We start from the raw sequence: 259,327 nt of genomic DNA, 5'->3' as shown, positions 1-259,327 counted from the left end.
CAAAAGGAAGGTTGGAATGGAGGTCTTCCAGCATGATATCCAGGACTCTTTCTACAGAACCCTTACTACTTTCTTTGGGCAGGAGGCAGGTCTTATGCTTCCACAAGACCCTAGCACCTAGGACAGGAACTGGGTTGGAATACATAGCAAATGAGTGTTTATTGAATGAATAAAGAAAGAGGGAAGTTCTATACATAAACATGCTCACAAACACACACTCACATGCACACAATATCTTTTCCATAGAATTTAAAAACAGAGTGGCAAACCCACAAAAACAGCCACAGAACTTGTGACTTTCCATATCATTAGGCATGATTGTGCCACCATCAGGAATGAAATGCACCAGCGGAACCAGAGGTAACCAAGGATCTTGCGCTCTTTAAAAAAAGAAATTGTTTTTATAGAGACAGGATCTCACTCTGTTGCCCAGACTAGAGTGCAGTGGTGCGATCCTGCCTCACTGCAGCCTCCAATTCCTGGGCTTAAGTGATCCTTCCCACTCAGCCTCACTGCAGACGTGCAGTGCCATACCCAGCTAATTTTTTTTTTTTTTGAGACAGTGTTTCATTCTGTGGCTCAGGCTGGAGTGCAGTGGCACGATGCTGGTTCATTGCAACCTCCAAGTCCCCGGCTCAGCTGATCTTCCCACCTCAGCCTCCCGAGTAGCTGGGACTACAGGTCTGCACCACCATGCCCAGCTTATTTTTCTGTTTTTAGCAGAGACTTTAAACCAGAGGGAGAGTAAGTCTTTGTACTCATTAATGAAGGACATTTCACTTGCTTTAGACCTCCATGTTGCCCAGGCTGGTCTTGAGCTCCTGGGCTCAAGCGATCTGCCCACCTCAGCCTCCCAAAGTGCTGGGATTACAGGCGTGAGCCACTGCACCCAGCAAAATTTTTGTATTTTTTGTAGTGACGGGGTCTCGCTGTGTTACCCAGGCTGGTCTCGAACTTCTGGCCTCAAGCCATCCTTCTGCCTCAGCCTCCCAAAGTGCTGGAATTACAGGCATGAGCCCCTATGCCTGGCCAGAACTTGCACTCTTTATACCCCAACCCAACCCTTATGAAGCCTCGTCTCTGCGCCCAGCACTGTGCTGGGTACTAGGAATTCAAAGATGGAGTACACACTGTTCCTGTCCTGGTGACACACCATCTACTTGGAGAGAAGCTTGTAGAAATAAATAGTTACTGGCCAGAGTGGTGGGGCTCCCTCAAGGCAAACATGGATGGATAATGCATGAGCAGAAGCACCTGTCACATTGGTGCCTGAATGCTGCTCACCATGGGTAAAGCATCATGTGCCCAGGCAGGAGAGGACACTGAAAAGGTGGGCCCAGCCAGACAACAGAGGGCCATGGGTATGATGCTGGGAAGTTTGGGCTGACACCTGGGTCCTGCTTTTTGGAATATAGGACACCTGGGTCCTATTTTGGAATATGTGGTCTTTTTTTTTTTTTTTTTTGAGACAGAGTCTCACTCTGTCACCCACGCTGGAGTGCAGTGGCGCGATCTCAGTTCACTGCTACCTCTGCCTCCCGGGTTTAAGCGATTCTCCTGCCTCAGCCTCCTGAGCAGCTAGGACTACAGGCATGCATCACCATGCCCAGCTAATTTTTGTATTTTTAGTAGAGACAGGGTTTCACCACGTTGGCCAGGCTGATCTTGAGCTCTTGACCTCAGGTTTTCCACCCGCCTTGGGCTCCCAAAGTGCTGGGATTACAGGTGTGAGCCACCAAGCCCGGCCCTAGAATATGTGGTCATCTTATCTATCAATTAGCACATCTGTACAGTAATTCAGTGGAATATTAAAATGTTAACAGTATTATAAACAAAAGCCCAATTGACTTCATAATTAGAAAATTATAAAAAAATACCTAAAATTTGGTCCTTTATATTCTTTTTTTTTCCTTTTTTTTTTTGAGACATGGTTTCACTCTTGTTGCCCAGTCTGGAGTGCAATGGCATGATCTCGGCTCACCACAACCTCCGCCTCCCAGGCTCAAGCAATTTTCCTGCCTCAGCCTCCCAAGTAGCTGGGATTACAGGCATGTGCCACGATACCCAGCTAATTTTTTTGTATTTTTAGTAGAGACAGGGTTTCTCCATGTTGGTCAGGCTGGTCTCAAACTCCTGACCTCAGTTGATCTGCCTGCCTCTGCCTCCCAAAGTGCGCGGACTACAGGCATGAGCCACTGTACCCGGCCTAGTCCTTTATATTCTAAAAGGATTCTCCAAAGGATGGCAAAAGAAACTGATATGCAAATAAGATTTTTTTGATGCCTTGTACCCCCTAAGCTGATGCCATGTGTGGTAACTATAGCCACAATGTGTGGACCTATCAGACTGTGACTCTACCTAAAGGATCTCAAAATAGCTCTGCTCTGCTCTCTGGAGCAGGCAAGCATCTGCTCTATTCGGCAGTAGCTCATTCTTTACTATTGTTGCTATGTGACAAACTATTGGCTCTCAGTGTTAATCCAAGCCTGCCAGAGAAGGAGGGTGGGCAGAAGGCTTTGGGAGAAGCATCTTTTCTAGAATGTAATGTAACAAACAGGTCTTGAGCATTTCTTAGGTAACTGGCCCTGAAGATACAAATATCTGGTTCAGTTCAATGAACATGAATTAACCCCTATGTGGCAGGCACTGTGTTGGGCAGCAGGGATAGAAGAACAAATGAAACTCACCTGGTTTCTGTCTTCAGTTGTTCACTACCTAGTAGGAGAGTCAGAGTCATAAATAGGAAACAGCAAGCTCATGTGGGAGACGCAATGATAGAGGCTTGGGTGATGTATGGACATTCAGAGAGTGCTTCAGATGAGTTCAGCAGTGGGCATGGTGATGTGCCTGTGGGACGCCCATATGGAGATCATGCATGGACAGCTGGACAAACAAGACCACAGGAAAATCAGACTCACTCCATGTCCTTGAGGGTCTTACTATCTAGTGAAACAGAAATGTAAACACAATAAAACAATAGATCAATGACAGTATTTTTTTTTTCAGACAGAGTATTCCTCTGTCACCAGGCTGGAGTGCAGTGGCACGATCTCGGCTCACTGCAACCACTGCCTCCTGGGTTCAAACGATTCTCCTGCCTCAGCCTCCCGAGTAGCTGGGATTACAGGCATGCGCCACCACACCCAGATAATTTTTGTGTTTTTAGTAGAGACGGGGTTTCACCATGTTGGCCAGGCTGGTCTCGATCTCCTAACCTCGTGATCCGCCCGCCTCAGCCTCCCAAAGTGCTGGGATTACAGGCGTGAGCCACCGCACCTGGCCTAATGACAGAATTTTGTAGTGGAAGTTAACACAGAGGTTCACACAAAGGTGATGGTGTAACTACCATGCCCTGGAAATGTTGATGTTCCTCTAGGAGACAGCCTAGGAGCTGAATTATTTTATTTATTTATTTATTTATTTTTGAGACAGAGTCTTGCTTTGTTGCCCAGGCTGGAGTGCAGTGGCTTGATCTCGGCTCACTGCAACCTCCGCCTCCCGGGTTCAAGCGATTCTCCTGCCTCACCCTCCTGAGTAGCTGGGATTATAGGTGCCTGCCACCATGCCTGGCTAATTTTTTGTATTTTTAGTAGAGACGGGGGTTTCACCATGTGAACCAGGATGGTCTTGATCTCCTGACCTCGTGATCCACCTGCTTGGCCTCCCAAAGTGCTGGGATTACAGGCGTGAGCCACCACACCCCACCAGGAGTTGAGTCTTGAATGATTCCGAGTGGTTTTCCTGGGCAAAAGGAAGAAGCCTGTGTGAAATAATTGGACAACTGCTTGGCTCTGCAGTCCAGGCACAAGTAAGGGGGACATGGCCAGGGCTGGCACAGCAAATCCGTAAAGCCCAGCACCTGGACAATGGGCACTGGTGATGTGGCTTACAAGAGAGGGGAATGTATGGCACTGCCTAGTGATGTAAGACTTTGGGGGTATCAAGGTTGCTAGAGGCATACAAGACAGCAAGCCTTGGCCAAGCATGGTGGCTCATGCCTGTAGTCCCAGCACTTTGGGAGGCCAAGGTGGGAGGATCATTTAAGCCAGTGGTTTGAGACCAGTCTGGGCAACACAGCAGGACCTCATCTCTGCAGAAAATTAGAAAATTAGCCAGGCTTGGTGGCACATGCATACCTGTAGTCCCAGCTACTCGGGAGACTAAGGAGAGAGGATCACTAGAGCCCAAGAGTTCAAGGCTGCAATGAGCTGTGATTGTGCCACTGCACCATAGCCTAGATGACATAGTGAGACCTCTGTCTCATAAAAAGAAAAAAAAAAGAAAAAAGACAGCAAGCCTTCACCGTTCCATGCTCCTCCAACCTGACAAACATCATATTCCATATGGGATGCCAAGACCGCAGGGCTTCAGGTGCATCTCCATGAGACACAAGAGGAATGCCTGCCTTGTCTTCCTCCTTGCAGCCTCACTGAAGGTTGATCTTTTGTACTATTTTGATTCATTTTGCATAAATCAAAGTAAATGCAATTTCAAATCAAATCCAAATCAGTACCTCAGTTTAAATTCTTGAACCTCAGTAAAATTCTGTGCTTTGACCTAGCTCAGCTTTCTTGGTAAGAGAAATAGACTCTTGATAAGGCTGATGAAATCATTGTTGCTGCTGCCAAATGTGTAGAAAAACCAGTAGAGATATTCATTAAGTGATTTATTTATTTATCAAAAATGTATTGAGGCCAGGCACAGTGGCTGACATCTGTAAAGCCAGCACTTTGGGAGGCTGAGGCAGGAGGATTGCGTGAGCCCAGGAGTTTGAGACCAGCCAGGGCAACATAGTGAGACCCTATCTCCACTAAAAATAAAAATAATTAGCCAACTGTGGTGGTGCTTGTAGTCCCAGCTACTCAGGAGGCTGAGGTGGGAGGATCGCTTGAGCCCAGGAGGTCGAGGCTGCAATGAGCCATGATTGCACCACTGCACTCCAGACTGGACAACAGAGTGAGACTTTGTCTCAAAAACAAAACAAAAAAAAGTATTGAAGCGGCACCTTATGTGGCAAACAAAGGGTGTGTTTATTTAATCTATAGAGGTCTTGTAAATTGATAAGAAAAAAAAAGGGAAAAAAATAGGCAACACCTTCCAAAACAATAAGCAGTTGTAGCTGATTAACCCTAAGGAGAATCCTAATAATTCCCACCTCCTAGTGTCCACATCCTTGTGTGATCCCCTCACTTTGCATGTGGGCAGAACCTATGACCCACTTCTAATGAATATGGCAAAGGTGGTGGGCTGTCACTTCCAGATTATATCATGTTATATAAGACTCTATGTTAGCAGATTGAATCAGTAGATTCTCCTTGCTGGCTTGATGAAATAACCCACATGTTGAGGAAGCCTACATGGCAAGGAACTCTGGGTGGCCTCTAGAATCTGCCAGAGGCCTCCTGCCAACAATAAAAAGCCAGGGCCCTCAGCCACACAGCCACAGGGAAATGAATTCTGCCAACAATCTGCATGAGCTTGGAAGCAGATTCTTCCCCATTGGAGCCTCCAGATGACAATGTAGCCCAGGCCATACCTTGATTGCAGCCCTGGAAGACCCTGGGCAGAGGACCTGACTAAGTTATGCCTGGACTCCTGATCCACAGAAATTGTGAGATAAGGCCCCAGCGCAGTGGCTTACACCTGTAATCCCAGCACTTTGGGATGCCTGAGCCTGGGAGTTTGAGACCAGCCTGGGCAACAAAGTTGAACTCCCCAGCCACCCCACCTCTTTTTTTTTTTTTTTTTTTTTTTGAGACAGGGTCTCACTCTGTCACCCAGGCTTGAGTGCAGTGGCATGATTATAGCTCACTGCAACCTCCGCCTCCTAGGTTCAAGCAATTCTTTAACCTCAGCCTCCCATGTAGCTGTGTCTACAGGCTCGAGCCACAAACACTTAGCTAATTTTTGTATTTTCTGTAGAAACGAGGTTTTGCCATGTCGGCCAGGCTTGTCTTAACTCCTGAGCTCAAAGCAATCTGCCTGCCTCGGCCTCCCAAAGTGCTGGGATTTGCCGTGTTGGCCAGGCTCATCTTGAACTCCTGAGCTGAAAGCGATCCATCTGCCTCAGCCTCCAAAAGTGCTGGGATTACAGGCATGAACCACCATACCTGGCTGGGCATGGTGGCATGTATATGTGGTCCCAGGGAGCTTGAGGATCGCTTGAACCCAGGAGGTTGAGCCCTGCACTCCAGTGTGGGCAACAGAGTAAACTCTGTCTCAAAAAAAAAAAGGAGACCGCGTCCGCTCCGCAGCACAGAGCCTCACCCTCGCCGCTTGGCTGCCTGTCCACACCCCCAGCCAGCTCACCATGGATGATGATATTGCTGCGCTCGTTGTTGACAACGGCTCTGGCATGTGCAAGGCCGGCTTCGCGGGTGACCATGTCCCCTGGGCCATCTTCCCTTCCATCGTGGGGTGCACCAGGCACCAGGTCATGATGGTGGGCATGGGTCAGAAGGACTCCTATGTGGGCAACGAGGCCCAGAGCAAGAGAGGCATCCTGACCCTGAAGTACCCCATCGAGCATGGCATCATCACCAACGGGGACGACATGGAGAAGATACGGCACCACATCTTCTACAACAAGCTGCATGTGGCTCCCGAGGAGCACCCTGTGCTGCTGACCGAGGCCCCCCTGAACCCCAAAGCCAACTGTGAGAAGATGACCCAGATCATGTTTGAGACCTTCAACACCCCAGCCATGTATGTGGCCATCCAGGCCATGCTGTCCCTGTACGCCTCCGTCCGTACCGCCCATGTACAAGGGGTATGCCCTCCCCCACGCCATCCTGCCTCTGGACCTGGCTGGCCAGGACCTGACTGACTACCTCATGGAGATCCTCACTGAGCACGGCTACAGCTTCACACCACGGCCGAGCGGGAAATCGTGCGTGACATCAAGAAGCTGTGCTACGTCGCCCTGGACTTCGAGCGGGAGATGGCCATGGTGGCCTCCAGCTCCTCCCTGGAGAAGAGCTACAAGCTGCTCGATGGCCAGGTCATCACCATTGGCAACGAGCGGTTCCACTGCCCCGAGGCGCTCTTCCAGCCTTCCTTCCTGGGCATGGAATCCTGTGGCATCCACAAAACTACCTTCAACTACATCATGAAGTGTGACGTGGACATCTGCAAAGACCTGTACACCAACACAGTGCTGTCTGGCGGCACCACCATGTACCCTGGCATCACCAACAGGATGCAGAAGAAGATCACCGCCCTAGCACCCAGCATGATGAAGATCAAGATCATTGCTCCTCCCGAGCGCAAGTACTCCGTGTGGATCAGCGGCTCCATCCTGGCCTCGCTGTCTACCTTCCAGCAGATGTGGATCAGCAAGCAGAAGTATGACCAGTCCGGCCCCTCCATCGTCCACGAATGCTTCTAGGTGGACTGTGACTTAGTTGCATTACACACTTTCTTGACAAAACCTAATGCACAGAAAACAAGATAAGATTGGCATGGCTTTATTTTTGTTGTTGTTTTGTTTTGTTTTGGGCTTTTTTTTGGCTTGACTCAGGATTTAAAAACTGGAACAGTGAAGGTGACCGCAGTTGGTTGGAGCGAGCATCCCCCAAAGTTCTACAATGTGGCCGAGGACTTTGACTGTACATTGCTCTTTTTTTAATAGTCATTCCAAATATCGTGAGATGCATTGTTACAGGAAGCCCCTTGCACTCCTAAAAGCCACCCCACTTCTCTCTAAGGAGAATGGCCCGGTCCTTTCCCTAGTCCACACAGGGGAGATCATAGCATTGCTTTCATGTAAATTATGTAATGCAAAATTTTTTAAATCTTCGCCTTAATTTTTTTAAATTTTGTTTTATTTTGAATGATCAGCCTTCATGCCCCGTCTTTTTTGTCCCCTAACTTGAGATGTATGAAGGCTTTTGGTCTCCCTGGGAGTGGGTGGAGGCAGCCAGGGCTTACCTGTACACTGACTTGAGACCAAGTTAAATAAAAGTGCATACCTTAAAAAAAAAAAAAGGCAGAGGCTCTGCCCTCATGACCTAATCAACCTGACCACTTCCCAGAGCCCTACCTCCTAACATCATCACCTTGGTGACTAGATTTCAACATGATTTTTTGGAGGAACATATACATTCAAACGCTGGCAATCATACGCACAGGGGATATATGAAATATAATAAGTACAATTTAAAGATAAAGCCAACATTTGTGTAATCATTACCCAGGCCATGAAATAAAATATAGCCAGTCTTAGCAGACCAACTCCCGACTGTGTGGCCTTCCAATATACCCTTTGCTTCCCTGAAGATGTAACCACTACACCGACTCCCGTCACCATTATTCCCTTTCCTTTTGGCAATCCAGCCACATTGATGTGTAAAGCTGTGATTTGTTCATTTTATTGCTGTGTGATTTCCACTGTATTAATGAAACACAATTTAGTTTTCCACTTTACTATGAACAAACATTTGAGGCTCCCCCCCCTTTCTTATTTTTAGAGACAGGGTCTCACTGTGTTTGTTGCTCAGGCTGGAATGCAGTGGTGAGATCATAGCTCACTGCAGCCTCGAACTCCTGGGTTCAAGCGGTCCTCCCACCTCAGCTTCCTGAGTAGCTGGGACCACAGGTGCATGCCACCAAGCCTAGCTAGGTTTTCCATTTTTGTTCTATTAGAAACACTTCTGCTCTAAACGATAATTTATAAGACTCCTGGAACACATAGGGAAGGCTTCGTCAAGGAGTATGTATACTAGGAATGGAATTGCTGGGATAAAGGGTGTGTATATCTTCAGTTTTTCTAAATAATTCTAAACCACTTGTCTGTACAGTTCACCAATTTATACTCCTGCCCCAGTGTGTGAGAGTTCCCTCTACTCTCAGTGTGTGAGAGTTCCCACTGCTCCACTTCACTGGCAATATTTGGTTTTCACAGACTTCTTAATTTTAAACACTCAGATGAGCATGCAATCATGCTTTATTGTGATTTTAGTTTAGTTTAGTTTTGTTTTGTTTTGGGGACAGTGTCTCACTCTGTTGCCAAGACTGGAGTGCAATGGCGCGATATCGGCTCACTGCAACATCTGCCTCCCGGGTTCAAGTGATTCTGGTGCCTCAGCCTCCCAAGTAGCTGGGATTACAGGCGTACGCCACAACGCCGGCTAATTTTTGTATTTTTACTAGAGACAGGGTTTCACCACTTTGGCCAGGCTGGTCTTGAACTCCCAACCTCAGATGATCCGCCCACCTCAGCCTCCCAAAGTGCTGGGATTACAGGCGTGAGCCACCGTGCCTGGCTGATTCTAATTTTTCAGTTGGTAGTTCCTTTATTGCCCATTTGGATTTCTTCTTTTGTAACATTCCAGTTCAAGTTTTTTTTTTCAATTTCTTATTTGTCTTTGTCTCATTGATATGATTTGTAATTTCCACTTTATTATTTGCCCTTTAAGTTTGCAAATGGACCTTAAGTATATGATAAGATGTTCAACTTCAACTATAAAAAGAGATATGACAAAACCACAATGATATTCTTTTTGTCACTATCAGATAGGCCAAAAACCAAAGCATTTAATAATACCATGTTGACAGTCATGTGAAGAATGTATGGATCACAGTGTAAATTGGTGAACTTCAGTGGAAAGCAGTCTGGCATATCTAACGCACTATTAAAATTGTGTGAGGCTGGGCCTATAATCCCAGCACTTTGGGAGGCCAAGGCAGGCGGATCACGAGGTCAAGAGTTCAAGACCAGCCTGGCCAATATGGTGAAACCCCATCTCTACTAAAAATACAAAAATTAGCCAGGCATGGTGGCGTGCACCTGTAGTCCCAGCTACTCAGGAGGCTGAGGCAGAAGAATGGCTTGAACCCAGGAGGCAGAAGTTGCACTGAGTTGAGATCGCACCACTGCACTCCAGCCGGCCGACAGAACAAGACTTTGTCTCAAAAAAAAAAAAAAAAAAAAAGTGTGTGGGCTGGGCCTATAATCTCAGCACTTTGGGAGGCTGAGGCTGGTGGATCACTTGAGGCCAGGAGTTCAAGACCAGCTTGGCCAATATGGTGAAACCCTGTCTCTATTAAAAATACAAAAATTAGGCTGGGTGTGGTGGCTCACATCTGTAATCCCAGCACTTTGGGAGGCCGAGGCAGGTGGATCACCTGAGTTCGGGAGTTTGAGACCAGCCTGACCAACATGGAGAAACCCCATCTCTACTAAAAATACAAACATTAGCCAGGTATGTTGGTGGGCACCTGTAGTCCCAGCTACTAAGGAGGCTGAGGCAGGAGAATTGCTTGAACCCGGGAGGCGGAGTTTGCGGTGAGCCAAGATCGCACCATTGCATTCCAGCCTGGGCAACAAGAGCGAAACCAAAAAAAAAAAAAAAAAAAAAAAAAAAAGCCAAGCATAGTGGCACTTGCTACTTGTGAGGCTGAGGCATGAGAACCACTTGAACCTGGGAGACGGAGATTGCAGTGAGCCAAGATTGCGCCACTGCTCTCCAGCCTGGGCAACAGAGCGAGACTGTCTCAAAACAAAAAAAAAAAGTGTGTGTACAGTTTCACTCAACCATTTTACTTTTCAGAATTTGTCCTATGGATATACTCACGTGTGAAATGACACGTTCAAGGATATTCAGGGTAACATTGTTTATAATAGCAAAATATTGAAAAGAACTTGACCAGGCGAGGTGGCTCAGGCCTGTAATCCCAGCACTTTGAGAGGCCAAGGTGGGTGGATCTCTTGGGCTCATGAGTTGGAGACCAGCCTAGGCAACATGATGAAACCTCATCTCTACAAAAAAAAAAAAAAAAAACAGAAATTAGCCAGACATGGTGGTGTGTGCCCGTAGTCCCAGCTACTCAGAGGCTGAGGCAGAAAGATCAATTGAGCCCAGGAGATTGAGGCTGTAGTGAGTCCTCATCATGACACTGCATTCCAGCCTGGGGGACAGAATGAGACCCTGTCTCAAAAAACAAACAAGCAAACAAACAAACAAACAAACAAACAAAAAATGCTAAAAAAAAACCCAGCCTGGACAACCTGATGAAACCTTGTCTCTACCAAAAAAAAAAAAAAAAAAAATAGCTAGGCGTGATGGCACGCATCTGTAGTTCCAGCTTCTCAGGAGGCTGAGGAGGGAGGATTGCTTGAGCACAGTAGGTTGAAGCTGCAGTGAGCCGTGATTGCACCACTGCACTCCAGCCTGTGTGACAGAGTGGTAATTTATTATTTATTTGAACTTAAATAAAGAACTTAAATGCCCAGTGATGAAGAGTGATTAAACAATTTATGATACATCTTTACAAAGGTACAGTATACTGAGTTTTAAAAATCCATTTTATGTACACTGAAAATGTATATTTTCCAAGACACAATATTAAGTAAGAAAGTAATCAGGTGCAGAATATGTGTAAAATATACGATAATCTCCAGAGTGTATATGCATATATGCTTGTTTTCACATAGAATATCTTGGAGAAGGCCGGGCGCGGTGGCTCACGCCTGTAATCCCAGGACTTTCGGAGGCCAAGGTGGGCAGATCACCTGAGGTCAGGAGTTCGAGACCAGCCTGGCCAACATGATGAAACCCTGTCTCTACTAAAAATACAAAAAAATTAGCTGGGCATGGTGGCGGGCGCCTGTAATCCCAGCTACTTCGGAGGCTGAGGCAGAAAAATCACTTGAACCCGTGAGGTGGAGCTTGCAGAGAGCCAAGATTGCTCCATTGCACTCCAGCCTGGGCAACAAGAGAGAAATGCCGTCTCAAAAAAATTAATTAATTAATTAATTAAAAAGGTATAGAGGTATAGTCAGTGGGTGATTGGGGAATCAGGGTGAAAAGAGATATATATATATTTTTTTACTGTACATCAATTTGCACCTTTCAGATTTTCTATGATATGCATGTATTCCCTATGAAAAGTAAGTCAAACGGCCAGGCGCAGTGGCTCATGCCTGTAATCCCAGCACTTTGGGAGGCCGAGGTGGGTGGATCACCTAAGATTAGGAGTTCGAGACCAGCCTGGCCAACATGAGGAAACCCTGTCTCTGGGCGACAGTGTGAGACTCTGTCTCAAAATAAAATAAAATAATAAAATAAAATAAAAGTAAGTCGAGTGATTTTAACATGTCAGGCTTGTACTAAATTCTAGAGGTACAGTGGTGAACAAAACAGAAACCTTGCCTTAGGGAGCTGCCAGTCTGGTGCTGGGAGACACTCCCTGAACTCAGCGCTGCAGGGATGTGTGATGAGCACTGTGACGGGGCACACCAACACCAAGGCACTTCGGAGGAGGGTGACACACAGCAGGGACACCCAGCAGTCTTGGAGGTGGGCAGGCAGCCTGAAATTTACATGGGGGGCAGAAAGAACAGGGAGCCAGTCCATGGAGGTGGCTTAAGGGACAGGAGGCCCCAGCAGAGAAAACAGCATTTGTGGAGGAGGGCAAAGCTCTGTTAATTTGAGGAACTGAAAGAAGTTCAGCTCAACCGGAAGCTGACATGAGTCAAATTGGTTTTCAGAAAAAGCCATGCTAGAAATGTGGAGAAAGGATTGAAAGGGGCAAGAGTGGAGTCAAGAAGATGGGTTACGCCAGGTGTGGTGGCTCATGCCTGTAATCCCAACACTTTGGGAGGCCAAGGTGGGCAGATCACCTGAGGTCAGGAGTTCGAGACCAGCCTGGCCAACATGGTGAAACCCCATCTCTACTAAAAATACAAAAAAAATTAGATGGGCGTGGTGGTGTATGCCTGTAATCTTGGCTACTCGGGAGGCTGAGGCAGGAGAATCACTTGAACCCCAGAAGCAGAGGTTGTGGTGAGCCGAGACTAAGCCACTACACCCCAGCCTGGATGACAGAGCGAGATTCCGTCTCAAAAAAAAAAAAAAAAGAAAAGAGAAAAACAGAAAAAGAAAAAAAGAAAAGAAAAGAAGACGATGGGTTAGGAAGCTTCTGTAGTCATCAGACAAGAGGAGACAGGAGGCTGGATTAAAGAGGTGGTGGTGAGGGACAGAAAGGGCAGGACGGATTCAATAGACCCTGAGAACTTAGAATCTACAGACATGGTGATTGGATGACTGAGTGAAGGAAATGGAGGATCATTATAATAATAAAAGCTAATATTTTGTAAGAATTTCCTTGGGAGGCCGAGGCAGGCGGATGTCTTGAGGTCAGGAGTTCGAGACCAGCCTGGCCAACATGGTGAAACCCCCGTCTCTACTAAAAATACAAAAAAAATTAGCCGGGCATGGTGGCGGGCACCTGTAATCCCAGCTACTCAGGAGGCTGAGGTTCGAGAATCACTTGAACCCAGGAGGCAGAGGTTGTAGTGAACTGAGATTGCACCATGGCACTCCAGCCTGGGTAACAGAGATAGACTGTCTCAAAAAAAAAAAAGAATTTCCTGTGGGGGCAGCACCTGTCCAGCACTTGGTGTGATTCCGTCGCTCAGTCTTCTCAGCAACCAGGGACGTAGGTACTGCCGTAATGAGAGTTTACAGATTAAAAGTTGAAGGAGGTTAAGAAACTTCATTGAGGCCAGGCATGGTGGCTCGTCCCTGTAATCCCAGCACTTTGGGAGGCCAAGGTGGGTGGATTGCTTGAGCTCAGGTGTTTGAGACCACCCTGGGCAACACCACAAAACCCCATCTCTACCAAAAATACAAAAATTTGCCGGTCGTGGTAGTGTGCACCTGTCGTCCCAGCTACTTGAGAGACTGAGGTGGAGGATCTCTTGAGCCCAGGAGGCAAGGCTGCAATGAGAGACCACCAAGTCTAGGGAACATAGAGACAAACCCAACCCTGTCTGTGTCCTCATGGAACTTCAGGGCCAGGAATGGTGACATTAGTGACCTTTATGCTAAGAGAGGGGTAGGTGGGCACCAGGAGCTGTAGGAGCACAGAGCAGGGAGAGGAGATCTAATCTGACTTGGGGAGAAGGTTCCTTAATACAAGATGTGGCTGGAGGTAAATCTTATTTAAAAAAAAATTTTTTTTTGAGACAGTCTGGCTCTGTCACCCAGGCTGGAGTGCAGTGGCACGATCTCTGCTGACTGCAACCTCCATCTCCCAGGTTCAAGTGATTCTCCTGCCTCAGCTTCCCAAGTAGCTGGGATTACAGGCATGCACCACCATGCCTGGCTAATTTTTATTTATTTATTTATTTTTGAGACCGAGTCTCTCTCCATCACGCAGGCTGGAGTGCAGTGGCACAATCTCGGCTCACAGCAATCTCTGCCTCCCGGGTTCAAGCGATTCTCCTGCCTCAGCCTCCTGAGTAGGTGGGATTACAGGCATGTGCCACCATGCCCGACTAATTTTTTTTTTTTTTTGTATTTTTAGTAGAGAGGGGGTTTCACCATATTGGTCAGGCTGGTCTTGAACTTCTGAACTCAGGTGATCCACTTGCCTCGGCCTTCCAAAGTGCTGGGATTACAGGTATGAGCTACCGCGCCTGGCCAGTTTTTGTTTGTTTGTTTGTTTTTGTATTTTTTTAGTAGAGACAGGGTTTCACCATGTTGGCCAGGCTGGTCTCGAACTCCTGACCTCAGGTGATCCACCTGCCTCGGCCTCCCAAAGTGCTGGCATTACAGGCATGAACCACTGTGCCCAGCCTGGGTAAATCTTGAAGGACAAGTAGTGACAGACAAGTAAAGGGCAGAGACTCAGGCAGAGACAGTAGTGTGGATGAAGGTGCCTGCCATTAAGTGAAGGTGTCTCATTACAGGGTGAGACACCGTGCCCGATCAGCACACATCTTCTTATTCTGGAATCCATGCTGAACAACAGCCACTATCTGGGGCACACTGTTCTCACAGAGGAGGACTAACCAAAAGTACCCCAGCCAAGCTACACAATTGCATTTCAAGCTCTGCTCACATGTGACAAAGTTCAGGCTGGGTGCAGTGGTTCACATCTGTAATCCCAGCACTTTGGGAGACCAAGGTGGGAGGATCACTTGAGCCCAGGAGTTTCAGACCAGCCTGCGCAAGATGGTGACACCCCTTCTCTTAAAAACAAACAAACAAAAAAGGCCGGGCGTGGTTGCTCATGCCTGTAATCCAGCACTTTGGGAGGCTGAGGCAGGTGGATCACCTGAGGTCAGGAGTTCAAGACCAGCCTGGCCAACATGTCGAAACTCCATTTCTACTCAAAATACAAAGATTAGCTAGGCATGGCAGTGCACACCTATAATCTCAGCTACTCGGGAGCCTGAGGCACAAGAATTGCTTGAACCCAGGAGGTGGAGGTTGCAGTGAGCCAAGATCGCGCCACTGCACTCCAGCTTGGGCAACAGAGTGAGACTCTGTCTAAAAAAAAAAAAGGGACAAGGCCAGGCGCGGTGGCTCATGCCTGTAATCCCAGCACTTTGGGAGGCCAAGGCGGGCAGATCACGAGGTCAGGAGATCGAAACCATCCTGGCTAACATGGTGAAACCCCGTCTCTACTGAAAATAAAAAAAATTAGCTAGGCGTGGTGGCCAGCTCCTGTAGTCCCAGCTACTCGGGAGGCTGAGGCAGGAGAATGGCGTGAACCCGGGAGGTGGAGCTTGCAGTGAGCCGAGATTGCGTCACTGCACTCCAACCTGGGCAACAGAGAGAGACTGTGTCTCAAAAAAAAAAAAAAAAAAAAAAAAGGGACAAAATTCATGTCCACTCATATCCCTTTGTTCAAAACATGTCATATGGCCAATTCCAAAGTCGGTAGGGCAGGCAAACATGTTAAGGGTTGGAGGGTCATTGTGAACTTGTAAGATAGTGTGTGGCAACCTGTCATTGGGGATAGAGAGGAGAAATAGATTAGAATCTTGAGATTTGGTGGCTGATTTGATGTAGGGGATCTGACAAGGATTGCCTCAGGTGATTAAATTGAAGATATTACCATTAAACAAGAAAAGGGGTGCAGGAAGAGGAACCTTGTCATAGATGTTTGTTGATGCCCAACATCAAATCTGGCTTCTTGGCTGGTCCGATGGTAGTGGGTTGTCAGAGCTTACTAACATTAGTGTCACTACATTTGGTATACAACCTCCCAGTGCTAAATTTGGCTAAAAAAAAATCTTGTCATAACAGTACCCTGTTTTTTGTTTTTTTTTTGAGACAGGGCCTCGCTTTGTCACTCAGGTTTGAGTCCAGTGGCACAAACATGGCTCACTGCAGCCTCAACCTCCTGGGCTCAAGCAATCCTCCCGCCTCAGCCTCCTGAGTATGTGGGGCTACAGGTGGCTACCACCACGCTTGGGAATTTTTTTTTTTTTTTTTGAGACGGAGTCTCGCTCTGTGGCCCAGGCTGGAGTGCTGTGGCTTGCTATCGGCTCACTGCAAGCTCTGCCTCCCAGGTTCACACCATTCTCCTGCCTCAGCCTCCCGAGTAGCTGGGACTACAGGCGCCCGCCACCATGCCTGGCTAAGTTTTTGTATTTTTAGTAGAGACGGGATTTCACCATGTTAGCCAGGATGGTCTCGATCTCCTGACCTCGTGATCCGCCCGCCTTGGCCTCCCAAACTACTGGGATTACAGGCGTGAGCCACTGCACCCGGTCAACGGTTGGCTAATTTAAAAAAAATTTTTTTTTGGCCGGGCACGGTGGCTCAAGCCTGTAATCCCAGCACTTTGGGAGGCCGAGGCGGGCGGATCATGAGGTCGGGAGATGGGAGATCGAGACCATCCTGGCTAATCCGGTGAAACCTCGTCTCTACTAAAAATACAAAAAAATTAGTCGGGCGTGGTGGCAGGCACCTGTAGTCCCAGCTACTCGGGAGGCTGAGGCAGGAGAATGGCGTGAACCCCGGAGGCAGAGCTTGCAGTGAGCCGAGATCGCGCCACTGCACTCCAGCCTGGGCGACAGAGCAAGACTCCGTCTCAAAAAAAAAAACCAAACTTTTTTTTTTTTTTTTTTTTTTTAAAGCACTGATCCTGTTTATTTGGCAGGAAAACTAGACAATGCAGCAGCCCAGGAGGGACAGGTGGGCTTAATCCTCCTCCTTGTGGTCCCCAGCCCCAGCCCCACCCTGGCCCTTCTTGGCATTCTTCCTCTTCACGCGGCCCGGGCGGCCACCCCCATGGGGAGAGCACAGAGAGAAGTCGATGTGCTTCTGGGAATCCAGGCGGACAATGAAGGACGGGATGTTCACCACCTGCTTGCGGACCCTGATATGGCGCTGGCGGATCAGCACGCGAGCGTGGTGGATGGACTTGGCCAAGCCCAGCTTGAAGACCTGGGTCTGTAGGCGTCTCTCTAAGAAATCCTCTATCTTCAGGCCCAGGATGTAATCCAGCTTCATCTTGCCCTCATCCAGCACCCCAATGCGGACCAGCCGCCGCAGCAGGGCATTGCCTTCGAACAGACGCCGTGGGTCCTTCTCATCAAGCGTCAGCAGTTCCCGGGCGGCCTTGCGGATCTTGGCCAGGGTAAATTTGACCCTCCAGACCTCACGTTTGTTCCTGAGCCCATACTCGCCGATCAGCTTCAGCTCTTGGTCGAGACGAGATTTCTCAAAGGATCTCCGCGGGGTCACGTAAGTTTTGCGACAAACCCAGCTCCGGACCACTGGCATGTTGGCTCCCCTAACCCGTCTGCGCCTAAGCCTAGAACCCGGTCACTGAGAAAGAGCAATTTTTAAATTTTTTATAGTTACAGGGTCTTACTTGGTTGCCCAGGCTGATTTCAAACTCCTGGGCTCAAGTGATCCTTCTGCCTCGGCCCCCCAAAGTGCTGGGATTACAAGCATGAGCCACTGAGCCGGGCCCATGTTCTGATATATGCATACATTGTGGAATGGCTAAATCAAGCTCGTTAAGCTAATTAGCATATCCATTAACTCACACACATCTTTTTTGTGAAAAGAACATTTAAAATCTACTCTTCACAATTTTCAAGTATACAACATATTGTTATTAACTATAGTTACATGTTTTACAATAGATTTCTTGTACTGTGTGCTGCTGTCTAACTGAAATTTTATATCCTTTAACCAAAATCTTTCTAACCCTATTATTCACTAAGCAGGTGGAAATACTGATATGAAACATGATAAATTGGTTGCAAACGGAGATTAGCCTTTGAAAGTATCAGTATATAATTAATACTTGATGCTAAGGGGTGAATGAGCTTTCTCAGGGAGACCGGATAAAGCTAAAACAGAAGAGGGTCTTGGACCTTGGAGAACCGCATCATCTAAGGAGCTGGCTGTATGTGGAACAGCACAGTGTGGACTCAGAAGGCATGGTCATGGAGGAAGGAGAGGAGAAGTGCTGCAGAGGCCAAGGGATTCAGGAGTCTCCAAAAGTAGGAAATCTTTCGTTTTTCTTTCTTTCTTTCTTTCTTTTTTTTTGAGACAGTCTCACTCTGTCACCCAGGCTGGAGTGCAGTGGCACAATCTTGGCTCACTGCAACCTCCACCTCCCGAGTTCAAGTGATTCTTCCACCACCACGCCAGGCTAATTTTTGTATTTTTAATAGAGACTGGGTTTCTCCATGTTGGCCAGGCTGGTCGCGAGCTCCTGAACTCAAGTGATCTGCCCGCTTTGGCCTCCCAAAGAGCTGGGATTACAGATGTGAGCCACCATGCCCGGCCTACATTTAATCTTTTTCATGTAATCTTCTTTTTTTTTTTTGAGATGGAATTTTGCTCTTGTTGCCTAGGCTGGAGTGCAGTGTCTTGATTTCAGCTCACTGCAACCTCGGCCTCCCGGGTTCAAGCGATTCTCCTGCCTCAGCCTCCCGAGTAGCTGGGATTACAGGTGCCCGCCACCATGCGTGGCTAATTTTTTGTATTTTTAGTAGAGACGGGGTTTTTTATCATTTTGGCCATGCTGGTCTTGAACTCCGCACCTCAGGTGATCCACCTGCCTCGGCCTCCCAAAGTGCTGGGATTACAGGCGTGCAGCGCCACACCCGGCCGTCATTTAATCATTTTTATGAAGAAAGGCTTAGGGGAAAAGCAAATGAATTGTTGGAACAAAAAGGCCAGGGAATCTTTATCATTTCGAAGTGAACAAGGCAAAATCCTACCAATAGGAATAAATTATATTTTTTGTGTGACTACCCGGTGTGAGGTTGGGAGAAAATGAATTCTATGGTGATGAGGTGACTTTGCCCTTTGGTAACTGAGGAGCAAAACACCTCCAGCCACTGCTGATAGAGACTGAACCGAAGAGGAAATGCCAAAGATTTTACAGGTCCCTAGGAGGTCTAGACTCCCTCTCTGCCCCATCTTCCTTGGAGACCAAGTAGACCTCCAAGCGGAGGAAGCCTCCACTGGAATGCAACATCAGAAGCGAATGAACTGGGACTGCTGTCACACCAGAGGGATGGGGAGAGAGGGGAACAAGGGAGCATTCACGTGCTGGCAATGGGGAGGTTTCACTGCTCTTCAATCTCATTTTCTGGGCTCTCCTCCCCCGCTTTTAAAATGCTGAGCTTGGCCTGGTGTGGTGGCTCACGTCTGTAATCCCAGCACTTTGGGAATCCAAGGCAGTCAAATTACTTGAGCCCAGGAGCTTGAGACCAGCCTGGGCAACATGGCAAAACCCCGTTTCTAAAAAATACAAAACCTAGCTGGGTGTGGTGGTACCTGCCCTGTAGTCCTTGGCTACTTGGGAAACTGAGATGGGAGGATTGCTTGAGCCCAGCAAGTTGAGGCTGCAGTGAGCCTTGATCGAGCCACTGCATTCCAGCCTGGGTGACAAAGTGAGACCCTATTTCAAAATGAAACAAAACAAATAAAATGCAGCACTAAGGGCCAGGCTCAGTGGCTCATACCTGTAATCCCAGCATTTTGAGAGGCCAAGGCAGGAGGATCACTTGAGCTCAGGAGTTCAAGACCAACCTGGGCAACATAGCAAAACCCTGTCTCTAAAAAATAAAATAAAATAAAGTAAGATAAAATAGGCCAGGTGTGGTGGCTCATGCCTGTAATCCCAGCACTTTGGGAGGCCAAGGCGAGTGGATCACCTGGGGTCAGGAGTTTGAGACCATCCTGGCCAACATGGCGAAACCCCATCTCTAGTAAAAATGCAAAAATTATCCGGGCATGGTGATGGGCACCTATAATCCCAGATACACGGGAGGCTGAGGCAGGAGAATCACTTGAACCCCAGGGGGGCGGAGGTTGCGGTGAGCTGAGATTGCACCATTGCACTCCAGCCTGGGCAACAAGAGCGACATTCCATCTCAAAAATAAATAAATAAAATAAAATAAGATAAAAGAAAATAAAATACTGAGCTCAGGCTGGGCACATTGATTCATGCCTGTAATCCCAACACTTTGAGAGGCTGAGGTAGGAGGATGGCTTGAGCCCAGGAGTTGGAGACCAGCCTGGGCAACACAGGACGACCCCACGTCTACCCCTCCACCCCCCCAAAAAAAAGAAAGAAAAAGAGGCTGAGTTCCCTATGGCACTATTCTTAGCCTTTTATGACCACAACCTATCCCTGGACAGCCTCATCCACAAACATGGCATTAAGTGCCATTCTACATGTTTAGTAAATGTGTATTGAATGACTCAGTGAAAAATGAAGGCAAAATTTCTGGGAAAGATGATATATGGGACTGAATCGTGCCCCCCGCCAATTCATATGTTGAAGTCCAAACCCCTAGTACCTCAGAATGTAACCATATTTGGAGAAAAGGGCCTTCAAGAGCTGATTAAATTAAAATGAGGTCATTAGAGTGGGGTCCTAATCCAGTATGACTAGTGTTATAACTAGTGTTCTGTTTTTTTTTTTTTTTTGAGACGGAGTTTCGCTTTTGTTGCCCAGGCTGGAGTGCAGTGGCGTGGTCACAGCTCACTGCAACTTCTGCCTCCTGAGTTTAATCGATTCTCCTGCCTCAGCCTCCCAAGTAGCTGGGATTACAGGCATGCACCACCATGCCCAGCTAATTTTGTATTTTTTTAAGTAGAGATGGGGTTTCACCATGTTGGTCAAGTTGGTCTCGAACTCCTGACCTCAGGTGATCCACCCACCTCAGCCTCCCAAAGTGCTGGGATTACAGGTGTGAGCCACCACGCCCAGCTGTGTTCTTTTTTTAATTAAAAAAAATTGTTTAAAAAGAAATAGACATGGGGTCTCACTATGTTACTCAGGCTGGTCTTCAACTCCTGGGCTCAAGTGATCCTCCTGCCTCAGCCTCCCAAAGTCCTGGGATGACAGGTGTAAGCCACTGAGCTCAGCCTATAACTGGTATTCTAACAAGAAGAGGAAGGGACACCAGGGATGTGTACATACAGAAAAAAGGCCACACGAGGACACAGTAGGAAGGTAGCCATCTGAAGCCAAGGAGAGAGGCACCAGGAGAAAACAACACCTTGATCTTGGATTTCTAACCTCCAGAACTGTGAGAAAATAAAGTTGTGTTGTTTAAATTACTTGTCTGTGGTATTATGTTATAGCAGTCCTAGCAAATTACAGATGATGAAGCCATCAAGACAGATGGGCCTGTGAAAGGACCATGCACTAGTGACAGCAGGCAGCTGGATACCTGTGTGTCAGCCTCAGGGTGTGGTCTAAGCTGGATAAAAAGATTCTGCAGGGCCATCAGGGTGGCTCACGCCTCTAATCTCAGCACTTTGGGAGGCCGAGGCAGGCGAATCACCTGAGGTCAGGAGTTTGAAACCGGCCTGGCCAACGTGGTGAAACCCTGTCTCTACTAAAAATACAAAAATTAGCCGGGTGTGGTGGCATGTGCCTGTAGTCCCAGCTACGTGGGAGGCTGAGGCAGGACAATTGCTTGAACCTGGGAGGCAGAGGTTGCCGTGAGCTGAGATTGTGCCACTGTACTCCATCCTGGGCGACAGAGCGAGATTCCATCTCAAAAAAAAAAAAAAAAAAAAAAAAAAAAAGAAAAGAAAAGAAAGGAAAACAGTTGGCAGTTGGTGGTTCTTCAAAAAGTTAAACACAGAATTACCTATAATCCAGCAATTCCCCGGTATATATCCAAAAGAGTTGAGAATAGAAGTAGGCTGGACGTGGTGGCTCACACCTGTAATCTCAGCACTTTGGGAGGCTGAAAGTGGGAGGATCACCTAAGTGCAGGAGTTCAAGGCTAGCCTGGGCAACATGGCGAAACCCTATCTCTACAAAAACTACAAAAGTTAGCTGGGCACAATGGCTTGCACCTGTAGTCTCAGCTACCTGGGACTGTGAGGTAGGGGGATTGCTTTGGCCCAGGAGTTTGAAGTTGTAGTGAGCTACGACTGCGCCACTGCACTCCAGCCTGGGCAACAGAGTGAGACCCTGTCTCAAAAAAAAAAAAAAAAAAAAGCTGGGCATGGTGGCTTAGGCCTGTAATCCCAGCACTTTGGGAGGCCGAGGCAGGCAGATCACCTGAGGTAAGGAGCTTGAGACCAGCCCGACCAATGTGGTGAAACCCTGTCTCTACTAAAAATACAAAAATTAGCCAGGCATGGTGGCGGGCACCTGTAATCCCAGCTACTCGGGAGGCTGAGGGAGGAGAATTGCTTGAACCTGGGAGGCAGAGGTTGCAGTGACTTGAGATCACGCCAGTGCACCCCACCTTGGGCAACAGAGCGAGACTCCATCTCAAACACACATACACACACACACACAAATAAAAAATAAACAAACAAACAAAAATTAGCTGGGCATGATGGTGCATGCCTGTGTTCTCAGCTACTGGGGAGGCTGAGGTGGAAGGATCGCTTGAGCCGGGGAGGTGGAGGTTGCAGTGAGCCTAGATCTTGCCACTGCACTTCAACATGGGCGACAGAGCCAGACCCTGTCTCGAAATAAATAAATAGATAAAAATAACAATAGAGATGTTTTAAAGTGTCATAGACTGAATGATAAATTATATCGTCAGTATATATATATATATATACACATCTATATCAATATATAGAGGTATATATATATTTTTATATATATGTGGAAAAATATATATCTTTTCACATGTAAAGTACTCACCTGCTCCGCAGCAGAGAAAACAGGGTTGGAAAGGCAACATCTTTACTCCCAGTGTGTTCAGCTCACAGTCCATGACTATTCATTAGGTCTGGATATAGGTACTACCTATAAACTGAAAGACAAACTATCTTTCAATATACAGTTGTGGAATAGGAAAAAAATAATCACAATAAAAATGACCACTGGGCTGGGTGTGGTGGCTCGCTCCTGTAACCCCTGCACTTTGTGAGGCAGAGGCAGGAGAATCGTTTGAGCCCAGGAGTTTGAGACCAGCCTGGGCAACATAGAAAGACCCCATCTCTACAAAAAAAATTAAAATAAAAAATTAGCCTGGCATGGTGGCACATGAACACTTGTAATCCCAGCTCCTTGGAGGTGGAGGTGGGAGGATCCCGTGAGCTCAGGAGGTTGAGGCTGCAGTGAGCCCTGACTGTACTACTGCACTCTTGCATAGGCAACAAGAGCTAGATCCCGTCTCAAAAGAAAAAAAAAAAAAAGCACTCCAAAAATGCGGGGATATGAAACACGCTGCAGATGCTTGTCCCTTGCAGTCGGTAAAGGTATCTGGGCAGGAAGAGGGTAGATTCTCTTGTATGGCAGTAGAATTAGTTCTTGGGTGCAACTGTCTGATAGCCCCTAGCTCTGCCTTCTGGGAGGTTCTTCCTTTGGCATTATCCCCCATGGACACGGGAGAGGTGGGCCCTGGAGAGATTGGCCTGTTGTAAGCTGCCCAGTTTTCAGAGCCTGCATCCTGCTAGTGCAGGTTTTGGAGACTGGGAATGGCTTCAGGGGTTGAGCAGCTATAATTTTTGTGAGCCAGCTAGTGGTTTCTTTGGTAATATAATTCCTTCAAACATTTAGCAGGTTTCTGGCTGTTGGCTTAATTGTGCTAATGACTACAGCCAAAGATCTCATCTAAACACACCTTTTTTGTTTTTTTGGGTTTTTTTTGGAGACAGAGTCTCGCTTCTATCCCCCAGGCTGGAGTGCAGTGGCGCGATCTTGGCTCACTGCAACCTTTGTCTCTCAGGTTCAAGCAATTCTCATGCTTCAGCCTCCTGAGTAGCTGGGATTACAGGCACCTGACACCACAGTGGCTAATTTTTGTATTTTTAGTAGTGACAGGGTTTCACCATGTTGGCCAGGCTGGTCTTAAACTCCTGACCTCAGGTGATCTGCCTGTCTTGGCCTCCCAAAGTGTTGGGATTACAAGCGTGAGCCACCACGCTCGGCCTAGACATACCTTTTAAGCCTCAATACTGTTCTTTGGTCTTCTACAAATGAGCCTGTGCTGAGCTTGAAGGTGGTAGCCACCTTCAATCCTTCTGAAACAGGGTTGAGAAGCCAACATCTTTACTCCCAGTTTTGCCTTTCAGCTCATAGCCCCTGGGGGAAGTTAAGTCTTACCTCTTGCGAAGGCTACTGCTCCCAAGCCACTCCTTATAAGTACTTAGATCTGAAATACCAAAGCAGATGGCTTTTTTTTTTCAGCCCTGAAAATCTCTGCATTATAGAACTCTTGGGCCATTGTAATTGGGGATTACCAGCAGAGTACATACTTTTATATAGGTAAATACAAAAGACAAGTATAAATACGTTTTGTTTATCTTTTTTCTCCTGTGTGATTTAAAAGACAACTGCATAAATCAAGAATTATAAATCTGTTGATGAGCACACAGCGTATAAAAATGTAATTTGTTTCAAGGACATGTTATCTAAGAAAAAATGTAATTTGTGACAATAACAGCACAAAGGAGGTGGAAAACAGCCACAGAGAAGTAAAGTTGTAGTTTATTAATTGGAATTAAATTGCTATTAATCCCAGCCAGAGTGTTATACTACACTAGATCCCCCCCCATTTATCAGCAATTTTGATTTCTGTGGTTACCTGCCGTTAATGCCCTCTGAAAATATTAAATGGAAAATTCCAGAAATAAGCAATTCATGTTTTAAATTTCGAGCAGTTCTGAGTAATATGATGAAATCTCGCACCATCTCACTCCGTCCTGCCCAGGATGAGAATGATCCCTTTGTCCAGCTTGTCCAGGCTCTAGATGCTACTGGCCGTAACGTAGTAGCTTTCTCAGTTATCAGATTGTCTTGGGATTGCAGTGCCTGTGTCCAAGTTATCCTTATTCGGTTTAATAATGGTCCCAAAGCACGAGAGTGGTATATTGTTATAATTGTTCTATTTTATTATTTTTGCTAATGTCTTACCGTGCCTAATTTATACATTTATAAATTAAACTTTATCATAGGTATGTATGTATATGAAAAAACATAGTATATATAGGGTTCAGTACTATCTGAGGATTCGGGCATCCACTGGGCCTCTTAGAACATATCCACATTGGTGGTGAAACCCCGTCTCTACTAAAAATACAAAAAATTATCCGGGCGTGGTGGCGGGCGCCTGTAATCCCAGGCACCCGCTGAGGCAGGAGAATTGCTTGAATCCGGGAGGCAGAGGTTGCAGTGAGCTGAGATGGCACCACTGCACTCCAGCCTGGGCAACAGAGTAAGACCCTGTATCAAAAAAAAAAAAAAAAAAAAGATTATACTGGGCGCAGTCGCTAACACCTGTAATCCCAGCACTTTGGGAGGCCAAGGCGGGTGGATCACGAGGTCAGGAGTTCGAGACCAGCCTGACCAACATGGTCTCTACTAAAAATACAAAAATTACCCAGGTGTGGTGGCACACACCTGTAATCCCAGCTACTCAGGAGGCTGAGGCAGGAGAATCGCTTGAACCCAGGAGGCAGAGGTTGCAGTGAGCCAAGATCACACCTCTGCATACCAGCCTGGTGACAGAGCGAGACTCTGTTTCAAAAAAAAAAAGATTGCAAGGGAATACTATGAACAGCTGTAGTCCAACAAATTAGGTAACTTAGATGAAATGGACAAATTCTAGGAAAAAAAATTACCAGAACTGACTCAAAAAGATACCAAAAATCTGAGTAGGCCTATAACAAGTAAAGACATCAAATTAATAATAAAAACTTGTCGGGTGCAGTGGATCATTCCTGTAATCCCAGCACTTTGGAAGGCTGAAGTGGGTGAATTGCTTGAGCTCAGGAGTTTGAGACCAGCCTGGGCAACATGGCAGAAACCCGTTTCTACAAAAAATACAAAATTTAGCTGGACATGGTGGTGCACGCCTATAGTCCCAGCTACTTGGGAGGCTGAAGTGGGAGGACGACGAGAGTCCAGGAGGCAGAGGTTGTAGTGAGTTGGGATTGTGCCACCTTACTCCAGCCTGGGAGATACAGCCAGAGCTTGTCTCAAAATAATAATAATAATAATAATAATAAACTCTCCATAAAGAAAAATCCAGGCCTAGATAGCTTCACTGGTGAATTCTACCAAATAGTCAAAGAAAAATTAATACCAATTATGGAATACTGAATAATGGCCCTCCCAAAATATCTATGCCCTAATCTGCAGAACCTACGAGTGTTCCTTTATATGGCAAAAGGGATTTTGCAAATGTAATTAAGAATCTCAAAGTGGGGAGATTATTTTGGAGTATATGGGTGGACCAGATGTGATTACAAGGGAAATTATAAGAGGGATGCAGAAAGAGTCAAGGTTCCAAAGCCATAGGAAGAAGGAAGTGGAGGTACGTAGAGTCTAAAAGAGAAGCTGCCACTTAGCTGGCTTTGAGGATGGAGGAAAGAGCCATGAGCAGCCTCTAGAAATTGGAAGAAGCAAGAAGCGGATTCCTCTCCTGCAGCTTCCAGGAGGAACCAGCCCTGCTGACACCTGGCTGCAGTTCTGTAAGACCCATTTTGAACTTTCAATCTCCAAAATTGTAAAAGAATAAATCTGTGGCTGGGCGTGGTGGCTCACACCTGTAATCCTAGCACCTTGGGAGGCCAAGGCAGGTGGATTGCCTGAGCTCAGGAGTTAAAAACACCAGCCTGGGCAACATGGGGAAACCCGGTCTCTACTAAAATACAAAAAATTAGCCAGGCGTGGGGGTGTGGGCCTGCTGGCCTGCAATCCCAGCTACTCGGGAGACTGAGACAGGAGAATCGCTTGAACCCGGGAGGTGGAGGTTGCAGTGAGTCAAGATTGTGCCATTGTACTCCAGCCTGCGTGACAGAGAGAGACTCCGTCTCAAAAAAAAAAAAAAAAAGAATTAATTTGTGCTTTTTTAAGTCAATAAGTTTGTAGTAATTTGTTATAGCAGTAATAGGAAACTTCTACCAATTTACTTAATTTTATTTATTTATTTATTATTTATTATTTATTTTTTTTTGAGAGAAGTCTCGCTCGTATTCCCCAGGTTTGAGTGCAATGGCTCGATCTCGGCTCACTGCAACCTCCGCCTCCCAGGTTCAAATGATTCTCCTGCCTCTGCCTCCCACATAGCTGGGATTAAGTCACCTGCCACCACGCCAGGCTAATTTTTGTATTTTTTTAGTAGAGACTGCCTTTCAACATATTGGCCAGGCTGGTCTCAAATTCCTGACTTCAGGTGATCCGCCCACCTCAGCCTCCCAAAGTGCTGTGATTACAGGTGTGAACCACTGCTCCCGGCCTATTTATTTATTTTTATTTATTTATTTTTTTGAGACAGAGTCTTGCTCTATCACCCAGGCTGGAGTGCCATGGTGCCATCTCAGTTCACTGCAACATCCACCTCCTGGGTTCAAATGATTCTCCTGCCTCAGCCTCCTGAGTAGCTGGGATTACAGGCATGCACCACCACGCCCAGCTAATTTTGTATTTTTAGCAGAGACAGGGTTTCTCCATGTTGGTCAGGCTGGTCTTGAACTCCCGACCTCAGGTGATCTGCCCGCCTTGCCCTCCCAAAGTGCTGGGATTACAGGCGTGAGCCACCGGGCCCAGTCTTATTTTTTTTTTTTAATTAAAAAAAATTTTTTTGAAGAGATCAGGTCTTGCTTTGTTGCCCAGGTTGGTCTTGAACTCCTGCTAAAGCAATCCTCCCACCTCAACATCCCGAAGTGCTGGAATTACAGGCATTAGCTACTGCAACAGGCCAATCAATATGCTTAAACCAATCTTTCACAAACTGTTACAAAAAACAGAGGAGGAGGGAACACTTTCCAATCATTGTATGATGCCAGTATTACTCTGATACTGAAACCACACAAAGATATCATAAGAAAAGGAAACCACAGATCATTATCCCTTATTCATTTAGACACAAAAATCCTGAATAAAATACATACTAGGAAACTGAATCCCACAATATATAAAAAGGGTTACAGGCCGGGCGCAGTAGCTCATCTCAGCACTTTGGGAGGCTCAGGCAGGTGGTTGCTTGAGCCCAGGAATTTGAGACCAGCCTGGGCAACATAGAGAGACCTTGTCTCTACAGAAAATACCAAAAAAATGAGGTGGATATGGTGGTGTGTGACTGTAATCCCAGCTACTCAGGAGCCTGAGGTGGGAGAATCATATGAGCCCAGGAGGTCAAGGCTGCAGTGAGCTATGATCTTGCCACTGCACTCTAGTCTGGTTGATAGAATGAAACCCTGTCTGTAAAAACAAAACAAAACAAAACCAGTTACACACCATGATCAAAGGAATTTATCCCTATGATGCAAAACTGGTTTAACATCTTATGTAGAAAAGACTTAACGTGGTGGGCGTGAGACTGCTATCCTTAGAAATTCATGCTTTCAAGGTTGACCCTTGGTTAATGTCTGGAGAAATGGATTTCAGGACTCCTAAGAGTGGCTCACTGTGCCTAAACTATACAAACAATGTGGTTTATGCTAAATACTTGCTTTCCTTCTGTGAGTCTGCAACTTTGGTATGTGCTAGGCAGAGAGTGCATACATGACCAGCCCCAATTTAACAACTTGGGCACTGAATCTCATGTGAGCTTCTCCGGTAGACAACATTTCACGCATGTTATCACAACTTGCGGCTGGAGGAATTAGATATGTAATATGTTGACTCCACTAGAAGAGCACTCTGGAAGCTTGTGCTTGGTTTTCTCTGGACTTTGTCCCATGAGCTGTTTCCCTTTGCTGATTTTGCTTTGTATCTTTTCACTATAATAAATCTTAGCTGTGAAAATGACTACATGCTAAGTCCTCTGGGTCCTCCTTATAAATCATCCATCCTGAGAGCAGTCTTGGGGACCACTGACACATATTTAAAATCATTAGGCTGGGCATGGTGGCTCATGCTTGTAATTGCAGAACTTTGGGAGGTGGAGGTGGGCAGATCACTTGAGGTCAGGAGTTCAAGACCAGCCTGGCCAACATGGTGAAACCTTGTCTCTACTAAAAATACAAAAATTAGCTGGGTGTGATGGTGGGTGCCTGTAATCCCAGCTACTAGAGAGGCAGAGACAGGAGAATCACTTGAATTCAAGAGGGGGAGGCTGCAGTGAGTCAAGATGGTGCTGCTGCACTCCAGCCTGGGTGACAGAGTCAGACCCTGTCTAAAAAAAAAATGAAAACTTTTGTATTTCAAGGGACATTACCAAGAAGCAAAAAGACAGCTGGGCGCGGTGGCTCATGCCTGTAATCCCAGCACTTTGGGAGGCCAAGGCGGGTGAATCATGAGGTCAGGAGATCGAGACCCTCCTGGATAACACAGTGAAACCCCGTCTCTACTAAAAATACAAAAAATTAGCAGGGCGCAATGGCAGGCACCTGTAGTCCCAGCTACTCGGGAGGCTGAGGCAGGAGAATGGCGTGAACCCGGGAGGCGGAGCTTGCATTGAGCAGAGATCATGCCACTGCACTCCAGCCTGGGTGGCAGAGCAAGACTCCGTCTCAAAAAAATAAAAATAAAAAAGTGGAGAAAAAAAGAAAGCAAAAAGACAGCACACAGAATGGTAGAAAATCTTTGCAAATCATGTATCCAGAGTATATAGAAAGAATATTTATAATTCAATGATAAAAAGATAGGCTGGGTGCAGTGTGGTAGCTCACGCCTGTAATTCCAGCACTTTGGGAGATTGAGGCAAGAGGATTGCTTGAGCCCAGGAGTTCAAGACCATCCTGGGCAACACAGTGAGACCCTGACTCTATTTAAAGAAATTTTTTTAAGACAATAACTTAATTTTTTTTTTTTTGAGATGAAGTTTCACTCTTGTTGCCCAGGCTGAAATGCAGTGGCACGATCTTGGCTCACTGCAACCTCCGCCTCCCAGGTTCAAGAGATTCTCCTGCCTCAGCCTCCTGAATAGCTGGGATTACAGACATCTGCCACCATGCCTAGCTAATTTTTTGTATTTTTAGTAGAGACAGGGTTTCATCAGGTTGGCCAGGGTGGTCTCAAACTCCTGATCTCAGGTAATACGCCTGCTTTGGCCTCCCAAAGTGTTGGGATTACAGACGTGAGACACCGAGCCCGACCACAGTAACTTAATTTTTAAAATAGTTTTTAAACTATTTTTAGAGAAAGATTTTTTAAAGGATTTAATTTTTAAGATTTAAAACTTTTTAGAGAAAGATATTTCTCTAAAAAAAAAAGATACATGAATGGACAATAAGTACATGAAAATAGTCTCAATGTCATTAGCCATTAGACCAAGTATTAATCAAAACCACAGTGAGATACCACTTCATACACATTAGGATGGCTATAATCAAAGACAGACAAATGCTGGTGAACATGTGGAGAAATTGCAACCCTCATACATTAGTGGTAGGAATGTGAAATGGTACATCACTGGGGAAAACAGTTTGGTGGTTTCTCAAAAAGTTTGTCCCATGCTGATCAGTAGTGGGATCATACCTGTGAACAGCCAGCCACGGCACTCCAGCCTGGGCAACATGGCAATACCCTGCCTTTAAAAAAAAGAAGCCAAGTGCAGTGGTTCACTCCAGTAATCCCAGCACTTCGGGAGGCCAAGGCGGGTGGATCACTTGAGGCCAGGAGTTTGAGACCAGCCTGGACAACATGGTGAAACCCCGTTTCTACTAAAAATACAAAAATGAGCCGGCGTGGCGGTGCCCATCTGTAGTCCCAGCTACTTGGAAGGCTCAGGCAGGAGAATCGCTTGAACCCGGGAGGCAGAGGTTGCAGTGAGCTGAGATCGCACCACCGCACTCCAGCCTGGGTGACAGAGCGAGACTGTCTTGAAAAAAAAAAAAAAAAAAGAAAAAAGAAAGTTTGGTGGTTCCTCAAAAAGTTAAGCAGTTACCATATGACCCAACAATTCCATTCCTAGGTATATATCCAAGAGAAATGAAAACATATGTCCACACAAAATTGTTTACATAAATATTAATAGCAGCATTATTTATAATAGTGAAAAACTGGAAACAGCATGAATGTCCATCACTACAGTGGCTAAGGAAAATGTGGGATACCCATACAATGGAATATTATTTGGCTATTAAAAAGAGTGAAGTGGCCTGGTGTGGTGGCTCATGCCTGTAATCCCAGCACTTTGGGAGGCCAAGGTGGGTGGATCACCTGAGGTCGGGAGTTCAAGACCAGCCTGACTAACATGGAGAAACCCCGTCTCTACTAAAAAATACAAAAAAAAATTGGCCAGGTGCGGTGGCTTACGCCTGTAATCCCAGCACTTTGGGAGGCCGAGGTGGGTGGATCACGAGGTCAGGAGATTGAGACCATCCTGGCTAACACAGTGAAACCCCATCTCTACTAAAAATTCAAAAATTAGCCAGGCATGGTGGCAGGTGCCTGTAGTCCCAGCTACTTGGGAGGCTGAGGCAAGAGAATGGTGTGAACTCGGGAGGCGGAGCTTGCAGTGAGCCAAGATCACGCCACTGCACTCCAGCCTGGGTGACACAGCGAGACTCCATCTCAAAAAAAAAAGAAAAGTGTTTTAAAAAATACAAAATTAGCTGGGTGTGGTGGCACATGCCTGTAATCCCAGCTACTCAGGAGGCTGAGGCAGGAGAACCGCTTGAACCCAGGAGGCAGAGGTTGTGGTCAGCTGAGATCGCACCATTCATTACACTCCAGCTTGGGCAACAAGAGCAAAACTCCATCCCCCCCCCAAAAAAAATTAATTTGAAAAATAAATAAATAAATAAATAAAAAGAGTGAAGTTCTGATACATGCTACAATATGGACGAACCTTGAAAATACCATGCTAAGTGAAAGAAGCTAGTCATAAAAGGTCCATGCTGTATGATCCCATTTCTACGAAATGTCCAGGATAGGCAAATTCATATAGACAGAAAGCAGATTAGTACTTGCTAAGGCCTGTGGAAGTCAGAGGGAAATAGACAGTGACCGTTAATGGATTCGGGGTTTGTTTCTGGGGTAATGAAAATGTTCTGGCCAGGCATGGCTAGAACAACACTTTGGGAGGCTGAGGTGGGAGAATAGCTTGAGGCCAGGAGTTTGAGACCACCCTGGGTAACTTAGTGAGACCTCGTCTTTACAAAAAAATTTAAAAAATTAGCTGGGTGTGGTGGCATGTGCCTGTGGTCCCAGCTACTTAGGAGGCTGAGGTGGGAGGATTGCTTGAGCCCAGGAGGTCGAGGCTGCAGCGAGCCATGATGACACCACTGCACTCCAGCCTGGGTGACAGAGCAAGACTCCATCTCAAAGAAAGAAAGAAAATGTGCTAGGCTGGGCATGGTGGCTCATGCCTGTAATCTCAGCACTTTGGGAAGCCAAGGCAGGCAGGTCAGTAGTTTGAGACTAGCTTGGCCAACATGGCAAAACCCTGTCTCTACTAAAAATACAAAAATTAGCCGGGTGTAGTGCCTGAAGTACCAGCTACTCGGGGGGCTGAGGCAGGAGATTCCATCTAAAAAAAAAAAAACAAATAACAACAACAAAAAAACCCAGCTGGGCGCGGTGGCTCACACCTGTAATCCCAGCACTTTGGGAGGCCAAGGCGGGCAGATCACCTGAGGTCCAGAGTTCGAGACCAGCCTGGCCAACATGGTGAAACTCCATCTCTACAAAAATACAAAAATTATCCGGGCACAAAGGCAGGTGCCTGTAATCCCAGCTACTTGGGAGACAGGGGCGGGAGAATCACTTGAACCTGGGAGGCGGAGGTTGCAGTGAGCTGAGATCGTGCCACTGCATGCCAACGTGGGTGACAGAGCGAGACTCCATCTCAAAAAAAAAAAAAGAAAGAAAGAAAATGCTCTAAAATTGACTGTGGTGATGGTTGCACAGCTTTGTGTATATACTAAGAACCACTGAATGGTGCGCTCTAAGGGGATAAATTGTATGTGAATTACATCTCAATAAAGTTGTCTAAAAGAATGTCCAGCGGAGCAGACAGCTGGGTATGTCACCCTCACGACTGAGGATGAAGGAGGAGAAATAAACTGGGAATGACTTGGCCACAGGTGAGGCTGAGTGAGGTCTCACTGGAGAGGCATAGGGAGGTAGGTGGGTGCAGGCAGGATCAAGTCCTGAGGACTTTCCACGTTGGAGGGCGAGAAAGGAGATGGAATTCAGGAAAGAAGGCTGAGTAGAAGCAGCCAACAGGATAAGAGAAACCCACGAAAATGTGGACTAGCTGAGGCCAAGAGAGGGGCGTTTTTGAGGAAGGCAGAGGACTCAAGTGTGTCAAAAGCAAGTGAGTGGACAGGAGGGTACAGGTAGAAAGCAGTGCCCACCCCAGGCTGTCCTGGCCCACTGGCAAAAAGTGAATGGCCGGCCGGGTGTGGTGGCTCATGTCTGTAATCCCAGTACTTTGGGAGGCTGAGGCAGGCGGATCACGAGATCAGGAGATCGAGGCCTTTTGGGGTTGAATACTGTAGCCTTAGCAAACTGTCTGGCACAAAGCACGCACTTTAGTTGTTAAAAGTTCTGGCTCCAAGCTGCGTGCGTGGTGCACACCTGTAATCCCAGCACTTTGGGAGGCTGAGGGCAGATCACTTGAGGTCAGGAGTTCGAGACCAGCCTGGCCAACATGGTGAAACCCCATCTCTACTAAAAATACAAAAATTAGTCGGGCATGGTGGGGGGTGCCTGTAATCCCGGCTACTTGGGAGGCTGAGGCAGGAGAATCGCTTGAACCCGAAAGGCAGAGGTTGCAGTGAGCGGAGATCTCGCCACTGCACTCCAGCCTGGGCAACAGAGCAACACTCTGTCTCATGAAAAAAAAAAAAAAAAAGGCCAGGTGCGGTGGCTCATGCCTGTAATCCCAGCACTTTGGGAGGCCAAGGTGGGTGGATCACGAGGTCAGGAGTTCAAGACAACCCTGGCCAAGATGGTGAAACCCTGTCTGTACTGAAAAAAAATACAAAAATTAGCCGGGCGTGGTGGCAGGTGCCTGTAGTCCCAGCTACTCGGGAGGCTGAGGCAGGGAATTGCTTGAATCCGGGAGGTGGAGGTTGCAGTGAGCTTAGATTGCGCCACTGCACTCCAGCCTGGGTGACACAGCGAGACTCCATCTCAGAAAAAAAAAAAAAAAAATTCTGGCCCCAGAGACAGGCACTAGCCTAGCTGTGTGACCTTGGTCAGTTTCCTCACCCTCTCTGAACTCCCATTTTCAGGAAGTTTAGGGAAATATTAGTAAAGTCTACCCCACTGACTTGTTGCAAGGGTTAGATGTGAAAACCCAAGGAAAGCATTTGGACAGGGCCTGGCCCATGGTGAGGGTTCCATAAAGAGCTGGCTGTTCCCTTCCTCTCTCAGCCCTTACTCCAAGGCACGTTCCTTCTTGGGTGACAATCAGGTAATGCCATGGGACAACAGGGCAGCAGCTCTGACAACCCACATGTTCCTGCAGGGCTGCACAAGGCCTCCTGAACAACCTCTCAGCTCAGCCTGGCACCAACAGCCACGCAGCGGATTCAGACTTAGAGCAGAGCTTTGGGCCTTAGCTGGAGGGGGCAAGTGCATGTGTGTTGCAGGGGACAGCCCTCCTTAGCTTGCGTTGGTTTTCAGACTGGCAACATGATCGCCCCCTTGACCCCAAGAGGGAACAACTGCACTGGATCCATCCTGTGACTTGCATCCCTCACACAGGGCCTGCTTAACCTTGAGCAGCTGCTGTGTCCACGGCCAACAGCTGGGCCCCATTGGGCCATAAATCACTGGCGACACTAAACAGGTCGGCATAGTCAGCGGCTGCTCCTCGCCATGGTGGGTGGGCTGCGGGAGCAGGCAGGGACTCAGAACTCACTCCCCTATAAACCCCATCCATGGCACTCAAGCCAGTGGTGGCTTTGTGTCTGGCTTTGAATCCTCGCTGGACAAATGCTTCCCTCGATAACCAGATGTCTGTAGACTCCACAGCGGAAGCAGCGTGGACTTGCAGGGGACGGACACATGGATAAGCCAAGTTGGAAACCGGCAGACAAAGTCTGAAATAAAGCCATTGTACCCACACTACAGGACCGCGGGGACACGCCTGTGCCTCCCGCATCCATCTTGCCTCTGCTGTCTCTGTGAAACCAGCATGAGCAGGAAGCACTAATCCGACAGATTCCACTAATGCTCAAAACACATGCTCCGCGCCTGGGCCCGCCCCCTGGCCAGCCATAGCCCGCAGCTCTCAGGCCACCAGGCAGAGGCCGGGAAAGTAGAGCCAAGAGGAATCGGAAACACAGCTCCAGGGAAAGGGAGCTGCGGTGCAGCAAGAGGCAGCTGGATTCTCCTCTTATCTGATGAGAGTGGATTCCGGGCAGTTCATCCACGTGTTTACTGCTCCAGTGTGATTCGCCTAGAAATGTCTATAATGGCATTTTCCCTTTAATATCGTAATAGGCACCAGAAAGGAGAATAGCATTAATGATTATGTTGTCATTAGGTACATAAAGGTAAAAAAATTGTTGGGAGTGTGTGTGTGAAAACAAAAGTGCATGTCAACTAGTTACAACTGTCAGCACCTGTTTACATCTTTTTTTTTTTTTTTTTTTGAGACAGAGTCTCACTCTGTTGCCCAGGCTGGAGTGCAATGGCGCAATCTCGGCTCCATGCAGCCTCCGCCTCCCAGGTTCAAGCAATTATCTTGCCTCAGCCTCCCGAGTAGCTGGGATTATAGGAGTGCACCACCACACCCGGCTAATTTTTTACTTTTAGTAGAGACGAGGTTTCACCATGTTGGCCAGGATGGTCTCGAACTCCTGAGCTCAAGCGATCTGCCTGTCTCGGCCTCCCAATGTGCTAGACTTACAGGCGTGAGCCACCGTGTGCGCCTATGTTTACATCTTGAAAAGACTGGAAAGAAAAGTGCAAATGTGAATGTAGTTGTTTTAGGATGCTGGAATGATTTGCTTTTAATTGTCCTTGGCAAATCTAATCTATGGGGTCAGGATAATAGCGGTCCTGGGGGTGGTAGTGACTGGAAGGGTTTTTGGAGATTCAGATGGATCCACATGTGAGTTACAGGAGTCTGTTCACTTGATTACCAAGTTGAACACTTGTGATTTGTGTGCTTTTCTGTGTTATGCTGCAATAAAACATTTACTTTAACAGATGTTTGTGAGTGATATCTTTTTTGTAAACAACTTAAAATATTTCCAAAGAAACTCAAAAAGTGAAAGGAACATGAGGATTGCCTAATCCAATTCCATTGCTATACTGAAAAAGAAAGGAAGGGTCAAAGAGAAACCAGTAACTACATTGTATATTTCAAAATTGCTAAAAGAGGACAGGCGTGGTGGCTCACGCCTGCAATCCCAGCACTTTGGGTGGCTGAGGAGGGAGGATCACTTGAGCCCAGGAGTTCGAGACCAGCCTGGGCAACGTTGTGAGTCTCTGTCTCTACAAAAAAATTTAAAAATTAGCTGAGTGTGGTGACACTTGCCTGTGGTTCCAGCTGAGGTGGGAACCGAGGTGGGAGGCTGAGGTGGGAGGATCACTTGAGTGGGGCGGCAGAGGTTGTAGTGAGCTGAGATTGAGGCACTGCACTCCAGCATGGGGGACAGAGTGAGACCCTGTCTAAAAAAATAAAAATAGGCCGGGCGCGGTGGCTCACACCTGTAATCCCAGCACTTTGGGAGGCTGAGGCGGGCGGATCACCTGAGTCAGGAGTTCGAGACCAGCCTGGCCAACATGGTGAAATCCCATCTCTACTAAAAATACAAAAATTAGCCATACATGGTGGCAGGCGCTTGTAATCCCAGCTGCTTGGGAGGCTGAGGCAGGAGAATAGCTTGAACCTGGGAGGCAGAGGTTGCAGTGAGCCGAGATCACGCCACTGCACTCCAGCCTGGACGACAAGAGTGAGACTCTGTCTCAAAAAAAATAATAAAAATTAAAATTAAAATTAAAAAAATTGCTAAGAGTAAATTTCAAATGTTCTTACCACAAAAAATAAATATTTGAGGTGATGGATATGTTAATCAGCTTGATTTAGTCATTCGACATTGCATACATATAACATCACACAGTACCACATAAATATATACAAATATAACTTGCCAATTTATGAAATAAAGGAAGGAAGTAGGAAAGAAAGAAAAAGAAGGGCAGGAAATGAAGAAAGGAAGACGAAAAGAGAGAAGGCAGTCACTATTGCCCACTGATTCAGAGACAGAATCAGGACTGAGATTTCGAACTCTCCCTGCTGCCATCCCATTGAACCAGGTGATTTCTGCAAAAAATTAAGAAACCTTTTAAAGGACCGTGATTTTATTAATTTTTAAAATAATAGTGGCTGGGTGCGATGGCTCACACCTGTAATCCCAACACTTCGGGAGGCCTAGGTGGGCGGATCACCTGAGGTCAGGAGTTCAAGACCAGTCTGACCAACATGGAGAAACCCTGTCCCTACTAAAAATACAAAATTAGCCAAGTGTGGTGGTGCATGCCTGTAATCCCAGCTACCCGGGAATCTGAGGCAGGAGAATTGCTTGAACCTGGGAGGTGAAGGCTGCGGTGAGCCAAGATTGCGCCATTGCACTCCAGCCTGGGCAACAAGAGCGAAACTCCGTCTCAAAAATAAAAAAATAAATAAAACAAAATAATAGTGATTACCTTTTTGCATCTTTTTAAATTAAAAGAGATGTTATTTTATTCAGTTAGTTTTTGAATTGGTAACATGCAAAAGCTACAAAATTTGAAAGTTACAAAAAAGGTATATAAGGCTGGGTGAAGTGGCTCACGCCTGTAATCCTGGCACTTTGGGAGGCCGAGGTGGGCTGATCACTTGAGGCCAGGAGTTTCTAGCCAATATGGAGAAAGCTGTCTCTACTAAACCTGTTTCTCCAACATGGAGAAACCTATCTCTACTAAATGTACAAAAAATTACCTGGGTGTAGTGGCATGCGCCTGTAGTCCCAGCTACTTGGGAGGCTAAAGCAGGAGGATCGCTTGAACCTGGGAGGCAGAGGTTGCAGTGAGCTGAGATCCCACCACTGCAGTCCAGTCTGGGTGACAGAGCAAGACTCTCTCTCTCAAAAACAAACAAAAAGAAGGTATATAAGAAGAAGCCCTGAGGCAGGCTTGGTGGCACATACCTGTAGTCCCCGGAGGCTGAGGCGGGAGGATCACTTGAGCCCAGGAGTTTGAGGTTACAGTGAGTTATAATTGTGCCACTGCACTCCAGTACAGATGAGAGAGCAAGATCCTGTCTCAAAAAAAAAAAAAAAAAAAGCCGCCTTACCATTGTTCTTTTGTGTCTCTGCCCCAAGAACCACCACAGAGACTTCTGTGCAACCTGCCAGAGATAGTAAATGTGCTTTTTTTTTTTTTTTTTGAGGTGGAGTTTTGCTCTTGTTGCCCAGGCTGGAGTGCAATGGCGCAATCTCAGCTCACCGCAACCTCCACTTCCCAGGTTCAAGTGATTCTCCCGCCTCAGCCTCCTGAGTAGCTGGGAGTACAGGCATGCGCCACCACACCCGGCTAATTTTGTATTTTTAGTGGAGGCGGGGTTTCTCCATGTTGGTCAAGCTGGTCTCGAACTCCTGACCTCATGTGATCCACCTGCCTCGGCAAACATGTTTTGTTTTGTTTCGTTTTTTGCCAGTTAAATTTAGCAGTGGGAAGCTGTATACCAACTTTAGTGACAGTGATGTTAATAAGTTCTGATAATCCACTATCCTTACACCAGCCTTTTTTGTTTGTTTCTTATTCACACAAAGGGAAACAGGCTTTACACACCTTGCTTCTAATCACTTATACCACACTGAAGACTCTTCGTTTCAATGCACTTAGCTACCGTCCCCATCCTTTTTAAAGGCTATAGAATGCTCCTTTGTGTGGACTATTGAAACAAACCCGTATTAGGGGACATTTATAATAGATCATTTCCAATCATTTGGTATTACATCAATGCCTCCATAGATAAGTGTTTTTATGTTATTTTGTATACATTTAAGTAGATCGTACAGTAATTTCTCAGAAGTGGAATTAGAGGGACAGAGACAGATCTATTTTATATTTAGTAAATATTGATAAATTGCTAGCCACAAATAGTACCATTTTACAGACTCATAAGCAAAGTATGAGAGCACGTGTTTACCTACACTATTGTAACATAGTGTTATCAAATGCTTTGGACTCTGCCAATCCGATAGATTTAAAATGACATGTCAGGGCCAGGCGTGGTGGCTCACTTCTGTAATCCCAGCACTTTGGGAGGCTGAGGAAGGTGGATCACTTGAGGTCAGGAGTTCGAGACCAGCCTTGCCAACATGGGGAACCCCCATCTCTACTAAAAAAAATACAAAAATTAGCTGGGTGTGGTGGTGTGCGCCTGTAATCCCAGCTACTCGGAAGACTGAGGTAGGAGAATCACTTGAACCCGGGAGGCGGAGGTTGCAGTGAGCTGAGGTTGTGCCACTGCACTCCAGCCTGGGCAACAGAGGGAGACTCTGTCTCGACAAAAAAATTAAAAAATAATAAAATAAAATAAAATAAATAAAATAAAATAAAGTGACATGTCAGGCCAATTATAACTTACCTTTCTCCTATTATGAGGGAGGCTGAATTTTTTTCATTTGTTTGACTCATTTGTATTTCCACTAATGAGAGCTCCTTTGTTCATTTTTTGATTCCATTTTTGTATTGGGTTGTTTGTTTTGCATCATTATTAAATTTTAAAATAAAATTCCAAATATTATTGTTATTTGAGATAGGGTCTCACTCTGTCACTCAGGCTGGGGGTGCAGTGACATGATCAAGGCTTACGGCAGCCTTCACCTCCTAGGCTCAAGTGGTCCTCCTACCTTAGTCTCCTGAGTAGCTGGGACTACAGGCACGCACCACCACACCCAGCTAATTTTTTTTTTTTGTATTTTTTTTTAGGGTTTTGTGTGTTGCCTAGGATGGTCTCGAAGTCCTGGGCTCAGGCAGTCTGCCTACCTCAGTCTCCCAAAGTTTTGGGATTACAGGGGTGAGGCACTGTGTCCAGTCCAAAATATAATTTTAAACATTTATCAAAAATAGGCCAGGTGTGGTTGCTCATGCCTGTAATCCTAGCACTTTGGGAGGCCAAGGCGGGTGGATTGCCTGAGCTCAGGAGTTATATATGTATATATAATTAATTTAGAAAGTATTTGCACAACTAATTAATAATAGTATAATAGTATCTATTATTTATTGAATACTTCCTGGGTCCTAGGCATCGGGCTAAATAATCTTAGAGCATATGAAATTTCTAGTTCTGCTTTTGCATGTACAGGAGCGGTTTTTCATGTTGCGACATTTTCTTTACGATTCTCATTCGCAATGGCTGCTCAGCAGTCTGTTGAGATAGTGCATATAGTATCATGTAATTAGCTGTTTGCTAACTGTTAGCTTTCAGTTGCTCCTATTGCCTTATAATTTCTGATTAGTAACCTCTTCAAATCGTTTTTTAAAAATTAAATTCTTACATTGCATTGTAAGTTTTTTTTGTTTTGTTTTTTGGGTTTTTTTTTTTTTTTTTTGAGACAGAGTCTCACTCTGTCGCCCAGGCTGGAGTGCAATGGCACCATCTTGGCTCACTGCAACCTCTGCCCCCTGGGTTCAAACGATTCTCCTGCCTCAGCCTCCCAAGTAGCTGGGTCTACAGGCGCCTGCCACCATGCCTGGCTAATTTTTGTATTTTTAGTATGGATGGAGATTTGTCATGTTGGCCAGTCTGGTCTCGAACTCCTGACCTCAAGTGATTTGCCCATCTCGGCCTCCGAATGTGCTGGGATTACAGGCATGAGCCACTGTGCCCGGCCTGCATCTTACTTTTAGGTGAAATAAATATCCTTTAAATACTTTAAATATTTATAAATATTCAATCATTGTAATTAAAACGTTTGTCTTACAAAACGGGAGAATAGCTGGGCGTGGTGGGTCACATCTGTAATTCCAGCACTTAGGGAGGGTGAGGCAGGAGGATCACCTGAGGTCAGGAGTTCGAGACCACCCTAGCCAACATGGCAAAACCCCATCTCTACGAAAAATACAAAAAATTAGTCAGGTGTGGTGGCAGGTACCTATAATCCCAGCTACTTGGGAGGCTGAGGCAGGAGAATTGCTTGAACCCAGGAGGTGGAGGTTGCAGTGAGCCAAGATTTTGCCATTGCACTCCAGCCTATGAGACAGAGCAAGACTCTGTCTCAAAAAAAAAAAAAAAAAAAGGCAAAGTAAATAGTGGCTACGATGGGTCTATATGCACCCACATATATATACACACACATATATATACACATATACACACACACATATACACACACATATACACACCTATGCACACACATATATAAACACGCATATACATATACACACATACATACACACACATATGCACACACATACATATATATACACACACACATATTAAACATGCATTACCTACCAAATCTTCCTTTCCATTTGGTGTTTTGTAAATTGTGTACCATTGAATTCCCTTCCCCCACAAAAAGTACATAGAAATGGTCATTCAGTGGCTGTGGAAAGAAACACTTCTTCCTTCTAGGTCCAATTCTTTCCCTCTCTTTAAATCTTTCCCATGTGCTTTAAAATTGTGGGCAGAAAATTATATCTGGGAGCTAAATGATAAGAACCTATGAACACAAAGAAGGAAACAATACACAGTGTGGTCTACTTGAGGGGGGAGGTTGGGAGCGGGGAGAGGAGCAGGAAAGATAACTATTGGGTATTGGAGTAATACCTGTGTGATGAAATTATATGTACAACAAAGCCCCATGACATGTGTTTACCTATGTAACAAATCACATGTACCCTCAAACCTAAAATAAAAACTAAAAAAAAGAAAGATATCAACCTATTTGCTGCAAAACGGTTTTATTTAGCACACACTATTTGTAAACTCTTAAAAAAACTAAATCAAGGCTGAGAGCGGTGGCTCACGCCTGTAATCCCGGCATTTTGGGAGGCTGAGGCAGGCGGATCATGAGGTCAAGAGATGGAGACCATCCTGGCCAACATGGTGAAACCGCGTCTGTACTAAAACTACAAAAATTAGCCAGGCGTGGTGGCAGGCGCCTGTAATCCCAGCTACTCGGGAGTCTGAGGCAGGAGAATCGCTTGAACCCGAGAGGAGGGTGTTGTAGTGAGCCGAGATCGCGCCACTGCACTCCAGCCTGGGCAACAGAGCAAGAGTCCATCTCAAAAAAAAAAAAAAAAAGAAAGAAAAGAAAAATCAAATTACACTTTTTGGTGTAACGTTGTCTTCAATATCAATATAAAAAGCAGGTGCAATTTCCTTTCACATAGCATAAAACAGTAACGAAAGAATTATTTTTGCCCCATACTACCTTTAAAAGTATAGTAAAGCCAGGCACAGGGGCATGTACCCGTAGTTCCAGAGACTTGGGAAGGTGAGGCAGGTGGATTGCGTGAGCCCAGGAGTTTGAGGTTGTAGGGTTCTATGATTGCACCTGTGAATAGCCACTGTACTCCAGCCTGGGCAACGTAGTGAGACCCCATTTCTAAAGAAAAAAAATTTAAATAAATAAATAAATGTGTGGTAATGAAATTGAAGGGACCACCATTGCATATATATTTTTGGGGGGGCCGGGTGGTGGGGGTGGGGGATGGAGTCTTGCTCTGTCACCCAGGCTGGAGTGCAGTGGCACGATCTTGGCTCACTGCAACCTCCGCTTCCCAGGTTCAAGAGATTCTCCTGCCTCAGCCTCCTGAGTAGCTGGGATTACAGGCGCCCACGACCACGCCCGGCTAATTTTTGTATTTTTAGTAGAGATGGGGTTTCACCATATTGTCCAAGCTAGTCTTGAGCTCCTGACCTCGTGATCCACCCACCTTGGCCTCCCGAAGTGCTGGGGTTACAGGCGTGAGCCACCGTGCCTGGCTCATTGCATATGTTTATGCATGCGAAAGCTTATTTTATTTACTCTTCTAAGTTAAAAACGCTTTTCTATGATATCAAGTGAGAAAAGGGAAATCTATAATCAAACATACAGCCTGGCATGGTGGCTCACGCCTGTAATCCCAGCACTTTGGAAGGCCGAGGTGGGCGGATCATGAGGTCAGGAGATCGAGGCCATCATAGCTAACACGGTGAAACCCCGTCTTTACTAAAAATAGAAAAATTAGCCGGGCATGGTGGTGGGTGCCTGCAGTCCCAGCTACTTGGGAGGCTGAGGCAGGAGAATGGCATGAACCCGGGAGGCGGAGCTTACAGTGAGCCGAAATCACACCACTGCACTCCAGCCTGGGCGACAGAGCAAGACTCTGTCTCAAAAATAAATAAATAAATAAAATCACACATACAATATGACTACAATGATATTAGAAAACTGAAATATACCTAATAAAGGAAAAAGAAGACTAAAAAGAAATACACAAAATCAAGTTGTATGTTACCAAATTTTCCATAATGTAATACTAGTTTTATGAAGAAAAAAGAAACCAAGAAATAACAGATTTTAAGGAAAGACATAATGAAAGTTATTGCATAATACTCTCATTTGGGGGCTGGAACATTAGGAAATAATTTCTGTGGCCCACTATGTACAGTGGCTCCCCCAAACTACATCCTCCCTTCGGAAATAGCAGAGCCTTAACTGATTGGCTTCACCCATGTTCAGTCAATGTCAGAATTCAGCCAAGGGAGTATCTTTTTACCTTCTAATAAAACAGAGAAGGGCCAGGTGTGGTAGCTCATGCCTGTAATCCCAGCACTTTGAGAGGTTGAGGCAGGTGGATTGCTTGAGTCCAGCAGTTTGAGACCAGCCCGGGCAGCGTGGCGAGACCGCATCTCTACAAAAATTACAAAAATTAGCTGAGTGTGGTGGTATGTGCCTTAGTCTCAGCTACTCGGCAGGCTGAGGTGGGAGGATCACTTGAACCCGGGAGGTGGAGGTTGCGGTGAGCCGAGATCCCACCATTGCACTCCAGCCTGGGCAACAAGAGTGAAATTCCGTCTCAAGAAAAAAAAGAAAGAAACCACCTCACTTCTTCCCAGAGAGCCTCACCTCAGACAGACAGGTCTTTCTTTTTCTTTTTTTCTTCTTCTTGACCTGGAGTCTCGCTTTGTTGCCCAGGATGGAGTGCAGGAATGCAGTGGCGCGATCTGCACTCACTGCAACCTTTGTCTCCCAGGTTCAAGCGATTCTTCTGCCTCAGCCTCCCGAGTGGCTGGGATCACAGGTGTGCACCACCATGCCTGGCTAATTTTTTTGTATTTTTATTAGAGATGGGGTTTCACCATTTTGGGCAGGCATGTCTTGAACTCCTGACCTTAAGTGATCCACCCGCCTTGGCCTCCCGAAGTGCCGGGATTACAGGCGCAAGCCACTGTGCCTGGCCCCTCCCTCTTTCTGTTCTTTTCTTTTCTTTCTTCTTCTTCTTTTTTTTTTTGACACAAGGTCTCCTTTTGTCACCAGGCTAGAGTGTAGTGGCATGATCATGGCTTATTGCACCTCGACCTCCTGGGCTGAAGCGATCCTCCCACCTCAGCCTCCTGAGTAGCTGGGACCACAGGTGTGCCCCACCATGCCAGGCTAATTTTTTCATTCTTTTTTTTTTTTAAGAGATGAGGTCTCCCCATGTTGCCCAGGCTGGTCTGAAACTCCTGGATTCAAGCAATCCTCCCACCTTGACCTCCCAAAGTCCTGGGATTACAGAGTGAGCCACAGCTCCCGGCCACAGGATATATATATATATATTTTTTAGAGAGAGACAGGGGTCTCACTGTTGCCTGGGTTGGTCTCAAACTCCTGGGCTCAAGCCATTCTCCTGCCTTGGCCTCCCAAGATGCTGGGATTACAGGTATGAGCCAATGCACCCAGCTTGTGGCCATAGAATTTTGTTTTACTACATAAATCTGGGTTGTAAGTTGCAGCTTTCTCTCCGGTGTTTTATCACTAACAAATTTGGTTGCCAAGGCAACCATGCAGCAATTTAATCTCTTGACACCCATCCACCTAGGCTGGGGTCAGTGGCAGGAGTTTGGGGTTGTATTTCGTGTTTTGTAAATTCTGTACCATTAAATTCCCTTCCCCCACAAAAAGCATGTAGAAATGGTCATTCAGTAGCTGTGGAGATTCACAGTTTCCCCTTCTAGTTCCAATTCTTTCTCTCTCTTCTTCCTCCCTGCCAACGAGACATGTGCAAAGAGCCAATCAGAGAAAGAGTAAGAAGGAAGAGTACCTTGTGTCCAGGGAGAGCGTCGGCAGGGAGCAGTGCCTGGGGATGATCTCACATTAAAACCTGGAATTGTAGCCTCTACCGAAAATTTGGAAGATCTTGCAACACTGGGCCCACCGTTCCTCCGGAGGCTTCCGCTTGGTGCTAAGTAGCAATGACTCCCTCTAGACAGGAGCCACATTCTCCACCAATCACTGCCTCTCACTTACATTTTTGTGCCTGGTCCTGGCAGGCATCTATGTAGACTCTTTTTTTCTTAGTCTTTATTATTCATTTATTTTTGAGGTGGAGTCTCCCTCTGTCACCCAGGCTGGAGTGCAGTGGTGCGATCTTGCCTCACTGCAACCTCCGCCTCCCAGGTTCAAGTGACTCTCCTGCCTCAGCCTCCCAAGTAGCTGGGACTACAGGCGTATGCAATCGCACCTGGCTAATTTTTGTATTTTTAGTAGAGACGGGGTTTCGCCATCTTGGCCAGGCTGGCCTCAAACTCCTGACCTCAGGTGATCCACTCACCTTGACCTCCCAAAATGCTGGGATTACAGGTGTGAGCTTTTGCACCTGGCCTAGCCTATTTATTTACTTATTTAGAAAGCAGGTCTTGGCCAGGTGCAGTGGCTCATGCCTGTAATCCCAGCACTTTGGGAGGCTGAGGCGGGTGGATCACAAAGTCAGGAGTTTGAGACCAGCCTGGCCAATAGGGTGAAACCCCGTCTCTACTAAAAATACAAAAATTAGTCGGTGTGGTGGCAGGTGCCTGTAGTCTCAGCTACTCGGGAGGCTGAGGCAGGAGAATCACTTGACCCCGGGAGGCTCGGAGGTTGCAGTGAGCCGAGATGGTGCCACTGCACTCCAGCTTGGGCAACAGAGTGAGACTCTGTCTAAAAAAAAAGAAAAGAAAAGAAAGCTGGTCTTAGGCTGGGCGCGGTGGTTCACACCTGTAATCCCAGCACTTTGGGAAGCCGAGGCAGGCGGATCACGAGGTCAGGAGATCCAGACCATCCTGGCTAACATGGTGAAACCCCGTCTCTACTAAAAATAAAAAAAATTAGCCGGGTGTGGTGGCAGGAGCCTGTAGTCCCAGCTACTTGGGAGGCTGAGGCAGGAGAATGGCGTGAACCCGGGAGGCGGAGCTTGCAGTGAGCTGAGATTGTGCCACTGCACTCCAGCCTGGGCAACAGAGCGAGACTCCACCTCAAAAAAAAATAAAATAAAATAAAGGAAAGCTGGTTTTGCTCTGTTGCCCCACCTGGACTGCAGAGGTGAGATCATAGCTCACCTGCAGCCTTGATCTCCCAGGTTCAAGTGATCCTCCTGCCTTAGCCTCCCATGTAGCTGAAACCACAGGCATGTGCCACCATGCCCAGCTAATTTTATTTTATTTTTTGTAGAGATGGAGGTCTCATTATGTTGCCCAGGCTGGCCTGGAACTCCCGGGCTTAAGTAATCCTCTCGTCTAAGCCTACCAAAGGTTCAGGATTGGGATTACAGGCATGAGCCGCTGTACCCCACCTTAGAAAGCTTTTAATTCACTAATTCTCAACTTGAGGTATGATGGAAGAATATTCTCTGAAAGATTTTTCAAACTACTTTTGTATACTGAAAAGACTCTAACACAACTCCTTCCTACCGTCCTTCTTCCCATCCTCTCCCCACGCATAATGAAAGTCACTGTCAGAAACCCAAACCTCACTCCTGCCACACTGTCAGTACTGAAGTATGGAATTTCCACCCACAAAGTTTCCCTGATCCTGCAGGAATATGTGTAGACGCTCACTCTCATTTCACACAACAGCATTCACGCCCCCTCCTCTCCAATCCTCACTAGAGCCTGTAACCTAGCAACACAACATCTATTGGGGTAGCAACCTCTCGCCAATTCATTCATCCCTTCAGTAGACATTGAGTGAGCTGCTCCCACGCCTGGGATAGGCAAGCACTCAGAAAAGATTTGTTGAATGAATGAATGAAGACACAGGGATGAATGAGGCCCCAAAGGAGGTCATACTATGGGAAGGAGAAAAGCAGACTAAAGGCCGGGCGCAGTGGCTCATGCCTGTAATCCCAGCACTTTGGGAGGCCAAGGTGGGCAGATTACCTGAGGTCAGGAGTTCGAGACCAGCCTGGCCAACATAGTGAAACACCGTCTCTAATAAAAATGCAGAAAATAGCCGGATGTGGTGGTGCGTGCCTGCTACGCAGGAGGCTGAGGCAGGAGAATCATTTGAACCCGGGGGGTGGAGGTTACAGTGAGCCAAGATCATGCCATTGTACTCTAGCTTGGGCGACAGAGACTCTGTCTCAGAAAAAAAAAAAAAAGAAAAATATACTAAAAAAAAGTTGTAGGTCGGGCGCAGCGGCTGACGCCTGTAATCACAGCACTTGAGGAAGCCAAGGCAAGTGGATCACCTGAGGTCGGGAGTTCGAGACCAGCCTGGCCCCATCTAAACCCCATCTGTAATAAATATACAAAAAATTAGCCAATGCGTGGTGGCGGGCGGCTGTAATCCCAGCTACTTGGGAGGCTGAGGCAAGAGAATCGTTTGAACCCAGGAGGCAGAGGTTGTAGTGAGCCGAGATTGCGCCGCTGCACTCCAGCCTGGGTAACAACAGTGAAACTCCGCCTCAAAAAAAAAAAAAAAGGCCGGGCGTGGTGGCTCATGCCTATAATTCCAGAACTTTGGGAGGCCGAGGCAGGCAAATCACCTGAGGTCAGGAGTTCGAGGCCAACCTGGCCAACATGGTGAAACCCCATCTCTACTAAAAATACAAAAATTAGCTGGGCGTGGTGGCAGGCGCCTGTAATCCCAACCCCTTGGGAGACTGAGGCAGGAGAATCTCTTGAACCCGGGAGGTGGAGGTTGCAGTGAGCCGAGATCATACCACTACACTGCAGCCTGGCTGACAGAGCAAGACTCCATCTCAAAAAGAAAAAAAAAAAAAAAAAGGGTTGTAATACAGGCCATAACAGATGCATCTGTGCATATGTAAATTGCAAGGAGGAAGCTACTGTCCTGTTTAGGAAAGTCAAGGAAAGGAGAGGGGACATTTCAGTTAGGCCTTTTTTTTTTTCTTTGAGAGAAAGTCTGAATCTGTCCTTCAGGCTGGAGTGTGGTGGCGTGATTTTGGATCTCGGCCCATTGCAACCTCCACCTCCTGGATTCAAGCGATTCTCATGCCTCAGCCTCCTGAGTAGCTGGGATTACGGGTGTGCGCCACCATGCCCAACTAATTTTTGTATTTTTAGTAGAGACGGGGTTTCATCATGTTGGCCAGGCTGGTCTCGAACTCCCAACCTCAGGTGATCCACCTACCTCGGCCTCCCAAAATGCTGGGATTACAGGCATGAGCCACCGCACCTGGCCTCAGTTAGGTCTTGAGAGAGGGGCAGAAGTTTGTCACGATAATAAGAAGGAACAGGAGGAACAATGCTCTTGGCGAAAAGAACATCACAAGCAAAGGTCCCCAGGTATGGAACCGCAAGGTATGTCTGAAGCCACAGGGAAGTTCAATCAGTGGAGCAGAGGGTGCACCAAGATTCCTAAAATCTATACCCATGAAGGTTCAAGCCAGTCCCAAAGTTTAGACCGCAAGATCAGAGTTCTCTTGAAACAAAGGACAGACATCCCAGCACGACCCACTCTAGCACAGGCACTGGACTGCCCTGGTCAGTAGAGTGTTTGCTGAATAAAGCTGAGGATGGAACAGAGACAGAAGGGAAAGGGTGGGTGCTATGGCTCATGCCTGTAATCTTAGCATTTTGGGAGGCTGAGGTGGGAGAATCACTTGAGCCCAGGAGTTTGAGACCAGCCTGGGTGACATAGTGAGACCCCCCCATCTGGAAAGAGAGAAAGAGAGAGAGAGAAGGAAGGAAGAAAGGAAGGAAGGAAGGCAGGAAGGAAGGGAAAATTAGCTGGAGGTGGTGGCACATGCCTGTAGTCCCAGCCCCAGCTACTCAGGAGGTTGAGGTGGGAGGATCACTTCAGCCTGGGAAGTCAAGGCTGAAATGAGTTGTGATTACGCCACTGCACCCCAGCCTGGGTGACGCAGCAAGACCCTGTCTCAAAAAAAAAAAAAAAAAAAAAAGGGAAGGGAAAAGAAACCAGTGTCAGCAGGGGCCATCCACATACAGGCACAGCCAAGATGCAGAAAGCAGCTACCACCCATAGAAGTGGGAAAACAAAGGCAAGAGGCTGAGGTTACAGAACTTAAAAGCCTGGAAGAGCGGCTCCATGGAGCTGAGACCTAGACTGCTGAGAAAGCTGTGTGTGACACACACTATGTCACCTCTCGCATATCCTTGCAGCACTCACTGTTCCTGTGCACCCCAAGGCTTCCTGCTGCATGCACCAGGACTCGAATCCTGCAGGGCTTTCTCTGGCCACAGGAACATGCTCAGCCTGAACACGGGCAGTAAGGAAGTGCTAGAAAGTTAACGTTCCCAGGAGAAGCCCCAAATGATGAAAGGTGGGAGTTAGTGAACAAATGCTAAGTATCTTACTCCTAGAGTTAGAACAACCCTGAGGAGTGCTCCACACCACCTAGATGGGAGCTGAGATGGGACTCTAGTTGTCAAAAGGGTAACCACTCATTAATGGACCCTGGGCCGAGTGCGGTGGCTCATGCCTTATAATCCCAGCATTTTGGGAGGCCAAGACAGGTGGATTACCTGAGGTCAGGAGTTCCAGACAAGCCTGGCCAACACGGTGAAACCCTGTCTCTATTAAAAAATACAAAAATAAACCAGGTGTGGTGGCAAGTGCCTGTAATCCCAACTACTGGAGAGGCTGAGGCAGGAGAATCGCTTCAACCCGGGAGGTGGAGGTTGCAGTGAGCCGAGATGGAGCCACTGCACTCCAGCCTGGGCAACAGAGCAAGACTCTGTCTCAAAATATAAAAATAAAATAAAATAAATATTTAAAAAATTAAATAATAATAATAAAATAAGCCGGGCACGGTGGCTCACGCCTGTAATCCCAGCACTTTGGGAGGCTGAGGTGGGTGGATTGCCTGAGGTCAGGAGTTTAAGACCAGCCTGGCCAATATGGTGAAACCCCGTCTCTACTAAAAATACAAAAATTAGCCAGGCGTGGTGGCAGGCGCCTGTAATCCCAGCTACTTGGGAGGCTGAGGCAGGAGAATCACTTGAACCTGGGAGGTGGAGGTTGCAGTGAGCCAGGATCACACCATTGCACTCCAGCCTGGGCGACAAGAGCAAGACTCTGTCTCAAAAAAAAAAATAATAATAATAATAATAAAATAAAATAGGCCGGGTGCCGTGGCTCATGCCTGTAATCCCAGCACTTTGGGAGACTGAGGTGGGCAGATCACCTGAGGTTGGGAGTTCAAGACCAGCCTGACCAACATGGAGAAACCCCGTCTCTACTAAAAATATAAAATTAGCTGGCCATGGTGGTGCATGCCTGTATTCCCAGCTACTCAGGAGGCTAAGGTAGGAGAATCGCTTGAACCCGGGAGGCGGAGGTTGCGGTGAGCTGAGATCATGCCATTGCACTCCAGCCTGGGCAACAAGAGTGAAACTCCATCTCAAAAATACAATACAATACAATACAATACAATAAAAATAGCGGATCCTGTATATCAACCACACCCAGTATATCAGCTTCCTTACCATTCCCGGTGCACTTTCCCACTAATCAACTTGTGTTTCCAGGGGTCTTTTTTCCTTTTTTTGAGACCGCATCTCACTCTGTTGCCCAGGCTGGAGTGCAGTGGCGTGATCTCGGCTCACTGCAGCCTCTGCCTCCTGTGTTCAAGTGATTCTCGTGCCTCAGCCTCCTAAGTAGCTGGGACTACAGGTGTGAACTACCACGCTCAGCTAATTTTTGTATTTTTAGTAGAGAGGGGGGTTTCACCATGTTGGCCAGGCTGGTCTCGAACTCCTGACCTCAGGTGATCCACCCTCCTCAGCATCCCAAACTGTTGGGATTACAGGTGTGAGCCACCGTGCCAAGCCCCAGGGTTCATTTTTTAAATAAGCTACCTGCTCTCAAATCCTTGCCTAAGGATCTGCATTTGATGGAAGCTAAAACAAGATCTTATTGGAAGTGGCTCCAGAAATCAAGCTCTCAGGATGCAGTTTTGGAACTGGATCATTAGCCAGTCAGATGGCAAGAAGGAGCCTGTTATTGATATTCAGCTGGGTGGGGATAACCCCCAGCATGAGGCACTGGCACAGCTACTGAGTCTCACCTTTGGTAAATGAAGATGGGGTACAGCTGGCAGAAGATGCACTGGCTCAGGCCAACAACTTTATCACTTGAAACATATGAGGATAATAGTTATTGGAAGGATTGTAAACTGCTTGGCTATTTTAACTGCCAACTCTTTATAAAAGCCAATTTTGGGAAGCTGAGGAGGGCAGATCACTGGAGTCCCGGAGTTCGAGACCAGCCTGGGCAACAGAGTGAAACCCTGTCTCTATTGAAAATACCAAATATTAGCCGGGTGTGGTGTGCACCTGTAATGTAGTCCCAGCTACTCAGGGTGCTGAGGTGGGAGGATCACTTGAGCCCAGGAGGTTGAGGCTGCAGTGAGCTGTGATTGTGCCACTGCACTCCAACCTGGGCGACAGAGTGAGGCCCTGTCTCAAAAGAAAAAAAAAAAAGATAAGCTGAGTGCAGTGGCATGCACCTGTAGTCCTAGCTACTTGGGAGGTTGAGCCCAGAGGATCTCTTGAGCTCAGGAGTTTGAGGCTGCAGTGAACCAGGATCAAGCCTCTACACTCCAGCCTGGGCAACAGAGCAAGACCCTGTTATTTTATTTTATTTTGAAAGAAAAAAAAGCCCAAGGAAAAAAATTTAAAAATAATAGGCTCAAGGCAGCCAACTATCCACTCAGAGCATGCTGTGAAAGCCGAAAAGTCTCTCTGGAGGCATTTAAAGAGAGTCCTATCTCCTGTAACCAGAAGATGGAGAGTACTGAAAATCTGGCCCAAGATTTTAAGAGTGGAAGAGTTGCAAAGGAGGTCAAATTCACAGCCTCAGTATGGCGTCACCATGCTAGGGACTGGAGGGGAGTGGGTGTCCGAGACCTAGAAGCAACATTTGAGCAGATGCAGCTGAGAACCTTAAAATTTCAGATTCACTTTAACCATCTGGGACAGCAGAACTGGCCCCAACCCTGTGCTAGGGGAAAGTAGTAGAGGGATTCCCATTACCTGGAGACCATGCAAAGTTCTCATGAAAGGCAGATGTCAAGGCCAGGCGCGATGGCTCATGCCTGTAATCCCAGCACTTTGGGAGGCCGAGGCGGGTGGATCACGAGGTCAGAAGATTGAGACCATCCTGGCTAACATGGTGAAACCCTGTCTCTACTAAAAAAAATACAAAAAATTAGCCGGGCATGGTGGTGGGCGCCTGTAGTCCCAGCTACTTGAGAGGCTGAGGCAGGAGAATGGTGTGAACCCGGGGGGCGGAGTTTGCAGTGAGCCGAGATCGCACCACTGCACTCCAGCCTGGGCGACACAGCGAGACTCCGTCTCAAAAAAAAAAAAAAAAAGAAAGGCAGATGTCTTGGACAATGACACTTGCCCTCCTTGAGATCTACCTTTTCTTGCCGTCAAGGCTTCTAGACCAAAAACTGAGGTCAGGTCTTAGCAAAAGAGCTTCAGAACTTGGCTAGTGTGTTCCAGCAGGACAAGCAGAACATGCCTAGGAATGAATCTTGACAGTGTTGGACCAGGGAGAGTGGATTATAAAGCTGGCATTGGGAGAGTTTACTGATATGAGGGAACCCTCTCATGACTCAGGATTTAATATCCCGTCCAAGACTCCTGTGGTCAGTTCTTTTTTTGTTTTTGTTTTTCTTTTTTGAGATGGGGTTTCGCTCTTGTTGCTCAGGCTGGAGTGTAATGGCGCAATCGCAGCTTACCACAACCTCCGCCTCCCAGGTTTAAGCGATTCTCCTGCTTCAGCCTCCTGAGTAGCTGGGATTACAGACATGCACGACCACACCTGGCTAATTTTGTATTTTTAGTAGAGACGGGTTTCTCCATGTTGGTCAGGCTGGTGTTGAACTTCCAACCTCAGGTGATCCGCCCACCTCGGCCTCCCAAAGTGCTGGGATTACAGGCATGAGCCACCACACCTGGCCTTCTTTTTTTTTTTTTTTTTTTTTTTTTTTTTGAGATGAAGTCTTGCTCTGTCACCGTGTTGGCCAGGCTGGTCTTGAACTGCTGACCTCAGGTGATCCGCCTGCCTCGGCCTCCCAAAGTGCTGGGATTACAGGGGTGAGCCACTGTGCCTGGCCTGTGGTCAGTTCTAATACCCTCTGGAGTTACTCCTTATAAAGCTTGGAAACAATGATATTCTACAGTGAGTTGGGTGGAGATGCTGGACTTGCCTTTGCAGGGTGTGGAGGAAGGGACCAAAAAGCTGAGAAAGCCATGAGAATGGATTTATTATGTAAAAGCAGAGAACCTGAGAGCTGACCACGACCTCTAGAAGACACCATCTTCACTAAAGCAACACAGAATGCACCAGTGAAGGGTCAACATTGTTGAGAAACTCTATGGTAGCTGTCCTTTTGGGCCAGGGTTTACATAAAAGAAGCAGCTATGGACCTGGACTCCCTGGTGCCCCAATACAGATGGTAGGATTTGAAAACAGCAGAGGTCAGGTGGTAGCACTTAATCGTCAGAGACAGGGTAGACACAATTACTGTAATGGGGAACAAAGCTGGAATGACAATGAGGTGATCTTTAGCATACAGATCTGTAGTGACAGTCTTGGCAGATGGCTGATGTCAGCCATTAAATTGGAAAATCTCAATCTCTCACCTATTTGAGAGGCTCTTATGCCCAAAACCCATCGAATGAAAGGGGAGGCCAAGTTCCCTTGAGGAAGTAGTATCTTGACCATTATAGAGCAACACAGCCTCTGGCACCCAGTAGGCTACTATTGATCTGGCAAATGTATTCTTTTCGATGGCTACCTGAAAAAAAGCTCAAAGCAAATTGCATTTAACTGGATGGATAGCAGGCCACATTCCCAGGGTACACCAGGGCTACCTCTCCTGCTTTCCATCACAATATAGTCTGAAAGAACCTCAATAGCTTGACACTGATCCTACCTTATAGCCCATCACTTTGAAGCTGCTGGTCTGATAGAATGTTAGCATGATGTCTAAAGGCACCACGGCAGTGCATAGCTGCTGTAATCCTCTGTATCAGGTCTGTAACTGCTCACGAGGCTGTGGTTAATATTCATAAATTGCCTCTTCTAGTACATTTTCTTTCTCTCCTTCCTTCCTTCCTTTCTTTTTCTTTCTCTCTCTTTTTTTTTTTTTTGAGATGGAGTTTCACTCCTGTTGCCCAGGCTGGAGTGCAAAGATGCGATCTTGGCTCACTGCAACCTCTGCCTCCCAGGTTCAAGCAATTATCCTGCCTCAGCCTCCCAAGTAGCTGGAATTTTAGGTGCTGCCACCACGCCTGGCTAATTTTTGTATTTTTAGTAGAGACAGGGTTTTACCATGTTGGCCAGGCTTGTCTTGAACTCCTGATCTCAAGTGATCTGCCCACCTGGGCCTCCCCAAATCCTAGAATTACAGGCGCGAGCCACCACACCAGGCCCCTTTCATTTTTGTTCTGTGATTGTGCTGGACATCCAAACTTCATTTCAAAAGGGTCTGAATTCTCAGGGGTCCTGCTTTGTTAGGGTTGCTTTAATTTCCCATTAACTTTTTTATTCCCCATTAGTTTTTACTAGTGGGCATGGAATTACTAAGAGGTGCCACACAGAATCTTCTGTGTTTCAGACATAGTTTTGCTGCCCGCATTGTAAAGCAACAACTCAATTTGGTAATCAGAATGAGTCATCCTGGCCAGTAGAGTAACCTCTTTCTTACCAGTTGAGAAGAGCAAAATGTCCAGATTCCAATTCAATGAAACCATACTTGTGTCCCCTCTTGTTAGCAAATACTCCTCTCTTGAGAACTAAGACCTTTCATCAGAGCTCAAAGCTATGGGAGCAGGAGTTAAAAATAGGTGTAATAGCAAGAGGAGCTACTCCTATTTCCAGACCTTCAAATAGCATTATATATTGACCACCGGTTCACAGCATATACTGCATTGTGTAAGACAGATCCCATTCTTTTCAGGCAGTTTTTCTCAACTGGGACCAGAACAGAATCTTCAATAGGCCATGCTAGCATTCCTTCAAGCCAGCTGCTTTTGGGCGATGGACTACACGGTAATATTAGTGAATTGCTGCTATGCTTTTGCTAGGAATTTTTGTTGTTGTTGTTGTTTGATTTTTTTTGTTTTGTTTTTTGTTTTTGAGACAGTTTCCCTCTTGTGGTCCAGGCTGTAGTGCAATTGCACAATCTCAGCTCACTGCAACCTCTGCCTCCCAGATTCAAGTGATTCTCCTGCCTCAGCCTCCCGAGTAGCTGGAATAGCAAGTGCCTGCCGCCATACCCGGCTAATTTTTGTATTTTTAGTAGAGAAGGGGCTTTGCCATGTTGGCCAGGCTAGTCACAAAGTCCTGACCTCAGGGGATCTACCTGCCTCAGCCTCCCAAAGTGATGGGATTACAGGCATGAGCCATCGTGCCCAACCTGTTGTTTTTGAGAGATGGGGTCGCACTCTGTCGCCCAGGCTAGAGTGCAGTCATGCTATCAGGGCTCACTGCAGCCTTGACCTCCTAGGCTCAAGTGATCCCCCTGCCTCAGCCTCCCTAGTAGCCAGGCCACCACGCCTAGCTAATTTTAATTTTTTTTTGTAGAGATGGTGTCTCTCTATGTTGTCCAGGCTGTTCTTGAACGCCTGGGCTCAAGTGATCCTCCTGCCTTGGCCTCCCATATTGCCGGGATTACAGGAATAAGCCACCGTCCCCAACCTAGGAAATTTTTTGTTTTGTTTTTGAGATGGAGTCTTGCTCTGTCGCCCAGGCTGGAGTGCAGTGATGCGATCTTCACTCACTGTAACCGCCGCCTCCTGGATTCAAGTGATCCTCCTGCCTCAGCCTCTCGAGTAACTGGGATTACAGGCACGCCCGCCACCATGCCCGACTAATTTTGTATTTTTAGTAGAGACAAAGTTTCACCATGTTGGCCAGGCTGATCTCAAACTCCTGACCTCAAGTGATCCACCTGCCTCGGCCTCCCAAGATGCTGGGATTACAGGCGTGAACCACTGCGCCCGGCCAGAAATTATTTTTTTGATCAGAAGCACTGTTGTATGGATTACCTTGAAAGTGTGTAAGGCATTCTGAAAGTCTATGGACAGTGGCACTGGCAGAAGCAATAGACAGGGAAGGCCGATCCTATCCACAACACATATTTATTCTAGTGAAAGCAAACTGCTGTCTCCTCCATGATGGAAGGTTTATGATTCCAGTGTAATCAATGCCCAGTAGGTGGCTGGCTGGTCCCTCTGGGGTATGGCGGCATGTTGAGGGGAGAGGAGGATTCAGTCTTGGTCTCTGCTGTTGGAGGGTTAAACACTCAGGAATAGTAGTAACCAGCCGGACGTGGTGGCTCACACCTGTAATCCCAGCACTTTGGGAGGGTGAGGAGAGCAGATCACCTGAGGTCAGGAGTTCGAGACCAGCCTGGCCAACATGGTGAAACCCCATCTCTACTAAAAATACAAAAAATTAGCCAGGTGTGGTGGTGTATGCCTGTAACCCCAGCTACTCGGGAGGCTGAGGCAGAATTGCTTGAACCTGGGAGGCAAAGGTTATAGTGAGCCGAGATCGTGCCATTGCACTCCAGCTTGGGCAACAAGAGCGAATCTCTGTCTAAAAAAAAAAAAATAGTAGTAACCAGGTCAGTCTTGATAAGGGGATGGTCTTGTTTGGTCCCTGTCTAGCCCACACCTCTGTCCCATAGATCCACCGAACAAGCACCAGGTTGGCTGGGGAAAGAGGTTGAGTGACATCCACGGAATACGTCGCTTTGTCCACTTGATTACTGAGAGCCTCTTCTGCAGTAAATGTCCCTTGGAGACTATTCACATGGAACACTGTTCACTGTGTCTGTTCTGAGAGGTCCATCCACATGTACCTTTTCTCCAGATTTCCTGTTGCCTATCTTCCAGTCCTGTTCTTTCAGGTGTGTTAGCCACTGACCATTAGTCCAATTTCAGGCCATCTCCAAGTCCTAACCATATGGACAATTAAATATTCTGCTCCAAGTTCTGCCCCTTGGGAGGATTTCTCTCCATCATTGTCTTTCCAGAGTACTTTGATTGGGGTCGTAATGCTGATGGGGTGACCGTGAAAGGCTGATGAGAGACTGACAATGGACGGATGAGGCAGACAACTCCTGAATCCGCTGGCCAGTCACAGAGACAACCAGACTTACTGCCAATGGCATCCTCATGACAGTGCAAACCCAGAATGTGAGAAATTCTCAAGGACAAATGATCTGTTTTCTGTTTTTCTTTTTATTTTTTGAGGCGGAGTCTCGCTATGTCACCCAGGCTGGGGTGCAGTGGTGCGATCACTGCTCACTGCAATCTCCACCTCCCGGGTTCAAGCGATTCTTCTGCCTCAGCCTCTCAAGTAGCTGGGTTTTCAGGCGCCTGGCACCATGTCCAGTTAATTTTTGTATTTTTAGTAGAGACGGGGTTTCACCATGTTGGCCAGTCTGGTCTCGAACTCCTGACCTCAAGCGATCTGCCCGCCTCGGCCTCCCAAAGTATTGGGATTACAGGCATGAGCCACTGCGTCTGGCCAGCCACCGTGCCCGGCCATGATCTGGTTTCTTTTTTTTGAGACGGAGTCTCGCTCTGTTGCCTAGGCTGGAGTGCAGCGGCATGATCTCAGCTCACTGCAACCTCTGCCTCCTGGTTCAAGTGATTTTCCTGCCTCAGCCTCCCAAGCAGCTGGGACTGCAGGCACGTGCCACCATGCCCAGGTAATTTTTGTCTTTTTAGTAGAGACAGGGTTTCACCACATTGGCCAGGCTGGTCTTGATCCCCTGACATCATGATCCACCCGCCTTGGCCTCCCAAAGTGCTGGGACTACATTTTGTTTAAAGGAGGAAGAGGAAATGCTATGAGGTAAAAGGGGCTTAAGAGACATATCAGCCAAATACAACACATGGACCTGTTTGGATGGTGATTATAACAACCCAATTATAAAAAAAAATCATTTATGAGACAATCAGGAAAATGTGAACACTGGTGACTGGATATTAGATGATATTAAGGAATTACTGTTAATTATTTTTAGGTGTGATAATTGTATTATAGATATGTTAAAGAAAAGTCCTTGACTATTATTAAAGATTGAATCCTAATCTCCTAGAGATACATTCTGAAGTCTAGTAATATTTTTGATAGAAATAGAATGAATTCTGAGTTTTGCTTTAAAATAGCAAGGCAGACAAAGACAAAACAAGATTGGCTATATGTTGATAATCACTGAAGCTGGATGATAGGTATGGGTACATAATATTATTTGCTCCTTTTTGTGTGAGTTTTAATTTTTCTGTACTGGCTGGGCGCAGTGGCTCACGCTTGTAATCCCAGCACTTTGGGAGGTCAAGGCGGGTGGATCACTTGAGGTCAGGAGTTCAAGACCAGCCTGGCCAACATGGTGAAATCCTGTCTTTACTAAAAAATACAAAAATTAGCCCAGCGTGATGGCAGGCACCTGTAGTCCCAGCTACTCAGGAGGCTGAGGCAGGAGAACTGCTTAAATCCGGGAGGTGAAGGTTGCAGTGAGCTGAGATCGTGCCACTGCATTCCAGCCAGGGCGACAGAGCAAGACTCCATCTCAAAAAAAGAAATAAAAATAATTAAATAAATTTTCTGTACCAAAAGGTGGTTTTCTTTTGGGTTTTGTTTTCTAAATGTATCTTGACCTCATGCCCTTCACATCAAAATTTCTTCAAAGATTAATCTATGACTCCCTCACCCATTCTCTGTGGCTTGGCTTTCAGCTCTGTCAATACTTTGACACTGCCCTTGCCAAGGTCACCAAGGGAGTCCATGTTACTAAATCCAATGGTCACTCTTTTGTCCTTCTACCTGACCTCTTCCTGGCATTTCACACTGTGGATCTCTCTTTCTTTCTTTATTTTTATTTTTGAGACGGAGTTTCGCTCTTGTTGCCCAGGCTGGAGTGCAATGGCGCCATCTCAGCTCACCGCAACCTCTGCCTCCTGGGTTCAAGCGATTCTCCTGCCTTAGCCTCCCAAGTAGCTGGGATTACAGGCATGTACCACCACGCCCAGCTAATTTTGTATTTTTAGTAGAGACGAGGTTTCTCCACGTTGGTCAGGCTGGTCTCAAACTCCTGACCTCAGGTGATCCACCTACCTCAGCCTCCCAAAGTGCTGGGATTACAGGCATGAGCCACTGCACCCGGCCAGGTCTCTCTTTTTTGGGACACATTCTTCCTTGGCTTCTGGGAGACCACAGCCCCCCGGTTTCTCTCTAGTCTCATTAGTCACTATCTCTACCAACTCCAGTCCCATGATTTTGAACACACTCCTCACTCCTCTTCACTCCTGGATTTTTATCTCCAGCCCTGCTCTCTTCTCTGAGAACTTACTTTGTCACTTGCTTTGTGTGACTTCTCCACTTTGATATTAAAAAGGCAGCTCAGGGCCAGGTGCAGTGGCTCACACCTGTAATCCCAGCACTTTGGGAGGCTGAGGCGGGTGGATCATCTGAGGTCGGGAGTTCAAGACCAGCCTGGCCAACATGGTGAAACCCCATCTCTACTAAAAACACAAAAATCAGCCGGGTGTGGTGGCACGAGCCTGTAATCCCAGCTACTTGGGAGGCTGAGGTTGCAGTGGGCCGAGATCGTGCCACTGCACTCAAGCCTGGGTGACAGAGCAAGACTCCGTCTCAAAAAATAAATAAGTAGGCCGGGCACGGTGGCTCACGCCTGTAATCCCAGCACTTTGGGAGGCGGAGGCGGATGGATCACGAGGTCAGGAGTTCAAGACCAGCGTGGCCAACATGGTGAAACCCCATCTCTATTAAAAATACAAAAATTAAGCTGGGTGCAGTGGCTCACGCCTGTAATCCCAGCACTTTGGGAGGCCGAGGCGGGTAGATCACAATGTCAGAAGTTCAAGACCAGCCTGGCCAAGACGGTGAAACCCTGTCTCTACTAAAAAAAAAATTAGCCAGGCATGGTGGCACATGCCTGTAGTTCCAGCTACTCAAGAGGCTGAGATGGGAGGATCACTTGAGCCCTGAAGGTGGAGGCTGCAATAAGCCTGGAAGACTGATAGAGACCCTGTATCAAAAATAAAATAAAAGGCAGCTCAGATGTAACATGGCCAAACCCTATTTTGATCTCCCCATTCTCTCATATCTGCTCCTTGCCCATTACAGTTAAGAACCCCTTCAACCAAGCCAGCGTCTCATCCTTGAAGCTCTCTTTTCCTCAAGTCCCCACTACAATCCATCAGCCAATCTGGTCACTTCCACCTCCAATTAGTTCCCTGAATCAGCCTCTTCTCATCAGCGCCACTGCCTCCACCCAGCTCAAGGTCTTACGTGGGCCACCTGATGTCCCAGAAAGCATGGGCACGGCTTACAGATATCACTTAAGTCTTTTCACTCCTTTAACCGCTTTTTAATTCTCTTTATCATCACCTCCTAGGAACATTTTTATCTCCACTCTAACATTTTTATCTACCCGAGTTTTAAAAGTTTTCTAAACAAACAATGGGCCTTTCATCCATTGTTTCAGGGGGCATATGCTGAAATATGACACGATGTCAGGGATTTGTTTCACAATAATAGGGAGGAACAGTGGGTAGGGGCTGGGGAAAGAAAAAAAAACAGGATCAGGAGTTGCTCGTTCTGTGTGGGGGGATGCTCGCCAGGAGCTCACTTTACCATCCTGACTTTTGTTTATGTTCAAAATTCTCCATAATGAAAACCCGAGATTACCAACTCCTACGTAACTGACTTTACGGACAAGAACTCTTTTATCGGGTGCTTGAGGTCAGACCTAGTTACTGCGGTCTGCCAGCAGTGACAATTTAGTGAGGGCTTACTGCTATTAACAACTGTTAAGTGAGGCGCTGATAGGTAATAATGCTTGCGCTCCAGCGGGGCAGGCACCGAGTGCTTCTTCGGAGGCGCTCCCGACCGCAGCCCAGGCACCCAGATCCCCGCCTGCTCCAGGCCGGCGCCCTGGGCACCTCGGCGGAAGCCGGGAGCGAGCGCAGCTCGGGCAGCCAGAACTCCACCCTCCCCGAGGCCTTGCACGTGCAGCCCGGGGACTCCGCTGCGCGTCCCTCCCTGCCCCCACCGCGGGCACGTGACCTGCCGCCCTGGGGCCCGGGAGGACTGCGGCCGCGGAACGTCGTAGAGGATCAGGGAAGGTTCAGGGTCGACCTCCAGACTCAGTCCTTGGGTTGGGTGGCAGGGTGGGGGCACTAGGGTGGAGAGATCTCGAGTTTAGGCCATAACAAAGATCAGAAAGAGAACAGCCCGAGAGAGAGGTGGCCCACCTTGGCCCCGGAGCTTGGGAGGGCGGGTCCCTGCTGAGGTTCGTGGGATCTGGACCCACTCGCCCCCCGGGACGCGAGCGCGGCGGGGACCCGGGACGCGAGCGCGGCGGGGACCCGGGCGCGCGAGGCTGCGCCGAGAGAGGGCGCCGGCCCAGGTGCGGCCTCTGGGTGTGGCCGAAGCCAGCCCAGGCGGCCCGGATTGTCGTCCTCTGCGGAAGCGGCCCAGGCGCGGGAGCCGCGGGCGTCGCCAGCTCCGGAGCCCCGCGCCTCCGCCGCCCCGCGCGCCCTTCCTTTGTGTCTCCCAAGCAGGGGTGAACGCCAACCACTTGGATTTGATTTTTCCGTGCGAGTTCCCTTTTTTCCAAGTTCGGGGCCCCTCCTTCCCCCAGCGGCGCGCGCCCCCGGGGTGTCCGCCCCCTCCCCCTCCGGCCCAGCCCTGGGCGGGGCAGACGCCCTTGGAGTCGGGAGAAAAGACTATCTGATTTCAAAACCGACGCGACCCGAGCTGGGCTGCGGAAATGGCGCCCATGTCCCGGCTCCGGCCAGGTCGTGATCAGGAGACAGGTGTGGCCCTGGGACCCGTTTGGAGAGCAGAGGAGACATAAGTGGGTGCTGGGGGCGGGGGAGCTTGTGGCCCTGCGGCCCTCGCCGAGCCCCCGCCGCAGCATTTCGGAGCTGGGCGCGGCAAAGGAGGGCCGGGACGCAGGCAGAGGGGGTGTTGAGCGGGGCCTGCGGCAGGGAAACCGGGAGAAGCAGGAGGCCGGGCGGGGCGGGGCAGGACGGTTGAGTCCTTCATTGCTTCCATCACAGACTGAGGAGCCTTTCCCCACCGCAATCCCTTTATACTGGGTAGGGGTTCGAAGGCACAGGGACAGAGTATACAGGACACTGCTTGAGGCAGCGCGTCCACCCACCATCTGTGCGACCTCATCAAGTCAACTCTCTGAGCCTCAGTTTCCCGGTATAATGGAAACGGCAATTTTAAATGACACGTGAGTGCCTGGCACTCATTGAGCTCAGCAAATGAAGAGCCCCGTCTCTGGGCCCCCTTGCCCCTGAGGGAAATGCACACACAAACCTAGAAAATGTGCTGTAATGCACAATGTGGGACAGACCCAGTCACTCTCCTTTCATTCTTCCATCGAATATTCTGAGGCTTCGGCGCCAGCCCTTTGCCGGCGGATGCTGCCGAGATGAAGGCAGCATGCTCGGCCTGGTGAAGCCAATAAAAGAGCAGGCTCCCCTCCTGGGGCCAGGTGTCACCACAGAAGCAGGCCCTGGAAGATGCCAGGAGCCAGCCAGCCCAGGGCCCTGTCCTACCCCAGGCCCTTCCGCGGGCGAGAGCCCAGGATCTCCAGGTCCTGCCCTGCACTTGGAGATTTGCTCCCTAACAGGTTTTTGGTTTTGTTTTTTTGAATAGAGGCGGGGTTTTGCCGTGTTGCCCAGGCTGGTCTCAAACTCCTGGGCTCAAGCAATCCTCCCGCCTCAGCCTCCCCGAATTCTGGAATTACAGGCGTGAGCCACATGCCCAGTCTGTTGTTTTTCTTTTCTTTTCTTTTCTTTTCTTTCTTTCTTTCTTTTTTTAGAGACGGTCTCTCTCACCTCACTTTTTTTTTTTTTTTTTTTTTTGAGACAGTGTCTTACTCTGTTCACCCAGGCTGGAGTGCAGTGGCGTGGTTTTGGCTCACTGCAACCTCTGCCACCCAGGTTCAAGCAATTCTCCTACCTCAGCCTCCCGAGTAGCTGGGATTACAGGCACCTGCCACAGCGCCCTGCTAATTTTTGTATTTTTAGTAGAGACGGGGTTTCACCATATTGGTCAGGCTGATCTTGAACTCCTGACCTCGTGATCCACCTGCTTCGGCCTCCCAAAGTGCTGGGATTACAGGTGTGAGCCACCACGCCTGGCTCACCTCACATGTTTTTAAAAGATCCAGTGGCCTGATGGCTCTTGGTGCTCTTCCCAGATGATGGTAAAATGCTCAGTGTGGACCAAGAGAAGCCTGACCCTGACAAATATCCTTTTTTCTTTACACATCTGAATTTTGATGAGCTCTGAAGGGAACTCGATTTCTCCGCAGCCGTCCTGAGTTCTGTGCTGCTTAGTGTCTGATGCCTTCATCTTCCTTTAGTTTCAACACTGTGTATAACTTAGTCCTCTCCAGGACCTGTCCCCCAGCTCTGGGGAGGGACCAAAGCTGTACAGTAGGTGAATAGTGAGTAACTGGATGAAGTGTTCTTTTGTCTCTCTGAATGCTCCCCAGAGCCATAAGGAATTAATGATCTTAGCTACCGGGCTGGGAGCAGTGGCTCACACCTGTAATCCCAGCACCTTGGCAAGCCAAGATGGGAGGATCGCTTGAGGCCAGGAGTTCGAGACCAGCCTGGGCAACAGTGAGGCCCTGTCTCTACAACAAACAAGCAAACAAACAAACAAGAACAACAACAAAAAAAAACTCAGCTACCACTTCATGAGTATCTATGCTGCGCCAGGGACTACTTCAGGTACTAAATTCATGCATCATATATACAGATGGGACTGCGGTAGGGGATGGCAGAGACAGGTCACTCAGGAAGTTAAGCCAAGGCCAGGTTGGAAGTTAAGCCAGGCCCTGCCGCTGGGTGAACTACACAGGCAACGAGCATTCCACCCTGCCCTGCTGGGTATGCACAGTCTCAGTGTGGTATTCCTAGTGCTGCCCGAGCAGGTGCCAGAGGCAGCTTGGGGTGGGGTTATCATTCTGGAAGCTAGAAGGACCAGCAGCTCAGGCAGGGTCCAGTTCCTATTGATTCTACCCTGAAATGTCCCTCAATTCCCTCGAGGTCTCACCATTTGTCCCTAGATCACCACACAGAGTCCTTCCTTGCCAACTGGCAGTGCTCCTTTTTTTTTTTTTTTTTTTTTTTGAGACGGAGTCTTGCTCTGTCACCCAGGCTGGGGTGCAGTGGCGTGATCTCAGCTCACTGCAACTTCTGCCTCCCAGGTTCAAGCCATTCTCCCGCCTCAGCCTCCCAAGTAGCTGGGACTACAGCTAATTTAATATTTTTTGTATTTTTAGTAGAGACGGAGTTTCACTATGTTGGCCAGGATGGTCTCGATCTCTTGACCTCATGATCCGCCTGCCTCGGCCTCCCAAAGTGCTGGGGTTACAGGTGTCAGCCACTGCACCCGGCCTCCCCGCTTTTTTTTTTTTTTTTTTTGAGATAGGATCTCACTCTGTCTCCTAGGCTGGAGTGCAGTGGCACGATCTGGGCTCACTGCAACCTCTGACCCCTGGGCTCAAGCGATCCTCCTACCTCAGCCTTCTGAGTAGCTGGAATTACAGGAGTACGCCACCATGCCTGGCTAATTTTTGTATTTTAGTAGAGACAGGGTTTCACCATGTTGGCCAGGCTTGTCTTGAACTCCTGGCCTCAAGTGATCCGCCTGCCTTGGCCTCCCAAAGTGCTGGGCTTACAGGTATGAACTACTGTGCCCGGCCTCAGTGCTCCCATTTTAATCCATCCCTACCTGGAATCTTACTAAACATTTTAATTCCATCATTTCTTTTTCTTAGATATGAGGCCTCACTCCATCACCCAGGCTGGATTGCAGAGACACGATCATAGCTCACTACAGCCTCTAACTCTTGGGTTCAAGCGATCCTCTCACCTCAGCCTCCATAGTTCTTAGCTGGGACTACAAGTGTGCACCATCACACCTGGCTAATAATTCCATCCTTAACCCTCTGCGAGGGATGCCATTTGCCTTCTGAATAAACCCAGACTCCTTCCGGAGGCTTACAAGGTCCTGGGCCACATTTTTAGCCTTTCCTCCATCCACTCCACCACAGACTTTAAGATGCAGTAAAAATGGTTCTCACTTCCTTGCCTTACCACAGCTGTGCCATCCACCTGTCGTGCCCACTACCCATCTGCCTCTTCAGGCAGGACTGTGTGGATTGGATGTTGCCAGATCACAGTGGCCTGTTCACTCTCCTGGTTCCTCCTCAAGGACTGAGCTCCTTGATTGCATATCAGTCTTATTGTACTTGGACTCCCTCATGTCTACCGCGGCATATGTGGAGTGAGTGAGTGAGTGAATGAATGAATGAATGAAGGGGTTAAGATTTGGACCAGCTTGTCCCTGAGGGGTCCAGTGAGTTTCGAAGATGTACCTCAAGCAAATAATCATAATCAGGTTGCATGCCCACCCAATGCCAGCAGAGGAGACCAGAGACCAGCGGGCAGGTGGAAGCTGTGCCCCCAGGAGTCTAAGAAGTCTCTGGCCTGGCCGGAGGGTACTTCCAAAGCCTGTGTGAGAAGTTCCATCTTCCCGTCCCTCATCTCAGGCCAACTCTTTTGACAATCCCAGGAAACAGATATGAGGCCTTTTGTTTTGCTTAGAGACAGGGTCTCTCTCGCCTCATTTTTTTTTTTTTTTTTGAGACGGAGTTTCGCTCTATTGCCCAGGCTGGAGTGCAGTGGTGCAGTCTTGGCTCACTGCAAGCTCCACCTTCCAGGTTCACGCCATTCTCCTCCCTCAGCCTCCCGAGTAGCTGGGACTACAGGCGCCTGCCACCACGCCCAGCTAATTTTTTGTATTTTTAGTAGAGACGGGGTTTCACCGTGTTAGCCAGGATGGTCTCTATCTCCTGACCTCGTGATCCGCCCGCCTCAGCCTCCCAAAGTGCTGGGATTACAGGCATGAGCCACCGCGCCCGGCCTTTATTTATTATTATTATTTTTAATTTTTTTATTTTTGAGACAGAATTTTGCTCTTATGGCGCAGGCTGGAGTGCCGTGGCACGATCTTGGCTCACTGCAACCTCTGCCTCCTGGGTTCAAGCGATTCTCCTGCCTCAGCTTCCCAAGTAGCTGGGATTACAGGTGCCCACCACCACGCCTGGCTAATTTTTTGTATTTTTAGTTGAGATGGGATTTCACCATGTTGGTCAGGCTGGTCTCGAACTCCTGACCTCAGATGATCTGTCTGCTTCGGCCTCCCAAAGTGCTTGGATTATAGGCATGAGCCACCGCGCCTGGCTGAAATATTTATTAAAAGCCTATTATACTAACAGCAGTCCTAGATTATAACGCATAGAATAAAATATCCACAAATCCATACTGATATGAATAAATAATTGAATAAATAAATAAATAGTTGGGGAGAGAGGAAGGGACAGCTCTTTCTTATGGAAAAAAAATCTAATTAACAAATGCAGAAGGAGGCTGGGCACGGTGGCTCACACCTGTAATCCTGAGATAGGAGGATCACTCGAACGAACAATCAAGTGGCTAAGATTGCACCACTGCACTCCAGCCTGGGTAACAGAGTGAGACTTTATCTGTAAATAAATAATAAATCGATCAATAGATCAATAAATGGGAATGAGAGAAATAGAAACTCAACATTAGGCTGGGCGCGGTGGCTCACGCCTGTAATCCCAACACTTTGGGAGGCTGAGGTAGGAGGATTACTTGAGGTCAGGAATTCAAGAACAATCTAGCCAACATGGGGAAACCCTATCTCTACTAAAAATAGAAAAATTAGTGGAGCGTGGTGGTGTCCACCTGTAATCCCAGCTTGGGAGGCTGAGGCATGAGAATTGCTTAAACCTGGGAGGTGGAGGTTGTAGTGAGCCAAGATCTCGCCACTGCACTCTAGCCTGGGCGACAGAGTGATACTCCGTCTCAAAAAAAAAGAGAAAGTCAACACTGGAACACCAATTGTAATTGTTACAGACAAGATCCTCCAATGGGTGCTAAAATTTGTGGGTAAAAGTTTAAGGAGAAATAGAATATTGGCATAATCTCAAAATATCTCCCCTCCAATGTTTATTAATCGCAAATGCAAAGATAATTGTACAGATAATAACTGGACAATGGAGAAATCTTGCAGATACCATCTTAAATGATTAGCCAAATGATTTGCACATCACCAAGAATAAAACATGCCAACACTGTTCACCCCTGATGCACTGAGAAGAGAGAGTCACTCTTCCTGTTTGTCTTCCCCAAAAGGTATAACCTCAATCTAGTTATAAAGAAACAGGCAACACTGTAATCTCAGCACTCTGGGGGCCAGGGTGGGTGGATCACCTGAGGTCAGGACTTCGAGACCAGCCTGGCCAACATGGCGAAACACCATCTCTATTCAAAATACAAAATTAGCCACGCGTGGTGCCACGCACCTGTAATTCCAGCTTCCTGGGAGGCTGAGGCAGGAGAATCACTTGAACATGGGAGGCAGATGTTGCAGTGAGCTGAGATCACGCCATTGCACTGCAGCCTGGGCAACAAGAGCAAAACTCCACCATCTGAAAAAAAGAAGGAAGGGGAGGGGAGGGGAACAGGCAACAAATGAACAAAGTGAAGGACATTCTGTGAAACACCTGACCAGGCCGGATGCAGTGGCTCATGCCTGTCTTCCAGCGCTTTGGGAGGCCTAGATGGGTGGATGGCTTGAACCCAGGTGTTTGAGACCAGCCTGGGAAACATAGTGAAACCCCGTCTCTACAAAATATTAAAAAGTAATTAGTGTGCACCTGTGGTCCCAGCTAATCGAGAGGCTGAGGTAGGAGCATTGCATGAGCCCAGGAGGTTGAGGCTGCAGTAAAAGGGTTTGTGCCACTGCACTCCAGCCTGGGCGACAGAGCAAGACCCTGTCTCAAAACAAAACAAAACAACAACAACAAAAAAACAGGCCAGGCGAGGTGGCTCACGCCTGTAATCCCAGCACTTTGGGAGGCTGAGTTGGGTGAATCACCTGAGCTCAGGAGTTCAAGACCAGCCTGGGCAACATGGTGAAACCCAATCTCTACTAAAATTAAAAAAAAAAAAATTAGCTGGGCGTGGTGGCATGTGCCTGTAATCCCAGCTACTCAGGAGGCTGAGGCAGGAGAATCGCTTGAACCCGGGGGGTGGAGGTTGCAGTGAGCCGAGATCGCGCCACTGCACTCCAGCCTGGGTGACAGAGTGAGACTCTGTCTCAAAAACAAAACAAAACAAAACAAAACAAACAAACCCCCAAATACCTGACCAGTATTCTTCAAAAGTGTTGAGGTCACGGATAAGGAAAGACTGAGGAATTGTCATAAGGAAGGTAAGGAGACATGATGATTTACCTGGATTGGATCCTAGGACAGAAAAACAAACACACCCAAAAATGGGACATTAGTGGAAAAATTGGTAAAATTGGAATCAAGTCTGTAGTTCAGCTAATAGTATTGTGCCAATGTGAATGTATTGGTTTGATAACTGCACTACGGTTATGTAAGATGTTAACCTTAGAGGAAGCTGGGTAAGAGGATATACGGGAACTCTGTGCTATTTTTGCAATGTTTCTGTAAGTCTAAAATTATTTCAAAATAAAAAGTGAAAAAAAATTAAAGCCGATTATACCTCTAGCACCCAGCTTGTGATCTCTAAATACCATTTCCTTCTCAAGGGAACCAAGACTCCTTAGAGAAACACTGATTCCAGGTATGGGGCAGAACACAGGAAGAGTCTGGAACATCTAGAAAAATCAGCGAGCAAAGAAGCTGTCAAAGACTCACAGGGGGGTGGGCACAGTGGCTCACACCTGTAATCCCAGCACTTTGGGAGGCCGAGGTGGGCAGATCACGAGGTCAGGAGATCGAGACCATCCTGGCTAACATGGTGAAACCCCGTCTCTACTAAAAATACAAAAAACTAGCCGAGTGTGGTGGTGGACAGCTGTAGTCCTAGCTACTCAGGAGGCTGAGGCAGCAGAATTGCTTGAACCTGGAAGGCAGAGGTTGCAGTGAGCTGAGATCACGCCACTGCACTCCAGCCTGGGCGACAGAGCGAGACTCCGGCTCAAAGAAAAGATAAATTAAAAAATGTAGCCAGGCGTAGTGGTGCAAGCCTGTAGTCCCAGCTACCCTGGAAGCTGAGGTAGAAGGAGGATCAATTGGGCCTGGGAGGTGAAGGCTACAGTGAGCTGTGATCACACCACTGCACTCTAGCCTGGGTGACAGAGTGAGACCCTATCTAAAAAAATAAAAAAAGAGAGAGAATGGTCACATTAGGTTATCGTCATCTTGCATCCCTTCATGAACTAAGGGATCTGAGCATTGAACAGTAGTGGCTGCTGATGTTACACCAGAAAAAGACAACCAGACATTATTTGCCTCTTAATGAAATCACACACTTTCCATGAATTATTCATGTCAAAAAACTCTAATCTGAATTGCTTGAACCCAGGAGGCGGAGGTTGTTGCAGTAAGCAGAGAATGCACCACTGAACTCCAGCCCAGGCGACAGAGCGAGACTCTGAGTCAAAAAAAAAACAAAAAACAAAAAAAAACTCCAATCTGGGCTGAGCAGGGTGGCAGGTGCCTGAATCCCATCTACTTGGGAGGCTGAGGTGGAAGGATCTCTTGAGCCCAGGAGGTGAAGGCTGCAGTGAGCTATGATCGCACCACTGCACTCCAGCCTGGGCCACAGAGTGAGACCCAGTCTCTAAAGCAACAGCAGTAACAACAACAACAGACCCTCTAATCTAAATTTGATCAGGCCCTATAAGAAACTATGAATTTACGGAAATACAAAGCACAGAAATCTTGTTAAATTGTACCACAGGGATGCAATCAGGAAAATCCAAATTGGAGGATATGATAGAACAAATGATGTGTTTACATTGAAAATTGAAAGAGCTGGAAGGAGAAACTAGAGATAAGAGACCTAATTGACACATCAGCTGATTGCACAGTGCGGTCCTTATTTATTTATTTATTTTAGAGACAGGGTCTCACTCTGTCTCCGAGGCTGGAGTGTAGTGGTGCATGTGTCTCTTTCTTCCTTAAACATTTCAGTGTGCAGTGTGTATCTCTAAAACTCAGGCCTAAAAAAAATACATAACTACAGTACCATTATAACAACTAAAAAGATATACAATAATTCTTTGATGTTAAATGGTCTAGTCAACATTCACACTTCCAATGACGTTAGTCTTGTAAATGACATTAGATATTTCTGTTTTACAGTGTTTTGTTTTGTTTTTTTTTTTTGAGATGGAGTTTTGCAATTCTTGCCCAGGCTGGAGTGCGATGGCTCGATCTTGGCTCATTGCAACCTCTGCCTCCAGGGTTCAAGCGATTCTTCTGCCTCAGCCTCCCAAATAGCTGGGGTTACAGGCATGCACCACCATGCCTGGCTAACTTTTGTATTTTTAGTAGAGACAGGGTTTCACCATGTTGGCCAGGCTGGTCTCGAATTCCTGACCTCAAGTGATCTGTCTGCCTCGGCCTCTCAAAGTGTTGGGATTACAGGTATGAGCCACTGCACCCGGCTATGTTTATTTGTTTGTTTGTTTGTTTTGACAGGGTCTTGCTCTGTTGCCCAGGCTGAAGTACAGTGGTATGATCATGGCTCCCTGCAGCCTCAACCTCCTGGGCTCAAACAATCTTCCTGCCTCAGCCTCCCGAGTAGCTGGGACTACAGGCATATGCCACCACGCCTGGTTGGTCCTTATTTTTATCCTGATTAAACAAAACAAAACAAAAACAGGCTGGGCGTGGTCACTCACACCTGTAATCCTAGCACTTTGGGAGGCTGAGATGAGAGGATTGCTTGAGCCCAGGAATTCAAGACCACCCTGGGCAACATGGCAAGACCCTGTCTCTACATTAGCCAGGCATGGTGGAACACACCTGTTAGTCTCAGCTACTCAGGTGGCTGAGGCAGAAGGATCACTTGAGCCCAGGAGTTGGAGGCTGCAGTGAGCCATGATCATACCACTGTACTTCAGCCTGGGCAACAGAGCAAGACTGTCAAAAAAAAAAAAAACTAAACTAAAAAACCACTGCAAAACAGAAACATCTAATATCATTTACGAGACCACTGGAAATTTGAACGCTGACTAGACCATTTGATATCAAGGAATAATTGTATATCTTTTTAGTTGTTACAATGGTACTGTAGTTAGGTATGTTTTTTAGGCCTGAGTTTTAGAGATACACACTGCACACTGAAATGTTTACAGAAGAAAGGATATGATGTGTGGGCTTTACTTCCATGTAATATTTCCAAAGGAAAAGGATGGAGTGTGGATGGCGCATGATCAGCCATGGGTTGATGGGTGTTGGGACTAGCTGCCAAGATTCATCATCTGATTCTATTTTTTGGTGCATGTTCAAATTTTACCTAATAAAAAGTCTTTTTTTTTTTTTGAGACGGAGTCTTGCTCTGTCGCCCAGGCTGGAGTGCAGTGGCCCAATCTCAGTTCACTGCAAGTTCTGCCTCCCGGGTTCATGCCACTCTCCTGCCTCAGCCTCCCGAGTAGCTGGGACTACAGGCGCCCACCACCATGCCCGGCTAATTTTTTGTATTTTTACTAGAGATGGGGTTTCACCATGTTAGCCAGGATGGTCTTGATCTCCTGACATCGTGATCTGCCCGCCTTGGCCTCCCAAAGTGCTGGGATTACAGGCGTGAGCCACTGTGCCCGGCCTTAAAAAGTCTTTTAAAAACAACTGCAATCTACAAGTTACAGATAACAGTCATCAACATTTTGTAGTCTACTAGTGTCTGTCTTTTAAAAATATATGTGTATGTGCCTATGGTTTTTTTTTTTTTTTTTTGAGACAGAGCCTCATTCTGTTGCCCAGGCTGGAGTGCAGTGGCGCAATCTAGGCTTACCACAACCTCCACCTCCCAGGTTCAAGTGATTCTCCTGCCTCAGCCTCCCGAGTAGCTGGGACCACAGGCGCACCACCATGCCTGGCTAATTTTTGTATTTTTAGTAGAGATGGGGTTTCACTATGTTGGCCAGGCTGGTCTTGAACTCCTGACCTCATGATCCACCCATCTTGGCCTCCCAAAGTGCTGGGATTACAAGCGTGAGCCACCACACCCAGCCTGTATTTTTTAAAATTTAGATTAGATAACATATATCTTTTTAGTAACCCATTTCTATATTACCCTATCAATAAATATTCTACCCTGTCTCTATAAAAATGTTTTAAAAATTAGCCAGGCATGGTGGTGCCTGCCTGTAGTCTCAGCTACTCAGGAGGCCAAGGTGGGAGGATCGCTTTTGCCTGGAGGTTGAGGCTGCAGTCAGCACGGATTGTGCTACTGTACTCCAGACTGGGTGACAGAGCGAGACCTTGTCTCAAAAATAAATAAATATATATATATGTATATTCTACCTCTGGATAATTTTTTAAGGCCTTTTATGCCCCAGGTGCTACGAACATGGTGATAAGCCTGATATCTTGCCTCCAGACAGCCTGTGGTCTAAGGGAGTGAGCAAATCTCACCTCTTGTGACTCAGTTTGCTGCTCTCTATGATGGGTGTGCCCTTTCCTTTTTTTCTTTTTCCAGGGGTGAAGGGAGCGTGCCCTTTCTAAAACCTCCCAGCTGTACAGTTCCAATGACAGAAACTTCACTCTGCTGTCCACACCACTCTTCCAACGAGACCTAGCCTGGATTCTAGGCAGGGAATAACATCAGGGCTCAATCAGAGTAGCCTGTATGCCTCTGAAGGACAGTGTCCTGCAAAAGGTAGGCCCTTGAATTGTCTAATGAGCTCCACTTCAGACCCCTGGGGCTTGATTGGATTGTCATTACGACGTTGTCATTCACTTCTTTCTCTGGACCCCTGCAGCCCCTCCTGGCCCAGAGCTGTACTGTGTTTAACCATAGCCTCTCCAGCTTCTCCTGCTGACCCTGAGCTCCTCAGGACGCCAGCACCTGCCAGAGGGTCTGGCACACAATGAGTGTGAACTAAATGAATATATGGAAGGAAAGCAACCCAGGTGTGTGGCCAAGAGTGTGTGTTTAGTCAGACTCCAAACCCAATTACCAACTCCTTAGTGACTTTTTTTTTTTTTTTTTGAGACAGCATTTCACTCTCTTGCCCAGGTTGGAGTGCAGTGGCATGATCATGGCTCACTGCATCCTCAACCTCCCAGGCTCAAGCAATCCTCTTGCCTCAGCCTCCATAGTAGCTGGGACTACAGGTGGGCACCACCACGCCTGGCTGAGTTTTAAATTTTTTGTAGAGATGGGGTCTCTTTATATTACCCAGAATGGTCACAAATTCGTGGATTCAAGCCATCCTCACACCTTACCCTCCCAAAGTGCTGGGATTACAGGCATGAGCCACCACACCTGGTCTTCTTTAGTGAATTTATTTATTATTATTATTTTGGAGACAGAATCTCCCTCTGTCGCCCAGACTGGAGTGCAGTGATGCAATCTCAGCTCACTGCAACCTCCGCCTCCCAGGTTCAAATGATTCTCTTGCCTCAGCCTCCTGAGTAGCTGAGATTATAGGCATGCACCACCATGCCCAGCGCGTTTTTGTATTTTTAGTAGGGACGGGGTTCCACCATGTTGACCAGGCTGGTCTTGAACTCCTGACCGCAAGTGATCCACCTCCATCGGCTTCCCAAAGTGCTGGGATTACAGGCATGAGCCACTGCGCCTGGCCTCTTAATGAATTTTTAAGAAACGAAGCTCCATGGCCGTTGAAGATCAGTTGGCCTGTTAGTTTCCCCTTTTCCTTGGGAGGCACGGGAGGAAAGGGTTAAAGGAGGTGAACTGACAGCAGGGCAGTGAGGAGGAGGGACAGAGTTTGGGGTTGAGGGGTGGGGAGAAAAGGGAGCTGGAGGAGCAAGGGTGGGCCCCTTCCTACCCTACCGCTGGGCTCTGCTGAGCCCCAGGTCAGCCTCTGGGCTGGTGTCTTCACCATGTGGCAATGGCAATTGCTCCAGACCCAGCAGCTCCCCATTGCCCACACTTCCTCCTGTTCTTCCCGCCCCTCAGCCTTTGCGAGGTCAGCTTGGCCCTGAGCCTGTGCCCACACCCATGGCCTCCCTCCTTCAGGCCTGTTTACCTGGTGAGGTGCAGGATGCTGCAGGGTGTGCACCTGTCAGCCTCATTCAGCTGAGGAGCAGGCAGGGGTTAGAGCATGGGAAGCTGCTTTTTCTGCTGTAAATGAGGAACATTGGTTCATATGGACTCCAGGGATGAATTGCTGGGGAAAGGGAGCTCCCTTTGTTCAGTTTACAAAACCCCCCGTGGGAGCCAAATGTGATGGCTCATGCATGTAACCCTAGCACTTTGGGAGGCTGAGGTGGAAGATGGCTTGAGCCCAGGAGGGTGAGGTCAGCCTGAGCAACATAGGCAGGATTGCTTGAGCCTGGGGGATAGAGGCTCAAAAAAAAAAAACAAAACAAAACAAAACAAAAAAAACCCAACAAAACAAAACTTTAGCCAGGCGTGGAGGTGCATGCCTATAGTCTCAGCCACTTGGGAGGCTGAGGCAAGAGAAACACTTGAGCCCAGGAGTTTGAGGCTGCAGTGAGCTGTGATGGTACCACTATACTCCAGCCTGGGTAACAGAGCAAGACCCTGTCTCTTAAAAAATAGAAAACAAAAATGAAGCCCACAGGGACACTTATTGCCGAGGCCGTGGGACCAGAGCTCCTCTGGGGCAAGGTCCGTGACCCATGGATGTATGGGTCCCCAGTGTGCAGGACAGGGCCTGGCATTTTGGGTGGCGGAGGGATGGAGGAGGCTTGGGAAATATTTACTAAATGAACAAATGAATGAATGAGTGAGCCATGTTAAATGCAGCTACAGTGAACACTGAGCGAAGTAGAAAAGACCAAGAGTTCCAAAGGCAACTAAAAACCTGGGCTCAAATCCTTCCCTGCTATGGAGCTAGCTCTGCGGATTTGGGCAAATCACTTAAAACACCATCTGCCTTAGGTTCCCTAACTGTAAAATGGAAGCAAAAAAATTCCACCTTGCTTATGAGGTTTACATGGAATGCTTGTAGAGCATGTGGGTAATGGGCTTAATAAATGGTCACCAGTATTTATTTTTTATTTTTTAATTAAAAAATATTTTGTGATACTTTATTTATGTATTTATTATTTATTTATTTTTTGAGACAGTGTCTCGCTCTGTCGCCCAGGCTGGAATGCAGTGGCATGATGTCGGCTCACTGCAAGCTCCGCCTCACGGGTTGACACCATTCTCCTGCCTCAGCCTCCCCAGCAGCTGGAACTATAGGCGCCCGCCACCACGCACGCTCGGCTAATTTTTTTTTTGTTTTTAGTAGAGATGGGTTTTCACCGTGTTAGCCAGGATGGTCTCAATCTCCTGACCTCGTGATCTGCCTGCCTCGGCCTCCCAAAGTGCTGGGATTATAGGCATGAGCCACCGCACCCGGCCAACATCATTATTAGTAGTATTGTTTACTAATTCAACAAATATGTATCAAGTGCCTACTACATGCAGGGTCCTTTCTAGGCACTGGACAAAACATGCCAAGACCCTTCCGTCATGGGGTTTCTGTTCAGGCCAGGGAGAGGGACAATAAACACAAGGAAAGAGTAAATGAAGTATCATTGGAAGGTGAAAGATGTTATGGAAGAAGAAAATAGAGTGGGGGAGGGGATGCAGAGGAAGAAGGATGGATTGGGTTGTCATTTTAAATAGGGTGGCCCTATTAGAAGGCCGCATTAGAAAGTGGCACTGGGGTCAGGCATGGTGGCTCATGCCTGCAATCCCAGTACTTTGGGAGACCAAGGCGGGTGGATCACTTGAGGTCAGGAGTTCGAGACCAGCCTGGCTAACATGGTGAAACCCCATCACTACTAAAAATACAAAAATTAGCTGGGTGTGGTGGTGCGCGCCTGTAGTCCCAGCTACTCAGGAGGCTGAGGCAAGAGAATCGCTTGAACCCAGGAGGTTGCAGTGAGTGGAAATTGCACCAAGCACTCCAGCCTGGTGACAGAATGAGACTCTATCTCAAAAAATTAATAATAGGCTGGGCACGGTGGCTCACGTGGCATCCCAGCACTTTGGGAGGCGAAGGCAGGCAGATCACCTGAGATTGGGAGTTTGAGACCATTCTGACCAACATGGAGAAACCCCGTCTCTACTAAAAATACAAAATTAGCCGAGTGTGGTGGCGCACGCCTGTAATCCCAGCTACTCAGGAGGCTGAGGCAGGAGAATTGCTTGAACCTGGGAGGCGGAGGTTGTGGTGAGCCAAGATCATGCCACTGCACTCCAGCCTGGGTGACAAGAGCGAAACTCCATCTCAAAAATAAAAATAAAAATAAATAAAAAAATGAAAAGAAAGACTGGCAGGAAGGCAGACAGATGTGCCATATCTCAGGAAAGGGTATTTGCACAGAAGGAGCAGGCCAGTGTGAATTTCTTTAGGTAGGGTGGATGGAGTGGAGTGAGCTAGGGAAAGTGACAGGGATGAAGTCAGAGGTAAAGTGGCCAGATCACGTAGGGCATCACCAGCCAAGTAAAGAGAAGCTACGGCAGGGCTTTGAGCATAGAAACAACACAATCTAACTTATATTTTGGGTTATTAGTCTTTTCTTCTTTTATTATTTTCAGAGACAGGGTATTGCTCTGTCACCCAGGCTGGGTTAGCCTTTAAAATGTAACTCAGGGGCTGGGCATGGTGGCTTATGCCTGTAATCCCAACACTTTGGGAGGCTGAGGTGGGAGGATTGCTTGAGGCCAGGAGTTCAAGACCAGCCTGGGCAATACAGCGAGACCCTCATCTCTACAAAAAATTTTTTGAAAATTAGCTGGGCATGGTAATGTGCACTTGTAGTCCCAACTATTGGGGAATTTGAAGTAGATGGATCACCTGAGTCCAGGAGTTTAATGCTGCAGTGAGCTACGATTGTGCCACTGTACTCTAGCCTGGGTGACAGAGTGAGACCCTGTGTCAAAATAATAATAATAATAATAATAATATTTTTTTTGAGATGGAATCTTGCTCTGTCACCCAGGCTGGAGTGCAGTGGTGCAATCTTGGCTCACTGAAACCTCTGCCTCCCAGGCCCAAGCAATTCTTGTGCCTCAGCCTCCCAAGTAGCTGGGATTACAGGAGCATGCCACCATGCCTGGTTAATTTTTTATATTTTTTGGAGAGAAGGGTTTCGCTATGTTGGCCAGGCTGGTCTTGAACTCCTGGCCTCAAGTGATCCACCTGCTTTGGCCACCCAAAGAGCTGGGATTACAGGCATGAGCCACCACTCCCAGCTTTAGATTATTAAAATAAAGGCTAACCCCAGCTGCCTGGATGAGCATAGACTGTAAAGAACAAGGCGAGAGAGGGGCAGAGAGAATCCAGTACTAGGTGCCAAGGGGGTAGCAGTGGTGGTGACAAATGGTTGGATTCTGGATATATATATACACACACAAGTATATATATATATATATATATTTGTTGTTGTTGTTGTTGTTGTTGTTTTTGTTTGAGACAAGGTCTCAGTCTGTAACCCAGGCTAGAGTGCAGTGGTGCAATCATAGCTCACTGCAGCCTGGAACTCCTGGGCTCAAGTAAGCCTCCTGCCTCCTAAGGTTCCTGCTCAAGCGAGGCTCCTGAGGCTCCTGCCTCAGCTTCTGGATTCTGGATATATATACAGCTTTATTTCCTGAGGGGTTGGATGTGTAGTATGAGAGAGAGCCAAGGACGGCTGGAGGGTTTTGAGTCTGAAAAATGTAAGGAATGAGTTGCCACCAACTGAAATGGGCTAGGCTGGACATGAAACAGGTTTGGGAGTGGGGTAATCAGGGGCTCAATTTTTTTCTGTTTTTGTTGTTGTTGTTGTTGTTACTGTTGTTTGTTTTATTGAGACAGAGTCTCTCTCTGTCACTGCCCAGGCTGGAGTGCAGCGGTGCGATCTCGGCTCACTGCACTCTCTGCCTCCCAAATTCAAGTGATTCTCTTGCCTCAGCCTCCCGAGTATCTGGGATTACAGGTGTGTGCTACCAGGTCCAGTTAATTTTTTTATTTTTTGGTAGAGACGGGATTTCACTGTGTTGGCCAGGCTGGTCTTGAACTCCTGGCCTCAAGTGATCCATCTGTTTTTGCCTCCCAAAGTGCTGGGATTACAAGTGTGAGCCACTGTGCCTGGCCTGGAGCTCAATTTTGGATGTATTAAGATACAGATGCTGGCCAGGTGTGGTGGCTCACATCTGTAATCCCAGCACTTTGGGTGGCTGAGGTGGGTGGATCATGAGGTTAGGAGTTTGAGACCAGCCTGGCCAAGATGGTGAAACCCCATCTCTACTAAAAATATAAACATTAGCCAGGCGTGGTTGTGGGCGCCTGTAATCCCAGCTACTCGGGAGGCTGAGGCAGGAGAATTGCTTAAACCCAGGAGGTGGAGGTTGCAGTGAGCCGAGATCGTGCCACTGCACTCTAGCCTGGGCAACAGAGCAAGACTCCATCTTAAAAAAAAAGAGATATAGATCCCAGTTAAACATGCACGTGAATATATCTAACGGGCAGTTGGATATTCAGGATCAGGCCATGGAGTTGTTAGCACTGCTACGACTATTTTTTCTCCACTGTCATACTTGATCCTCACACCAGCCCAAGAGTAAGGCAGGGCAGGGATGATTCTCCCAGCTTGAGGGAATTAAAATTCTATGGAGAGTATATAACCAAAATAATTGAAAACAGATATTCAAATACTTGTAGGCTGGACGTGGTGGCTCATGCCTGTAATCCCAGCACTTTGGGAGGCCGAGGCAGATGGATCACCTGAGGTCAGGAGTTGGAGACCAGCCTGGCCAACATGGTGAAATCCCCCTCTCTACTAAAAATGCAAAAAAATTAGCTGGGCATGGTGCCGGGCGCCTGTAATCCCAGCTACTCGGGAGGCGGAGGCAGGAAAATCGCTTGAACCCAGGAGGCGGAGGTTGTAGTGAGCCAAGATCGTGCCACTGCACTCCAGCCTGGTCGACAGAACGAGACTGTGTCTCAAAAAAAAAAAACAAAAACCAAAAAACCAAACAAATACTTGTACAGGAATGTTTATAGCAGCACTATTCGTGACAGCCAAAGGTGGAAACCACCCAAATGTCCATCACCTGGTGAAGGGCTATATAAAATGTGACGTGTACCCATGCAATGGACTATTATTCAGACATAAAGAGGAACGAAGGCCTGCTCCATAACAAAGGGTTGATGCACCTCAAAAGCATTATGCTGGCCAGGCACTGTGGTACATGCCTATAATCCCAGCACTTTGGGAGGCTGAGGCAGGAGGATTGCTTGAGCTTAGGTGTTTGAGACCAGCCTGGGAAACACGGTGAAAAAATACAAAAAAATACAAAGATTAGCCAGGGATGGTGGCACACACCTTTAGCCTCAGCTACTTGGGAGGCTGAGGTGGAAGGATCACTTGAGCCCAGGAGGTTGAGGCTACAGTGAGCTGAAATTGTACCACTACACTCCAGCCTGGGCAACAGAATGAGACCCTGTCTCACAAAAAACAAAATACCATTATGCTAAGTGAATGATGCATCACAAAAGGTCACATATTTTGTGATCCCATTCACATGAAGTGTCCAGAATAGGGAAATCCATAGAGGCAGAAAGCAGATTTGTGGTTGCCTGGGGGTAGCGACGGGGGAATGAAGAGTGAGTGCTTAATGAGTATGGGGTATACTGTGAATATACTGATTCTGAACTGTACACTTTTATTTATTTATTTATTTATTTATTTTAATAGTGATGGAGGGCGGGGCACAGTGGCTCATGCCTGTAATCCCAGCACTTTAGGAGGCCGGGGCGGGTGGATCACCTGAGGTCAGGAGTTTGAGACCAGCCTAGCCAACATGATGAAACCCTTACTTTACTAAAAATACAAAAATTAGCTGGGTGTTGTAGCGGGCTCCTGTAGTCCTATAGTCCTAGCTACTTGGGAGGCTGAGGTAGGAGAATCACTTGAACCTGGGAGGTGGAGGCTGCACTGAACTGAGATTGCGCCATTGCACTCCAGCCTGGGCAACAGAGCGAGACTCCATCTCACACACACACACAAAAAAACCAATAGTGATGGGGTCTCACCCCGAGCTCAAGCAATCCTCCCAGCTCAGCCTCCCAAAGTGCTGGTATTACAGGTTTGAGCTACCATACCTGGCCACTGTACACTTAAAAATGATTAACTTTATGTTATGTGAATTTCACCTCAATTATAAAAAGAAAGAAAGAAAAACAGAAAGCTCCATGGAGAACTTAACACCAGGCCCCTGGGACCCAGCACTATGTCGTGACTCCCACTGCCGTTCTCTACGAGGCCGTGGGTCTGCGGACTGTGACCAGTTTTTTTTTTTTTTTGCTACAGGTTCTCCACCTGGTACAAGAAGAGTGGCCCAGAGAAAGGTCAGTTTAAGGCAACTGGATTTCCCAAGTCCCAAAGCAGGAAATCTGGTCTGACAAGCACGGGATTCTCGTCTGAAATTAGCCCAGCCCTGGAAAACCTGTGGCTGGGGGTTGCTGTCATCAGAAAGAACCTGTACTTCCGGGTTTGTTTTGGTTGGGAAGGAAGGAGCTGGAGCAGCCAACCTGGCTTCTCAGAGCTTCCATATTTAACCCATCAGGGCCCAAGGCTCCCAGGTGTAGAAGCGACTTTAGAGATACCTATGAGGAAACAGAAGCTCCAAGAAGGTAAAGACCTTCTCCCAGGCCACAGAGCCAGTAAATGGCTGAGCCAGGGTTAGGAGGAAGGAAACTAACATTTATATAGCACGTGCCCTATATCCAGAGCCTCACCCGGCAAAGGAGGTGTTAGTAACCCCATTCTGCTCATGAGATTCAGAGAAGCTTAGTGAGTGGCCGATATCACCGAGCTACTAAGAGGCAGAGACACTATTAAAATATAGGCCTACAGCTGGGCGTGGTGGCTCACACCTGTAATTCCAGCACTTTGGGAGGCTGAGGCGGGTGGATCACGAGGTCAGGCATTCGAGACCAGCCTGGCCAACATGGTGAAAATCTGTCACTACTAAATATACAAAAATCAGCCTGGCGTGGTGGCGTGTGCCTGTAATCCCAGCTACTCAGGAGGCTGAGGCAGGAGAATAGCTTGAACCCTGGGGGCGGAGGTTGCAGTGAGCCGAGATTGCGCCACTGCATTCTAGCCTGGGTGACAAAGCGAGACTCCATCTCAAAAAACAAACAAACAAAACAAAACAAAACCTGACTCTTCAACAATCTACAGTTCTTCCTGAGCCCTTATCTGCCATGCTCATCTATGTATCCCCAGTGCCTGATACTGAGGAGTGTTCAAAACTCATTTAATATCGGGAGATTCGCCGGATGCGGTGGCTCACGCCTGTGATCCCAGCACTTTGGGAGGCCGAGGCGGGTGGATCATGAGGTCAGGAGTTCAAGACCAGCCTGGCCAAGATGGTGAAACCCCGTCTCTACTAAAAATACAAAAATTACAGTGTGCCTGTAATCCCAGCTACTCGGGAGGCTGAGGCAGGAGAATCGCTTGAACCTAGGGGGCGGAGGTTGCAGTGAGCCGAGATCACACCACTGCACTCCAGCCTGGGTGACAGAGTGAGACTCAATCTCAAAAAAAAAAAGTATCGGGAGATTGAGGTGGGAGGATGGCTTGAGCCCAGGAGGTTGAGGCTGCAGTGAGCCTTGATTACACCACTGCACTCTAGCCTGGGCTACAAAGCCAAGCCCTATCTCAGAAGAGAAAAAAAAAAAAAAAGAGGCATTTAATGAATGAATGAGTCACACCTTGCTCTTCCCACTCTGCCGCACCTCCATCCAGATTCACTCTGTTCAAAGTTGATAGATGTTCTGGGGCTTTCACATAGTTGTCATGGTAACTGAACTTTTAGAACTTTTAGAAATAACAGCTGCAGGCAATCCAGGACAAAAACAGTGGACCTGTTTCTTGCTAAACAGGTTACGGCTCTTCTGTCCAAGCTGACAAGGGTTAACACAAAGCAGCAAAGGCTAGAAGAGATTTCCTAACACAGCTTTACGGTTATTGGCCATTGTTATTGACCAAGGACCCCTTTGTTTGCCCCAATACCACCACCTTCACCACAGATCCATGTTTTAGAAAACTTGTCTATTGAGAATACCTGCCTTTAAGTGCTAACTAAGCTGTAACTCCACTCTTTACACATCAACAATTTTCAAGCTACTGTCAGAGCTTCATATCAGCAGGAGATCACCACCATTACCCCACTGAGCTAATAGCATTTTAGCTCAAAGCAGGAAATCTTGGAGCATTTTATTTTGCTAGTTAGTGCAAGCAAGCCTGTAGAATTTGGACTTCTTGAAATATTGAAAATACCTACTTAAGACCATTTCTAACAAAATTAGAAATGAAATGAGAAAATAACCATAGCTACAAAGAACCCTAAAAGGACTGTGATTATTACACAAATAAATGAGAAAGCCTGGCCAGGCGCAGTGGCTCACACCCGTAATTCCAGCACTTTGGGAGGCCAAGGCAGGCAGATCGCTTGAGCTCAGGAGTTAGAGACCAGACTGGGCAACATGGCGAAAGCCCGCCTCTACAAAAAAATACAAAATATTAGTCGGGTGTGGTGGCGCATGCCACCTACCCAGCTATCCAGGAAGCTGAGGTGGGAGGATTGCTTGAGCCCAGGAGGTCGAGGCTGCAGTGAGCTGTGATTGTGCCACTGGACTCCAGCCTGGGGGACAGAGAGAAAACCTATCTCAAAAAAAAAAAAAAAAAAAAAAGAAGATTAATTTGAAATAAAATAGAAGACCTACATTTTGACCCAGCAATCCCGTTCTAGGAATTTATCTTACAAATATATTTGTATATTAATTCAACAGTTTTTTTTTTAGTCTTTGTTCTGCTAAATGCTATGCTTATATTTGCTTCTTTTTAAAAATTTTCTTTCTGTCTCTCTCTCTCTCTCTTTTTTTTTAATAGAGATGGAGTCTCGCTATGTTGCCTAGGCTAGTCTTGAACTCCTGGGCTTGGCCTCCCAAAGTCCTGGGATTACAGGCATGAGCCACCAAACCTGGCCCTTCAGCAATTATTATTTTAGTATCAGTTACCTTTCTGGTGCCAGGAATACAAATCAGTGAACAAATTGGACAAAACCAAAACAAAACAGCAACAAAACCCCTTGCAATCTGGTGGTAGGAAACAGACAATAAACAGAATCAAAGAGTAAATTATATATACTCTGTCTGAAGGTGATGATTGCTATATGAAAAAAATTGAACAGGATAGGGAGATTGAGAAGGCTGGGTGAGCCTCTTGGAGAAAGAAGGCAGTGAGGGAGTGAGCCATGTGAATATGGGTGGTGGGGAGGAAAGGGCAAAGTCCCTGTGGTAGGATCGAACCTGGTGTGTACACACAAAAGGAGTCATGCGCAAGATTTCATTACAGTGATGGTGGTAACAGCAAAGGATTCAAAGTCTAAGTATTCATCTGTAAGGGACCAATTAAACAGGGTATGGTACATCTACCAATGGAATACTATGCAGCTATACAAAAGAATAAGGAAAATCTATGAAGTGTGAAAGGAAGATCTCTGGAATATATTGTTTAGTGAAAAAAAGCAAGGAGCAGAATAGATTATATGGTATGCTAACTTTGAGTAAAAAAAAAGGAGGGAAATAAATATTATAAAGATGCCAATTATTTCTCAATTAATTTATAAATTAATTGTGAGACCCCCCAAGAAACAGAAAAGCTGGTTTTAAGGACGAAGAGAATTCATAGCTGGGTGTGGTGGCTCACACCTGTAATTTCTGCACTTTAGGGAGGCTGAGGCAGATGGATCGCTTGAGCCCAGAAGTTCAAGACTAGCCTGGGCAACATGGCGAGATGCCATCTCTACAAAAAAAAAAAAATACAAAAATCAGCCAGGCATGGTGGTGCGTGCCTGTAGTCCCAGCTACTTGGGAGGCTGAGGTGGGAGGATTGCTTGAGCCTGGGAGGTAGAGGCTGCAGTGAGTCATGATCACGCCACCGCACTCCAGCCTAGGCAACAGAACGAGACCCTGTCTTGAAAAACAAAAACAAACAAAAACAAAAGAACTAAGGAAATTCTTAAAGAGAAAGGAACAAGCCCAACCAGATATTAAAATATATTATAAAACCATTATAATTAGGCCTGGTGCAGTGGCTCACGCCTGTAATCCCAGCACTTTGGGAGGCCAAGGTGGGCGGATCACCTGAGGTCGGGAGTTCAAGACCAGCCTGACCAACATGGAGAAATCCTGTCTCTACTAAAAATACAAAAAAGTAGCCGTGCGTGGAGGCACATGCCTGTAATTCCAGCTACTCGGGAGGCTGAGGTAGGAGAATCACTGGAACCCAAGGAGGCAGAGGTTGTGGTGAACTGAGATCACGCCATTGCACTCCAGCCTGGGCAACAAGAGTGAAACTCCATCTCAAAAAAACAAAACAAACAAACAAAAAAACACAACTATTATATTAAAATACTTTTTGGGGGAACACAAATAGACAACATTAATAGAATACAAAGTCCTGAAACACACCCAAATACACAAAGGAAAGAATGGCTTATGCAATAAATCATTCTGGAATATTGAGTAGCCATCTGGAAACAATGCCTTTGTATCCTTCCTGCATTACTTACACTAAAATAAGTTTCAAAGGCTCAATGATACACGTCTAAAACATGAAACCATAAAAGTAACCAGATTAAAAAAATTTATAATCTTGCAGTGGGATGGGCTTACTTAAGCATGACTCAAAACTCAGAAGTTATCAACTTTGACCACAGTAAAAATTTTAACATTTTCCAGGGAAAAATAATAGTCAAAAGAAAACAAACTGAACAATAATATATGCAACGAATAAGACAAATTTCTGGCTAGGTGCCATGGCGCACACCTGTAATCCCAGCACTTTGGGAGGCCGAGGCGAGTGGATCACCTGAGGTCGGGAGTTCGAGACCAGCCTGACCAACATGGAGAAACCCTGTCTCTACTAAAAATACAAAATTAGCTGGGTGTGGTGGCGCATGCCTGTAATCCCAGCTACTCGGGAGGCTGAGGCAGGAGAATCTCTTGAACCCGGGAGGCGGAGGTTGCAGTGAGCTGAAATCGCGCCATTGCCCTCCAGCCTGGGCAACAAGAGCAAAACTCCGTCTCAAAAAAAAAAAAATTATCCAGGTGTGGTGGCATGTGCCTGTAATCCCAGCTACTCAGGAGGCTGAGGCAGTAGAATTGCTTGAGCCCAGAGTCTCAAAAAAAAAAGGACAAATTTCTACTGCATAAAAAGGACTCCTTGGCCATGCATGGTGGCTCACGCTTGTAATCCCGGCACTTTGGGAGGCTGAGGCGGGCAGATCACTTGAAGTCAGAAGTTCGAGACCAGCCTCAATAAGCCTGTCTCTACAAAAACTACAAAAATTTAGTTGAATGTGGTGCCATGTGCCTGTAGTCTCAGCTACTTGGGAGACTGAGGCACAAGAATTGCTTGAACCCAGGAGGTGGAGGTTGCAGTGAGCCAAGATCGCATCACTGCACTCCAGCTTGGGTGACAGAGCAAGACTTTATTTCAAAAACAAAATAAAATAAAATTAAAAATGCTGGGTGTGGTGGCTCACGCCTGTAATCCCAGTACTTTTGGAGGCCGAGATGGGTGGATCACCTGAGGTTGGGAGTTCGAGACCAGCCTGGCCAACATAGTGAAACCCTATCTCTACTAAAACTACACAAATTAGCTGAGCATAGTGGCAGGTGCCTGTAATCCCAGCTACTTTGGAGGCTGAGGCATGAGAATTGCTTGAACCTGGGAGGTGAGGGTTGCAGTGAGCCAAGATCACGCCACTGCACTCCAGCCTGGGCAAAAGACTGAAACTCTACCTGGGAGGTGAGGGTTGCAGCGAGCCAAGATCACGCCACTGCACTCCAGCCTGGGCAAAAGACTGAAACTCTGTCTCAAAAAAAAAAAAAAAGTCCTGTAAACTGAAGTGCAAAAGAGTAAAATCCTATAGAAAAACAGTCATGGGATGTGATGTGAAGAAATAATTCACTGAAAACAGGGTGGGCGCGGTGACTCATGCCTGTAATCCCAGCACTTGGGAAGGCCGAGGTGGGTGGATCGTCTGAGGTTGGGAGTTTGAGACCAGCCTGGCCAAAGTGGTGAAAACCGGTCTCTACTAAAAATACAAAAAAATTGAAATACTCTTTGGGGGAACACAAATAGACAACATTAATAGAATACAAAGTCCTGAAACACACCCAAATACACAAAGGAAAGAATGGATTGTGCAATAAATCATCCAGGTGTGGTGGCAAATTTCTGTACTCCCAGCTATTTGGGAGGCTGAGGCGGGAGAGTCACTTGAACCTGGGAGGCAGAGGTGGCAGTGAGCTGAGATCGCCTGACTGCACACCAGCCTGGGCGACAGAGTAAGACTCTGTCTCAAAAAAAAAAAAAAAAAAAAAAAAGAGAATTCACAGAAAAGAAAATTATTATGGCTCTTAAATAAAGGGATGCTCAACTTCACTTAAATCCACAATGAGATTCCATTTACACTAAATGATTGGCAAAGATAAAAATGGTTTCATAATGTAGATGGCTTGTATTCTATTTTTGTTGGACAGTTCTGATCTAGATAAAAACAAATCTGGCCGGGGGTGGTGGCTCACGCTTGTAATCCCAGCACTTTGGGAGGCCGAGGTGGGTGGATCAACTGAGGTGAGGAGTTCGAGACCTGCCTGGCATGGTGAAACAGTGTCTCTACTAAAAATATAAAAAACTAGTTGGGTGTGGTGGCGCATGCCTGTAATCCCAGCTACTAGGGAGGCTGAGGCAGAAGAATCACTTGAACCCGGGAGGCAGAGGTTGCAGCAAGCTGAGATCATGCCACGGCACTCCAGCCTGGGTGACAGTGCAAGACTCTGTCTCTCAACAAAACAAAACAAAATAAAACGACGAATCCCTCCTTGAGCACCTAAATTAATGAGCTTCAGGGCCTGGAGAACTGGCCTTCTGACTCCACCAGGACCACTGTGGGAGCCTCCTGGCCTCAGCCTGCAGAGCCCAGCTAGGATGCTCCTCCCACCACACCTTGTGTCTCTGTTATACCCAGTCACTGCTCAAAATGTCAGCTCCTCTGGTCATCTCTTCTCTTCTGCTGTCATTTCCACACTGTTAATTCCTCTCATCTTGACAACTCCCTGTTCCCTACCTTCTAAGACCTTTTTACTTGGCCCTTCGAAAGCTGGCTCTTGGTCAACAAACTTGTCCTCAACCCCGCCCTTCACACCACAGTCTTCCCCTGCCTGGGGTTTGCTCGGGGGCCCAGCAGGTAAGGAAAATGCATGGAGGCCAGGCAGGGTGGCTCGCACCTGTAATCCCAACACTTTGGGAGGCCAAGGTGAGCAGATCACCTGAGGTCAGGAGTTTGAGACCAGCCTGGCCAACATGGTGAAACCCTGTCTGTACCAAAAATACAAAATTAGCCGGGCATGGTGGTGGGCACCTGTAATCCCAGCTACTCAGCAGGCTGAGGCAGGAGAATTGCTTGAATCTGAGAGGTGGAGGCTGCAGTGAGCCAAGATACCACCATTGCTCCCCAGCCTGGGCGACAAGAGCAAAACTCCGTCTCAAAAAAAAAAAAAAAAGAAAGAAAGAAAAAGAAAATGTATGGAGCATGAAGGGCCAAAGGCAGTGGGTAATGTCTGTGCCTGGACTGTGAGTAGTGAGAACCCGGGAGGGTGAGAGCCCACATTCCCTGATCCAGCTCCAGGCTGAGTGCTGGCATGTGGGAATGTGGACCCAGCATGGCCAGATCTTCAGATAATTTAAAAGAGGCAAGAAACCCTCACACACTGCTGGTAGGGATGTAAAATAGCGTGGCACTATGGAAAACAGTTTGGTGATTCCTCAAAAAGTTAAGCAAAGAGTTACCACATGACCCAGTAATTCCACTCCTAGCTAGATATCTACCCAACAGAACTGAAAACATATGTCCACATGCCAACTTTCACACGAATGTTTATAGCAGTACTATTTATTTTAATGTTTTAATTTTTATTTTTTGAGATGGCGTCTCACTATGTCACCCAGGCTGGTGTGTAGTGGCATGATCTCGGCTTACTGCAGCCTCCACCTCCTGGGTTCAAGCGATTCTCCTGCCTCAGCCTCCTGAGTAGCTGGGACTACAGGCGCGCGCCACCATGCCTGGCTAATTTTTGTGTTTTTAGTAGAGACGGGGCTTCACTATGTTGGCCAGGCTGCTCTTGAACTCCTGACCTCGTGATCCACCCGCCTCGGCCTCCCAAAGTGCTGGGATTACAGTCGTGAGCCACTGAGCCCAGACGTGGTTTTTTTTGTTTTTTGTTTTTTTTTTTGAGACGGAATTTCATTCTTGTTGCCCAGGCTGGAGTGCAGTGGCGCAATCTCGGCTCACTGCAACCTCTGCTGCCTGCGTTCAAGTGATTCTCCTGCCTCAGTCTCCTGAGTAGCTGGGATTACAGGTGCCTACCACCACATCCAGCTAATTTTGTATTTTTAGTAGAGATGGGGTTTCACCATGTTGACCAAACTGGTCTTGAACTCCTGACCTCAGGTCATCTGCCTGCCTCATCCTCCCAAAGTGCTGGGATTACAGGCATGAGCCACTGCATTGGGCCAATTTTTGTATTTTTAATAGAGACAGAGCTTCTCCATATTGGCCAGGCTGCTCTTGTACTCCTGACCTCAAGTGATCCACCAGCCTCGGCCTCTCAAAGTGCTGGGATTACAGGTGGGAGCCACCAGGTTCGGACTTTATTGGCTTAATTTTTGAGCAGGCAAAGCAAACTAGTGTTTGGCTTATTGGCTACCAGTTTGGAGTCTATGTTTTAACAGAAATCACGTGCTCTTCTGGGGTTCCCACTTCCCAGCACCCCTCCCCCGGGGAGGCTGCTCCTTCTTCCTCACACCTTGACCCTCTGGAGCCAGCCCTGAGGCTTCTTCCAGCCATCATCATTCACTATCTTTTATTTTGTTTATCTATTTATTTATTTTTAGAAACAGGGTCTTGCTCTATTGCCCTGGCTGGAGTGCAGTGGCACGATCTCAGCTCACTGCAGCCTCGAATTCCTAGGCTTAAGAGATCCTCCTGCCTCAGCCTCCTGAGTAGTTGGGAATACAGGTGCACACTAAAGACAAGCTAATATTGTCTTTTAAAGACCTTGTCACCCTCAAAGTCCTTGCCTCTCAGTTATACTGATTCGTGACAACATTAGACCCAGGTGTACTTTCTTTTCTTTTTCTTTTTCTTTTTTTTTGAGAGAGGGTCTCATTCTATCACCCAGACTGGAGTACAGTGGCATGATCTTGGCTCACCACAACCTCCACCTCCCAGACTTAAGAGATTCTCCTGCCTCAGTCTCCCGAGTAGCTGGGATTACAGGCATGTGCCACTACCGCCCGGCTAATTTTTGTATTTTTAGTAGAGACAGAGTTTCGTCTTTTTGACTAGGCTGGTCTTGAACTCCTGACCTCAAATGATCTGCCCGTCTCAGCCTCCCAAACTGCTGGTATTATAGGCTTGAGCCACCACGCCCGACCCCAGACATACTTTCTATTTTCCTCTTTCTCGCAGTCTCTGCCTCTGTTCTAGGTATGTCTCATGTTCGCTTACGTGACCCATACACCAACCAACCTCTCTGTCATTTCCCTGGCTTCCTTCTCCCCCAGTCATTTCACCTTCCCTCGAGCTCTGCCCCCTTTGCAAGGCCAGAAGTTGCAGCCGAGTGTCCCACCCCTGAGTTACTACGTTCGGGGTGGTCCTTTCTCTTTCCGTGGTCATCTACTCTCCTGCTGTTGGCTGCTCTCACTTCCATCCTTTCTACTGCAAGACAATCTTTAACTCCAATCCTCCTGTCTGGCCTCTCCCTCCAGTCTTTGCTTCTTTCCCCAGCATGGATTCCACAGTTACTTACCTTGGCCAATCTCTTGACAACATCCTGACTTCTCTCTTTTTTTTTTTTTGAGACGGAGTTTTGCTCTTGTTGCCCAGGCTGGAGTGCAATGGCGCGATCTTGTCTCACCACGACCTCCGCCTCCCGGATTCAAGCGATTCTCCTGCCTCAGCCTCCTGAGTAGCTGGGATTACAGGCATGCACCACCACGCCTGGCTAATTTTTATATTTTTAGTAGAGATGGGGTTTCTCCATGTTGGTCAGGCTGGTCTTGAACTCCTGACCTCAGGTGGTCCACCCGCCTTGGCCTCTCAAAGTGCTGGGATTACAGGCGTGAGACACCTCGCCTGAAATCCTGACTTTTCTTGACCTGTCTCACTGATGCACTAACCCGGAAGCCCTGACTCAGAGCCAGTCTGCTCATCCTTCTTGGCTACACCTGGGTCCTAAGCTGTGCTGGAGAAAATCACATCACTGCAGAATCTGGTGCCATCAATCCACGGACATCAACCATAACTGTGTCCTCCAATACTACCTGCCAGCAGCTTGACTCTCCTCATCAGCTCGCCCCCAAAATCATCCATCGTGGCTATTGAAAACCTCACTTTCTGTTATACTCAGAAACTGGAAGCTTTCAGACAGGAACTCTCCCATTATCCTGCCACCCAGGTGCCTATCTGACTGCCCCATCTATCATCTCCTGGAGGGGAGATGTGTCCTTTTCCCACTGAAGGCCAGTCCTCCCCGCTGTGCACCGTCTGATTCCCTCAATTCCACCTTTGGCTCCTGGATGCTCTTGGGCTTCTTCCATCTCTCTCTCTCTACTGACTCCTTGCCAAGAACAAACAAGAACCCTTCCATGTCTACCTCCCTCTCTCCACCTTGTGTCTTTTTCTAACAAGTAACCTAGCTCTGAAGCCAAAGCACTTTTTGTTGTTGTTGTTGAGACAGGGTTTTCTTCTGTCTCCCAGACTGGAGTGCAGTGGTGCAATCACAGCTCACTGCAGCCTCGACCTTCTGGGCTCAAGTGATCCTTCCACCTCAGCTTCCCAAGTAGCTGGAACTACAGGTGCACACCACTATACCTGGCTAATTTGTTTTTTTTGTTTTTTTGTTTTTGTACAGACAGGATCTTCCTATGTTGCCCAGGTTGGTCTTAAACTCCTGAGCTCCAGTGATCCTCCTGCCTCAATCTCCCGTAGTGCTGGGATTACAGGCATGAGACACCGCAACCGGCCCCAAAGCACTTTTTCAAAGAGTTGTTTACATTGGCTGCCTCAGTTTCCTCACATACCACATACTCCCTGGAGCCACCTGGCTTCTCCCAAATTCCACTGAAACTTTTATTGCAGGTCACTAACAACCTCCTTATTGCCGAATCAAACCAATTTGGGCTGAAGAGCATCCCAGCTGGATGGCCCATGGGTGATGTGCGAGCAGCTGGTCCTGGGAGCTTTCGTCTGAGGGCAGACGCATGGCTCAGCCCTCCTGGACGCAGGGCGCAGGTGAAATGCGTAGCAGAGCTCATTAGAGTGGCAGGTGTCTCCTAGTCCCAGCAGGTGGTTCCGTCACCTGCAGAGTGCTTGGCACTGGGAGAGGATTGCGACTCCTGCTCTTCTCCCGGGTCAAGAAGGCCCCAGCAAACTCCCTGCAAGCCCCTAGGTGTAACTTCCTCCCACTCTGGTGAATCTCTTCTCTTCCAATGTACTGTCAGTAGATAAATACCATGTCCTCCCCCATTCAGGGGCTCAAAGCCAAGCACGTGACATCAAAAACTCTGGCTCGGCTGGGCGTGGTGGCTCATGCCTGTAATCCCAGCACTCTGGGAAGCTGAGGCAGGCAGATCACGAGGTCAGGAGTTCAAGACCAGCCTGGCCAACATAGTGAAACCCTGTCTCTACTAAAAATACAAAAATTAACCGGGCATGGTGGCACGTGCCTGTAGTCCCAGCTACTCGGGAGGCTGAGGCAGGAGAATCGCTTGAACCCGAGAGGCAGAGGTTGCAGTGAGCTGAGATTGTACCACTGCACTCCAGCATGGGTGACACAGCAAAACTCCGTCTCAAAAAAAAAAAAAGAATAGGAAAGGGAATGGTGACCAGTTAAAAGATGGAGCATTGGTGGCTTAGGAGTCCCAAATGTAAGGAAGTTGTCACATCAGGACACTAAGAGGAAGAAGACAGAATATCATTTGGAGGTGGAGGTCTGAGACGGGGGGTTAAAAGTAGCAGTTCGGCAGCAGCTACTGTTCTTGCCAATGATAATATGACCAGGTCAGCAGGTGGCCAAAGAACAGATCCTTGGCAGCAGGCAGGTCTGGGCCCTAGGTCCTGGGTTGGATGGGCTGTCTACATCCATGATGCTGAAATCCTGGCGAAGGGAGGTGGAGGGAATAGCGGCTGAGAGACAGACGGGGAGCCACTGCGTGTGTGATCCTGGCTGACGTGGATTGCCTGGGAGGAAGGCATGTGGCTGGAACCAGGGAGATCACTCCAGAGCCTGTGCACCAAAGGTGCTGCGAGGTTTGAGGAAGGAGAGAGGGACAATGATCGGGAAGAAGCAACGAGGAACTTGGGAGAGCCCGACCCCATCTCCAGCCTTTTGGGACAGGGAGCCTGGAAGGAAAAAGCAGCCCCCTTGAAGGGTTGAAAGGAAGCCGTGTCCTCACTCAGGGAAGAGTCAGGTGAGCAGAGAAGGGGGTGGGGACATAGAGGGCTTTGCTGTGGGCAGGGGCTGGGGCCTGAGGACAGGTGGGGCACTTGGCAGATGAGGAGGGGCGTGAGACTGGTCAGATAGGGGTATGTCGACAGCCATGTGGGGCCAGGCATTCAGGTGACAACACGTGAGCTGGGAGACAAGGGCTTTAGGCAGCGTGGAGCCTCATGGGCTCTTGTCCCCTGAATGTTCCTCAGACTCCTCCTCCTCTCTATTGAAGCTCACTCCATAGGGGATTTAACCCACTCCCACTGGAGTACACTCTGCCAATGAGTGACTCCCACATTTATCTCCACCTCCAGCCTCTCCGCAGCGCTCCAGCCTGCACATGGGATTACCTGCTGGGCACTGCCACGTGGATGTTTTAAACACCTTCCAAAGTGCAAGGCGTGGTCCCTCAAACCCGCTCTTCCCCCAGGAAACGGCACCACCGTCCACTCTGTCGCTTAGGACAAAAACCCAGAAGTCACCTTAGAGACCTCTGTTTCCTTTTCCCCCTTTCCCAACCCAACACCAGGTGCCAGCGTCTCCTGCTTCGGAAGCCACCAGGGCCGTGTGCACTTGTGGCCCCATGGCTGCTGCTGGGTCCCTGCTTCCGCCACTGCTCACCCGGCCCAGGCACAGCTTCCACCCTCCCACAGGAGCAGCCAGAGTGAACCTCCCCAGACCCACATCAGAGCCAGCTCCTCCCCTCCTTCGGCTTCCTAAAGTGCTTGGGATAGATTCCCGAGTCCATGGCTGGGTCCCGCAGGAGGGCTCCTTCCCACCTCACTCCCAGCCATGGTCACCTTTGCCCTCCCATCCCCCGCCTCACTGGCCCTCCTTACTCTCTCTTCTCAAAACACTCACATCTGCTCCAATGCCACCTCCTCCCAGAGGCCCACCCCCACCCTGAAGGTCCTGCCACAGAACAATCCCTCCTCCACTCTCTCCTGTTGCTCTGCTCTGTTATTCTCTAGATCAATCCATAGCACCTGACATACCGATGTTTCCTTGTTGATTTGATGATTTTCCTCTCTCCACTAGGACAAGCTCCATGGAGGATGTGGGCAAAACACCATCTTTTTCTTTTCTTTTCTTTTGAGACGGTTTCCTTTTGTCTCCCAGGCTGGTGCGTGCAGTGGCACCATCTCGGCTCGCTGCAGCCTCCACCTCCCAGGTTCAAGCAATTCTCCCGTCTCAGCCTCCTGAGTAGCTGGGACTAAAGGCGTGAGCCACCACACCCAGCTAATTTTTTGTATTTTTAGTAGAGACAGGGTTTCACCATGTTGGCCAGGCTGGTCTTGAACTCCTGACCTCAGGTGATCCACCCTCCTTGGCCTCCCGGAATGCTGGGATTACAGGAGTGAGCCACCGCTCGTGGTCTTTCCTGTTTGTTTTCAAGGCCCTCCTTTGAAGCATCACCTTTTCCACTGCTGTATCCCACGCCTTGAACCTGCCCAGCTGATAGCAGGGGTGTAATAAATATTTGTTGAATAAGTGGATAACTAAAGAAGCCTATTTTATTTTATTTGGGCCTCAAGAGCCTGTTCTGAAAAGTCAAAAGCTGAATTTATGATTCCTGCTTTAGCAATTCTAATTCTCCCCAAGGCAATTCATCCTCGGTATTAGGCAGGTAGTCAAGGAGGAGCAGCAGCCAAGAGCATATCAAGTAATATTTTATTTCTTGGTTGGTACCAGGTCTTGGGCAGCGCAGGAAGAGAGTATGCGTCTTTCAGCACAATAAAAGACAAGTTCTTACCCTGAAGGGCGGGACATCTTTCTGTCTTCCATGACCTGAGTCTCTGTTGTCTCTGAAAAGTGGAATGGAGCAGGCTTGGGGCACCCACCTTCCCTCTCACCCATGGGCTGCGTGTGTTTTGGAGTTCAGCGGCTGGGTGCACATTACTGCTCACTGGGCTAAACACCGGTAGGAGTGGGGAGCTCTACCTGAATTTGAGCTTAGGGAAGAAGAAAGGTCATTGAGAAAATGAAATGTAATACCTGAAGGAAATGAGTGAGACGGATGCTTTCAAGGGAGAACTCTCAAGTGAAAAGGCCTGCAGGGGCTGGGCGTTGTGGCTCACGCCTGTAATCGCAGCACTTTGGGAGGCCGAGGTAGGAGGATCACTTGAGATCAGGAGTTTGACACCAGCCTGGCCAACATGGTGAAACCCTGTCTCTACTAAAAATACAAAAAAAAAAAAAAAAAATTAGCCGAGTGTGGTGGTGCACACCTGTAGTCCCAGCTACTTGGGAGACTGAGGTGGGAGGATCACATGAACCAGGAGGTGGAGGTTGCAGTGAGCTGAGATAGAGCCAGTGCACTCCAGCCTGGGTGACAGAGTGAGACTCTGTCTTAAAAAAAAAAAAAAAAAAAAAAAACAGGCCGGGCACGGTGGCTCATGCCTGTAATACCAGCACTTTGGGAGGCCAAGGCGGGTGGATCACGAGGTCAAGAGATTGAGACCAACCTGACCAACATGGTGAAATCCCATCTCTACTAAAAATACAAAAATTAGCCAGGCATGGTGGCGTGTGCCTGTAATCCCAGCTACTCGGGAGGCTGAGGCAGGAGAATCGCTTGAACCTGGGAGGCGGAGGTTGCAGTGAGCCAAGATTGTGCCATTGCACTCCAGCCTGGGCGACAAGAGTGAAACTCCGTCTCAAACAAACAAAACGAACAAAAACTAAAGTCAACACACATGTGACGGGCTGGGAGAAACCTTTGCCTGCCACAGTATAACAGCTTCATAATGAAAAATAGAGAGAATCTTGAAAGAAATAAGAAAATGACAAAAACAAAACAAAACAAAACAAATAAGAAAACCCAATAGGAAACCGGGCAACTCATATGAAAGGGTGATTTGAAGAAGGGTCCAAATTCCCAGTAAACCTAGGAAAAGATGTTCAGTGTCCCTGGAAATTAGAGGAATGTAAATGTTACGGGCTGAAGTGTGTCATTCCCAAAAAAATATGTTTTAGTCCTAACCTCCACCCACCTCAGAATGCGATCTTTGTGGAAACAGGGTAATTGCAGAGGTAGTTGGTCAAGACGGGGTCATACTGGAGTAGGGTGGGCTCCCATCCAACGTGGCGTCCTTAGAAGGAGCTGGCCAGTGAAGACGGAGACACACAGACAGGAAGATTGGAGGGAGGCATCTCCAGACCAAGGAATGCTAAAGATTGCCAGCAAACCACCAGCGGCTGGGCTGGGGCAAGGAAGGATTTTTTTTTTTTTTAGACGGAGTTTTGCTCTGTTGCCCAGGCTGGGTGCAATGACATGATCTCGGCTCACTGCAACTTCCGCCTCCCAGGTTCAAGCAATTCTTCTGCCTCAGCCTCCCAAGTAGCTGGGATTACAGGCATATGCCACCATGCTCGGCTAATTTATTTTTATTTTTATTTTTATTTTATTTTTAGTAGAGACAGGGTTTCTCTATGTTGGCCAGGCTGGTCTTGAACTCCCGACCTCAGGTGATCCGCCCACCTCTGCCTCCCAAAGTGCTGGGATTACAGGTGTGAGCCACCGTGCCCGGCTGGGGCGAGGAAGGATTCTATGCTACAGGTTTCAGCATAAGCATGGTCTTGTCCACACTTTGATTTTTTTTGTTGTTTGTTTATTTGTTTTTTTTTTGAGATGGAGTCTTGCTCTATTACCCAAGCTGGAGTGCAGTGGCACAATCTCAGCTCACTGCAACCTCTGCCTCGCGGGTTTGAGCAATTCTCCTGCCTCTGCCTCCCAAGTAGCTGGGATTACAGGCATGAGCCACCATACCCGGCACATTTTTTTATATTTTTGGTAGAGACAAGGTTTCACCATGTTGGTCAGGCTGGTCTCGAATTCCTTACCTCAAGTGATCCGCCTGCCTTGGCCTCCCAAAGTGCTGGGATTACAGGTGTGAGCCACCTCGCCCAGCCAGCGCTTTGATTTTGGACTTCGAGCCTCCAAAACTGTAAGACAATACATTTCGATTTATTTATTTATTCATTCATTGATTTTTTGGGATGGAATCTCACTCTGTTGCCCAGGCTGGCGTGCAGTGGCACAATCTTGGCTCACTGCAACCTCCGCCTTCCAGGTTTAAGTGATTCTCGTGCCTCAGCCACACAAGTAGCTGGGATCACAGGGATGCATCAGCACGCCTGGCTCATTTTTGTATTTTTAGTAGAATCGTTGTTTCACCATGTTGGCCAGGCTGGTCTCCAACTCCTGGCCTCAAGTGATCCGCCCGCCTCGGTCTCCCAAAGTGCTGGGATGACAGGCGTTAGCCACCGCACTCGGCCATATTTCTGTTTTTAAACCACCTAGTGTGTGGTCCTTTGTTATACCACCCCTAAAAAACTAACACAGCAAATTAAAACAACGTTGAGATCGCTTTCATTTTTTCCGTCCATTGGCAAAAAAATGAAAAATATTATTATATCCAGTGCTGGCAAAGATGTGAGAAAACTCTCACTGCAACTCTGATGGGAGTGGGATTTAGTGACACCCTTTGGAGGCAATTTGGCAGGACACCATCAGATAAAAATGAAAAGACTCATGTTCTACAGCTTGGCAATTCCAGCTCTTTCCGTCTAACCTGGAGAAATACTTACACATGTTCACAAAAGAGTTGCATATTAGAATGTTCTTTGCAGCATTTTTGTAACAGCAGAAAACCTGACAAATCTATGACATCCACGGATAGGAAATGGCTCATGAACTGGTCTGTCTCTCCTCGGGGGATTCACGATGAAGTTGCTGAAGCTTAAGCTGCAGGCCTCTCATTTGCACCACCCCCTTCCAAGGCCCAGAGAGGGGCTCTAGCAATTTCTATGTGCAACTTTGTATTACCTTTTAAAGAGTCTCCTCCTGAATGCATAAGCTCCAGGCTCCATAACATTTGAGCCTGCTCCTGTCATACTCTATAATAGATGATGGCAATTAACAAAGAAATAGGGCCAGTGGGCCAGACATGGTGGCTCACGCCTGTAATCCCAGCACTTTGGGAGGCCAAGGCAGGCGGATCGTTTGAGGTCAGGAGTTGGAGACCAGTTTGGCCAACATGGTGAAATCCCATCTCTACTAAAAATACAAAATTTAGCCGGGCGTGGTGGCACTTGCTTGTAATCCCAGACACTTGGGAGGCTGAGGCAGGAGAATTGCTTGAATCCGGGTGGCGGAGGTTGCAGTGAGCCAAGATCACGCCATTGCACTCCAGCCTGGGTGACAGAGTAAGACTCCATCTCAAAAAAAAAAAAAAAAAAAAAAGAAAGAAAAGAAAAGAAAAGAAAAAAAGAAATAGGGCCAGTGGCTAGAGAATAGAGGGTTTCACCGAGCGGAGCCTCTGAGTTCCTGCAGAGGTTTGGAAGTGACAAGTTGAGAAGCCGATCAGGCATCACCTCCTGCCACCCACCCTGGGCAGCCGGCGTGGGCATGTGACACAGACTGGGTCAATCTGAGAGGCTCCTATATAGAGGGTGGGATTAGGGGCCAGTGGTGGGCAGTGAGTGTCACAGGGGCCACCTGCTTGCAGGCCATGATGAGTGTACAGGAGTGGTGGTGTCGGCCGACAGCTCCTGTGGTTTGGTCTCTGCTGCCTTATTGTCCCTCTTGGTTTGGCCTTTTTTTTTTCTAAGTTTCTTCTCTAGCCTTCCTGCCATTTGTTCATTTTGTTTGTTTTTGAGACAGGATCTTGCTCTGTCACCTAGGCTGGAGTGCAGTGACGTGATCATGGCTTACTGCAACCTTGACCTCCTTGGGCTCAGGTGATCCTCCCACCTCAGTCTCCCAAGTAGGTGGAACTACAGGCATGTGCCACCACACCTGGCTAATCTTTGTATTTTTTGTAGAGATGGGGTTTCACCATGTTTCCCAGGCTGGTCTCGAACACCTGTGCTGAAGCAATCCTCCTACCTTGGCCTCCCAAGGAGATGGGATCACAGGTGTGTAATCCCTTGTCCAACCCTTCCTGCCATTTGCTGAGCTGTCTGATGGTCTCCCAATAAATCCCCTTCCTGCACAAGCTAGCCAGTTGGTCTCTTCTGTTTGCCACCAGGAACCTGACTGGTACCAATAGCTCACCCCAGTTCCCAGAAATATTTAAGGGAATACATAGAATTCTTTTCAGTCTAATGCTTTTCTCCCACAAAATTTTCTGAAATCTTTGATGTCTACTATGACTCGCCTCCACTAGAATTTCATAAAAGTTGTATTTATTTATTTATTATTATTATTTTTTTGAGACGGAGTCTCGCTCTGTTACTCAGGCTGGAGTGCAATGGCGCGATCTCGGCTCACTGCAAGCTCCACCTCCCGGGTTCACGCCATTCTCCTGCCTCAGCCTCCCGAGTAGCTGGGACTACGGGCACCTGCCACCATGCGCGGCTAATTTTTTTGTATTTTTAGTAGAGACGGGGTTTCACCGTGTTAGCCAGGATGGTCTCGATTTCCTGACCTCGTGATCCGCCCACCTCGGCCTCCCAAAGTGCTGGGATTACAGGCATGAGCCACTGCGCCCGGCAGGAAAAGGTTGTATTTCATCTGACTAGAGAGCTACAGGTTTATTTATTCCGGCTTTAGTGAACATCCACGCAGGTGCTGCCACCCAGGAACCCAGAGCCCTGGAAAGCCTGAGGTTCCCTGGGCAGATCCCTTTCTATCGGGAGATGACTCCCACACCCACACCCCAAATAGGAAGATTTCTTCTTCTTCTTTCTTTTTTTTTTTTTAGATGGAGTCTTCGTCTGTTGCCCAGGCTGGAGTGCAGTGGCGCGATCTCGGCTCACTGAAACCTCTGCCTCCCAGGTTCAAGCAATTCTCCTGCCTCAGCCTCCCCTGTAGCTGGGACTACAGGCGCCGGCCACCATGCATGGCTAATTTTTGTATTTTTAGTAGAGATGGGGTTTCACCATGTTGGTCAGGCTGGTCTCGAACTCCCGACCTCAGGTGATCCGCCCGCCTCAGCCTCCCAAAGAGCTGGGATTACAGGCGTGAGCTACCGCACCCGGCTCCAAATAGGAAGATTTCATAATACTCAACACTTGGAGAGTTTGTTCCCTGCGTAAGAGGTAAAGTCATTCAGTGGAAAGAACATGAGGTTTGGAGTCAGGAGACTGCACTCAGGTCCAAATCGGCCTCCGGGCACAGTCTCTCCAACACTCTGAGCCCCATACTCTCATTTGTAAAGGGGGTAACAGTACTTACTACAGATCAGCCATCCAGGAGACCCTGGGTGCTGCCACTCCACAGCCCCGACTAGAGAAGGTGTCAGACTTTTTTTTCTTTTTCTTTTTCTTTTTGAGACAGAGTCTCGCTCTGTCGCCCAGGCTGGAGTGCAATGGCATGATCTTGGCTCACTGTAACTTCCATCTCCCAGGTTCAAGCGATTCTCCCACCCCAGCCTCCTGAGTACCTGGGACTACAGGCGCCCGTCACCATGCCCAGCTATTTTTTGTATTTTCAGTAGAGACGGGATTTCGCCATGTTGGCCAGGCTGGTCTCAAACTCCTGACCTCAAATGATCCACCCACCTTGGCCTCCCAAAGTGCTGGGATTACAGGCGTGAGCCACTGCTCCTGGCCCACAAATTGTTTTTATGAACAAGTTGCTATGCTCTATTCCTCGGACTTCAGACACATGGACTGAAAGAGGATCAGGTGACTGTGGCAAGGGCAGCCATCTCTGGAGGTCAGTGCCCTGTGAGCTGGGCTAGCGTGGACAGTCCTGCCCAATCACCTGTTTCTTGTGGACAGATGAAACGCAAGGCTTACGTGGAGATTTGTGCAGCAGAGACACAGAAACCCAGAGATCCACAGAGATGACAGCTAAATGTAGAAGTTGAGGCAGTAGAAGCTTTAAGCATGCAGGAGTACGCAGGAGTAAGGCGGCGGAGAGGCCGTGGTGGTTGCAGGAGCTGTTGGTCCCCTGCGCTGTATCCCCTTGGGGCTTCTTAGTCCACCTGCCGGTGTAGGCGGTGGTTCCCTGCACACACAAGCTTCACTTCAGTACCCCCATCTCTCTGCTTCTCAGCCTGAGGGGTTTTTTTCTGGAGCAGTGAACACTTGCTCAGCCTTTTGTGCAGGGTAACCCAGAAGGGCCACGGATTTAACACCTCCAGGGCCTGGCTCAGTACCTGGGCTTCCCATCCCTGGGCGTGCAGTGCTGTGCTGTCCTCTGCACGTCTCCCCAGCGGGCCCGGCGGGGGACTGAGCCCAGTTGTCCGCAGAGGTGACCTGCTCAGTGTCTTTCCTCACTCCCCTGTCTCTCATTCCCTCTCCCGCGCTGTGCTTCCTGGAATCAACTCCAAAATAAGCTACCAAGTTCTCGTCTCAGGCTCTTCTTCAGGGGAATCTAAATTTAGACAGTGGCACTAGAAGAAAAGAGAAGCAGCAACAAAAATCTGCTGTGGGTGCTGAGAAGCAGCGGACACTTCTGCAGGGACAACCAGATGGAGGCCTGCGGCCTACTGAGCGACATTCCAGTCTCCCAGGCCAGATTGCACAGACAGGGAGGATTTCCTGTGAACCTGCTGTGCTACCAGTGTGCTTGAGGGAACCCGAGAAGTCTCTGGTCCTTTCAACCTGAAGGGACTGAACCAGCCTTCTCCTATGGAGAGCTGCGTTTGTTAGGCACCTACTATGTGTCCAGCTCTGTGGCAGGCACTTCACTTTCAACTCTCATTCTCTTGACAACTTGCAAGGGAGGTAATATCTTAAAAAACAAAGTAGGCCAGGCGCGGTGGCTCACACCTGTAATCCCAGCACTTTGGGAGGCCGAGATGGGCGGATCACCTGAGGTCAGGAGTTCGAGACCAGCCTGACCAACATGGTAAAACCCTGTCTTTACTAAAAATACAAAATTAGCTGGGTGTGGTGGCACATGCCTGTAATCCCAGCTACCCAGGAGGCTGAGGCGGGAGAATCGCCTGAACCCGGGAGGCAGAGGTTGCACTGAACCGAGGCCGTGCCATTGCGCTCCAGCCTGGGAAACAAGAGCGAAACTCCATCTCAAAAAAAAAAAAAAAAAGCCAGGATTGGTGGCACATGCCTGCAGTCCCAGCTACTCAGGAGGCAGAAGCAGAAGAATTGCTTCAACCCGGGAGGTGGAGGTTGCAGTGAGCTGAAATTGCGCCACTGCACTCCAGCCTGGGGGAGAGAGGGAGACTCTGTCTCAAAAACAAAAACAAAAACAAAACAAACAAAAAACAACAGCAACAACAAAAACAAAGTAGGAAGTAGGCCAGGCATTGTGACTTATGCCTGTAATCCCAGTAATTTGGGAGGTCAGGAATTCGAGACCATCCTGACCAACATGACAAAACCCCGTCTCTACTAAAAACACAATAATTAGCCGGGCATGGTGGCACATGCCTGTAGCCCCAGCTATTCAGGAGGCTGAGGCAGGAGAATCGCTTGAACCTGGGAGGCGGAGGTTGCAGTGGCCATGATCGTGCCACTGCACTCCAGCCTAGAGTGACAGAGTGAGACTCCATCTCAAAAAAAATAGGATGAAAGTCCTACATCTAAGAACTAAAACCACAAAAACTCTTAGATGAAAATATAGGGGCAAATATTCATGCTGTTGGATTTGACAACAATTTATTAAATGTGACACCAAAAGAAACAACAAATAGATTGCAATTCATCAAAGTTAAAAACTTTTGTGTATCAAAGGATATTATGGGTTTTGTTGTTGTTGTTGTTTGTTTGTTTGTTTGTTTGAGACAGAGTTTCCCTCTATTGCCCAGGCTGGAGTGCAGTGGTGTGATCTCGGCTCACTGCAGCCTTCACCTCCCAGGCTCAAGCAAGCTATCCTCCCACCTCAGCCTCCTGAGTAGCTGGGTCTACAGGCGTGTGGCACCATGCCTGGCTAATTTTTGAATTTTTTTGTAGAGACGGGGTTTCACCACCTTGCTCAGGCTGGTCTCAAACTCCTGGGCTCAAGCGAACCTCCTGTCTTGGCCTCCTAAAGTGCTGGGATTACAAGTGTAAGCCACCACGTCCAGCTTGGATACTATCAAGAGAGTGAAAAGGCAACCCACAGAATGGAAGCAAATTTTTGCAAATCATATATCTGGTAACGATTTAATATCCACATTATATAAAAAGTTCCAACAACTCACCACCACCAAAAAACCACCCAAAAAACAAAAACCCCAAAAACCAACCCAATTTAAAAATGGCAAAGGGGCCAGGCATGGTGGCTCATGCCTGTAATTCCAGCTCTTTGGGAGACTGAGGTGGGCAGCTCACTTGAGGTCAGGAGTTCAAGGCCAGCCTGGCCAACATGGTGAAACCCTGTCTCTACTAAAATTACAAAATTTAGCCAGGCATGGTGGCGGACGCCTGTAATCCTAGCTACGCGGGAGGCTGAGGTAGGAGAATTGCTTGAACCTGGGAGGCAGAGGTGACAGTGAGCCTAGATCTCACCACTGCACTCCAGCTTGAGCAACAGAATAAGACTCTGTCTTGGTCAGGCGCAGTGGTTCACGCCTATAATCCCAGCACTTTGGGAGGCTGAGTGGGCGAATCACAAGGTCAAGAGATCGAGACCATCCTGGCCAACATGGTGAAACCCCGTCTCTACTAAAAATACAAAAATTAGCTGGGTGTGGTGGCGGGCGCCTGTGGTCCCAGCTACTCGGGACGCTGAGGCAGGAGAATGGCATGAACCTGGGAGGCGGAGGTTGCAGTAAGCCGAGATCGCGCCACTGCACTCCAGCCTGGCGACAGAGTGAGACTCCGACTCAAAAAAAAAGACTCTGTCTCAAAAAACAAAACAAAACAAAAGCCAAAAATGGCCAAGAAAGAAGCCATGAAAAGATGCTCAACAGCATCAAAACCACAAATAGTTCTTATTCCCCAGGATGGCTATTATCAAAATTTGTAAAATGACAAGTGTTGGCAAGGATGTCGCTGTGGACTGAATTGTACCTCTCCCTGCAAATTCATATGTTGAAGCCCTAACTCCTAGTATGACTGTATTTGGAGATAACGTCTTTTGGAGATAATTAAGCTTAACTGAGGTAAAAGTTGGGGACCTAATCCAATAGGACTGGTGTCTTAGAAGAAGAGAAAGAAGAGGCCGGGCTTCCCATCCCTGGGCATGCAGTGCTGTGCTGTGCTCTGCACGACCCCTCAGTGGGCCCGGCGGGGGACTGAGCCCAGTTGCCTGCAGAGGTGACCTGCTCGGTGGCTTTCCTCACTCCCCTGTCTCTCATTCCCTCTCCCGCACTGTGCTTCCTGGAATCAACTCCAAAATAAGCTACCAAGTTCTCGTCTCAGGCTCTTCTTTAGGGGAATCTAAATTTAGACAGTGGCACTAGAAGAAAAGAGAAGCAGCAACAAAAATCTGCTGTGGGTGCTGAGAAGCAGCGAACACTTCTGCAGGGACAACCAGATGAGCCCTGGGCTATCACCCAGAGCTCTCTCTCTCTCCAAAGGCCATGTCAGGATGCAGCAAGAAGGCAGCCGTCTACAAGCCAGGAAGAGAGCCCTCATCAGAAACTGAATTTACTGGCACCTTGATCTTGAACTTCCGGCCTCCAGAACAGAATAGAAAATAAATTTCTGTTGTTGAAGCTGCCCAATCTATGGTATTTTGTTAGAACAGCCTTAGTAGACTAATACAAATTTGGAAAAATTGAAGTGCATTGCTGGTGGGAATGTAAAATAGTATACCTGTGGAAAAATTTGGCAATTACTAAAAAAGCTAAACATAGAATTTACTGTATGACCCAACAATTCTACTTCTCGATATATACCCAAAAGAACTGAAAGCAGGGTCTCCTAGAGACATTTGTATACATTGTGTTTATTGCGACATTGTTTGTGACAGCCAAAAGGTTAAAAAAAACAAAAAACAAAAAACAAGCAGCCAGGCGCGGTGGCTCACGCCTGTAATCCCAGCAATTTGGAAGGCCGAGGTGGGCAGATCACCTGAGGTCAGGCATTCAAGACCAGCCTGGCCAACACTGCGAAACCCCATCTCTACTAAAAAATACAAAAATTAGTCCGGTCCTGATGCCTCACGCCTGTAACCCCAGCACTTTGGGAGGCCGAGGTGGGAGGATCACCTGAGGTCAGGAGTTCGAAACCAGCCTGACCAACATGGTGAAACCCCATCTCTACTAAAAATACAAAAATTAGTTGGGTGTCGTGGTGCATGCCTGTAATCCTAGCTCCAGGGAGACTGAGGCAGGAGAATTGCTTGAACCCGGGAGGCGGAGGTTGCAGTGAGCCGAGATCACTGCACTCCAGCCTGGGCAACAGAGCAAGACTCTGTCTCAAATAAATAAATATATATATTGCATAAAAAATAAAAAGCTTGTCTACTCTGAATCATGAATGATGATACTGCAGGGTGGGCAGCCCTCTGCAAAGGGTAGGGTGAGGTAAAACCATCATCACCAAAGACCAAGAGAGGGTAAGCAAATCCTCTGGGTGGGTAAGGGGACAGGGCTTGGTATCAACTGTGGGCCAAGGATGAGGACACCAGCCTTGGAGTCAGGCAGACCCCGATTCAAATTCTGCCTCTGCCGGCCGGGCACAGTGTCTCACACCTGTAATCCCAGCACTTTGAGAGGCCAAGGTGGGTGGATCACGAGGTCAGGAGATCGAGACCATCCTGGCTAACACGGTGAAACCCCGTCCCTACTAAAAATACAAAAAATTAAATTAGCCAGGCATGGTGTCGGGTGCCTGTAGTCCCAGCTACCCGGGAGGCTGAGGCAGGAGAATGGTGTGAACCTAGGAGGCAGAGCTTGCAGTGAGCTGAGATTGTGCCACTGCACTCCAGCCTGGGTGACAGAGCAAGACTCGGTCTCAAAAAAAAAAAAAAAAAAAAGAAAAAAAAATTCTACCTCTGCCATTTCCTATGACGGGAACTTAAACGAGTCACTTAGTTCTCTGGGTATCAGTTTCCTGATGTGCAGCATCGAGGCAATAACAGAACTAATTTTACAGGCTCTATTTTTGTTGTTTTTTGTTTTTTGAGATGGAGTCTTGCTGTCTTGCCCAGGCCAGAGTGCAGTGGCACCATCTCGGCTCACTGCAAGCTCCGCCTCCTTGGTTCAAGTGATTCTTCTGCCTCAGCCTCCTGAGTAGCTGGGATTACAGGTGCCTGCCGCCACCACGCCTGGCTAATTTTTGTATTTTTAGTAGAGACAGGGTTTCACCATGTTGGCCAGGCTGGTCTCAAACTCCTGACCTACAGTGATCCACCCGCCTAGGCCTCCCAAAGTGCTGGGATTACAGGCGTGAACCACTGTGCCTGGCCCACAGGCTCTATTTTTGTGATGAATACGTGGATGGTGCAGTTTTCTCTTGTGCCTGGCACATCATTGAAAGTCAATGAATAGGCCGGGCAAGGTGGAACACACCTGCAATCCTGGCACTTTGGGAGGCTGAGGCAGGTGGATCTCCTGAGGTCAGGAGTTCGAGACCAGCCTGACCAACATAGCAAAACCCTGTCTCTACTAAAAATACAAAAATCAGCCAGGCATGGTTGCGCATGCCTGTAATTCCAGCTGCTAGGGAGGCTGAGGCAGGAGAATCGCTTGAACCTGGAAGGTGGAGGTTGCAGTGAGCCGAAGTCATGCCACTGCACTTCAGCCTCCTGGGTGACAGAGCCAGACTCTGCCTCAACAACAACAACAACAACAGAAACTTCTTACCGAGGCCAACACGTCTCCAGGTGAACTAGCCCCGGCCTTCCTCTGTGAAAATGACGCTCCCTCCTGTGTTCACAGAGCTCCAACCACACTGGAGCAAGTCATCGTCTGCCCCGGGGACTTGGCCTGTGACTCCCCACCTATCTCAGATGACTGTCTTCATCAAGTCTCACAACTTGCCTGTCATATCCCCAAAGAGGACTTCCCTGCCCCTCTGTTAGAAGTAGCCACACAGTTTTACTCTATGACACCTCAACCCTCTTCACTGTCTACATGACACTTAGCACTATCTAAAACATTAGTCACATATGTGATTACTTCTTTACAGCCTGTCTACCCTCCTGGTTCTGAGGCTCCAGCAGAGCAAAAGCCTTGTCTGTCCTGTTCACCTGTGAATCTCCAGCACTCAACATGGTGCCCTAATAAATACTGGCTGAATAAACGAATGAAGGAATGAACAAATGAGTGGCCCTGACTTTGACTTCTTTCGTGTCTTTCAAGCCAATTATCTGGTCAGGATCTTGTGGTCCACTGGGAGACAGTATTAAACTAATGATATAGACATAAGTATTTGTCCTGACCCCTGCAACAGTTATGGTTCACTTTGAAATAATTTGTGTCTGCGTGTTTTTTAATATATGAGTCTAGGAGCTTAATAATTATTTGGTATTGTTATTATTGTCATGCTCTATTATTCATTGACTTTCTTTTTTTTTTTCCTTCTTTTTTTTTTTTTTTTGAGACAGAGCCTCGCTCTGTCGCCCAGGCTGGAGTGCAGTGGCGCAATCTCGGCTCACTGCAACCTCCACTTCTTGGGCTCAAGCGATTCTCGTTGCCTCAGTCTCCCGAGTAGCTGGGACTATAGTTGCTCACCACCACGCCCGGCTGATTTTTTTTTTTGTATTTTTAGTAGAGACAGGATTTCACCATGTTGGCCAGGCTGGTCTCGAGTCCCTGACCTCAAGTGATCCACCCGTCTTGGCCTCCAAAAGTGCTGGCATTACAGGTGTGAGCCACCATGCCCTGCCTTTTTTTTTTCCTTTTTCTTTCTTTTCTTTTTTTTTTTTTTTTTTTTCCTGAGACAGAGTCTTGCTCTGTCGCCCAGGCTGGAGTGCAGTGGCGTGATCTTGGCTTACTGCAACCTATAGGTGAGCACCACCACGTCCAGCTAATTTTTATATTTTTTAGTAGAGACGAGGTTTCGCCATATTTGCCAGGCTGGTCTCAAACTCCTGGGCTCAAGCGATCCTCTCGCCTTGGCCTCCCAAAGTGTTGGGATTACAGGCGTGAGCCACCGCGCCCAGCCAATTCATTTTTTAAGGAAAGAACTTGGAGTTGGTCCCTTGCCTGTGGCAGAAGCTGTGGGAAAGGTGGCAGAGTCTTTGGCATCCACAGTTTTCCTGTCATGTCTGAAGCTGGTCTCTGTGAAAGAGAAGAAGTGAGGGCCGGGTGCGGTGGCTCACGCCTGTAATCCCAGCACTTTGTGAGGCCGAGACGGGCAGATCGCCTGAGGTCAGGAGTTCGAGAACAGCCAGGCTAACATGGCGAAACCCCGCCTCTACTAAAAATACAAAAATTAGCCGGGCGTGGTGGCACACGGGAGGTTGAGGCAGGAGAATCACTTGAACCTGGGAGGTGCAGGTTGCAGTGAGCTGAGATCACGCCACTGGACTCCAGCCTGGGTGACAGAGCAAAACTCTGTCTCCAAAAATAAAAATAAAAAAAATAAAAAAGAGAAGCAGTGAGAATCCCAGCCGCATGGATTCCCTGGTTCTCTTCAGTCTTAGATCCAGCTGCGTCTCCAGCCCTTTCTTCTGTTGCATTGCAGACCTCTATAGCCCTCCAAGAAATTTCCCTTTTGCCCAAGCAGAAGCTGGATTTCTGTACTTTACACAAAGAATTCTGATCAAAACCCAAGCAGAATTCTGCAAATATGTAATGTGTCATCTGTGCAAAAAGCAATGTGTTCTTCATTAATGAAAGTATTTATGCAGTCTGAATGCTGCCTGGAAAGGGTTTAAAAGAAGGAATTTCTGCTGAGGATGGTAGTCCCAAAATGATACAAATAGGAACAGTAGCAGCTGCCTCCATTTGAGTGCTTGCTACATAATAGGTACTGTGGTAGTTTAGTGAGTTTAGTGGGGGAGCCAGTTTTGTTCCAGGTTAGACTTTGAAGTTTTTTTTTTTTTTTTAGACAGAGTCTCACTCTGTCTCCAGGCTGGAGTGCAGTGGTGCGATCTCGGCTCAGTGCAATCTCCACCTCTCGGGTTCAAGCGATTCCCCTGCCTCAGCCTCCCAAGTAGCTGGGACTACCACCATGCCCGGCTAATTTTTTGTATTTTAGTAGAGACGGGGTTTCACCATGTTGGCCAGGATGGTCTCGATCTCCTGACCTTGTGATCCACCCGCCTTGGCCTCCCAAAGTGCTGGGATTACAGGCGTGAGCCACTGCGCCTGGCCGAAGTTCTTAATGACTAAGCTAAATAAAGGTTTTCAAACTTTTTAGTATCAGGACCCTTCTATGATATTAAAAACTGAGGACTCCAAAGAGTTTTATGTGGGTTTTATCTACAAATATTTACCATAGTGGAAACCGGAACTGAGAAATTAGCCTGGGGAACATAGTGAGACTCTCTTTGAGACAGTGTCTCCCTTTGTTGCCCAGGCTGGAGTGTAGTGACAGGATCTCAGCTCACGGCAACCTCCACCTTCTGGGCACAAGCAACCTTCCTGCCTCAGCCTCCCCAGCAGCTGGGACTACAGGTACATGCCCCCACGCACAGCTAATTTTTCTATTTTTTGGAGATGGGGTTTCACCATGTTGCCCAGGCTGGTCTTGAACTCTTGGAGTCAAGCAATCCTTGACCTCCCAAAGTGTTGGGATTACAGGTGTGAGCTACCATGCCTGGCCAAGACCCTACACAAAATTTAAAAATTAGCTCACTGTGGGGCCTGGCGGGGTTGCTCACACCTGTAATCCCAGCACTTTGGGAGGCCGAGGCGAGTGGATTGAGGTCAGGAGTTTGAGGCTAGCCTGGCCAACATGGCGAAACCTCGTTGCTAATAAAAATACAAAAATTAGCCAGGCGTGGTGGCATGCACCTGTAATCCCAGCTCCTCGGGAGGCTGAGGCAGGAGAATCGCTTGAACCCGAGAGAAGGAGGTTGCAGTGAGCTAAGATGGTGCCACTGCACTCCAGCCTGGGCGACAAGAGCGAGACTTTAAAAAAAAAAAAAAAAAATTAGCCGGGTATGGTGGTGCACGCATGTAATCCCAGCTACTTAGGAGGCTGAGGCTGGAAGATCACTTGAACTCAGCAGGTTGGGGCTGCAGTGAGCTGTCATCTCACCACTGCACTCCAGCCTTGGGGACAGAGCAAGACCATGTCTCAAATCCCGCCCCCCACACACACAAAAAAAAAGCCCAGAAATTTAAAAAAATGACTGAAAAGAATAAAAACCCATCACTTATGAGCATATTTTTATTAAAATTATTTTTTAAACAAAAAAATGTGAGACTAGCATTGTTTTTGTATTTTTGCTAATGTCTTTTACATCTGATTTAATAGAAGACACTGGATTCTTAAGTCGGTGTCTTCATTAGATATGCTGCTTTGGTTGAATATAAAGAAAAACTTTCACATAGACTTGCGGTTCATGAACCCCCTGAAAGGGTTTCAGGTACCCCCTTGTCAGGAATCCTCAGATGATACTTTGAGAACCACTGCAACAAACTATATTGCTTCTCAGTTAAAAAGTCTATATTATTAACCATTGAATTAGTATTAGAACTGACAATTCTTTCCATCTCCCAAGATTTTTTTCTTCTTTCTTTGAGACGGAGTTTCGCTCTTGTTGCCCAGGCTGGAGTGCAATGGCGCGATCTCGGCTCACTGCAACCTCTGCCTCCCAGGTTCAAGGGATTCTCCTGCCTCAGCCTCCTGAGTAGCTCAGATTACAGGCGCACACCACCACGCCTGGCTAATTTTTGTATTTTTAGTAGAGACGGGGTTTCACCATGTTGGTCAGGCTGATCTCGAACTCCTCACCTCGTGATCGCCTGATTATAGGCATGAACCACCACACCCAGCCAATATCAATTTTTAACTTCAGTTCTTAAATTGTCCCTTTGCCAGCCAAGATTATACATATCTTTATTTTTCTAAGCTAAGAAGAGAAAGCAACATGTCATACACCAGGGTTCCCTAACCCTTGAGCTGCGGAGTGGATGCCAGTCCATGGCCTGCTAGGAACCCGGCTGTACAGCAAGAGGTGAGCAGGGTGGTGACCGAGCATTACCGCCTGAGCTCTGCCTGTCACATCAGCGGCAGCGTTAGATTCTCATAGGAGCTTCAACCCTATTGGCGAACCGTGCATGTGAGGGATCTAGGTTGCGCGGTCCATCTACTGCCTCATGATCTCAGGTGGCACAGTTCCAAAACCATCCCCAAGCACACCCCCGCCCCACGGAAAAATTGTCTTCCATGAAACCAATCCCTGGTGGCAAAAAGGTTGGGGACTGCTGTCGTACACAACCAAAGGTCACATTTGTATAGTGGTTTTACATTTTACAAAGCTTCTCTCTGTGCCCACATGATGCCACTTAGTCCTCAGAAGCCCACAGTACAGAGGAGGAAAGTTCAGAGTAGAGAGACAACTTTGCCAAGATTGCCATCAGTACCCAAGCTGTGGAACCAGGACTCAGAACTGGGTTTGATGACTGAATCCCACATTCTTCCCTCTTTCAGCTGCCCACTGCTGTCACACAGGAGGAGAAAGAAGGGCTGACTGCTGTTTTCGGGAGCCGGCGATCCACACTCTGCCTTGAGCTGTCGGATTCCTCGTGACTAAGTGATGCGCTCAGAGGACAACCCTGCTCTGGCCCCGATGAACAAACATTTCACTTTCAAAAGCTGAGTTTTCAGCCTTGGAAGGGGAGACTCTTCATTTATGTTCACTTTGTTCACATACACAAGAGAGAGCATCCGTTCTAGAATCCAACTGGACTTTATTTGACACAGAATACAATATGGCTACAGAAACAGCAAACTGAAAAAACAAAGCAGAAAAAAACACAGTTCCATCCAATTTGTAATTAGGTAACAGCAGGGAAAGTCATTAAATGAATAACAAAACAATTAAGCTTGATGGAAGAAGTCTTTTCCTAGTGCCCATACCTGAAAGACAAAGTAAATTACTCTGATTAATTCCAAGGTAATTTCCTGTTTGAGACATAAAACCTGCTTAAACACATAAGCAACTTTAGTTAGAACCTAAGTGATCACAGTGTGCTCCAGGATTGGGTGACGACACTGACACTAGCTTGGCTGTCGCTGTGATTCCCCTTTCCCCTCCCCATCTTACAGGACTTCTTGCCTACTGCCCCCTCTTAGGGACAGGCTCTCCCTCTGACTCAACCATGCCCACCTGACAGGTGCCAGTAGCTGCCTGGTGGTATTAGGGAGGTGAGAGGGAAAAGTCATTGGTGGTTGTGAAAGGGAGCTCCGCCTGCTCACTCCCAACAGGGGCTCAGACAGTTTGAACTTTCGGGCTGCCCTGATCATGGCGGCCTATTTTCACCTGAACTCCAGTACTCAGGCATGTTTAGGGTAAAGCTAATAATGAGAATAGCAATTGATCAGCCTTCAATTTCAAAATCTGTCATCAGCTCCAATTACAACTCTGATTACAGTCAGTTCTATACAAAGAGAAGAGAAGCTAGGTGTGGATTCTGGAGGTTTCTGTTTTCCCCAGAAACCAAAATTTGGCTCTAAGAAGATTACAAAAATTAACGGGGGCCGGGTGCAGTGGCTCACTCCTGTAATCCCAGCACTTTGGGGGGCTGAGGTGGGCAGATCACCTGAGGTCAGGAGTTCAAAACCAGCCTGGCCAACACAGTGAAACCCCGTCTCTACTAAAAATACAAAAATTAGCTGGGCGTGGTGGCAGGTGCCTGTAATCCCAGCTACTCAGGAGACTGAGGCAAGAGAACTGCTTCAACCCGGGAGTTGGAGGTTGCAGTGAACCGAGATCACACCACTGCACTCCAGCCTAGGTGACACAGTGAGACTCTGTCTCAAAATATATATATATAAATAAAAATAAATAAAGCCAAGGAATTTCTTCCACATATAAACAGATTTCTTGAACACAAGATCCCTCATTATTATCTTTTGTCCTGGATCTTTTTAGGCAGTTAACCTGATTAAAATAATTTGTTATTTGGATAGAAACTAGGGCACTGGAACTCTGGATCACAGCTTCTCATAAGAAATCTACTTGAATATTGTCTTTAAAAAGCTGTTGTGCCAAATTCCACATAGGTTAGGCTCTAGCATGTGAGATGGGCTGTAGAACAACCCTATCAGATTAAAGAAAGCTGAAGAATTTGTTTTCCCAATGCACTGATAACTACCACCTGGGAAAGTCACCAGTTAGAGTGGCAGAGTCAAAGCCCCAGATAAGGAATTCTTCATACCCCCGCAATTCTTAGATTTAGCCCTGGGCACATGTACTGGCAAAACGAGACCATTCTGGTCTAAAATGGAACCTTGAGCCTGCTGTAGGGCAGAGCCAATTACAAAGGCCCCCTGAAAACTCAGAAAAGTCCTCTGCCTTGACATGTATTCCTGTTATGGTTCCCTGTAGAATGCAAGCTCCAAGGGCAGGAAGGACCGTCTCAAATGTTTTTATATTTTACACGGTACTTAGCATATATTTTGCTGAAGGGAGCCCAACAGTACCACTCAGATACTGAGTATTTGGCAGGTTTCTTAAAAACTGAATACGCATTGACAAGACTTCCAAATGTTTTACCAAAATAAATTATTGAATTTAAAGGCAAAATCACTGCACCAATAATGGATTTCTAAACATTTCACAAACAAAAGAATCCTATTTTTTGTTTTTTTTAAACCCAAGAATAGCCTAATAAAGACATATTTAAATTAAGAAACTCCTTTCCCATAAAAAATTCAGTAAAGAAAATGACCAATTAATTCAAAATAAAGCAACGTGCAGGAAGATAAACACAGCAGTTCACAGAAAAGCGTAAGAGATATAAAAACATGAACAATTGCCCAATCTTACTGAAAATTCAAAAATGAAAATCGAATACTGATTGTCACCTATCAGAGTGGCTAAGATGGAAAAACTGTATAATGAAGCACTGGCAGGAAATGAAGAAAGGGGAGTTCTGCTTCACTGTTTGGAGGGAGTATAAATTAGTGTGTATTCTTAGGAATGGAAAACCTGACACTATTTATCAAAAACAAAAATCTACATTCTTTTTTTTTTTTTTTTTTTTTTGAGACGCAGTTTTGCTCTTTTGCCCTGGCTGATGTGGCGTGATCTCAGCTCACTGAAACCTCCGGGCTCCCGGGTTCAAGCGATGATTCTCCTGCCTCAGCCTCCCAAGTAGCTGGGATTATAGGCACCACCATGCCTGGCTAATTTTTGTATTTTTAGTAGAGAGGGGGTTTCACCATGTTGGCCAGGCTGGTCTTGAACTCCTGACCTCAGGTGATCCACCCGCCTCAGCCTCCTAAAGTGCTAGGATGACAGGTGTGAGCAACTGCACCTGGGCTTTTTTTTTTTTTTAAATTGGGTCTATTACCTAGGCTGGAGTGCAGTGGCATGATCTCAGCTTACTGCAACCTCCGCCTCCTGGGCTCAAGCGATCCTCCCACCTCAGCCTCCAGAGCAGCTGGGACTACAAGTGCATGGCACCACATCCAGCTAATTTTCTTTCTTTCTTTTTTTTTTTTTTTGAGATAGGGTCTCACTCTGTCATTTAGACTGGAGTGCAGTGGCACGATCTCTGCTCACTGCAACCTCTGCCTCCCAGGCTCAAGTGATTCTCCTGCCTCAGCCTCTGGAGTAACTGGGATTCCAGGCATGCACCACTACCGCCCAGCTAATTTTTGTATTTTTTTAAAGTAGAGACGGGGTTTTACCATGTGGGCCAGGCTGGTCTCAAACTCCTGACCTCAAATGATCCACCTGCCTCGACCTGCCAAAGTGCTGGGATTACAGGCATGAGCCATCAGGCATGGCCTAATTTACTATTTTTTGGTAGAGATGGGGTTTCAACATGTTACCAGGCTGGTCTCGAACTGGTGGACTCAAGCAATCTGCCCACCTTGGCCTCCTAAAGTGTTGGGATCACAGGTGTGAGCCACCAAGCCCAGCCATACTCTTTACCCATAAATTCCTCTTTTAGGAATTACTGCTCCAGATACAGCTACACATTTGCACAAAGCTTCATGTATAAGGATGTTTCTCCCTTCACATTGCTTGCATCAGTGAAAAACTGGAAACACAAATGTCCACCAATAGGGACTGACTTTGTTTTTTGAGACGGAGTTTCGCTCTTGTTGGAGTGCGATGGTGTGATCTCAGCCCATCACAACCTCCGCCTCCTGAGTTCAAGTGATTCTCCTGCCTCAGCCTCCCAAGTAGCTGGGATTACAGGTATGTGCCCCCACGCCCAGCTAATTTTGTATTTTTAGTAGAGACGGGGTTTCTCCATGTTGGCCAGGCTGGTCTTGAACACCCAACCTCAGGTGATCCGCCCGCCTCGGCCTCCCAAAGTGCTGGGATTACAGGCGTGAGCCACCGTGCCTGGCCAGGGACTGACTTTTTAAAAAATATAAAAATTGTTAAAAACATGCAAACAAATAAAAAAAAGAAAAAAGTTAAGGTACATTTACATAAAGAAATACTCTGCAACCATTAGAAATGAGGTAGTTTGTTATTTGTGGAAATGGAAAATCTCCAAAATGTACAAAATGAAAAAAAAAAAAGGTGAATTACTGTATAGGTTACTCACTTTTATGTTAACAAAAAAATATATATACACACAAACATGTAAATACCGGGACATATAAGAGATAGTCAGAAAATCTCCTAAGAAGCTGTCCTGTTGCTGATGGCTAGCTCCAGCAAGCCGGAGCAGGGGCCTACAGTGGGAAATTCATATTTTGTGGTATACCCTTTCAACCATTTAAATTTTTAAAAGTTTACCAGGTCATATTTTATTTATATAACAATAAAATCTAATCAGGATAGCCATAAATGCTATATCAGAATTAATCACTGTGAAATAAACCAGTGAAATATGATAAGTGGATACAAGTCTAGCCCAAAGCTACCTGACATTAGGTAGTCCATGGAGCCTCATTAGGATGTAATTCTGGAAATATTTAAGAGTTCATAGATTATCACATTTTCTACTTTCACAGACCCTAGAAGGTTGGGAAACCTGCCGGGCACGGTGGCTCACACCTGTAATCCCAGCACTTTGGGAGACCGAGGCAGGCAGATCATTTGAGATCAGGAGTTCAAGACCAGCCTGGCCAACATGGTGAAACCCAATCTCTACGAAAAATACAAAAATTAGCTGTGCATGGTGGCACACACTTGTAATCCCAGCCACTTGCTAGGCTGAGGTGGGAGGATCGCTTGAATCTGGGAGATGGAGGTTGCAGTGAGCCAAGATAGCACCACTGCACTCCAGCCTGGGCAACAGAGCGAGACTCCGTCTCAAAAAAAAAAAAAAAAAAAAAAAAAAAGGTTGGGAAACCCTAGGCTGCAAATGTCTAATGTTGGCTAATCCTTTGTGCATTTTCCATATAGATAAGTCCTAGCTTAAGTAACCAAAAACTAGTTTTAAAAAAAAACAAGGCATGTATCATGTCTCCAACCCCCAAGGCCACGCTCCTTTCAGCCTGAGGCAAGTCAAAAAGCCCCATCAAAACAACCAAAGATACCTACTTTTGGAATTCCCACTCTCTGTTGTCCAATGGACACACCTGTCGTGTTTTGAGCCAGCGAGAAATGCAGTGGAAGTGAAAAGCATGCTGAAAGAAAACATATATTTTATTAAAAATAACTCTGTGCAGGCTCAGCCATCGAGCGACAACAGGTCCCACAGGGTAGTGGCATGGGTGACATATAGTGGGCAAGAAAAGAAAAGAAGACAACGAGAGGCAAAAGTTCAACAACTGATTATATCTTGGTTAGATGCAAGGATATTTCCAACAAAACATTTGTTAGAAATGTCATTACTACTAAAGGAAATCATTCAGGAAGCACAGGAGTATGTGCCAGCACTGAGCTCTCTTCTATTTAAGAGAACATGGAATGTGGCTCCTTGGTCCCATTCAGCCTGTAAGGGGATACTTCCACTTTCTTTGGGAAAGGAGGCCCCTGATCAATGCAGATTTCAAATATCCCCATTCTGGGTCTCTAGCTTCCCTCCCACCCTCCTGCCCCTGGAGAATGCGACCTGTAGGAGCAGAGCCTTCTCCCCAACCCTTGGTAGAGAAGTGCATGGTCACTGCCGCCCACCCAGAACTGAGACGGGCACTTCCCCAACCTCCCCACACCCAGCTCAGCTCTGGTCAAAGAAACTTTATTTCTAGATTTATTCACAGACATATTGATATTACAAGAGCTCAGTACTTCACGTGCCTTTAATGGGTGAGGGACTTTGTCTTAGGGAATGAGATAAAAGAAAATTGGGGTAAAAGGAAGTATTCTTATGAGGGACAAACGGCACACAAGCAGCCTAAAGAGCATCAAAAGGCTTATTTCATAATCAAGACAAGAAGTAAAAAGACAAGAGTATCAAGAACACTGGTAACTGACAGGGAGCTAGAAGTCTGCTTAGATTTGGGAAAAGGACAATCTGCATGCAGTTTTTTGGCGTGGGCTCATGACATGCAGATGCTAATCACAATGCTTCTGCAAATGAGCACTTCTCCCCCTGCTCATGTGCGTATTAGGACAGACGCAGCAAGTGCTTCCTTCATTTCGTCTGTGATTGGTGCACTGTGGTGGGGCACGGGGAGAAACACTCACCCTAACAAAACAACAAAAGCTTTACAAGCTTCATTTAATAACAACTGAAATCTGGTCGGTACGTCTCCCAAAGTATGTATGGAACTTAAGGGATTATATAATATGGATTATTATCTTGTGAAATGTCTTTTGACAAAGACAAAAATATAATTCAGTAACTAAGAGTGGAATCCACAGCTAGTACACTAGGGATACCCAAGAGGACAAATATTCTCTTAGAGTGACAGCCTTTTGGAAGATCCCTTTTCAGCTGACTCTTGTATAACTCACTGTGAAAAAGAGAAAGAGCAAAATTTCCAAAAGGCAGAAAGCAGAGACATTTTTCTTAACCATCAGGTGTTGGGGTCGGGCTCACCGAAGGGTAGACAGCTTCTCCCTCTCCCACCTCACCCACTGAGCACTTTGCAGCAGTACGGTGTCCTGGTAGAGCCCAACTAAGTCAGAGCATACCACGCGCTGGGGAAAAGGGGGCTGTAAAGGAGGTGTCAGGGAGGTGACAGCACCCCTGAACATTTACTAAGATGTATTAATGGATATATTTAGCGGTCAAAGTACAATTTACAGAAGATAAATTTATAGTACTTGACAGTTTACAGAAGATGTTGACATGTATTACCTCATTTGAGGCCTCACATCAACCCTGGCAGGCAAGCATGACAGATATTTTTATCTTCATTTTACAGACAGGAAACTGAAACCCAGACAAGTGACTTGCCTAATTCATGGAGCTGGTTTGTAGAAGACCCAGAACTAGAACCCAGGACTAATCCAGAGGCTTCTGCCACACCATGCTGGCTCTCTTCTACGGCAGGCTCTCTGAGAGAATCTCTCCTTAGCCAAATTTAAGGGGATGTTCACTCTCTTTTCTTTCCACATAAAGGAACATGGTTCTTAGTATATGTCTGTATGCCAGAGAGGGCAAAGAGCCCAATATACTTCCTTTATCCCCATGAACGATTAACGCTCCCCCATGGCCAACATGGTCTACTATGAGCCTGGCCAAAGGGTCCCAACAAAGATGGAAGAAGGTGTACCCGAAAGTGTGGGTAGGGGCTGGGCACGGTGGCTCACGCCTGTAATCCCAGCACTTTGGGAGGCCGAGGCTGGCAGATCGCCCCAAGGTCAGGAGTTTAAGACCAGCCTGGCCAACATGGCGAAACCCCATCTCTACTAAAAATACAAAAATTAGCTGGGTGTGGTGGTACACACCTGTAATCCCAGCTACTCGGAAGGCTGAAGCAGGACAATCACTTGAACCCAGGAGGTAAAGGTTGCAGTAAGCCAGGATTGCGTCACTGCGCTCCAGCCTGGGCCACATAGTGAGACTCCGTCTCAAAAAAAAAAAAAAAAAAACCAGTGTAGGTACGAAAAAGAGTTGCAACCCAACAGGAAAAACTACTGAGAACACCATCTACACAGTAACACCTCTACCTCAAATTTGTATTTATTTAGATTTTTTTTTTTTTTGAGACAGAGTCTCACTTTGTCACCCAGGCTGGAGTGCAGTGGTGTGGTCTTGGCTCACTACAAGCTCCGCCTCCCAGGTTCACACCATTCTCCTGCCTCAGCCTCCCGAGTAGCTGGGACTACAGGCGCCTGCCACCACACCCGGCTAATTTTTTGTATTTTTAGTAGAGACGGGGTTTCACCGTGTTAGCCAGGATGGTCTCGATCTGTTGACCTCATGATGCACCCGCCTCGGCCTCCCAGAGTGCTGGGATTACAGGCGTGAGCCACCGCGTCCGGCCTATTTAGATTTTTAACAAGCACTTGTGCTTACTATGCGCCGGGAGTTGTTTAATCACATTTTAACATAAATCATCTAATCCGGATTACAATTTTATGTGGTCCACTATCAGCCCCATTTTACATGAGGGAACCCAGGATTAGAGATGTTAAATGCCTTGCCTAATGTCACTTAGCAAGTAAGTCACAAAGACAGGGAATGGTGGTCTGACTCTAGAATCTCTTATCCCTGTGTCATGCTGGGAACTGTGGGTATTCTGTCCCCATGACACAGGAGGCCCTGACAAGACAATTTTAGCTCATGTGACTGGGACTTTACAGCTTAAAGAATGAATTTTTAACACATGCTAGAACTAACATATTTGATATTTGTTATCCTTCACAGCTGTCACACTCTTGAAAGGCCATTCAGTCCAATAAAGCTACACAAAACATTTCTGGCATAAGCCATGTTAAAAAATAATCTTATCTCAGTACATAAGCCACACTTAAAACACACACAGAGACTTAAACACTCAATTTACTCATCAAACTTAGTTCCATTAGACACCTGGTCTTTAAAAAAGTCTGTTTCAAAGGTACAAAGTTCTACCACGAGAATATTCCAAAGGGTGCATGTAGGTTTTGAAGGCAATTCTCATAGATGAAGCCCCAAAATACTGCTAACAAAATTGGGTCCACCTTATAATTAAGACAAATAAGTGCCTTTTTGCAGTAACTGTAATTTTTACCCTGTAACAGGTGAACAGTATTATGATTTAAAATCTTTTTTACTATTTGCATACTTTTGGGAGAAAGGTGGACTAGTCATTTTTTTCCCTAGTTATTTTCAAGACTAGCAAAGCAGGAAAAGTGGAAATATGTTTACAAGCCATGCTGACAGGTAAAGATGCTTCCTTACGTTACAGACTCCCCATGCGACAGTACACTCTTCTGAAGTAGCGGACGCCTGGTTAGCTTGACATTCTATGCCTGTGGGAACAAGAGCAACAGGATCACTGGACCTTGGGAGCAGCAACGTTTCAATCTATAGCAGCCAAAACAATTCTCAAGTGGTTAATTAGCCATAATTGTTTTTTAATGAATGTGGGAAAGGAAGAACAGAGAAGACAGAGATAACAGTATGCTTTCTGACGATTTCCTATCCTTGTTTAAAAAGAGTAACAAATGGGAAATGCACATCTCACTCCCGTTGCCCAGGCTACAGTGCAGTGGCATGAGCATGGCTCACTGCAGCCTTGACTTCCCTGGGCTTAGGTGATTCTCCCTCAGCCTCCTGAGTAGCTGGGACTACAGGTGCCCGCCACCACACCAGCTAATTGTTTGTATTTTTTGTAGAGATGGAGTTTCACCATGTTGCCTAGACTGAGTTTTTTTCCTTTTGAGATGGAGTTTCCCTCTTGTTGCCCAGGCTGAAGTGCAATAGCACAATCTTGGCTCACTGCAACCTCCGCCCCCCGAGTTCAAGCGATTCTCATGTCTCAGACTCCCAAGTAGCTGGAATTAACAGGCGCACACCACCATGCCTGGCTAATTTTGTATTTTTAGTAGAGATGGGGTTTCTCCGTGTTGGCCAGGCTGGTCTCAAACTCCTGACCTCCGGTGATCCGCCCACCTCAGCCTCCCAAAGTGCTGGGATTACAGGCGTGAGCCACCGCACCCGGCCTGCAATGAGTTCTTGACTGAGATCAAGATCTGATGGGTAAAGCACAACTGGGGATAAATATTCACAGAACAAGAATTACTAATGCATAACTTGCTTTCTCTGATCATAGTAACTAAATGGAGTCTCCCTTCTGAAGAATAAAAAGCTTCAGGAGAAACTATTTAATAGGGGAGAATTACTTCAAACTACTACAGGTGAAAAATAGTAAAACTATGGCTAGGCGTGGTGGCTCACACCTGTAATCCCAGCACTTTGGGAGGCTGAGGCAGGCGGATCACGAGGTCAGGAGTTCAAGACTAGCCCACCCAACATGGTAAAACCTGTCTCTACTAAAAATACAAAAAACTAGCCGGGAGTAGGCCGGGCGCGATGGCTCACTCCTGTAATCTCAGCACTTTGGGAGGCCGAGGCAGGCACATCATGAGGTCAGGACTTTGAGACCATCCTGGCCAACATGGTGAAACCCCGTCTCTACTAAAAAAAAAAAAAAAAAAAAAAATTAGCTGGGCGTGGTGGCGGGTGCCTGTAGTCCCAGCTACTCAGGAGGCTGAGGCAGGAGAATTGCTTGAACCCAGGAGGCGGAGCTTGCAGTGAGCCAAGATTGCATCACTGCACTGGAGCCTGGGCGACAGTGCAAGACTCCGTCTCAAAAAATAAATAAATAAAAATAAAAATAAATAAATAAATAAAAATTAGCCAGGTGTGTGTGGTGGTGGGCGCCTGTAGTCCCAGCTACTCAGGAGGCTGAGGCAGAAGAATTGCTTGAATCCGGGAGGCAGAGGTTGCAGTGAGCCAAGACTGCGCCACTGCACTCCAGCCTGGGTGACACAGTGAGACTCTGTCTCAAAAAAAAAAAAAAAAAAAGTAAAACTATTAAAAAAAAAACAAAACTAGATGTTAATGGGCATGTGTAGTTTTAGGGGAAGAGATACCATGATAATACTTTTTTCTTTTCACCCTTCGAAAATGTGGAAAGTGGGCCGGGCATGTTGGCTCACACCTGTAATGCCAGCACTATGAGAGGCTGAAGTCAGGAATTCGAGACCAGCCTGACCAACACGGCAAAACCCAATCTCTACTAAAAATACAAAAGTTAGTGGTGCATGGTGGTACATGTCTGCAATCCCAGTTACTTGGGAGGCTGAGGTAGGAGAATTGCTTGAACCCAAGGGGCAGAGGTTGCAGTGAGCCGAAGTTGCACACCACTGTACTCCAGCCTGGGCAAAAGAGCAAGACTCTGTCTCAAAAAACAAACAAACAAACAAACAAACCAAAAAAGGCTGGGAGTAGTGGCTCACGCCTGCAATTCCAATGCTTTGGAAGGATGAGGGTGGCGGATCACTTGATGTCAGGGTTCGAGACCAGCCTGGCAAACATGGCAAAACCCCCTCTCTACTAAGAAGGCAAAAATTAGCCAAGCATGGTGGTGGATATCTGTAATCCCAGCTACTCAGGAGGCTGAGGCAGGAGAATCACTTGAACCCAGGAGGCAGAGGCTGCAGTGAGCCGAGATCACACCACTGCATTCCAGCCTGGGTGACAGAGTAAGACTGACACACACACACACACACACACACACACACACACACACACACACACAGAAAGCAAAGCACTTACTTTTGCTAGCCAGATTCACACTACAGAGTAACTTGGTTTGCCAACTGATAAAAATAAAGAATTGGGGCCCGGCCCGGTGGCTCACACCTATAATCCCAGCGTTTTGGGAGGCTGAGGCGGGTGGATCACGAGGTCAGGAGATCGAGACCATCCTGGCTAACATGGTCTCTACTAAAAATATTAAAAAATTAGCCAGGCGTGGTGGCGGGCAGCTGTAGTCCCAGCTACTCAGGAGGCTGAGGCAGGAGAATGGTGTGAACCTGGGAGGCGGAGCTTGCAGTGAGCCGAGATCGCACCACTGCACTCCAGCCTGGGTAACAGAGCGACACTCTGTCTCAAAAAATAAAAATAAAAATAATAAAATAAAATAAAATAAAAATAAAGAATTGGGTCAGGCACAGTCGCTCACACCTGTAATCCCAGCATTTTGGGAGGCCAAGGCAGCAGGATCACTTTAGCCCACGAATTCAAGACCAGGCTGGGCAACACAGCAACATCTCATCTCTAGAAATAAAAAAATTAGCCAGTTGTGGTAGCACATGCCTGTGGTCCCAGCTACTAAGGAGGCTGAGGCAGGAGAATGGCTTGAGCACAGGCGGTTGAGGCTGCAGTGCACCATGATCGTACCACTGCACTCCAGCCTAGGTGACAGAGCAAAACCTTGTATCAAAAAAAAAAAAAAAAAAAAAAAAAAAGGCCAGGCATGGTGGCTCAGCCGGGAGTGGTGGCTCATGTCTGTAATCCCAGCACTTTGGGAAGTCGAGGCAGGCAGATCATCTGAGGTCAGGAGTTCGAGACCAGCCTGGCCAACATGGCGAAACTCTGTCTCTTCTAAAAATACAAACAATTAGCCGGGTGTGGTGGGTGGCGCATGCCTATAATCCCAGTTACTAGAGAGGCTGAGGCAGGAGAATCGCTGGAACCTGGGAGGCAGAGGTTGCAGTGAGCTGGGATCGCGCCACTGCACTCTACCCTGGGTGAAAGAGCAAGACTCCATCTTAAAAACTAACAAAAAAGGGATCTAGGGTCTATGCAGTGTATTTAAGAACTTATTGAAACTGGAATACACTACTATAATTAAAAGAATGGCAGAGAAAAGTAAATATCATGTCCTTTAAGCTGGATCCTCTAACTTAGAGGAAGACTACGTATTATAAAATTAGCTAAATAAGAGCCACAATTATTAAAGTGAAAATCAAAACTGTTTCAAGGTACATTATCGTGTTTAAATTTGATCTGGGTCTTTCTTTTGACTGTGGCCATGGCACTACTAACCTAAAGAACCCTTCAGGCTCCCTTCACGGTAGAGTCCTTTCCTTCATCCCTGCCATACCTGGAACATGCTCCTCCTCCTATCACTCTCAAGTCCTCCTCACCCTTCAAGACCCAGCTTAAATCCCTACTTCTTGACTGAAGCTTTTCCTGACTCTTCCACCCTGAGTCATTTTCCTCTCCTTCAGGCACTCTTAACACATCAATTATGAGTATCTCTTTACATACCTGACCTCCCTCCTTCCCCAACTCAAAGCTCCCACAGAGCAGGGACCTGGTCTTTCTATGCCAAGTGCAAATTAGGCTCTTGGTACTTGGACAAGCAAACAAAAACTATTTCTATAAATAGAAGAAATACGGGACAAATACAGATTCATTCTTTTTTTTTTAGACAGTCTCGCTCTGTTGCCCAGGCTGAAGGGCGATTCATTCTTTTTTTTTTAGACAAGTCTCGCTCTGTTGCCCAGGCTGAAGGGCAGTGGCACAATCTCCACACTGCAACCTCCACCTGCCGGGTTCCAGCTCTTCTCCTACCTCAGCCTCCCAAGTAGCAGGGATTACAGGTGTGCACCACCATACCAAGCTAATTTTTTTGTATTTTTAGTAGACATGGGGTTTCACCATGTTGGCCAGGCTGGTCTTTAACTCCTGACCTCAAGTGATCTGCCTGCCTCGGCCTCCCATGGTGCTGAGATTACAGGCGTGAGCCACTGCATCCGACCAAGATTCATTCCTTTTTTTCTTTTAGACAGAGTCTAGCTTTGTTCCCCCCAGGCCGGAGGGCACTGGTGCAATCTTGGCTCACTGCAACCTCTGTCTCCCAGGTTCAAGTGATTCTCCCGCCTCAGCCTCCCAAGTAGCTGGGACTACAGGCATGCGCCACCATGCCTGGCTAATTTTTTGTATTTTTAGTAGAGATGGGGTTTCCCCACATTGCCCAGCCTGGTCTTGCACTCCTGGCCTCACGCGATCCATGCGTCCTGGTCTCCCAAAGTACTGGGATTATAGGCGTGAGCCACCGCGCCCGGCCAGATTCATTCTTTACTACAAAATTCCTAACAAAGAACAAAAATGTATAGGAGGGATATTACTGCAATCTAGAGTACCAAATAAGAAGGGATATAGCAGGGAAAATGATTAAATATTAGTGTAAAATGTGCTCAATACAAAAGTTTTCCAGCTTTTGTTGCAGAGAGTAAGTACAGGGGTTGAGTCCAGTTAGTTTAAACGGGCAGGAACTGTTCACTGTCAACCCAGAACAGGTTGACAGTGGCACATAACGGGTTCATGTCACACCCCTGCCAAGGCAGAAGCCTATCATGTGATTTATAAAGCTTGGGGACCTTTAAGCTTTGATAAAAACGCTGTAATCCCAGCACTTTGGGAAGCCGAGCCGGGTGGATCACTCGAGGTCAGGAGTTAAAGAGACCAGACTGGCGAACATGGTGAAACCCCGTTTCTACTAAAAATACAAAAATTAGCTGGGCATGCTGGTGCATACCTGCAGTCTCAGCTGCTCAGGAGGCTGAGGCAGGAGAATAGCTTGAACCTGGGAGGCAGAGGTTGCAGTGCACCGAGATCATGCCACTGCACTCCAGCCGAGGCAACAGAGCAAGACTCTGTCTCAAACAAACCAAACCAAACCAAACCAAACCAAAATACTGATGGATCTGTAGTTTTAGGTAGATACTAACATCTTCTGGGCCAAGGCTGGGTCTAAGATGATGAAGATTCCCCATCATCAGGAATAAGATTACCAGAGGTAATAGAGAAAATAAAACCTAGCATATTTGATTTTTCAGCAACTCCTTAATACAACCAAGGAAGGAGACAGTGTAAAATAAAATAAATACAAAGGTACAGGAGGGCATGCAGAATCAATATGGACTTAAAAAAGGAAGTCTTCAGAATCCAACTGGGGCACAGCCATAATCATTCTTATTTACTTAGAGCTATGTATATAATTACTCATTTAAGGTCAGACAAGATTTATTAAAATACAACCGTTGCTAAATCTAGATTCTTACTTTCATCTTTAACAAAAATTGTCTTTATAAAAATGATAAATCCATTTATTTCTTTACTTGCTAAGTTCTTTTCCCATATAAATCCTTTTTTTTTTTTTTTAAGTTATGGCACTCAGACTTCTCCTCAGTGTCTATAATAAAAGTGTGTGGCCAGGGGCAGTGGCTCACACCTGTAAGCTCAGTGTTTTGGAAGGGCAAGGCAGGAGGATTGCTTGAGTCCAGGAGTTCAAGACAAGCCTGGACAACACAGCAAGACCCAATCTCTAAAAAAAATTAAAAAATTAGCAGCTAGATGCGGTGGCTCACACCTGTAATCCCAGCACTCTGGGGGCCGAGATGGGTGATCACGAGGTCAGGAGCTCGAGACCAGCCTGGCCAACATAGTGAAACCCCGTTTCTACTAAAAATACAAGAAATTAGCCAGGTGTGGTGGCGGGTACCTGTAATCCCAGCTACTCGGGAAGCTGAGGCAGGAGAATTGTTTGAACCCAGAAGGTGGAGACTGCAGTAAGCCGAGATCGTGCCACTGCACTCCAGCTGGGTGACAGTGTGAGACTCGGCCTCCAAAAAAAAAAAAATTAGCTAGGTGTGGTAGTGCACGTCTGTGGTCCCAGCTACTTAGAGGCTGAGGTAGGAGGACTGCTTGATCCCAGGTCAAGGCTGCAGGGAGCTATGACTGCCACTGCGCTCCAGCCTGGGCACTTGAGTGAGACCCTATCTCTAACAAAAAAAAAATACATAAAAATAAAAAATAAACAGTGTTTCTCTTTTTGAGATAGGGTCTCACTCTCTCACCTAGGCTGGAGTGCAGTGGCAAAATCTTGACTCACTGTCACCTCTGCCTCCCGGGCTCAAGGGATATTCCCACCTCAGCCTCCCAAGTAGCTGGGACCACAGGCGTAAGCCACCATGCCTGGCTAATTTTTTGTAGAGACAGGGTTTCGCCATGTTGCCCAGGCTGGTCTTGAACTCCTAGGCTCAAGTGATCTGCCTGCCTCAGCCACCCAAAGTCTTGGGTTTACAGGTGTGACCCACCTCACCTGGCCAGGAGTGTCTTTTTTTTTTTGAGACAGAGTTTTGCTCTTTTTGTCCAGGATGGAGTGCAATGGCAGGATCTCAGCTCACTGCAACCTCTGCCTCCCAGGTTCAAGTGATTCTCCTGCCTCAGCCTCCCATGTAGCTGGGATTACAGGTGCGTGCTACCACGCCCGGCTAATTTTGTATTTTTAGTAGAGATGGGGTTTCACTGTGTTGGCCAGGATGGTCTCGATCTCCTGACCTCATGATCCCCCCGCCTCAGCCTCCCAAAGTGCTGGGATTACAGGCATGAGCCACCGCGCCCGGCCTAAGAGTATGTTTCTTTTTGTTGTTGTTGTTGAGATGGAGTCTCACTCTGTCACCCAGGCTGGAGTGCAATGGCGCGATCTCAGCTCACTGCAACCTCCGCCTCCTGGGTTCACGCCATTCTCCTGCCTCAGCCTCCCAAGTAGCTGGGACTACAGGCGCCCGCCATCGCACCCGGCTAATTTTTTGTATTTTTAGTGGAGACAGGGTTTCACCTTGTTAGCCAGGATGGTCTCGATCTCCGGACCTTGTGATCTGCCCGCCTTGGCCTCCCAAAGTGCTGGGATTACAGGTGTGAGCCACCACGCCTGGCCTAACAGTGTGTTTCTTAAAGGTAAAGACTTGAGGTCGGACGTGGTGGCTCACACCTATAATCCCGGCACTTTGGGAGGCCAAGGGGGGTGGTTTTTTGAGGCCAGGAGTTTGAATGAGTCATGTCTGTAATCCCAGCGGTTTGAGAGGCCAAGGCGAATGGATCACCTGAGGTCAGGAGTTTGAGACCAGCCTGGCCAACATGGTGAAACTCTGTCTCTCATAAAAATACAAAAAATTAGCCGGGTGAGGTGGCCCACACCTGTAGTCCCAGCTACTTGGGAGGCTGACGCAGGAGAATCACTTGAACTCCAGCCTGAGCGACAGAGACTCTGTCTTTAAAAAAAAAAAAAAAAAAAGGTAAAGACCTGCCCGATCTCAGTCATTGTTTTATCCTGGTGCCTACCAGGATGCTCAGGATATGTATCAGGAAAAGATAGGACTTAGAAAATACTTTCATAAGTTTTTGTTATAGGATTTCAATATCCTACTTCATCTGACATTCAAAATATATTATGAAACAAAACAGGTATCCCACTGAAAGCCTAATATGATGTCTCAAGCATTTCACTCTAAGAGAAGACAATATAGATCGCCTTTGTCTTCTGTGGTCCTTTTAAGAAGTACATTCTCTCATATCCAGAGACACATATACACTGACTTAAATATAGAGAAAAAAAAATCAGGGTTATATAAAATCATTAAAAATCATTATTTTCAAAACAGAGCCCCAAGAAAGTAAAATTTTCTCTGGGTATAACTCCTTGTGAAAATCCAAGGCCGAGAAACTGGCAAGCATGTAATCAAAGACCCCACCCAAACACATTTGAAACCCTGCATATGTTTTTCTGTGATGGGTTCACGTCATCTATATTAAACATTATGGTAGGTGCTGATCTTCCTTGGCTGTAGTGTGAAGAGATAAACAGTGTCAAAGCTCAAAGAAGCCAAGGGCAATACATGACCAGTATAAGCCATGACTGCTTTCCAACAGAAAATATTTGATTCGTGCTTTTCAAGTTGGAAACATCTGAGCAAGTTTAAGATAAGATCTAAAGCTCAACTATGGGTTAGTCTTACATTGCACAATAAAGTAGTTATTAACCACATGTGACTACTGAGCACTTGAAATGTGGCTAGTCTGAATCCAGAAGTGTTATAAGTGTAAAATACACAGAATTTCAAAGATAGTACAAAGACAGAACGTAAAATATCTCATTTTTTTTTACATCAATTACATGTTGAAGTAAAACTATTTTGGCTATAAAAGGTTAAATAAAATACATTAATTTCACCTTTTTATTTTCTTTTTACTTTATGAATGTGGATACTAGAAAATTTCAGGCCAGCCACAGTGGCTCACGCCTATAATCACAACATTTTGGAAGGCCAAAGTGGGAGGATCACTTGAAGCCAGTTCGAGACCAGCCTGGGCAACAAAGCAAGATCCCGTCTCTGAAAAAAACAAAAAAAAAAAAAAAAAGGAAAAAGAAAATTTAAAATTATATATGTGTTTGTATTGGCTTACATTCAGATTGGACAGTGCTGGGTTAGACAAAACCAAGGAAGAGAAGAGGTGAAGAATATTCTAGGCAAAAAAGACTAGGCTATTTAAGGGCTCTAAAATAGAGCACGGACACTTAAGAATGGAAAAGCAGACCGGGCGTGGTGGCTTATGCTTGTTATCCCAACACTTTGGGAGGCAGAGGCACACGGATCACCCGAGGTCAGGAGTTCGAGGCCAGCCTGGCCAACACGGTGAAACCATGTCTCTACTAAAAATACAAAAATTAGCTGGGTGTGGTGGCAGGCGCCTGTAATCCCAGCTATTGAGGAGGCTGAGGCAGGAGAATCACTTGAACTCGGGAGGCGGAGGTTGCAGTGAGCTGAGATCACGCCACTGCACTCCAACCTGGGCGACTCCATCTCAGAATAAGGAAAAAAAATGGAAAACCGGCCAGAGCCATGGCTGCTTTGGCCACCGTGGTCAGTTAAAAAAAAAAAAAAAAAAGCATCCAGGTAAACTAAGAGAGTGAGCAGGAGTGACTCAAGACAAAGTTGTAAAGGCAGGTGAGTGATCTGAAAAATAAGTTCCTATAATTCCATTTCTAGAAACTTGAAGTTTCTTTCCTCCATTTCTGGCCTCAGTAACAAATCATTTTAGTTCCCGGATGAAAAAGTAACCTCAACTGTTCCTGGTGTGATCAACATTCTTGTCCCTTCTACTGTAAGGACAGGAAATCAGTCCATCAAAGACTATAATCAGATCACTATGTGCTGACCACTACATGTAATAAAATATGTGGAGATTTAAATGAAATTTCTTTAGTGCAATTAATTATTTATTTAGATGTTGGCAATGATTTCCTTTTTATTATGTTTGGGCCTAACATACAAAATCCTCACTCCTTACGCTTCTTTCTTTTGTAAACAATGACCAGCAAAAATTAGATCAGATAGACTTTTTTTTTTTTTTTGAGACTTTGAGTCTTGCTGTGTCGCCCAGGTTGTAGTGCAGTGGTGTGATCTCGGCTCACTGCCACCTCCGCCTCCCAGGTTCAAGCAATTCTCCTGCCTCAGCCTGCGAAGTAGCTGGGATTACAGACATGCACCAGTACGCCCAGCTAATTTTTGTATTTTTAGTAAAGACAGGGTTTCACCATGTTGGCCAGGTTGGTCAACTCCTAGCCTCAAATGATCCGCCCGCCTTGGCCTCCCAAAGTGCTGGGATTACAAGCATGACCCACTGCGCTTGGCCTCAGAATATTTTAGCTCAAAGTTTATTTTCCTCCTTTCACTATTTCTACCTTTGAGTCTAGGTACAAGATGGAAGATATGCAGGAAAAATCAACAGTGCCTGTTGTCCACAATTAATTCTAAATGTGTCCCTGCCATCTTTAGATTGAGTAGATTTATTCTGAGAGCTGGGTATGCCTCCAGGACATCATAAAAAAACTACTCTATTTCAAACACACCAACAGACTAGATACAGAAGACCGAGTGCTCAGAGTAGGCTTGTTATCTCCTTGTGTGAAGAAGAAAATCAGTCACATCAAGATAGCCACAATCTCTGCAACCTTCTCAACTTCCTCCCATCCTCCTCCAATTACTTACAAAGATCCATAATGTGGTTCCTGCAGATGGCACAGTTATCAACCACAATATCCCAGGCCCAGAGGGCTACTGCATTCCACTGCAAAGACAAAAAGAGGGAACAGTGCATTCTGCTTGTAACACACACACACACTCTTTAGGACCTCAGGCTGCAGCTGCAGTTATCATCTCTTTGGCCACAGGGAACCACCAAACAAAAGTTTTTGGATATTACGTTAATCTTATTATACCAAAGACAACAGTAGACTACACGTATGTTCTATTCTCCAAAAGGCTGAGTATATGAACACAGAAATTAATGTCATCTTTTAATTTGTTTCCTATAGTTTAAAATAATTTAGTCTGGCCGGGTGCAGTGGCTCACGCCTATAGTCCTAGCATTTTGGGAGGCCGAGGCGGGCGGATCACTGAGGTCAGGAGTTCAAGACCAGCCTGGCCAACATGGCAAAACCCTATCTTTACTAAAAATACAAAAATTAGCCAGGCCTGGTGGCGGGTGTCTATAATACCAGCTATTTGGGAAGCTGAGACAGGAGAATCGCCTGAATCTGGGGGACGGAGGTTGCAGTGAGCCGAGATCGTGCCACTGCACTCCAGCCTGGGCGACAGAGTGAGACTCCATCTCAAAAAAAAAAAAAAAAAAAGGGGGCACAAACTTGAATTTCTGTGCAGGTTTTGGTGGCAGTTGCAGAAGAGCTCAAAATCTGAATAAGTATCTGCTCTACGCAGCTCTGGAAGCATGAGCAATGAAGTGAAAGCTAGAGAACAGAATGAACTAAGATAATGACTGGATCATAAAATGGGTAATCATGGGATAAGCTGGATAATTAAATACCCGTGTCAGTACACAAAACAAGGTCATCACTTAAATCTTAGATTACTTCATAACAAATTCTACAATTCACTAGAATTTTGTTTCTTGCCATAAAATAAACTGATGTTCTCAACTTTTATATGTTTAGACTCTTCTATTAAGATAATAATTCCAGTAAGAGTTTAACAGAATTTCATTCATTCAACTCTGGCTTCCTCAATTACAAATACTCCCAAACCTTCATCGCTTTCAAACCCCATTCTCAGTGCCTAGTAACTTCTTTACCACTTTTCACATCACAGCTTCAAGGTGGAGGAAAAGCCCCTACTTCTATTATTTTTCAATATGGCTGCTGGCTGTAACTGAGCAGCAGTGGCCACAACGAGACACCAAAAAGCAGTAGGACGGGGGATATTGTCAGTGTTTAGCCAGATGTTCTAGGAATATCTTCCCTATTTTAGAATCTCCATTTTGAACAGCTTTCATGTTAGGTGGGAATCGATACTGTTCTCCCAAACTGTGGCAAACCACTAAAAGGCATTTCATGCAAAAAGACACGTTCCATTTTTGCTTTCCCACGCTTACCAAGTCGTTCGCGACTAGTACTCAACCCTCCCTAACTGCCACAGGATTTGGGCTCGGATTTTCTTAACAAGTTCCACCATGCTTTTTATTATTATTTTGGAAGGGGGAGATTCTGGACGTGACAGAGAACCCAAGAGTGGGGTGGTTGTGTGAAAAGCCAACAGACGTCTCAGAAGAGCCAAGCATTACACTCCAGACTCTAACCAGGCGGTGTGAGGCCTCGGTTCAGCAAGGATCCCTCCAAGTGAGAGGACCCCTCCAAGTGAGAGGACCCCAAGCTTCAAAAAGGGGCGGAGCAAGATCACCAAGGGGGCTCCTCAGAGGCCTCTAATGCGGTAGGACCTCAGGTTCCAGGCTTTCGCCGCACTGCCCCATCCTCCACCGCCGCATTCGCTTCGACTCCCCATTCCACCCACCCCACCCCACCCTACCCTGTCCTTCCCCCACCTCTCAACCACTCCAGTGACAGCTCAAGCGCTTGGCTCCCGCCGCCAAGTCGCAACCCCGCGTATCTCAATAAGCAGCTCTGTGATTGGCCCCTTAGCCTCACAGCGAAACCAACACTTCCCCCAACAGTGGGCCGCCGTCACGCCGATCAACTCTAAGACCCGCCCCCCGGCTTCCTTTCGTGGTACCCGGTCCCAGGAACGCCCTGAAATGAAACCCTTTACTCCGCGCCTCGACCATCCTCGGGCCTGCCAGCCAGATCCGCGCCTCTCTAGCTTCCCTGAGGAAGGCGCTGGCGAGACCCAACCTTTTTCACTTCAAAGCGCTTCTTGCCCGCGCCGCTGTTGGTGCCGCTCGGGGTATCCACATCCATCGCTGCCGCCATTTTGGAAACACACGGTCTGTCGTCCGACCACCGCGCCTGCGCAGCAGCGCACACTTCGCTCCCCCCACTTCCCCGGCACCTCCTCCCGCACCCCACCCCTTACTGGCGCGCGAGGCGGAGGTGGGGGCGGAGCACGTGACCACGCCTCTTAAAGGGGCTGTCGCAGGTCGCCCCACCCGCGAAGTGTAGGCCGGGGAGGGGGCGGTGGCCGGAGTGGGTGGGGCGGGGCCGGGCGGGGCCGAGGCTACGTGAGCTAGCCGGGTGGAAACGTTCGAAAGGGCTCGACGTCGCTGCCTCCTCTGGGAAGCCCCCGGCCGCGCTCCGTCAGCTGGGGCGGCGGCTGCTTCCTCCGCCTGAGCCAGACCTGCGCCGCAGTCCTGTCCTGCCTGCCGGGCTCGCCGAGTTGCCGCGCGGCTCCCGGTGCTGGCGGGGGTGGGCGCCCGCGGCCTGCCCCGAAACCCAAGAGTCCTCGCTGGTCTTTCGCAGACTCTGACCCGCTTCCGAGCCAGGCCCAAGGTGCAGTCCCCGTGGGAGGGCTGGGGCCCAGGCACCGTCTGGTCTCCGATTTCTGTTCGGGAACTGCTCAGGGATTCGATGGGGAGAGAGGAGACCCCCGAAGTTCCTCCCTAAGGCCACACTGAGCAGGCCCCCAGCCCTGCCTTTACTCGCCCGCCAAGCCTGGGGGGTGGCCTCTGCGCCCACATAGTCGCAGTCCTAGGACCGCCTTTGGTCGTGGTGCACGGTTTCACCGTAACGTGTGTCAGTCCCCACTCCGCATTCCTCAGTTGTCATCTTTGTAGGGTGATTTCTCCCCGATCTGTGTCCTTTTTCCGCTGCTTGTGCTGTAGTGAAACCGACCCATCTGCAGTCGCTGTATTTCTTGAATTTTTGTGAGGCATTCTTTTTTAACTCTTGTTGCCCAGGCTGGAGTGTAATGGCGCGATTTCGGCCCACTGCAACCTCCGCCTCCATGATTCAAGCGATTCTCCTACCTCAGCCTCCCGAGTAGCTGAGATTACAGGCGCCCGCCACCACGCCCGGCTAATTTTTTGTATTTTTAGTAGAAACGGGGTTTCACCACGTTAGCCAGGCTGGTCCCGAACTCCTGACCTCAGGTGATCCGCCTGCCTCGGCCTCCCAAAGTGCTAGAGCCGATTTTTTTTTTTTCTTTTTTAATTTTTTAAAAAAATAGAGACAAGGTCTCGCTATGTTGCCTAGGCTGGTCTCGAACTCCTGGGCCCAAGTGATCCTCCCACTTCGGCCTCCCAAAGTGCTGGGATCACAGGAGTGAGCCATCCCACCCGACCCAAGCACCTGTACTTTGTCACTCTCCCATTTCTGGCTAGACCAGGACTCCCTTTGACATCTCTAACCTTGCAGAGGTGTGACTCTGCCAGAGCACTCTTAGATCTCGTACAGGTGCATTTGAAGCCTTGTATTTTCTCTTAAAAGATAACTGGCGGGTAATGGAGCGTGCTTACTCTATTGCTAAAGAGAAAGAATAGGCTGGGCGGGGTGGCTCACGCCTGGGAGCCACTTTGGGAGGCCGAGGCAGGTGGATTACCTGAGGTCAGGAGTTTGAGACCAGCCTGGCCAACATGACGAAACCCCGTCCCTACTAAAAATACAAAAATTAGCTGGGTGTGGTGGCACGCGCCTGTAGTCCCAGCTACTCAGGAGGCTGAGGCAGGAGAATCTCTTGAACCCGGGAGGTGGAGGTGGCAGTGAGCCGAGATCGAGCCACTGCACTCCACGCCTGGGTGACAGAGCGAGACTCCGTTCCCCCCCCCAAAAAAATAATAAAAGAGAAAGAATTGCGATTTGTTTGTTAGTTATAAACAGCAACAACAGATCCGGGAAAAGACCACCACAGCTTTATCCAGACTTGGAAAGAAAAATTGTGTGAGACCTTAAAGGGCTACAAGAACCCTACAAAGTTTTTCTTAGCCCAAGTTTTAATGACTTTGTTAAAATTTCTGTTGTTAATTTGTTGTGTGCCTACAGGCCCTGACAGGAATACTAGAAACCCATTGTAAATTAAGGTCTTGAAGACATATTTATCAATCATTCAATAAAAGTATTGATATTTACCAGGTTCTGTTTTAAACAGAAGAGACATAATAACAGAGTCAAATAAACCCCTAGTTAGGGAATAATACGCAAGTCAACAAATAAATACATCAAGAAGTCTCAGGGCCAGTAGAGGTGGCCTAGCCTGTAATCCCAGCACTTTGGGAGGCCGAGGTGGGAGAATCACCTGAGGTCAGGAGTTAGAGACCAGCCTGGCCAACATGGTGAAACCCCGTCTCTACTAAAAATACAAAAAAATTAGCCGGGCGTGGTGGCGGGTACCTGTAGTCCCAGCTACTCAGGAGGCTGAGGCAGGAGAATGGATTGAACCCGGGAGGTGGAGGTAGCAGTGAGCCAAGATCGTGCCTCCAGCCTGGGCAACAAAGTGAGAGTTTATCTCAAAAAAAAAAAAAAAAAGTTTCACGTATCCGCCAGGCGGGGTGGCTTAGGTCTGTAATCCCAGCACTTTGGGAGGCCAAGGCAGCCGGATCACTTGAGTCCAGGAATTCCAGACCAGCCTGGCCAACATGGTGAAACGTCTCTACAAAAAATACAAAAGTAAGCTAGGCGTGGTGGCACATGCCTTTAGTCCCAGCTACTCTGGAGGCTGAGGGGGGAGGATTACCTGAGCCCATACATGGAGGTTGCAGTGAGCTGAGATGGCGCCACTGCATACCAGCCTGGGTGACAGAGCGAGACCCTATCTCATAATAAATTAGTAAAAAATGCTGCACTGAAAAAAGTCTCTGGCCGGGCATGGTGGCTCATGCCTGTAATCCCAGCACTTTGGGAGGCCGAGGTGGGTGGATTACCTGAGGTCAGGAGTTCAAGACCAGCCCAGCCAACATGGTAAAACCCCATCTCTACTCAAAATACAAAATTTAGCCGGGTGTGGTGGCTTGCACCTGTAATCCCAGCTACTTGGGAGGCTGAGGCAGGAGAATTGCTTGAACCCGGGACGTGACAGTTGCAGTGAGCCAAGATTGTGCCATTGCACTCCAGCCTGAGTGACAGAGTGAAACTCTGTCTCAAAAAAAAAAAAAAAAAAAAAAAAAAAAAGTCTCAGGTATCAATAAGTGTTGTGAAGAAAACAAGGTAATGAGATTGAGGGGAGAAGGAGGCAACGGTAAATTGGGTGATTAAATAGGACTTCTGTGAAGAGTGACATTTAAGCTGAAGTCCTTTAAATGGTCCTACATGATCTACTTCCCCATCCAATTTACATGTACCTTCTAACATATTTTTTCTAAGTTGGGCATGTGGTCCCAGCTACTCAGGAAGCTAAGGAGGTGGGAGAATCCCTTGAACCTGGGAATTCGAGGCTGCAGTGAGCTGAAATTGCACCACTGCACTCCAGCCTGAGTGACAGAGCAAGACCCTATCTCCTAACAAACAAACATATTTTGACATTTACTTGTGTATTAGGATTATTGTTTTTTGTGTGTCCTCAGCAAGAAAAGGGAATTTTGATTTGTTTATTGGTAACAAAAACTGGTACATTGTATGTGCTCATTATGTGTTGAGTAAATAAATTTGGAGCTTACTGAGCAAGCAGAAAGTAGTAAGAGATGTCAGAGAGGCAGGCAGGGGCCAGAGCATGCAGGGATTTTATTACAGATCTTATGGGAAGGCATTGAAGGTTTTTTTTTTTTTTTCTTTTGGATGGTCTTGCTCTCTTGCCCAGGCTGGAGTGCAGTGGTGTAATCTCAGCTCACTGCAGCCTCCAACTCCTGGATTCAAGCGATTCTCCTTCTGCAGCCTCTCCTGTAGCTGGGATTATAGGCACCCGCCACCAACGCCTGGGTAAGTTTTTGTATTTTTAGTTCAGGTATCCTCCAGGAAGGGTGGCTTGCGCCTGTAATCCCAGCACTTTGGAAGGCCAAAGTGGGCAGATCACTTGAGGTCAGGAGTTCAAGACCAGCCTGGCCAACATGGTGAAACCTCATCTCTACCAAAAATATAAAAAATTAGCCAGGTGTTGTGGCTCACGCCTGTAATCCCAGCTACTTGGGAGGCTGAGGCAGGAGAATCGCTTGAACCCAGGAGGCAGAGGTTGCAGTGAGCTGAGATCGTGCCACTGCACTCCAACCTGGGCAACAGAGAAAGACTCTGTCTCAAAAGAAAAAAAGAACAAAAGTCTTAGAACTGAAAAATGCAAATAACTGAATTTAAAAACTCTCAGTGGATGGGATCAATAACAGAATGGAAGTGACATTTTTCCCAACAGAAGCTGGGAGGAAAAAAAGACATGGAAGTGACAGAAGAAAAAAAAATAACTGAACTGGAGGATAGAACAGTAGAAATAAGGCTGGGCGTGGTGGCTCACACCTCTAATCCCAGCACTTTGGGAAGCTGAGGCAGGTGGATTGTCTGAGCTCGGGAGTTCGAGACCAGCCTGGGCAACATGGTGAAACCCTGTCCCTACTAAAAGTACAAAAAATTAGCCAGGTGTGGTGGTGCGTGCCTGTATTCCCAGCTACTCAGGAGGCTGAGGCAGGAAAATCACTTGAACCTGGGAGATGGATGTTGCAGTGAGCTGAGATCACACCACTGCACTCTAGCTTGGGCAATGGAGTGAGACTGTCTCCAAAAAACAAACAAACAAAAAAACAAAACAATAGAAATTACCTGATCTGAACAAGAAAGAGAAAATAAAAATAGACTGAAAACAAAATTAAAAATAGAGCCTGTGGACCTGTGGAAATACTACAAAAGATCTACTATTTCTGTCCTCAGGGTTCCAGGAGGAGAGAATAAAGAGGGCCAGGTTGAAAAGGTAATGGGTAAAATAATGGCTGGATACTTGCCAACTTTGGCAAGAAAAATCTATAGATTCAAGAAGCTGAGCAAACACTACACAGAATACACCCATAGAAATCCATGCCACAACACATCACAATTAAACTTCTGAAAACTAAAGAGAGAAGAAATTTCGACAGCAGCCAGAGAAAACACCTTACCTAAAGATGAAAAATCATTTGAATGGCAGATTTCTCACTGCAAACCGCAGAAGCCAGCAGAAGTGGCAAAATGTTTTTCATGCAAAAAGCGAATACAAAAAAACACCTGTCAACTCAGAATGCTATATGTAGTGAAAATGTCCTTCAGGAATCAAGGGGGAATCAAGACATTCTCAGAAGGAAAACTAAGAGAATTTGTCACCAGTAGGCCTTCCCCAAGAAAGGGCTAATGGAAGTTCTCTAAAAAGAAAGAAAACAATAAAACAAGGACCTTGGAAAATTAGAAAAAACAAACACAGAAAGTAAAAATATGGGCAAATGCAATAAGCTTTTCTTATCCTTTTGAGTTTTCTAAATTATGTATGACAGTTGAAGTAAAAATTCATTTTGGAGACAGAGTCTTGCTCTGCTGCCCAGGCTGGAGTGCAGTGGGGCCATCTCGGCTCACTACAACCTCCACCTCCCGGGTTCAAGCAATTCTCATGCCTCAGCCTCCCAAGAAGCTGGGACTACAGGTACTTGACACCACGCCTGGCTAATTTTTTGTATTTTTAGTAGAGATGGGGTTTCACTGTGTTAGCCAAGATGGTCTCAATCTCTTGACCTCATGATCTGCCCACCTCGGCCTCCCAAAGTGCTGGGAATGCTATAATTTTTACTTTAGGTCGGGTGCAGTGGCTCATGCCTGTAATCCCAGCACCTTGGGAGGCCAAGGCAGGCAGATCACCTGAGGTCAGGAATTCGAGGCCGGGCGCGGTGGCTCACGCCTGTAATCCCAGCACTTTGGGAGGCCGAGGCGGGTGGATCACGAGGTCAGGAGATCGAGACCATCCTGGCTAACACGGTGAAACCCCATCTCTACTAAAAATACAAAAAAATTAGCCGAGTGTGGTGGCGGGCACCTGTAGTCCCAGCTACTCGGGAGGCTGAGGCCGGAGAATGGCGTGAACCCGGGAGGCAGAGCTTGCAGTGAGCTGAGATTGCACCACTGCACTCTAGCCTGGGTGACAGAGCGAGACTCCGTCTCAAAAAAAAAAAAAAAGGAATTCGAGACCATCCTGGCCAACAAGGTGAAACCCCGTCTCTGCTATAAAAAAAAAAAAAAAAAAAAAAAAAATTAGCTTTGCATGGTGGCACATGCCTATAATCCCAGGTACCCGAGAGGCAGAGGTTGCAGTGTGCTGAGATCGTGCCACTGCACTCCAGCCTGGGTGACAGAGCGAGACTCTGTCTCCAAAAAAAAAAATATTATAGCATTATCTAATATAGTCCTAAATCTATATGGAGAAAATATTTCAAACAATTATTGTATAAACTGGGAAGGGTGAAGGGACACAGAGGGAGGTAAGGTTTTTATATTTCTCTCAAACTGGTAAAATGATGACATTAGTAGACTGTCATAAGTCATGTATATATGAGCCGTCACTTAAAAAGCTATACAAAGAGACACACTCAGAAGAGAAACACTATAGATAAAATGGAATTCTAAAAAATGTTTAACACAGAAAGGCAGAAAAACAGAGAACAAGCAGAAAACAAAAAATAAAATGAGGTGGGGCACACTGGCTCGCATCTGTAATCCCAGCACTTTGGGAGGCCAAGGCAAGAGGATCCCTTGAGCCCAGGAGTTCGAGACCAGCCTTGGCAACATAATGAGACCTCATCTCTACAAACAATATACACACACACACACACACACGAGTGTGGTGGTGCACAACTGTATTCTTAACTACTTGGGAGGCTGAGGCAGGAGGATGACTTGAGCCCACCAATGTCAAGACTGCCGTGAGCTGCGATTTCGGCACTATACTCTAGTGTAAGTGATAGAGTGATACCTTGTCTCAAAAATAAAATAATCACTTCAACCTGAGGAAGCTGATTAGAAAAATAGAAAAAAATGAAATGACAGACTTCAGCCCTAACATATCAACAATTGCGTTAAATGCAGATGGTCTAAATATGCCAATTAAAAGAAATTGGCAGAGTGGATTTAAAAAAAAACCAGTTGTATGTTATCTGCAACAAATTCACTACAGATATGATATAGGCAAGTTGCAAGTAAAAGGATGAAAAAAGTTGTGTCATACAAGCATTCATCAAAGGAAAGCAAGAGTGACTATACTAAAATAAACTAAAGTGGACTTTGGAGCAAAGAAAATTAACGTAGAAAGAGCGGGACATTATACGACGCTAAAAGAGTCAATCCACTAAGAAGACATAGCAATCCTAAATGTGTACACACTAAAAAACAGCACTGCAAAACATGTGCAGTGAAAACTGACAGACCTAAAAGTAGAAATAGATAAGTCCAAGCCAGGTGCGGTGGCCCACACCTGTAATCCCAGCACTTTGGGAGGCCGAAGTGGGAGGATTGCTTGAACATAGGAGTTGACTGGTCTGGGCAACATAGTGAGACCCTGCCTCACAAAAAATAAAAAAAAAATTAGCCCGGCATGGTGCCACACACCTGTGGTCTCAGCTACATGGGAGGCTGAGGTGGGAGGATCTCTTGAGCCTAGGAGGTCGAGGCTGCAGTGAGCCATGATTGCACCACTGCACTACAGCTGGGTAACAGAGTGAGACCCTGTTTCAAAAAAAAAGAAAAAAAAATCTAATGACTTAGGCAAAATTGATCACTTCCTCAAAAACAAGTTACCACAAGTCATCCAAGATGAAATAATTTGAATAGCCCTATAACTTTTTTTTTTTTTTTTGAGACAGAATCTCACTCTGTTGCCCTGGCTGGAGTGCAGTGGTGTGATCTCGGCTCACTGCAAACTCTGCCTCCCGGGTTCAAGTGATTCTTGTGCCTCAGTCTCCTGAGTAGCTGGGACTGCAGGCACATGCCACCATGCCTGGCTAATTTTTGTATTTTTAGTAGAGGCGGGGTTTTGCCATGTTGCCCAGGCTGGTGTCGAACTACTGACCTTAAGTGATACACCCGCCTTGGCCTCCCAAAGTGCTGGGATTACAAGCGTGAGCATGGGAGGTGGAAACTGTAGTGAGCTGAGATCATGCTACTGCACTCCAGCCTGGGCAGACCCAGAACTTGTCTCAAAGGAAAAAACAAAAAGTTGAGGATCATCTATAATTTTATGAAGCTAGTTTTACCCTGATAACAAAACCAGACAGAGTACAAAAAAGAAAACTACAGAAATAATAACTGTCATGAATATACACACAAAAATCCGCAACAAAATATTAGCAAATGATAGCTACAAACATTTTTAAAATTTTTGTTAATGGGACAAAATATTAGCAAATATAAAAATGATTATTCACCATGGCCAAGTGGGGTTTTTTCCAGGGATGCAAGGCTGGTTCAATATTTCAAAATAAATCAATGGATTCTTCCATATTAATGGGCTCAAGAAGAAAAATCACACGATTATATCAATAGGTGCACACAAAACATTTGCAAAATTAAACATCCATTCATGATATAAATTCTCAGAAAAACAGAAGTAGAAGGGGAACTTCTTCAATGTGATAAGGAGCATGTACAAAAACCCGCCAATGTTATACATCTGGTCCTCTGTATCTGTGGATTCAACCAACAAGGGATCAAAAATACTTGGGGGAAAAAACCCAATAAGGATGTTGTGTTTGTACTGAACATGTACAGCCTTTTTTTCCTTGTCATTATTTCCTATCTAGACTATATGGTACGTCAAATATTTACATAGCATTTACATTGTATTATAAGTAATCTAGAGATAATTTAAAGGATGCAGGAAGATATGCCTAGGTTATATGCAAATACTACACCATTTTATCTCAGGGACTTGAAGATCCTGGGATTTTGGTATACGTGGGGGATCCTGGAGCCAATCCCCCATGGACTGATTCAAGGGACAAGTGTACTTAATGGTGAAATGCTGAATACTTTCTCCTAAAATTGGGAACAAGGCAAGAAAGGCCTCATCACTCTTTCACTGTTATTTATTATAGCACTGGAACTTCTAGCCAGTGGGACAAGACCAAAAAAAAAAAAAAGGAAGTAGCCGGGCGCAGTGGCTCACGCCTGTAATCCTAGCACTTTGGGAGGCTGAGGCGGGTGGATCACCTGAGATCAGGAGTTCCAGACCAGCCTGGCCAACATGGTGAAACCCCGTCTCTACCAAAAATACAAAAATTAGCCAGATGTGGTGGTGTACACCTGTAATCCCAGCTACTCGGGAGGCTGAGGCAGGAGAATCGCTTGAATCAGGGAGCTGGAGGTTGCAGTGAGCCCAGATCGCACCATTGCACTCCAGCCTGGGTGGCAGATTGAGACTCTGTCTCAAAAAAAAAAAAAAAAAAAAAAAAAAAAAGGGAAGTAAAAGGCATATAGGTTGGAAAGGAGGAAATAAAACTGTCCCATTTTTAGATGACACACGGTTTATGTAGAAAATCTCAAGGAATCTAGCAAAACTCTTACAACTAAATGAGTTCAGCAAGGTTACAGAATACATGATAAACATACCAAAATCAATTGTATTTGTATATACTAGCTAAGAATATGTGGACACTGAAATTGAAAGGAATATGCCACTTCTAATCATCCAAAAAGTGAAATAGTTAGGTGTAAATCTACCAAAACATACTTCAGACTTGTGTGCTGAAAACTACACAACACTGATAAGAGAAATAAAAAATATATGTATATTTTTGAGACACAAGCTCCCTTTGTTGCCCAGTCTGGAGTGCAGTGGTGTGATCTCAGCTCCCTGCAACCTTGGACTCCTGGGCTCAAGCAATCCTCTTCCTTCAGCATTCCGAGTAGCTGGGACTATAGGCGTGTGTCACCATGCCCAGCTAATTTTTTGGTATTTTTTGTAGAGATGTGTCTCTCATGTTTCCCAGGCTGGTCTCCAACTCTTGGCCTCAAGCAATCATCGCTCCTCAGCCTCCCAAAGTGCTGAGATGACAGGCATGAGCTACCATACCTGGTCTACACATTTTTTTTAAATAAATAGACATACGGTGTTCATGGGTTGGAAGATTCAATATTGTAAAGATGTCAGTTTTCACCAAATTGATATACAGTTTAACAAAATTCCTATCAAAATCCCAGTAAGTTTTTTTTTTTATTTATAGACAAGATGATTATTTTATTTTTTTCTTTTTTGAGACAGAGTCTCGCTCTGTCACCCAGGCTGAAGTGGAGTGGCAGGATCTCGGTTCACTGCAACCTCCACCTCCCAGGTTCAAGTGATTCTCCTGCCTCAGCCTCCCAAGTAGCTGGGATTACAGGCACCTACCACCACGCCTGGCTAATTTTTTTTTTTTTTTTTTTTTTTTTTTTTGAGACGGAGTCTCATTCTGTTGCCCAGGCTGGAGTGCAGTGGCATGATCTTGGCTCACTGCAACCTCTGCCTCCCAGGTTCAAGCAATTCTCTTGTCTCACCCTTCTGAGTAGCTGGGACTACAGGTGCCCACCACCACACCTGGGACTACAGGCGCCTGCCACCATGCCCAGCTAATTTTTGTATTTTTAGTAGAGACGGGATTTCACCATATTGGTCAGGCTGGTCTCAAACTCCTTACCTCAGGTGATCTGCCCGCCTCAGCCTCCGAAAGTACTGAAATTACAGGCGTGAGCCACCGCGCCCAGCCAATTTTTGTATTTTTTTAGTAGAGATGGGGTTTCACCATGTTGGCCGGGCTGGTCTCAAACTCCTGACCTCAGGTGATCTGCCTGCCTCCACCTCCTGAAGTGCTGGGATTATAGGCATGAGCCACTGAGCCGGGCCTATTCTAAAATTTACATTAAAAGGCAAAGGAACTAGAATAGCTAGAACAATTTTGGAAAGGAAAAATAAAGTGGGAGGAATCTCTTTACCTGCTTTCAAGACTTATTTTTTACGACTGCAGTAATCAAGACTGGTGTTGGTGGAGGATAGACACATAGACCAATGGAACAGAATAGAGAACCCAGAAAAAGACTCACTCAAATATGCCCAACTGAATTTTGACAGAGGTACAAAAGTAATTCAGTAGAGGAAAAACACACCGTTTTTAACAAATGGTGCTGGAGCAATTGAACATCTATAGGCAAACAAAAACCAAACCAAAACAAAAAACCCTTGACCTATGTCTCACATGTTATCCAAAAATTAACTCAACGTGTATCATGAACTTAAACCTAAAACTATAAAACTTTTAGAATTAAGGCCAAGCGCGGTGGCTCACGCCTGTAATCCTAGCACTTGGATTACAAGTAATCCCGAGATTACAATCTCGGGAGGCTGAGATGGGTGGATCACTTGAGGCCAGGAGTTCAAGACCAGCCTGGCCAACATGGAGAAACCCGATCTCTACTAAAAATACAAAAATTAGCCGGGCATGGTGACGGGCGCCTGTAATCCCAGCTCCTTGGGAGACTGAGAGGCATGAGAATCGCTTGAACCTGGGAGGCAGGGGTTGCAGCAAGCCGAGATAGTGCCACTGCACTATAGCCTGGGTGACAGAGTGAGACTCTGTCTCAAAAACAAACAACAGCAAAAAAAGCCAGAAAAAAAAAAAAAAAAAAAACTTAGAATGAAAGAGGAGAAAATTTGCAGGATCTAGGGCCAGACAGAATTCTTAGACTTGGCACCAATAATAGCATGATTTATAAGTGGAACAATTGATAAATTGAACATTAGAATTTAAAACTTTTGCTCTGTGAAAGGGCCAGTTAAGAGGAGGAACAGACAGCTATAAAGTGGGAGAAAGAATTTGCAAACCACATATCTGACAAAGCACTAATAGGTAGAATATATAAAGAAAGAATTCTTAAAATTCAGCTGTCAAAAAACAATCCAATTAGAACATGAGCAAATGGCATGAAAAGAGATTTCATTGGAGAGGATATATGTAATACAAATGGCAAGTAAGCAGATGAAGAGATGTTCAATACCATTAGCCATCAGAGAATGCAAATTAAAACCACAACGAGATATCACTACCAATCAGAATGGCCAAAAAAACCCAAAACCAAAAAAATCAGTGACAACACCAAATGCTGGTGAGGAGGTGGAAAAACAGAATGACTCATACATTGCAGGTAGAAATGCAAAATGGTACAGTCACTTTGGAAAGTTTGCCAGTATCTCCAGTATCTTTTTTTTTTTTTTTTAGATGGAGTTTTGCTTTTGTTGCCCAGGACGGAGTGCAATGGTGTGATCTTGGCTCACTGCAACCTCCACCTCCTGGGTTCAAGCGATTCTCCTGCCTCAGCCTCCCAAGTATCTGGGATTACAGGCATGCGCCACCACACCTGGCTAATTTTTTGTATTTAGTAGAGATTTATTAGGGGTTTCACCATGTTGGTCAGGCTGGTCTCGAACTCCTGACCTCAGGTGATCCATCTGCCTCGGCCTCCCAAAGTTCTGGGATTACAGGCATGCACCACTGCGCCTGGTGGTAGTGTGTTTTGTTTTGTTTGAGACAGGGTATCACTCTTGTTGCCCTGGCTGGAGTGCAGTGGCATGATCACGGCTCACTGCAGCCTTGACAGCCCCTGGCTCAAGCGATCCTCCCACCTCAGCCTCCTAAGTAGCTGGGACTGCAGGTCCGCGCCACCATGCCTGGCTAATTTTTTGTATTTTTACAAAATAAAGCAGACAGAGGTGGGAGGATTGCTTGAGACTAGGAGTTTGAGACTAGCCTTGGCAACATAGCAAGACTCTCCACCCTGTCTCTAAACTCTCTCTCTCTCTCTCTCACACACACACACACACTTCATTGAGTGTGGTGACAGGTGCCTAGTCCTAGCTACTCCAGAGGCTGAGGCTGGAGGATCACCTGGGCCCAGGAATTTGAGGCTGCATTCCTTTGAGCTGTGATTGTACCACTGCATTCTAGCCTGGGCGATAGAGTGAGGTCTTGACTCTAAAAGAGAACAAAACGGAAACAAAAAACCCCAGCTATTGCACTCCTGGCATGTATTCCAGAGAAATGAAGACCTCTATTTACATAAAACCTATGCATAAATGTTTATAGCAGTTTTATTCTTAATAGCCAGATATCCTTCAGTGGCTAAACTGGTAAATCCATGCCACTCTGCAATAAAAAGGAATGAACTATTGATATGCAACAACGAGAGGAATCTCCAGAGAATTCTGCTGAATTAAAAAAAAAAAGCCAATCCCTCAAGGTTACACACTGTATGATGTGATTCTATTTACTTAACATTCTTTTTTTTACTTAACATTTTTTTTACTTAACATTTTTTTTTTTTTTTTTGAGACACAATCTCACTCTGTTGCCCAGGCTGGAGTGCAGTGGCGCCATCTCGGCTCACTGCAACCTCCGCCTCCCGGGTCCAAGCATCAGCCTCCCCAAGTAGCTGGGATTACAGGCACCCACTATCATGCCCAGCTAATTTTTGTATTTTTAGTAGAGACAGGGTTGTGCCATGTTGGCCAGGCTGGTCTCGAGCTCCTGACCTCGGGTGATCTGCCCACCTCGGCCTCCAAAAGTGCTGGGAATACAGGCATGAGCCACTGTGCCTGGCCAGCATATCTTTTTAAAAACAGGTGCCCCAAAATGCACATGATACTTCAAACATAATAATCTAATTATTGCAGGGGACCATGAGATTATAAACTCCTGGTTTTTGTTTTCAATTTTGTATTTTTTTTTGAGACAGAGTCTCACTCTGTCACCCAGGCTGGAGTGTAGTGGTGCGATCTCGGCTCACTGCAACCTCTGCCTCCTGGGTTCAAGCGATTCTCATGCTTCAGCCTCCCAGGTAGCTGAGACTACAGGCGGGCACCACCAAAATTTTTGATTTTTTTTTTTTTTTTTGTAGAGATGGGGTTTCACCATATTGCCTAGGCTTGTCTTGAACTCCTGTGCTCAGGTGATCTGCCTGTCTCGGCCTCCCAAAGTGGTGGTGGTATAGGCGTGAGCCACGGTGCCTGGCCAAACTCCTGCTATTTGATTTTATTCTCATTTCAGTTACTTAAATACAAACACTGTCAACCTCAATCTGCCTTTAGTCCTCCTCTTCCTGTTGCCCACATGCAGATATAGTTCTTTTTTTTTTTTTTTGAGACAGAGTTTCGCTCTCCTTGCCCAGGCTGGAGTGCAATGGCGCGATCTCAACTCACCGCAACCTCTGCCTCTTGGGTTCAAGCAATTCTCCTGCCTCAGCCTCCCGCAGATACAGTTCCTTTATTAAAAATTTTTATTGCCGGGCGCGGTGGCTCCAGCCTGTAATCGCAGCACTTTGGGAGGCCGAGGCGGGCGGATCACGAGGTCAGAAGATCGAGACCATCCTGGCTAACAGTGAGCCCCCATCTCTACTAAAAATACAAAAAATTAGCCAGGTGTGCTGGCGGGCGCCTGTAGTCCCAGCTACTTGGGAGGCTGAGGCAGGTGAATGGCATGAACCTGGGAGGGGGAGCTTGCAGTGAGCCGAGATCGTGCCACTGCACTCCAGCCTGGGGAACAGGGAGAGACTCTGTCTCAAAAAAAATTTTTTTTTTTTATTGCCGGGTACGGTGGCTCAAGCCTGTAATCCCAGCACTTTGGGAGGTCGAGGCGGGCGGATCACGAGGTCAGGAGATCGAGACCATCCTGGCTAACACGGTGGAACCCCATCTCTACTAAAAAAAAATACAAAAAAATTAGCCGGGCGTGGTGGCGGGCACCTGTAGTCCCAGCTACTCAGGAGGCTGAGGCAGAATGGCGTGAACCCGGGAGGCGGAGCTTGCAGTGAGCTGAGATCGTGCCACTGCACTCCAGCCTGGGCGACAGAGCAAGACTCCGTCTCAAAAAAAAAAAAAAAAATTATTGTGGCAAAATGTACATACAATTTCCCAATTTTACCCATTTTTCTTTATTTCAAATTTTTAAGTTCAAAGGGCACCTCTGCATGATTGTTACATGGGTAAATTGCTCAACATTGGAGTTCGGTGCGCAGATTATTTTGTCACTGAGGTAATGAGCCTAGTACCTGAGAGCTGATTTTTCGATCCTCACCCTCCTTGTTTCAGCCTTGAGTAGGCACTGGTATCTATTGTTCCCTTCTTTGGATCCATGTGTACTCAATGTTTAGCTCCCACTTATAAGTGAGAATATAATTTTTTTTTTTTTTGAGACGGAGTCGCGCCTTGTCGCCCAGGCGAGTGCAGTGGCGCGAAATCGGCTCACTGCAAGCTCCACCTCCCGGGTTCATGCCATTCTCCTGTCTCAGCCTCCTGAATAGCTGGGACTACAGGCGCCCGCCACCATGCCCGGCTAATTTTTTTGTATTTTTAGTAGAGACGGGGTTTCACCGTGTTAGCCAGGATGGTCTCGATCTCCTGACCTCGTGATCCGCCCGCCTCGGCCTCCGAAAGTGCTGGGATTACAGGCGTGAGCCACCGCGCCCGGCCAGAAAATTGAATAATATTTCATTGCATGTATACACATTTTGTTTATCCATTCATCCATCAATCGATATTTGGATTTTTCTACCTTTTGGCTATTGTTAATAATGCTGCATTGAACATTGGTGTACAAATAACCGAGTCCCTGCTTTCAATTTTTTTTTTTTTTTTTGAGACTGAGTTTTGCTCTGTCGCCCAGGCTAGAGTGCACTGGCGCACTGCAACCTCTGCCCCCCAGGTTCAAGCGATTCTCCTGTCTCAGCCTCCCGAGTAGCTGGGACTGCAGGCGCCCGCCACAACGCCTGGCTATTTTTTTTTGTATTTTTAGTAGAGATGGGGTTTCACTGTGTTAGCCAGGATGGTCTCAGTCTCCTGACTTCGTGATCCTCCCGCCTCAGCCTCCCAAAGTGCTGGGATTACAGGCGTGAGCCACCATGCCCAGCCAAGCCCGGCTAATTTTTGTATTTTTAGTAGAGAGGTTTCACCATGTTGGCCAGGCTGCTCTCGAACTCCTGACCTCAGGTGATCCGCCTGACCCAGCCTCCCAAAGTGCCGGGATTAGAGGTGTGAGCCACTACACCTGGCCTCAATAAAATATTTAATAACATCTTTCAAGATGAGTATTTTTTTAATTGCTAAAATGTGAAATTTTAAAAATTAAAAAAAAAATTTTTTTGAGACAGAGTTTCGCTCTCCCAGACTGGAGTGCAGTGGCTTGATCTCGGCTCACTGCAACTTCCGCCTCTCGAGTTCAAGCAATTCTCCTGCCTCAGCCTCCCGAGTAGTTGGGACTACAGGCTCCCACCACTGTGCCCAGCTAATTTTGTATTTTAGTAGAGACGGAGTTTCACCATGTCGACCAGGCTGGTCTCGAACTCCTGAGCTCAGGCAATCCGCCCGCCTTGGCCTCCAAAAGTGCTAGAATACAGGTGTGAGCCACTGTGCCCGGCCATTTTTTTTTTGTTTAAGTTCCCGGATACATGTACACAACTGTGCAGAATGTGCAGGTTTGTTACATAGGTAAATGTTTGCCATGGTGGTTTGCTGTACCTATTAACCCATCACTGAATTATTAAGCTCTGCATGCATTAGCTGTTTATCCTGATGCTCTCCCTCCCCCTGCCCCTCCAAGATGAATATTTTAATAAAAATGTTTGTTCTAACCTTGTAGGCTTCCCACTTTCGTTTCCTAGGAAAATGTAGTATTTAGTGGCAACCATTCAGAACCAATGGGGTTTAAAAACTGGTGGAAATCTAGATCAATATTACATAGTGACAGATACTTTTTTTTTTAGAGACAGGGTCTTGCCCTTGTCACTCAAGTGTAGTGGTATGATCATGGCTTGTTGCAGCTTTGGGCCTTGGACTCCTGGGCTCAAGTGATCCTCCCACCTCAACCTCCTAAGTAGCTGGGGCTACATGCATGCACCATCACACCTAATATAATTTTTTTGTAGAGATGGGGATCTAGCTATGTTGCCCAGGTTGGTCTTGAACTTCTGGCCTCCAGTGATCCTCCCACCTCAGCCTCCAAAAGTGCTAGGATTACATGCATGAGCCACCACATCTGACCAGTCACACAAATTTTTATGTCCAGAGTAATTCTTACCAGTATAATTCTAGATCTTATGACCCTAAATTAAATACCCTAAATGATATTTCAATTAGGGTATTTAAATTAGGGTCATAAGATGTAGAATTATTTTTCAAGAGCTCACTGAAATATGGAGAAGAAGAGGTGTTACCATTTGGTCATCTACTTCAGTGGCAGCTGTTGAGCACAGTGTCACATGAAAGACAAGGATGTCATGGAATTTAGCTAGAGTGGTTGGTGTTTCAGATATGTAAGGGCTGCTAGCCATAGGTGTCATGGGGGCTCAAGACTGGGCCAGGGCTGCTTCCAGATGCAGCCTCAGACAGCCCAGATCTCTGCTTTACATATGCTGGATACTTACGACTTTTGTGGATGAAGTACTTCTTAGTGGAGTCTGTGAGCAGGGTGACTGTTCTAACAATACATGTATATGCTGCAAATTATAGCTTATTTTGAAATATTTGATATAAAATATTTCAACTGGATTAGAAATCCATTCCCATTATAAGAAATTTCATGTTTGTTGGTCAGCCATGGTGGCTCACTGTACATATTTTTCTTATCATAGTTAAAGGATGTATAATAATTTTTTTTCTACAAGTCGTATGTACTTACCACTCAGCCCCCTCAAATTTGTTCCATTGTGCCATACAAAGTATCTTTTTGTGCCTGCCAGAATGTGAGAAATGTTAAAGGTACTCCTCATAGACAGTCTCAGGTTTTAAAGATGGTTCCTAACAGGGAGAGAGAGATGGCTACACTTACGATTCATTATATGGTTGACAAAGGTCAAATATTCATAATTTTGCAACTTGATCCTATTTCCCCACAAAATTCATCCTTCATAAAATGTGCATGGCTACAGTTTACAGTCTTGAGTGTTATGGGGACTTTCTGGAGTCCTTTCAGTCAGTTTTGTGCCAACCTTTTAATAGGCTGGATCAAATCCACCAGATTCTTCCTCTACAAGACTGATAAAATCATTTCAAGTTTGCTATCATGATTTTGTGACAGCAGCTAATGAATACTTTGTAAATTATTTTGTAAAACCAGACAGTCTCACGTTTATACTGTTTATACTAAATAGACCGTAAACTCTAGATTCTAAAGTAACACACACACACCATACACCTCTATATTGTTTTATAGTTTTATTTTTTTTAAATGACAGTTACAAGTGCTTTTCCCTTGATGGGCAATGACGTAACTATTTTCAGTTATTAGTAATGCCTTAAAAAGTAACAGCATTTTGTCTAAACTGAACTTATATAATTGCACAAAAGTCATGGAAAGCATTAAGAAATGCTGGTAAAGATTGAAGTTTTCTCAGATTCTTGCGCAATTCCAAGAAGCCTTGATTCCAGTGGGTCCTCTGATTCAAACAATAATGATGCTCAAACTCAGTGACACACAGGTAGAGAACAGCAGCACAACCAGGAGAACCCATGTGGTTTGTAACAGTGAAATTCTGCTCTACTGTTAAGGTTTAATGATGCATTCATTCATCTTTTCATTAGTAGCATAAAAAACACCTCAAATTATATTTTCTCAGGCTTAAAACTTGTTTTGAGCTATGGATTCTACTTCAGGAAACAAAAATTAAAAAAAAAAACACAATCACACCATAAAAACCTCTTCTAAGCAGGTTCCTTTATGTTGCTACTGTCTGTGGTGCCTGCCTAATTTTCTAATAGACACACAAACGAATTACATTCTCAGCTATCAGACACTAGTTGAGGGACAGCAGATAGGTTCTAACTCAAATTCTGTTTTATTGGCAGCAGTTATTGGAAACACTGTTACAAAGGACTCCGAGGTCACCGCTGGACTGGTGAACAGCTCACTGTGCTTTCTTCTCAATCTCTGATATGGGAACAGGAGGGGGAGAAGCAGCATTTGTGCTTCACATTTCTGATCTCTGTATTATTAACAAAGCTGAACAGGGTGTGGGTGTGGATATTTGGAAAGACATAACAAAGGTACATTTTTCTGTTTTAATAAGTTGCAATGTCTTTATATGGAGGTTTAACATGTTTTATTTGGATCTTAATCTCAAGACAGTATTTCTACGGTGAAGGTTTTTCCCTTTCTCACCTTACAAAAACAGAAAAAAGCAAGGTTCTGAAGGAAGATGCACACACAGTACTTTAAGTTACTCTCAGAAGCATTTTCCTAACATGGATACTATGATTATGAGAGGAGGAGAGTTCTCACTCCAGTTTTTCTCTTCTTTTTTATTGAGACAGGGTCTTTCTCTGTTGCCCAGGGTGGAGTGAAGTGGCACAATCATGGCTCACTGCAGCCTTGACCTCCTAAGCTCAAGCGATCCTCCCACCTCAGCCTCCTGAGTAGCTGGGACTATAGGTGCAAACCACCACACCTGGCTAACTGTAAATTTTTTTGTTGAGACTAGGTCTCTCTATGTTGCCTAGGCTGGTCTCAAACTCCTGGGCTCAAGTGACCATCCCTCCTTGGTCTCCCGAAGTGCTGGGATTATAGCTGTGATCCACTGCACCCAACTTTACTATAGTATTTATACTGTTGTGTTTCAAATAAAGAACACAGTCTGTTTCCTAATTATGATGACAAAATAGTAATTCCTGAAATAAATACATAAAAGTATGTGACACTGGATATCCAGATATGTTTCCTTCATTTAGGTGGTATTGTTAATGATCTAACCATGTATCTTCAACTCAGGGAGAAAAATTCCAGTGGTAACATTTGAGTAATTTTTTTTAAGTTAAGATTTTTAATAGGAATGCCTGGTATATATATTATTTATTATACTTAGAACTAAAGGCTTGGCTGGGCGCGGTGGCTCACGCCTGTAATCCCAGCACTTTGGGAGGCCAAGGTGGGCAGATCACGAGGTCAGGAGATCAAGACCATCCTGGCCAACATGGTGAAACCCTGTCTCTACTAAAAATACAAAAATTAGCTGGGCATGGTGGTGCGTGCCTGTAATCCCAGCTACTTGGGAGGCTGAGGCAGGAGAACTGCTTGAACCAGGGAGTTGGAGGTTGCAGTGAGCCAAGATGGCGCCACTACACTCCAGCCTGGCAACAACGCAAGACTGTCTCTGGCTGGGCGCCGTGGCTCATGCCTGTAATCCCAGCAGTTTGGGAGGCCAAGGTGGGTGGATCACAAGGTCAGGAGATCAAGACCAGCCTGGCCTGGCCAAGATGGTGAAACCCTGTCTCTACTAAAAATACAAAAATTGGGTGTGGTGGCAGGTGCCTGTAATCCCAGTTACTAGGGAGGCTGAGGCAGGAGAATTGGTTGAAGCCGGTGGGTGGAGGTTGCAGTGAGCCAAGATCACACCACTGTACTCCAGCCTGGGTGACAGAGTGAGACTCTATCTCAAAAAAAAAAAAAAGAACTAAAGGCTCAACACAAAGAAATGATAAATGTTCAATGTGATGGATATGCTAATTGTTCTGATCTGATCATTATATATGTATCAAAACATCATTATTTACCCTGTAAATACGTACAATTATATGTCAATTAAAAACTTTAAAAAGGCTGGGTGCAGTGGCTCACGCCTGTAATCCCAGCACTTTGGGAGGCTGAGGTGGGCAGATTATGAGGTCAGGAGATTGAGACCATCCTGGCTAACACAGTAAAACCCCGTCTCTACTAAAAATACAATAAACTAGCCGGGCATGGTGGCACGCGCCTGTAGTCCCAGCTACTCAGGAGGCTGAGGCAGAAGAATTGCCTGAACCCGGGAGATGGAGGTTGCAGTGAGCCAAGATCGTGCCACTGCACTCCAGCCTGGGTGACAGAGCGAGACTCCATCTCAAAAAAAAAAAACAAAAAAAACTTTAAAAAAAAAAAAAAAGCTAATATAAAGCCTTTACCTTAAAACTCTGAATTTATCTTATTCACTTTTTACCCTTAGAAGTTTATGAACTTGCAAGGCAGTTGAAAACTATGGTAAGTCTTCAAGTCCCAGCTTTATTAAATGTAAGAGATCAGCAAACTTTAACCTAAATTTTAAGAATTTTAAGAAATATTTGGAAAATACTATTAGAAAAATAAAAGTATTTGATATCCAGTAACAGTTAATAGCATTCTCTGTATTAAAAAAATTACTAAAGGGAAATGGGCATGTCTGTGGCATGGCTGAGAATGAATAAGATCACACACAGCTTATCTGCTCAACAAATCCTGAATATATCAGACAGCCCATAACACTGCTATGAGAAGTCTGATTCAAACGCTTAGCTGCTATAGTTAGTTAATCTGGGACTCAAAGGACAATATACCTGGGTCAGGGACTGAAAATCACCAGAAGAATTCTACAACAGCCTTTCTGCCTACCAATAACACCTATAGAACTTGACTGGAATCTAACCAGAAGTCTGTTTCATGTCCAAGTATGCTGCTATACATACAAGCTACCTAGGCTTTTAGCTAGAAAAGTTTAGACCATAGAAAATGATACAGGAGGTGCGGTGGCTCACGTCTGTAATCGCAGCACTTAGGGAGGCCGAGGCGGGCAGATCATGAGGTCAGGAGTTCGAGACCAGCCTGGCCAACATAGTGAAACCTCGTCTCTATTTAAAATACAAAAAAATAGCCGGGTGTGGTGGCAGGCACCTGTATTCCTAGCTATTCGGGAGGCTGAGGCAGGAGAATCGCTTGAACCTGGGAGATGGAGGTTGCAGGGAGCTGAGATCTCGCTATTGCACACCAGCCCCAGTGACAGTGTGAGACTCCGTCTCAAAAAAAAAGAAAAGAAAAGAAAAGAAAATGATACAAGAAGAAAAGCAAACTCCTTATTCCTGGATTACAAATGAACAAAGGAAACACAATCCAAGGAAAGGGCTGTTGGGGGCACAGAGCCTGGGAAGTGAGCAGCCAGAGTTGTGGAGTTATTTCCCTCCCCTTTTTTCAAAAAGCGCTGGATTGAGAAATTGGAGGGAGGTGGGAAGGTGGGTATGGGGGATGGAGACTCCAGCTGTGCAGCCTCCATTCTGAGAGCTGCTTAGATAAGGTGCGCAAAGCCAGGCATTCCTAGGCTAGCACTGTCAGGATATGATTTGTATCACTTTTGTTTTCACATTATCTGTCTCTTGAGGAAGTCACTGCCTGTCTGCTTTTCACTCTGTACCCTGGGTTTCCCTGATAAGATAGGCAAACTTCCAGCATTACAGAGATTGTTAATCCCCTAGCTTGTGCTTCCCTAATACAAATTGTTTTTTTAAGAAACCCTCAAATTTGTGTTCTAACAATTGGCATGTTTTATACATCTTGACCTCATATCCAGGTTTAAAGGAGGTGAACACACTCGTTCTTAAAGCTTCCCTCTATCACAGAAGCTCCTAAATAAGCTATCTGTGGTAATCTAGCCCTGTTCATCTTGCAAACTGAGTTGCTGTATAATTGTATCCAATGTTTGTGTTTAAAAAAATATGACTCTTACACTGGGCGCAGTGGCTCATGCCTGTAATCCTAACACTTTGGGAGGCTGAGGTGGGCGGATTGCCGGAGCTCAGGAGTTTGAGACCGGCCTGGGCAACAGGGTGAAACCCTGTCTCTACTAAAATACAAAAAATTAGCTGGGCATGGCAGCGTGCACCTGTAGTCCCAGTTACTTGGGAGGCTGAGGCAGGAGAATTGCCTGAACCCAGGTGGTGGAGGTTGTAGTGAGCTGAGATTACGCCACTGCACTCCATCCAGCCCAGGCAACAGAGCGAGACTCTGTCTCCAAAAAAAAAAAAAAAAAGAAGTATGACTCTTTACCACTGCACTCCCAGTGCTAGTATCAAAGAAAGATAAGAATCATAGGATATTTACGGGTACTTGGTAGATTCCATATTTTGTTTCTATTAGCACTAGAGGAAATCACAGAATGATAACAGGGGTACTTCTCTGAAAACTGGGCGCTACTACTGTGACTCTGACAGGGTGCGTAAGTAGAGGATCTGCTCCTGCGCAGCACAACAGCTAAAAGGGTAACCCGTGAGGGTCAGTGCATTAAGAATCTATAGAGGGAGCAGGGATATCTGCGAAAGAAATCTTTCTTTCTTTTTTTTTTGAGATGGAGTCTCGCTCTGTCACCCAGGCTGGAGTGCAGTGGCGCGATCTTGGCTCACTGCAAGCTCTGCCTCCTGGGTTCACGCCATTCTCCTGCCTCAGCCTCCTGAGTAGCTGGGACTACAGGCATCCGCCACCACGCCCGGCTAATTTTTTTTGTATTTTTAGTAGAGACGGGGTTTCACCGTGTTAGCCAGGAGGTCTCAATCTCCTGACCTCGTGATCCGCCCACCTCGGCCTCCCAAAGTGCTGGGATTACAGGCTTGAGCCACCACGCCCGGCCAGAAATCATTTTTTTCTTTTCTTTTTATTAATTTTTGAAGTCATCATTAAGAAATCATCTTTAAATTGAAGAGAAAAGATGGCAGGATGTCAGGATTTTTTTTTTTTTTTTTTTTTTTTTTTTTTTTTTGAGGCAGAGTCTTGCTCAGTCACCCAGGCTGGAGTGCAGTCGCATGAGCTCAGCTCACTGCAACCTCCACCTCCCAGGTTCAAGTAATTCTCATGCCTCAGCCTCCCAAGTAGCCAGGATTACAGGCATGTATCATCACACCCAGCTCATTTTTGTATTTTTAGTAGAGACAGTGTTTCACCACGTTGGCCAGGCTGGTCTTGACCTCCTGGTCTCAAGAGATCCACCTGCTTGGACCTCCCAAAGTGCTGGGATTACAGGCAGAACCGCTGTGCCCAGCCCTGATGTCTGGATCTTTAGTATATACATATATAATTTTCTTTCTCTTCCATTTCCATCTTTATCAAGAATCTAAACACTTTCCAGGTCCCAGGCAACCAAATGGCAAGAAAAGCTCAGAAGTGTTTTGTTTGCTAGGTAGCTAGTGTTGCTGGAACCTGGACTGTGGCTGACTAGTAAGACTGCAGGACACCAGTGCCCCTGAGAGCTCATATGGCTCCAGTAGATATGCAGGATCTAGAATAGGTAGGGAGGAGTTACAGAAGGTATGTACTGGCCACCCACAATCACCGAAAGATGAATTTTCGCATAGGCAGAGACCTTGGTAATTAGCTAAAAATACAGGCATCACACAAACTTCTTATGATATTGGGTTGATCTCAGCAAAAGTATAGAAAGGGAAGGACTTGAAAGAAGAAGTGAATTTTCTATATGTTTAAATGTGTTAACTGGAATGCATGGACATGTGTAACCAAGACCTTTATGTTTAAAAATTAAACTTGCTCTGATCATTAATTCTATAGAATTAATGTTACCAAAGCTGCAGTAACATACTATTCAAAAATTCATTTTCCCAGACTTCTAACTACTTAAAACAAAAAACCCCCCACACACAATTACATACATTCACACAGCTGCTATGCTCCCAAATGGAATGCATATATTAATGCACACACAGAGACACTCAGAAAGCACACGTGCAGGGCTGCCAGGAGACACCCATTTTGAACCTGAGGTGCATGTGGGCCGCAGTGAAGGTCAAGAAGCCTGGCTGCATATCTGTTCAATGTCATTCATCTCTTTGGGACAGTCTGCAGAAAGGATGAGAGGTGAGTCCTGAGTCACCACTACATCATCCTCAATTCGTACACCAAGACCCCGAAACTTCTCTGGGGCATCTTTGTCATCCTCTGGAATATAAATGCCTGTGAAGTAGAAAGAAGAACATGCTGTTCAGGAATGATAGTAACTGGGTGGTTTGGGGCAAGTAAGTTAACCTCTGGGTTAAAATTCCTTCCTCTGTAATACTGGATCTTTATGGTACCTACCTAGTAAAGCTGTGAGGATTAAATGAGATAATACATGTCAAAGTGGCTGGCATATAATGGTCAACACATGTTGGTATCATTACTAAAATTATTATTGTGGTTATCTTTATATTGGACTACAAGCTAAATACAACTACGGCAATGCTGATCATGATTCTGTCATATTCTAGTGGCTCAAGCAGGCCAATAAAGTTACTTAATTTAAAAGTACGTCAATATATGTGGGGGACAAGCAGATTATGTAAGTGCATTCTTCCCCTGCCTAAGAGTCCCTTGGAAAAAGAGCACCTTGCAAAAATAAAGACAAAATATATTTAAACTGTATTCAAAGAAACATTTAGAGATTATTAGCCTTGACAACTGGAAGCTGCAGAGACAGTCATTATAAGATTTAAATATATCTGATGTGTGTAATATAAAATACAAGAGAAACTGAAAGACTTTAATGTACATTTGGAAAAATGTAGGAACCCCAGGTACCCTTTCTAATCATGAAGTTAGACACATACCAGGGCTTTTTATATTAAACAAGTTGTAAACTTCCTCCACTATCCTCACAGATACTGCTCTGCGATTGAAAAAAAAGAAAGATCAGCAAAGGAAAATGTAGCGCAGTCTAAGGAAGCGCCCATGTACCAAACAGATTGAACTAAATGATATATCTATGGCCACAGATAGCAATGTATGACTAGGTTCAAAGGGTGGCATAAAAGACATTTCACAGCCATAATTTATACAGAGATTAAAATACTTGAAATCTAAAATTTAGATCTGTTTTCAAAACAAAACCAGCATCAGTATTTAACCATCAACTCTGACAACATCAATCTTCACACACCATTGTGGTCACTGCTTCTCTTCAGAATCCTGCCCAACACCCAGGACCATTCAAGTTAGGTAACGTATCCGATTGTTAGCTTTCTCTGAAGCTTATGAGGAAGGCGATGGATACTAAGGAGTGGGATGGTGCTGGGTAGTTCAATGCAGCTTGCAGAGGTGTTGAAACTGAGAGCATAGTGTGTCTGCCTGTCTCTCTGCACACAAGCACCGGGGGCTTTGGAAGCTTGAGCAGCCCCCGACTACTAAATGGGAGACCAGTACAAACTGGCCCAGGGAAAGGCAGGATTAAAAAAGATTCATTTCTTAATATCTACTTATAGGAAGTATTCCCCATCTGTTGTTTATTGGAGGAGTCAAACTGAACAAATTGTGTGATATTAAATAAGAATACGAAAGATAAATCGAAAATAAAATTACCTTCCACACTGGACTTTTTTTCCTGTCTCTTCTAACTTAATTACATTGGTTGAGGTAAAAACAAACAATGTGGCTGGGCGCGGTAGCTCACGTATAATCCTAGCACTTTGGGAGACTGAGATAGGTGGATCACCTGAGGTCAGGAGTTCAAGACCAGCCTGGCCAACATGGCGAAACCCCGTCTCTACTAAAAATATAAAAATTAGCCAGGCGTGGTGGCCGACACCTGTAATCCCAGATACTCAGGAGGTTGAGGCAGGAGAATTGCTGAACCTGGGGGGCGGAGGTTGCAGTGAGTGAAGATCACACCACTTCACTCCAGCCTGGGCGAAAGAGCAAAACTCCATCTCAAAAACAAACAAACAAACAAACATTTACCTCATACTACTACTGTAACACCTCTCCTTACCAGGCTCAATTGTGATTACCATCCCAGGCTGCAGAGGGAGGGAACGGGGCATGTCTGGAGTGTCATGGACATCCATCCCAAGGTAGTGGCCAACATGATGAGGGCAGTATTTTCGAGCAGCCTGGAAAAGATAATTATCACAGTATCATTAGAGCAATGACCTCTTACAGGGAATGCTGGGCAAGTATAAATCAGTGAGATATGTGTTATTATCTCCCCCATGGTTCTGCCACTTCAGTTTAATCCCTCCTTGGGCTAATACTTAAAGGCACCTGAAAAACTGCGACCTCTTACATGCAATTCTGCCAATGGCATTCTCATCAATCCACATTTCCATTCCCACTATTTAATATACTACATACATGCTGACTTGAGTAATCCCAACTAATGACTGTGGCAAATGAAAGTCTCTTTTCTTCAGTACCACAGGAAAGATAAAAATAAAAGAAAGAAAAAAAAATCTCTTTTCTTGGGAAAGAGAGGATGACTATTATCACAGTTCTCTTTCCAATGTTCGTTCACACATCCCTCTCAGGAATCTACTCTGGAGACCCTAAATAGCTCACAGCAACTTGTGGAGAAGGCATACTTTTGGGCACCTACCAGCTTGGGTATTTCTTTCTTTTTTTTTGAGATGGAGTCTTGCTCTGCTGCCCAGGCTGGAGTGCAGTGGTGTGATCTTGGCTCACTGCAAACTCTGTCTCCTGGGTTCAAGCTATTCTCCCACCTCAGCCTCCCAAATAGCTGGGATTATAGTCATGTACCACCATGCCTGGCTAATTTTTGTATTTTTAGTAGAGACAGGGTTTTACCATGTTGGCCAGGTTGGTCTCGAACTCCTGACCTCATGTGATCCGCCTGCCTCAGCCTCCTAAAGTGCTGGGATTACAGGTGTGAGCCACTGTGCCCAGCCAGCTTGGATATTTCCGTCAGTTAGCTAAGATTTGTTGGCCCAAGCAACAGCCAATTTATAGCTTCATTTTTACTGATAACAGAAGTCCTAGAAGGCTTAACTTGTAGGTAGGAGATGCCTAATGGTCTATCTGACTTAGGCATCTAGTATCTTAATTTTAAAGCTGAGGTTTTACATTTTTACTGAACACCATCACATTTTGGATGCAGAAAAAAAATTCACTAACGACATGGTCTTTGGGAATATTGCTGAAGTCTCAAAAATGTCACTTAAACAACAAATACCTTCTCCTTTGACCTACAGAATAACCCATAAAAGGATTAAAAGTTAATCTCTTTTTTTTTTTTTTTTAGACACAGGGCCTTGTTCTGTGGCCCAGGTTGGAGTGCAGTGGTGCGATCATAGCTCACTGCAGCCTTGAACTTCTGGGGTCAAGTGATCCTCCCACCTCAACCTCCCAAGTAGCTGAGACTAGAGGTGTGTGCCACCACACCTGGCTAACTTTTTAATTTTTTTGTAGAGATAGGGTCTTGCTATGTTTCCCAGGCTTCTCCTCATTTCTTGTTTCCTTTTTCACCCTGTCGGCACCAGACTTCATTTTAAGTTTTCTGAATACTGAGCTAGTTATGCAGCATGTAATGAATCAGCATGTGCTGCCATCTTCTGGAAGAAATAAGTACTGACTTCCTTTGTTTTAATCCATGTTAAAGCTAAATCCCTTTTATAGATCACAAAGATGATTTCTAAATCTTTTCTTTTTACTTAAAAAACCCCGTGTGTGTGTATGTATATCTACGTATGTGTGTGTGTATATATGTGTGTGTGTGTGTGTATATCTACATGTATATAGATGGGTCTTGCTATGTTGCCCAGGCTGGCTTCAAGCAATCCTCCTGCCTCAGCCTCCTAAACTACTGGGATTACAGGCATGAATCACTACATCTGTCCCATTTCTAAGTCTAATTAGCTTTATATAGGGTAAAAACCTAGCAGCATGCTAGGTGTTCTTGAGAACTGGGGTCAAGAGAAGTGAAGTACCTTGAAGGCATTATTTTCCTTAATGTTCTTCATGATCCCCAAGTCTTTAAGCTTCTGTCCTATCAGGGTCAGCATCATGCTGTAGATGTTCTCCAAGCTTGTCCCAGGGAAGCAGAGGGCCAAACAATCTCTTTGGATCTCTAGAACGGCTTCATAGAGTTCTGCCTGAGGTCCGGTGAACCTGGGGACGGGAAAACCAAAGAACCTGAACTTAGATAATATGATATTCTAAGAAGTTTGCTACTAAGTTTGATTAGAAAAACCCCAAGATGCTGCTGTTGCTGGGGCACTGTTGATGTTTAATAAGTACCAATCTATCAATACAGCCAGGAGCTCAATCATGTCCTAGGTGCTCAGTAGGAAGGGCAACAATCCTTCAAGCTGGAGCAGCAACACAGTCTCTTCTTCAAATGGTCAGGAGAGACATGAAGTAGGGCCAAAAGAAGCACTGAGCCATGAGTGCAGTCAGTGGGCAGATGAGGCTCAGCCATGATCCTGTTTAATCCCTTACAGCATAGACTACCATTAAAAAAAAAGGCAAGAAAGCCTAGGGACCCACTTCTGACAGGTGAAGCAGATACCATGGGATAAACTAGTCAACATCTGGGCTACTAGTAATGTACTAGCACTTAAGTGTCTTTAGAATAACAGTTTCTTTAGCAATTACGAGATAAGAAAGTGACCTGGGATGATACATGATATGTATTCTCACATACTGTTGATAGGAGTGTAAATTAATACAGCCAATTACATCAAAGGCCTTAAAGATGCTCATATAACTAGAGCTTATAATTCTACTCTAATATATCCAAAGAAAATATTTGAAATTCAAAAAAGCTGAATGTACTAAAATGTTCACTGTAATTTTATAATTGTAAATTATTAGACAAACTCTAAATGTCCCCTAATAGAAGAACGGTTAACTATAATAGCATAACGAACCCACAGCATAATGTACCCATACCCCAGCCCACCACAGTATTACTAAATAATCATTTTTGTAATAGTTTTTTTTTTTTTTATTTTAGAGACAAGGTCTCACTATGTTGCCCAGGTTGGTCTGGAACTCCTCGGCTCAAACGATCCTCCTGCCTTGGCCTCCCAAAGTGTCTTTATATACACTAAAATGCATACATTTGAACGGTACAATTTTGACAAATTCATGTACCAAACCTATTGAAGCTGGGGACAATGAACTCCTAAATTCTGCTGAGTCTTCGTTGCCAGCAGAAGCGGCCCTTCCACCCCCGTCTGAGAAGGTTAACCCTGTTTTGCCTGAAAACTTGTAGGTATGTCCCTTGAGGCAGTTGCCTTGGTTCTACTAGAACTGTAACTACACTCAAGTCCCAGCAGGCTCCAAGTTAGGCAGAAAGTGTGACCCATGAGGAGGTCCACTCCACTCCAAAAAGAACTGCATGAGGGGCTGGGCGCGGTGGCTCACGCCTGTAATCCCAACACTTTGGGAGGCCGAGGTGGGTGGATCACCTGAGGTCGGGAGTTCGAGACCAGCCTGACCAACATGGAGAAATCCCATCTCTACTAAAAATACAAAATCAGCTGGGCATGGTGGTGCATGTCTGTAATTCCAGCTACTCGGGAGGCTGAGGCAGGAGAATCGCTTGAAACTGGGAGGCGAAGGTTGCGGTGAGCCGAGATCGCGCCATTGCACTCCAGCCTGGGCAACAAGAGTGAAACTCCGTCTCAAAAAAACAAAACAAAAAAAGAACTGCATGAGGTTTCCAATTTCCAAAAGACAAAAATCTGGGAATATGGGTGGGAATGAATATTTATGGTGTGGGATAATGGCAGAAGGAACATAGTTGCATCAGGCAACTTTACTGATATGGGTCCACTAATCAGAGATTCTGGATTCAACGTTGCCACTGAAGGGGTCAGAAAAGTTCTAACAGTTTGGTTGCCTAGCTGGCTGAAACACAAACCAAAAGGTAACCCACAATACATAAACACAAATGCCAAAACTGCTTTGGTATACTGGAGAAGGAATTCTGCCTCAAGACTATAATATAAACCCTGCCTGAGTTTGGACTGAAGTCTGCCCTATAGATTTTGGACTCAAGCCTTATACAGACCATTTCCATCTCCCCTGAAAGCCTCCTCATGTTCATTTCTTTTTTTCTTTTTTTGAGATGGAGTTTCGCTCTTTCACCCAGGCTGGAGTGAAGTGGTGCGATCTCGGCTCACTGCAACCTCTGCCCCCACCGGGTTCAAGCGATTCTCCTGCCTCGGCCTCCCAAGTAGCTGGGATTATAGGCGCCCACCACCACGCCCAGCTAATTTTTGTATTTTGAGTAGAGATGGGTTTTTGCCATGTTGGCCAGGCTGGTCTTGAACTCCTGACCTCAGGTGATCCACCCACCTTGGCCTCCCAAAGTCCTAGGATTACAGGCATGAGTCACCACGCCTGGCCCACATGTCCATTTCTAATCAATATCCCTACTTTCCGAGGCAAATGCTGTTGTGATTATTTTGACCTTAGTTTGCCAAATCTAGAACATCATATAAATGGAATCATATAATATATACTCTTTTGTGTCTGGCTTCCTTCACTGAACATAATCTATGCTCAGTGAGGGTAGAAGGTTGTCTATGCAGTACATCCATGGTGGTGCTTCAATCAGTAACAAAAAACATTCGATCAGTAATTAAAATGTTCTTTTTTATTACTGAGTGGTATTCCATTGTATGAACAGACCACAATTTGCATATTCATTCTCCTGTTGATGGACATTTTGGTTGTTATACTATTGTGAATAAATGCTGTTATGAATGTCTTTGTGCAACCCTTTTTGTTGAGACATGTTTTCATTTCTCTTAAATACCTAGAATTTGGCTGGGCATAGTGGCTCATGCCTGTAATTCCAGTGTTTTGGCAGGCCAAGGCAAGAGAATCGTTTGAGCCCAGGAGTTGCAGACCAGCCTGGGCAACATAGCGAAACTGTGTCTCTACAAAAAAACAAAATATTAGCCAGGCATGGTGGCACGTGCCTATAATCCCAGCTACTTGGGAGGTTGAGATGTGAGGATCGCTCTCTGCCTCAGCCAACCAAGTAGCTGAGATTACAGGCACCTGCCACCACACCCAGCTAATTTTTGTTATTTTAGTATGGACGGGGTTTCACCATGTTGGTTAGACTGGTCTCGAACTCATGACCTCAAGTGATCCACTCGCCTTGGCCTCCCAAAGTGCTGGGATTACAGGTGTGAGCCACTGCACCTGGCCTTTTTACAATGTACTTCTATTCTTCCAGCTGGATAATTTCTATTTATCTTCAAGTTTGCAAACTTCTGCTGTCTCCAATCTACAGTTAAGTCTACCTGGTGAATTTCCTGTTTCAGTTAATGTACTTTTCAGCTTTAAAATTGTCATTTAAAAATTTAAAAAATTTTTAATTGTAAAACAAAACACAGATATAGAAAGCCAAACAAATCAATCAAACATAAACCTTAAGACATTATTCAGTGGCTGTATTAAAAATACAAAAATTAGCCAGGTGGGGTGGCATCTGCCTGTAGTCCCAGCTACTTGGGAGGCTGAGGCAGGAGAATTGCTTGAACCTGGGAGCCGGAGGTTGCAGTGAGCCAAGATTGCGCCACTGCACTCCAGCCTGGGCGACAGAGCAAGACTGTGTCTCAAAAAAAAAAAAAAAAGAAAAAAAAATTATTATAAGGTGAATACCAGTCAGATAAAACAACAACAACAACAACAAAAAAAACCCACCAAAACTTGGCAGACTATCCCAGAATACCCTTCTATAGGTCCCAGAATAATGACAATCTTACCAACAAATATCCCTCGTCCTAACTTTTTTTTTTGAGATGGAGTCTCGTTCTGTTGCCCAGGCTGGAGTACAGTGGTGTGATCTCGGCTCACTGCGACCTCCACCTCCCGGGTTCAAGTGATTCTCCTGCCTCAGCCACCTGAGTAGCTGGGACTGCAGGCACCCACCACCATGCCCAGCTGATTTCTGTGTGTGTGTGTGTGTGTGTGTGTGTGTGTGTTTTTAGTAGAGAGGGGGTTTCACCATGTTGGCTAGGCTGGTCTCAAACTCCTGACCTCAGGTGATCCACCTGCATTGGCCTCCCAAAGTGCTGGGATTACAGGCGTGAGCCACTGCACCTGGCCTAACTTTTTTATTTTGGAGACAGGGCCTTGCTCTGTTACCTAGGCTAGAGCACAGTGATGTGATCATAGTTCACTGTAACCAAAAATTTCAGGGGTCAAGTGATTTTGCCACCTCAGCCTCCTAAGTAGCTGGGATTACACGTGTGTGCCACCATAGTTGGCCAATTTTTTGTATTTTTTGTAGATATAGAGGTCTTGCTGTGTTGCCCAGACTGGTTTTGAACTCCTGGCCTCAACTGATCCTCCTGCGTCAGCCTCCCAAAACACTGGGATTACCAGTGTGAGCCACCATGCTAGCCATATCAGTTTATAGTCAGTTAATTGTGATTTTTTTTATTTGTGTGTACTGTTATTTACAGATGATTTTTTTTTTTTTTTTTTAGACAGAGTCTCACTCTGCTGCCTAGGCTGGAGTAGTAGTGCAGTCACAGCTCACTGCAGCCTCGACTTCCTGGGCTCAGGTGATCCTCCCACTTTAGTCTCTCTAGTAGCTGGGACTACAGGCCTGTGACACCATATCCAGCTATTTTTTTCTTTCATGATTATATATGGAACGCTTCACAAATTTGCATGTCATCCTTGCACAGGGGCCATGCTAATTTCTGTATTGTTCCAATTTTAGTATATGTGCTGCTGAAGGAAGCACTTTTAATGTTTTTTTGTAGAGATTGGGTTTTGCCATGTTGCCCAGGCTGGTCTGGAACTCCTGGGCTCAAGTTATCTGCTCGCCTTGGCCTCCCAAAGTGCTGGGATTACAGGATGAACCACAATGCCTGACCGAATTTATCATTTTTATTGATATATAATTCACTTATCATAAAATTCCTTCACTTAAAAAAGTGTACAATTCAGTGGTTTTAAGTATATTCACAATGTTGTACAATAATCACCACTACTAATTCTAGAAAATTTTCATTACCATCTCCTCCCAAATCTTACATCTGTTAGCAGTCACTCCCTATTCCTTGTGTTTTTTAAAAATTTTAATTAAAATGTTTCCTTTTTTTACAGATGGGGTCTTGCTCTGTTGCCCAGGCTGGTGTGTACTGGCTATTCACAAGCTTGTTCCCATTACTGATCAGTACGAGAGTTGTGACCTGCTCTGTTTCTGACCTGGGCCAGTTCAGCCCTCCTTAGGTAATGTGCAAAAACCTCTAACTGGTTGCAGACACCTGATCAACATAGTGGGCTGCAGCTTAGAACTCTTGGACTCAAGTGATCCTCCTGCCTCAGCCTCCTGAGTAGCTGAGACTATAGGTGCATGCCACTATGCTTGGTCATTGTGGGGTTTTTTTCTTTTTCTTTTTTTTTGCGACAGGGTCTGGCTCTGTCACCCAGGCTGGACTGCAATGGTGCAATCTTGGCTCACTGCAACCTCTGTCTCCTGGGCTCAAGCAATTCTCCCACCTCAGCCTCTTGAGTAGCTGGGACTACAGGCATGTGCCACCACGCCTGGCTAATTTTTTTGTAAAGACCGGGTTTCACTATGCTGCCCATGTTGGTCTTGAACTCCTGAGCTCAAGTGATCCTCCTGTCTTGCCTCCCAATGTGCTGGGATTACATGAGGCACCTCGCCTGGCTGTCCTTTGTGTTTTTAAAGATATTTTTATCACCCAAATATTCACCCCAAGATAATTTTCTTTGTGTTCATTTGTAATATATTTGATATAACTAAAATCTCTTTTAGTTAGTAGGCTCCTCCTCCACCTCTTTTCATTTCCTTGAAATTTATTTGTTAAAGAATCCAGGCTGCTTGACATACAGAGTTTATCAGTCTAGATTTTGCTAATTGCGCAGTTACAGACTGAATGTTTGTGAATTAGGAGGTAATTATTTTGAGATAACAAATACTACCTAGTGTTTGGTTTTGTTAGCTAGTTGCTCTATGTTTATTTGACAATTTGGAAAGTTTGAAAAACTATCCTGCTGCTGCCATCTTCCCACAATCTCTGGTTCTTTTTCGTTTCTATTTCTCATTGAGATTCTCCATCTGTTTGCTCATTATGTCTACATCTTCCTTTAACTTATCTATAACAGCTACTTTAGAGTCCTTCTGCTAATTGGAACATTAGGATCATTTCTTTCTTTTTTTTTTTCCTTTGTTTGAGATGGAGTCTCACTCTGTCGCCCAAGCTGGAGTGCAGTGGTACAATCTCGGCTCACTGCAACCTCCCCCTTCCCGGTTCAAGCGATATTCCTGCCTCAGCCTCCCGAGTAGCTGGGATTACAGGTGCCCACCACCACACTCAGCTAATTTTTGTATTTTTAGTAGAGACAGGGTTTCATATTTTGGCCAGGCTGGTCTTGAACTCCTGACTTCAAGTAATCTGCCCACCTCGGCCCCCCAAAGTGCTAGAATTACAGGCATGAGCCACTGCACCTGGCCAGGATTATTTCATTATCAGATTTTCTTGATTACAGGTCACAATTACCAGTTTCTTCTCATGTCTAGAAATTTTGTTAACTTGGATAGCTTCAAACTACAAACTCTGTTCTCACTGGGAAGCAACTAAAATCTCTGCTCAGTTTATTCTGCTTCTAGCTGCTCGTATTTTGCTGAGCCTCATGAGGCCTCCTCAGAACACATAGTTCAGTGATCAGCCAAGGATTTTTAAATATTCTGTATGCAGATTTTGGGGCTCACAGTTTCCACAAGCCCTTCTCGTCAAGGATTTTCCTTCATCTTTCTGGCTATTCTGTCAGCACCTAAATCTATCATTTGATATCTTAAATCAATAAGGCTGTGGCTTTCTGCTGCCCAAGCTATGTGCATTGGGCAATGTCCTCAGGCAAAAAGCCCTTATCACCATTTTTATCCATTATAGTTTTTCTTTTTTTTTTTTTTTTTTTTGAGATAGAGTCTCACTCTGTCACCCAGGCTGGAGTGCAGAGTCCAATCTTAGCTCACTGCAACCTCCGTCCCCTGGGTTCAAGCGATTCTCCTGCCTTAGCCTCCCAAGTACCATTCCCAGGCTAATTTTTGTATTTTTAGTAGAGACAGGGTTTCACCATTTTGGTCAGGCTGGTCCTGAACTCCTGACCTCAGGTGCTCTGCCTGCCTTGGGCTCCCAAAGTCCTGGGATTACAGGTATGAGCCACCAGGCCTGGCCCATTATAGTTTTTTAAGAATGGACTTGTACTTGGCTAACACGGTGAAATCCCATCTCTACGAAAAATACAAAAAATTAGCCAGGCGTGGTGGTGGGTGCCTGTAGTCCCAGCTACTCGGGAGGCTGAAGCAGGAGAATGATGTGAACCTGGGAGGTGGAGCTAGCAGTGAGCCGAGATCACGCCACTGCACTCCAGCCTGGGTGCCAGAGCGAGACTCCGTCTCAAAAAAAAAAAAAAAAAGGAATGGACTTGTACAATTTCTGCCTATTTTTGAAAGCTCTCTGGTGCCTTTTGATTTTTTTCATGTCAGATGGGTAATGTGCTGACCTTGTAAGAAGGTTTGAGGGTAGCACATCTCATACCTGCACGTGAATACCCAATCATCACACTCATGAGCTACAAAGGGATCTCTGGTGCCTTTAAATAGTTATTTTTAATATTTTGTCCAGATTTTATAATTATTATCTATGGAGGATTAATCCAATCAAGCTTTCTACCATAACCTGAATATTACTTCTGTATTTTAAAAAATCAACTTTATTTTTTAAAAAATGTCTGTGAGTCAGGAATGGTGGCAATGTGCCTATAGTCCCAGCTACTTAGGAGGTCTGAGAAGAGAGGATCACTTCAGGACAGGAGTTCGAGGCTGCAGTGAGCTATGATTTGGCCTGTGAATAGCCACTGCACCCCAGCCTGGATGACACAGCGAGACCCTGTCTCTTACCAAAAAAAAAAAAAAAAATCTTTGTGTGTTAGTTACCTAGGTGTTTCTATGTGCCTCATCCTGTGATATGATGAACAAAACAGTCTTAGAAAATAATAAGGAGCTTTGCAACCTAACTTGACCAGGAATGGACCTATAATATTTCTTTAGTCATTCATTCCAAATATAGCCATATTCCAACTCATACTCCTAAGAAGCAGTGGGATACGTTACTCTGTAGAAGCCCTACCTGCCATTGACTGGCCACGTACGTGTGATGTCACTCACATAGCAGGAAGACTCACAACCTCCATCCAGAAGCACCATTTCCCCATCCTGGAACAAAGTAAGACAGGTTAAAGTGGGTAAGCTCATGATTATAAGTTGTTTCTAGTAATCCAAAGTATGCCTTTTTTTTTTTTTTTTCTGAGACGGAGTTTCACTCTTGTTGCCCAGGTTGGAGTGCAATGGTGTGATCTCAGCTCACCACAACCTCCGCTTCCCGCGTTCAAGCGATTCTCCTGCCTCAGCCTCCGAGTAGCTAGGATTACAGGCGATTGCCACCACACCTGGCTAATTTTGTATTTTTAGTAGGCACGGGGTTTCTCCATGTTGGTCAGGATGTCTCAAACTCCCAACCTCAGGTGATCTGCCTGCCTCGGCCTCCCAAAGTGCGGGGATTACAGGCGTGAGCCACTGCACTTGGTCCTTTTTATTTTTTTAAAGCTCTAATTTAAAGGACACTAATTGCTGGTTTCTTCTATTTATCTACACAGCATCTAAACTTTTCAGATGTTTGAAACAGGGGGCATGTGAAAACAAAACAAAACTTTTCAGATGAATTCACCCTGCCACAAGAAAGTTGGCAATGCGTGGTGTTTCAGTGTATAGGCTTTGGAACCAGACTCCTTGGGACTGAATTACTAGGTATAAACATTAGCACATCATAAATATCACTATTATCATTTTTTTTAAGAAAAAAAAAAACCCATATGCCTTTGCTTTATGAAACAAGAGAAAAAAACAATCCTATATACGTTGGTATGCCAGTGGTATGCCGGGCCTTATTCAAACACAGCCACCCTTAAACATTTAACCTTGGAATATCACTTCCCTCTTTTTTTTTTTTTTTTTTTTTGAGACAGAGTCTTGCTCTGTTGCCCAGGCTGGAGTGCAGTGGTGTGATCTCAGCTCACTGCAACCTCCACCTCCTAGGTTCAAGTGATTCTCCTGCCTCAGCCTCCCAAGTAGCTGGGATTACAGGTGCCCGCCACCACACCTGGCTAACTATGTTGGCCAGGATGGTCTCGATCTCTTGATCTCATAATCCGCCTGCCTCGGCCTCCCAAAGTGCTGGAATTATAGGCATGAGCCACCGCGCCAGGCCCCACTTCCCCTTTTGCTCTCCATCATAATACATGTGGGGAAAGAAGAAAACTTTAAGTATATCTCTAACTTTCTAATTGTCATGTTATGCTGAAATTATCTCTCTATGCCCCTGAAGACAGAGTATGTTATTCATATCTAAGTAAGTACAAAATTTGACAAACAGTAGAATAATGGGTAAATGATAACATACAGTAATGGCAACTTAAAATGATGGATGTGATTTTTCATTTTTGGCAAAAGACGGAATAAATTTCTGTTAGTAAACAACTAAATCCTGGATAAAATGTATTTTATGACATGTTGACTTTTTTTTTGAGATGGAGTCTTGCTCTATTGCCCAGAGCTGGAGTGCAGTGGCGCAACTTTGGCTCACTGCAATCTCTGCCTCCTGGGTTCCAGCGATTCTCCCGCCTCAGCCTCCTGAGTAGCTGGGACTACAGGCGCACGCTACAACGCCCAGCTAATTTTTGTATTTTTAGTAGAGATGGGGTTTCACCATGTTGGCCAGGATGGTCTTGAACTCCCTGGCTTCAAGTGATCCACCTGCCTCAGCCTCCCAAAGTGCTGGGATTACAGGCATGAGCCACTGGGGTGCCTGGCCCTGTATGTTTACTTTTTAAAGAAACCATCTAATGAGATTTATTACAGTAAGGAGAAAAGGCAAAAATATATCAAGAATATAAAAGGGTACATAACTATAAATACAAAGTAGCTTAAAATGTAAGACAATACTGTGAGTAATTTAGACAAAATGGACAAAATGGTAGAAACATATAACTTAAGAAACTGTCTTAGGAAGAGTAGAAGTATAAATTGACATAATCTCTTTGGAAATCTTTGGTACTATCACAGTTGCAGATATGTATATCCTATGACCCAGCAATTCCATTATTAGGTGTCCCTTAGACAAACTTGGCAACTTGTATACCAGGAAAAATGCACAAGAATGATCAAAGTGAGAATCTGGAAAAATCATAAATGTCTACCTATGAATATTTATCACACTAAGAAATTAAAACTGAGAAAATTTTATAATATTTATTAAATTCATTTAAAAATAAACCCATTACATGTTAACATAAATAACATTTTTATGAAAAAAACTATTTTTCTAAATATAAATAGAAAATTGGCACTGTTTGCATTTTCTAAATTCTTTTGTCTAGTGTCACAGAAGACAGCTGGAATCTCACACTGCCTGTGCATTCAGTCTTTTGTGTTATCATCATAAAACTTCTGGGATACTCCAGTGTACACTAGTAAGAGAATGTCTGTGTTCTTATGACAATATATTTAACTTCATGAACCACACTAACTGCTGCTCTATACTATAGGAATTACAATAGGACGGGCATGGTGGCTCACGCCTGTAATTCCAGTGCTTTGGGAGGCCAAGGCGGGCAGATCACTTGAGGCCAGGAGTTTGAGACCAGCCTGGCCAACATGGTGAAACCTCGTTTCTACTAAAAATACAAAAATAGCCAGGCATGGTGGGCGCCTGTAATCCCACCTACTCAGGAGGCTGAGGAAGGAGAATCGCTTGAACCTGGGAGGTAGAGGGAGGTTGCAGTGAGCCGAGACTGTACTACTGCACTCCAGTTTGGGTGACAAGAGTGAAACTCCATCTGAAAAAAAAAAAAAAATGCAAGAAGAAAATGCCTCAATATAGGAGAGATACTGAATGAGGAGTTTAAAAGTGCACGAAGGAAAATATCAGGCCCAAAGAGTTCTACACGTGTTTACCAAATTTTCAAGAAACATTAATTCAAGTCATTCCATAATACTAAGAATGAGACTATTAATTTTTCTGAGCTTAGTTTGACCTTGATATGAAAACCAGAAAAAGACAGCATAAGAAAGAAATTATATAGGCCAAACTCACTCGTGAACACAGATCTGAATATCCTAAACTAAGTATTATTAAGTTGAAATGAATAGTGCTAAAGATAAGAAATGATGCTCAATTTCATTGGTAATTAAGGTAATAAAAATTAAGAGCACAAAGAGATGCTATGTTGTACCAAGTAGAATGCAGAAATTAAGAGGTCTGATAATACCAGGGGATGGAGAGGATGTGGCTGACAGAATTGCACACTGCTAGTGAAGTATAAACAGATACAAATAGTCAGGAAAGGTTTATATTATCATATATATTTTATTTGTTATTTATTTTTTGAGACGGAGTCTCGCTCTGTCACCAGGCTGGAGTACAGTGGCGCGATCTTGGCTCATTGCAACCTCCGACTCCCTGGTTCAAGTGATTTTCCTGCCTCAGCCTCCTGAGTAGCTGGGATTACAGGCACACGCCACCACACCCAGCTAATTTTTTTTTGGTATTTTTAGTAGAGACAGGGTTTCACCATGTTGACCAGGATGGTCTCGAACTCCTGACCTCATGATTCACCCACCTCGGCCTCCCAAAGTGCTGGGATTACAGGTGTGAGCCACTGTGCCCGGCCTATATTTTATTTTTTTTAAAGACAGGGTCTTGCTCTGTTGCCCAGGCTGCAGTGCAGTGGTGTGATCACAGCTCACTGCAACCTTGAACTCCCCAGGCTCAGATGATCCTTCCCACCTTAGCCTCCCAAGTAATGGACTAGAGGCATGTGCCATCACGCCTGGTTCATTTTTGTATTTTTTTGTAGAGATAGGGTTTTGCTATGTTGCCCAGGCCAGTCTTGAACTCCTGCATTCAAGGGATCTGCCCGCCTTGACCTCCCCAAGTGCTGGGATTACAGATTTGAGCCACCTCACCCAGCCTATGATATTTAGGAGTTAAAAAAAATCCCTCCAAACTACATATAGAGCATACAATTTGTATAGAGTTTATAAACAAGCAGTAGCTAATTAATACTGTTTGGGGAGTCACATATATGTAATACAACTATTTCTTAAAAGTCAAGGGAAAGACAAAATTCAGGTTACCAGTTACCTTTGGGAGGGAGGAAGTGGGATGGGACAGCATAAGGGTAGGTGTGTTGTATTGCTACTGTTCTAGCTCTAAAATCGACTGCTTGGTTCACGGGTATTCATTTTTATTTTTGTTTTTTTTTAAATTATGCTGTATAATTTACATGTTTGCTATATTTTTTTCTTTTGGATTTACTGAATACTAAATCAGTAAAGAAATGGACTTAATAAAGGAATACACAATTCCTTCCTTGTATAGTCACATGGGAAGAAAATCATAGAAGATATGTTCCCTCACAGCTAATAGCAATTTCTTAAAATCTTTCTGCCCAGGAAATCTGCTTGGCTCACTGTTGTTGCCGCAAGTCCTCAGAGAAGGAGAGTTATAATGAAATGAGCAGAGGCTTTAGAGTAGAATACTTGGCTCTGCACTAATATGTTGTTTTAGGTTTTTAAATATTTTAATATTTATTTATTTATTTATTTATTTATTTAGAGACAGAGTCTTGCTCCGTAGCCCAGGCTGGAGCACTGGAGTGCAGTTGTGTGATCTCGGCTCACTACAACTTATGCCTCCCGGGCTCAAGCAATTCTCCTGCCTCAGCCTCCAGAGTAGCTGGGATTACAAGCACGTGCCACCACGCCTGGCTAATTTTTGTATTTTTAGTAGAGACATGGTTTCACCATGTTGGCCAGGCTGGTCTCGAACCCCTGGCCTCAAGCGATTTACCCGCCTTGGCCTCTCAAAGTGCTAGGATTACAGGCCTGAGCTACCACGCCTGGCCTATGTTGTTTTATTTTTTGAAGTTCGTTTTCCTCATCTATTAAAGAGGCATGTTAATAATTCCTCCTAACAGAGTTAATTTAAGGACAAAATGAGATAATGTCTGTAAAACCATTTTATAAGCAATAAAATACTTTTAAAATGTCAGCTAATTTGTGAAAGCTGAAGGTGAGAGGACATGAGATTAGCAGGTTTTCTACTAGGCTATCTGGACCTAGTGGGAGTAGCACTGAGGGCATCTCACGTACCTTGATGAGTTGATTATTTTTCACATAGTGCAAAGTGTTTGACCGATTACCACCAGCCACCACAGGTGGATAGGCTAAAATGTCTGCGCCACGAGCCCGGCATTCAAATTCAAACTGTGAAAAACAACAGCAAGGTATGACTCAAAGGGTTTCTGTAGGGCTGCCCCAGCCCAGGCTCTCTTCAACAGCCCATACCTCCATACCAGTACTTATCTTAAGTCATTACTGGGAAGCTATTCATCATATCTAACCAAACCTTTTATGCTGTAATTTCAGTCCATTTCTTTTATTCTCACCCCATGTACTATAATCTATGTAAGTATACTTTTTTATTCCCACAAATCCTGTTATTTCAACCCTATTATTAAATCTGTTCTTTTTTCTTTAGTGTTCTCTAAATTTCTTATAATTTTCAAATTAAGTCTAGAAGATAGAAAACTATGATGAAGGCTGAGCCTTGAAATACTATCATGTAAGGGTTACTATTTGTTTATTCTTATTTAGCTAAACACTGAAATGTGACTTACATTTTTAACAACAGCTCTAAATTACTAATTCCAATCTTTCAAATAGCTACAAATCTAAATGCTCTGGAAAAGTGAAAAAGGATGCTAGGACAATTGCAGTCCTACTAATTTCACTACGTTCCAGGATACAGGATGGAGCTGGAGGTTGGTGAGTATCTGCTACTATCTACAGCACTTTCTCAACCTCTATTTTTTGAGACATGGTATTGCTGTCACCCAGGCTGGAGTGCAGTGGGGCAATCATAGTTCACTATAGCCTGAACCTTCCAGGCTCAAGCCATCCACCCACCTCAGCCTCCAGAGTAACTGGACTACAGGTGTGCTACCATGCCCAACGAATTTTTTTTTATTTTTATAGTGATGAGGTCTCAGTATGTTGCCCAGGCTGGTCTCAAACTCCTGGGCTCACGTGATCCTCCCATCTCAGCCTTCCAAAGTAATGGAATTACAGGCATGTGCCAGCACGCCTGGCCTCAGCCTCTTTTTTTTTTTGAAACAGTCTTGCTCTGTTGCCCAGGCTAAAGTGCAGTGCAGTGGCATGATCTTGGCTCACTGCAACCTGTGCCTCCCAGGTTTAAGTGATTCTCGTGTCTCAGCCACTTGAATAGCTGGGATTACAGGCATACGTTACCACACTCAGCTAATTTTTGTATTTTTAGTAGAGATGGGGTTTTGCCACGTTGGCCAGGCTGGTCTCAAACTCCTAGCCTGAAGTGATCTGCCCGCCTTGGCCTCCCACACTGCTGGGATTACAGGCATGAGCTCCATGCCCAGCCCTCAGCCTCTTCTTTACATTGACCTAAACAGTATTACTTTTGTCACCTCACAGTGCTAAATCTTCCCTTCATCATCATCTGTGCTACTTTGCAATTTTCTTCCTTTAATTGTAACGTAGTATATTTTAGACTTATAAATGACCAGTGATATTTCAGAACCAAATCCTCTCCAATGACATGCTGGTCATCACTATCACAAAAGCAGACTGCACTGCCATTTCTGCAAATCAAATTATTATATTCATCTCCAACAAGATGGTGAAGCTAACCATCTGAATCTCACCTTAGCATAAAGAAAGGCTTCTTCCACAGGGGCTTTACTGGCGAACATGGTTTCTATGAAAGCCTGCAAAGAGAAAGGAGGATGAAAAGAACACGATCTCATTCTATGTTGCTTACTCAAACATTCAAAATACTGGAGCTCAAATGAAAAGCACCTTTCCCCACAATTTCGTCAACCTGAAGTTGTGACCTACTGGGGGTAATAATACAGTTTTTTTGTTTTTTTTTTTGAGACGGAGTCTCGCTCTGTTGCCCAGGCTGGAGTGCAGTGGCGCGATCTCGGCTCACTGCAAGCTCTGCCTCCTGGGTTCACGCCATTCTCCTGCCTCAGCCTCTCGAGTAGCTGGGACTACAGGCGCCCGCCACCACGCCCGGCTAATTTTTTGTATTTTTAGTAGAGTCGGGGTTTCACTGTGTTAGCCAGGATGGTCTCGATCTCCTGACCTCGTGATCCGCCTACCTTGGCCTCCCAAAGTGATGGGAATACAGGCGTGAGCCACCGTGCTGGGCCAATAATACGGATTTCTGAAAGGAAAACATTTTGCTTTGATTTGAATGTGTCCCCTCCAAAATTCACGTTGCAACTTAATCCCCATTGGGGTGATAGTAAGAAGGGAGGCCTTTTGGGTAGTGATTAAATCACGAGGGCTCTGCCCTCATAGATGGGATAAGTGACCATAAAGGGGCTTGGTGGAGTGAGTTTGGCCCCTCTTGATTTTCTGTCCCTTCTGCCATATGAGGATACCTAGAGGGTGCCACCTATCAGGAATTTCCCTTCACCAGACACTGAATCTGCTGGCACCTTGACCTTGGACTTCCCAGCCTCCAGAACTATGAGGAAATACATTTCTGTTGCTTATAAATTATCCAATCTCAGGTACTTTGTAATAGCAGGACAAACATACTAAGATATACATTTGTTATTTATGTAACAAAATACCTCAATAGCCCCATGTATGAAATTATGGATTGAATGGCCTAGTCTATAGCAACGTTTCCCAGCCTCAGTACTACTGACATTTGGGGCCAGATAATTCCTCGTGGGAGAGCTGTCCTGTTCAACGTAGGATGCCAGAAGCATTCCCAATAGTAACAACAGGACACTACCAAAATGCTCCCTAGGGGACAACACTGCTCTCCCACTAAGAATCACTGACCTACAGTATAAGTAATTTTATTAATTCTCTGTGATAACCACACTATATGTGTGTGCATTTTTTTTTTTTGAGACAGAGTCTCACTCCATCCCACAAGCTGGAGTGCAGTGGAGTGATCAGAACTCACTGCAGCCTCAAACTCCTGGGCTCAAGTGATCCTCCCGCCTTAGCCTCCTAAGTAGCTGGGACTACAGATGCATGCCACCATGCCCAGCTAATTTTTAAATTTTTCACAATTTTTAATGTTTTCAGCCTCCCAGGGTGGCTCACACCTGTAACCCAGCACTTCAGGACACTGAGATGAGAGGATCGCTTGAGCTCAGGAGCTCGAGACCAGCCTGGGCAACATAGTGAGACACTATCTCTCTAAAAACAAACAAACAAACAAACAAACAAACAGGCTGGGTGCGTTGGCTCAAGCCTGTAATCTCAGCACTTTGGGAGGCTGAGGCGGACAGATCATGAGGTCAAGAGTTTGAGTCCAGTCTGTCCAACAGAGGGAAACCCCATCTCTACTAAAAATACAAAAAATCAGCTGGGTATGGTGGTGTGCACCTGTAATCCCAGCTACTCAGGAGGCTGGGACAGGAGAATCACGTGAACTGGGAGGCAGAGGTTGCAGTGAGCCGAGATCGTGCCACTGCACTACAGCCCGGGCCACAGTGCGAGACTCTGTCTTAAAAAAAAGAAAACATGAAAAGATTTCATAGTATGAGGTTGAACGGCATTGCCAAAATGCCCAAAAGAGTAAAAGCAAGTGGTGCAATGGTGGGAATATTTACATGGCTTGCTCCCTTTCTTCATTCAAATCTTTCCTCAAATGTTTCCTCCTCATAGAGGCCCTTCCCGACTATCCCATCTAAATTAGCACCTTCCATCACATTTCATCCCCCTTCACTGCTTCACTTTTCTTCATAGCATTTAATTCCAGATGACTTCATGTCTTGTTTGCTTACTGTCTCTCCTCCACCAGAATGTAACTGTGAAGAGTGAGCATGGATAGTCTATTGTGCTCACTAATGTATCCTCAGAACCCAGAGCAGTGCCTGGCACACAGTTGGTGTTCAGTAAATATCTGCTGGATAATGAACAATTAAAATCAATTAAAGGGGCCGGGTGTGGTGGCTCATGCCTGTGATCCCAGCACTTCAGGCGGTCGAGGCGGTGGTTCACGAGGTGGAGAGATCAAGATCATCCTGGCTAACACAGTGAAACACGGTCTCTACTAAAAATACAAAAAAATTAGCTGGGCGTGGTGGTACGCGCCTGTGGTCCTAGTTACTCGGGAGGCTGAGGCAGGAGAATCGCTTGAACCTGGGAGACAGTGGTTGCGGTGAGCCGAGAGTATGCCACTGCACTCCAGCCTGGGTGACAAGAGTGAGACTCTATCTGAAAAAAAAATTAAAAAAAAAAAAAAAATTAAACGGCTGAGTGTGGTGGCTCATGCCTGTAATCCCACTTTGGGAGGCTGAGGCAGGTAGATCACTTGTGGCCAGGAGTTCGAGACCAGCCTGGCCAACATGGTGAAATCCTGCTGTCTCCACTAAAAATACAAAAAATTAGCTGGGCATAGTGGTGGGCACCTGTAATCCCAGCTGCTCAGGAGGCTGAAGTAGAAGAATCACTTGTACCCGGAAGGTGGAGGTGGCAGTGAGCTGAGATCGTGCCACTGCACTCCAGCCTGGGTACCACGGCAAGACTCCATCTCAAAAAAAAAAAAAAAAAAAAAAAATCAATTAAAGGACACTTGCACACACAATCACAAATGTTGACAAATAACTTATTCAGCACTATATTTTTAGCATGAAACCTAAAACATATGGCAGTCCTAGTGGCTTCATTCACTCAAAAGAAGGATTTGTCTTTTTATTAATTTTGCTTTGAACCCTTATTGCCTGGCATAGATAATTGTTGATGTCATGGCTTAAAAAAAATTTTTTTTTAAGAGATGGGGTCTTGCTATGTTGCCCACACTGGAGGGCAGTGGCTATTCACAGGCACAATCATGGTGCACTACTGCCTTGAACTCCTGGGCTCAAGCGATCCTCCTGCTTCAGCCTCCTGAGTAACTGGGACTGTAGGTGCACACCATTGTGCCAGGACAGTCATGACTCTTTCAAACTGTTATGCAGACTCAACAGGATAGAAAAGTTCCTCCTCCTTCCTAGGTGATCAAATGCCTAATCTTGCTTTACTTCTTTTTGTAAGGAATGTGCCTCCTATGAGTCAATTTCTTTACAGAGCATTCCAGGTACACATGACATGCAGTTCAAATGCTACCTATCCTTACTATATGCTTGATGTCCTTCCAGTAAAGATCAAGAGTTAGACTTTATGATTGGCACTTCTTAGGACTGTCTTGTCACAACATAGCCCATACTCCCAATAAAGACTTAACACTCTTACTTCACTAAGTGCTACCTGAATGTTTGTATTTTGACTGTTAAAAAATGTAAAATGGGCTTTCTTTGCATTTCACCCTGCATCTCATAATCAGAACACATCACAAATGAACACTGTAAAGCTAATGGAGAAGGGAGAGTAGAGAGAAAAAGCATTTCACAAACCATTTCATGAAAGTTGTGTGTGTGTGTGTGTGTGTGTGTGTGTGTGTGTGTGTGTGTGTCAGAGAGATGGCGGGAGGGATCCCTTAACATTGTCCCATGGATCTTTTCTTAGCTTCCTTATTTTAAAAATCAATGATTTGAGACTGGGCACAGTGGCTCACACCTGTAATCCCCAGCACTTTGGGAAGCTGAGGCAGGTAGATAACGAGGTGAGGAGTTCAAGACCTGCTTGGCCAAAATGGTGAAACCCTGTCTCTACTAAAAATACAAAAATTAGCTGGGCGTGGTGGCGGGCACCTGTAATTCCAGCTACTTGGGAGGCTGAGGCAGAGAATTGCTTGAACCCGGGAGGCGGAGGTTGCAGTGAGCCTAGATCGCACCACTGCACTCCAGCCTGGGCGACAGAGTAAGACTCCATCTTAAAAAAAAAAAAAAAATCAATGACTTGAAGGAAGACACAGATGTACGTCCATCACACTTGTTTAAGTATTAAGTAGTCTTTGCTGGTCTGGCTGGGGCTAGCAGTGAACACTGTACTTGAAGGATATTAACAAACTAGACAGCACACAGAAGAGGGTTACCAAAATGAGGGGAAATATAACATATGAGGAATGGTTAAGGAAAACAGAACGTTTAACTTTGGAAGACTAAAGGTAGAATATAGAGAAGCAGGCCTGAAATGTTTGTGTGCTATTATGCTGTGAGGTTTAATTCCAGCAGGTCTGAAATTAGCCTGAGCTGTTCTGCTAAAGTTCCTGTATGACACTGATTTGGGCCACGGCCTGAAGCATACTGATAAACAGTGTTGCAGGGAGTTTCAGAGCAGTTTGTATCAGCTTGTCAGTACTGATAACAGATCAACGCTTTGTACTGGGTCTCCATGAGCTCCTCAGAGGGCTTTACCATTATGTAGCAGGGATATGCCTATGTGACCAAAATCAAAAATCCTAAGTGAGATTCCATTTTAGGCTCTTGGGTTCTGAGGTGTTCTGGGCATTCATCACTGGTTCCTGGTCTGTGAGAGAACCACCAAGCCCTTACATAGGGAGAAAAACAGGAGTCTGCACCTGGCTTCTCCAGACTCCTTGCTGTGAGACAGCCACAGGCTGTGATACATATCTTTAACTTTAATGCAGTTGCTATCTGAAACCTTTTTCCTGTAATGACTGTGTATTTGCAAGCACTATCTCTAGGTCTTCTTTAACAATTGAACTCTATTTAACTGCCACTTAGAAGTAGGAATGTTGGCCAGGCCTGGTGGCTCACGCCTGTAATCCCAACACTTTGGGAGGCCGAGGCAGGCGGATCATGAGGTCAGGAGTTTGAAACCAGCCTGACCAACATGGTGAAACCCCATCTCTGCTAAAAATACAAAAATTGGCCGGGTGCGGTGGCTCATGCCTGTAATCCCAGCACTTTGGGAGGCCGAGGTGGGTGGATCACGAGGTCAGGAGATCGAGACCATCCTGGCTAACATGGTGAAACCCCATCTCTACTAAAAATACAAAAAAATTAGCCGGGCGTGTGGCAGGCGCCTGTAGTCCCAGCTACTTGGGAGGCTGAGGCAGGAGAATGGCGTGAACCCAGGAGGTGGAGCTTGCAGTAAGCCAAGATCGCACCACTGCACTCCAGCCTGGGCGACAGAGCGAGACTCCACCTCAAAAAAAAAAAAAAAAAAAAAAAAAAAATTAGCCAGGCATGGTGGCAGGCGCCTGTAATACCAGCTACTTGAGAGGCTGAGGCAGGAGGCAGGAGAATCGCTTGAACCTGGGAGGCGGAGGTTGCAATGAGCCGAGATCATGCCACCACACTCCAGCCTGGGCGACAGAGCGAGACTCCGTCTCAAAAAAAAAAAAAAAAAAAAAAAAAGAAGTAAGGAAAAGTAAGGAATATTTAGAAGACACCTAATTCATTCTTGATTTTTTACTGAGATAAAATTCACATCATATAAATTAACCAACAAAATGAACAACCCAGTGACATTTAGTACATTCACAATGTTTTGCAACCACCACCTCTTTCTAGTTCCCAAATATTTTCATCACCAGAAAAGAAAATCCCTTACCCATTAAGCAGTTAATTCCCATTCTCCTCTCACCCTATTCCCTGATATCCTCTAATCTGCTTTTTGTCTCTACGGGTTTACCTATTCCGGATATTTCATATAAATGGAGTCATATAGCCGGGCGCAGTGGCTCACGCCTGTAGTCCCAGCACTTTGGTGGGTGGATTGCTTGAGTCCAGCAGTTCGAAACCAGCCTTGGCAACATGGTGAAACCCAGTCTTTACAAAAAATACAAAAATTAGCCAGGCGTGGTAGCGCAAGTAGCTCTGCCTCTCAAGTAGCTGGGCCTACAGGCATGAGCCACTGTCCCTGGCCTGTTGTTGAACTGTAAGAGTTCTTTAAATAGGCCCGGCGTGGTGGCTCACGCCTGTAATTCCAGCACTTTGGGAGGCTGAGGCGGGTGGATCACCTGAGGTCGGGAGTTAGAGACCAGCCTGACCAACATGGAGAAACCCCATCTCTACTAAATATACAAAAATTAGCCGGGCGTGGTGGTGCATGCCTGTATTCCCAGCTACTTGGGAGGCTGAGGCAAGAGAATTGCTTGAACCTGGGAGGTGGAGGTTGCGGTGAGCAGAGATTGGGCCATTGCACTCCAGCCTGGGCGAGAGAAGAGTGAAACTCCATCTCAAAAAAAAAAAAAAGTTCTTTAAATTTTCTAGATACTAGAACCTTATCAGATATATGATTTGCAAATATTTTCTCTCATTCCGTTTTTTCACTTTCTTGATAGTGTCCTTTTAAACAATTTTTTAAAGTTTTTTATTTTAAATTCTTTTTTTTTAATAAAAAGAAAGGAGGTCTCACTATGTTGCCCAGGCTGCTCTTGAACTCCTGAGTTCAACTGATCTTCCTTGCCTTGGCCTCCCAAAATGCAAGGATTACAGGTATGAGCCACCACGCCCATTCCCTTTGTTTTTTATTATTTTTTAAGATCATTATTGTTTTGAGACAGGGTCTCACTCTGTTACCCAAGCTGAAGTGCAGTGCTGCGATCTTGGCTCACTGAAGCCTCTGCCACCCAGGCTCTGGTGATCCTCCCACCTCAGCCTCTGAGTAGCTGAAATTACAGGAACATGCCACCACACCCAGCTAACTTATTTTTGTATTTTTCATAGAGATGGGGTTTTGCCATGTTGCCCAGGCTGGTCTCAAATTCCTGGGCTCAAAAGATCCACCCACCTTGGCCTCCCAAAGTGTTGGGATTACAGGCATGAGCCACCGTGCTTAGCCTTTTAATTTATTCTTAAATTAAGTTTAATTATTTTTTTTGAGACAGAGTCTTGCTCTGTTGCCCAGGCTGGAATGCAGTGGTGCGATCTCGGTTCATGACAACCTCCGCCTACCAGGTTCAAGCAATTCTCCTGCCTCAGCCTCCCCAGTAGCTGGGATTACAGGCACCCGCCACCATGCCTGGCTAATTTTTTGTATTTTTAATAGAGACGGGGTTTCACTATGTTGGCCAGGCTGGTCTCGAACTCCTGACTTCAGGTGATCCACCGGCCTCAGCCTCCCAAAGTACTGGGATTATAGGCGTGGGTCACCGTACCCGGCCTTTTTTTTTTTTTTTTCCTAAGGCTGTTTCTCAGTGTGAGAAAAGTACCCTTTGATGTAGAGAAGTTTTAAACATTGATAAATTCTAATTCATCTACTTTTTCTTTTGTTGCCTGTACTTTCGGTATCATATTTAAGAATCCTTTGGCAAATCTAAGGTCATGAAGATTCACCCTTATGTTTTTTCCTAATAGTTTTATAATTTGAGCTCTTAAGTTTAGGTCACTGATCCATTTTATTTATGTATTTATTTAATTTGTGAGATAGAGTCTTGCTCTGTTGCCCAGGCTGGAATGCAGCGGTGTAATCTTGGCTCACTGCAATCTCCACCTCCTAGGTTCAAGTGATTCTCCTATCACAACAGTGCAGCCTGGGAACAAAGGGAGACTGCCTCCCGAGTACTCGGGATTACAGGCATATGCCACCACACCTGGCTAATTAAGTTAATTTTTAGATAAGGTGTGAAGTAGGGGTACAACTTCATTCCTTTTTTTTTTTTTTTTGAGATAGAGTCTCGCTCTGTCACCAGGCTGGAGTGCAGTAGCGTGATCTCGGCTCACTGCAACCTCCACCTACCAGGTTCAAGCAATTCTCCTGTCTCAGCCTCCCAAGTAGCTGGGATTACAGGTGCCCACCTCCACATCCAGCTAATTTTTGTATTTTTAGTAGAGATGAGGTTTCACCATGTTGGCCAGGATGGTCTTATCTCTTGACCTCGTGATCCACCTACCTTGGCCTCCCAAAATGCTGGGATTACAGGTGTGAGCCACTGTGTCCGGGCACAACTTCATTCTTTTGCATATGGATATCCAACTGTCCCAGCAGAACTGACTCATTTTTAAAAAAATTCATCCTTGGTTTGATATGGCACATGCTTTGAAATCATGGAATGTGGAAATGATAGACCCTGAACTTCACGAGCTAGCAAAATGGATTGGGAGGGAATTCTGAATCGCTGGTAGGTCTGCTAAATATTCGATAGTTTGGTTAGTGCCTTCGGTGCTGGCTGAAAGTAAGCTCAGAATCTCTTTTAGATGAGCTTCTTTTTGATCAACAGATGGAGCTCTAACCCAAAGAAACTGGGCTACTATCATTTTTGATGAGTCAGCTGAGACCAACCACAGCTAAAATAATTCGAGTGGCAAGTTGACAGCGATGGGTAAAAAACCATGGACATAAGGGGCTATTCAGTGAAGAAAATGAGCCATTTTCTAGACTATTACATGCAATACCCTGAGGAACTCTTTAAAAATGGTTCCTGAGAATTTTAGATCAAAGAACAGTATCTCTCATTTTGAATATTGCTGAGTGAGAAAGGTTCGCAGGGAAACCCCTAGTTTATTAAAATGGATGAAGGGAGGGGCCTATCATATGTATCTAGATATGGGCAACTGTCCTGCCCCTCCCTCATCACATAGTCAGTGCCTCCTAAAGCTACAGAAATGCTGTGGATGCAGACAGTACGGTTCTGGTTGTATGAGGACATAAATGAACTCCATTATGGGATACCCCTCACCCAGGTTATGACTGATACTGTGATAAAAGGCATCCACCAGCATGAACTTCATATGTGACTTTGCTGTTAGATCTCAGGAAGATGTAAAAAGGCAGTTTAAGATCTTTTATCCCAACTTCCTGGATAATAAAAAGATAGTAAGTTTAGGACTTTATAAAAGAAATAAAATCAAGAAAGAAATGCGGCATGAAAAAGAATAAGGTTAGACCCTTAGTTTATACCATATATAAATAGTAACTCAAAATGGGTCAAAGACCTAAACATAAAACATAAAACTCTTAGAAGAAAACATAGGGGAATACCTTTATGACACTGGATTTGGTAATATTTTCTTGGATATGACACCAAAAGCACAGTTAACAACAACAAAAAAACAAACTGGACTTTATAAAAATTAAAACATTTTGAGCATTAAAGGACGCTATCAATAGTAAAAAGCCAACCCTCATAATGGGAGAATATTTGCAAACCATATACCGGATTAAGAGTTAATATCAAAAACATATAAGGAATTCCCACAACTCAACAACAAAAAAATCCAGCCCAATTTAAAAAATGGGCAAAGGAACTGAACAGGTATTTCTCCAAATAAGATATACAAATAACCAATAAACACATGAAAATATGCTGAACATCACTAACTGTTAATGAAATGCAAATAAAAACTATGAGATGTCATTTCACACTCATTAAGATGGCTAGTACTCAAAAGGCAGAAAATAACAAGTATCGATTGGCAAGAATGCAGAAAAACTGGAACCCTTGTGCATTGCTGGTAGAAATGTGAAATGGTCCATTTGCTGTGGAAAACTATATGGTGGTTTCTCAAAAAATTAAATGTCAGGAGGCTGAGGTGGGAAGATCACATGAGCCCAGGAGTTCGAGGCTGCAGGGAGCTAAGATGGTGCTGCTGCACTCCAGCCTGGGAACAAATGGAGACTCTGTCTCAAAAAAAGGAAAAAAAAAAAAACAACACAGACTCACCACAGATCTAACAATTCTACTTCTGGGTATATACCCCAAAGAACTGAAAGCAGGGACCTGAATAATTATTTGTAAACCCAGGTACATAGCAGCATTAGTCACCAGAGCCCAAAAGATGGAAACAACCCAAGTGTCCAATGACAGATGAAAAGATGAAGGAGGCCGGGCACGGTGGCTCACGCCTGTTATCCCAGCACTTTGGGAGGCCGAGGTGGGCAGATCACGAGGTCAGGAGATCGAGACCATCCTGGCTAACACAGTGAAACCCCATCTCTACTAAAAATACAAAAAAATTAGCTGGGCGTGATGGCGGGTGCCTGTAGTCCCAGCTACTCAGGAGGCTGAGGCAGGAGAATGGCGTGAACCCGGCGGAGCCTGCAGTGAGCCGAGATTGCGCCACTGCACTCCAGCCTGGGCAACAGCGAGACTCCGTCTCAAAAAAAAAAAAAAAAAAAAAAGATGAAGGAAACATTGTCTATACATACAATGGAATACCATTCAGCCATAGAGGAATGTCATTCTGAAAAATGCTACAACATGAACTTTGAAAACATTTTACTAAGTGAAGTAAGCCAGTTACAAAAAGACAAATACTGTATGATTCTACTTATATGAGGTAATTAGAATAGGCAGAGTCACAGAAAAAGTAAAAGTTACCAGGGGCTGGGAGGAGGGAAGAATGGGAAGTTATTATTTATTGAGTACAATTTCTATTTGGGATGATAAAAAAGTCTGAAAAAAGATAGTAGTAATAGTCACACACAGTGTGAATATACCTAATGTCATTGAATTTCTATTTTAGCCATTTTTAAGACATACACTTAAAAATGGCTAAAATGGTAAATTTTTTTTTTTTTTTGCAGAGTCTCTCTCGGTTGCCTAGTCTGGAGTGCAATAGCATGATCTCGGCTCACTGCAACCTCCACCTCCCAAGTTGCTGGGATTACAGGCATGTGTCCCACGGCCGGCTAATTTTCTATATTTTTAGTAGAGACGGGGTTTCGCCTTGTTGCCCAGGCTGGTCTCAAACTCCTGGCCTCAAGTGATTCACCTGCCTCAGCCTCCCAGAGTGCTGGGATTGCAGGCATGCGCCACCGTGCTAGGCCTAAAATGATAAAATTTTATATGCATCTCACCACGATTAAATAAAAAACACACAGAGGCCAGGCATGGTGGCTCTTGCCTGTAATCCCAGCACTTTGGGAGGCCGAGGTGGGCAGAGTGCTCGAGCTCAGGAGCTCACATGGCCAACATGGTGAAACCCTGTTTCTCCAAAAATAATGATACAAAAATTGACAGAGGGCCAACCCTGATAGAATTTTACAGGAAGGTTTGGGATCCACAACTGCCTGTCATTAAACTCCTCAGACTATAAAAATCCCAAGGCAGATATGTTTATTATCTGAGTTTAAAGGAATTTTAGAAAGAGAAAGGTTCCAATGAGTCTCTAACATTAGATGTCAAAATGCTGTGTTTTAATATCAGCATGGTAAGAGATGAAGAACATTGATATATAGGCCAGGATCTCATAATCCCAACTCCTGGCAGGGAACACAAGACCTTTCACAAATGTGTGAGTAAAATGGCCTGGAGGTGGAAAAGAAACTCTTTTACATCTACTGGATGGAGTAAGACAGTGTACAATACTGTCTGGGCCTCTTAATGAAGAACTTAAGAATGACAGAATTAACTCATGGGATGTGGGGATGCTGCTGTGAAAGGATAAAAAGTCTGGTTAGAAGTCTGTGTAGCTCAGTTGGTCGAGCATCAGATTTTTAATGTGAGAGTCCAGGGTTCAAGTCTATAATTCAATTTTTTTTTAAAGTTATAAATTTTTTAATTTAAAAAAGTCTGGGCCGGGTGCGGTGGCTCATGCCTGTAATCCCAGTACTTTGGGAGGCTGAGGTGGGTGGATCACCTGAGGTCAGCAGTTCAAGATTAGCCTGGGCATGAACATGGTGAAACCCTGTCTCTACTAAAAATATAAAAATAAGCCGGGCGTGGTGGTGGGCGTCTGTAATCCCAGCTACTTGGGAGGCTGAGGCAGAGAATCACTTGAACCCGGGAAGCAGAGGTTGCAGTGAGCAGAGATCGCGCCATTGCACTCCAGCCTGGGCGACAGATCAAAACTCTGCCTCAAAAAAAAGAAAAGAAAAGAAAAGCGCTAATCTCTATTAAAAAGAAAAAAAGAAATGCATTTCAATAAGATAGACAATGTCCAAAGAAGTTCTGTCATAAAATGGAAATGAACTATATGCAGCATGCTACCAGGGGATCTATGTGAAAGAATCATCAGATTCATGAGCAAGTAGTCTTTTTCTCCTAGGATCCCTCCTTTCAATTATTTGCCCATGGATGCCAGGCAATTGGACTGGTTCACAGATGACTGTTCTAGAACTGAGGGCAATTCTGTATGAAAAGTAGATGTTCAGAGTCCAGCAGAAAGTAAAATCCTCTGGAAAAAGTTAAGAACGAGTTGGTCAACAGGGCTGAATTATAGGCTATAATCATAGTCCTGATAGAAGAACTGGACACAAAAGCCCTATTATTTGGGTAAATATTGATTCTTGGGCTGTCACTAATGGACTTGCAATTGGTCTAACAAGTGGGTCACAAATAACTGGACAATAGAAGGGCCCTCCATGTGAGGAGCTGCTCTTTGGAAATCTCTATGAAAATTCTAAGGGAAAAATCAAAGTAGGGCATGCTGATCCCAAAGAAACTCTATGCCAGAATTTTAAGGTGATTGGAACCAACAGTTGATGGCCTAACTTGATCTCCTGAAATGGCAACCAAGTCTATGAAATGGGTGGAGGAACTCAAGCCAGCCAGTGACGCACTGAACAATGACATATACCAGTGGGCTCCATTGAAGCTTAAACTATTAATAAAAGTTGTCCTGGCTGCCAACAGTATAGTGTCATTTTCTGTATTTATCCAATTTATCTCCCTATGATTAGACTAGCTCAATAGCTGACCGAGGAAGTTTCCTTCAGCGGGAAAGGTTTGCATTCAAATTAATATAAAGGCATTTGCTTGACTGCAGTAACCACTGTATTATGCATACGTATATCAAAATATGTTGTACACTTTATATATAAATAAAAAAATTTTAAAAATGATTAAGAAAGGCAAGGTTGTTGCTAAGGGGAAAGAAGTCAATAAATGAGTGGTACAGAAGCTCAACAGATGCTTCTGGAGTCTCAAGAGATGCTTAAAGCAAGAGAATAATATTCTCTCTTTGCTTTAACTCAGATACCCCTTGGGGTAAAGAACTTATGAAATCCCCTTTCTTAAGAAACAGAGTCTTGCTGTGTTGCCTGTGAGTGCAGTGGCTACTCACAGAAACGATCATAGCAGCACCTGTATCATAGTCTACTATAGCTTCTAACTCCTGGCCTCAAGCGATCCTCCTGCCCTCAGCCTCCTGGGTAGTTGGGACTACTGGCATCACCACCATGTCTGGCGTTCTCCTCCTCTTTTGAAGAGCCAAAAAGAGAGCTAGGCAATAGCCAGTCTAACAAGCACACTTCCAGGAGTGACATATGTCCTCAAAATGGATGAAGAAATGGGACAGCTGCTGGGCGCGGTGGCTCACACCTGTAATCCCAGAACTTTGGGAGGCCGAGGTGGGCAGATCACCTGAGGTTGGGAGTTCTAGATCAGCCTGACCAATATGGAGAAACCTCGTCTCTACTAAAAATACAAAATTAGCCAGGCGTAGTGGCACGTGCCTGTAATCCCAGCTACCCGGGAGGCAGAGGCAGGAGAATCACCTGAACCTGGGAGGTGGAGGTTGTGGTGAGCTGAGATCATGCCATTGCACTCCAGCCAGGGCAACAAGAGTGAAACTCCATCTCAAAACACAAAAAACAAAAAAGAAAAAGAAATGTGACAGCTATCCATGACTATGTGGAATAATACAAATAAGGCTATATCTTGATTCCTGTTTCACAGGATGCATCTTTTTTTTTTTTTTTTTTTTTTTGAGATAGAGTTTCACTCTTATTGCCCAGGCTGGAGTGCAATGGCGCTATCTCGGCTGACTGCAACCTCCACCTCCTGGGTTCAAAGATTCTCCTGCCTCAGCCTCCCGAGTAGCTGGGATTACAGGTATGCGCCACCATGCCCGGCTAATTTTGTATTTTAGTAGAGACTGGGTTTCTCCGTATTAGGCTGGTTTCAAACTCCCAACCTCAGGTGATCCGCCTGCCTCGGCCTCCCAAAGTGCTGGGATTACAGGCATAAGCGCCCAGCCAGATGTATCTATTAAAAAGGATCTGTGTTGGGAAAGCAACCTGTTTTGCATATTAATTATATTATAATATAATAATATATAAATATATAATATACAATATATAATATATATTTATATATATTATATTTATATATAAACTAAATATATAATATAAATAATATTTCAAATTTAGCCAGTTACATTTGAAAATCAATGGATAATAATCTAACACATAAAACCATTAAGATGATAACGGTTTTACAAAGGTTACCAGAATATGATGACAGAATGCTGTCTCATGCCATGTTCCATCTGTTATAATATGTGTAAAAAGAGCTATTTGCATTGTTATTGTGGGTAAATAGGCATAAGGAGGTGGAGAGAAAATTGGGACACTTGGCTCAGTGACAAAAATAAATAACAAGGTATAACTTGGTGGGCCTATATTCCTGAGAATTCAAAATTCAATGTGGATGATTCTGGAAAGTACATTGAAATGAGTCTATTTAGGTGTGACAACCACTCATATGACGTAAGCCTGGGGGACTCAATATTTTGGGGTCCCAAATTTATTTTCTAGTTGTAGTAAAGCAGTTGTACAAATGAAACAGTTGTACAAATATTAGTTGTACTAATATTTAATGGCGACAACATGTCATGTTCCCACACTCAAAATAAGAGAGCCTTAGTGGAATTAGGAGCCAGGCTAGGAGCAACTGGCCAGGTGGATTTGTTTTTAATGAGGAAAGACATACTGATGAAATAGATTTGCCAGCCAGGCGTGGTGGCTCACACCTGTAATCCCAGCACTTTGGGAGGCCGAGGCGGGCAGATCACCAGGTCAAGAGATTGAGACCATCCTGGCCAACATGGTGAAACCCCGTCTCTACTAAAAATACAAAAACGTTAGCTGGGCATGGTAGTGCACACCTGTAGTCCCAGCTATTTGGGAGGCTGAGGCAGAAGAATCGCTTGAACCTGGGAGGCGGAGGTTGCAGTGAGCCGAGATTGTGCCACTGCTCTCCAGCCTGGTGACACAGCGATTCCGTCTCAAAAAGAAAAAAAAAAGAAAAGAAATACATTTGCCAATGCCAAGAGTGTGCCTTGAAGGCATCCTATTTCAGGAGTAAGAACAAAAGTGGCAAGCTGTTTGAAATGATAGACAGTGCTATCAAAATGGGTCTTAACAATTTACAGCATGCACTATGACAGCATGCCCAAAGCAACCCAACAACGGGAATAAGCTTGCATGTTAACACAAGCTGCATTACAGATATCTTAATTTAAATGGAGTCCAAGGTATCCCAAGCACGACTGCCAGTGATTCCCACAGCAGAAACCCACGTTGTGCATGCATGGGAGACTCACGGAACCTCTGGTCTATGGAAATTCTAACTAAAGGATGCAACCTGTTGAGGTGCTTTTTAACAGCTCCAACAATGCAACTGAGTGTCAAGCATTCTTTTCCTGTAGTGCAGTTTGTGGATCCTGGACAAACTTTAAACAGGACTAGTGTTTTCTGTGGTAGATAAATGAGTTCTGTTGCAGGATCCTTCTCATTGAGAATGAACATCTGTCAAACCTTGTAACCTTTTTTTTTTTTTTTGAGACGGAGTCTCACTCTGTCACCCAGGCTGGAGTGCAGTGGTGCGATCTCTGCTCACTGCAACCTCCGCCTCCCAGGTTCGAGCGATTCCCCTGCCTCAGCCTCCCAAGTAGCTGGGACTACAGGCGCCCACCACCATGCCCAGCTAATTTTTGTATTTTTAGTAGAGACGGGGTTTCACCATATAGGCCAGGCTGGTCTCGAACTCCTGACCTTGTGATCCGCCCGCCTCGGCTTCCCAAAGTGCTGGGATTACAGGTGTGAGCCACCACGCCCAGCTAAACCAGGTAACTTTTTGAGGAAGGGTCTCTGTCACCCATGCCAGAGTGCAGTGGCATGATCGTGGCTTACTGAAGCCTTGACTTCCTGGGCTCAAGTGATCTTCCCATGTCAGCCTCCCAAGTAGCTGGGACTACAGGCATGTGCCACCACATGCAGCTAATTAAAAACTTTTTTTTTTTTTTTTTTTTTTTTTGTAGAAATGGGGTCTTACTATGAGGCCTAGGTTGGTTTCAAACTCCTGGGCTCAAGTGATCCACCCGTCTTGGGCTCCCGAAGTGCTGGGATTATAGGTATGAGTCACCACATCTGGCCAAATCATGTAACTTTTTGAGAAGGAAATCTGGCTGTTTTCAAGATGTTTTGAATTTTGAAAGAGCAGAGATATGACCTCTGATTTAGACTCCTATGAGAAATAATATACAGTATATAAGAAGAGGTAAATTGCATAGGGAGGGACAAAATAATTACACCACGATTTTGTCTTCTATTTCTTTATTTCTTTATTGAGACAGGGTCTCACTCTGTCACCCAGACTGGAGTGCAGTGGTGCAATCTCAGCTCACTGCAGCCTCGACCTCCCTGGGCTCATGTGATCCTCCCATTTCAGCCTCCTGAGTAGCTGGGACTACAGGTGCGTACCACCATGCCCAGCTAATTTTTTTATATTTTGCAGAGACAGGGTTTCACCATGTTGCCCAGGCTGGGCTTGAACTCCTGGGCTCAAGTGATCTGCCCACCTTGGCCTCCCAAAGTGTTGGGATTATAGGCGTGAGCCACTGCATCCAGCCGTCTTGTTAATTTTATTTTTTAAAATTTTATTATTCTTTTTTGAGATGTGGTCTCACTCTGTTGCCCAGGCTGGAGTGCAGTGGCACGATCACATCTCATCGCAGCTTCAACTGCCCCAGCTCAAGTGATCGTCCTACCTCAGCCTCCCAAGCAGTTGGGACCACCACACTTGGCTATTTTAAAAAATTTTTGTAGAGATGGGGGGGGGGTCTCTCCATGTTGCCCAGGCTAGTCTTGAACTCCTAAGCTTAAGTGATTCTCCTGCCTCAGCCTCCCAAAGTGCTGGGATTACAGGTGTGAGTCACCACACCTGGTCTTAATTTTTATTTTAATGTAAGCTTTTAGCAGCTAAATTTTGTCTGACTTCTCACTTCAATGGTACTGCTATATGATGTAATATAGGGGTCAGGTAAAATTAATATTTTAGGAGCTTATAAAATTTAGTATAATACTGATGATGATGATCAAATACATTGAGAGACTGAATTAAAGTCCTATTGGGATGTTATCCCTATGGAGGAGAATTGGCTTGATGAATATTTAGACTTGATTAATGATAGATTATTATTTTCAATAACTCAGCAGATATATACCATGAAGTGCAGAAAACTGTGGATCAAGGAGGCCAAAGGACTGTACAGTTCGTACAAAAACACAAGAAAGTGTAATTGGATAATTCAGCTGTCTGTTTAAATCAGTACCAACCCTTCACTGATCATTGTAAATGTTTGGATTCTGTGTATGCATTTTTTTATAGACAGTGTTTGCTCTGTCACCAAGGCTGGAGTGCAGTGATGTGAGAATACTTCACTGTAACCTTAAACTTTTGGGCTCAAGTGATCCTTCTGCCTCAGCCTCCAGAGTAGCTAGGACTACAGGCATATGCCACAATGCCTGGCTAATTAAAATATCTTTTTTTGTAGAGGTGAGGTCTTGCCACGTTGCCAGGCTGGTCTCTAACTCCTCGCTGCCTCACGTGATCCTCCCACCTTGGCCTCAGTGCTGAGATTATAGGGGTGAGCCACTATGCCCTGCTTGTCTATGTATTTTGATTATCTATATGATATTGAGAAGTGAAGTAACTGTTGTCAACTCAGGATTACTGTTTTATCAAAAAATAGAGTTAATATTGGTTATGGGGGTAGAGTGAACTGTTGTGCTAATTCCAGGCTTAGAATTAGCCAGAGCTATTTTGCTAAAGTTCCTTCCTTGGTCAAGGTGTGGCAGGAAACATACTGACTGAAAGTGTTAAGAGGATGCTGGACATGTTGGCTCATGCCTGTGATCTTAGTGTTTTGGGAGGCTGAGGATGGAAGATCTCTTGAGGCCAGGAGTTCAACACCAGCCTGGGTAATATAGTGACACCCCATCTCTACAAAAACCTAAAAAATGAGCCAGCCATGGTGGTATGTGCCTGTAATGCAAGCTACTCAGGAGGCTGAGGCAAGAGTATCCCCTAAGTCCAGGAATTCAAGGTTGCAGTAAGCTATGATCTCACCATGCACTCCAACCTGAGCAATAGCGAGACACTGTCTCAAAAAGAAAAAACAAAACAAAACAAAACAAAAAAAACCATTAGGAAGGCAGGAAGCACATAAAAAGATGCCCAACACCACTAATCATTAGGGAAATACAAATCCAAACCACAGTAAGATACCACTTCACACACATTAGGATTGGCTATTGCCACAAAAACAGAACAAATGTTGGTGTAGAGTGGGGAAATTGAAACCCTTGGTGCGTTGCTAGTGGGAATGTGAAACGGTGCAGCCACTATGGATAACAGTATGGTGGTCCTCAAAATATTAAACATAAAATTACCATTTGATCTAGCAACTCCAGTTGTGTGTATATACCAAATGGAATTAAAAGAGACTTGAACACAAGATATTTGTACACTTATGTTTACAGCAACATTATTCACAATAGTAAAAAAAAAAAAAGATAGAAACCAAATGTTTATCAATGGATGAATAGACAAATAAAATATGGCATACACATACAATGGAATATTATTCAGTCTTTAAAAAGAATGAAGCTGGGCACGGCAGCTCATACCTGTAATCCCAGCACTTTGGGAGGTCGAGGTGGGCAGACTGCTTGAGCTCAGGAGTTCGAGACTAGCCTGGACAACACTGAGAAACCCTGTCTCTACAAAAAATTTAAAAAATTAGCAGGCATGGTGGCATGCACCAATGGTCCCAGCTACTTGGGAGGCTAAGGTGGGAGGATCACTTGAACCCAGGAGGTTGAGACTGCAGTGAGCTGTGATCATGCTACTGCACTCTAGTCTGGGCAACAGAGCGAGACTCTATCTAAAAAAAAAAAAGTGAAATTCTAATGGAAGAACCTTAAAAACATTATGCTAAGTGAGATAAGCCAGTCACAAAAAGCCAAATGTTGTATGATTCCATTTATATGAAGTAGCTAGAATAGGTAGATTCATAGAGAAAGTAGAGGTTACTGGGGGCTGGAGGAGGGGAGAATGGGAAGTTATTATTTATCTGTATAGTTTCTATTTGGAATGATGGAAAAAGTCAGGAAAAAGTGGGCACAACAATGTGAATGTACTTAACGTCATTGAATTGCATACTTAAAAATGGTTAAAATGATATATTTTATGTTATGCACATTTCACCACAGTAAAAAACATTTTTTTAAATTAAGTCAATGGCCAACACCTTGGAGAGAATAAATGAAATAGGGAGTTTTGGGATAGTTTCTATCAGTTTGCCAGTGAGATTTATGGTTTACACTTGGTCTCTGTGAAAACTCTCGGGGGGCTTTACTGTTATGTAGCAGGAATATGATTATGTGACCAAAAAAACAAAAATCCCTAGCTGAGATTCCATTTTGGAGTCTCTGATTCTGAGGTATTCTGTTGCATGTGCCATGGACTGAATTGTGTTTCCCACAGAATTAATGTGTTAAAGCTCTAATCTCTATGTCTTTAGGAGGTAGTTAAGGTTAAATTAGGTAATTAAGGGTGGGGCTCTAATTTGATAGGACTATGGCCTTGTAAAAAGGCCCTCTTTCACTGTCATGTAAGGACACAGCAAGAAAGCGGCTTTCTGTAAGCCAGGAGAGCCCTCACCAGAAATGGACCATGATGGCACCTTGATCTCGGACTTCCAGACTGCAAAATTATGAGACAATACATTTCTCTTGTTTAAGCTATGCAGACTGTGATATTTTGTAATGGCAGCCTGAGCAGAGTATGACAACACTCGTGATTCCTAATCTGTAAGAGAAAGATACATCCTGCCTGGCCCTTACCTAGGGAGGACCACAGAAGCCTGCACCTGGCTTCTCTAGACTCCTTGCTTTGAGACAGCCATTGGCTGTGATATATATCCTTACTTTCATATTATGGTTATTTTTTACCCTTTTCCTATAATAAACTGCAGATCTGTAAGCATTGTCACTTTGGGTCCTGAGTCTTTCTTAGAACCAAACTGTTTAACTGACACTATTAGTGTAACTATAAGGAAAAGAAACAGTATTAATTTCTGTCGTTCTAAGGAGAAATAATTAAGATTGATGGGTAAAAGAACCATCTTAACAGAAGGCAGATTTACTTTGTCTTGCAAGGTATTAAGCAAGTCTCTAGGTATGTTCACTACACACGAGCAGAAGCTAGATGCCATTCTGCGGTGAGGAGACTGCTGCATTGGGTATATGACCTCAAGAGCTTACGATTTTTCCAATCTGGAAAAAACTTTTTCTTTTTTTCTTGTTTTTTTTTTTTTTTTTGAGACGGAGTCTTGCTCTGTTGCCCAGGCTGGAGTGCAGTGGCCCGATCTCGGCTCACTGCAAGCTCTGCCTCCCGGGTTCACCCCATTCTCCTGCCTCAGCCTACCGAGTAGCTGGGACTACAGGCGCCTGCCACCATGCCCGGCTAATTTTTTATGTTTTTTTAGTAGAGATGGGGTTTCACCATGATTGAGCCAGGATGGTCTCGATCTCCTGACCTCGTGATCCACCTGCCTCGGCCTCCCAAAGTGCTTGGATTACAGGCGTGAGCCACCGCGCACGGCTGGAAAAAACTTTTTCAATAGGAATCATACCTGTGATGTCAGCTTCCCAGCAATCTGCATTCGTTCAATTTCTGCAGGAGATTTGATCAGCCGGAGGCGCTGTATCAGCTGCTGAACACCCCGAACCTTGTTCTTGCTCTTGGCTTTGGCCTCAGTCAGGGGCTGCATATAGTCAGAGTGAAGCTGTGCATGTGAGGGCCTCATCCAGTCATACCAAACCATGTTCGTCTCAGCTTAGAATGAGAAGCCAACAAATAAATTTAAAACAAAACTACCAGCAACAAGAAATATCAACTGTCATAACGACTTGAACAAGAGTCAAAACTATAAAACCTTTAACGTGGAACTCTAAAGTGTTGAGACTTAAGACTCTCTCAGGACTGAAGCAATAAAGGTTTGATTATAAATCACTAGAAAGGTCATTCCCTGGAAATGGCAAGATATTCTAAGACTGAATATACAGCTTTTCTGCCCCTAAACTTCAGTGTTCTTTATAAAGGACGATACAGGACTAAAGCTTTATTCAAGCTTTGATTTTCTCTCTTTCTCTCTCTCTTTATTTTTGAGACGGAGTCTTGCTCTGTTGCCCAGGCTGGAGTACAGTGGCACAATCTCGGCTCACTGCAACCTCCGCCTTCCAGGTTCAAATGATTCTTCTGCCTCAGCCTCCCAAGTAGCTGGGATTACAAGCGCCCGCCACCATGCCCAGCTAATTTTTGTATTTTCAGTAGAGATGAGGTTTCACCATATTGGTCAGGCTGGTCTCGAACTCCTGACTTGTGATCCACCCGCCTCAGTCTCCCAAAGTGCTGAGATTACAGGCGTGAACCACCATGCCCGGCCTTCATTATTAAACAATTAAAACAACTGTTCTTCACCACCACTTACTGAGCTAGAGGCACTTGTTGAATAATTGCACACAGAAGGACAGAAAAGCATACTCAGATCATGACTTTATGGGTAAAGTGTCCCATCTTTCACATAATGATCTCAGTACTAGAGGAAAGGGTTCTCCTCCTATTCTGGAGCAATTATTCATTGCTATGGAAAAACTACAGTTGATATTTCCTCACTTCTCCCTTTGCATCTGCTATACATTCTCTTTGTAAACAATCACAGTTCAACTTTGAACTTTAGAGACCTAAGGAAATGGTCTGTATTTGCCTAAGATATACGATATAAAGGCTCATTATAAAAATGATTTGCACTTAATACCAGATCTACATTTGTTCTTTTTTTCTAACGGTAGGCTACAAACAGTATTCCTAACAATCCAAGTGAGAAGGTCTGAATATTTTATATGACTAAAAAGTACTTTGGGGAAAGTAGAGGGGAAAAAATCCAGAAAACTTTGATTGGATATGCACTGATTCTATGATTCTATGTCCTATGTGATTCTATGTCCTACATATTTTCATTTTAAAAATAAAAATGGTTCTAAATATATACTACATGGGAAACACCTTCCTACTTACGATAGATGGAAATTCAATTGTCGTGTAATTTTTTTTTTTTTTGAGACGTAGTCTTGCTCTGTCACCCAGGCTGGAGTGCAGTGGTGCGATCTCGGCTCACTGCAACCTCCACCTCCCTGGTTCAAGCAATTCCCCTGCCTCAACCTCCCAAGTAGCTGGGATTACAGGCGCATGCCACCACGTCCAGCCAATTTTTTCGTATTTTTAGTAGAGACGACGGGGTTTCACCATGTTGGCCAGACTGGTCTCGAACTCCTGATCTCAGGCAATCCACCTCCCTTGGCCTCCCGAAGTGCTGGGATTACAGGCGTGAGCCACCGCACCCAGCCAATTGTTGTAATTTTTAAAAAGTAAAACAATCTCTACTACCCGTTCAAAGTGTATGAAATCATAGCTCACTTTTTTAAAGGTTTTTAAACCTTTCAATAAATATGATTTCAGCCAGGCACGGTGGCTCACGCCTGTAATCCCAGCACCCTGGGAGGCTGAGGGGGGTGGATCACCTGAGGTCAGGAGTTCGAGACCAGCCTGACTAACATGGTAAAACCTTGTCTCTACTAAAAAAAAATAGAAAAATTCACCAGACATGGTGGCGCGTGCCTGTAATCCCAGCTGCACGGGAGGCTGAGGCAGGAGAATTACTTAAACCTAGAAGGCAGGAATTGCAGAGAGCCGAGATGGTGCCATTGCACTCCAGCCTGGGCAAGAGCGAAACTCAGTCTCAAAAAAAAAAAAAAAGGAATGGTGACCGAGAAGTACTTTTGAGAAATTTATTTTACATGAGATTGTAACTATACTGAATTAATAAAACTTAAGACAGTAGAACATGAGAAGTAGCAACTAATGTAAGAAAAAAGCTAGAAAGAAAATGATTCTATGCCCCACATTTATGTGGATTTTGAAGACATAAGAAAGTTCAATGAATTGAACAGGCTAATTATCTATAAAATGGAAAACATTTCTGTAAAGTAATAAAAAGAATTTAATCAAATGTATTAGAACTTACATATTCAAATGAGTATTTTCTTCCAAAAGAGGCTTTACAGGAAACAGTCTAATATATTTCATGATTGGGAAAAACATTTTTGGAATTCTCTTTTAGAAGCTAACTTCAGATATGATTTGTAACCCATGTAAGAAAAATCAAACAAAAACTTTATAATTATACATTATCTTGACCTAAAATCAGTATTTTTAAACTTGAGCATCTATCTTATTTTCCAAGTAAGATACTTCAAAAAATAAAATACTTCCCAGAGCTAAAGTTTTTTAAGAATTACTAAAGATAGTTTATAATGTGGTGTAGGTTCTGAAAAAATTCCCAGAAGAAAAATCTCAAAACATTCGGATTGATTAAAATTTCACCAGAATAACTGTAGAGAAAGTAATTTCTTTGAGGGACAAGAACTCAACTGTGGCCAGGCACGGTGCCTCACACCTGTAATCCCAGCACTTCAGGAGGCTGAGGTGGGAGGCTCACTTGAGGCCAGGAGTTCAAAACCATCCTAGGCAACAAAGTGAAACTCCATCTCTACAAAAAAATAAAAAAAAATTAGCCAGACATAGTGGTGTGCCCAGGTAGTCCCAGTATTCTGGAGGCTGAGGCAGGAAGACTGCTTGAGCTTTGGGGTTCGAGGTTGCAGTGAGCCATGAGTGTGCCACTATACCTACATCCCAACCTGGGTGACAGAGTGAGACCCTGCCTAAAAAAAAACAAAAAAAGAACTCAACTGTATATGAACCACAAAAGATCTGTTAAAATGCAGATTCTGATTCAGTAGATAGGGGATGGAGGCCTGAGATTTTAATTTCTATTACATATTATGCATTTTTAATTTTAATATGCATTACCAGGTGATTCTGATGCTGTGATGCATGGATCGTTCTTGGAGAACAGTACCTCCTTTTGAAGAGCTGGCAAGAGCACTAAGATAAGAAGTACTAGTCAAATATCAAGAAGCTGGTCAGTAATCTTGAAGAGTGGTCCATGCCCATCCTGTCCTTAATTTATTTTTTGGAGATGGGGTCTCACTACGTTGTGCAGTCTGGACCTGAACTCCTGGCCTCAAGCGATCCTTCTACCTCAGCCTCTCCAGTAGCTGGACTACAGACGTATACCACTGTGTCTGGCTTATCCTTTGCTTTAAAAGAAAATTCTCTCTCTGAGATTTCAAACTAGGATAGGTAACAGTCTCCATTAATGAATAATCCAGTGAACATGGAGTTTTTTTTTTTATTGAAATGTTCTAAAATTCATTGTGGTGATGGTTGCACAATTCCATGACTATACCAAAAACTCTTAAATTATATACTTTCATTTTATTATTTTTTTTGAGATGGAGTCTTGCTCTGTCGCCTAGGCTGGAGTGCAGTGGTGGGATCTTGGCTCACTGGCTCACTGTAACCTCCTGCAAATGAATAAATGAATCTTTTTTTTTTTTTTTTTAAGACAGTCTTGCTTTGTTGCCTAGGCTGGAATGCAGTGGCATGATCTCGGATCACTGCAACCTCCACCTCCCGGGCTCAAGTGATTCTCCTGCCTGAGCCACCTGAGTAGCTGGGATTACAGGCGCCCGCGACCATGCCTGGCTAATTTTTCTATTTTTAGTAGAGACGGGGTTTCGCCATGTTGGCCAGGTTGGTCTTGAACTCCTGGCCACAAGGAACCTGTCTGCCTTGGCCTCCCAAAGTGCTGGGATTACAGATGTGAGCCAATGCACCAGGCATAAATGAAATCTTTAAAGAAGCTCAATCTTCTGAAAAAGACTTTACATTTCTTTCACGGTGCTCATGGTCTTTTCATGGTGGTGCTACGATAACGAAATTAAGGCCTTGTCTAAACAGGCAAGAAAGGTTTTAATCCCAATCTGGTTTGTAATGTGACTTCTGCTCCCATTTGTTACCTTTCATTTTTGGTAGAAGATGTTGAAATTCTTCTAGCGTATAGGCTTCGTCTACTCCAGTTAGAGCTATTGCTCCATCAGTGCCAGATCGCGGACCATCCCAAAGTTCTCGACTGGGATCTCGCCGAGGCACAAAAAGTATGGCTTTGTGTGATGGTAATTGTTTGCCAGGGAGGCTCTGAAGGACAAGAATGCTATCAGGCTCTTGGAATCCACATAGGTACAGGAAATTGTTGTCTTGGTGGAAAGTATAGGGAATATCGTTGCTCATGTAGTATGTAGGGTTGGAGAGCACAACCACTGTCTGGTCTGTCCCACTCTGCCCTTGAGCTTCCTTCTGGATCAGAGACATTAGTTTGTGTCTGCGAAGTGCATATTCCACCTGAGATAGTCCTGGAGTTACCTCCCCTAGAAATGACAAATAAAAGGGATGCTTTACATTTCTGCAGTGCCAAAGTACTTAAGGTAGTTTAATATTAGATGGAAATACTCAAGTCCAGTTGTTCAATTTATGCCAAATCTCCTCACAGCACATGGAGAATTAAGGATAACCAGGTTTCAAATTTCTATTCCACTGTAAAAATTTGGAAGAAATGATAGTTGAATGTGGCCCCGCCTGAAATCTGGCATCATGGACCCCTTAGATCTCTTCCAGGTCTTTGGCTCTTTCTTTTACTCACTCAGTTATATTCACTGAATATAATTTTTTTTTTTTGAGACAGAGTTTCGCTCTTGTTGCCCAGGCTGGAGTGCAGTGGCATGATCTCGGTTCACTGAAACCTCTGCCTCTCAGGCTCAAGCAATTCTCCCACTTCAGCCTCCCGACTAGCTGAGGTGGCTCACACCTGAAATCCCAGCACTTTGGGAGGCCAAGGCAGGCAGATCACCTGAGGTCAGGAGTTCAAGACCAGCCCGGCCAACATGGTAAAACCTCATCTCTACTAAAAAAACACAAAAATTAGCCATGTGTGGTGGTGCATGCCTGTAATCCCAGCTACTTGGGAGGCTGAGGCAGGAGAATCGCTTGAACCTGGGAGGTGGAGGTTGCAGTGAGCCAAGATCCCGCCATTGCACTCCAGCCTACGTGACAAAGCAAGACTCCATCTCAAAATAATAATAATAAAGTATATAATTCAAGAGTTTTTGGTATGTCACATAATTGTGCAACCATCACCACAATGCATTTTAAAACATTTCAATAACAAAAAAAAACCTCCATGTTTATGAGCAGTTACTCCCCATTTTCTCACAATCCTCCAGCCCCTGGCAACTCCTAATCTATTATCTGTCTCTATGGATTTGCCTACTGCAGAGATTTTATATAATGAAACTATACAATATAGGGCCTTTGCTGACTTGGCCAACGGTTTTTTTTTTTTTTTTTTTTTTTTTGAGAGGGAGTCTCGCTATCTCCCAGGCTGAAGTGCAGTGGCGCAATCTTGGCCTGCCTCAGCCTCCCAAAGTGCTGGGGTTACAGGTGTAAGCCACCGTGCCCGGCCCCCTCTTAATTTTAAAAAGGTAACAATTTCACTTCCTTATATACACACACTGTACAGTTGTAGATAAATGTAATACTGAATTATTTCAATAAATGTTTTTCCTTCTTTCCTTCATTGTTTGGCTCCTTATCCCTATTCCCTTCTCCTACTCACATCAACACCTTGCCCAGGTGAGTTTTCTCAACTCTCACAAAATCATACATACATGCATTTGGGGCTTTTTGGATCACTACTGTTTTACAAAATGGGACACTACACACTCTTTTTGGTATCTTCCTTTTCCAACAGAACAATATGTCGTGGAATTCTTTTCCTTCAAGTTGTTTGGTATAGCTTCAATTCATTCTGCTTGATGCCTCCATGACATTTCTTGGGGTGAATAGACCATAACTTATTCAGCCATTTCTATACTGTAGGAATTCAAACTGCTTTTCAGCTTTTTGCTGCTATAATAAATATCTTTGTACTTATATCTTAGTACTTTTATGTCCCATGTACTGGTGCTTTAATTATTATGGGGATAGTCCCAGGAGAAAAATGGCTTGGTCAAAGATCTTTGAATTTCCTTAGTACTCATGTTCAGTATATGATTACCTTAGATCTAATTTTTTTTTTTTTTTTTTTTTTTTTGGAGACAGAGTCCTGCTTTGTCACCCAGGCTGGAGAGCAGTGGCATGATCCTGGCCCATTGAAACTCTACCTCCTGGGTTCAAGTGATTCTTGTGCCTCAGCTACCCAAATAGCTGGGATTACAGGTGTGAGCCACCAGGCCTGACTATTTTTGTATTTTTATTTATTTATTGCTATTATTTTTTGAGAAAGAGTCTTGCTCTGTCACCCAGGCTGGAGGGCAGTGGCGTGATCTCACCTCACTGCATCCTCCGACTTCCCGGTTCAAGCAATTCTCCTGCCTTAGCATCTCGAATAGCTAGTATTACAGGTGTGTACCACACGGCCTGGCTAATTTTTGTATTTTCAGTAGAGACAAGATTTCACCATGTTGTCCAGGCTGGTTTCGAACTCCTGACCTCAAATGATCTGCCCGCCTAGTCCTCCCAAAGTGCTGGGATTACAGGCATGAGCCACCATGCCTGGCCTAATTTTTGTATTTTTAGTAGAGATGGGGTTTCACCATGTTGCCCAGGCTGGTCTCGAACTCCCGGCCTCAAGCAATCTGCCTGCCTCGGCCTCCCAAAGTGTTGGATTTACAGGTGTGACCCATGTCCCATGGCCTAGGATCTAATTGTTTTACCTATATATAGTTTATCTCACCAGCAAATTCTGTAACTTGTATTCCATTAATAAAATATTTTTATTTAACTTTTCAGACATCTACAATAGAAACAAATTTATGTTTTTGTTGATGAAGTTGGCAAGAAATAAGAGAGAGTGATAAGTGGAGGCCTTACGGGCCAATGTGAAGCAGCTGAAGCAACAAAATGGGGCCAAGAAGAGCTCATATCACATTTTTTTCTTTCAAGATTGAGCTAAGAGTCTCCTAGGTTTCTTAGGCAGAATACTGAACTTTGTACTACAGCTATTTATTTCCTTGATAATTATTCATGTTAAGTCTGCCACTGTTACTCAACATTGAAAATTTCCTAATTTACTCAAGTAGTAAATACTCTTACAAAAGCAGAGGCTGGTTATAACTGATGAATTATCCGACCTTTCCTTTTTTTCATCTTATTTTCTTCCTTTCCTGAACTTTGCTTTTGGCTATTTCACAGCTATAGTCCATAAAATAAAAAGAAATTTAAAAATCGGCTGGGTGCAGTGGCTCACGCCTATAATCCTAGCACTTTGAGAGGCCAAGGCAGGCAGATCACCTGAGGTCAGGAGTTCAAGGCCAGTCTGGCTAACACGATGAAACCCTGTCTCTACTAAAAATACAAAAAATTAGCCAGGTATGGTGGCGCACACCTGTAGTCCCAGCTACTTGGGAGGGTGAGGCAGGAGAATTGCTTAAACCCAGAAGGCAGAGGTTGCAGTGAGCTGAGATCACACCACTACATTCCGGCCTGAGCGACAGAGTAAGATTCCGTCTCAAAAAAAAAAAAAAAGAAAGAAATTTAAAAGTCAATTCTTTTTTATTTCAGAAGGTAAGAAAATCCATAATTTTAATAACTTTATGTGTTATCTCTCATTTTCATTAGTAACAGTATACATTAACACATATCAGGAAGTTACTTCTAAAACAAGAAAATTATTTGGAAATCAAAGCAGGATCAAAAAAACTATCTTTTATACCCTTCAAAGTATTCCTATGTTTGCTGAATCCAATTTCATACAATTGACTACATGAGAAATATTTAAAACACTGGCTATATTTTCCCAAACCTATTAATTATCAACACTATTGAGTGATCATTAAGTAAATGCTTCTAAACTTCTAAAATCTCAATGCAACAAAGCACTCTCCATCACAACAATTTTTTTTTTTTTTTTTTTGAGATAGAGCTTCGCTCTTGTTGCCCAGGCTGGAGTGCAATGGCACAATCTTGGCTCACTGCAACCTCCGCCTCCCAGGTTCAAACAATTCTCCTGCCCCAGCTTCCCAAGTAGCTGGGATTACAGGAATGCGCCACCACACCCGGCTAATTTTGTATTTTTAGTACAGATGGGGTTTCACCATGTTGGTCAGGCTGGTCTTGAACTCCTGACCTCAGGTGATCCACCGGCCTCGGCCTCCCAAAATGCTGGGATTACAGGCATAAGCCACTGTACCCAGAAACAAAAAATTTACTCAAGAAAAAAGAAACCTTTTCATGTGAAGGAGGAAAAAAAATGTGTTAAAGCAATGACCTTTAAACCCTAGGAGTAAACCTGGAAGGTGTTATGGCCTTTGATCACAGAACTCAACTTTATAGTCAATCTGGCCTGAATTGCTTCTGATAAAACTATGTCTCAATAGATCCTCTGGCAACGTGGTAAAACTGTAAAGAATTAAAAAACAAAGTCAGCATTTTATGATGTGGAACCACCTAAGATGGAAAGGCTCTTCTAACAAGTTTATTGAGCCAATCAAAAGCCTAGATATTGGAAGCTGGACTCTGCAAAGTCTCACTATCAGTTCTGAGATTCTGCAGCCAAGAAGAAAAGCTCTCCCAGGACACTTAGGATCAGGCCTCTCGAAGAGAAAAGCAATAATGTTCTTCATATTTTACCAGCTACACAAAACACCCAGAAAGGAAGATATAACAAAGACTGAAAATGGATGAAATGATACAGGTCTTTGCTACAATCTAGGTTTGTATTTTTAATTATTTCCTGAAACTAACTAGATTAGAATTTTAACATGGTCTGATTTTGAAAAGAAGTCTGCTTAATATTAGGTAGTTTTCACAGCATATAAGGAAGTAATTAATAAACTATTACTGTGCAGTTGGAGAATGGGGTGAAAGAAAAAGCTAGTGTTTCCTTTATAATGTAAAACAGGCCTCTCAGAAAAAATGCAATGACTGAATAAAAAATACTCTAAATAGATTTGCATATATTGAACAAAACTAAACAAACAGAAAGGCTACATATACATATTATGATTCTGTATGATTCTACTTACACAAAGTCAAGAAAAGGCAAAACAGTCTATGATGACAGAAACCAAAAGAGTGGCTACCTATGAAGGTGGAGACTGACTGGAGGAGCATGAGGGAACTTTCCAGGACGATGGAAATGTTCTGTATCTTGACTGAGCTGTAGGTTACCTTTGTTAAAGCTCACTGAACTGCATATGTAAGATCTGTGAAATTCGCTGCATATAAATTTTACCTGACTTAAAAAAAGTATACTACTCTCCAAACTTGAAATAACTTTTATACTAAGACTTCTCTCAGATGGATGTCTTATAAAATATGTAAGGAGAAAATACTTTAAAAAATATTACCAGATAGTATTTTTTGGCATAGGTATTATGCACTGTTTTGTGGTTGAAAGTGTGGATTCTGAGTTAGGTTTTTGTGAGTTGGAATCCTGGCTTAGCAATTCACTGAGTGACTTGGAAAGAGCTACCAAACTTCTCTGTGCCTCAGTTTCCTCATGTAAAATGGAAATAACAATAGCACTGACTTCACAAAGTTGTTATGTGGATTATACAATAATCCACCTAAGGGGATTTAAGTAATAAAACACTTAAAACATAACACTTAGCACTACATAAGTATTAGCTATAATTATTACCAAAATAAAAAATTTACACTTGAACTGGTTGTCATCCTGGAATCCAAAGCCAGGCAGGATCTTAGAAGAGTAAAATTTACATGGACAACCGCTATTATGACAACAAATGAAATCAAAATAATTATTTACATAGAAGACCTGGACGTCTTTGGCTTTTTCACATGTTAGGAATGAATCTCCATTGACCATTTAGAAACTTTTCATTATTATTCATTTCTTTAGGTAGCTCCTGATTATTGTCTAGGGCTGATTCTTGCTAATCTTTACCTCAGAGAGTTTCTCAGTGTCAATGAGGACTACACACAAAGGTAAAAAAGAGAAATACAAATGTCATTTATTTATTTATTTTTTGAGACAGAGTCTTGCTCTGTTGCCTAGGCTGGAGCACAGTGGTGCGATCTTAGCTCACTGCAACCTCTGCCTCCTGGGTTCAAGTGATTCTCATGCCTCAGTCTCCTGAGTAGCTGGGATTACAAGCATACACCACCCTGCCTGGCTAATTTTTTTTTTTTTTTTTTTTTTTAGTAGAGATGGAGTTTGCTACGTTGGCCAGGCTGTTCTCAAACTCCACGCCTCAAGCAATCAGCCCACCTTGGCCTCCCAAAGTGCTGGGATTATAGGTGTGAGACACCGTGCCCAGCCAAGTCATTTATTTTTAATTTTCTAGTATTTATACTACATGAAAACTTCATTATATTTCAAGATTTTCTATTTCTCCCTAGGGCTTAAAAACAACAAACAAACAGGGAAATCCTCTATAATTCTTCACTAGATGGTGGTTTACAGATTATCGGTATAATGGTATCCTGAAATGGTCTATCAATATGTACTAGACATGTAAGTAAAAAACAGGTTTATTCACCTATAAATTTATTTACATAGAGACATTATTTATTCTGCATTAAAATTGAATCAGGAGATGAAGACAAGAGGAAACATTTAATCACTATGAATACAGTGATTTAAAAAAATTATATAAGTAAGCCTGGGCAACAAAGTGAGATCCCATCTCTACAAAAATTTAAAAAATTAGCCAGGCATGGTGGCTTCTGCCTGTAGTCCTAGCTACTTGGGAAACTGAAGTGGGAGGATCGCTTGGGAGGTCGAGACTGCAGTGAGATATGATCATGCCGCTGCAGTTTAGCCTGGGAGACAGAGCAAGACCCCATCTCAAAAAAAGCAAAAACAAAAACAAATAAAATTACATAGGTACATTGGGATGAGAAAATAAAATATATTACTTTATAAAAACAGGTGGGCTTCATGGTGAAGTACTTATAGAAAAAGTAGACCTTCAACTTAAATTTAAAACCTGTAGGATACAAAACTTTTAGTCTACTATTCTATCAGGTATAATCTATTAAAAAAGTGTTGAAATGGTTAGATAAATATAACGTCATCACTTATTTGATGGTGGTGATGATAAAGATGTGAATGAATTTAAGGACTGAGTGACTGGGGATGAGATTACAGAGGCATGTGGAAGGCACATTCTCTGCTTTAAAACATGACCAATGGCCACAGATCTGGCTTGTCCCCTTAAGTCATCAGGCATCTCATGCACCTAGCTAAATGAGTACCCACTAGGTTAGTGGTGTATGTGAGAAACGCCCGGGGAGCTCTTCAAAACACATGTGCCGGTTGGGTATGGTGGCTCATGCCTATAATTCCAGCACTTTGGGGGGCCAAGGTGGTAGAATTGCTTGAGTCCAGGAGTTCAAGACCAGCCTGGGCAACATAGTGAGACCTTATCTCTATAAAAAATACAAAAATTAGTTGGGCATGATGGTGCATGCCTGTAGTCCCAGCTATTCAGGAAGTTGAGACAGGAAGATTGTTTGACCCCAGGAGGTCAAGACTCCAGTGAGCCATGATCTCGGCACTGTACTCCAACCTTGGAGACAGAGTGAGACCCTGTCTCAAAAAAAAACAAAAACAAAAACAAAAACACATGTTCTAAGCCCTCCCTTTGAGATTCTCATTCAACAGCTCTTTATAGAGTCCTAGCACGTATGTATATTTTGAAAAAGCTTACCCAACAGTCTAGGCAGGTTCAAACCACTTCCAATTTCTGTTATTTCTTGATTCCTTTTAATTTTTTAAATTCTTCTGAGATGGGGTAACACTCTGTCACCCAGGCTAGAGTGCAGTGGCGCAATCATGGCTCACTACGGCCTTGACCTCCTGGTCTCAAGCATCATTTTATTTATTTTTTATTTTTCTTCCTAACTCCCCAAAGTTGTTATCAAGCATCATTTTAATCTTTTAAATAGTATAAAAATCTTACCACCACCAAAATAAGCTTTGTCTTTTAGATATTATTAAAATCAACCATATTTAACAAGTTTTAAAAATAAAATGCATCCCTTGCTCGAGACAGCTACAATTAAACTATCACTGAAAGATGGGCAGCTGATTTTGAAACTCTTAAGGGAAAAAGATTTGGGGATTATTATCTATAACCCACTCTAGAATCAATCATTTCATCATTTTAAATATTATATTCACTGTAACTGTATTGTCTCTGCCATTATATTTATTTATTTTATTTCTATTTTATTTTATTTTTGAGACGGTCTTGCTCTGTTGCCTAGGCTGAAGTGGAGTGGCACAGTCTCAGCTGACTGCAGCCTTGACTTCCCAGGCTCAAACAATCCTCCTACCTCAGCTTCCCAAAGTGCTGGGATTATAGGCGTAGCTAGGACTACAGACATGTGTCAACACACTCAGCTAATTTTGCTTACTTTTTTGCAGAGATAAGGTCTCACTACGTTGCCCAGGCCTCCCAAAGTGCTGGGATAACAGGCGTGAGCCACCGCACCTGGCTTCTGCCATTATAGTTGAGGATAGAGATGAAACAGTAAATGGTGAAAGCATTGTCTTATATTTCATGCCACACAGTTGCATTCTGATTATTTCCCTAAAAATCTGTTTGCTGCTGTAGTTGAAAACCAAGAAGTGGGCCAGGCATGGTGGCTCACGCATGTAATCCCAGCACTTTGGGAGGCCAAGGCAGGCAGATCACGAGGTCAGGAGTTCAAAACCAGCCTGACCAATGTGGTGAAACCCCCTCTCTACTAAAAATACAAAAATTAGCCAGGTGTGGTGGCGCACACGTGTAGTCCCAGCTACTCTGGAGGCTGAGGCAGGAGAATCACTTGAATCTGGGAGGCGGAGGCAGGAGAATCACTTGAATCTGGGAGGCGGAGGTTGCAGTGAGCCGGATCACGCCACTGCACTCCAGCCTGGGCGACAGAGCGAGACTCTGTCTCAAAAAAAAAAAAAAAAAGAAAAAGAAAAAGAAAACAACCATGAAGTGGTTCTACATATGTCAGACAAGTTATTCTGACAAGCCCAACTCCCTGAGTAGCTCTTTCTAAAGCTAGCATTCCAAACTATACCACATATTCTAAAACTAATTTTGAGAATGTAAAAATTTTAGAAATAGTGCTTCATTAGGCATCCCACTGATTCTTCCCGTTCATTCTCTGATATGTTTCAGTGTTTTTTTGAGATGAATGTCTTGCTGTCCTGCTAATGACAACATTACTCCTTTGGCAATAATCAGGGAACCATGGAAGCATCTTTCTTGTACAGATAATATAATCTGTACAATCTGTAAATATTGCTGGGTGTGGTGGCTCACACCTGTAATCCCAGCACTTTGGGAGGCCGAGGCGGGTGGATCACCTGAGGTCAGGAGTTCGAGACTAGCCTGGCCAACATGGTGAAACCCCATTTCTACTAAAAATACAAAAATTAGCCGGATGTGGTAGCAGGTGCCTGTAATCCCAGCTACTTGGGAGGCTGAGGCAGCAGAACTGCTTTAACCTGGGAGGCAGAGGTTGCAGTGAGCAGAGATTGTGTCATTGCACTCCAGCTTGGGCGACAAGAGCGAAACTCCATCTCAAAAAAAAAAAAAAGTAGACTCACAGTTCAGAATGCCACTTGCCTTCCTACATGAAATCATTTTCATGTCTGAGTGTCAAGTGTGAGACACGGTAGTAATCAAAGAGACTGACCAACATTTTCCATCTCTACAGATACAGACCTTAGCACAGAGATGGCACTGTCATAAAAAGCAGAAATGGTCTACAGTGCTCAGATTTCTCTAAGGAAATGACAAGTTTTGAAAATCACTAGAACCTAGCAGTAAAATCACAGAACCTAGCACAGCCAGAACAGAATTTCTTTATTTCCCGTATCATCCTGCTAAATATTTTCCAAGCTATTGATGCTTCAGGAAACTTGGATAGGTAGGTATGGCAAAGAAAAATCTAGGAAAAATAGCTCCCAAGAATTCAGAGGAACTGGCCCAGTAATTTCACTTTTGTTTTTGTTTTTGAGACGAAGTCTCACTCTGTTGCCCAAGCTGGAGTGCAATGGCGTGATCTCAGCTCACTGCAACCTCTGCCTCCTGGGTTCAAGTGATTCTCCTGCCTCAGCCTCCTGAGTAGCTGAGACTACAGGCATGCGCCACCATGCCCAGCTAATTTTTCTATTTTTAGTAGAGACGGGGTTTCACTATGTTGGCCAGGCTGGTCTCGAACTCCTGACCTCGTGATCCACCTGCCTCAGCCTCCCAAAGTGCTGGGATTACAGGTGTGGGAGCCACCGCGCCTGGCCCCAGTAATTTCACTTCTAAGAATTTAAGGAAATAATAGAGCAATATGCAAAGAATGTGTACACATGTACACTTATGCACACATACACCTATGTAAGAAATAGGACTAAAAAGAAACATATACCAAAATCTTCTCAACAGTGGATTTCTCTGAGTTGTGGGATTATTAGTAATTAAAAAAAAAAATCTATGCTTACCTGTATTCTCTTTTTCTGTATGTATAGAACTTGCATAATAATTAGGAAAGGCATTGAGATGTTTCCCAAAAGTATTAAGTACATACTGCCATGTATTAGAGAAATATGCAAAACATGAAACCTTTTGGAGAAACCAAGTGCACATTACATAATTTTATGTCCTAAACTAACAAGCCAACTGCGTAAGAGACTTTTTGAGAGAGAGACACGGTCTCATTCTGTCACCCAAGATGGAGTGCAGAGGCATGATCACAGCTCACTGCATCCTTGACCTCCTGGGCTCGTGCAATCCTCCCACCTGAGTCCCCCGAGTAGCTGAGACTATAGGCATGAGCACTAATTTTTTTTATTTCTTATAGAGACAGGGTCTTGCTATGTTGCCTATGCTCGTCTCGAACTCCTAACCTCAAGTGATCCTCTCATCTTGTCTTTCCAAAGTGTTGGGATTATAGGCGTGAGCCACTGTACCTGGCCTAAGAGACTTTTTAAGTATTACATGCCTTTTAATTTTTTTTTCTTTTTTTCTTTTTTTTTTTTTGAGACAGAGTCTCCCTCTGTCCCCCAAGCTGGAGTGCAGTGGCACAATTCTGGCTCACTGCAACCTCCGCCTCCCAGATTCAAGTGATTCTCCTGCCTCAGCCTCCCCAGTAGCTGAGATTACAGGCATATGCCACCACACCGGGCTAATTTTTTTTTGGGGGGGTATTTTTAGTAGAGACAGGATTTCACCATATTGGTTAGGCTGGTCTCAAACTCCTGGCCTCAGGTGATCCACCCACCTTGGCCTCCCAAAGTGCTGGGATTACATGTATGAGCCACTGCGCCCAGCCCCTTTTAATTTTTCTTAAAAATTTACTCTTCTTCACCCTACAATCACTTTAACACTTCCACAGGTTTTGCATCTCTGGAAGGAGAAACACAAATGATTAATTCTTTTGATACTTTTGTCTGCAGAAAAATCTGTACCTAATGGTACATCTGATAGTTTGAGGTTTAAAATACTAATAATTCTGTTTTAAAATTCCATCTACTTCCATCCCTTCTCACTTACCCCAATGTCCAAAATCCCACGTCTAGGAGAGTAAAATTAGGACAGGCATCCCTTTTCCCCCAGATATTCACATACATATGTATGTGAACATATACGTGTACATATTTATTTACATTCACTTATACTTAACATGCACTTAAGGTATAGAGCAAAAAAATCTAGATACAGAGGCCATTATCTTGACAATATAATTACTAGGTTTAAGGCCTGGAAAATGCAGCTTACCATGTAAAAATATCTCACCACAAGAAATCAGTAATTTTCAAAGCTGGTAAAACTATCAATTCTACTTAAAAAAATAACTCGAGTCTACAGGTAGGTTGATAGGGTAGATAAATACTAAAATTAATACCAACTGGGTTGCTATTAAGCTTACCTTACAGCTTTGAAAAACTCTGATTTCTTGTGGGTTTCAGTGGTGAGCTGCATTTCCTTAGTTTCAGCCAACTTCCCAGCAGGAATTCGAGTCTGATGAAAAATCAGCAAAAGGAAGCCCTCACTGAGAAACATACTGGTATCATTCACTGAGTGGGGATAGTGAAAAAGGAACATATTTCTAAAGGTAAATTTCCATTAGTAATATATATGCTTATATGGCAAATACATATTTAATTTCTTATGGCAGAAAGAACAATTAATTTTCCTTGAAAACCTGATTGCTTTTTCTACAATGTGTTTGCTTTTACCCTACCTTCCTCTTTGAGATATTCATTAGTCATAGTTCACCCCTTAAGTGCAAGAAATCAAAACAAAAAACCTTTAGGTCTAAATTTGAGCAATAGTTATAAGACATCTTCTGGCAGCAACGCTGGGATCTTATAGCAGAAAAAAAAATTAGTAAAACAAACCTTTATCATTTTTTTGCATCACCTTTATCAATTGGGATACTACCTCTCAAATCTGTGACAAACAAATCTGGAAATCTTGCTTAATCTATATAGAAATAGGTTATAATTTTAAAGTAAATATTTGATAATTTCAAGAAAAAACATGTTTTCTAAAATGTCTTTAACACAGTAATTCACAATAGTATACATTTCTAAAAGCTGACTTAGAAATAGAACTTTGCTTTAAAAACATCCTGAAAGACATACCTTTCATTAATTATTCTGAATTATAAGGTCTATCATATTTAAACCTTGTTCTAGACTAGTGTCAATAAAGCACCAGTACCTACATGTAGTTAAGCTTAAATTTAAATTAATTAAAATTAAATAAAATAAAAAGTTCAGCTCCTCAGCTGTACTAGCAACCTTATTAGTGTACAATGGCCATGTGAGGTTAGTGGCTACCTTATGGAACAGCACAGATCCAGAGCTTACTGCAAGAAGTTCTATTGAATAGCATTGCTCTAGACAGAACCTAAATGGGGAGATAGCACAGTTAAAAGGCCTTACCTGGTCTGAGGAGGTGTGGGTGTGTAAAGGGGCTGGGCTGGCCTAAGTATCGGTTTGGAATCCTCCTTTCTGGGACAGGCTGAAGGGAGTACCTTCGCTGTGAACACAACATACATCCTGAATGAAGAATAAAGAGAATGAAATGAAACAATAGATCTAGAAAGTCTTCATGGAATAAATACACTTACCTCTAGCAATTTAGATGCTTTAGAAAAATGCAAACTAATATTTCCTTCCTTCTCTCCTTCAATATTCATTTATTTTTTTTTTAAGACGGAGTCTCACTCTGTCACCCAGGCTAGAGTCAGTGGCATGATCTCGGCTCACTGCAACCTCCACCTCCTGGGTTCAAGTGATTCTCCTGCCTCAAGCCTCCTACATAGCTGGGATTACAGGTGCGTGCCACCATGCCTGGCTAATTTTTGTAGAGACGGGGTTTAATCCTGTTGGCCAGGCTGGTCTCGAACTCTTGACCTCAAGTGATCCGCCCACCTCAGCCTCCCAAAGTGTTGGGATTACAGGCATGAGCCACTGCACCTGGCCCTCCTTCAATATTTATATGGCCTTTGCTCTGTGTCAGACTCTGTGTTGGGCCCTAGGAAAACAGAAATGAGATCATCTTTACCCTCAGAGACATCTGTCTGCTACAATATTTTATACACATACATACACACACACACACACATATATAATAAAGGTATGAATAAGGAGCTATGAAAACAGAAGAAAGGAACCAAAAAAGGCAGGGGAAGGATATCACAGAGGCAGTTTGAAAGGGTATCACAGAGATAGCATAAAGCTGTGTCCTAAAACTCAGGAAAAGATAATCAACATTTTTTATTGAGAATATGTTAAGCATGAGAAAATATGCACATGCTATCTCATTTAATCTTGGAATGTCAGAGCTAGATAAAATAATTTATGAAAAATGCTTAATCATAGAGTACAACAAATGTTACTATTAGCATTAAAAAATTCTTTGCACGATTGGAACATGCTCAAAGAAAGACACATGAATGACAAGGCTATATGCTGTGGTCTTTAAAGAATGCACAGTCTAGTGGAGGTGAGACAAAACAGAGCATTACAATATTAAATGGTGAATGCAATGGTGGATTCACACATAAGGAGTTTTGTTTGTTGGGTTTTTTTTTTTTTTGAGACAGGTCTCACTCTGTCGCCCAGGCTGGAGTGTAGTGGCATGATCATAGCTCACTGCAGCTTTGTTCCTCTGGGCTTAGGCAATAAATGAAATGAAACAATAGATCTAGAAAGTCTTCAGGGAATAAATGCACTTATCCATCTCCAACAGTTTGGATGCTTTAGAAAAATGCAAACTAATATTTCCTTCCTTCTCTCCTTCAATATTTATTCATTTATTTATTTTTAAGACAGAGTCTCACTCTGTCGCCCAGGCTGGAGTCAGTGGCTCAGCCTCCCAAGTAGCTGGGACTACAGCTATGTGCCACCAAGACTGGTTAATTTTTTTAATTTTTGGTAGAGATGAGGTCTCACTATGTTGCCCAGGTTGGAAACCCACACCAATTTCTTTGTAATCATCTTAGAAGCTATGATTTTTCTTTTTTTTAAATCTTTTTAGAAGAAGCTATGATTTTTCTAAACAATCCTCTACAAACTTAACTGGAATTAACTTTTAAGACTCTTCTCTCCCAAATACATATATTATTATTCATAATTCATAGTCCTTACAGAAATTGTATGTTCACAAGGAGATTGTACAGTATTGATTGTTGAGATTAAACAGAGAGGACCTAGTGAGCAGCAAGGGGGAGGGATAAGAGCAAAGATTATGAAGTCAAATAAACCTGAGTTTGAATCTCAGCTTCTCTGGTACTAAGTGTGTAACCTTGTCCAGATTACTTCTCTGAGTCTGATTCTGTGTTTGTAAAATAATGATGATAATGCCTACCTCACGTGACAGTTAAAAATCTAACTCCTTAATTTAGAATACAAAGCCTTCAAAGCTATCTTACCTTCCTAATCTTTTCATCTCCCTCCAGCAGCACTAACCCGCTGGTGGAGTAGGCTGCTGTTGCATTGGTGATTTCTCTTTCTCTCCTCCTGCACCTTCTCCACATGCACGCTTGTGCACACGTACTCATGCACACAGTGTCTTCTGTAATCTCATTCGGTAGTAAAATTTCAGAATATAAAAAGTTAACTGATTCCTTTTTCAATGCTCATATGAAATAATCCTAGCATATTTTGGACCACTCTCAAGCAGAGGGAGCTTAACTTTATTAAATTCAAAGCAAACAAGTAACACTTTAACAGGAGACATAAATTAAGATGTTTATTCCCAGTAAATTTTTAAAAAAGGTCTCAATAGCTTTTTACTTACATTAAACATCTTTTGCCCGAAGTCATATAATTAGTAGCAAAGCTGGTGTGTTAAGCCCTATTTCAAAAATATCCAGTTCATAAGCTTCAAACTCTTTTGCTTAGGAAACTTCATGATTTGGATCCTGCTCCCTTATCTGACCTAATCCTCAAAAAACATTATTGCAGCCACACTAAGCTACTTGAAGAACCCCGGCTAAATCATTCTCCATCATAATAGCATTTGCATTAAAAAATATAGTTCTCTTAGTCTAAAGTGCACACTGCCTGCTTATATGATTACAGAAATTCTAAAAAAATACCAGCTCAAACATCACTTATGCAAGAGACTTCTCTTACTCTTCTCACACCTACTGCCTCTGTTCTGCTTGTTTCAGATGTCTTCCCCAACGCTCCTATGATTTCTATTTTAATACCTACTACACTTCACATAATTGCTAATTAGTTTGCCAGTCTACTATGAACAATCTTTGGAAGCAGAGATCACTTGTTATTTGACTTTATTTTCCCAGTGACTTGATTTGGAATGTATTTTGAAGTTAAAAGTCAATGAGTCTGGCTTCTAATTGGACATAAGAAATAAAGAAAAAAGAGGAATTAAGAATAATTCTTGATTTTTGACTTGAACAAGTGAATAAATGGTTGTACCATTACATGAAACAGGAAAGCCTGAGATATTTATTGGAAATAAATTTAATGGAGAGGTCAAATGAGCAATCTTAATTTCAGGGAGAAAAGTGCTAGGCTAGATATATAAATTAGGGTGTTATAAGCACACAGATGGCATCTAAAGCCCTGGGAATGGGCATTACCCAGGGAGACTGAACAAAGCCTGGCACTGTAATATTTTAGTGTGAGAAAGAGCACAGGAGAAAGAAGGAAAACTAGAAGAGTACAGTATTTAGGGCCGGGCGTGGTGGCTCACGCTTGTAATCCCAGCACTTTGGGAGGCCAACGCAGGCAGACAGATCACTTGAGGCCAGGAGTTCGGGACCAGCCTGGCCAACATGGCTAAACCCTGTCTCTACCCGCTGCCCCCCCGCCCCCCACAAAAAAAGAGTGTGGTATTTAGGAAGTTAAAAAACAAGTGTTTTAAGAAGTGGGGAGGACTATGCCAGGCGCGGTGGCTCACACCTGTAATCCCAGCACTTTGGGAGGCCGAGGCAAGTGGATCACATGAGGTCGGGAGTTCGAGACCAGCCTGACCAACATGGAGAAACCCTGTCTCCACTAAAAATACAAAATTAGCCAGGCATGGTGGCGCATGCCTGTAATCCCAGCTACTCGGGAGGCTGAAGCAGGAGAATGGCTTGAACCTGGGAAGCAGAGGTTGCAGTGAGCCGAGATCACACCACTGCACTCTAGCCTGGGCAACAAGAGTGAAACTCCATCTCAAAAAAAAAAAAAAAAAAAAAGTGGGGAGGGCTCACAGTGTGGCAAGTGCTTCAAAATATAAGGAAGCCAAAAGGACAACCACTGGATATGGTAACATCAAAGTCACCGGAGACCCTGGCGATTTTAGCAGAGTAAAGAAGACAGAAGACAGATTGGAGTGTGCCAAGGAGGGAATAGGATGTAAGAAAGCAAAGACACTGAGACAATACTCTGGATAAGTTTTGTTGTGAAGAGGCAGAGAAAATGGCACAGCGGATGGCTGGGAGGCAAAGGATCAACAAAGAAGGGTATAACTGCAGAAACAAGTGCTCATATTATAACTTTACACTCCACTGAAATTAGTTTTTTCAAACTATATGAATTTCTTAAGAGCAGAATTTCCTATTTTCTACCTTCTCTCTGTATCATAGTGTCAGAGGCGTTTGAACCAGAGCAACTCCATCTTCAGTAGGGGTTTGGTAAAATAAGGCTAAGACCTGCTGGGCTACATTCCCAGTAAGTTAAGGCAGTCTTAATCAAAGAATGAAATAGGAAGTCAGCACAAAATGCAGGACATAAAAACCCTGCTAATAAAACAGGTAGGTTATAGTAAAGAAGCTGACCAGCTGGGTGCGGTGGCTTATGCCTGTAATCCCAGCGCTTTGGGAGGCTGAGGCGGGCAGATCACCTGAGGTTGGGAGCTCGAGATCAGCCTGACCAACATGGAGAAACCCCCTCTCTACTAAAAACACAAAATTAGCGGGGCGTGGTGGCGCATGCCTGTAATCCCAGCTACTCAGCGGGCTGAGGCAGGAGAATGGCTTGAACCTGGGAGGTAGATTTTGCAGTGAGCCAAGACCCCACCATTGCACTCCAGCCTGGGCAATAAGAGCGACACTCCACCTCAAATAATAATAATAATAACAATAATAATGATAATAAAATAAGTCCCTGTCAAATTTAGACACTGCAAACATCTTCTCCTAGACTGTCACCTTCCTGTGAGCTTTACCTGTGATGTTCTTAAAAAAAGGAGATGGCCAAACCCCACTAAAACTAAGATGGCAATGACAGTAACCTCTGATTGTCCTCACTGCTACACTCTCACCAGCACCCCAAGAGTTTACAGATGCCATGGCAACGTCAGGAAGTTACCCTATATGGTCTGAAATGGGGAAGCATGAATAATCCACTTCCTGTTTAGGATATAATCAAGAAATAACCATAAAAATGGGCAACCAGCAGCCCTTGGGGCTGCTCTGCCTATGGAGTAGCCATTCTTTATTCCTTTACTTTCTTAATAAACTTGCTTTCACTTTACTCTGTGGATTCCACTCAAATTCTTTCTTGCACGAGATCCAAGAACCATCTCTTGCGGTCTGGATTGGGACCCCTTTCCGGTAACAGCAGGTTCTCAGTATCTGTTTGTGGAATGCCTAGAACCTAAACTCTTTAAGTCCTAGTCCGAGAAATGCAGTAGAGTGGAATGAGGAGAACTTGAAATTAGACTCAAGTTTAAAAATCAGATTTTTCACTAACAAGCTATGTAGCCTTAGACAAATTACTTTCTCTCTCAGAACGTCTGTTTTCTTATGGGCATAAAATATTTATTTTGCTAGAATGCTGTGTCAGTTAAATGAGCACTTGCTACAGTGTGACTCAGAGGGTACTCAAATAATTTTCGACATTATTGGTTATTATTTCCAGTGGTAGGCAAATTATAATCATGGGTAAGCCACACATAAGTACATGTAAGAACATACACTGGAGAGAATTTAAATTGAGTTTTAAGCATTTCACAATACCTCTCAAAAATGAGTATATATAAAAATGCAAAGCAAAAAAAATTCAGACCTGACAAATGGTCTTGAAAGACTAGAAACATACACTACAGTTTTAGATTTCATTAGAGTATCATTTAACTGAGGGGTTATAAATGTGATGGAAAATAAAATAAACACAACATAGAGGAGGAAAAACAAAGATTATAGGGAATTTTCTGAGACAATAAAATGAGCCAGGTATAGAATATAAGACCTTTAAATTCGGGTCTAGACTACTGGTAGTTTATCCCCAAAGAAAATCACCTTTGGTCTGTTTCTAACTTGGCTCTCAAATTCTACTTTCCCATACATGACTGAATTTCCAAATAGTAGCCACTGATCCATTACAAATGTAAATCACATCATTAAACTTGCATATTCCCCACTCCCCACAAAGGCTTCCCACTGTACTTGAAATAAGTGCTAGCTTTATGTCCAACAGCCCCAACTGGCAACAACCAAAATGTCCATCAACATGGCCAGTGGCTACCATATTAGATCACTATGTGGCTGACTGTCCTATAGGTCTCAGCAATAATGTCATCTCCTCAGAAGCCTTCTAAAACCAATCTAAAGTAGCACTCTGCCCCCAGCACATTGCTATTTTTTTTGGAGCACATATCGCATTATCTTAAATTATTTTATTTGTTCTCTTATTTGTACATGAGCTGTCTCTCATGTAATTGTTTAGCACCCAGTACTTCCTCTCATCATAACTATCACATTGTAACTAAGTTACTTGTTTGTATCTCCCTCTGAACTGTTTCTTGACTGAAATAAATATGTCAACTGTTTGAATACTTTCTTCACCCGTAAGTCAGTACTTCATTTTTCTAAACCAAAGCATAGAAGAGCTGGGAAGCAATTAAGGCGCAGTAATCTAGAGGTCATATTATGCAAGGGATATGCTGTGGCTATTAGCAACAGATTCCATTGGCTTATGAGGCACTGCCTGAAGCTTCCAGGGAAACATACAGGGGAAACAGTCCAGAGGATTCAGGATGGTCTGGTACGACTCTGGACTAGCTCTATTTGGAAGGTCCAGTCCCTACAGACCCCAGAATGACACCATAATGCAGCCGTCTCTGACATATTTGTAACTCTGCTTGCCACATAATCAGTATCCTCATCTCCTAGCAATGGTAATAACATTGTCTTTAACATAAAAATGTACCTATTTGCAGTCACTACCTCTGTCACCACCACCAGCAGAGCCTGAGCTGAGGAAACCACGGTTCTCAATACCCAGCACACCCACTTCCAATTATCTGTTAAAACATGGTGGATTACTATGAAGTTCTAGGACTGCAAAGATATGCTTCACCTGAGGACATTAAAAAAGCTTATCATAAAGTGGCACTTAAATGGCACCCTGATAAAAATCCAGAAAATAAAGAAGAAGCAGAGAGAAAATTCAAAGAAGTAGCTGAGGCATACGAGGTATTATCAAATGATGAGAAACGGGACATTTATGATAAATATGGCACAGAAGGATTAAACGGAGGTGGAAGTCATTTTGATGATGGATGTGAGTATGGCTTCACATTCCAAAAGCCAGATGATGTTTTTAAAGAAATTTTTCATAAAAGGGATCCATTTTCTTTTCACTTCTTTGAAGACTCGCTTGAGGACCTGTTAAATCGTCCAAGAAGCTCCTATGGAAACAGAAACAGAGATGCAGGATACTTTTTCTCCACCGCCAGTGAATATCCAATTTTTGAGAAATTTTCTTCACATGATACAGGATATACATCACAGGGTTCATTGGGGCATGAAGGCCTTACTTCTTTCTCTTCCCTGGCTTTTGATAATAGTGGGATGGACAACTACATATCTGTTACAACTTCAGACAAAATTGTTAATGGCAGAAATATTAATACAAAGAAAATTATTGAAAGTGATCAAGAAAGAGAAGCTGAAGATAATGGAGAGTTGACATTTTTTCTTGTAAATAGTGTGGCCAATGAAGAGGGCTTTGCAAAAGAATGCAGCTGGAGAACACAGTCATTCAACAACTATTCACCAAATTCTCACAGCTCCAAACATGTATCTCAATATACTTTCGTGGACAATGATGAGGGAGGTATATCTTGGGTTACCAGCAACGGGGATCCCCCTATTTTCTCAGCAGGAGTCAAAGAGGGTGGTAAGAGGAAAAAAAAGAAGCGCAAAGAGGTGCAAAAGAAGTCTACCAAAAGGAATTGTTAAATTGACTCTTCAAATATATAACATTTGAACACAATTGTGTGTGTTTTGGTTAATCACACATTTTGTAGATAACACAATACTATACTAAGAGCTTTTCAACACTTTTAGCAGGATTGTGGACATTTGGTTAGTAGTTTTTTTGAATGGGTATGTCAGAAAAGGATGAGTTTGTGGTGACAGTTGGTGCTAATAAGAATTTGCCTGGGCAGTATAGTGAGATCTTTTCTCTACAAAAAATTTAAAAATTAGCCAAGTGTGGTGGTGCGCACCTGTAGTCCCAGCTACTCGGAAAGCTGGTAGAAAGACTGCTTGAGCCTGGAAGACATAGGTTGCAGTGTAATGGGATCACACCACTGCACTCCAGCTTGGGTGACAAAGTAAGACCCTGTCTTAAAAAAAAAAAGGAATTTGGAAAACTGCAAAGAGTTTTTTACTTTTGAATTTTTCTTTAGTAGAGTTTATAGCCTATTTTTCTTTTTTCTAATTAAAACCACTATACAAACTTACAAAACATGCATAGCATTAGGAGACAAGAATGTATTAAGACACACAGGTTCAGACTACACAATTATTCATGAAATGGCTTTTTTCCAATGGAGGTACAGCATTTGATGCATTATAACTTAAAGGTACTACAAATTAAAAATTAAAGTATAAAGTATTTTAAGTTAAAAATAGACTTAGCTGGGTGCAGTGGCTCACACCTGTAATCCTAGCATCTTGGGAGGCCCAGGCAGGAGGGTTGCTTGAAGTCAGAATTTCGCGACAGTCCGGGTAACATAAAGAGACCTGTCCTCTATGAAAAAACTTTTTTAAAAATTTAGCTGGGTGTGGTGGTACGTGCCTGTAGTCCTAGCTACTTAGGAGGCTGAGGTGGGAGGACTGCTTGAGCCCAGGAGTTTGAGGTTGTAGGGAGCCATTGCACTTGCCATTGCACTCCAGCTGAGAGTGTGACCGTCTCTAAAGAAAAACTATAGAAAATTTAAAAAATTAAAAAACGGGTAACATGGTAAATTTTATGTAGTATATTTTACCACATTTTTTTTAAAGACCAGTCTTACCCTGAATTCCTCAGAGCAGTCTGTATGGTAGGCCATCAGTGAATCACTCCAGATAGGAAATTTTCTATTTTTGTTTAGAGTTTGTACACAAAATCTACAAATACATTACTCTAAAATAGCACCTATAGCCATTTTAATTTAGTCATGTTGGGAGAAAAACAGATGGGTTACAAATACATCAGATATCGAGCAAACAGTTTGAGTTACATCTAGCAGCACTAAAACTTATTCAACTTTGGCCAAATACACATGCAAAATTAGAAAAAAATTATAATATCTGCTATTTTTAAAAGACAGCTATAGTCAAGAGCTTCTGTTTTGTATCGGTATTTGATTTTTAGTGGGCAGATGGGAGAAGGAAAGGTTATTTATTCTATAGAAGAGACTGCGGACAATTAGTATTCAAAGTTTATTTTCAGAAAATAAAATAATAAAAGCCCAGGGTATTTTAAATGCTTCTAATATAAGATGTGATATTTAGTAGAGTTTATCTGTTATCATGCATGTGGTAGTAAAGTTGAAAAAAAAATTGCAATTTTCCAAAAACTAAAGCAAAAATCAGTGTCTCAGAAAATTTAAGAATGTAATGACATGCCCTGTAGTCCATTTCTTCACTCTTAACAGAAAACCAAAAATTTAGATTTAATCATCTTACTCAATAGCTTAAAATTCCTCAAAGTTTTCCCACCATCTAAAGGAAAAAGCTAATTGTTTGCTTAACATAATACACAAGGCCCTCCACGAGCCAGCCACCAGCTTTTTTCCCAACTTGATTTCCTATCAGCTCCTTGTACTCATCTTATGCTCTAGCCCAACTTCTCCCAAAATCTGTTCCAGGGATACCAGTTCAAGACTCATCACAGAAAAGGGGTCCATGGTCAAATACATTTTTACACATTTTGCAAATTACTGCGGAACACATCTCTCAGAAACCTAGACTATTAAGGGCTGGGTGCAGTGGCTCACACTTATAATCGCAACACTATGAGAAGCTGAGGTGAGAGTTCAAGTTTACCTTGGGCAACATGGCGAGACTCCATCTCCAAAAAAAGAATTAAACTATTATGTACATTATGAAAGGCAGCATTCCCCAAAAGTATTTGATCACAGAATCATTTTCGTGCAATGCCTACTATTTTGTTTGAGAACATCTTTCAAAAAATCTTTTCCTAAGCCGGGCGCGGTGGCTCACGCCTGTAATCCTAGCACTTTGGGAGGCCGAGGCGGGTGGATCACGAGGTCAGGAGTTCAAAACCAGCCGGGCAAAGATGGTGAAACCCCATCTCTACTAAAAACACATAAATTAGCCAGGCGTGGTGGCGGGCGCCTGTAATCCCAGCTACTCGGGAGGCTGAGGCAGGAGAATCGCTTGAACTCGGGAGGTGGAGGTTGCAGTGAGGCAAGAGATCGCGCCATTGCACTCCAGCCTGGGCGACAAGAGCAAGACTCTGTTTCAAAACAAAAAAAAAAAAGCTTCTCCAGCCATACTAAACGATTGCAACGCTTAGTGCTGGCCATTCCGTTTTAGAGTTCTGTGCCTTTGCAAGTGTTCCTTCTGGTAGTATGGCTCCTTTAGTCAGGTTGGGGAGAGCCTTTCAAATAAAAGCAAATTCCAGGCCTGGTGCGGTGGCTCAGAGAGGAGGGTGGATCGCTTGAGGCCAGGAGTTCGAGATCAGCTTGGCCAACGCGGCAAAACCTGGTCTCTACTACAATTACAAAAATTAGCCAGGCGTGGTGGCACACGCCTATAATCCCAGCTACCTTGGGAGGCTGAGGCACGAGAATTGCTTGAACTCAGGAGGCAGAGGTTGCAAATAAGCAGAGATTGCCACTGCACTCCAGTCTGAGCAACAGAATGAGAGCCTGTCTCAAAAAAAGACTGAACAATTGCACATCTTTCTTTTCACCTAATCCCACGGAGAGTTGTCTTTCTGCAGCTTTACTATGAGAACTGAACAACAAGTTCTGTGCACTGGACAATAACTTTTTATTTTTTATAGTAAGAAGTCGATGTAATTAACATTCCATTTTAAATGAATTCAAGTATATCAACATAAACATATGCCAAGACATAGCTTTGATGTCAAATACCATACGTTCTGGTTCACACATTGTTCATATATTGACCCAAAAAACTGAAATACGATCCAATGGCAGATCCGCCTGCAAGGAAGGTGATTCAGTTTTCACTGATTAAGCTTTATGTTCATCAGATTAATTGCTCGCAATAGAGGACACCCTACAAAAAATTATTCTCCTTATCCTTCGTCTTGTCTTTGCAAACAGGACTTTCAGACACAGAATGCCCCAGAAGTATTTCCAAACAGTTACCTTTCCTAAGAGGAGCTGCTGAAAGAATTTGTGTTACTAAACATGCTTCGTGTATAGTCTGGAGCAAGCTCTCATGCCTAACAGAAACAAGAGCTACTTGATGTGAGACACATTGTCACTTAAGTGTGATAATTGCCACAACTTCGGAGTCCGAGTAACTTGGAAGACAGCCCCTCTGGGGGATGGCACACTTTTCTCTCTGCAGTCATTTCGGCTTCACAGAATACCTCAACGGTAGAGAACACACTGGGCCCACCCCTTTCCAGGAGCAGCCGGTATAGAAGAAATCCGCGGAGAGCACAGAGGGTTGGGGAGCGGAGGCCCCACCAGGAGAAGGGTCAGCCGAACCAGGGATCGCCTGAGACCAACTTGGGTCCCTCCAGGGGACACCATGGGAGGAGACCGTGGGAGGAGAGTCTAACCTGAGAGGCCGCGGACGTTTGCTACAGCGGGAACCAGCTTGGGGGCTGAGAGCAGCCAAGGCATTACGGCCTAACTCACGCGTCGGGAAGAGAAAGAGGGTAACGACGGGGAATGCAACCGCCTGCTGGGCCGCGTCGCCAGGAAACCGGGCCAGCCGCACCTCCCCTTCCGGCGGAGGCGGCTCGCGGGCCTTCCTTGCGCGGCGGCGCAGGTTGTGACGTCATGCCCCGAGCTGGGACCGACCCTCCGGCTCCACGCCCTTTTTTTTTTTTTTAGGTCCCGGGCGTTGAGCTCTACTCAGTGCACGCAGCCACACAATATGCTCTTGGACATCGCCCCCTGGAGGGGATGTTATCTCCCGCCTTCTTGAAGGCGCCCATTTCTGGGGTTGCCCCATCCAGGGAGCTGGTTCCTAGTTAAGAATATGAGAATGTATGCGCAGGGAGGCAGGCAACAGCACGAACAGCCACGCTTCTAGAAGATTCTAGGGAGCGCGCAGGAGCAGCGCAGAGGGAGTAGGAATGAGCAGGCGGAGGACCCGAGGTCACGAGACCGTTGTGTGGGAGGAGCCAGCGGCCGGGGAGGTTCTAGTCTGTTCTGTCTCGCGGCAGCCGCCCCCTTCTGCGCGGTCACGCCGAGCCAGCGCCTGGGCCTGGAACCGGGCCGTAGCCCCCCAGTTTCGCCCACCACCTCCCTACCATGGACCCCCGCAAAGTGAACGAGCTTCGGGCCTTTGTGAAAATGTGTAAGCAGGATCCGAGCGTTCTGCACACCGAGGAAATGCGCTTCCTGAGGGAGTGGGTGGAGAGGTGAGACCCAGGCCTGAGGACCGTTGGGGGCGGGGGGAAGCACGGCCCCAGGGGGAACCGGGCTGGACCTGGCTCGGGCCGGCGGGCGAGGCGGGGTCGCTGCCCCTTCTTTGCCCGGGAAAGGGAGGCAACTTCGAGGGGTCATGGAAGATCGCGAGCCTTGGGTAGTACAGGAGCCGCGGGGAGCAGGAGGCAGAGCTGGGTTCCTCGCATCCTGAGGTTGCCCAGGGGTGTATCTTGGGCGAAATACAAAAACAGGACTGCGGATGCGTGGACACTGGAGACGCGAGGAGTGAAAACTGCAAGACGTAGATTTTGCGTGGGGTTGTTTTTCTTTCAGTCTTGTGTGCCCTGCTCAGGTCTCATTGGTACATAGCAGTTCCTTTACGCACTATCCCTTTACATCGTGTTATAATAATATAACACTAGTAAGTTAAAAGTTACAAAACTAGTAAGAATGATAACTGTAAAAATGATTGTTTTTACCTTACAGCGTTTGTAGCTGCGTAGGATTAATTATCTTGAGAATCACTTATTATACCTCCGTTACTTGGCAGTGTTACCACTCCAATCACGTCTGAGAAAAATAATTTCTTAAGGCCTGGCATGTTTCCAGGATATAATCTTGTTGTCTTTAACTGTAGAGTACTTCGCTACGTGCAAAGAGTTAATTGACAAGGCACTGTGCCTGGTGCTAGGAAACAGTATAAGTACTGTCTAGACGAATAAATAGAAAAGTTCGTTTTGATATTTACTGTATAATAGTAATTAGCATTTTATGTGTTGAAGGAGCACCGAAGAGAAAAAGTGAGAGGGAAGTCTTCCCTAAGATGACTTTTTAAAAAATTATTACTAATGGGGAACTGTAAAGATGACATACAAATTGCACTAAACAGGGATAAATAGCAACTATGCAGACCATTGCGACTCCTGAGAGGTGCTGCTGTGAACGTTATGTGTTTAGTGATTTTTGTCTTTTAGAGACTTGTCCAGGCCGCATACAGTGGCGGGATCACTGCAGCCTCCAATTCTTGGGCACAAGCGATCCTCCTGCATCAGTCTCCCAGGTGGCGAGCAGTGCGGGATCGAGCCACCATACTTGGCTAATTTAATTTTTTTGTAGAGATGGGGGGTCACATTAAGTTGCCCAGGCTTGTCTTGAACTCCTGGCCTCAAGGGACTCCCCCGCCTCCCAAAGTGGTGGTATTACAGGCGTGAGCCACTTCACCCAGCGTGATATTTTTATATGGGAAGATGAGCTCATGATTACCAAATAGGTCAAAGAATATTTCTTAACAACAAGCTGGTTCTAAGGAAAAAACTCGTTACAGTCTGTCAGTGTTGTATATTGTATTTTTTTCCTCTAAGAAGTTTTTCAATTTTTAGCTCCCCACCAATTGTCTAACTACTGGAAGACTTACTTATATGTGAAATTCTGAGACCATTTAATATTACTATGTTAATAGTAACTTTATGAATATTGGTAAGAAGTCTATTTTGCAAACTCCTCAACCGGGAAATGTCAGGATTAGGAATTGAGGGCTAGATTTTAGTTGTTTTCTCTATTGAACAGCTTGATGATCCAAAAGCCTTAAGATATTTGTATGCTTTTATCCTAATTATAGGAAAGAACCTGCAGTTAATAAATTCTTTCTAAAATTCCAGGTAAAGTAGACAAGTATCACAGGAAGAAAACAGCCGGCTCCAAGAGCTGGCTCCACTTTACATTAAGTGGATACAATGTTTTTGTTTCATTCTTACTAGTGAGGAAGAGGAGACACAGAAGAACAAATTAAAAGCATGTGTAAGAACAGTGTCCTCCTGACTTGTGCTGGAGTGATTGTGCCTATGTAGAGAATTCCACTTTAAGGTTTGCAAAATATTTGTCAGGCACTACTATCTCCCAAACAAAAACAAGAAATAGTCATGTACCTTATTTTAACATAGGTAATTCCAGTTTTTCTTTCTGATTCCACTTACATTCTTTAGCCATCCTGAGTTGGCTGAAGTATGGGGTGAAGCATCATGGCATATGTAGGGACTTTATTCTGAACTTACATTGAGATATTTAATATTAGAAGCTTTTTCTCCTTATTTCTGTATTTAAACTAAGATTTTTATAAACTCTGAGGCCTTTGCGTTTGTATCCGTTTCTCTCTGCCTTCATCAGTCTGCAGTTCGAGATTGTGGCAGATGGGGCTGAATGTGGAGACTTCTAGGTCCAGACGTCTTCCTAGGCCTGATGCTACTGTTAGGGTTACTCAAGTTGAAAACATCTGTTTCTCACAGGCTTAGCTGTTGAAGAACAGTACATCTGCCTATTTGCTATAATTGCTAGCATTGTTTATAGCTTAGTTTTATTTGATATAAGGATTTATTAGTTTAACCTTTTAAATTGCACAAAGAGAAATACTAAAAGTCTTTCTGAACTAGTTGTCAGTGAGGATCCAGGGAGACTGTTCTTTTCAAGAACTGTGTTTTGAGATATTTTTGTTTTTCCCTTTTTAGAGACAGAAGCATTCTCCCACTCTATTTTCTCCCGTTTAACAATTTAGTATCTTGTATGTGGTTTCATGGCTTTACTTGATGGTAATTAAGATCGAAGAGAGTGTCTTTGTTTTCTACTCCCTAGTACAGTACGTGGCACATGGCTTTTCCTAAATGTTGTAAAGGAAATGAACAGAATGCATTTCTACCCTCAATATGGAATTTAGAGTGCAGCAACCAATTTTTTGTACATGTGTACAAATAACCATAGCACAAAGCAGATTAGAAGGTTATCAAATTAAGAGAATTGTGAATGAAGTTTTATGTGGTCCTATGTGAGAAAAGTCTCTACACTGGTCCTACTTGATTGTGTAACATAAAAAAGCCTGTAGTGCCAAAGTCCAAGTGGCAGTTTTTGGCCAGAAAGTAGCTTGTTCTAAGCCTTGGAAGCATTAATTGAAATTTCGTACCTATGAGTTGGTGTTTTCTTCCATTAGTTAACTAGAATTTGGGATGGGAGAAACTAAATCTAGCTTATGAGTAAATCCTCTTTTTTTTTTTAAGTTTTTTTTTTTTTGCAACAATTTCTAGCTCAGAAAAATTGCAGGTATGGTACAAAGGAATTTTTTCTGAACTAGTTGAGAGTAAGCTGCCAACATTATACCCCAACACCAGTGAGTGTATACTTCCTACAAAGTCTTTACAATGCAAATACTAAACTTAGGAAACTAATGCTGATGCATTTATGCTATCTAATCCTCAGATTTATGTGTTGCATTTAGTTGCCATGTCACGTAGTCTCCATTCTGAAACAATTCCTCAGTCTTTCCTTGACTTTCATGATCTTAACAGTTTGAATGTTATTGGCAAGTTATTTTATAGACTTTCTCTCAATTTGGGTTTGTCTGGCCTTCCCAAATTTAGGATTGGATTTAGCTTAATACATTTCTTGGCAGGAATATCACTTGCCAAAGTTAGTGTACTGTAAGTTATACTATGTCTGGATGTCACTCTAAAATACATTCCTGACGCTGCATTTTGAAACTTAGGAAGAACACAGTGTAAGAAACCCTGTGTCTTCATTAAAATTTAACTACAAAGGACTGGTGATTACTGTGCTCTTTTGCAAAGTAGTGTTTCCATAGAAAAGAATTTTGTGGTGTCTATATGCCTGTTCCTTATCATTAAATCATTTTACTTCGCTGAATTGCAGATTAGGATGTTTTGGATCATATAATCTTTATGTTTGACATGGGAGCTATTCCATATTAAGGGTACTGAGTAACATTTTCTTCTGTCATATTAAACATAATGGAAAAAGTAGGCACATTTTGTTCGTTTGAATGGTGCTTATAAGAAATTCCAAATTCTGTTTCTTTTCATTCCATCTGCTACTTTGCATTTATACTTTTGCTTCATATTGGGATCCTCAGATGATACTAAGAGAGTGAAAAGGCAAGCTACAGGGTGGGAGAAAATATTTGCAACACATAAAGCTGACAAAGGGTTCATATGCAGAATACAGACAACACCTTCAAATAAAGAAGGACAATCTATTAGAAAGCTGGATGAGAGTTGAACTGTACAAAAAAGTCTTTTTAAATGACCAGTAAATATATGAAAAGGGACTCAACTGCAATGAGATGCCAGTAGGCACCTATCAGAATGGCTAAAAAATCTTTAAGATGGACAATAGCTAAGCATTGGCCAAGGCGTGAAACAATTGGAATTCTCATACATTGCTGATAAAAGTGTAAATTGATAAAAGAACTTCAGAAAACTGATGCCCATTTAAATTCAGCCTGCACATACCCTTATGACCACAAATTCCACCCAACTGAAATGAATGTAAATGTGGATATGACAACTCTAGTTACAAAGAATCAGGCCAGGCGCAGTGGCTCATGCCTGTAAATCCAGCACTTTGGGAGGCCAAGGCTGGCGGATTACGAGGTCAGGAGATCGAGACCGTTCTGGCTAACATGGTGAAACCCCGTCTCTACTAAAACAAAAAATCAGCTGGGTGTGGTGGCATGCACCCTGTAGTCCCAGTTACTTGGGAGGCTGAGGCAGGAGAATCGCTTGAACCCAGGAGGTGGAGGTTGCAGTGAGCCAAGATTGCGCCACTGCACTCCAGCCTGGGTGACAGAGCAAGACTCCATCTCAAAAAAAAAAAAAAAGAATCAACCCTTTCTGTTTTCAAAGTTAATATATCCCCTTGTTTTACATAGTTAATGGCTTTTGTTGTTTGTTTTTAAGGCAAATTTTAATAATGTCTACGTTGCTTCCAACTGTTGTGGAGTGCTCTTAAGTCTATCAACCATTTTAGTCACTGGATTGTTGCAGGTAGCCCATATACTATAGGGTTTGCACCAAATGGAGCATGTAACGCTAATTCTTTGTAATTTTTCTCTTCTAGTTATTTGCTTATAATGAATTGTGTTGCCCTGAACTATTTGGGAAAGAAGGGTTTGTAGGGTCAGGAGGAAGTATTAATGGATGAGGTTGGGAGGGGTGTATAAGGAGAAAATCTATAATGTGACGGGCATGCAAATATAAGCAAGAAAAATTCTCATAGGTCTCAGTCACAGGACACAAACATTTTGAATTATTATATCATGACGGTATAGTTATTTCATAAACTGCATATTTGAATTTAATTGAACTCTTATTTCAAGTTTCAAATTTAGGATTCAAATATACCTACCGAGTTGAATTCTAAGTTAACAGCTTGTGCAAATGATTTTGTCATTGCATGTTGACATATCTGCCTCTTTTCCTCTGGGAAGAGGCACAGAGAAGCTATACATTATGTTTATTTGACTCATTGAGGCAAAGAAAGGGGTTCATTAGCCAGTAGCCTTAAAATAAATTTTAAGCTGGAAAAAAATTAACCATAATAATACCACAGCATTCAGATTAATTGAGAGTTTACTTTTAAATTTTGAAAAGGTAGTCATCTAAATGTCTAACGTTATTTTTTAGGTATAAATACGTTGCGTGACAGTGAATTTTAATTTTCTAAACAAATATCTTTTTTCTCATCTTCTTCAAGCATGGGTGGTAAAGTACCACCTGCTACTCAGAAAGCTAAATCAGAAGAAAATACCAAGGTAAGTTTTAATTTCATTTGTATGTTTTGTGATAAAGTACTATAAGATTTCTTAGGGGTTGTTTTTAAACTGCTGCTCTCCAATGATCACTCCTGATTTCCCCCAGATCACTTGGAAATAAGACCTTTTAAGACCTCTTTATCTTTATAACTTTGTAGACCCGAATTCTCTGGATTCTGATTTAGAACTGAGAATTTAGGGTTGGATGTTCACTGTTTTAGAATACATGACAATAAAAGTTACATGTATGGCCTGTAAGTGGTAAGCTCCGTGATGGTGTGCATCCGTAGTCTTCATGATTGCCTTACAGTGTGTCATATGCATTGTAGGTACTTTATTTAATTTTTTTGCGCTACTACCTGAGTGATATTTCTGAGTGTGAATCATGGTGTTGGGTTAGCATATTTGCTTAAAGGACGTGTAAGATTAGGAGAAGGTTACCAGTAGCTGAAGTTGAGAGACAGATGAAGGGGAACATACATGTTTAAGAATGTTTTCTTTTGTTTTATTTGTTTGCTTTTTCTTTCCTGAGACAAAGTCTCACTGTGTCACCCAGGTCTGAGTGCAGTGGTACAATCTCGGCTCACTGCAACCTCAGCCTACTGGCTTCAAGCGATTCTCCTGTTTCAGTCTCCCGAGTATCTGGGATTACAGGTGCATCCCACCATGCCCGGCTAATTTTTCTATTTTTAGTAGAAATGGGGTTTCGCCATGTTGGCCAGGTGGGTCTCGGAACTCCTGATCTCAAGTGATCTCTCAGCCTCCCAAAGTGCTGGGACTAAGGCGTGAGCCACCATGCCTGGCCCAGAATGCTTTCTTCATAATTTTTTATTTCTCTCTTCTGCCTTCATATCTAAAAGGCTCTTTTTTTTTTTTTTTTTTGCAAATTTTCTGATTAGCTGTCTTAAATTGACAATAAAATAGCTGTTTTATTATTTAGAAACTTAAACATTGTTATCTATTTGGATCTTAAAGTGGAAGTTATGTCTATTAAGAAGGAGAATGCGAAAAGGTAAGCAAAAGCCCAAAAAGTAGTTACCTTTTTTTTAAAAGGACCATTTATTAGAGTGGTATTTTCTGAGCCCTAGATATTTTGCTATTTGGCAAATGTGTATGAAGGCAAAATTATATTTAACCTATGTGTCAGCTGAAAATTTTTTGTAAGAAAAACATTCTAAACTAGAATTATGGCTTGTCTTTTCAATATATTCTAGAATACCTAGACTTTGTACATTTTATAGGGACTCAACAAATATTTTGTGACAAGGTAGGTTTTTGGTTCTAATTTTTTTTTTTTTTTTTTGAGACAGAGTCTCACTCTGTTGCCCAGGCTGGAGTGCAGTGGTGCGATCTCTCGGCTCATTGCAAGCTCTGCCTCCCAGGTTCACGCCCTTCTCCTGCCTCAGCCTCCTGAGTAGCTGGGACTACAGGTGCCCACCACCACATCCGGCTAATTTTTTTGTGTTTTTAGTGGAGACGGGGTTTCACCATGTTAGCCAGGATGGTCTCAATCTCCTGACCTCGTGATCCACCCACCTCGGACTCCCAAAGTGCTGGAATTACAGGCATGAGCCACTGCACCTGCCTTGGTTCTAATTTTTTAAGTAACAGGGAAGCAACCTAAAAATGGTTGACAATATATGGTTGAGTGAATAGATGAAGGTAGGCTGATAATGGTATATAATTTACAAGATACACAGCATTGTTAAATGCAAAAGGCAAAGGATAGAGTTGTTTCATATATAGAGAGACTATCCTGCAATGGGATATACAAGAAACCACACTGGTTATTTATAGGATGGGAAGAAAATGTTGCTTTCTATATGTCGTGCACTTTTAAGTTCTTTGAATTTTCATTGTTTATTATTGTAATTCCACAGGTTCTTATTTGCAGTTCCAAAACTCAAAAACCCTTGTAAAGATTTTTACTAAATTTGGCAATAAAATATAATGTGAGTGGACATGAGGCTATTTATAATCTCTAAACTGTTTATTGTCAATGTTCAAACTTTATTTTGAACAGTTGTTTTTTTATTTTTGAGACACAGTCTTGCTCTGTCGCCCAGGCTGGAGTGCAGTGGCATGATCTCAGCTCACTGCAACCTCCGCCTCCCAGGTTCAAGTGATTGTCCTGCCTCAGCCTCCCAAGTGGCTAGGATTACAAGCGGGCACCACCACGTCCGGCTAATTTGTATTTTTAGTAGAGATGGTTTCACCGTGTTGGCCAGGCTAGTCTTGAACTCCTAACCTCAAATGATCCACCCACCCCAGCCTCCCAAAGTGCTGGAATTCCAGGCATGAGCCGCCATGCCTGGCCATATTTGACAGTTTATACATAGATTTGTAGAAATTAGTATAAATATTCGATATGTTATTAAATACTGATAGTACTGTTTGTCTTCCCTTTGCTAGGAAGAAAAACCTGATAGTAAGAAGGTGGAGGAAGACTTAAAGGCAGACGAACCATCAAGTGAGGAAAGTGATCTAGGTGAGGAGACGGTAGTTAGTTTGTATTTGAAAACCTATGATGTGATACTTTGTTGATTTTTATTAAAGTGACTTAAATCAGCACTGTGTAATAGAAATATAATGGCACATATGAAACTTAGAATGTTCTAGTAGTCACATTTTAGAAAGTAAAAGGAAACATGAAATAAATTCAGATATTAATGGCATATTGTTTGAAATATTGACATGTGTAATCAATATTTTTTTTTGTTTTTTCTTTTTGAGATGGAGTCGTGCTCTTGTCACCCAGACTGGAGTGCACTGGCACAATCTCGGCTCACTGCAACCTCCACCTCCCAGGTTTAAGCCATTCTCCTGCCTGAGCCTCCCGAGTAACTGGGATTAGAGGAACCTGCCACCACACTCGGCTAATTTTTATAATTTTAGTAAAGACGGGCTTTCACCATGTTGGCAAGGCTGGCCTCGAACTCCTGACCTCGTGATCCACCCACCTTGGCCTCCCAAAGTGCTGAGATTACAGGCGTGAGCCACTGCACCTGGCCTCAATATTTGTTAATAATTTATTTTGCTGCTTTTTTTAATAGCATTCAAACTCCAAAGGGTATTTTACACATGTGGCACCCCTCAATTCAGGTTTTACATTTTCATTGATAATAAATCAGACTTCATAATGTTTGTATTAGAAAAAGTTGGGTTACATATTAAAGTTGTTCTAAGCATACTTAAAAAGTTTTCTTTTTTTTTTTTTTTCTTTTTTTGAGACGGAGTCTCACTGTGTCGCCCAGGCTGGAGTGCAGCGGTGTGATCTCAGCTCACTGCAGCCTCCACCTCCCAGGTTCAATCAATTCTCATGCCTCAGCCTCCCTAGTAGCTGGGACTACAGGCGTGTGCCACCAGGCACGGCTAATTTTTGTATTTTTTTTTTTTTTTTTTTGTAGAGACAGGGTTTTGCCATGTTGGTCAGGCTGGTCTTGAACTCCTGATCTCAGGTGATCCACCTGCCTTGGCCTCCCATAGTGTTTGGGATTACAGATGTGAGCCACCATGCCCAGCCAAAAGTTCTCCCATAACTGAATTGAGTGCCAAAAAATAGTATTTGTTTAGTTCTTACAACCATGTTGATAAAACTGGTTCATATTTAGAAGAGTGGCTATCTGTGCTATGAGTTTGGTTGGTTTTTTGGCCACAAATTGACAAAATTTCTTCATGAATTTGGAAGTCTCTTATATCACAGAACCTGAAGAAAAGTACTTGAAATGTTTTAAATTTTGAATCCGTTTTTTTTGTTGTTTTTTGGGGGTTTTTTTGGGAAGACTTGAGTTTCGCTCTGCCACCCAGGCTGGAGTGTGGTGGCACAGTTTCGGCTCACTGCAACCTCTCCCTCCTGGGTTCAAGCGAGTCTCCTGCCTCAGCCTCCTGAGTAGCTGGGACTACAGGCGTATGCCACCATGCGTGGCTAATTTTTTTGTATTTTCAGGAGAGACAGAGTTTCACCATGTTGGCCAGGCTGGTCTCAAACTCCTGACCTCAGGTGATCTGCCCGTCTTGGCCTCCCAGAGTTCTGGGATTACAGGTGTGAGCCACCACGCCTGGCCTGAATCAAATTATCTTTGATATCGTTAGAGGTCTTACATTCTACTGGCAGTTGTTTGAGTGCTAAATTGAAGATCTTTTACTTTTTATAAAATGCCTCTTTAGTCTTACTTTCTACCAGTTTCTAAAACTACAATAAATTTTTTAACCAACCCTCCACCTAAAAGTGTTTTCTTTTTTGTATACAAATCAAACTTTGATAGACAAGCTTAGTTGCTGTTAAAAAATGGATTAAAATTTTTTTACCGTGTTAAAGGGCATAAACTTTGAGCTATAATCTGAATAAATTCCAGAGATCCAGTATACAGCATGACTATAATACTGTATACTTGAAATTTGTTGAGAGACTGGATCTTCAGTGTTCTCACCAAAAATAAATAAATATGTGAGATGGATAGTTATTAATATGATGGGTGAGAATCATTTCATTATGTGAGGTGCAGTAAAGTGAAACACAATAAAATGAGGTATGCCTGAGGTCGGGCACGGTGACTCACACCTGTAATCCCAGCACTTTGGGAGGCTGAGGCGGGTGGACCACCTGAGGTCAGGAGTTGGAGACCAGCCTGACTAACATGGAGAAACCCCATCTCTACTAAAAATACAAAATTAGCCAGGTGTGGTGACACATGCCTGTAATCCCAGCTACCTGGGAGACTGACGCAGGACAATCGCTTGAACCTGGGAGGCAGAGGTTACGGTGAGCCGAGATTGCGCCACTGCACTCCAACCTCGGCAACAAAAGCGAAACTCCGTCTCAAAAAACGATATGCCTGTATGTTAAAACATCGCATTGTACACCATATACATATATGTATATATATAGTTTGTCAGTCATGCGTCAAGTTTTGTTGTTGCTGGACAGTAATTCTGATTTTAGGTGGGTGATTTTAAATTCTTTTTTTTTTTTGACTAAGGAAACTTCTTATCAAATTAACTATTTGCAAATGTGTTCTTTTTAAATGATACGTGCGTGTGTGTGTATGTATATAAAACTCGTTTTCCTCTTGCAACAAATTACAGTTGTCATTTAACTGACAACTGTTAAATGACAATTTGAAAAGCAAGATACTGCTTTTCATTCTTTACTGTTTTGGTTGTAAGTACTAGCTTTGGTCACTACTGTACATATGGAAACTAAATTTATTTTTAAATCTAGCCTTGGTACTTGATTCTGCATCAGTAGTAAGCCTTTATTTTAAAATTAAAACTTGTCCATGCTACTTTTAAAAATGAAAATAATTAGGGACCAGGTGCAGTGGCTCATGCTTGGAATCCTAGTGCTTTGGGAGGCCGAGGTGGGAGGATTTCTTGGACAACATAGTAAGATCCTGTGCCCCCCCCAAATTATTTTAATTTTAAAAAAGGAAAGTAATGAATGTAATTATATTAAAATATTTTGATTTACGTTGAAGTATCACTGTAGCTTACCTGCATATTTTTGAAAAACATAGTACATCAGTGTGTAGAAAAAAATTATTTGAACTAAATCAGTTTGTTGACAATGGTGTATTTATATACAATGACTAAATCAGTGGTGTATTTATGTGTAATACTAGAAACTGCACATGTCAACAACCCCACTACAACCTGATAATATCTTACATGATGTGACAGTTAACGTAAAGTGTAGTCTTACCAAAGTAACGAAATGTTTAATGGGAACATATTTTAAAATGCATCAATACTTAAATCAAAATTAAAATATTCAATTAATTGTAGTCATAGTATGTCAGTTTTTAATAATCTTGGGAGTGGCTACTATATTGTACGGTGCAGGTCTTATTGTCATTTTCTCGACTTTGGCAGAAATTGATAAAGAAGGTGTGATTGAACCAGACACTGATGCTCCTCAAGAAATGGGAGATGAAAATGCGGAGGTAAGTTCGGTGACTTGATTTCCTGCTTGTTCTAAGAAATGTGAAAGGTCCTGCTGTTGCAATGATTTTATGACACGATTCTTCCAGGAAAAGCGCATAGTAAATCTTTCTCTGACTTCAGGCGTTTTAGGCAAGCATTGTATTTTACTACTTAAAATACTAATGAAAATAAATACTGTTACTTTCTGTTTTATCTGTTTTTTAAATTTGCATCTGGTGTGACTGCTTGCACTGTAACGCAGAATTCACTTAAAATACATACCTATTAGTGGAGTTGCTCTTGATGGAATATCTAATGCCAAATTGTATTACAGAATGGTTTGTCATAACAGGCCCTCAAGGGAGTGAAAATTGGTTCTTGGGAAGAGGGCTTAAAAAAAATTCTATATATTACAATGGTTAGTGGTCCTCCAAAGACTCATAGAATATTAATATGTAGTGTATCTGTGGTATTAAAATTGGGGATATGGAAATGAGGAAAAGATGTCTAAAAAGGCTCCTTAGTGTCTGATAAAAATTTGAGAAACACTCTAATATAGTATTAGCAGTTTTAAAAGATTGGTTTTTATCCTCAAAACTTGATATTATCAGATTTCATCTTTGCCAAGTATTGTGGGAAATGGTATCTTTTTGTGGCTTTTAATTTGCATTTTCCTGGCCAGACGGGGTGGCTCACGCTTGTAATCCCAGCACTTTGGGAGGCCGAGGTGGGTGGATCATCTAAGGTCAGGAGTTTGAGACCAGCCTGGCCAACATGGTGAAACCCCGTCTCTACTAATAATACAAAAATAAGCCAAGCATGATGGTGCATGCCTGTAATCCCAGCTACTTGGGAGGCTGAGGCAGGAGAATCACTTGAACCCAGGAGGCAGAGGTTGCAGTGAGGCGAGATCGCACCCCTGCACTCCAGCCTGAGCGACAGAGCAAAACTCTATTTAAAAAAAAAAAAAAAAAAAATGCATTTTCCTGATTCCTAATGAGGCTGAGCATATTTAAATGTTTATTGGCTGTTCACCGGCATTTGCGAACTCCTGTTTAAACTTTTTCCACTTTTTGCTGGATCTTTTTCTTACTGCTTTGTATTTCATTTCAATATTCTGGATGCTAATAATTTGTTGCTAGTGCTGCATATATTTTCTGCTAGTTTGTAACTCATCTTCACTCATCTTTCTTCATGTTGTTTCAAAAATAGTGTCTTTTAATGCAGATATTTTCTGCTTTATTACTTTGAGGTTATAATTGCTGTAGTGCATTGCTCTTTCTCTTCTGAACATTTTATACACTCACCTTTCACCTTTAATCTACCGGTCCCACCAATACTAAAATACACTGTTTCTGAATATTGTGGGTCTGTTTCAGGAGTTTATTGTTCTGCTTGTCTATTTTTTTTCTGTTCACTAATGCCACATCGTCTGATACTAAGTCTTGTTATTTTGTAGAACAAGGACCCCCAAAACTTTTTAGTCTTTTGGCTGTTCTTGGCTTTTTGTTTTTCCAAGTAAATTTTAGAAATAGGTTAATCAAGTCTCCCCCCTTCCATTGGTTTTTTTCCCCTTTGTTAGAATTGTATTAAATCTAAATCAAGTTCGGGAAAAGATATATCTCCTCACCATTGAGATAAACTATCCATAAATAATGTTATCTGCCCAATTTTTAGGTGTTTTTAAAATATTTTAATAACTTACTAACGTGTTCCCCATAAGTCTTGTGCTTTGTTTTTTTGAGGCAGTGTCTCACTCTTCCATCCAGGCTGGAGTGTAGTGGTACAATCATAGCTCACTGCGCCCTTGACCCCCTGGGCTCAAGTGATCCTCCCACCTCAGCCTCCCGACCAGCTGGGACTATAGTCATGCACCACCATGTCCAGCTAGTTTTTTATTTTTATTTTAAAAAATTCTTAGTAGAGACAAAATCTCAAACTCCTGGCCTTCCAGAGTGCTGGGATTACAGGTATGAGTCACTGCACCTGACGTAAGTCTTGTGCATTTTTGTTAAGAACAAATGTAAGTACTTTCTGTCACCATTTGTCAAAGGAAACTTTAAAGGTTAAATGCTATGTTTATTGATGGTATTACTTCTTTTATGATGTGTCTAGGTTTATAATTTTTTATTTATCCTGATTGGGATTCAGTGAGCATCAAATTCTAGGGTTAACTTTGTTTAGCTCTAGAATATTTTCAGCTGTTATTAAATATTGCCTCCTTCTTGTTTACTTTATGCTCTAATTCTGGATCCCTGGTAATGTTAGACTTTTGTTATTAAGTTTCATTTCTTTATCACTCTGCTGAAAAGCAGTCTATGCTTTGTCTGTTCCATTGATGTTTGAATTGGAATGCTTGTGTTTTTCATTTTGGTACTTCAAATCTTTTTGAAGTCTACTTGGTTATTTGTAAGTCTTTTGCTCTTTACTCATTTTCAGAATTTACTTTTATTAAACACATTAAATTCCTTGTTGAACTCTTTGCTGGTCTTACTCTTATTTTTCATGGCTCTTGCTCATTAAGGTACCTTGTTTACTTTATGATGTGTTTGTGTGTTGTGTGCGATATTTTGAAAATGTGTTCTTTGGAACTTCACCTGTAGAAAAATTTTGAGGCCTAGGTAAGAAGGTGATTGCTTCCATGAAGTCTCTGAATTGGTGCTACCAACTCAAGGACCCCTTGAAAGTCTCAGCATGGTGTTTTTTTGTTTGTTCCAATTACTTTGGTAATACAGAATTCCAGATGAAAGGCTGGCTGTGGCTCTGAATTTTCAGGGGAAGTTCTTTTAATCTCACTACTCAACTGTCCGTTTCTGTAGGACAGGTTTATACCATTATGCCTGCCGGTATTAGCATTTGGAGTTCCAGATTTATTTTGGAAGGTGTCTGGTTAGACCACATACATTCTCTTCCTCTGAATATAGACTTTGTATCCTGTGTCCTGCATTACCTTCAAAATAAAATTGCAGCCAGGAGTGGCGGCTCATGCTTCTAATCCCAGCACTTTGGGAGAGTGAGGCAGGCAACTCACTTGAGTCCAAGAGTTCTAGACCAGCCTGGGCAGCATGATGAACACCCGTCTCTATAAAAAAAAATGCAAAACATTTAGTAGGTTGCGAGCATGTAGTTCCAGCTACACTTGAGGGGAGGCTGAGCCCAGGAGATGGAGGTTGCAGTGAGCCGTGATTGCACCACTGCACCGGAGCTTGGGTGACAGAGGTAGACCCTGTCTTTAAATAAAACATTATTTTTATATTTAATATTTATTTTTCTTTTTATTTTTTGTAGAGACGAAGTTTCGCCATGTTGCCCAGGTTGGTCTTGAACTCCTGGGCTCAAGGGATCTACCTGCCTCAGCCTCCCAAAGTGCTGAGATTATAGGCATGAGTTGTATATTTTTTTCCTGTGGTTAAAGATCTCCTGAGCTTTCCATTTTAGGAGGATGTTTGCTATAACTCTTTGTTCTTTTTTTGCAGGGGTAGGGTGAGACATGGTCTTGCTCTGTGTCACCCAGGCTAGAGTACAGTGACACAATCACGACTCACTACAGCCTTGACTTTCCTGAGCTCAAGCGAGCCTCCTAACTCAGCCTCCTGAGTAGCTGGGACCAGATGCATGTGCCACCATGCCCAGCTTGTTTTTTTGTTTTTTTTTTCTTTTTTTTGGAGAGATGGGATCTCCCTCTGTTGCCCAGATGCACATGTTTTTGTTCTTAACTAATCTTTATACTGTCAGCATCTTGTACAGTGTTTGGTCTATCTATATAGCATAGGTGCTCAATAGTTGTTTGTGGGAACAAAGGAATGAGACCTTTCTCTTCTGAGGATTTAAACCTAAAAGGAGCTAGTTATCTTTTTGTGAGGAGATTGGGTTTAATATTTATGGATAGCTAGGTAGGAGCTGGTATGCTTTGGTTGGGATGGAAGGTTAAGCAAAGGTTATGTCTCGGGCAGAGTGTAGGAGTGAAATTTGTTTAGTATAAAAGGTTAAAACTTGTATGTAATTTCTCACTAATGAGTTATCATAATTGTCTCTTTGTTTTCTGGAGACTACAGAAGAATGAATGAAAATGGGTATTGTGACTGCGCCTCATCCCTAAGAAAGTATAAATTGCTTCCTTCTCTCTCTCTCTACTAATTCTAAGATGATTTTTATTTTCTTCCTAGATAACGGAGGAGATGATGGATCAGGCAAATGATAAAAAAGTGGCTGCTATTGAAGCCCTAAATGATGGTGAGTAATCTTCTTGCTACATTTCTATGGTAGTCAGAATATTTATTGCAGTAACTTAAATAGTGTAAAGTAGAAGAGAAGTTACATGGACCTGTCCTATACTGGAGAAGATAGTGTCCTATTATCCAGTCACCCCTTCCTCATTGATAAAAGAGGCTGAAATCACTTCTCTCTGCAAGGACAGATCCTTATTTGATTCAGTGCCTCTGATTTCCTGACCCTATCGTGGTGTTTTTCTGCTGAGAAGAGGCTTTAAAGAGGTGAAAGGCTTTAAAAAAAAAAAAAAAAAAAAGTAGTATTAGAACAGTGACCCTTAACTTTTTACATACTAATACCCTTGACAGATGATGTTCATAGGCATACCAATCTTCGTCCTAGTCAGAGCATGTTAGATTCTCTTGAGTAAATCCCCTCAGAGTGAGAAAGTGGTGATAGTATTCGGTTTTGTTTTTTGTTTGTTTGGTTGGTTGGTTTTTTTGAGACGGATTCTCACTCTGTTGCCCAGGCTGGAGTGCAGTGATGCGATCTCGGCTCACTACAACCTCCGCCTCCCGGGTTCAAGCAGTCCTCCTGCCTCAGCCTCCCGAGTAGCTGGGATTACAAGCGCGTACCACCATGCCCAGCTAATTTTTTGTATTTTTATTAGAGAAGGGGTTTCACCATGCTGGCCAGTCTGGTCTCGAACTCCTGACCTCGTGATCTGCCCGCCTCAGCCTCCCAAAGTGCTGGGATAACAGGCATGAGCCACTGCGCCCAGCCTCTTTTTTTAAAATATATTTATTTTTTTAACTCTCCAAGGTAACGATAGGTTATTATTTTTTTCTTTTTTCTGTTTTTCAGTTGTATTTTATTTTATTTTTTATTTTTGAGACAGAGTCGTGCTTTGTCGTCCAGGCTGGAATGCAGTGGCGTGATCTCGGCTCTCTGCAACCTCCACCCCAAGTCGAGCAATTCTCCTGCCTCAGCCTCCCTAGTAGCTGGGATTACAGGCGTGTGCTACCATCTCCAGCTAATTTTTGTATTTTTAGTAGAGACGGGGTTTCACTATGTTGGCCAGGCTGGTCTCAAATTCCTGACCTCGAGTGATGTGCCCGCCTCTGCCTCCCAAAGTGCTGGGATTGCAGACGCGAACCACTGCGCCCGGCCCATGGTAGTATTAAGTATAATGTTTGATCGGTTATAATTTGTAAGAACAAATCATATATAAACTTGGGTACTGTGGCTGCTTGAGTAATATTTCACTCTTTATAACATTTGATAGTGTGTCACAATGCCATAGTTGACTAGATGCTATTGTATAGTGCTCATGTGCATTTGGACTTCATTATTAGATTTAGAAGATGACTGAAGTTATTTTTAGAATGAGTTCAGTATTGATGTTCCGAGTTAGTACATATTTTAAACATTTTGTGATTCTACCACCTGATTAATTTAGCTCCTTAAAACATGTTTATACTGTTTTATACTGCAGTTGCCTTAATAGTTTACCTTCCTGAAAAATTTATTCCTTTATTGCTTTCTGTTTACTTTCCCTAGGTTATTCTTAGAGCTGTTTTTTATTCTACTCTTGCTTGTAACCTGTGATTAACTTTTGCATATATATTTAAGATCTTCATCGGAGGATTATAGACCTGCCAGACTAAGATCCTGTATTTTACTTCTCCAATCTTGTTTTCTCCAGTCAGACTTTACTGTTCTAGAATTTTTTTTTTTTTTTATTTATGCTATACTGTTTCTCTGGAAAGCTTTTCTTCACATATTTCAACTTTTAATTCATACCTATCAGTTGTTCCCAGCCATTGCTCTTCTGTACCATTCCTTTTCATCGCACGAAACTTTTGCTAATTTCCCTACCACCGAGACAGAGTCTTACTCTGCCACTCAGTTTGGAGTGCAGTGGCATGGTCATGGCTCACTGTAGCCTCAAGTTTTGTAGGCTCAAGCAATCTTCCTGAGTAGCTGGCAATACAGGTGCCTGCCACCATGCCTGGCTAATTATTATCTCTTTTTTTTTTTTTTGGTAGAGATAGGGTTTCATCCTGTTGCCCAGGCTTGTCTTGAACTCCTGGCCTCAAGCAGGCCTCCCAAGCTCAGCATCTGAAAGTGCTAGGATTACAGGTGTGAGGCACTGTGCCCGGCCCATTTTAAAATTTACTGTCTCGGCAATATGTAACAAAAGGAAAATGAGGCTATCACCTAATCATGTTTTTGTTTTCTCACTTTTTTCTGAAAACTCTGTTCATGTGCCTTTGTAAATTTAATCTAGTTCTGATTTTAGAATTTATGCAATTGTATAGTGTATTCTAAAGGATAAAAAATTAGTATTCTAAAGCAGGGGTTGTGAATCCAAGCTCCACCAAGGTTGGTGAAGGCAGTTTTGTTTGGAGAATGTAATTAAAACCTGGAGTATGGAGCCAGAGTGGTATGGTTTGAATCCCACGTCTGGCACTTAACTGTGGCTGCTTTCCCACTACAACAGCATCATTGAGTAGTTATGACAGATTGTATGGTCTGCAGAGATTAAAATAATTCTTATTTGGCCCTTTCCAGAAAACGTTTACCAACTCCTGAACTAAATGTATGGAGGAGCCATTTGTTTAGTTGGGAAGATACAGATTGGGAATAGATTTGGAAATGGGCTAGGAAATGGGAATTCAGTTTTTCAGTTTTGACTGGGCGTGGTGGTTCACACTTACAATCCCAGCACTTTGAGGGGCCAAAGCGAAAGGATCTCTTGAGTCCAGGAGTCCAAGATCAGCCTGGTCAACACAGTGAGACTCCATCTCTTAAACACAAAAAATTAGCTGGATGTGGTAGCACGTTTCTGTAATATGAGCTACTTGAGAGGCTGAGATGGGAGGTTCCCTTGAGGCTGGGAGGATCCTTTGAGCCCAGGAAGTTGAGGGTGCAGTGAGCTGTGATTGTGTCACTGCACTCCAACCTGGGTGACAGAGCAAGACCTTTTTTTTTTGAGACGGAGTTTCGGTCTTGTTGCCCAGACTGGAGTGCAATGGCACGATCTTGGCTCACCGCAACCTCCGCCTCCCGGGTTCAAGCGATTCTCCTGCCTCAGCTTCCCGAGTAGCTGGGATTACAGGCATGCGCCACCATATGCGGCTAATTTTATATTTTTAGTAGAGACGGGGTTTCTCCACGTTGGTCAGGCTGGTCTTGGTATTTCTCCATGTTGGTCAGGCTGGTCTTGAACTCCCGACCTCAGGTGATCCACCTGCCTCGGCCTCCCAAAGTGCTGAGATTACAGGCGTGAGCCACTGTGCCCGGCCAAGACCCTGTCATAAAAAAAATTTAGGTTTTGAACATGGTAGGTCTGAGTTGTTTATTAGACATTTAAGTGTAATTACCTGTAATAGATACCTGTAGTAGTAATTAATAAGACTGAGCATTTTTCTGTGTTGTTTTTGTGAGTTCTTTTCAAGTCCTTTACTCATTCGCTAACTGGCTAAGTATCTTTCACAGTGAATTGTGACATTTATTTAAAAATTTCTGTGTTCGGCCTGGCACAGTGGTAATCCCAGCTACTCAGAAGGCTGAGTTGGGGGGATTACTGGAGCCCAGGAGTTCCAGAGCAGCCTAGGTGACACAGTGAGGCCCAGTCTCTAAAAAATTTTTTTTAATTAGCCAGGTTTAGTGTTGTGGGCTTGTATTCCCAGCTACTCAGGAAGCTGAGGTGGGATGATCACTTCAGCCTGTGAGCTATGATCATGCCACTGTACTCTAGCCTATGTGACAGTTAGACCCTGTCTCTTAAAAAAAATTCTGTATTTGTCTTGCCTCCCCAAGATTTAGACTTTGTGCAAAGAACTCTTCTGATTCTATAGGGTGTTTTATTTGTTGAATGACATAAGGGATTAGTAAAGAAGCTAACTATGAGAATAGGACAAAATGAATTAAAGTATAGGTTATGGTCTTTTATGAATTCTAGTTTTCTTGAATTTTTGTACCATTTCTTTGAATTCAAATAATAAGCATATTGTTGTTTTCTTTTAAAATCAGCCCTGTGAAGTTAGCATGGGTTACTTTTCCTTTCTAAGCTTAATTTTTTCTTTTTAATTTAATGGATAAAAGAAAATCAATGGAATAAAATTAATTTATCTTATCCTTTAAATTGATTTTATCTTTTTACTTTTTTCTTTTCTTTTTCTTTTTATTTTTATTTTTTTGAGACGGAGTCGTGCTGTGTCACCCAGGCTGGAGTGCAGTGGTGATCTCGCCTCACTGGAAGCTCCGCCTCCCGGGTTCGCGCCACTCCTCAGCCTCCCAAGTAGCTGGGACTACAGGGCTCCGCCCCCACGCCCAGCTAAATTTTTGTATTTTTTAGTAGAGATGGAGTTTCACCGTGTTAGCCAGGATGGTCTCGATCTCCTGACCTCATGATTTGCCTGCCTTGGCCTCCCAAAGTGCTGGGATTACAGGTGTGAGCCACCGTGCCCGTCTACTTTTTCCTTAAACAGGATCAATATGGGTCATACTAAGAATGTGCTATTCTATTGTTAGTTAGGGGCTTACGTACCCAGAAATTGTCTTACCTCGTGAGTTACAGTATAGGTGTGGTAAGATTTGCTTTCAAGAGCCAGTTTTAGTATAACTTAGTTGTCTTTTTTATTTTTACTTGATTAAAAGAAAAATGTAAAAGACTTAACTGGATAACAGATCAAAACTTTTTATTAATATTTTTATCCTCTGAATATTTCTCGATAACTTTTGTTTCACTTTAGGTGAACTCCAGAAAGCCATTGACTTATTCACAGATGCCATCAAGCTGAATCCTCGCTTGGCCATTTTGTATGCCAAGAGGGCCAGGTGAGAACTCTAAACAGAAAAGCATCCCCTGGCAAATAATTTCTGCACATTTGTTTAAATAGAGTTGCTTCTATGTTGATCCCAAAACTTTTACTGAAATGAATACTTTTTAATAACACACTTATTTTTCAGTGTCTTCGTCAAATTACAGAAGCCAAATGCTGCCATCCGAGACTGTGACAGAGCCATTGAAATAAATCCTGATTCAGCTCAGCCTTACAAGTGGCGGGGGAAAGCACACAGGTAAATAATTGAATTTAATTATTTTCAGAACTCTTTACATTTAAATCTGATGTTTTAAGATGCTTTGTTTAAACAAAAACACAAAAGTTCCTAATGACTTAATTTTCAAATTAGTATGTACTTAGTATCAAGAAGTGAGATAGCTTGTAGACAGCTGCTTAAAAGGTAAAAGAAAAAAAAAAGAAATTTAAAAGAAGAAGTGAGAATATAGGAAGGAAGAAATAAAAAGTATTTTCATTTTTTTCATTCAAATAAAGCTACTCTTACCAGTTTTTGACTACATATGGCCAAATATAAGGTAAGGATTTTTACTTAAAATTAATTCCAGGAAAAGAAAGAATGATCTTTTATCAGTGTCCTTACAAATTTTCTCTTACTTTCAGACTCTGTAAGTTAGCATTGAACTACCAGTGTATTATAGAAGAAGGAGTATGCCAGCCTGAAACTACTTCAGTCACTGCTAGGCCACCTGAAAAATTAGGAGAAGGAGGGGGGGCATAAAGAGGTGAATTTAACCCAGATTAGTAATTATACCTTGCAGCAAAACTTAGGAATATTTGTATCTTGGGAATGAAGCGTTTAGTGACTTTCACATGTTACCTGGGTTGAAAGGGCTCAAATGTGGATGGAGATAAAGATGGATATGTTTTTAGGACAACTGTATTAGCTGACTCAGAGTAGCTCTAGTGGATTTTATGACACATGTTAAAGATAAACATTAAAAGTTGAAATAAAATTTATTAATGCTGTGTCAGCACAGGAAAAGCCCATGCATTGCTGTTGATCCTTTTGAAATCCCATTAGTCCAAGTATTTCTTTGCCTTCTAATACAAGACAGCGTTGGCTCATCTTGTGCTTTGCTTGTCTCAGACTGAAAATAAGCTATTTCTGTGGGAAATCGTGGTTCATTATAGTGGAAACTAAGATTTGATCACTGTGTCTGTTCATTGCTTCTGGTATGTACTGTTGTTTCAATGAACAGCTAGAAAAAAACACTTTAAAAATCATGAATTTAGGGAAAAAATTCTTGAAATTGTGAGTTTATACTGATATTTTCTATTAAAATTTAAGATTAAATGTTTTGTTTTACCTTTTAGTTTGTATTTTTGACACTTGTGTGGTAAAAATTTTTGTCCTAGTTTTACATTTACTTACTACAATGCTGTGATATACATAAAACTGTTTCAGAATTACAATACCTTAAAAACAGTATACACTCTAAGTAAAGTTTGAAGGTTTTTTGGGAAGTTTTTGTTTTGCTTTGTCTTTTGTTTCTACACAGAGTCTCACTCTGTCGCCCAGGCTGGAGTGCAGTGGTGCGATCTTGGCTCACTGCAACCTTCACCTCCCAGGTTCAAGTGATTATCCTGCCTCAGTCAGCCTCCTGAGTAGCTGGGATTACTTACAGTCGCGCCCCACCATGCCCAGCTAATGTTTTGTATTTTTGGTAGAGGGGGTTTCGCCTATTAGCCAGGCTATTCTCAAACTCCTGGCCTCAAGTGATCTGCCCTCCTTCCCCTCCCAAAGCATTGGGATTACAGGTGTGACCCAAGGATGTTCTTATTCTTAGAATATATATCCCACTTGAAATATACAGTCAAGATAACTATGAAAAGTTACTTGAATTCATTTTTTTCTGTGTAGCTTATGTTGTTAATGCAATACACAGTTTTTTGTTTTGTTTTGTTTTGTTTTGAGGCATTTTGCTCCTTCACCCAGGCTGGAGTGAAGTGGTGCGATCTTGGCTCACTGCACCCGCCCCGGGCTCAAGCGGTTCTCCTGCCTCAGCCTCCCAAGTAGCTGGGATTACAGGTGTGCGCTACCATGTCTGGCAAATTTTTTATATTAGAGATGAGGTTTTGCCACATTGGCCAGGCTGGTCTTGAACTCCTGTCCTCAGGTGATCCACCAGCCTCAGCCTCCCAAAGTGCTAGGATAATAGGCATGAGCCATCGCGCCTAGCCACACCTTCTTTCTTTTCTTTTTTTTTTTTTTTTGAGATGGAGTCTTCCTCTGTCACCCAGGCTAGAGTGCAGTGGCGCGATCTCTGCTCACTGCAAGCTCCGCCTCCTGGGTTCACGCCATTCTCCTGCCTCAGCCTCCTGAGTAGCTGGGACTACAGGTGCCTGCCACCACGCCTGGTTTTTTGTATTTTTAGTAGAGATGGGGTTTCACCGGGTTAGCCAGGATGGTCTTGATCTCCTGACCTCGCGATCTGCCCGCCTCGGCCTCCCAAAGTGCTGGGATTACAGACGTGAGCCACCGCTCCCAGCCACACAGCTTCTTATTTCTGTTTGTATTCAGGTTTAGGATTTGCTTTATTTCCATTTTTCTGATTTTATTTTTTGAGTATGTAAAGCATTTAAATGTTCGAAGAGTTACACCTGAGTTAAAAGGTATACCCACTGAATTCTCAATTTTCGTTGCTGTCTCCTCTGCCCCATTTTCACCTACTGTCACCAACCTTTAGTTTCTGGTTTACTTGTTCTGAGTTTTTTGTAAAGCCTGTACACATGTATTATTTTCTCTTCTGTCTTACATAGAAGGTAGCTAAAAGCTAACACATTATGTTAGTCCTGGTTTGGGTGAGTTGAAAGTTACTGGTCTACGTACTTAGAAAATTACGATATTCTGAATTAAGAAAGATTTTGTTTGTTTTTTAGCTTTTAGTAGAAAAGCAGCTTTAAATAGAGGAAATTTAAATGTTTTCAGGTTTTTATAGAGTTAACTAAAATGGGATATAGTAATTGAATTGGTTGGTGAAAGTTTATAGTTAATATTTAACTTAAGCCTGTTTTAGAACAATCCTTTTTTGTAAGGAAGAAAGATATCATGCCACATAGGTGAATATGTATAAAAGGCTCCTAAAATGAGTGTAAATCTGTTTCAGACTTCTAGGCCACTGGGAAGAAGCAGCCCATGATCTTGCCCTTGCCTGTAAATTGGATTATGATGAAGATGCTAGTGCAATGCTGAAAGAAGTTCAACCTAGGGTATGTCAAAGTAGAGAAAGGGAAAGTCATTAGTTAAATACTCCATCGCTGTAGTGCTTAGCCCCCGACAGCTGTAATTCATCTGAAAAACAGGCAAAGAAACAAACCATTGGAAGATATAATCTGTAATTGCTGAAGTTAGTGCTCAACTCTGGAGATCTCATTAGGTTTTCATGCTTTCATTTCTCATGCATTATTAGAGCAAACTCTGTTTTTGTTTGGAAGCCTGCAGTGGAATTATAACCAGAAAATTAGAAAAGGGGGTATCAGGTTTACAACAAGGAAACAAATAGAAAATCTATAATTAGCATTACCCAGGATTGAATCTGATGTGTCCTTATTTATCATAGGTGTGTACAACCACTTTATAAAGCAAGAAGACCTTGTGGAAGTTAAGAAGTTTCAGGCTTTCCGGCCAGGCGCGGTGGCTCATGCCTGTAATCCCAGCACTTTGGGAGGCCGAGGCAGGTGGATCATGAGGTCAGGAGTTCAAGACCAGCCTGGCCAACGTAGTGAAACCCTGTCTCTACTAAAAGTACAAAAAATTAGCCAGGTGTGGTGGCATGCGCCTACGTAGTCCCAGCTACTCGGGAGGCTGAGGCAGGAGAATCACTTGAACCTGGGAGGTGGAAGGTTGCAGTGAGCCAAGATCACGCCACAGCACTCCAGCCTGGGTGACAGAGCGAGGCTGTCTTAATAAAACAAAGAAGTTTCAATCTTTTAAAAATAATAATATTGAATCCCAAAAGTAGAACATTCCAGCTTTTAAGGATGATTTTTATCTAAAATTGTTGGTTAAAATAATTTTAATGTGTTTACATGGTAAATCCTTCATTTTGTGGGAAGTTCAGCTGTCAAGAATTTACTCTCAGAGATTTTAAGATAGTGGGAATTGTATTGAATTTAATTATTTACTGCCAGAGAGTTCATTTGGTTTTCTGTTTTCTTCTTAAAATAGGGCAAAGTTGTAACTTTGTCAGCAAAGTGTAAACAAGCTAAAGTGACAGTTGAATATGAATCTCTTAAATGTATTTTATTCTCTGAGGAAATAACATCCAGAGCATTTATTTGATACTAGTGTCTGGTATACATATTTACATTTTTCCCTCTTAATCCCTATAGCAATTTGATAATATTAAATATTTCTTCCTCTCCCATTTTATGGATACAGAAACTTAAATATACTGTGGCATATACTTGGGGTATGTGTTCCCAGTCTCTGCCTTCCCACGGCAGACATCCGTAATAATACTCTTCCTACTGAATTCAGCTGTCCATCTGAAACCTAAACACTGTGTATCTGATAGAAACTAGCAGGCAAGAATTGTCATGCACTTAGAAACCTGTTTGTTAATCTTTGAGCTTAATTGTTTGAGATTATAACATTTCTAACTTCAAATCCCAGGCCCCTTTACTCTGTTTTACAGTGCCTCATGCAGTTGAGGTTGGTTTTTTTAAAGGCTTAGCTTGTGTTAGGTCTTTTTCTACATGACAAATCTGTCATTTTTCTGAACTGCATGTTGAATTAAACATCTCTCTACAAAGAATATTTGTGTTGATGTTATTCAGCTTTTGGAGCAAGCTTATTTTGCTATGGCTCTTTTTTCTAGGCACAGAAAATTGCAGAACATCGGAGAAAGTATGAGCGAAAACGTGAAGAGCGAGAGATCAAAGAAAGAATAGAACGAGTTAAGAAGGCTCGAGAAGAGCATGAGAGAGCCCAGAGGGTAAATTTCCTATAGCTAAGCCATGAAAGGAAAATACAGCAAATTATGTAGAGGCTTTAGGACACTAAAATTCTAATTCCTGGCTCTTTTATTTAATGCTGGCTACAGTTCTATAGAGTAATGATATTACTTATGGGGAGTCTCCTTTCACTGTATCTAATTTGGGGGACATTTTTAGTCATAAATTATTCAGTGAGCTTTTATTTCACCATTTTATATTCTTGTTTGTGTTTTTATAAAATCAGGAGTTTTTCCAGGTCAAGTAATTGAAATGTGACAGTATTATTGTTTGATCTTTTGAGGATGCTTCGCCAGATTAATTAAATTTATGATTCCTCCTCTCTTCCAACAGTGGATGTGTTGCTATTTAAAAATGATTCTAGCAGGGCAAGGTGGCAAGTGCCTATAGTCCCAGCTCTTGGGAGGCTGCGGTGGGAGGTTCACTTGAGCCCAGGAGTTCGAGACTAGCCTGGGCAACATAGTGTGATGCTACAATAATTCACCTACTTATTTCTAACATTATTGAATGAAAGAACATGAAAGAACCTAAGGCTGTATTATATAATATGTTACATTCTAATTTTTTGTCCATTTAATATTAAGCATCATACTTGATTTTAAGGTTATAGTTTATAATCTTTAAAAGTAATTTATCTCCTTGATATTTAAAAGCAATATATCTCCTCGATAATTTTAAAACTACATAGGAGGGATATTTATTTTTTGTTCATTTTCTCTTTTAAAAAGCAGCAAAAACAAATCAATAAATCTACATTTGTATTATGTAGGGAGAGTAACGGAAAAGATGTACCTAGGAAACAAAAGTCATGGTAGTCTTGGTAATCTAGCCATGTCCTTCCCTATGGGTGTTTTAAAGCCAGGATGAATTTAGAGTTTTCATATTAGTACTGTAAATTGTTTTCCAGGTTTGCTTGTTTCCAGAGTAGAAGTAAAACACTTTACTTGAAATTATTACCAAGAATAATGCCCACTGAGAATCCAGTTGGAAAAAATGTTTGAAGAGGGTATGAAGTATATCCTTCAGTTCAGTATTGCCATCTACTAGGTTTACAATTTTTTCATGGTCTTGCATGGACAGGTTGCATGGACAGCACTTATTTCTTCTTCTATTATATAATTTATTTCCTTTTGTATCAAAGGAGGAAGAAGCCAGACGACAGTCAGGAGCTCAGTATGGCTCTTTTCCAGGTATATTTAAAGAAAAGTTAAAACTGTTTTGTTCTATTATACAGTGATATTTTAATATAATACTTAATATTTATTATAAAGTGATATTCTTATTTTGTTCTCTTATACAGTGATATTCATGAAGAACCTAGGTAAAAGAAATGATGGAATTATTAGGCATAAAAATGATGTTTTTTGTCCAGTGTAAAAATAGCATATTTTTCTTCCAAATGTGATCAGAAATTGCTAGTGAGGCAAATCTTTGAATACCAGAGGACAGGACTAACACAGAGATAGAAGAGACGGAAAAGGCACGCAGAAGATTTATTGAGTACTTCCTGATTACGACAGTGTGGAATTTATATAAAGACCAGGACAAGACTTAATTTTTTGTTTTTTAAACAACTGTCTCCAGTTGTTTAATGATAACTAGCTTTCTCTTAAGGAAAGTTTTTAGAGGCTACGTATGCTTATATGTCACTGGTTAGAACTTAGTTGCATGATCCGATGCTAGAAAATCTAGCCTTTATTCTGAAAGAGTATGTGCACAGCAACAGAAAACAAACCTAGAACAAATATTGAGGATGACCTGCTGTTTGAAGAAAAAGCAAGAAATTAAATTTAGCTCATAGTTTACTTCCTATGTAAAATATAAATAATCTTATTGTCAGATACCTTTGTTTTAGAAAGTGACTGCTAATGTTGGGCTAGTACTAGAGAGAATTTTCTGTTATGTACATTTTATTTAGATTTGACAAGCTTTGGGTCAGTAATTTCGTTACGGGTAGGCACTAATTTTTCAAAGCTTTGGGATAAGTAGGGGCAGCAAGAGAAACTAGAAGTTGTTTTATGGTCCCCTTAGATTTCTTCATCTCTGATTGTTAGTTATTAATGGCCATATTTTAATTAACTGTTGAAGCAGGTAGAAATGACTTTATCACATGTTTCCTTCTTTAAAACGGCTTTACTTACAGTGACCCTTTGTAGAATACATTAATGTTGTCTTTCTCTATATTATTTTTTTTTTTTTTATTGAGACAGAGCCTCGCTCTGTCGCCCAGGCTGGAGTGCAGTGGCGCGATCTCGGCTCACTGCAAGCTCCGCCTGCCGGGTTCACGCCATTCTCCTGCCTCAGCCTCCCGAGTAGCTGGGACTACAGGCGCCCGCCACCACGCCTGGCTAATTTTTTTTTTTGTATTTTTAGTAGAGACAGGGTTTCACCATGTTAGCCAGGATGGTCTCGATCTCCTGACCTCGTGATCTGCCCGCCTCGGCCTCCCAAAGTGCTGGGATTATAGGCTTGAGCCACCACACCCAGCCATCTTTCTCTATATTATTAATTGTAATTTTAGAATATCTCCAGTAGACATACAGGTTTATGATATTGAAGAACAGAGTAGATTATTTGGGTTTATAATCTAACAAATTATACTGAGAAAAAAAAATCCTTTTTGCTAGAGCATTATTCTCTGTAAAGACGTACCAGGAATTCTTGTTAAAAATCCAGGTTTCCAGTTTCACTTTCAGAGAATTTTTATTTTATTTGAAATGGAAATGAAAAATCAACAGATAAGCCTTTTAAGGTCGTCCTGAACTGAAGGAAGATCTATGCTAGATGAGTATAGTTGAAACAAAAACCTAAACTAAACTTGTATGAATTAATTTTAAATTGAAACAGACAAATATTCAAGAATGGAGAGTTGAAAGATGATCAAAATGACTAGCTTTATAATCTAAGATAATTATACAATTTATAATTATCTAAGGAACTGTTAGATGACTCTTCGTTTTTAAGGTGAGATTAGTCTTTTTTAACAGTGTTATTACTAGAAAAAAGTTGCTGAGCACGGTGGCTCACACTGGTAATCCCAGCACTTTGGGAGGTTGAGGGAGGCAGGCAGGTCACCTGGGGTCAGGAGTTCGAGAGCGGCCCGGCCAACTTGATATAAAAATATAAAACATATTTATAAAAATAAAAAATATATTTATGAAAATATAAAAATTAGGCATAGTGGTGCGTGCCTGTAGTCTCAGCTACTCAGAAGGCTGAGGCAGGAGAATTGCTTAAACCCGGGAGGCAGAGGTTGCAGTCAGCCAAGATGGCACCACTGCACTCTAGCCTGGGCGACAGAGCAAGACTCCGTCTCAAAACAAACAAAAATAAAAAACAGTGTTATTACTAGAAAAAAGTTAATCCAGGAGGTAGCAAAGTCTGATTTACAGCCTTGTTTTTAAAGAGATAATTAGAAGCTATAACTTGTGTCTTGTTGCAGTCTGGTTAGAATTTTCAGACTCTTCAGACTACTTTGTGCTTAGTGGCACCCATATTCTTTGAACCTGTACTTTTTGTGGATGAAATATTGTGTCAGAATATTTGGGAGTATGATTAGTGTCTATTCATTTTTTATTACAGGTGGCTTTCCTGGGGGAATGCCTGGTAATTTTCCCGGAGGAATGCCTGGAATGGGAGGGGGCATGCCTGGAATGGCTGGAATGCCTGGACTCAATGAAATTCTTAGTGATCCAGAGGTTCTTGCAGCCATGCAGGTAAGACTTGGAAGAAAAACTTTGGACTTTGTATCATTAAGGCAATTCTTTCATAATTCTGTGTGGAGACAAAGGTTACTCTCATAGCTATTTTTTATTTATCACAGTTACTAAATAGCTAATTATGCAGGAGTGACATTTATTTTCTTTATGCAGAGTGAGTAACTTAAATTTTTAAAACTAGGAAATACTTAGTAGCAATTGGCAATTATATCCAGTTGTCCTTTTCTTTGTATCAAAATTGTGCTTTTTTCATCATACAGTTCAAATGACTTAATTCAGCTTGATTTTGATACTTCAAGGACTCATCTAAACCCCATTTAACTTAACTATCACCAAATTACAGGTCTAAATAAGAGATGGAATTTAGGATAATAAACTTATTGACCCAGTAGGACACTTTTTAAATACTAATGAACCCTTTCTTTTCAGGATCCAGAAGTTATGGTGGCTTTCCAGGATGTGGCTCAGAACCCAGCAAATATGTCAAAATACCAGAGCAACCCAAAGGTTATGAATCTCATCAGTAAATTGTCAGCCAAATTTGGAGGTCAAGCGTAATGTCCTTCTGATAAAGCCCTTGCTGAAGGAAAAGCAACCTAGATCACCTTATGGATGTCGCAATAATACAAACCAGTGTACCTCTGACCTTCTCATCAAGAGAGCTGGGGTGCTTTGAAGATAATCCCTACCCCCTCCCCCAAATGCAGCTGAAGCATTTTACAGTGGTTTGCCATTAGGGTATTCATTCAGATAATGTTTTCCTACTAGGAATTACAAACTTTAAACACTTTTTAAATCTTCAAAATATTTAAAACAAATTTAAAGGGTCTGTTAATTCTTATATTTTTCTTTACTAATCATTTTGGATTTTTTTCTTTGAATTATTGGCAGGGAATATACTTATGTATGGAAGATTACTGCTCTGAGTGAAATAAAAGTTATTAGTGCGAGGCAAACAACTCATTTGAGGATAAAGTTTGTGTTGGATATGTGGTTCCTGATGCATTTTGATTTGTCTTTTTAAATGCTTTATCTTTTTCTTTAAAGATTTATTTCAGTAAAACTAATTGGGACCACCCGTATTTCAGTAGGACCTGGGTAGGGATTGGAAGTACTTGGCAGGGCAGCAGCAATCTGGCTGTGTTTGATATAACATGCATCCTTGGGCAGGTTGCCCTTAAATCTTACACTGTGGTGAAGGGATGATTTTTTTTGTAATGCTGCAGTAGAGTTGGAGTACTTAGTTCTCTTGTTGTCCAGTATATCTAATAAGTGTTTTTCATATTATTTCCACGTAAGGGAAATAAGGGTAGTACTTTTCTTTTTATATTTCTATGCTTAAAATTCTCTTTCCTAGTCAAAAATTGCCCAAACCTGTGTTTGCTTTCTGCTTGCTACATTTGTCTCCCTTACTTTTCTTGAGCTAAAGACAGGCTTTTTCCACCGGCATCATCACTGCTATCATCATTAACAGCATAATTATACAAGCGTATTTAATGCTGAGTTTAATTTAATATGTAATACATATGGTAATTGTAGGGTAATACCCACAACAACTGTAGTTTCTTACTTGGCCAAGAGAATGCTTATTTAAGTGTTAGATTTCCATTCTGGCAAAATCTTGCCGTATCAGAAGACATTGGAAAGAGGGATTCCCTTTGGTGTTTGGTCTTCTACTTAGAAAAACCTATTGCAGTTAGTTTATCTTGTAGTATTCATCTTTGTATTCTGAAGATAAGGTTTGAATTAAATTGATACACACAGAGGGGAACTGATTTTTTTTATCCAATGTGAATTATAAATGAGATAATCCACAGTTATTCATTGTGGAGTTGTTGAGACTATGAAAGACTCATTGTCTTTGTATTCAGTTCTTAAATAGTGTAACCATATCCCCACCTCTGCTTGCTTTCTTTCCCTCCCCTCCAATGATAAAGAAAATGATAAATTTTCTGTTGTGCATTCAATTCTTATTTTAAATAAGACTAAGTATAGGCATTGTACCTGACATTGCTACGTTTCTACCAATGTTTCAATTTAAAGTGCTAGTGTTTAAAAACATTTTCAAGGGATAAGGCCTTCCGTATTTCGCTTATTTGAAGAATCAGTGGTAGGAGCAGTGAAGTAAATTCTATGGAGTACATTTCTAAAATAGCACATTTCTGAAATCATAAATAAGTTTATTCAGGTTCTAACCCTTTGCTGTACACAAGCAGACAGAAATGCATCTGTTACATAAATGAGAAAAAGCTATTATGCTGATGGAGCATGCTTTTTAAATCCTTTAAAAACACTCACCATATAAACTTGCATTTGAGCTTGTGTGTTCTTTTTGTTAATGTGTAGAGTTCTCCTTTCTCGAAATTGCCAGTGTGTACTTGGCTTAACTCAAGAACAGTTTCTTCTGGATTCCTTATTTGATTTATTTAACCTAATTATATTCTAATATTGCAAATATTACCATAAGTGGGTAAAAGTAAAATTCCTCTTCTGAAAATGTGTCCTGTGCTTTTAGATTTTTAAATTCCATAATATACATTCTTAATTTTCAACTCAATATTCTAAACCAGAAATGTTTTCTTGTACTGATGCTATCAGAAGGAAGTTTTTTCTGCTTAAAAATATAGTTATATTTCTAGCTGTCTTTAAAATACGGTTTCAAACTAGATATTGGGCAGGTGCGGTGGCTCACACCTGTAATACCAACACTTTTGGGAGGCCGAGGCGGGCAGATCGTCTGAGGTGAGGAGTTCAAGACCAGCCTGGCCAACATGGCGAAATCCCGTCTCTACTAAAAATACAAAAGCTAGCCAGGCATGGTGTTGGGCACCTGTAATTCCAGCTACTCCGGAGGCTGAGTCAGGAGAATCACTTGAACCTGGGAGACAGAGGTTGCAGTGAGCTGAGATCACGAAACACAGTCTCAAAAAACAAAAACTAGTTATTAATTTCCCCCCCCACCCCCGACTTTTTGTAGCATATGTTCTATTTTACGTCTCTGGTACTCAGGTTATTTACTAGGTATATTAGGCTGCAGACTATTAAGTGCTGCAAACAAGAACCCCTAAAAAAACATGTACTTTATTTTGGGTAGCTGTTCAGAGGCAGGCATTCTGCCATACTTAGAAGGTAGCTTCCATTTCTAGTCCAAAGTTGCTTGCTCTGGTGCTCATTCTCCAATTGAGGAAATAGGAGAAGGGGGCTCTGGGAAACACGCTGAGATACTGAAGATAATATATGATGTTAACATTTTATTACTTCTAATATCCCATTGG

The 259,327-nt window shown here is 44.3% G+C and overlaps 5 protein-coding genes, 1 long non-coding RNA gene, 2 other non-coding genes and 1 pseudogene across 23 annotated transcripts; 4 read left to right on the top strand and 5 right to left on the bottom strand.

Annotated features, from left to right (window-relative positions):
• The first annotated feature begins 6,295 nt into the window (after positions 1-6,295).
• Positions 6,296-7,975, top strand: LOC100609851 (actin, cytoplasmic 1-like; annotated as a pseudogene). The gene has a single exon (XR_010155969.1). The product of XR_010155969.1 is annotated as an actin, cytoplasmic 1-like (transcript).
• Positions 7,976-16,925: 8,950 nt separating this feature from the next.
• On the bottom strand, positions 16,926-17,550 carry LOC458861 (small ribosomal subunit protein uS4-like). The gene has a single exon (XM_054675538.2). The coding sequence runs from the start codon at positions 17,523-17,525 to the stop codon at positions 16,941-16,943; it is 585 nt and encodes a 194-aa protein (XP_054531513.1). The 5' UTR covers positions 17,526-17,550; the 3' UTR covers positions 16,926-16,940.
• Positions 17,551-61,575: 44,025 nt separating this feature from the next.
• On the top strand, positions 61,576-84,393 carry LOC129138457 (uncharacterized). The gene is made up of 4 exons (XR_008541708.1): positions 61,576-62,351; positions 64,052-64,292; positions 73,119-73,298; positions 80,921-84,393. It is a non-coding gene; the product is annotated as an uncharacterized LOC129138457 (long non-coding RNA).
• Positions 84,394-111,816: 27,423 nt separating this feature from the next.
• On the bottom strand, positions 111,817-133,129 carry RBX1 (ring-box 1). Of its 2 annotated transcripts, XM_515153.7 has the most exons (5): positions 132,943-133,129; positions 130,790-130,868; positions 120,339-120,409; positions 116,603-116,688; positions 111,817-112,005 (listed from the first exon to the last, which is right to left on the bottom strand). In XM_515153.7, exons 1-5 carry the CDS (start codon positions 133,018-133,020, stop codon positions 111,993-111,995), a joined length of 327 nt encoding a protein of 108 aa, XP_515153.2. In that variant the 5' UTR covers positions 133,021-133,129; the 3' UTR covers positions 111,817-111,992. The 2 variants fall into 2 exon arrangements, with proteins under 2 accessions (XP_515153.2, XP_063663986.1); XM_063807916.1 differs by lacking the exon at positions 116,603-116,688 and having other exon boundaries at positions 132,943-133,098.
• Positions 133,130-150,602: 17,473 nt separating this feature from the next.
• Positions 150,603-226,161, bottom strand: XPNPEP3 (X-prolyl aminopeptidase 3). 12 transcript variants are annotated; one of them, XR_008541610.2, is made up of 11 exons: positions 225,966-226,161; positions 214,386-214,502; positions 201,439-201,846; positions 197,091-197,293; positions 176,268-176,330; positions 174,682-174,795; positions 169,601-169,686; positions 161,393-161,573; positions 159,411-159,562; positions 157,458-157,652; positions 150,603-150,721 (listed from the first exon to the last, which is right to left on the bottom strand). XR_008541610.2 is itself a non-coding variant. In XM_054675359.2 (11 exons), the coding sequence occupies exons 1-10, from the start codon at positions 226,027-226,029 to the stop codon at positions 157,486-157,488; spliced, it is 1,524 nt and encodes a 507-aa protein (XP_054531334.1). In that variant the 5' UTR covers positions 226,030-226,161; the 3' UTR covers positions 150,603-150,721; positions 157,458-157,485.
• On the bottom strand, positions 166,079-166,182 carry LOC112206791 (U6 spliceosomal RNA). The gene has a single exon (XR_002941262.1). It is a non-coding gene; the product is annotated as a U6 spliceosomal RNA (small nuclear RNA).
• On the bottom strand, positions 168,952-169,055 carry LOC112206822 (small nucleolar RNA U13). Its single transcript, XR_002941291.1, has one exon. It is a non-coding gene; the product is annotated as a small nucleolar RNA U13 (small nucleolar RNA).
• Positions 221,222-222,185, top strand: DNAJB7 (DnaJ heat shock protein family (Hsp40) member B7). Its single transcript, XM_016939252.2, has one exon. It carries the CDS (start codon positions 221,222-221,224, stop codon positions 222,149-222,151), a length of 930 nt encoding a protein of 309 aa, XP_016794741.1. The 3' UTR covers positions 222,152-222,185.
• Positions 226,159-258,005, top strand: ST13 (ST13 Hsp70 interacting protein). 3 transcript variants are annotated; one of them, XM_001167706.7, is made up of 12 exons: positions 226,159-226,775; positions 232,318-232,375; positions 234,788-234,863; positions 238,247-238,317; positions 242,464-242,530; positions 247,267-247,351; positions 247,484-247,594; positions 250,485-250,587; positions 252,198-252,314; positions 253,475-253,523; positions 255,916-256,049; positions 256,482-258,005. In XM_001167706.7, the coding sequence occupies exons 1-12, from the start codon at positions 226,666-226,668 to the stop codon at positions 256,608-256,610; spliced, it is 1,110 nt and encodes a 369-aa protein (XP_001167706.1). In that variant the 5' UTR covers positions 226,159-226,665; the 3' UTR covers positions 256,611-258,005. The 3 variants fall into 3 exon arrangements, 2 of the variants coding, with proteins under 2 accessions (XP_001167706.1, XP_009436753.1); XR_010156026.1 differs by having other exon boundaries at positions 226,176-226,775; positions 253,241-253,523; positions 256,482-257,011; XM_009438478.5 differs by lacking the exon at positions 253,475-253,523 and having other exon boundaries at positions 226,176-226,775.
• The last annotated feature ends 1,322 nt before the right edge of the window (positions 258,006-259,327 follow it).

This window comes from Pan troglodytes, chromosome 23 (assembly GCF_028858775.2).
Source record: "Pan troglodytes isolate AG18354 chromosome 23, NHGRI_mPanTro3-v2.0_pri, whole genome shotgun sequence".
Classification (NCBI taxonomy): Eukaryota; Metazoa; Chordata; class Mammalia; order Primates; family Hominidae; genus Pan; species Pan troglodytes.
This window is presented reverse-complemented; position numbering and strand designations above follow the sequence as displayed.

Coding starts and splice junctions, on each gene's coding strand:
- LOC458861 (XM_054675538.2), bottom strand. CDS start 17,525: ATGCCAGTGGTCCGGAGCTGGGTTTGTCGCAAAACTTACGTGACCCCG.
- RBX1 (XM_515153.7), bottom strand. CDS start 133,020: ATGGCGGCAGCGATGGATGTGGATACCCCGAGCGGCACCAACAGCGGC. Junction 120,410..130,789: donor GAACCACATTATGGATCTTT/GTAAGTAATTGG, acceptor TTGTTCCCACAG/GCATAGAATGTCAAGCTAAC. Junction 116,689..120,338: donor TCGCATGGGGAGTCTGTAAC/GTAAGGAAGCAT, acceptor GTTTTCTTTCAG/CATGCTTTTCACTTCCACTG.
- DNAJB7 (XM_016939252.2), top strand. CDS start 221,222: ATGGTGGATTACTATGAAGTTCTAGGACTGCAAAGATATGCTTCACCT.
- XPNPEP3 (XM_054675359.2), bottom strand. CDS start 226,029: ATGCCTTGGCTGCTCTCAGCCCCCAAGCTGGTTCCCGCTGTAGCAAAC. Junction 197,294..201,438: donor TCTTCTACCAAAAATGAAAG/GTAACAAATGGG, acceptor TCTCATTCTAAG/CTGAGACGAACATGGTTTGG. Junction 159,563..161,392: donor AGGAAAATAATGCCTTCAAG/GTACTTCACTTC, acceptor TATCTTTTCCAG/GCTGCTCGAAAATACTGCCC.
- ST13 (XM_001167706.7), top strand. CDS start 226,666: ATGGACCCCCGCAAAGTGAACGAGCTTCGGGCCTTTGTGAAAATGTGT. Junction 238,318..242,463: donor TGGGAGATGAAAATGCGGAG/GTAAGTTCGGTG, acceptor TTTTCTTCCTAG/ATAACGGAGGAGATGATGGA. Junction 253,524..255,915: donor TCAGTATGGCTCTTTTCCAG/GTATATTTAAAG, acceptor TTTTTATTACAG/GTGGCTTTCCTGGGGGAATG.